Source organism: Strix aluco, chromosome 4 (genome assembly GCF_031877795.1).
Source record: "Strix aluco isolate bStrAlu1 chromosome 4, bStrAlu1.hap1, whole genome shotgun sequence".
NCBI lineage: Eukaryota > Metazoa > Chordata > Aves > Strigiformes > Strigidae > Strix > Strix aluco.
The window spans coordinates 107,027,105-107,309,886 of NC_133934.1; the positions used below are offsets into that span (position 1 = coordinate 107,027,105).

The 282,782-nt window shown below is 46.6% G+C and overlaps 11 protein-coding genes across 29 annotated transcripts; 3 read left to right on the top strand and 8 right to left on the bottom strand.

Moving 5' to 3' along the window:
• Nucleotides 1-1,408: 1,408 nt before the first annotated feature.
• On the top strand, nucleotides 1,409-38,249 carry TMEM63C (transmembrane protein 63C). Of its 3 annotated transcripts, none has more exons than XM_074824816.1 (24): nucleotides 1,409-1,430; nucleotides 24,006-24,120; nucleotides 24,388-24,608; nucleotides 25,015-25,094; nucleotides 26,221-26,308; nucleotides 28,492-28,529; nucleotides 28,949-29,091; nucleotides 29,406-29,457; nucleotides 29,924-30,032; nucleotides 30,461-30,534; nucleotides 30,639-30,719; nucleotides 30,855-30,975; nucleotides 31,094-31,227; nucleotides 31,472-31,594; nucleotides 32,084-32,237; nucleotides 32,798-32,904; nucleotides 33,736-33,822; nucleotides 34,346-34,411; nucleotides 34,530-34,692; nucleotides 34,916-35,021; nucleotides 35,231-35,398; nucleotides 35,690-35,805; nucleotides 35,972-36,043; nucleotides 36,125-38,249. In XM_074824816.1, the coding sequence occupies exons 3-24, from the start codon at nucleotides 24,411-24,413 to the stop codon at nucleotides 36,335-36,337; spliced, it is 2,493 nt and encodes an 830-aa protein (XP_074680917.1). In that variant the 5' UTR covers nucleotides 1,409-1,430; nucleotides 24,006-24,120; nucleotides 24,388-24,410; the 3' UTR covers nucleotides 36,338-38,249. The 3 variants fall into 3 exon arrangements, with proteins under 3 accessions (XP_074680917.1, XP_074680915.1, XP_074680916.1); XM_074824814.1 differs by lacking the exon at nucleotides 1,409-1,430 and adding an exon at nucleotides 4,301-4,416; XM_074824815.1 differs by lacking the exon at nucleotides 1,409-1,430 and adding an exon at nucleotides 4,656-4,792.
• Nucleotides 38,250-40,377: 2,128 nt separating this feature from the next.
• NGB (neuroglobin) lies at nucleotides 40,378-47,126 on the bottom strand. The gene is made up of 4 exons (XM_074824817.1): nucleotides 46,948-47,126; nucleotides 45,518-45,629; nucleotides 43,861-43,980; nucleotides 40,378-42,683 (listed from the first exon to the last, which is right to left on the bottom strand). The coding sequence occupies exons 1-4, from the start codon at nucleotides 47,052-47,054 to the stop codon at nucleotides 42,537-42,539; spliced, it is 486 nt and encodes a 161-aa protein (XP_074680918.1). The 5' UTR covers nucleotides 47,055-47,126; the 3' UTR covers nucleotides 40,378-42,536.
• Nucleotides 47,127-55,519: 8,393 nt separating this feature from the next.
• Nucleotides 55,520-84,854, bottom strand: POMT2 (protein O-mannosyltransferase 2). 8 transcript variants are annotated; one of them, XR_012623315.1, is made up of 22 exons: nucleotides 84,583-84,854; nucleotides 83,876-83,960; nucleotides 82,934-83,038; nucleotides 81,652-81,760; nucleotides 80,703-80,811; nucleotides 79,204-79,363; nucleotides 76,533-76,639; nucleotides 75,483-75,565; nucleotides 74,248-74,357; nucleotides 72,115-72,181; nucleotides 71,152-71,221; nucleotides 69,585-69,663; nucleotides 68,684-68,835; nucleotides 66,898-66,989; nucleotides 65,733-65,809; nucleotides 64,483-64,554; nucleotides 64,210-64,269; nucleotides 63,891-63,996; nucleotides 61,954-62,094; nucleotides 61,192-61,306; nucleotides 60,382-60,605; nucleotides 55,520-56,308 (listed from the first exon to the last, which is right to left on the bottom strand). XR_012623315.1 is itself a non-coding variant. In XM_074824818.1 (21 exons), the coding sequence occupies exons 1-21, from the start codon at nucleotides 84,837-84,839 to the stop codon at nucleotides 60,500-60,502; spliced, it is 2,262 nt and encodes a 753-aa protein (XP_074680919.1). In that variant the 5' UTR covers nucleotides 84,840-84,854; the 3' UTR covers nucleotides 55,520-60,499. The 8 variants fall into 8 exon arrangements, 2 of the variants coding, with proteins under 2 accessions (XP_074680919.1, XP_074680920.1); XR_012623313.1 differs by having other exon boundaries at nucleotides 55,520-58,638; XR_012623314.1 differs by having other exon boundaries at nucleotides 60,308-60,605.
• Nucleotides 84,855-84,894: 40 nt separating this feature from the next.
• On the top strand, nucleotides 84,895-94,441 carry GSTZ1 (glutathione S-transferase zeta 1). Of its 3 annotated transcripts, none has more exons than XM_074824820.1 (9): nucleotides 84,895-85,048; nucleotides 88,216-88,267; nucleotides 88,985-89,052; nucleotides 89,891-89,971; nucleotides 90,429-90,554; nucleotides 91,091-91,166; nucleotides 92,027-92,079; nucleotides 93,374-93,423; nucleotides 94,056-94,441. In XM_074824820.1, the coding sequence occupies exons 1-9, from the start codon at nucleotides 85,028-85,030 to the stop codon at nucleotides 94,180-94,182; spliced, it is 654 nt and encodes a 217-aa protein (XP_074680921.1). In that variant the 5' UTR covers nucleotides 84,895-85,027; the 3' UTR covers nucleotides 94,183-94,441. The 3 variants fall into 3 exon arrangements, with proteins under 3 accessions (XP_074680921.1, XP_074680923.1, XP_074680922.1); XM_074824821.1 differs by lacking the exon at nucleotides 84,895-85,048 and adding an exon at nucleotides 87,610-87,686; XM_074824822.1 differs by lacking the exon at nucleotides 88,985-89,052 and having other exon boundaries at nucleotides 84,921-85,048.
• A 992-nt stretch (nucleotides 94,442-95,433) lies between these two features.
• Nucleotides 95,434-103,500, bottom strand: LOC141922167 (uncharacterized). The gene is made up of 13 exons (XM_074821303.1): nucleotides 103,376-103,500; nucleotides 102,842-103,018; nucleotides 102,464-102,569; nucleotides 101,829-101,951; nucleotides 101,092-101,311; nucleotides 100,072-100,095; nucleotides 99,144-99,266; nucleotides 98,400-98,587; nucleotides 97,433-97,632; nucleotides 97,029-97,120; nucleotides 96,652-96,706; nucleotides 95,880-95,977; nucleotides 95,434-95,736 (listed from the first exon to the last, which is right to left on the bottom strand). Exons 1-13 carry the CDS (start codon nucleotides 103,498-103,500, stop codon nucleotides 95,522-95,524), a joined length of 1,746 nt encoding a protein of 581 aa, XP_074677404.1. The 3' UTR covers nucleotides 95,434-95,521.
• Nucleotides 103,501-105,749: 2,249 nt separating this feature from the next.
• On the bottom strand, nucleotides 105,750-118,873 carry TMED8 (transmembrane p24 trafficking protein family member 8). The gene is made up of 6 exons (XM_074824823.1): nucleotides 118,768-118,873; nucleotides 117,350-117,428; nucleotides 114,536-114,665; nucleotides 113,445-113,586; nucleotides 112,881-113,180; nucleotides 105,750-111,878 (listed from the first exon to the last, which is right to left on the bottom strand). The coding sequence occupies exons 1-6, from the start codon at nucleotides 118,856-118,858 to the stop codon at nucleotides 111,661-111,663; spliced, it is 960 nt and encodes a 319-aa protein (XP_074680924.1). The 5' UTR covers nucleotides 118,859-118,873; the 3' UTR covers nucleotides 105,750-111,660.
• Nucleotides 118,874-123,558: 4,685 nt separating this feature from the next.
• Nucleotides 123,559-131,308, bottom strand: NOXRED1 (NADP dependent oxidoreductase domain containing 1). Its single transcript, XM_074821304.1, is given in 16 exon segments — nucleotides 123,559-123,830; nucleotides 123,832-123,894; nucleotides 124,519-124,744; nucleotides 125,600-125,672; nucleotides 125,674-125,733; nucleotides 126,302-126,446; nucleotides 126,609-126,710; nucleotides 127,196-127,270; nucleotides 127,272-127,365; nucleotides 127,453-127,562; nucleotides 129,587-129,628; nucleotides 129,630-129,783; nucleotides 129,834-129,886; nucleotides 130,231-130,282; nucleotides 130,775-130,831; nucleotides 131,245-131,308. Coding segments are annotated over 16 exon segments (1,596 nt in total). The 3' UTR covers nucleotides 123,559-123,604.
• A 1,521-nt stretch (nucleotides 131,309-132,829) lies between these two features.
• VIPAS39 (VPS33B interacting protein, apical-basolateral polarity regulator, spe-39 homolog) lies at nucleotides 132,830-146,318 on the bottom strand. 5 transcript variants are annotated; one of them, XR_012623317.1, is made up of 21 exons: nucleotides 146,257-146,318; nucleotides 146,021-146,113; nucleotides 145,426-145,525; nucleotides 143,998-144,141; nucleotides 142,958-142,996; nucleotides 142,551-142,615; nucleotides 140,189-140,245; nucleotides 139,234-139,326; nucleotides 138,591-138,624; nucleotides 138,048-138,150; nucleotides 137,932-137,959; nucleotides 137,673-137,746; nucleotides 137,041-137,116; nucleotides 136,617-136,751; nucleotides 136,028-136,069; nucleotides 135,541-135,630; nucleotides 135,059-135,145; nucleotides 134,429-134,518; nucleotides 134,017-134,121; nucleotides 133,600-133,743; nucleotides 132,830-133,127 (listed from the first exon to the last, which is right to left on the bottom strand). XR_012623317.1 is itself a non-coding variant. In XM_074824824.1 (20 exons), the coding sequence occupies exons 2-20, from the start codon at nucleotides 146,111-146,113 to the stop codon at nucleotides 133,723-133,725; spliced, it is 1,476 nt and encodes a 491-aa protein (XP_074680925.1). In that variant the 5' UTR covers nucleotides 146,257-146,318; the 3' UTR covers nucleotides 132,830-133,722. The 5 variants fall into 5 exon arrangements, 3 of the variants coding, with proteins under 3 accessions (XP_074680925.1, XP_074680927.1, XP_074680926.1); XR_012623318.1 differs by having other exon boundaries at nucleotides 132,830-133,743; nucleotides 134,017-134,149; XM_074824824.1 differs by having other exon boundaries at nucleotides 132,830-133,743.
• A 370-nt stretch (nucleotides 146,319-146,688) lies between these two features.
• On the top strand, nucleotides 146,689-154,014 carry AHSA1 (activator of HSP90 ATPase activity 1). The gene is made up of 9 exons (XM_074824827.1): nucleotides 146,689-146,852; nucleotides 147,212-147,402; nucleotides 147,586-147,668; nucleotides 148,332-148,449; nucleotides 150,108-150,196; nucleotides 150,529-150,663; nucleotides 151,452-151,553; nucleotides 152,097-152,148; nucleotides 152,588-154,014. Exons 1-9 carry the CDS (start codon nucleotides 146,773-146,775, stop codon nucleotides 152,758-152,760), a joined length of 1,023 nt encoding a protein of 340 aa, XP_074680928.1. The 5' UTR covers nucleotides 146,689-146,772; the 3' UTR covers nucleotides 152,761-154,014.
• Nucleotides 154,015-164,960: 10,946 nt separating this feature from the next.
• On the bottom strand, nucleotides 164,961-184,179 carry ISM2 (isthmin 2). The gene is made up of 6 exons (XM_074824828.1): nucleotides 184,042-184,179; nucleotides 168,964-169,224; nucleotides 168,116-168,479; nucleotides 167,118-167,258; nucleotides 166,544-166,621; nucleotides 164,961-166,023 (listed from the first exon to the last, which is right to left on the bottom strand). Exons 1-6 carry the CDS (start codon nucleotides 184,177-184,179, stop codon nucleotides 165,506-165,508), a joined length of 1,500 nt encoding a protein of 499 aa, XP_074680929.1. The 3' UTR covers nucleotides 164,961-165,505.
• Nucleotides 184,180-190,309: 6,130 nt separating this feature from the next.
• SPTLC2 (serine palmitoyltransferase long chain base subunit 2) lies at nucleotides 190,310-264,106 on the bottom strand. 4 transcript variants are annotated; one of them, XM_074824829.1, is made up of 12 exons: nucleotides 263,956-264,106; nucleotides 252,790-252,984; nucleotides 244,514-244,668; nucleotides 243,331-243,479; nucleotides 242,877-243,001; nucleotides 238,021-238,114; nucleotides 235,301-235,406; nucleotides 234,237-234,456; nucleotides 232,294-232,420; nucleotides 200,478-200,613; nucleotides 197,674-197,803; nucleotides 190,310-192,560 (listed from the first exon to the last, which is right to left on the bottom strand). In XM_074824829.1, exons 1-12 carry the CDS (start codon nucleotides 264,079-264,081, stop codon nucleotides 192,441-192,443), a joined length of 1,683 nt encoding a protein of 560 aa, XP_074680930.1. In that variant the 5' UTR covers nucleotides 264,082-264,106; the 3' UTR covers nucleotides 190,310-192,440. The 4 variants fall into 4 exon arrangements, with proteins under 4 accessions (XP_074680930.1, XP_074680934.1, XP_074680933.1 ...); XM_074824833.1 differs by lacking the exon at nucleotides 263,956-264,106 and adding an exon at nucleotides 259,278-259,357; XM_074824832.1 differs by lacking the exon at nucleotides 263,956-264,106 and adding an exon at nucleotides 255,901-255,939.
• Nucleotides 264,107-282,782: the final 18,676 nt, after the last annotated feature.

Genomic DNA, 282,782 nt, shown 5'->3' on the forward strand with positions numbered 1-282,782 from the left:
GGCCAGGACTGGTATTCATTGAGATGAGTGGTTGAGTTTAAGCTGCGTTGGTGGCTTGGACAACTTGAGCTGCCTGTGCTGAGGGCCCAGCCATGGTGCCTTTTGGAGTGGGGCTGGCAGTGGCTGGGCAGCACCGCAGGAACACGTTGCTTCCCCAGGCCAGCCAAAAAACTGAGGTCTGGGGCCATGGAGAAATCCCATGCCTTTGAGCACTGAACCCCACTGTCCCGCCTGACTGGCAATTGGGAAGAGCCAATTAGCATATCTAAATGTAACTGATTAGTGCCTGGTCACACAGCCTGGGTGGTGGGTGATGTTTGAAGCAGATTTGAAATTACAAGCATGCAGACACCAAACCACGAGGGAGGCGGCATGGGGGAGAGACGATTTCCCAGCTTAGCAGCTGCGGCCCCAGTTTCTCTGCTATTCCCAATGGCAAGCTGCCTTCAAGGAGCCCTGCAAAGGTCTGGGGTGAGCACTTGAAAATTAAGAAATTAACTGTTTTAATTAACGGAATTGAGGTGGCTGGTGTGATGGCAGCTCAGCCTCTGCTGCAGCTCTTTCAGCCTCTCCTTTTGCAAAGCACGAGTCCCATGGTGTCCTGTGGGAAGGGAGAAGCATCTTGCCTGGGGCCAGGGGTTCCCGCCAGGCAGACCCCAGTGAAGGGTGCAGAGCCCTCCCCTGTGCAGGGGAATGCAGGTCTGTCACAGCCGGCTCTGCCCCGGCTTTCAGGGGCTGTGTGTGGGAGGTGTTGCCCTGCATTTGGGTTCCTGGAGTGGGCTATGGGGCAGCCCTGGCCGGGCTGTGGATGGGGTTGGCAGTGCCTAAGCCTGGAATGGTGCCCGCAGCTCCCCTGTGCTCTGGGGACCCGGCAATGGCGCACACTGAAAGAAACTGCTGCCTACAGGAGCCCTGTTTCCTTAGTTACGGCAGGCAGGAGGTATTTCGGGAAGAAGGCAGGCAGCGCTAGGAAAGGCAGGCAGGTCTCGGGAGAAGACAGCTAACATTGGCCTGGGGAGCAGCCTCTCTCCTGCCGCCATCCCCAGGGCTGTGCGAGGCAGGGTGCTTCACCAGCACTTCCATTACGTGGTGACTAAAGTGCCCGGATTTCATTTTCCAGGTGTCCACTCCGTGCCCTGCAGTCCAGCTGGAAGAAATGCTGAGTGCCCATGGCCGGGGGCTGAAGTTACCACAGAAGGGCTGCAGTGCTGTGCTGTGCCAACCACAGGGGAAACTGCCCAGCATCGCTGGGTGAGTGCAATTTCAACCTCCTGAGGTGTGAGTTTCCACCTCTACCCGGAGATAACGCCCCACTTGTCCCAGGGGTGAGAAGATATTAATTCCTGCTTTTCAAGCATGAACATAGTGTAATGATGAGGAAAAAAATCCTCCGAGGAAACAAGTAATTCTGTCCTCGAAGCAGTTTGCAGGTAAGAAAGTCTGGGGCCGCATCCAGGGCTGTGCTATGCCAGCACCAGCCCTTTTGTGCCTTTGCCCATTCCCAGCCCCACTCCCCAGGTGCCATGTCCAGGCCTGCCTGCACCGCATGGCTTAATGAAGCCCCACACCGGCTCCCACCCCCGCACTAGGGAGGTGAGGGCCCTCTTCGATGGTTGCCTACAGGCAAGCCCGGGCCTAGGGCTCATGGGACACGCTCACCGCACCCCAGCTGGCCCATCCTGGTGGGGAGCAGTCAGCATGAGGACATCCTGGCAGCACTGTGCCATGCCAGGCTGGGCTGCCAGCCAGGGGCACAGACACATTCTTGTTGGCTCCAGGAGCAGGGAGCAGGGACTAAATGGTCTTTTCATTGCCGCACCCTTCATGTCTGCCCCCCAGCCTGGGCAAACTGCAGTCTTCCAGGGACATACACCAGCTCCATGGGGGTATTCAAAGGCACTTTTCCAGCTAAAGGCCACACCTTTGCCAGTGTTTGGCTGTGAAGCTCGGAGTCACTGGAGCTGCCCAAGAAGAAACTACCAGCCTTTTTTTTAAACATGGACAAAATAGTCTTTTTCTCCAGACATCATTCTCAGAAACAGTGGCACCATCTTGCCTGAAATGTGTCTAGACAAACTCAGGCTGAGTCCCTGAGCCTGCCTGGAGAAATTCAGCTTAAATATTAAAGCCATAAATGATGGAAAAGAGGAATTACAGTTGGGAGTATCACACAGACAGCAGGACATAATGCTACAGCTCTGACTGCGAAGCAGATCCCTGTGCCTCATCCTGCTGCTGCCTCTGGCTGCGGCTCAGTGTCTCTCCCACACTGCTGCAGGGTTATCAGCAGCATGGGAAGGACGTAACGGGCTCCTCCACATGCAGAGCTGAAGACTGAGCCACACGCTGCTTGTGCTTCCCAGGCGTGTGAAATGGCTTAAAAAACATGGGATGCCTAAGCCCTTGTGAGACTGGATCTGTAAGGCTCTTGAGCCAGTCATGGCCACTGAGGCCCAATACTTAACAGAAAATGAAAAAGTTTTTCTCCTTGTTTGGACTCCTCTCTGTTTCCCTCTTGGTTATTCTATTCTATTCTATTCTATTCTATTCTATTCTATTCTATTCTATTCTATTCTATTCTATTCTATTCTATTCTATTCTATTTTAGCTAGGCATAACCTGGGCCAGAGTCAGAAGAAACAAGTATCTCCAGGGAATCGCTTATGCATGGGTTATGTTTACCCAGCTTTGTGTGGTCCCTGATGTCTTGGTGGGCCAAGGGAGGGGGAGCAGGTGTTCACTCCTTTGGGACTGGGGTAACTCACCAGCAGCAAGGATGCCAGCTCTGCTCAGAAGTCAAGATTTCCCAGCAGCATTTGCCAGTTTAAGTCATGGAGCATATAGGTTTCCAGTTCAGTAGGTCAGAAAAGTCATGGTTTATGAAAAACACAGTCTGCACTTGCTGAGGAGTATTGAATATTGGGGACTTGGTGGCAGATCACAAGTCACAAGGCATTTTAGAAAATCCCCACAGATTTGTGTCTCCCACAAGCCCCCATTGCTCAGTGTTTGTGGAGCACATGTTGTACTAAGCTGGCGCAGTCCTCTGCTCTCTCCTGAGGCAGAGAGTGTCACCTGCTGCAAGGTGGCAGCCAAGGTCTCCAAGCCTTGGTGATGCGGTAGGACTGGTGCTGGCTTGTCTGGAGTGAGGGGGCAAGCTGTGTGACTTCTCCACATCATACATATTGCTGGGGCTGAAGGAGATGGCAGTGAAAGTGATTTGGAAATCTTTTTTTGTTCAGCTGTTCCTTAGGGTTTTAGGGATGTGTTGTTTGGGCTATGGTATCTCCTAGAAGTCACCAGTCCAGAATAAAAGTCTCGTTTGTAGTAAAGTTTTATCAAAAGCCATCGTGTTGTAGCTCACCTGTGCTCTGCACCATGCTCCAGCAGAGCACAAAGGAGCTGAGTGCTACCTCAGCCTTGGGGAGCCTGAAAAAAAAGACACTTGTTTTTCACCCCTTGGTTCCTCATGCTCCATGAGCTGTGTCAGTCTATTTCCACCTGCAGTATGAAGGGAGATTCTTGGCTGGCAGCTCATTACATGTTTTGGTTCCCTGATGCTTCTCCCGGTGACTTGTAGCTGTGCTTGCCTTTAAACGGCAGGGGCTTAGCCACTGGATTGTGCTTCTTCAGCCCCAAAAAGATGAAATGAGCCCAAACAAGACTTCAGAGGATGCTGCAGAGCAGCATTGTTTACTCAGCATCTGGAGAAGCCCCAGGTGTGGGACCCCAGGCCCCCATACGAGGCGGCAGCAATGAAGCACTTGGGACGTCAGTGGGACTTCCCTGCGGTCACATCGGTTGGGAACACCGGTGTCTGGGTGTGCTGCTGGGCGTTTCTCCAGCGCGGGGTGTGCTGCCCGCACCCTCCCAGGTTGGAGAAATGGGGAGCAGCAAGGTGGGATGCTTAAGGAAAAGCAAGCTCTCCAAGCCCCTTTGCACGCTGGTGGCTCAGGTCCCGTCCCAGCCGCCGCGATGGCAGGAAGGCAGGGCTGCTCAGCACAAATAAGACCCCTGGGAAGTTTCTTAGCTACCACCCCCGCCAAGCAACTGAGCGATGCTGCACCAGCGGGAGAGGTTTTTGCAAATGCTGTTGAGGTCTAAGGCGCTCCCATCCACCCAGCCCTGCCGCTGTGTTGCGGGCTGACCCCCGGGTGCCCCCGCGGTGCTGGCTGAGCGCCCCGGCCGCCCGCTGCCCTCGCCCCGGCGGCATCTGCCCGGGCAGCCCCCCCGAGGAGCCCGACAGCCGCAGGGGCTGCTCGGGGGGGGCTGCTGCGGCGGGCACAGCCTCAGACCCAGAAATAGCCCGAGCGGCGCAGAGCCCGCACCCAGGCGCTCTGCCGGCAACTCCCCGCACCCAGAGCCGGGGCCGCCGCGGAGCCGCCTCCTCCCCGCTCGGATGCCACGGGGCGCCCGGTAGGCAGCGCGGCGGGGGTCTCCTCGCCCCCGTTTCGGGCCAGGAGGCGGCTCCCCCCGCCGGGCCCGGAGCTCCGGCCACTTCTCGGCCCGGCGGCGCAGGCCCCGCCGCCCGAGCACGGGTGAGGCGGGGGGGGGGGGGGGGGCAGCAGCCCGGGGGCCGCGGCCTCTCCGCCGCAGCGGGGCGGGCGGGGGGGCGGAGCGGCGGCGGCGGCCTCGGCCCCTTCCTTCCCCTTCCCCTGCCGGTGCCGGTGCCGGGCAGCCCGCGGCCGGGCGGCGCGGGGGGGCCGCGGGAAGGGGAGGAGGGAGGCGGCGGGCGCGGCGGCGGGCGCGGCGCCCAGAGCGGAGCGGGGCCGGGACACCCCCCCCCCAGCAGGTCAGTGCGGTGCGGGAGGCGGCGGCGGCGGGGCGGGAGCCGCGGTCCGGGCTGCGGGGCTCAGCCGGCGCCTGGCGGGGCGGGGTCCCGGCGAGCAGTCGAGCTCAAGCGAGGGGTGACTGGGGGGGCTCCTGAGGTGCAGGACGGGCGGAGAGGGCGGGGGGCGTCCTGCCGGGGTGGGATGGGGGTGGGGAGGAAGCGGCGCCGTGCGAGGGGCTACTCCCGCCTGCCCCGTGCTTAGCTGCGCCTCCCGGGTGGGCCTGGCTTTGGGACTGCGCAGGGGGATGCCCGCGGCAACTTGCGGGACCCCCTGGGCAAGTGTGCCAGCACCGCCTCGGGCAGCGCCCACGTACTGCTCCCAGGGCGACTGCGGGTGCGGGATGCAGGGGTGGCCTTGGTTTGTTGTTGTGGGAGATTGCTGGGTGCTTGGCTCTGTTTAGACACTGGTTTACTGCCCTCATTCTGCACCACGTACCAGAGTGGCTTTAACTAATGCTTGATGGGCGGCTGAGGCCCGCCGAGACGTGGGGGCTCCCCTGGGCTGCTGGAGTAAGTCAGCGGCAGAAGCAGGGAGCCAGCCCCAGCCCCTCAGTGGCCTTCCCCAGTGCACACATGCTGGCCTGTGCTGTTGTCCTCTGATGCGAGATAAAATGTCATCCCACCGCTGTGTCATGCCATAGCTTGTGCTCGGTCCCCACGTCATCCTGGCCACAGAATGCTCCCTCTGGGAGCCACACCTGACGGTGTTGGGAGTGCTTCGTGCTAGCAGGGGAGAGGAGCGGGAATGTCTCCCCATTTCTCCCTCCACCTTTGAGAGACTGATGACTCTGAAAGGGCTGTTGGGTCAGGATGATCTAACACTGGCTGAGCTGCTTTCCCCCAATTTATGACTTCATCCAGATTTGTCCACAGATCAAGGCCCTGCTTTCTCCCTCACTTGCTTCCCCATCTTCTGTAGCAGCAGCACCGCTGCACAGTGGGTTTGCAATTCAGAAACCTCCTGAACAGAAGGGGTGTTATCCAGGAGAAAGAGAGACCTTTGTCTGACTGGCGGATGTTATTTCTGCATGAACATCTTTTTCCTTTTAACTGTTTAGCCACCATCTCCAGGACTGATGTACAGGCCTGACTTCTCCCTTTTCAGAGAGTTCAGGGGGGAGTGGGAGGTGAGCGGAAAGCTGGATGGGCAAATGAGGTATGAGAAAGCACCTTACCCCATGCTGGGGTTTTACAACGCTGTGTGACAGGTCAGGCTGCCTGTGTGAGTGGCAGAGAGACTGCAAAATGTGCCATTTGGGAAAAAAGGTGCTGTTGAAGTGGTTTGTTCAGAGGGGAGAGGAGAGAAAGTGTGGAAAAAACAGAAGGCACAAAGACTGGCCCTGAGACCAGACCTGAGCCTTGGCCTCACTGCCATCCCTGCTACCCTGCAAAGCGGTGGTCAGGGCTGGGCACCAGATGGAGAGGGAAACAGAAGCAGCTTTTTCATGAAGGGTTTGTCTTAAGTAGCCTGGCAAACAGCCATTGGCAAAGAAATAAATAATAAATAAAAGCAGGGAGGCCGCCGGCACCCCTGCAGCCTCTGACTCTGTAGCACATATGGGCTTTTCTGGCTTCCCTGTAAGCTTAAACCTCAGCCTGCTTCCCATGGCAGCATCCTGGCTCCCATCTTTCTGCAACTCTGTCTGAATGCCTTTCAGCTCTTTTATTTTTTTTCATGATAACACTTGAATCGCTCTGTAGCTGCTCTCCTCTTCAGAGCTTTCCCTGAGGTTAACTAGTTCATCCCTGGTTTGGTGCCTGCTGACAGTGGTAAGCATCGGGTGGTCCTGCAAACAGGGACAGAAATAGCAGAGCTTGCTGGGGATGCTGGTCAGGGGTGTGCCTACACAGGTGAATACTGTTCTCCTTCCACGCAGACTTCTGGCCCAAGGGAAAGTAAGGCAGATTTCAGTACAGCTTCAGAGCCTACATCTGCAGAGTTGTAAAAGGAGGAGTGTCACTGCTTTAAAATATTCCTTGCAGGAAATACTCCTGTCTTAACAGACTGCGAGAGCTTTCCTAAAGAAGCAAGGAGAGGGAGAAATGTTTCTAACACCCACGAGTGAATTCAATTGATATTAAACTAATCAGTCACCTAAACTCTTAGGCAAACAGTGTGCTGTGCGAATGCTGACTCCTCCATGAGTCCTGTAAACACCAAAGCCTTCTACTGTTGTCACTTCTGCAGTTGGTGAAACAGCTCTTCTTACCTACTTTAATTGTTGTAAATATATTTTGTCTACTTAGCCCTAAGTTTGAAGAAAACATTGCATTGCTGATGCAGTGTGCTCAGAGCAAAGTGGGTTTGCTTTGAGATTATTTCAGGAGAAGCAGCTCCAGTCCCAATTTCTTTCACTATGGCTTGATTACATTCAGTCCCTAACCAGCTATCAGGTCCGTCAACAAGAGGTCCTAGAGCTTTTGAGGATCCCACTTGGCATCTACCCACACTTTAAGATGCCTGAACATCTTTTAAAAGCTGGCTTGAAGTTATTGCTTCAAATGTAGCTGGGACTGGTAATTAGGCTCTGATCACACCTTGTTATTAGGTGGGGACAATGGCAACAGTTTGCTCACACCATTACAGCAACAATGGGACATCCCCGGCCAGGTAGCCATGCATAGCCCTTCCCATTGCCCAGGTCTCTATTGTTGCTGGTTAATGGGTGAGACTGGGCACGGCAGGTCCTACAGGACCTCTCTGCAGAGACAGAGGGAGGTGGGGTGGAGTGGTCTGGCGGGGGGCATGGGCTCCCCTCTCCCAGCCCGCTGCCCCAGGCCCTGCCTCACCCTCACCTCTCTGGCAGTTCAGCCATCACTCGATCTCACTCCTCCTCACCAGGTTCACTTCTTATGACTCATCTTGGTGGTTACCTAAGCCCAGCACTGTCCTGCTTTGCCTGTCCTGGTATGGCCCTCTCTTAGTGGATGGCTGTGTTGGTGTAAGAGCTGCAGCTGTGCTAAGGGCTGCAGAGAAAACCTCTTTGGCTGAGAAATTGCCTTCCTAATTGAAATTACTGTAATGCTGCCCAGCCTCTGGGGAGCATGAACACCATGGTATGGAAGCATTTCAACACCAGTTTCAGTTGTGCAGTTCCCAGCAGAGTCCCCATGAGAAGCTGTGGGTACCATTTTGACCAAGGAGGGGCTTCTATGCTGTTGTAGTTTGATCTCAAATAAAGATGTGTTTAAAATGGAGTACTAGAGCAGAGAGACTCAGGGCTCTTGTTCAGTGGGAGCATGTGAAAGCTTTGGGTGACCCGATTCCCCTACCCCCAGCACCAATGTCTTGTGTCTTGTCATCTGCAGATTGTGGGTGAGCTGAGAGGAAGGCAGGATCTGAGTGAGCCAAGCTCCACTGCACCCCCAAGTGCTAAAAGGCGGGTTGTGAGAGGTGGAAAAATATGTTGTCATGCTATTTTGAGTTCCTCCTAAGAGAGAGAGGAAGGGGCTCTGGCCCTGCTTCACTGGGGAGTACTTCATTGTTAGCTGAGAGTTGGTGGTAGGAGGCAGCTGGGGCAGGATGTGATGGAGATTGAGACAGTGAGCCCCTTGATGTGCTGCGTTGGATGGGCTAGAGGAGACTGAAATTCAGAGAAGGTAGAGGTGGGGAACTTAGGGCAAACCTCAGGTTTGGAAGGATAGCTGGGGAGCAGAGTCTCCATCCTTGCCCATATTCAAAATCTACCTGGACATGGCCCTGAGCAACCTCCTCTAGCTGACCCTGCTTTGAGAAGGGAGACTGGACTAGACAATCTCCCTTCAGTGTCAACACTTCTGTGATTATTTGTCCTATCTTCTGACAAATTTGGTCACCATGGGATAATCCCCCAGGCAGCATCGGAGAAAGGACCAGAAGTTTGGAGGTTTGCCTAGCTTCCTAGAGCCTGCAAGCAGTGGTCTGGAGGTCTTTACACCAGTAAGAGACTCCCAGGACTTGCAGGCTTCAGGCTGGGGGCATGCACCATTCCTTGTGTTTCTGGGCTGCTTTTCTCAAGGAGAGGTCACATATGGCAGAACTATGTGGAAGGGAAGTATAATGGCAAAAATAGCAAAATGAACTGAACTTTGTAGACTTCAGAATAAATCTGATCTGCGCCTTGTTGGGCTCTTGACCTGCTGCTGAGTAGGATTAAAGTAATGATTTAAATTAATGATAAGAAACCCACAACCTAAGTACCTAGTTTTAATCTTGCTGTGTTTATACACTTCCGCTTTTTTCCTAAGGACAAGCTGATTTTTAGTGATGAGTATGTTGTGGTGCTTAGGGCTGAGCAGGAGGCTGCACCATGCTTAAGTGGGTGGGTTTACAGTGTAACATATGGTTATTTAGATTCTTAATGTCGATATTTCTTGCATTAGAAAATGGTGAATGACACGTTTCCTTATTAGATATAACTTCACTATTTATTATAAATTTGGTCCAGCTGTATTTCAGTGGAGAATGAAATCCAAATCAAAATGCAGAAAGCAAGCATTTAAAAAATGGTTTCTAGTTGGTTAAATAAAACTGCTTAAAATGTGTGGGTCCACAAAAGAAAAAAGAATAAGTTTATGAAAACATTATTTGTATATGTAATGAATTTAACAATGCTATATTACTATACTATATTGTATTGCTATAATACTATATTATAGGAACAGAATTTTATTATAGGAGATATAAAATATAACGAATGATATAACCTGATTTCTTCTGGCTTTTAAGAATTCAGAACTAGTAGAGATTATCCTCTCACATTTCATCTTCATTGGGTTTGGAAAGGGAACCAGGCTCTCCTGCATTAACCTGCAGTAATTTTTTGAACTTTGACTAAACTAGTTAGTGTACTAAATTAATTGAAACATTTTTTTTACCTCTGCTTTCAAAACGGTTGCTGCTGTCAGAGCCACTTTTGCAGTTCATCAGGCTTTAGCTCCAGGCACTCAGCCACTGAGTGGATCTGGCAGCAAGGACATACTGCATGAATTTCTACTGACTAATTTTTTGCTGGTGAGAGTGATCCGAGGTCTTAGCATGTAGATTGTTAGAACCTCCAGTTTTAAATTGGCTGTCTTTTAATTTAAAAAGTTTTTAGTTCAGACAAAATCTGATTACTTTTAAGTCAGGTATATGTTTCCAAAAGTCATAATTCTTTTATTTGTTCTGGTTCCAAGTCCTCTTTATTGGTTTTTCTTTTCATATTACACTGATGCTAATCTTCTCATCAGGCAGTTTCACTGGATTTTTCTGTTGGGAGGTTTCAATCAAGTTTAATTTTCTTTCATCCGAGTTCTTAATTTCTTGTGTTTTCTTCCATGAAATTTCATCAAATTCTTTCTTGTTGAGAAAAAAAAAAAAAAGCCCAACAAAGCAAATACTGCTAATAACAGCTGCAGTGACTGGGCCACCTCCTGAGAATGGTGCATTTTGAAGACTTTTATGTTAGTTCAGTCATTGCAGGAAAGTCAGGGGGTGAATGTTTCTGCAAACAGAGTCCTCTGGGACACACTGGACTGGATAAACCTAGCTGTGCAAAACTTTAGTAATTGAACTTACAGAAATATGACCATACCCTAAGCCTTGTCTTAGGTACGTACGTACACTATCACGACTACAGTTTTACGTGTGTTCCAGGGTAATCATTAGGTTTCAGGATTTCTTCATCCTGGCAGCTATGTCTGAGGGGCTGGCTGTTTATTTAGACAGCCCCTGCACGGAGTCAGACTTAGGGGTTTCTTTCCCTCCATAATGAGGAGGTGAATTTCTGGCTCTTTGAAGGGCATGTTGTGGTTGGTTTCAGCAAAGAAGGGATTTCTCTCTACATTTCTTTGGGCTTGGGGTTTTTTTTGTGTAAAATATCTTGGGGACAGAATAAGTTTCTGTACGTCTGTGGCCTTTAGAGTCCCAGCTGGGAGCAGTGCTGGGGGATGTCCCTCCACCACCCCGGCTGCCCATGGAAGCACTGTGTCCTCCCCATCCCCTGGGGTGGGAGAATGGGTGTGCAGATGTGTGAGGGGACCTGCTGAGCTTTGGGTCCAGTCCTGCTCTCGGTGCTCCAGGCTGGCTGCCCGTCCCCTGAACATGCTGGGGAAAGCTCTCTGTTCCCTGGAGCTCACCTTGGTGGAGAGATGGGAAGCAGGGAGGGCATTTGTGTCAGCAGGATGGTATCTTACTCCCTCATTGAACACAGCTAATCCAGGTAGCTGGGTTTTGCAGCCATGCCCATGTGCGTGGCCAGCCTGGTGCTCTGCGCAGCACCAGCGGCATTGCTGGAGCCCACTCTTGGGTTCATGCTGGTACTGCAGCTCATTTAGCACAGGGTCTCTCCATGCCATGGTTAGCATTAGGAGGAGCCTTCCCAGTGCCTGCCTGTGGCTCCTCACACCTGGATTTCGGTCCTTTTTTGATCCCCTCCCTCCAGCATGATATCCATGTGCCCCGCGATGGAACTGTGCTGCCAGAAGAAGCATGGAAAGCAACTGGGCAGGATTTGGAGACCGGTGTGTCCTTGATGGTGGTCCTATCCCCAGGGAAAAGGCAACATTGTGGGATTTGGCATCACTTAAATAATCAGTATTAAACCCTCCTGCCACTCTGGAGGAGGGTTTGTCTGCCTGTGCAGAGCTCTGCTCGCCCTCCCAGGGCTGTGGTCAGGGATGTCAGGATGAGCCGGAGCCTCTGCAGTATCTTCAGTTGCACTGCTTTTTGTCTCTAGTAAGTGCAGGTGCGGTGCTGGCACTGGTGAAGCAGAGGGGTGTTTCAGGGCGGGATGTGCCCATGCTTTCTTTACTGGAAGTGCTGGTTGCCCCAGGGACCCAGGCTGGGAGGTGTCTCCTGTGCTTTCACCTTGGGTTTTCTCAAACCGGCTGGAGGCTCTTTATGTTTCCAGGTGGGGAGATGCTTCCCAGAGAAGGGACAGCAGCTATGCAGCACAGTATGTGCCAAACTGCCTCTTACATCAACCATGTAGTGGCTGAGGAGATTCAGACCCTCGCTCATTTAGTAAATGCCTTGCTGGTACCACAGAGGCTGAGTACGGGCGCTCACTGCAGGGCCCAGACAGACAAGAGCAGCGTTCATGATGGCAGGTTTGGGGTGTGCTGGGTGGGAATGCAGACAAGGAAAACAGCATAACCAAAACCAGGCGGAAGCAGGAGCTTGAGCTGGGGATGGGCCAGCACAGCTAGCCACTGTGAAAACCCCGCTATCAGTGCTGCATCCCCCAGCATCTCTCCCAAAACAGACACAGCCTATTTGATTCCTGCTAATTGTGGCAGGGCCTTGATAGCTGCTGGGCTGTGCAGAGGCTTGCAGTGGCTGTTGCTGGGACACTGCACCTTGCCTGGGCCCCCAGATCTCTTCAGCTGACTGTATTCCTGGTGCCAGCAATGCTGTGCCCAAAGTGCCCTGGAAGGACAAGGGGGCAGAGGCTTGGGGAGGATCCTTTTGCAGCCATCTGCTTCAGTACCTCATGTTTAATTTCCTTTCCTTTTCTCTTCCACATGAGCGGTGATGCTGTGGAGGGCAGGGGGTGGCTGCCTGGGGACCCTGTGCTGCTGGCAGGGTGGGCAGAGTGGCGCAGGAGCTGCCAGCCCTTCTCCGAGTGCCAGCCTAGCTGCGTGGCCCTGTGTGCAGGGAAGACAGGCTTCTGCAGAGAAACCAGGGACAATCTCTCTGCCTCCCTGCCCCTAAAACTTGCCATCCTGATATTTTTTCCCATTTTCCCCCTGATCCCAGATAGCCTTTTTCCAAGGCTGCCTTGCCCACAGAGCATTTCTGATGCCGGCTGTTCAATGTGGTGTGTTTCAAAGGATGTGACTCCCCGCCCCAAACCTGCCAGGCTGGGCTGACAGCCCCTACGCAGTGTTATGTCGCCTGCTCTTGCAGTGGGAAGAGCTTGCAGGTCGCTCCGTGACCACCCTGCTGCCAAATCTGCCATCTGTCTCACCACATCCTCTGGGCGATGCTGCGCCTCCCAGCCCACAGCTTCTGTCCTCTTGATGCCTTGTCCCTTTCCCAGCCCGGCTGCTGTACATGTCCAGATGTGACACTTCCTTCTCCACCTGAAGGGAAAGAAACCATTTCTTGTGTTTTCCTCTGTCACGTCCATCACTCCTGCCACCCCTTGTGCTGGCCATGGGCAGCTGCTGGCCCGTGGGCATGGCCAGCACAGGGCAGGAAGGCAGCGTAGTGGGTGCAGGCAGTGCCAGCCTGCGGCACTGGCACATCAGAGGCTGCGTGCTGACTGTCTGTGCCCCACTCACCCCTGTGTGGTGGGCCACCCATCAGCAGTAGGTGTGTGTTGGGGGGTGTCCTGAACCCCAGTCCTTGCCACGCATCTTGTCCCTGCTCCTGCTGGCTTGGGATGCACCAAAGTGCCCATCCCAACAGCCCTGTAACTTCCCTCTTTTCTCTGATGCTTCAAGGCCATTTGACTCCCCAGGTCCTCTCCATGGAGGAGACAAGAGCAGGCTGGTGGGTGTGATGGGCTGTCTGCCCTGCTCTGCTTGGCTCTGCTCTGCCCTGTGGCAGGTACGTGGCTGTGGCTGTGCTCCGGTGTCTTAGGCAAGGGGCATTCTCCGGGGGCAATGGAAGTGATGGGGATAAGCTGTCTTGTCGGTGCGCACGAGCACCTGTCACACCGGGAGGAGGCTGGAACAGTCAGTTGGTGCTTTGCAGAGCCGCATGTCTGCAGCTCCACGTGTGCCTGGGAGAGCTGCCTCCCTTCCTGGCTGCAGCAGCAGCAGCTTTCCTCTGATCTCCCCTGAAGGCTGCGTGGGCTGCAGAGGCAGCTGGATGTGTGTGCCAGCGACCAGGGGAGACCGACTGTGTGCTCCTTCCGGTGCCCCAAGCAAAAAACATCGACAGGCTGGCCCTGTGGGGGCAGGATTTGGTGGGAGGGCAGGTGGCTGGCCCATGGCCCAGGCAAAGGCAGCACAACCTGGTGTTGAAACTATGAGCCAGGTTTACATCTCTTCCTCCTTTTCAAGGACCAAATTTGTGTACACACCAGGGTATAGGTGGTGATTTGTTGGGTCCCCTATGGATGCATCCCAGGATGGAGGTGACTGAGTCAGGCCTTGGGGAGCACCTTCTGTCCTTGTTCTCCCTTTGCAGGCCCCTGTGTTCACCATCAAAGGCTTCCCCTTCCCTTTGATGCACTGTTGATTCAAACCAGTATGCTGAGAGCTAATTCCTCTGACACGGCTGGATGCAGCTAGTGCAGCGGCTGCCGGGGCCATCCCCACTTGTGCAACCTGCTGGTGCTGGAGCCTTCACTGAGCTGCCAGTTCCCACACTCCCAGGGCAGCGGGATTCATGCTGGTCGTCTGGTGTTACCCAAATCTGCTCAGAAGCTGGGCAGAGGTGGAAGGAAAGCCTCATCGGGGCCAGGATTGGAGAGTGGTGTGCTCCTGGGCTCCTGCTACAGCCCAAACCTCACTCTGCTCCTGGCATCAAGCACAGGCAATATAAATGTTCTAGCTCTGCAGATGCTCTAAAATCATATTTTATGTATGTGTGTATATATAGTGCTGTAACCCACTGCTCTCAGGAAGAAGTTTTTGTGCTTGCAGAGAGGGGACCTGGGCAAGGCAGGAGTGTTTCTTTGTTCCTGCAGCAGAATCAGCTGCAGGGGACGTTGTGGCTGCTTGAAGCTGGGGAGTAGCGAAGGGAGGGAGGCTGGGAGCAGCTGGGCGCCAAGGCCTTCCCTAGACCAGTGTGGAGGGAAGTGCATAGGTGGCCTGAGAAGGGGATCAATGGGACAAGCATGACACTGCCCACCTTATACTGGCCCCTGGGAGGCTGTGGGATGAGGGTGCTTGGGGGCAGGGTGCCCCTAGATCCCTATCAGGCAGCAGCAGGCTGAAGTGGAACAGAGCTTGGCCCAGCAGCATGGGTGCAAGACCCCTGCTAGCCCGTCATGCAGCCGTTCTTGCCCCCATCACACAGCAGGCTTGCGGGCATCAGCCATGAGGAGGGCTGGCTGGAGCTCAGCAGCTGAGAGCAACTGTGCAGGGGATTTGTGCACTTTCTCCACCAGCTCAGCAGTGAGGTCCCTGCCATCCCCAAGCGCACCATGCCATCCCAGCCAGGCAGGACACCAGGGTGCAAAGCCACTGGAGTTGCGTGGTCCAAGCAATGCGGTATTGGGCTTCCTGGTCTGCGTCCCCCTCGTGCACAGCCCAAGTCCTCTCCTTGCCAGTCTTCTCCTTCCCTCTGCCCTGGGGTGAGGTTCCCTCCGCTCACTGGTGATGACTGTAGCTGTGCTGGCTGCTCCTGTGGCTGGCAGTCTCTCTGCAGCAGTTGGCTTTATAAATGGCAGCAGATAAACCTCCCACTCTCCTCTCCACCTCCCACAGCTCCCTGGTCCCCAAACAGCAGAAGGGACACAGGGAGGAAAGAGCTGCCTTTTCCCCCATCTCCAGGGACCACAGTGCTCCTGCACCTTGTGGCACTGTGAAAGGTGCCCACGACCTGCAGTGACAGCTTCAGGCTGGCTCCCGATCACAGCGCAGCTGCTCCTGGTTTCCATATATGTTTCCACAAGGGTGTGTTTATTGCAGCAGAGGTGGCATTTTCCTTCACAGAGGCCTTAAAATCTCCCTCTGGTTGAGCATGATTACCTGGATGGAGGAAGAAGCAATCTGCCTGTAAATGCCTGGCATCCCACCACTGACGCAGCCTTGCTGAGGGGTGCCTGCCTTGGTCTTCGATGCCAAATGGGAGCTGGGGCTGCCAGGCTGGCTGTGCGTGGGCACAGCATGCCATGGTATTGGAGCTGGCAGGCGATAAGCAACCCAGTGCTACCCTTTGCGGTGAAGCTCAAGCCCTTCCCTAGCGCTGGCTGCTGCAGTGGCCCTCAGTCACACAGGCAGCAGGGGCTGGAAGTTGTCCTCATCTGCGCGCATTGTTAATTAATTGCAAGTGCAGGGGTTGCTCTGGGGACTGCAGGCAGCATTCAGAATCCCAGCTTGAAGCAGGGACCTGGTGGTACCAGGAGGTGTCTTTACTGTTTTCCTGAAATACTGTTTTCCTGAATGCACATGCATGTGCATGTGTGTATGTTAACGGAGAGCCCCAGGATGACTCCCTGTCTCTTTCCCACTTCTAAGCAACGTGGGTCTCCATTCCATACAGTCAGCCCCGGCTTTTTCATAGAATCACAGAAAAGTGTGGGTTGGAAGGGACCTTTAACGTCATCTAGTCCACCCCCCCCCCTATAGTGAGCAGGGACATCTTCAACTAGATCAGGTTGCTCAGAGCCCCGTCCAGCCTGATCTTGGATGTTTCCAGGGATGGGGCATCTACCATCTTTCTGGGCAGCCTGTTCCAGTGTTTTACCACCCTCATCATAAAATATTTCTTTCTTATATCTAGTCTGAATCTACCCTCTTTTAGTTTAAAACCATTACCCGTTGTCCTGTCACTACAGGCTCTATTAAAGAGTCTGTCCCCATCTTTATTATAAGCTCCCTTTCCTGGCTCTCTGCTCTCAGCCAAAGCCCACCAGCAGCCCGGCAGCTCCCTGTGCTGCGCTTGGGCTGGGCCTGGCCTGTGTAATCCTTTGTGCTGAAGAGCGTTGATTTAAACATTATCAGAGGACGAGGGCACACAACGCAGAATGAGCGACGGGCCTCTGCCCTGGGGAGCTTGCAGCCCAATGAGCTTATGTTTGCTCGGTGCTTTGCACACACAAAGTGCAGTGTGAGGGGCTAAACGTGCTGTGTGCACAGCAGGATATTGAAATATAAACCAAACACGGGTTAGAGACAGCCTGCAGTGGTAGCTTAGTCAAATGTGGTGAAAAGGGCTGGGGGTGGAACAAATAAACTCCACTCCGGTTCTTCCTTCCCAGTCGCTGTGAGCTGGCTCCAGCAGCCACTGGCTTGCACATGTGTGTAGGAGGTGCTGGAGAAGAGCTGCTCTGTGCACGGCCTCTCCCAGGTGCCGGCCCAAACAAACCTCTCCAGCTGTAGATCTCACCGTAAGCACTGTTTGTTCTTGGTTACCTGGGGTTTAGCTTTATTCTTGCACCAAGGAGCACTGCAGCAAGTCAGTGCTGCCCTGCTTGGTCCACAGCATCTCTCCGAGAGAAGTGGCTCATGCAGGTGGCTGCCATACTGTAGAGGAAGGCCCCAAACGTGGTCCTGCAGAGAGCCCAGCTGGAGACTGGGGGCTGGGATGCCTTCTTGTTCAAAAACCTCATACATGGAGCTTAGTCTGTCCCAGTGCCAAAATGTGGCCACCCCGGGTCTGCATGGTGATGCTGGGGAAGAAGGGGAGGGCAGGGAGCTGGGGGTGACTACAGGGGGACATGGCAGGGGAGAGTTTTGCTCTCAAATGCTGTATTGGTTTCTGGTGAGTCCCTGGGGCAGCATGACCTTGCACAGGGTTTCCTGAAAGTGGTGGCAACCTGCCACTCCTGAGAGCAGAAAAACTTGCTTGGCTCCCTAAAATGGGGCCACAGTCTTGCCCTCCTGGTGCGTTACATTGTTTAGATGGTCAGTGTTGGCGGGGCAGGTTGGGAGTGGTCGGTGAAGAGTGGGGAGGACACACATTTTCTGTCCCAGGAACAGACACCTCTTCCCTCATCCTGCTGCCCATGTGGTCCCTCGCAGTGGGTTCCTGTGCCTCTGTGCCATCCCTTTCTGTGGGAAGCTCCCAGAGGGCCAGGGACACAGACAAAGCATTGGGAATGGGAGCAGTGGTGCCGAAGGCGGGCTCACCACCGAAGGGAAGGGTCTTACCATGGGGTTTGCATCCCCAGGGCCTGGGTGGGCTCATGGGCCAGCCGCTCCCTGACACCATCCTGCCCTAGTTGTCAGTGAGCCTGGGGGGCATTCATGCCCCTCGGTGGGAGAGCTTATGGGTGAGTAAGGTGAGGTTTATTTACACCATCCTTAAGCAGATTTATTTTACTCAGCCACATGCTCACACTCATTTTCTTACTGATCTCACTGGCTCCCACACTCATACCCACTATTGTCATAAGCACCCTGCCACGTGTAGTCACTTGTGGGTGATATGGGGACAAGGAACACTGGCTGCCAAGTCTTTCTGACCTCTCTGGGTAATCATATCTTCATTGGCAATGACAAAACTCATCTTTGAGCAGGTGTTTTACACCTGTTACAAGTCATCAGTTGCTGCAGAGTGGTCCTTTGCCTCCAAACCTTACTGACCCGAGCCTCCATGGCCCACCTGCCACGTTGCCACTCGTGGTGTGGTTCTCCTTGTTTGGAAGATGCGTCTGATTTCCAGCAGCCTAATGGCATGGGCTGGTGTATGTCCCATGTGAGGCAGCTGCTGGTGGGTTGTCTATGCCGTGGCCTTAGCAGGATGTAAGCATAGCATTCACAGCAGTGTCAGTGTTTGTGCTGCCAATCTCTCTGCATCCAGCGCCTTGGCTCCCTGGCGGGATCTGGCTCCACTCTCCATGGGTCTGTGTGTGAGCCTGCCCTGAAGATGCTGAAGGTGGTGCAAAGAGCCCTGCCCAGGAATGCTGCTGCCCCATTCCCACTTGCCCCACAGGCCACCAGCGACCTGATCCTCTCTTTGCTTTTTCAACCTGGAGGACATGACTGTAAGAGGAAAGGGCAAAGGGAGACCCAGGGAGGAATGCCTTGGACCCCTGTGGGGTTTTGGAGGGCTGTGTCTGTGGTCCCATCCCCTCTGTGCTCATCCCCCTCAGGAATGGATGTGGCCTGTGGTGCACCTGTTCTCCCACGCACCAAGCTACAGGGACAGAGAGGTCACCATGCCCTTTGGTGGCAAAACTGCCTCTGCCTGGGTGCGCGCTGAGCTCAGCACAGGGTGTTGATGAGCCTTTTCCCAGCCCAAGGTCATTCATTAGGTGTGCTGAGTCAGTGGCAGTGGCTTGGGTTTCCTGGCCTCTCCCTCACTGCAGTCCCGCAAGGTCAGTCACTGCAGTCCCTCATGGTGGGATGCCAGAGGTTTGCCTCCCTGCGCAGTCCTGGGCACACCAGGGCACGAACCTGATCTTCCCGTTATGGTGGTCCTCGTTTTCCACTTCTGCAGCCTGGCCATATCTCCTTGCAAAGGAAGAAGGACACAGAGGCAGTCAGGTAGCAGGGACGCTTGCTTTCTAGGAGACATGGTCTGACTCCTCAGCTTGGCTTTTCTGCTGGCTTTGCGTGGCCACAGACAGCTCCATCAGCAGCCCTGTGCCCAGGCTGCCCACCTGCCAGCCGAAGTGAGTAATGCCCTCCCTGCTGGAGTGGGATGCTGAGACTGGGTGAGCGCAGGCATGCCGAGAAGCCCAGCTTAGTCATCTGAGTGCTCCCAAGGCTTTGTTTTGGTGTTTTGCTACTCCAGCTGTCCGTGAATCCCCTAGCAAATGAGTTTGCTGGCAGGGTGCTTCAAGGGAAAGATAAATTTTGAAAAATTGCATTCGCATAAAAGACATGCCTTATTTTTAATTGGAAATCTGATTCTCTGGATTAGTGCCCACCCAACCGGAGAGAAGAAGCATATGCTGGTGAATCAACAAAACAAACAGGGCACTGAATATTCAAGACAAACCTTACACACTGGAAATGCCTCATAGAAATTATCCAGCAAATCACTTTCAGTGATAAATCTCATACATTCGCTGTCCATTCACAGCCATCGCAAAGAAGTGAAAGAAGGATTGCCTTTCTCTATTGCCTACATGTTTTCTGACCCTATTTTAGCATCTTTCCTCTAAGTAAGACCTAAATTGGGTAGACCATATATTGTGATTTCTGCCTCTGTTATTGTTTCATTTTCCCAGTTGCAACCCTGTCCACTCCTGTGTTTCTTGACTTGCCTGTTGTTGTCGCTCCTTCAGGACAGTGGCTGCTCTGAGGGACACCTGTGGTGGGCATGTGGAGGCACTGCCTCATACACAGCTAACAGGAAGCTCTCCCAACACTTTTTGGAAGTGAAGGTACTCACACAGCTCTGTTACTCACAACAATATTTCCTCCTCTGGCCCTTAAAGATCAGGAAAAGCACAATGGCAGTGGCATACCTGGGAACGGGAACTGATCTGGCAATGCTATGGGGTTTGTTTGGACCTTTAAGATACGATCACAGAGTGCTGTCGCTGGAGTATTGCAAAATGCTGAATTATCTCATATGTCTGGTGTGAAAATTTAGCTTAGGTGTTTTAACAGCAACTTTTAAGCCTGACCTACAGTGTCCATGTGATCTCTCACTCTGTATACCAAGTAAGGTATCTCCTCCAGTTGGAGGGAGGTTGAACATGTCCTACAGGTCTGAGTTCAAGCTGTTCCTGGTGCGCGTGAGCACAAATCTTCTCTCACAGTTTCTGCTGCATGTGCTGTTCCAAGAACATTTACATGATTTACTTTTAGCTGGTTGTTCCCAACGGTTATTTTAATGGTAACGCTGCAGCTATATAATTTGCATAAGCTTTTCTAAGAGTAGCACCATAAAAGGTGAGATTAGCTGGAACAAACGGTCTAGAGAAGTACTGGTTTGGGTATTTGGAGGTGGATTTCCATGGGTATCTGGGGGTGAAGGGACCAGGGAAAAGGCAGGAGAATGAGCTTGAGATCATCTTCAGAGGAGTTGTGATACACTGCAAGGGCTGTGTTACAGACCCGAGCATGTTATGATGGCTCCTTTGGGCAACGGAATTGGAGGTGCCTCAGAGAGGGGACAGAGCTGGACCAGTGGCTTCAGGTGTCTTCTGCTCCTGAAATTACTCTGTGCAGTAACACTCTGGCATTGAAACAGCAATGCTGGGTGAAGAGACAGGAACCGGTTGGGCTGGGTGGGTGAAGGCTGGCGTTTGGCAGGCTTGTGGGTAGCAGGAGATACTAGCACCATCTCCAGGAGGAATCCATTGCTTTTGGCCACCAGGAGCAAAATATCTGCTACTGGGGGAAGGGGGCAGCAACAAGGACTTGATAGGGAAAGACAACCTGTACCGATCCCTGTGAAAATCCCCCTCACCCTGCCATCCTCCAGCAGGATGTTCCTCCTACAAGTGTGAAGAATGTGCCTAGAAACAAGCTGCAGGATATTACCACCAGGTAGTGGAGTGTGGTGGTGAAGAAGGGACTCGGAGGTTGCTAAGAGTCTCCTTGTTTATTTGCTGAAGGTCCAACATCTCCCTCGGTCAGAGGCACACTCTCCTTGTTAACAAAAAGGTGATGAATTATTTAGCAGCTGAAAATGCCAGATGGCGATGGCTCTGCTGCTTACAGGAGGAGGGGAGGGAGGGAGGGAGACGTGCACATGGGGAGAACAGATTGAGAGCATCTCCGTAGGAAAGGGCTGACCCTGGCCAGAGGTCCCAGTGGCCCAGGTGGTTTCACAGGCGCCTGACGGCAAGCAGGAGGCAGGCGGCCAGGGCAAACAGCTGCTGCTTGCCAGAGTGACTCACTCATTTCCCACAGGTCTCCCCTTGTTGTAGTTCCCTTTTCAGGGGTTGTTAACCCAATGGGGCCAAGCTGGCCTCGAAGTACGGCACTCCCAACCCTGGCTGGGGATCAGGCCACGACTGAGGGCACTACAGGGAGGCTTTGCCAGCCCATCCCTCACTTCACATCTGGCTGCAGGGATAGTGATTCAGCCCCAAGTCTACTGGGATGCCCTTTGGAGCAGTATCAGCATATCTCAAGTGACATGGCAGTTCTTTTGGGAGCCACACTAATGGTCAGCTGTCCCAGCTTGGGCTATGATGTCTCCAGACACCATGGACTGGCCAGATCAATACGTATAGGGACCTCCGAGGAGAACTGAAGATGCTGTAGGCAGGATGGGCAGATTTGTAGCAGTCACTGAAGCCCATGCCCCAGGTGACACTGCACCATATGCACAGTAAGAGGGACTACCATGGGTCTGCGTGTCCTGGGGATCTTGATACCTGTAGTTCAGTGGCTTCTGATGTCCCTTCAAGGCATCTCTGCAGGTAGCCAGATGCCAGCCTAACCCTGGAGTGGGATGAGCCTCAGGCTCTGCTGGGCTTATAGCCTTGGTCCAAGCATCCCAGTGGATGATTTGGTCCAAGCTTCCAGTGGAGATTTTTTGCAGGGCTGGAGTTTATGCTTCAGAGATGAAAAAAATATCAAGCCACTGTCTCTCTGTGTTTAATTTGGAAACTGCAGGCACCAAGAGTAGTTCTTAAGTTCTTCAACCCTCTTGAGAGCTTGGGTTAAGAGTCCCTTGGGAATCCCTGGTGACCACCTGATTGCATTTGTCAGGCTGTCAGAGCCGTTTGTTTTTTTTTTTTTTAATCAACTCTGTGTTTGAAAACCTCCCTCTTCCTAAGTCTTTCCTTTCCCTGGACGAAGAAGTCAAAGAGAGTCAGTGTCTCAGGCGTGTAACCTGTGTCAGCTCCTGCCCCAGCATCCCCATCCTACCCACTGTGCTCAGCCATGGGGTTGTCTGGGCCCCTCAGGAGCTTTAGGACAGGACTAATCGTCTCAAGCAGGAAGCTGTGTGGTCTAAGAGAGAGAGAGGCTGAGGCTACAGCAGTGCACATAAAACCACGTGCTACTGTAGTCTCCCATCTGTCACACTGACACAGCAGAAGTAAATGTTTCCCAACAAAAGCAAATCTGTGTAGAGCTCAGGAAGATCCCCTTTCTAAGACAAGGCATTTTGTGCGTGCTCTGTCTGTGCTCCCCAAGGACCTCTCAATCAGATTTCCTTTGGTGTTGAAGAAGAGTTGATCCTCTTTGGTCTTGGTGAGAAAAAAACACCATAAACACTTGCATCTCCAGGTCCCTGGAGATGCTGGCTGTCTTTGTTTTCATCCTCCTCCATTGCTTAATCGGACCATGGCTCCTGCTCTTCCTCCATCCTGTCCAGGGGATGCAGCAAGAATCAGCTGTTGCTGGGTGACTGCAGGGGCTGCAGCAGGGTCTCAGTTGTGGCTGGAATATAGATAAAAAGGAAGAGTAGGACTGAATGCCCATGGCCTGAATACTAAGCTCACCGGAGCACATGTTAATAAGCACACTAAAGTTTCATGTGGCCTTTGCACTGGCCACAATATACTGGTCACAATATACTGTGCTTAGCATGTCTGCAGGGTAAGGCACTCATGTAACTCCTTATAAAATTCAGGCAGGCCAGAAGATGGGCTTGTCAGGAGCACAAGTCCCCGAGAATGGAGGTGTAAATAGCTGTGGTTGAAAGGGCTCCCTTGGAGGTCATCTGATAAAAGCCCTTGCTCAGGACCAGGCCAACTTCAAAATTATATTTTGTTGCTCAAGGCCTCCAAAGACAATGCTTCTTTGTCTAGTTGTTCGCCCCCACACTGGTAACCTCAGTCTTCCCTTAAGCAGGGTCTTCAGCCCTTTGGGTTTATCTACCTAAAAAGTACTAGACATCCTAACTCAAGGTCTTTTTGGAAGAGACATTAGGGATCCAGCTTAGCTGCCATTTTGAAAACCCCCAACAACCTATTAATGGACCGTCATGAGAGCACTCTGAAGACCCCCCACTGTCCCAGCATGCATATTACCCTGGCGATGTGGTTGGTCTCACCACAGTCATAGCGGTCCTCCAGGCACCAGGAGCAGCTGGCTAAAAGTACCGGTGGGGGCTCCAAGGCATGGAGACATGGCAGGCACATGAGAAGACACTCTGGCCCTTTTGTCCCCACCCTGGTTTTTTTAGTGTTTGCTGTGCTGGTTCCCTCTCCTCCTGTCCTTCTGGTGAGTGCAGTGGCCATTCAGCACCGTCTTGGCACACAGGTCTGTGGCATCCCCATGAGTAACAGCCATGCTAGCTGCTGTAGGATGCTTATTCCCAGGGGTCCCAGGCACTGCAGGTTTGGAGAGGATCCTCTCCTACCTAAAGATTGGCAGAAGAAAAGGTTTTGGAAACAAGCAATGGTCTTGGCCATTAATGGCCTTTAAGTGTTTCCTACCAGTGAGGACTGTAGCCTGCGGTATCAGCTCCTGGGGAGGTGGGGGGAAATATGGTATTTAGGGTTTTGAGAAGCTGATTCTTCTGAAGACATCAAGATACCTTGGAAGGAGCAATTATGATCTGATGGAAAGACAGAAGGAAGGTCCCATGACTCCTGAGTCACACAGATTGTGATGCTGGAGAAGTGAGGGCTTAAGGGATGTTCCACATGCAGTAGATATCTGGCTGTGGGGAACAAAGCAAGCACATCCCCAGCAGCCCAGTTGTTAACACCATCATTGCTCTTATTCTCAGAAACTCAAGCAAATGCTTTGGCTCCCCATTCCTGCCTGCTGACTGCACCAGGGTGGCCATGACACGACGCAGCTTCCAGGACTGAGGGGCAGAGGTGGTGAGAAACCTGTGCCAGGTATGATGGAAACATAGCATGGGGTTTAATGGGGTGGGGAACAGCTATGAGACAGCTGTGAGATTTATTCAGCAACACCCCCTGCCCTGTGTCCCACACCCCCTCCCTGGGAGAGACTAGTACTGAAGAAGCTCCAAGATCACCAGCCAGTACTCTCCCCTCCCTGCCCCTAGTGAGCTTCTCAGACCTCGCTGGAGGACCTGGAAGAGCCACGGACCCTTTTCAAGCAGAGACTTCTCCATCCACACCCCTGCCCCTGTGTTGCAGGGTGAGGCACCACGACGACACCAATGGAGAGCGTGTACTCGGTGGAGCCAGCGCCTGATGGTGCTGGCCCCACCTCGCTGGATGTGCTCAGCTTCCTGGATGCCCTGGTGAACAGCACAGAGGAGCAATGCTTCAGCGCCCGCTCCCACAGCACAGTCCTGGAAGGGCTGCCGTTCGGCGGCGTGCCCACTGTGCTCGCCATCAACTTCATCCTCTGGCTGGTGAGCAGACCAGGAGGGTGCCATGTCTATGGGCACTGCAGCCCCTGGCTGTGGTGTCAGAGTCTGGCTGTGAGCACTGTGTGTGTGTGTGTGTGTGTGTGTGTGTGTGTGTTATGGGTGTACTGACAGCCACACGTGAGTGCAGTCTGTGTGCCCATGCACCTGGCTGATTGGGGGAACAGGGGTGAGTGCAGGGGACCAAGAGCTTTGGTGGGACCAAGGGCAGCAGGTGACATGTGGGCAGCAGTGGTGAGATCACGGAGCAGGAGCAGTTTGGCTTGAGGCAAGAGTTTTGCACGAGCTTGGGCTCATGAGTGAGAAAACAGAAAGGAGGGACATGAGGAGATCCCACAGGGCGAGACTCTACAGCAAAACCCTTCACCTCTCCTCTTCCCTCTTCTTCCAGCTTCTCCTCCTGGTCTTCTCCTGCCTTCGGAAAGCGGCTTGGGATTATGGGCGCCTGGCGCTGCTGATGGACAATGATAGGTAAGGAGGATGGAAGGCCACTGCGGGTGATAGCTCCAGCCTCTCCAAGAGGGCTGAAAGGAGGGCTGGCACTGCGGGGTGGCCCACAGAGAAGCTCAGCAGGTGTTCCTGTCCCTCCTTCCCGCTGGGAATGGCGTGACTGCCCTTGCCTATGGAGGCACAGACACTGTCTGCTGCAGGTTGAGGGAAAGCCCAGGCCAGCTTTGATTCCCTCTTGCAGGTACCACCTATTGACAGTGCTGTCAGTGCCAGGGAGGGCATGTCCTGGGAAGGACAGAGGCCCAAGAGCTGCTTTTGAGTGGTGGCTGAGCTGCTGCCTCTCCCCCTGCTGCTCTCTCTGGATGAGCAGGGCTGTCTGGCAGAGGAGGCAGAGGGAGATATGCAGCAATAACACTGTACCTCATGTCACTGTACCCCATGTTGCCTGGCCCATCCTTTGGGCTAGGTGCAGAATTGCGCAAACAATACCGGTGTCCTCATGAAAGTAGAGCCCAGACCACATTTTCAGGTGGGCTGTGCTGCCTGCAGTTGCCTACCTGCCAAAGCACGTCTTGCCCCAGGCAGCAAAGCATCTTTTTTTATGCAGGTGGGTGCACACAGGAGGGGTCTCTGCAAGGCTGGGCAGCCTGCAGGAGCAAACTCTGTAAAAGGCCGCCTTCTGCCTTCTCCCCTCTCCAGCTCCTCTTGACCTCGGGCTCTGGAGCAGAGTCTGGCAATGGACAGGCAATGTTTCCCTTCACCAGGAAGAGCAAAGGTGCAATCAGTACTTAAAATCCAAGCCTGATTATGTTCCTTTTTACTGTAATATCATTTGAGAGGGCTGAAACCAGTGAAATGGAAAAAATCTGGTTCAGCTGTCCCTTGTCCTGGAGCTAAGGCGAATTGTCCATGAGCCACCCCAACATGGGCCAGGACCACAGAGAAGCTGTGGGGATTTAGCACAGAGGCAGCAAGATGCAACTCCTGCCCCGAGCTCAGAAGTAGTTGCTGGTCCAGCAGGATGCAGGGAGGTGGGAGGCATTTTCCAGGCTGCTCTCCTAGGAGAAGCTTCTCTGAGGGTGCTCATCCTCTCCCGCTTGCTGTTTCTTTCCCACCTCACCCTTCTGCTCCTCCCCTCACTGCAAAGTTTGACGTCGCTTTTCTATGGAGAGCAGAGTGAGAAGGAGAAGTCCCCGTCGGAGAGCAGCCCCCTAGATGCTGATAACAAGGACGTGGTGAGTACCAGCAGCCGTGGCAGTGGGAGCCCCAGACTGCGCTCCTCCTGGCTCAGCCTCCCCTGCTCTTCACCAGAAACCCAGGTCAGAAGTTAAATGGGAGAAATTAAACCCTCCAGCACAGGGTTTCCTGCTTAACACCCTTTAGCAGCCGGGTATTCCTGGGAAAGCTGGAGGGTTTCTTTGTCCTGGCTTGTTTTGAGGCATCTGCCTTGAACGACAGCTTGGAGAGGATGCTCCTGCCAGGACAAGCATCTCCCAGCTGCATGGCCATCCCTGCTGGCTGTGGGGACCTAGTTGGATGCATGGCCAGAGCCTCGCTGTGCACCCGCGGGGACCTTTCTGGTCCTGGCAGGACAGAGTCCCCTGGATCATACCTCCACCTCTGCCGGTGTGGTGGGCTGCGGGTGCTTCAAAGTCATCTTTTGTTTCTCTCTACCACACCAGGCAGAAACCAGGCTTTTCTGGAAACAAGCAGAGACAGACACATTTTGCTGACTGTTTCCTTCTCTTTTTTGGCAGCAAAAGCTCAAAAATCAGTCACTGGTGTGACTATGAATAAATGACATGACTTATTAAAAAAAAACTAGGCAGGAAAAGTAAAGAAGAAAAATCCTTGCAGGTGGCAGGAGGGCTGTTTAAAGGCTTGGTACCGGATGCTCTGGGCAAATGTATATTGCTCATCAAAAAATAAGTGAGAAAGACCACAGGGAAAGCCAGCATGGCTAAAGAGCAGATTAAGGGAGATTATTAGAAGTAAGAAGATATCCTTTTAAAAAAGTCAAGCTGTTGCCAAATGAGGAAAATCTAAACTTGCCAGGTTAGATGTAAAATACACTAAGGAGGGAAAAAGAGTGGTTTTGAGGAGAAATTTGTAGAGAGCGTGAAAGCAAATACTGGATTTTTCTTCACACATCAGGAACAGGAAATATGCCAGAGGGATTGTAGTGCTGATAGATGTTGAAGATAGAAAACGCTTGTTGGAGAAGGCGAGAATGTGACAGGAGAGCTAAATAAAGTTTTGGTGCCTGTATTCAGTGCTTGACCAGATTGCTGCCTGGGAGCCCTCCATGGGGAGGCACTGGAGCATCCCACCAGCAGCAGGGTTGGAGGATGAGGTTGCAATCAAAGCAGCCTGACAAATTCCTGTTACCGTCACAAATTCACAGGACCAGGCACAGGACTTCTCACTCACCCTGACACAAATAGCCAAGCTATTGACTGCCGTGTACAACCTCTCTCCTGCACGTGGAGATCCTGGAGAGCTGGGAATCAGCTGACAAATGCTGTTTTTTCAGGAGGGTTTCTGGAAAGCCCAAGAAATTACAACCCAGGGAGCTTGGGGTCTGCATGGACAACCTCCTAGACATCGTTCTCCAGAGCAGACGCCCGTAGCAGAGGAGGGGAGTCAACCCGGCTGTGCTAAGGGGGTGTCTGGCCCCTGCAGAGCTGCCAGGGGCACGGGGATGCTTGCACCTCCAAAACCTGCTGTGGTTGATCAGACTGTGATCTGTGCTGTGGGGTAGGAGGGAAGGTCCTGGCATGGCTAAAGCCAGGGGATGGAGAGGAGGAAGAAGCTGCCAGAGGGTAAGGAAATCCCACAGGGTGTTGCCTGGGGTCCTTCCCACCCAAGGTCAGCATAAACGCTCTGGAAGGGGATGAAGAGGCCAGATGGCTGAGTGTTATTCAGCACAGCCATGACTGGGAGGACTGCAGCGGGACCTTGAACTTGCATGAACTCCAGTGTCAGTAAAACATAAAATAGTGTGTAGGGGACAAAAACCCTTATATTGCATATGCGTTGACAGGGATTGAGCTATTACACAAGATCTTACGTTGTCCTATATCGCTCTATGGCAGTGCCAGCTCAGTGCTCGGTAGTGGTCAAAAAAAGCACATTGTATGTTAGGGACTGTCAGGGAAGGGGCAGAGAAGGGAGCTGCTGGAAGCCAGGAGCCTGTGTTACAGACAGGCCCCATATTTCTCACTCCTCCCAAGGCCTTTGCCACTGCTGCAGACAAGCCACTGGGCTGAGCATCGCTGGGCTGCCTTGGGCACTGCCTTCATTTGCTCAGCACTGCCAGCCCCAAGCACCTCACTACCTCTGCATGTGTCCCCAGTGCCCTGGCTCCATGCTGGGGAAGTGGTCACCCCTGGCTCATCCCAACTCTTTTCCCTTCCAGGGATTCTGCTCCTGGCTCATTTCTATCTACCAGATGAAGTAAGTGTGTGTCCTCAGCATCACAGCCATGCTCCACCACTACCCACCCCTGGGGACAGTGCCCACAGGTGGTGGCCCATCACCTGGAGCTGCTGGGACCAGTGGCGGAGGAGAACTCCCTTCAAACATCCCCCCTGGAGAGAGAGCAGAGGGCTCACCTCTGCGTTTCCTCCTGGCTCTGGGATCCTGTCCCAAAGAAAAGGGCTTCAACCTCTTCTGGTAGGAGCCGGTCCTGTAATGGGATGGCAACCTGAGGGCTGCTTGTGTCCCTCATTCCCTCTGAGCCCAAAGCCCACATGCCACAGGCAGGATGCCATGAGTTGGTGTGGGCTGTGTGAGGCTGGAGCAGCCAGTGTCCCCAGGGCGGGAGGTGGTGGGGAGGCACCACCAGTGCTCACCCCCACCTGCCTCTCCTCCAGGGATGAGGAAATTCAGAGCAAGTGTGGGATCGACGCCACCACCTACCTCTCCTTCCAGCGGCACCTCCTGGTCCTGCTGATGCTGGTCTGCGTTCTCTCTGTAGCTGTCATCTTGCCCGTCAACTTCTCAGGGGACCTCCTGGGTAAGTACTTCCCCAGCTGTGGAATGGCTCAGGAGTGTGGTGCAAGCTTCCCCAGCCTTGGGGCGAGAACTGTGCCACGGGGACAGACAGCAGAAGAATCTCTCTGTCAGGAGCACCCATGTGAGCAGGAACCCACCATCAGCTGTGGGACAGAGGGACACAAGAGGCAGAGAGCTTCAGGGCAGTGGGGGCTTGGTGGGGACCTGGGAGATGGAAAAGGAGGGAGCAAAGACCAAAGCCACTAACCCTGCAAGCATGGACGTTCACACTGCACTGGATTCCTTTAACCTCCCACTTCTCATCTTCCCCTGCAGGACACAATCCCACCCACTTTGGCCGGACAACCATCGCCAACATCCCAACGCAGTACGTGGCTCCCGCATCTGGGGGGGCTGTGGGTGCTGCCACTGTGGTGGGCACTGCTGGGAGCACCCAGGCACAGCGCTCCCCACAGCCCCATGCCGGGGACAGGGACAGGTCCATGTGAGCAGCACGCCGGTCGCGGTAGTCCCCGTGTCTCTCTGCACCATGCACAAGCACAGTCATGGCGGCCAGCACACTGGCACTGCTCGCTGCACCCTGCTGCTGGCAGAAGTGCTCTCAGGGGCACTGGGCGGCTTCATTTCTGTAGTATCTCAGCCAACACCCTGGAAGCTGCCCCTCTCTTCCCTGGGGTGGGGGTCTGGCAGCCAGCTTGGGGAGGTCCCACTGGGCAGTGGGAGCGGCCATGGTTGAGCCACGGGTGGCCACGAGTGAGACACTGAGAGCCAGGCTGGTCTGCATGCCACATGCCTGCTGCAGTGCTTGCTGATCCCCTCTTCCCTTCCTCCAGGGACCGTCTCCTGTGGCTGCACAGCATCTTTGCCCTCATCTATTTCATCCTCACCATCCTCTGCATGGCTCACCACTCTGTCCACCTTGAATACAGAGAGAATGAGAAGGTGAGCAACCACCCCTCCTCCAGCCCTGCCTTGTTCAGTGCTAATGGACAACTTTATGCTTTGTGGAAAGGATGGTCCGGTCCCAGTAGGTAGGGAGAGTTTTAGAAACAGCCTGGGACTGAGCAAGCAAGGAAAGATATGGCTGGTTTTCTCCAGCTTCTGGAGAAAGTCTGGCAGCCCAGAGGCAAATCTCTCTCTCTTGCTGCCTTGTATCTTGCCATTGAAGCTCTACTGTGTCTGTCTGTCTGGGAGGTGGCAGCATTCAGCTATGCCCCAGGGTCTGGTAGTGGGTATTGGGGTCTGTGCTGACCAGCCTTCAGGGTGGCAGTCAGTGCCCTGGCTCGTTTCTGCCTTCCTGGCAGCTGGTTGGCAGTGAGACATCCCACAGATCCCCTGCCCACCCACCCCCTCTGCCCCTTCTCCCCTAGGTTGCCCGGACACTGATGGTTACCCACATCCCCAAGGAGATCACAGACCCTTCCCTTATCATCAAGCATTTCCAGTGAGTAGCAGTGTGCCACAGCCTCGCCAGGTGGCTGGCAGGCAGGTGGCAGGGGCTGTCCCTGTCCCCCGGCTCCTGGTGCCATCATGTCCCTGTGCCCGCAGTGAGGCTTATCCCAGCTGCACCGTCACCAACGTCCAGTTCTGCTTCGATGTGCGCAAGCTGATGAAGCTGGATGTGGAGAGGTGAGTGCCTGCAGGTCTCCATTGCCTCTGCGGGTGGGTGTACTGCTCCTGCCCACCATGTCAAGGGACATAGTCTGTCAGTCTGTCTGTCTGATGCTTCCTGAACAACCCACGCCCCTGTTGGCTTCCCGGCAGGCGTAAGGCAATGAAGGGGCGGCTTTACTTCACCACCAAGGCACAGAAAGAGGGCAAGATCATGATCAAAACCCACCCCTGCGCCCGCATCTTCTGCTGCCGCTTCTGTGGCTTTGAGCAGGTAGGAGGGCATAGGCAGAGCTGCAGGCAACACACCCCCACTGTGGGAAAGGCAGAGCATGGCAGCTTGCCCATGGCCCAGCCCGGCAAGTGTGGCAGAGCCCTGTCTGCTCCCACAGGTGGATGCCGAGCAGTACTATGGGGAGCTGGAGGAGAAGCTCACAGATGAGTTCAATGCTGAGCGCAACCGCATCATGCTCAAGCGGCTTGACATGGCCTTTGTCACCTTCCAGGATGAGCGGATGACGGCTGTGTGAGTGCCCCTTGTGCAATGGGCACGGGGATGTCCCTCAGCCTGGTGGCCACCACTACTGGGGAACTGGGGCACCTCACCAGCTTCTCCAGCCAAAGCCGGGTGATGGGTTTGTGTCTTCTGCGCCTCTGCTATCTATGGAGGTGGCCGCTCTGTTGGGGCTGCGGGAAGGGTCTTACAAGAAGTGGGGGGGAGGTCCTCAGCCCTTGGTCTGGACCTGACCCCTGGCTCCCTCCTCCTGCAGGATTTTGAAGGACTACAGCCACATCCGCTGCCGCAAGCACCCCCAGCAGTCCTCTGTCACCACCGTGGTCAAGTCACACCACTGGGGTGTTCGCTATGCCCCTGCACCCAGCGATATCATCTGGTGAACCCCTGTGGCGAGAGGGATTGGGGGGCGAGCATTTGGGGGGAAACCATGCCCATACCTATAGGGAAGCCATGTAACTATAGGGAACCTGTGCCCATATCTATAGGGCACTTTCCCAGGGTGGCAGAGGCTGACAGTCCCTCCTGTGGCCATAGCAGAAGTCAGCAGAAGACTGGGGTGATCACCTTATGGGTGGCAGGGCTCAGCCAGGTGAGGTTTGGGGTTATTGCCAGGTTCCGACCTCTCCAGCCTGACTCCAAAGCCTCCTGGTGGTATGGGCCCCCTCTGTGACCACTCTCTGGTCCTGGGGCTCTGCAGGTGTCAACGCAGCAACATAGGGAGGGGAAGAGGGTGAGCTCAGAGCAATGGCTGCCAGAATGGTTGGTGCGGGTAGTGGAAGGCAGACCTTTGAGGAGCTGGGCTGGGAGGCCCAGGACACGTGGCTTTTCCTCCACACCATGTCCAATAAGTGCTTTCGTCTCACAGGGAGAATTTATCGGTCCGTGGCACATCCTGGTGGGTGCGATTCATCCTCCTTAATATCTGCCTCTTCGTCCTTCTCTTCTTCCTCACCACGCCAGCCATCATTGTCAACACTATGGACATGTTCAATGTCACACATCCTGTGGAGAGCCTCAAGGTAGGCCCTGGGCCCCTGCCAGCTTTCTTAAAGTGTCTCCATTTCCAGGCTTGTCCATGACAGGGGGAGGGCACTGGGTCTACACTGGCCCAAGAAGACAAGCCATCACTGGGATGGGTGTTGACGAGAGGCAAAGAGTGGTCCTGCCCCTGCTTGCCATCCATCCCCTTCTTGTTGTGTTTCCAGTGGCAGAGCCCTGGAGCACCAGTACAAACCTGAGCTTTGGTGGTGGTGTCCATGGGGGAGGGCAGGTTGGTGTCCAGGCAAGAGAAGAGGGGTGAGAGGAGCTCCAGATGTTAAGAGCTGCCAGCAGCACATCTCCTTCCTGCTCATTGACCTGTGAGCTGTTGTGTGGGGACTGGGGCTCAGAGCGTGCCCGTGGTGCCTTTGGCTGCCCTCAAGCTCTTATCTCCTGAAAAAAATGCTCCTGCTCAGGGAGGGGATGCCCAGCCTGCCTGTTGCACACACTATCCTGTGCCAGGAGGCCCAGGGAGCTGCCTCCAGCATGGCTGAGCTCTGGCAGGCTCCTGAGGGGGTGTCTGTCATCTCTCCTCCTGCAGAACCCCATCATCACCCAGTTCTTCCCCACGCTGCTGCTCTGGGCTTTCTCCGTCTTCCTGCCCTTCCTCGTCTACTACTCGGCATTCTTTGAGTCGCACTGGACGAGGTAACGGGGCTGGCCCCCACACTTTCCCAGGGCTGTGGTAGATGGGAGCAACCTCAGTAGGACTTGTGGGACCCAACCTGCAGGGAGGCAGGCATGGAGTGGCAGACCCCCACAGAGCCCTGTAGGTATTGCCCTCCATGGAAAGAGCCCCAAGTCCATGCCTGAAGGAGCCATTTCCTTGCCATAGCCCTGAATGTTTCCAGGCTGCTGGAAACATTTTAAGATGGGTCTGAGGAAGTTCGTGAAAGGGATGGTGTGTTGGTGGACTGGCAGCAGCAGGGCCATGGCCCTGACTCGGGCAGCACATTCTGGCTGTGTTCACAGCCCTCTGAAGTGGAGGCATGGGTTCAGGAGCCTCAAAGTCTCCTAGAGAGGAAGCTCTGCCCAGCTCCTACAATGTGCTCTCTATGTCTTGACCATTCACTGGCCCCAACCCCTGTGCCTGGTCTACTGAGTCCTTGCAGGAGCTTGTCACTTCCTCCCTTCCTTCTCTTGGGGGAAATGGGGGGTCTTGAACCTGTTGTAGACACCCATCTGACTCTTGTTGGGTGTCTACACCAGCAGGAATGGTAGGAGAAGGCAAGGATGAAGGAGGTGAGAGATTTCTGGGGGGACAAGAGCTTTCACTGCAGCAGATTCCTCATGGTGACTCCCCCCAGTCTGGAAGAGGCTTTGCAAGGCCCCAGTAGATGCACAGATCAAATGCACGTGGCTTCCTGGGGCTGGGAGTAACGCCTTGGTGAAGAGCAAGACCCAGCCCAGCCTCTCCCCTCACCAGCTAATCTGCCTTGGAAAAGTGCAGCATTCTTCTCTTGCCTTTCCTCTCTGCAGGTCGAGTGAAAATCAGCTCACCATGCACAAGTGCTTCTTCTTCCTTGTGTTCATGGTCATCATCCTGCCCTCGCTGGGGCTGAGCAGGTACAGACCACCCTGCTGCGCTGCTCTCCCTGCTCCCTGGGAGCCGGGATCGCACCCGGGCCCCTCGCCTCCCACAAGCCAGCCCCAAAGGGCTGAGGGCCCACTGCCACTGAAACACAGCTGTCTCTGGGGAGGAAAATGCTCTTTAGCCAGGCCAAACTGCTCCCGGATGGTCATGGACAGAAAGCTTCCAGGCAGAGGAGGAGGTGAGTGCAGCGGCTTGCCAGGCTGCCACAGCTGACCTGAGGGTGCTGGTGGTGCCCTGCTTGGGGCCAGCCCTTCAGCAGACCCTGAAAGGACCAAGTCAGGTATCTGTGTAGCCCCAGCTACAGCAATCCTGACCATCCGGGAGGCAACCACCCATGCTATGGTGGTCCCAAGTGGCAGAAAGGGCTGTTCTGGCAGCATAGCATCCAGAGAGTCTTGCCCACCTGGGGCAGGGGAAAGCAGACACGTGATGGGTGCCCCCCCACATTGCTCTGTGTCTCCCCCTCTTTCTGAGCTGCTCCTCTTCCTCCTACAGCCTGGACCTTTTTTTCCGCTGGCTCTTCGACACCCACTTTCTGGATGAGGCTGATATCAAGTTCCAGTGAGTAGCAGGCAGCTCCCAAACTTCCCAGGCGAGCAGGAGTGCCCAACACCAGCCTCCAGCGGCTCTCCCGACCACCTGCCCAAGCATCCTCTTACCCTCTGTGTCCCCGGGGCAGGTGCGTTTTTCTCCCAGACAACGGAGCTTTTTTTGTCAACTACGTGGTCACCTCCAGCCTGATTGGGACGGCCATGGAGCTGCTGCGCATCCCGGGCCTTCTTGTCTACACCGCCCGCCTCTGCTTTGCCAAGTCCGAGCCTGAGCGGCTCCACGTCAAGCGGGTACGTGGCTCTGGTCACCTCTGAGCTACATGACCCCCGGCACAGTGGGGATGCGCTTGCTTAAAACTCAGACTGTCCCAGTCCCATGGGGAGGCTTGTGGGGACTTCTTCAGGCTTCATGGGGGCTAATGGGGGGGAAGGCAATCATGTGGACCAGGGTGAAAAGGTAAGTGCAGCCTTTGCAGCGGCAGAGGCAGTAATGTCACTGTTGGTTGTGTCCCAGAGCCAAGCCTACCAGTTCCAGTTTGGACTGGAGTACGCCTGGACCTGCTGCATCTTCTCTGTCGTCATGACCTACAGCATCACCTGCCCCATCATCGTCCCCTTTGGTGAGTCCAGTCCCATGCCTATGGTCCCACTGCCCCTGGCCATGCCAAGAACAACCTGTCCCAGCCACCAGCAGCAATGTGGGAGCACAAGCTTCCCACATGGTACAGGAGGGCACCCTTGGGCATCATCCCCTCGGCCTGCCCTGCTGTCCCTGCAGCCTGGCTGTCCCCATTGTCCTCTCCCCAAATGGCCACTCTCCTCCTGCCAGGGTTGCTCTACATGCTGCTCAAGCACATGGTTGACCGGTACAACATTTACTACGTGTACATCCCCACCAAGCTGAACCAGCGCCTCCACGTCGCTGCCATCAGCCAGGTCGTGGTGGCCCCCATCCTCTGCATGTTCTGGCTGCTCTTCTTCTCCGTTCTGCGTCTTGGTAGGAAGAACTTGGGGCTGCCCCCCACCACTGCTGAGGGTCACAGCTGATGCTTGGGGGGATGAATCACCAGTGTCACCCCTGAGTTAGGCATGACGTGGAGGGTGGGAAGGGGAATGTGAAGGGGGAAGGTGTGATGGAGACCTGGCAGATGAGGAGGGTGTCAGCTAGTGTCTTGGGAAAGGGGTTGAGAGCTTGTAAGACGCGAAGCAGGTGCCAGCCTGGGGCTCAGCTGCGCATGCAGCAGGTCCTTGGAGGCTCATGTGCTGCCCCAGTGTCTCTGTGCTCTAGGTCCCACTCGCCCTGTCACCCTCTTCACCTTTGTGGTCCTCCTCTCCTGCATCATCTTCTCCTTCTTTGGCCTCTGCCTGAAGAAGCTGCAGCCACGGAAACCCTCCAGCTACCAGGTGAGTGCAGACAACCGCCTGTCCTGTTCTGTTGCCCCACTTCATCCCCTCCTCACCTCTCTGCATTGTGTTTGCTATGGGGAGTCTGAGGTGGTGCCTGGCTGCCCCCCTGGCTTCGGCTGGTGACCCCCAAACCGTTGTTTCCTCCCGGCCTCCCTCTGCCCAGATGTCCGACCAGTCTGAGGGCGCCTTCAATGATGTGGAGCGGAGCAGCGTGTCCTCCACCCCCAACTCCAACGTGAGTACGCCTCCCCAGCCCTGCTGCAGCCACCTCCCCTGGATCCCCTGGGCCCTGACCCCCCACTGCCCCCTGGGGCAGCTCTTTGTGGCCACTGTCCTGCAGGAGCCCGAGCTGAGCTTGACGCCAGCGGCCTCCCCGGCGCACCAGTCCTATGGCACCATGGGAAACCACCTGGAGCCAGCGGAGGACGGGGAGGACGGTGGGCTGCAGAGCTTTGAGACGGAGCTGGAGACAGTGGAGGGCGAGTATAGGAGTGGCCCGGTGATGGAGAGCCAGGCCCGCTACCAGTGAGCATCCCCACCGCCGGGGTGAGGACCAGCCGTGCCGAGAGTGGAGGACATGCTGGTGGGGCAGGAAGGAGCCTTCCAAGCACTGGTGGAGGCCACCTCGCTGACGGGGTGGGGGGACAACAGGACTGATGTGAGGGGGAGACCCCATTGTATGGGAGGTAGTGGGAGGCTCTGCTGGTCCATTCCACTGCCTGGACCGGCTCAGCCCCCCCCATGCCCCCCCATCCTCACCTGCCTCTTCCAGCCCATCATGGGGAAGAGGGGGTACAGTGGTGTGGGGAGAAGGTCTCTCTGAGAGGCCATGCTTTTGGGGGTACGAGGGAGGCCCTGGCCCCTCCATGAGGGGGAAGCAGCCCAGACAGCTCAGATGAATGTGCCCACCGCCACGCTGTCCCACGGGTCCTCAGTGGGAGGGACAGTCAGTTGTAACCCTTGCTTCCCACCCCATCCACTGTGTCCCCTGGTGTCAGCCATGCAGGCTTCTGCCTGCCCCCACCCCCCCGTCACCCCCAAGGCTTTGCCAGTTAAAGCCGGGACTGCTGAGACATGAGTGCTTTGGTGGAGGAGGTGAGTTCCCCAGGGCTGCTCCCAGCACCAGCGGCCCTGCCCTGAGGCAGGCATCAAAACACAAGCCCAGCTCTTCCCCACCCTCCCACCCCACTGCTACTTCACTATGCCTGTGCCCTTGGGCCCTAGGGAAGGAGCAGACGGTCAAGGGACGAGTGTGTTTAATGGCTGTGAGAGCAGTTCCTCATCATCCCACCCCCACCCCCGCAGCATCCCTCTCGTGCTCATGCTCTCCCCAGGGCTGGCCATGGGACCTTGCATGGCTCCATCCTGTGGCAACAGAAGTGGTGGGTGGAGGGGAGGGATGACTCACAACTGGCAGGAACCTGGCCTCTGGGTCCTGGTCCATCACATCCTGCCCTTGCCCACAAGCCACAGCCATGGGATGGTCCCCCAGCAGCCACACCACCTCTCGAGTGTGAAGCCTGCTGTGGTTAGTGTAAATGTGCCAGTTCCTGCCCAGGCAGCATCTCTAGGGTTTTCAGCTCATCCGCAGCAGCCGTGGAGGCCCCTTGGGGACAAGGGCAGATCCTTGCCCTGCTCAGCCCCTCTGTCACCAGGCTAGCCCGCCTGGGCATGCTGACTCCTTGCTTGGCCCCACTTTGGCCTTGGGACTGGTTTTCCTGCTCCTGATTTTCCTGCTGGCTTCAGAGCAATTCTAGCCACCGTCCCAGGACCATGCAGGGAGGGAAGGGACAATGATGTGGCTCTGTGGCACCAGGACTGCCAGAATGGGGAGTGATGCTGTGCAAAAGCCATGGCACTGCACCACTCAGCATTACTGGTGCCACTGGGATGGGGGGGGGGCACAATGTGCCAGTCCTGGGGGTGGAGGTGGGGTCAGAGACAGTCCAGCAGCGAGCTGTGGGGCTCAGCTGTGTTGAACTCAAGTGGGCCCTGGGACATCCCCATGGGGCTCAGCTCAGTGAGCTGGCAGCCCCGTGGTCCCTGTCCCACCCACGCTCCTGCATGCTGGGGCAATGGCTGCGGCACACTAGCCACGGAGTGATTGCCTCGGGGGAGCCTTGAGCTCAGCTGCTCCCTCCCAACCTCAAAAAGCACCCTGGGGGGCTCGTGGCTCCCTGGCCAGGTGCCCCCAGGGCTGCCCGCAGCTCAGCTGCTGCCCTCACTGCCTGCTCTGGGGGCAGCCCTGGCCAGAGGGGGGGAGGTGCTGGTGGCCTCTCTCTGGGTGGAAGCAAGTGCCTGCGAGTGGCACCGCGTCCTTGGGAGCTCGGGCTGCTGGTCCGATTGCCCTTGGCTGCCCCGCTGTAGGAATGTGCCAGAGGTCTGTACCTTCTCGTGATTTATTGCTATGACCGTGCCTTGAATAAAATGACTTCACCCAGCCTCTGCCTGGCATCATCACCTCCACGTGTCCTGCCTGGTGCCAGGAGAGGGGGGGACCCTCGCCACTGGAACCTGAAAAATTTCCCCAGCCCCTTTCCTGTGGCACCTTTGGGCTGTTTTTGACCCTTCATGGGGATGTCCTGTAGAGGCTTCAGTGGTGAGGAGACTACTCAACACCTCTTCACCTCCAGGCACCTTGCCACCCACCATGGTCCCCACAAAAGCAAACCCCAGTGAGTGGGCAGAAGCGGCAAAGGCACGGAAGCACTAACAACCCACCATGACCCCTCGGGAAGGCTGGCACAGCCCTTGGCACCATCCCTGACACTGGGGATGGGTGCAGCCCTGGGACAGGCAGCCTGTCCTCTGCCGGTGCTTGCCCCACAGGACACCACCGAAGGAGCATACACTACTGGGAGGAACCAGGAGGGTGGCCTGGAGCTCCTCCGGGACCACAGCAAGGAGCGGGGCAGTGGGGGGACCCACCCCATCTGGGGATGGAGCAGATGTTCCCAAAGCTGAACTGCCCACCAGCAAGTCCCAGGGAAGGGGGCAAACACCATTTTGGGAGTCTTTCTCTAGGTTTTGAGCAGACAGTGCTCTTTTGCTCCACTTCTCCTTCCCAAAACACACTTTACACCCAAATTCCTACTTGAATGATCTGCCTCAGCAGGTCCTTCCAGCCGGCCCCTCCATGGCTCCCATGGGGTGAGCCCTGCCTGGCCAGCCTGGCTTACAGCACGGGGCAGGGGGCATGGGAAGAGTTTCCCTTTGGATGAAAAACTGAAAGATTAAAAAAGATTAAAAAGAAAGATTAAAAAACCCCACTCCTCTCATCGCATGTCCCCACAGAGGCCCCCCACAGTTCATCATTAGTAGTAAACAGGGCTAAATACAGGGCCTTGCTGGCACCAGCGAGCTGAGGCAGGAGCCCTGGCTATGAGCGAGGGCTGTAATTGCCCCCCTGGTTTGTGGCTCTCCTGGCCCTCGCACCAGGGAAGCCCATCACAGCCTAAGGAGGTTGTGTAAGCCCCATCACACTGCGTCTCTGACACTCTGGCCCTCAGAAACCTGCTTGCCTGATTACAGCCTGCACATACAAAAGTGCCTCACAGCTGGGGCTGAGCGATTGCATGGCATGTCCCACTGCGCCGGCCGATGGTGGGCAGTGCCAGGAGCATCCCCACCAGGCAGCAGCCAAGGCAAAAGGGCGGTTTGTGGGAGCTGTGACAAACCTTCGCGCTGGTGCAGGGAGTCAAAGGTGAGGGTGCTGCTGGGGGGTGCTGCGCTGGCCCTTCCCTGCAGCACTGGGGTTGGGCTCCCACTGCCAGACCTGAAGCTGGCAGCTGTGCTCCAGGCCAGGAAGAGCTGGAAAATTTATTTTAGCAATGAACCACAGGGAGGATTTCTTTGCATTTCGATCTCTGCTGCTGTCCTTGCCCTTTGCAGACTGTTGCACATTGCCCTGCAGAACAAGCCCCATCCTAAATGTTGCCCCATGCTCTCCTGTGGCAGGGCTGGGATTTCCAGCCCTCAGTAGATGCTATTACAGACCCTGAGCTGCCTTCCCCACTCTCTGGACCATCCTTCTTCAGTGTCAAGTGCCCAACTCTCCCAGGGCTGGAAACCCACCATGTCAAAGCTAGAACATGCCCCGGGAAGGGGGAGACAGGACCTCCTGCATCCCCACCAGCTGATCCCTGGGGCAGGGCTGCTGGGGCTGCTCTGCAGCCCAGCTGGCAGGGTGGGAGCTGCATGGAGCCGGGCAGGACTTTGCTGTGAGGTTGTGCCCTGCTGCTGCAGTTGAACAACAGAAAAGGGATTTTTAGGCTGATCGCTTAAAGCTCTAATTCCATTAGAGATAGTTAAATTTGAAGGGTAATGAGCAATCAGCAGCAGGACACCTTTGCTAGCCTCTCCACTCCTCACCTATTCAATTACAGTGCACAGAAGCTCCCAACAGACATTTGGTGCTGGATGCCTTCTTATATCAGTCAAGCTGGACTACACAAGTGACTAGTATCTCCAAAGCTAGAGCCAACAAGAAGCCAGTAAACCTCTCTGTCATCCTATTTTTTTTCTTGCTTGGGCCTTTTATATTAAAATAAACATAAGGCAGCACAAAGGGCCGAGACTCACTGTTGTTCTTTATTAAACAGTACAGCTAGGTATAAGAGGCACACAGATTAGTTCAGTTTTCTGAGGAGTTACACAGAACATGGTACAGAGGAGGAGAAGTCAAGGAGCTGGGAAAGCTAGAGGGAGTGGGGATGGTTTGGGGCAGTAACACCCACCCCCCACCCATCACACAGCTGCCTACTTGTCACACAGAGCCAGAAGGTCCCCCCCTGTGATGCTGAATGCTGATGCCCCAGAACAGGGTTGCAAAGAGGACATCCCCATTCCCAGACCCTCCTGCCCCATACCATGCCGTCACAGCTAGCACCTCCGCCCAGCCCCAGCTCCTCCATCCCTCACTGCCTGGCACAAGAATCAGGAGGACCTCACCTGACCCAGATGATGGAGAGAGCCATGGGCCAGGATGCACAACACCACGCTGTAGGACTGCAGGAGCAGAGCCTGGTACTGCAGGGAGGACAGGGAACATCCTACATGGGGATGTTCCACAACACCTCTCAGCTCCCCTCCCAAACACAGCTGGAGGGCTCCTTGCTTGCTGTAAGCCCACAGCCACCACCAGACCTGGTGGCAGGGAAGCAGAGCCCCATCTCACAGGGCACCACATCATTTCCCTTCATGGCACGGGGCTGGGAGACCTCAGCTGCAGCTGCAAGGAGCAGGCAGCCCTCTCCTGCCCCAGAGTGGAGGAGGTTTGAGATTAGGAGGAACATGTCTCTAGAACAGAACCATCTCAGCCCTCAATGCTGGGTTCCTCCTGCCCTGGAGCAGCAAAAAAGCACGCTGCCCTGTAACTGACTGCTTGCTCTATGTCTTTGCCCTGGGGCTAGTGATATCTGGAAACACGGTTCTGCCTGTCCCACAGTGACTTCCCCATAAAGATGAACTCTTCAAAGTGCTCAAGTTCAGCTCCCCTCAGAGCCCTCAGGTGCTGCCTTGCAGCCATTTCTTGGGATTTCTTCTGGCAGATGCTGTCTTCTCACTCCTGTCCTGATATAGCAGTGCTGCACACACCTAACTGGGTACCTCACTGTGCTCCAAAGCGGCTGTGTCTCCAGTACGGCTGGGAGGGACTACTAAAAGTTGAGGAGCTCTGTAGATGGGCACTGTGTGCAGCTGGAAATCACTCCAGGTCCTGACAGCATCAGCAGAGAAATTCCAGCTATGCTGCTTCTGGCCAGGAGCCAGAATGATTTCTGGAAGCTGTTGCCATGACATGAGTGCAACCTTCATTTTCATTTTAAGACATCTTTTCCTTGTTTTTACTTTATTCTCCTTTACACAAAGCAGTAAGAGTCACCACTGCTGCTGCATTTCAGCTGCCTCTAAGATTAAACCAGTCAGCCACACCAACACAAAGCCTTTCAGCTGGCAGCCTAGACCTGCTAAAAGCAGCCTCACTGTGGGATTAATGTGACTCCACTGCTTGAAGCATCCTTAGGAAACACACTGAGTTGTGGCCAATCTGACATGAGGAAAAGCCATGGATCCCTCCAGGGGATAGGCAAGGCAGAAGAGAGTACTAGGATTAACGATCCAGTAGTAATATGTAGGTGAAGGGAGAGAGGGAAAAGCTACCCACATGGTTTGGGGAGGATGGCTGCATGGCACAGCCAGCTCCTACCTCTGCTGTCCCTGGCCCTAGAGGGAGCCAAATCCATCATTGCCACAGCTGAACTGGGCACAGCAGCACGGGAGGAGCAAGCAGTGCCAGACCTGGCAGGTCTTGAGTAAATAGGCAAATAGGATCTCAGGCAAATAAGCTTGAGAGGCCTACGCCAGCTGTCATCTAACTAGGGTGGGTAGCAAGAGGAGGGAGCATGAGCCAGCTTAAAACCAGAGTAGATACCTGGGTGTTGATGCTTCAGCTACCCCGAAGGGACTTGGAGCAGGGTGGTGTACCTGTGCTGCGGCACTCCTAGGCTCACAGAGATGTACCCTGCCAGCCCTTCACAAAGGCAGAGATGTAGTTGTGTCAAAGCAAGGCGGAATCACTGGGAGAGCCCCGAAGCATGCGTGACTGGCAGAGACAGTGACGGGCTGGTGCACAGAGAAAGACAGAAGTGGAGAGAGGCAGAAAGCACAGCATGAGCGCTCCCCCTGCCCAGGACCGCTGCATGGTCAGGGATAGGGATGGTTGGCAGGATCTAGTCCCCTTCTGGAAGGGTGTCCCAGCCACGTCGCATGGCTTTCACCACAGCACCATAGAGTTTGCTCCAAGCCTCCCGCACGTCCGGGCTGAAGGCAGTGCCAAGGCATTTCTCCAGCATGTACAGCAAGGACTCGCCGACAGTCTGCAAACCAGAGAGGCATCAAGCTCAGCACCAGGGGATGACACACAGCCCATTCTCTTGCTTCACCACCTTTTTGGACTTCTCCCATTACAGCACAGCTGCTCCTCCACTACCAGTGGGGCCAGGCCACCCCATCCCTGGCTGCTCAGAGGGGGCCCAGAACCATCCCACGCCATCCCCTTCCCCTGCTCTATATTGGCCCTCACCCAAACCCTGGGTGAGTGGGGAGTGCAGGCAGGGAGCAAGGGCTGACACCACGCATGTAACACCAGGGGAGAGGTACACGTCCATTCTCCGTGGCTTCCAGTTGCTGGTAGCCAGTCCCATCCCCTGGCATAGCAGCAGATCAGCAGAGCTGAGCAATGCCCCGATACCAGGAGAGTGGGTCAGACCCCAGGCTGGATGCTCGGGGCCTGCCTCGCTGCCTCTCAGGCCTCTTCACAGGGCACTGCTCCTCACAGAGCTGCAAGCAACCCCATATCCAGGAGCACCCACACACTGAGCGCAGGGCTGGTGGGGATTGCTGCCCCAAGCAAAGGGGACTTTGCTGCCTCTGAAGAGGACCAAAGCTAACAGTATCAGAAGGAAGCCATGTGTTAGTTAGAAACCTTTAGTTCAACCTTCCCTTCCCTGCTGTATTATCCAGTATTTCTGTCCGTGCTTGATGGCAGGAGAGGAGTAAGCAAGGGTTTAATATGGAGGATGTGCCTGTCTTACTGCCATGGAGGAAGCAGGGGCTGAGGTGCAGCCCCCCCATCCCAGTGCAGACAGAGAGGTGGGTGCTCCCTTTCCTAGGTGCAGTGAGGTCTACCCAGAGGATCTGACACAGAGATCCAGGGCGCAGGGCAAGGGCTGAGCCTGCAGCCCTGTGCCGCAGGAGAGACTGCAGTGCCCCAGACTGTGGCCCTCTTCAAACAGGGAAAATGCCTTGCTCCCCTCTGTCCTTTCTCCCTGGGCTTACTGGGGAAGGGCAGAAAATGAGGGGACCTCAAGGGTTTCCCTAATCGAGCCAATGTTGCTACACAAGTTATCAGCAGCTCAGGGGCTGCCCTGAGCCACCAGCTTTCTCTCCAGCCAGCTGAACGCAGCAGGTGGGTGCAGAGGGATGGGGACTGCTGAGGGCTGCAGGCAGGGCTGCACAAACCCAGCTGCCGTGGGACGAGAGAGGATGCCTCACCGAGAAAGACTCGACCTTTACACCAACTGCCTGGTGCTTCTTGCCGAGGTTGCAGAGATACTCTTCCAGGCAGGACAAGTTCTCCAGGTGGTTCACAGCAGCATCAATCACCAGCATCACCTGCAGGAGCACAGAGGCAGAATGGCATTAACAGCAAGGCTCTGCTGCCCTCCCAGAGGAACAAAGAGTCTGACCCCTCTACTTCACCCTTCTCAGCCTGACCACCTCCCAGCCCAGCAGATGCCCTGAGCTTTCCTTTACTCTGCTGCGATCTGTGTCACATCAGTGAGGCATGCTGGCAGCAGCACACACCATATCCTTCCATGGGACACTGCCAGAGGTGCCACAGTAAGCAGTACTGCTGAGCTCCCTGTCCCAGAGGAGGTAAACAGCCCTATAACAGATCAGTTATAGGGGCTGATGCAGTCATTACAGCTCTTAGGACCCCAGGACAACTGCAGGGGAGCCCTGGAAGTTGCCAGGACTAGAGTTTCCAACTAGAAGTTGCCAAGATGGTGTAATTGTGAATAAGGCAACTCCAATTCTAAGATCAGCCAAGGCATTTTGAGGAGATTGGGTGGACAGTATATGCAAGAGACCTAGTCTGGTAAAGCACGTGCCACCATGGTCTTCCAGAAGCACAAAGAGTCAAATGGAAACAGGACAGAGAAGGGTTAATGAGGGATGAAGGGAACAGACAGACCAAATTAGAAGAGATTAAAGCCAGGGCATGGTTAGCTTGGCAAAGCTGGGAGGTGATAGAATTGTGCCCTGTAATTTCAACAGGGAAATTATCTCCAACAAGAGCAAAGAGCTATTTCAGCTCAAGGCAATAATAGCAGAAGTAAAAATGGACTTAACTTTGCCAATAAACAGTGGCTGGAAAATAACAAAAAGCTTACAGCTATCAGAGGAGTGCAGTCCTGAAACAGCCTCTTACAGGGAATAAAGACAGGCAAGCGAAGCATCAAACTGGTTTAAAGATGGAGCCAGACAGTTTATGAAGGCACCAGCAAGCCAAGACTGTGCTCTGCCCCGGCCTGGCCGCTCTTCAGGGCTCAGCAAAGGGTCTCTGATGCACCGGGTATAATTCTGTCCCATGCATGAGCTCCTCCAGGTGACATCAGCATTGCTCCTCTCCCTATTTCAGCGGGAGGTGAATTGCAGCACTCCCCCAGAGGCTGTCCAAGAGATGCTGTGGGCCTTCTGGCTCTGCAGCCACACCAGCAGCTTCTCCACAGTAGTGGGTCCACAGGAGCCTGGCCCACTGCCCAGCTCTGTGCCGCCTCCTGGCCAGCATGTGGCCAAGCAGAGGGCTTCAGTCCTTGTCTGGACAGAGGTGAGGCACTTCCACGGTAGAAGAAGGGGGCTTCCAACTTTCACAAGAGGCAATCCACTCCCACATGAGGGCATGGAAATCAGCACGGTGCTTCTGACCCACCACAACCCACATCCTCATCCCCTCCCAACTGTTGTAGGACACTTTGTCCTGGTAATAGCACCTTCTTCGAACATGAGTAGTGCCCTGCAGTTACCGTCTCAGGAAGAGGCTTCCCATGTGTTCCCCAGTCAGACACCCCACAGTCCCAAGCCACTGCCTAAGGGCTTCCTCCTCCACAGTGGCTGCACTCCAGCCATGCCACAGCCCCCCTCTCACCTTCCTGATGTGATCCAGGAACTCAGGGGCAGAGAGGCACTCCTGAGGGCTGGAAAACTGCTTGCAGTTGTATTGGAAAAGGGGCAACAGGTCAGGGTCCAAGTCAAACAACCTGCAATAGCAAGAGAAGAACCCTCATCTTCTCACTTCCTCAGCTTTATTTAGAGTCCTGTTCATCCCAGGAACAACCCCATCAGCAGCACACCTGCAGCCCCCCCGCCTCCCTCCCCACCTGTAAAGGACCCAGAAGTTCTGAAAAGTCTTAGTTTGGGGCAATCCAGGTTACCTATAGACAAAAAAGTCTTTATTTCCCTAGCCCACAGCCCCAGCTCTGAGATACGTATTTACGGCACCTGAGGACCAGTCCCAGCTTGCTGGAGTTCCTCCCGTCTTGGTTGTTGTCTCAACTCTTCCCATTCCCACTTCATGATCCCCTTGAGCCCCAGAGCTCCCAAATCTGGGGAAGGTCCACAAGCTCCAGCAGCCAGCTTTCCTACCTGAGCAAGGGGGACATGTACAAACTCCGCTAATGCCTCACTCTCCCTCACCAGCTCCCATTTCTCCCTCCTCACCCCCCCTGCCAGTGCATACCAGGCACATACAGATCTCTGTAAGAGCCACCCAAGCAAATCTAACAGACTGATACTGTCCGTGGAGGCCACAGGGAATTCAGGCAAGACAGTCTCTCTTCTTCCCATCCTGCACATTGCACTTCTGGATCCCTCTCCCCTCCACTGAAACTCCCAAGCCTTGCTGGCGCTGCACACAGCCCAGCTCTGCAAGGTTTGGCTCCTGCCTGCTATGCCCCACTCCAGAAACCGGCCATCAACTCTCCGACCACCCTTTTTGAACGAGTTTTCATAGATTTTCCTTTTTCTCTTCCCATAATTGATACATTAATCTGCTTAGGAGAGGCAAGGAGTTGGGTTTCAGCCGTTCCCCCCGGCACCCCATCTCCCCTGCCCTGAGGCTGAATCCTCCCCAGCGGCCAGGTCTTTGCCCGGGCTGCAGAGTGCCGTGGCAGGGACAGCCAGGGGGTCCCTTGCATGCGCTCCCCAAGGCTGGGCGGACACGCAGCTCTTCACACAGCCGAAGTAATGGTGCCAAGGCGGGGGGTCAGTGGGCAGAAACACGCAAAACCTGCCCGCTGCTGCCTCTCTCCCGCACCCTCCGTCTCCCCGTAACAAAGTTCTCGCTGGCGGAGGGTGGGAGAGGCCCCGCGGCAGTCGCTGCCCCACGCCGGAGGGGTTTCAGCCCCGCGCGGCTCCCTGCGGGTCGCCAGCCCCGGGGCAGGGGCCGGCCGGGACCCGGCGCCGAGCGGCGGGAATCGCGGCTCTCCGAGAAGTGGAGCCCGGCCCCTCGGCCCGGGGGTGGGGGCAGGCTGGGGGTGGGTGCCGGCGGCCGCGTCCCGTCCCCGCCGCCCCGCTCACCTGGTGAAGAGGACGAGGCCGTGCTGCACGGGGCTGCCGCTCAGGCGCTGCCAGCTCTCCCGGATCAGCGCCCGCTGCCCGCCAGACAGCAGCATCCCGCTCTCCATGGCGGGGCGGGGGGACCTGCCCCTCGCCGCCCGCGGCCGGGCGCTGGCCCCGCTCGCCCGCCGAGCAGCAGCCGCCCGCCCCTCGCTCCGCCGGGGGGGCGCCGCCCCCCGCCGCTGCCCCCTCGCACCCCCGCGCTCACCTGAGGGTGCCGCCCCCCCGCCCCCCGGTGCCCCTCTCCTCCAGCCGGGGCTTCCCCGACCGCCTCACGGGTAAGAAAGAGCTCACTTTCTATTTCCCACTCAGGGGAAGGAAGCAAAAAAAAAAAAAACCCACCGAATTATATCGCCAATCACCGCCCCCCCGGGCTCGCAGCCGCAGGGCAAAGTAGAAAGTTCAGCTCATTCATGGCTGCCATTTTCCGATGGGCCTGGTGTTACAGGTGAAGCAGTGCGGAGAGCGGGGCTAGCAAGGGGACCGCCGGGACCCGCCGCCTCCGCTCGCTGCTCAGCACAGACCCCTCCGAGCGGGACTCTGCTGTGGAGGGTCTCAGCGATGCACCAGCACTATGGCATCCTCTTGCTCTTGGCCACTTCCACCGAGGCTCAGGACACCCCACAGCCACCTGCTACCTCCACAGGCAAATGCAGTCTAGACCCTGCAAGGTACATGTTTAATTTAAGGCTAATTAAGCCAGCTGAACCAGGCAAAGTTGTTAATAACAGATCAGAAGACATGTCATCTTTGTTCAATATGTTCAGGACTCCCAGCTTCTCTTTATTGTTCAGACAAAGGAAAACACTGCTTTTAATTTGGCCCCAGGCTTTAGGCAGCATAGAGGAAACAAAGCGAGAAGGGGCAAGTGAGGTCTCAAGCAGCACAACAGAAGCCAGAAAAGCCAGAGCAGTCATGCAAGTTAAGGTTTTCAGAAGGATGCGAGCAACACAAAAGCACGAATATTGCTGAAACCATCACAGCCTACTCTGAAATAACAGTTGTGCTGATGTTATTACAAGTTCTGGTTCTATACATCAGACTTATTTCTTGTAATCAGGAGACAGCAGCCTCTGACCCAACCCAGGAACACACTGACTCAGTGTAGGCAGAAGCCATTCTTATTGGAGTACTGAAAATAAGCCCTGGGAGGAGACAAGTTCAAAGGCATGATGCTACATCCTCAGCCCCAGCTTGTCTCCCAGGGGCCTTTCTCCTAAAGAGCCGGAGTGACAGCACTGACTGCAGTGAAAGCAGGAAGCAACCAGAGATGTCTTCTGCAAGTGCCAGAATAAATTACCTATTTTCTCAGGCTTTTGAGACCTTGCATTCTCAGTGCAGACGAGATGCTGTATAGGAAAAGCTCCATATCCATTAGAGGAAGCTGGAGAGCCCTATCCTAAAGCTGGGCTCTGGAAGAGTCCAACAAACTCACAAAGAAATTGAACTGTCAGATGGGACTAAGGAGTCCCACAAATACTTACAAATCTCTGGCTACTGAGCCAGAAAACAAATAATGTTCCAGGTAAACTGTGTTTTGAATGCCATTGCTAGGAAAGACTTCATTAATGTCAAAGGTCCCAGGTTCTGGACAGATGCAAATGGCTTCTGTTAAATCATGACTCCTTTTAAAAATACAGCATTTTATCTTTCAAAATAACTGAGCCTATGATCTCTACACATCTATGTTCTTAGAGAACAGGGGATAACTAGAAAGCAGTCAATAATAAGGAAGAGTCATGAGCTTCAGGGCCATCTCATGGCTGAGGTGTTGGAACATGCAACCTGCCAGCCCACAGTGCTTCCTGCTGTTGGCCACCATCTTCTGGTCTACAACAAACTCCCGCTAAAAACAGCGTCTTAGCTGTGTGGCTGCAAAGGAAGCATTCACACTTGGGACTGATGATAAATCAGTGTGATGATAACTGCTGAAGCTGCAAGGTGCCTGAAAGAGCAGCTATGAGAGCAGTGGGAAATATCAGGTTAATCTGAGCAGGGCAGCTAGCACAAGCCCAGTAGTGCCAATACAAACATTAACCTTTAGCTATCTTGCAGCTGATCTAGAACACCAGCAAAGGGCATGAACTGTCATCCCATATGCATCTGCACAAGCTACTCTGACATTTCAGCCAGCTGTCACAACCACACAGACATGGACCTTCACCAGAGTCTGGCTGGACGGTTCATCTTCACCCTGTAACAGGGCGGGCAGTGCTGTGCTGCCAGGGTGCTGGAAAGGAGAGCGGAGTCCTCCCTAGACCACAGGATACCAAGGAGCAGAGTTAAAGCACGTATGTGCAGTCAGAGCCGCAACCCAGGTTGAGTATTTGTCTAGGAACATTCTGAATATATGCAGAGCTAGCTGACAGAGGAGGAAGAGAAGCACCACAAAAGCAAGTTCTTGTAGTTTAGAGTGATCAGCTCCTAAAGCTTAGTTGGGATGTGGGACACCTTTCCTCGGGTCTGTGCAGGCACTATACCAGCTATCATATCCCAGAGCAACAACAAAATGCAGGTTCAGCCATTGTTCCTGATGGCAGAGGTATCTCAGACAATAGCAGTAAAGCTGTCAGCAAGGGAAAATGGTGGCTCTTGTCCAAGGTTCCCCTCTGCACCTTCCCTCCGTGCTGCAGATGGTGGCTGCACGCTGAGTGCTCACAGACAAGGCACAAGTGTCAGAACAGACCAGACACAGCAGCAGCAACAAGAGCGCTGAGCGTGACGTGTCTTCTCCTTCTGTGGAACATATGGGTGCCCCAGCTGATGAAAGGGGCAATGAGCTGGCCATACCCCTGCCCACCTGTTGGCACCCAAACCTCACGCTAGCATGACACTTAGCAGAGTCTAAGAACCAAAGAGAATTAATTTCTTCCCTGCGCCACCCCTCCCCCCCAACAGCTCCTTCTGGGCAGGGTACAGGCACATGCAGGAGCAGTTTCCCCACCCTCCCTGCCCCTCTGAACAGCAAATTCATCCCTTTGATGACTTCTGGCACTGGTACATGCCCTCTCCCTTAATAAAACCACCAGTTTTTTCCCTGTGACAGCACAGATCTTCCAGCACAGGAGGAGGGATCTGTAAGGAGGGACTTGAGGTGGGAGACAGGGAGAGCTCAGGGGTAAGAAACATCTGAACCACCATTCACATGACTTAAAAGAGCAAGGGCTCAGGAGACACAGTGCTCTTCCCTGCGTGCAAAGCAGCTTCTCCCTTGCAGCTACATGGCTGTCAGAGAAGTTCCTCCTGCTGCCATGGCACTGATGTGCTGACAGCACAAGTGGAGCCCAGAGAGGATTTAAAGTACAAGGAAAAACAAACAAGCAAACCTCCCTTCTTGTTCAAGTGTTTTGTGAGCCTTCAAGCATAAGAAAGCCCCAGGATGCATCAAGAGGTTGAGCACTGCAAATGTTTCCATAGTCAGGGTTTTCTGCAATGGTCCCCAGCTCCATGTACCTAGCCTGGCAGCTCAGCTCTTTTCTGAGATGTTCTTGGATTTCTACAAGACAGTCCCTGGAGCTCTCATCAGTGAAGAACCACCAGGTCAGCAGCACAGACTGCTCCAAAACCATCTGTAGGCCACTTGGAGAAAGGGGAGGCAGATTTCTGGAAAAACTCACTGACCTGCAAAGAGGACGATAAAGCTCTTTTGTGCTTTGGAAGAACAGAAATGTATAATGTTTTTAATTTGCAGAAGGGCTTATTATTTTAATCTACAGCCCCTTCAAGTTAGAGTACCAATGCTCATAACTCCCCTTGCCAAGTGTCACCTTTACTTGTTCAGTGCCTCAGTTTACCCACAGGGAAAGAAACTTGCCCAATCTCATAAAATGGTGTGACAGAACTGGGAATAAGCTCACAAACACCAGCCCCCAACCCTGTGCTCAGGGTTCAGGATGCTTGGAGAGCAACCCTCCCTCCCAAGGGACACACCCCATCAGCGTGGCCCAGGGATGACTGTGCTGTGGCACTGTCAGTTTTCCTCCCAGCTGCAGTACCAACAAACCCCAATCCCCCTTTGAACTCCTGCTCATTTCCAATTCTACGTCTGTGAGTCTTCATTAATAATGCTGCTCTGATCTAGCTGTTTCAGGCTCCCTGATCACCTCAGATACGGACTCCCGGGCTTGGCTAATCCTCTTTCTTTCCCCTTGCCCCCAATCTCAAAACCCCAGGCCATGACGGCTCCTCTTTTCCCCAGACTCCCATCCCCACCCTCAGGTGGGAGCAGAAGTCACACAACGTAACCAGCAGTCTTCTTAAGCTACCCCCTCAGGCCATGGTGCAGCACTGCTCAGTAGCAAAGCAAATCACAAAATACAGTTGCATAACAAGAAGCAAAAGAGATGCAGGAGGGAATAATCTTGCCCATAAAATGATGAAGGGAACAGCTGCAGAGCTCACAGGCTGCCACCATGCCTGCAGGGAGAGCAGGGCAGCACTACCGACCTTGAGGATTTGGGCTACGGGGAGAGGGATAGGCAGAGGGAGAAGGAACAATGTGTGGGAGAGGATTCAATGGCAGAATAAAATGAAACAAAAACAGGTCTTTTGACTTCAATTTGCTACTAGACATCTCCAGGCTCACCGTGGATCTCCCAGGGCCAGCTGGGGAAAGTTTGTACAGGCAGGTGAAAACAATCCAAGGCTGACAGGACATGAAGCAGAGAGAGAACCCAAATGGGACCACACAGAGAGCTACTAGCCTAAGTATTTTTGACTTATGAGGCTGTTGGACCAGGTCTGGCACTTACAGATGCTCAGACCTTACCTTGGTTGTTATTCACCTTATGCTTTCTAATAGAGTGATAATCCACTGGTTGCTACTTCTACCACCAGGCTGATCTTTCAACAAGCAACCTCTGCCTTTTGTAGGTCACTCTACCAAAGTGAGTTCGAAAAGTCTACCTACCATGTCAGTCTTGACACACAAGCCGAATTTGATCATAAGACACAACTATAGAGGTGTGCGTGCTCCAAGCTGGTGGGATGCAAGCAGCCGTAGTCCCAAAGCTCTCCAGCCTCATTACCTCAGCATGGTGCTCTATCTAACATGCCTGGCAATTTGGCAAGCACTGTGTTAGCAGAGCGTCCTACCTAGGGACAGTGCACATGGGCTTGGGTCTTCCTCCAATTGTCCTTATACTTTTGGACTGGATCATCCTTCAGCTGCCGACACATCATGGCAAAAGCTTGGATGATTTACTCCCCATGGAGCCTCCTCTGTAGTTTCCCCACTAGATTTGTCTTAATTCAGAAGCACTGCTCGTGCTGATCGCTGAAGTGCTCATTGATTGTCTTCTCTCTGATCTCAACTCTGTCCTTTCCCTCCTCCTTGCAATTTGAATTGACACTATTGACCAGGGCATCTCCTACAATCATTTGCCCTAGAGCAGTCATCTCTGAGAACAGCATCTTTGATGCAATTTATTAAAACAAAGATTTTGTGTTTAATTGCACCCATTCCTTCATGGCAGGGCTGTGCTAGCATCACAACCTTTCAGCTTTGCACTCAGCCATCTGCTCTCAAAACAAACTCCATGTGCTATTACTTCTGTGTGTGGGATCCTTTCCTGCTTGAGGTCTTCTCCTCCTCAGCTAAGCCATTCTAGTCCTGGGGCTCTGTCAAAAATAATTCTCCAGTTCAGTGAGAAATTTTGCACCTGCAAACTCCAGAGTCAAAAATGCCTAAGTGTTGAGTAAATATTGTGGCTTTGTCTTGAGGAGAATGATGTACTTATGCCACATCATAAAGCACTTTCCAATCCATTAGTAACTAAATAGGATGTTAAACAGCAACTGTTAGCAATAAAGACTTAAAATCAGCAGGCACAGATAGCTTGCACCCATGAGTCCTACAAGAGGTGCCTGAGGGCATCTCCAATCTACTCATTGTTAATTTTATTTTTTTTTAAATAATGCTTGAAACAAAGACATTTCAGCAGACTTAGAGAGTATAAAATGCAATACTCAAAAAGACCAAACAGGATGATTAAGTAAGGAAGAAACTAACTAGCCTGGTAAAAACCAGCATAGAGAGAATAATGAAAAACCCAGTAGGGAGTTTATTATAAAAGCATTTGAAGGCAAGTGTACAACTTTCCAGAGTGATCCATCAGTTCATGCCTTTCTGTCTCTGCCAAATAGTGGTCTAATTCTTGACAAATCTCTTACTACCTATGTCCTGGCAGTTTTTCATTAACTTTGATATTCCTCATTAGGTCTTCATTTTGTGAAGCAGCCTTCCTGCTTTCCCTCTCCGCATGACTCTTTCATAGCAGCCCTTAGTAATTTGAGTTCTCACTTTCTGGATGCTTCTCTCTTGTATTCGAAGTCAATTAATAACTTGTTACTCAGCTTCTCATCTTTGGATCTCCCTGGCCTTGCTTTGCACTGGGGTAGTTGGTGTTTGTGCTCTTGTTGACCTTTATTTAAATATTGCTTCTCAGACTTGATTCCAATGGGATTTTGCCCAGAAGTGATCAAATTGTTTAAACTCACTTTCTTTAGCTGCACTGGCTTTATTTGGCTGTTCTTACACAGTTCATAAACCTTAAAGAAAGATGTACCATCTTACACATGTTCACATTCTCATCTCAACCAATCCTCCCCACTTATCAGTTTCTTTCTCCACCTTGTAACCAAATAGTTATTGTCCCTAAAGCATTCCAGGGGATCAGCACACTGCCCAGGTGGGACTCAGCTGACCCAACACAGACACCTTCATATGGGCAAGTAACCTAAACTCCCTTTCTGGTCAATGGAGAAACCCAGGTACTTCAGAACTGCCTCATCCTAAAACACATGGTAAAAAAAAGGGTCAGATGAACGAAGCCTGAAAACTATCTTTTATCAGCTGTAAGACAGCAGGATGACTAGCTTTGGATGAAATCTGGAGATAAAACAATGACTGCAAGAATGGCAAATATGGACAAAGCCATTTACAGCAATTGTAACACTTGGTAGACTGTGCCCATTCAGATAAAGCACAGATTTGCTATTTCCAGAGCATGTATCACATGGGCCAGAGCTACAGTTAGACATAGTGTTTTAAAAAATGACTCCAAAGTGTATGACAACCACAATCCTTGGATGTAAAGCAGGAAGCAGTGGTAGGAGCAATGAAGATTTATTTCAGCATAATGAACTGGGGAGACTGATGTTGGAAGAGAGTGTAGAGTTTGGGAAACCCCATGGGTAAACCAAAGAAAATGAGAAAATAGGCACAGGAGAGTGAGGGCCAGAGAAAGCAACTTACTTCGAAAGTTTTTATTTCATTAGCAACAGGAAGATGAAGCAGCAGCTTGAAGACAGAGCACAAAATCTGTATTAAGAAAACAGGTTATAGAAAAGCCTCATTCTTGTTGAGGAACATGTAACAGGATAATGTCTGGAATTTAGAAGCCTATAAACCTGGCAGGTTCAAATCAGATGCAAATGGAATCAGTCACCAATGTCCACCCACATGAGATCACTTACCTGCAGAAAGAAGCCATTCTTCCTTTGTAAAGGGCATTGAGAAGTAGTTTTACTTCAGTTATTATTGGCATTTTCTGAACAATACTCCACGCCTTTTCCTTATGGTTGTCTCCCTACGCTCTAGTACAGCGTCTGTATCAGCAGTCCTTCCTTCCGGAACGATAGCCCTGATCAGACAATATCCAAAGACCATCTTGCACTTTCTGAAGCAGTACAAGGTGCCAATAGGCTTTTCAGTAGCCATCCATTAGCCTATCATATGGTAATACGTACCATATGCAGGCCACAGTCCAGTTTCTAGCTGTCCTGGCTCTACTTTAGCAGCCCTTGGACATGAACAGCCTGGTTGGCTCTGCTCCAGCACCAATCTGGGCATCTGTCAGTAGCCCTAAATAAGGTGGCTGTATTTTACTTTTCCCCATCTACTTCCACCCCAAGGATGGCAGCCCCTTGTTACATTGTACTCAAAAGTATATGCTGCCCTGTCACCACAGCCTGGTGTAGAGCCAGATTCTGATTTACAGCATTCCAGTTTTATTACTCACTCATTTAGTTCACAGCAAGGGCCTCATTTGTACAAAACTGTGCATCAGTCTGATGTTATGGATACTACACACTCAACATAAGAACAACACAGAAAAATGTTGGGTTCCTGAATAAAGTGTTTTATCTGTCAAATGAAGTGTTCATAGACAACCTACCAGAAGCTTGATGAATATACCTGTTAAACCTGATGTATTACACATATTTAACACATCCTTAACATGAAGGAATAAACTGGCTTCAACAGACAGTATGTTATTCTCATCCAAATGTACCAGTTTCACTTCCTGCTGTGCTTACCAGCGCATCGCTTGGACTGCAGTAAAACCTGACCTCTTAGAACTGCAGTCCAGCAACATTTGTGTGCTAAAAGCTGATGTAGACCACCATTATCCTAGATCAAACTCCCCAACAGGTCCATTTAAAATTCATGTTGCTACTTCAAGTGTGCATGTGAGGGAGAGAGGAAGGGGGAAAAAAACCACACCCCAAGATCCAGACGCAAAGACAATGCTTGAAAGAAGAAGTATTTATTACAAAATTAAATTCCAAATTCTACCTCATTTTTCCATGACCGCCTGTACAAAATACATTTATAACTCAAGGGCACATTCTCCCATCCACACTGTATGGGCAGGAATTACACCTTAGTTAGAGGACATTCAGTTCATGGGGAGATGCACACGCACACACACACGCAGCATTAGTAAGAAAGGTTCAGAATATAGGACAGAATTACAAAGAACCCGTCTCACTGCTGCTCCAAACTCTAGCTCAGTCAGGGGCAAGTTCTCCAAGGATGGCTCTAAACAGCGCCTCTTGTTAAACACAATGAACTCACTTAGCAAAGTTTCAGGACCACTTACAAATTCAACAGGAGTGGTTTCTGTGCTAGTATGTCCCCTACCTCAGATATTATTTGTGACAATCATAGCCCTTGACATTCAAGTAAAGAGCATAAGGAAGTTTAAAAAGTAAAGCCACTCACAACCAACCATGCAACCAAGGTCTTAATACTTTAAAGAAGGTGGAGACAATTTTCAGTCCTGACTGCTTGCAGCCCACAGTCCCCTGAAGAGAGCAAGTGTGCTATGGAGGTGGTGTTCTTATCCTCAGCCTTCCTCTCCCAGCAGGAAAGAGCCTTGTGATGTTCCAACAGTCCACACATTTTTGCTTTCATGACACACACTTGCCAATGTGTGTTACTTGCTATAAAGGGGGAAAAAAGAAATCTTACCTATATTCCCCAGCTGGCGGAGGCACAGGGCACCGCTAAGGAGATTTTCACATTGCCAGCAGGATCCTGAGAGAAGAAACAGTGTTATAATGGTCTTTGTGCGCAGCGTGCCACCTCAGAGGGTAAATCCCAGAGGCACGGCCTCTGGAAGGGAAGCCACTAAGTGTGGCAATGGAGAATTTCAGGTAAATGCCTGTTTCCATGTTGACAGTTGGTTCACTCTCAAGTCCCTTGAAAATGATTCTCAGGGAAACAGGAGGAACAGAAGGGAACTGTCAAATAACACATTTGTTTACCTTTCCATAACATGGTTCTAGTTTTGCTCTCAGTGCATGTGACAGGCATTCATCCACTCAGGATACTATGAGGTGTCCTGTCCTACCCCTTGTTCAGCCACCCATAAGAAATGGATGCAAAGCCTAAAAATTGGAGAAGAAGCAAAGACATGTCCTGTACTTTGGGCACACTTGAAGAAGCAAAAGGAAGGAGGGAGATATAAAAGGGTAGATCCTGTCAATGCCCTTGGTATATCAATAAGCCCTTCCAATCAAGATGGAAAAAGAAAACACTCTGCAGAAGAGTGAGTGGTGGTGGCTCTCCCAGCCACAGGGCTGTGAATGATGCTTGGTAAGCAGAGCATGACACGAAGTCCTCCACCTGGACCAAGGGCAACCTTGGCACAGGAATCTCCATTCAAATCCTCCTCACAGTCACATCTGTCTCATAGCATGAGTAGTACAGTTCCTGGAAATGGGCTAGTCCCTGCTGCTGGAGTAGGTGTGTGCACATCGGTGTCCTGAAGCAACTGTAAACAGAAACCTTTTAAGATGGATGGATTGTCTAGGATGAAGCTAGATGAGCCTAGAGGCCTTCTATCTATCCTCCAAAGACTGAAGAGGTGAAAATAGTTTAGACATAAAAAAGAGTTTGAAGCAGGGAACGCAGCAGCCTGCAGCTTTTTGTGATTTGAATCCATGGATACAGTTTGATGAAATCCTCTGCCAGTGATAAAAGGAGCCCTGCAAGCAAAGTTCAAAGAGAGCAGCTGCTCCAGAGAACAGCATCTTCTGGCCTCAGAAAGCACTGTTAGCTATTTCCCACGTGACTGGGGAAGAGGACTAATAAGCAGTCCTCAAAATGAATCTGAACTCATTCCACAAGCACAAATAGAAAAACTGAAGCAGCCCAAATTCCATTCAGAAAGCAAAGAGCACCCTGCACCCATTGCCTCATGTCTGCACCACTCAAATTTTAAGTCAGAGTCAGTAATGGAATCCCAATTACTGTATTTTATTGACCTCACTAAATACTGGTTACTATTATGTTCCAGCTATGGCCTGACAGGTTTTGTTTTGAGAAGCAAGTATTGAAGGTCAAATTCTAACTAAAATAATTTTTCAGTAATCTCCTGAAAGAAAACAGAGCAACATCAATTTACACTTACTTGAAAACCCAACCCTTGGGAGTCCAGAGGAAATGTCTGTCCTCTAGTCTTCAAATGTAGACCTTTTAATACTTTTAACTCGATTTAAGGAAAAAAAAAAAAAAAAAAAGATTGTGCTGGAGGTTGCTCCCTCTTGTGGAACAGTTAGATTTTTTTCACTGTATACCTCCATGCCCTTACCAGCACACAAGGCCTAAGAAACAGATCAGTCTCAATGCCAATCAAGTGCTCTCAGAGGGTTTCTGACATGACAGTCCTAAAGGAAAATAAACCTTTGTCTGCACTGAAACAGAAGGTGGGCTTGTACACAGGAAGGTGGGATGGGAGCATGACATTTGCCACCTTCAGGTGGTCAATCCCTAAACTCAGCCATCAAATCCCCACCCCAAAGATTATTAGTAATAAAGGATAGAGAGACCCTGGCCAAGGAATACACTGGCTCATCTTCTCAGGCAGATCCTACAAAGCTGACCCCTTCGCAGTAACTGAAGTAACCAAGGTACCAAGTTGATTTTTTTCTCTCCCACAGATTTAAATTGATGAATAAAGAGTGTTAGAAACCGCCAATCCAAAACACTCGTAAGTTTCTTAGGGTTTTTTGTTGTTAATGTCAAGGGCAAGTGTGTAATTGTATGTGCTGGAAAAAACCCTGCACTTTAAGTCATGGCTTTTATCAGCTCTTCTGGCAAATCCTCCCCATGGCAATGTGACTACCTTAGGGAAAGCTCATATTCAGGACAGCAAGGTATGAAGATAATAATCTCACCAAGAGTAGAAGATGCTGAATCACATTGCTACAAAGGCAGCACTGCACTGTTTGCCTGCCACATCACCAACAGTTAATAATTCACAGCTGCTGTCAGATCTGACGAAGTCTGCAGCCCTCTCCCTCATCCATCTTGCATACATATCATCTCTGTGAACCCCTGGCTCCTGCAGGTGGGAGCACTTCCTGCAATAGCAAGTGGAAAAGAACCATCAAACCCAGTAGCTAATTAGTGCAATGACTTCCCACCATGTATTACCAGCAGGTGATTAACTCAAAACCTTTAGAATCAAAAGCACAGGTCCTACCATCTGAGTCAGTGTCTATAGGAATCAACTTCTGGAGAGAGATGTGACATACCATGCCAGAGCCTTACAATAGCAAGCCACTGCCTTACTGAACAATGCTATGGATCTCTGTTAGAGAGGAATGAAAGCAAGTCTGTCTGGAGTCTCAGTCCCCCACACAGAACAACAACACTAATGCAGCCCTCTGTGTTGTAGGAAACACATCAGAAGTCAAGGTTTGCTAAAAGAAATGAATGCACAATTCATGTTTAAAGACAGACACACTCACCTGCTGCTCTCCCTGTACCTGTAATTTTGATGCAAGGCTGAGAAGCAGAAGCAAGAACTCTGAAATGAAAGGCCTGCATTCCTTGAAACATACACAAAAGAATTTTGCAATATTACTTCTCAAGACAGGAACACAGCTGGCATCTAAGTGGCATTCATGTTGGATGCTACAAGGTAGCAACCTTGAACTGTGATAAGAAATTGAAATTGGGTGAAGAGTAGGAGTTGGAATAAAAGGAACATTTACAAAAATAGACCTAACACAGGAGAAAGGCACCTGATAAATAGAATTCCGTTTTCTTAGAAGGGGTGGATTCAACATCCAATGGTTCTTGACACTTAACAGCCAAAAAATTTTTGCCTGGCCTCACATTTCCTTCAGTACAGTAATTTGATGTTCAGCCATCTGTGAGAGGGAACTTGCTCAATACTGGAATGCAGTGAGCAGATACCGTGACACTGACAGCCAGTTTTGCAGACGTCACATTCATTAGGATGAAGTCTTCCCCCTAAAAGCACAGGTACTGGTGCTGGGATCAAAAAACGAATGACAGCTGTCTGTAAAATTTCCAAGCTATCATTTCAGTCTCTAGCACACCCCCAAGAAGCTGGTCTTCACAGCATACTGGGGCAGAAAATAAATCACCTGCTATTTCCACTGTAATTTCCTTAGCAGTTTCAGACAGAACTGCAAAGAATCTACAAAGTGCTGAGCTGGAACAGTCTGGCTCTGAGCACAGGCCTGCTAGGTACTTGTTATAAATGATCAAAGGTGACCAGAAAGCAAGGCAGTATACAGGGATAAACAATCTCCATCTCCTCTATGTGCAGAGGGCCTGGGAGACAGGCAAGGCACAGTGGCTCAGGAGATTTCAAGCAGACTCCTTTCAGTCAAATTCAAAAAATTCAGGGTGAGAACAAAAAACACAGACAGCCAGGGCAGGGTAGAATGGAGGTCCCCAGATACTTACATGAAGCTTTCAAAAACCTCACCATAAGAAAGGTTGTTAATCATGATAAAAGTCCTAATGTCTCAGACACCATCTGGCTCTCAAACTGTAACGGCACTTAGATTACAAGAAGGAAGACACGCGCGCGCACACACACACACGCGCGCGCAAACACGTAACTACACGCAGCCTCCAACTTGTACTGATCTGACTGCTGGAATGCCACTGCTGTTTGACTCGTATATATTGCTCAAAATAATTGATTTAAGCAGCCAGTTGTTCAGGAATATAACCTAAGGATTCAGGACATGAGTCTTTTTTTAAGAGTACCTTCTCATGGTCATCCTCTGCATCTTCCAATGCAGGTAGTGCAAACAAATGCCAAAGCAACAGGTCTACTATACCCCGAGCTCTCCAGAGATGGCATTTTACAGTCACATGTCTCCAAAGCACCAGAATCAGCCTGACACACAGCAGATCTCATGCTTCTCATCCACTGTTGCCAGGCTCCCTTTGCTGGCTCTAGAACTCCCAGGAGTCCATCCACCGGAGCCCTGCCATGGGGCTGCTAGGGTCAGAGGCCATGGGTCCTATCATCCCATAGGACAGAGGGTGGAAGAGGTAGAAGCTGTGGAAAGAAACCAAATGCCCATCAGAGACTACAGAGTTTTCCATCTCAGCAACACTGCAGCAGATCAGTCCTTACAGATGTCCTATGGGACCTTTGTTTTTGGGCTGCTCTAAGCTCCACTGGGGAACTTCTGATGTCCACTGAGCACAATATATACGTAGTACACAGTTTTATCACAGCTGGTATTTTCTTTTAGAAAGCAAGAGCTTTGGAGAGAAGCCAGCTGAGAAAACCTACAGCAATGAAGAATTTGCCTGTATCTGAGGGATCTGGCATCATCTAGCATGGGATCTAGAATCAGAAACCACTGAACTGCAGGTTTGGAGGAGAATAAGAGTGTTCACACTGAGTGCTGGGATAAAACAAAGATTCCCTGCAATGAAAAGATGTTTTATAATGCATTACTGGGACACAGATGCTGAAATTAATCAAATTTGAGGGTTTAGGATTGGGCTTGATGTCTTACAAGTTCAGCAGAGAAGAGAGGCAGAGAGAAAGGCTAAGGATAACTAACAGGCAGTACAATTTTCATTGAGACAGTGAGTGTCACACATTCAGGAAAAGTTCAGCTTTCAGCACTCACCTGTACAAGATGAGCAGAATCAGCACCAGGAACCCCCCTCCATATACTTTTCTAGCTGTAGTGCTGGGTGACAAGAACCCAGCACAGAACTTCAGCAGTGTGTCCCAGGTGATTCCTAGAAGGAAGAGGTAGAAGACAGGAGCAATGCAGAGGCCAAAGAACAGAGCTGCTACAGTCAATCATAGACTGGGCTGACAAAGCTCTGTTAACACTAGAAGACTTTGTCAATTTTTAAATTAATTTGCCTTGGTAACCTTCAGAACTACAGGGATTGTTTTGTATCAGCAGAAGGTTCTTTTTTCCTACCTTTCATTTGAATAAATGCAGAAGAGATCTGGGCCCCAGATGCTAACTAACTTGGTACAAAATCACAAGAAAAACTACCAAGACTGAATTATAAACAGACATGACAGAAAAGTGGGGGCAGAAAACAAAGGGAAGTAACTTGTATAAAAGCATATATAAGAACAGTGAAACAACAGAGAATAGAAATTTAATTTAATAATAGGAATTTAATTAAATTTAAATGCCCTAAGCCCTAGACATGACTGCCTCTTCAGGGCGGTAACAAAAAAAGAGAATTTGGCACAGCAACTTGCTTTGTGAGAAACATTTTGAATTAGTCAATATTTTCAAGCACTTTGCACAAGCAAGCAAAAAACCTATTAAAAAAACCCCACAACTGTTTAGTCTGAAAACGTTCCATTTAACAGAATTTTACCTGTTTCCCTGCCTTGTCTTCTCCCAGACTCTAGTATTTACCTGTCAACATGCTGGAAAAAAGCATGGCAGGAAAGTAGTGGTGAAAGTAAAGAACTCGTCCCATCATAAAAAAAGGGAGGTAATGAAGGAGCCAGCCCAGCATGATCTGCCCTCCACCACGTAGCACGACTCTGGAGAGTTCTGGAACACAAATAAACACATTTCAGCAGAGAAAAACTCAACTACAGTTCCTATTTGCAAGCTTTATCACACATCAACTAAGCTCAACAGAATGATCTTTGAAGGAAGTCACGTACTGGTCTGAAATTGCTCTAAGCCTCTGCAACATCCTAGCTGCATTCTTTATAAGCATACACTTTTCAGGAGAACAGTTATCAAAAAAGATACACAAAGGCATAAGTCTCAAGGGACTGGCAGGAGGCTGACCATGCTCTATGTTAAGGCCAAACTTGCAGTTTCTCAGGACGTACATCAGACTAACTAGGTCATTTCAGTTTCTGATGGTTTTTTATTCTCTCTCCAATGAGACTACAAGCCATCCAGATGATCACCTTGCCAGCCTTTCCTGGAAAGAAAAGTTGCCTGGCTTTCAGAGCCTGGGGAAGGGACTGAGAGCTCTGGTGTCTGCATGCAGCTTAGTCAATAACTTATTGTGTAACTGAATAGTTTCACATCACATTTTAGAATTCGTTTCCCACAAAGAGATCTACGAAATGAAGCAACCACTGATGTAAACAGGAATGGTCAAAGTATGATTTATTAGGGTTTGTGAAAAGCTCTATAACCTTGGCATTGGACATAATAAAGGATCATTGTGCCTCTTGCATTTGTCTTTTGCTTTGCATAAATATCAGGAAACATTTCTCATTTTAAAACACCATGCATACTACAGTAGTAGATGCAGAGCTTGAGAGCAGGGCATTGATCCAACTGGTCTGTCTCCCTCACAGCCAATACAAGTAGCTCCTTGCAGTGTTTCTCTTGAAGATCTGTCCTGTTTGCTATTATCAACTATTTCAGATATGAAGGTCCCACTCTTTTCCTTGTGGACACTGCTTGGTAACCCAAGGCTTTCCCACCCCTGGCACACAAAGGCCTGCCATCCACACACTTTTAAGGTGCCTGCAAAAAGCATCTATGAAAAGGAAGCCTATTATCAGTAACATATGAGGGGTAAGTATTTCTACTAGAAAAAAATACCTTGGAAGCCTGCAAAGCAGAACAATCTGAAAACCACAGGACCAGAAGATCTCTGCATCTGGCCATTTCTGAGCTGCAGTAATCAATGTAAGTGAGAGCAATTGTGGCCAACACCTTGGCTCTTGAACAGTTCATAAGTAACTCCTGTGCTAGTCTGAGTGATCACCCGCAAAGCAGAGCTGGCATGTGAGCTACTGACTAATCCAAGCCCTTGCCTCCTGCAAGAAAACAAGGTAACAAAAACCTATTGAGACTCATATCTTTGGAACACCTTAAGATGCCAGCTTATACCCAGACCAGGTCTGAAATCTCCAACAAAGTAGTGGTAAGACTTTTGAAGAGCCACTGATCACATCTCCTGCCTATGAGTCACTTCCAGAGCTCTTCTCTTTGGCTAAGTAGGTGTCTCAGGGCCTGTGCTGACTTGAGGATTTCTGATCAAGTCTTACAGGCTTAGGAAATTTGACAACTCATCAGGAACAGTCTGCCATGCAAAAAGCAAGATTTGTTCATCAGAGTGATTATTTTTAGTATGAAACCCTTTGTTAACAGTCACATTGTTTGGTGCTACACTTTCAAAGCACTAAAAGCTTAGTGTTTTGTACATACAGCTGCCTTGAGTGTATTTTGTTCAACTCCCAGGGTTTTAATACAATATGAACAAAGATATTTTTTTTTTAATACAGGAGTCCCAAGATGAGCTTTCCTGTATCAGGAAACCAGGATGTTATAACAGGGATTCTATAGTGCAGGCAGGATAGGAAGACTGACCTCACCTTTGAGTTCAGATGTCAGTTGGACACCTCTCTTCAGGGCCACTGCAGTAGAAACTGTTATCAGAAGATACAACCCAATAGTGACCAGGTTTAGCCACCAAATCACCTACATAGGAAACAAAAGAAAGGTTTAGGACTTTAGGCTGAACATGCACATGTGAGAGAAAATGAAAAGCTACGTGCAAGCATGAGAGTACAATGAGAGAGACAGTCCAAAAGGAGGAGGAGGAGGAGGAAGAGAATCATTGTCACTGGCAGAATCAAGACTAAGCTAAAAATTGCTAAAGACATTGGCTTGGAACCTCCCACTCCAACTTACCGGGTTTCCCAGCAAATAAACCCGATAATCGGTCTCATTGACACCAGAAAAACGCAGGCCCTGTGGAAACAGACCAGAAGGGAGTAAAATGGGTTTCCACCAGTCCAGTTTGTATTTTGTACAGTGTCTCAAGGTGAGAAACTTCCATCCTTGCAGCTCAGATGCTACAAAATAAAGCTGACAACACCTTCAATGCAATTAAAAGGTGCTATACTTCAAGAAGTGCAGCAAAAGCACTTGAAAACAGAAAGAACGGTGTATTGATCAATATACCTGGTAGTTGATGGGCCAGTGCCAAGGTTTGGATGTAACTTCATTGTCCTTCGGTTTGAGGCCGCTGTTTCCCTACAGATAAGTCAAGGTAAAATTTAAATGAGCAGGCAGTTATGCTGCAAAGCCTGCCCAGAAATGTTTGGGTACACAAACATACATGACTACTTTTTCTGAGTAAAGGCTGTTTTCTGACTACATAAACACATCATCTTCTGGAGATGGCCACAATGAGGACAATGAACATTTTAATATTACTGTGCAAGTGAAAATGTTCTTTGGGTACCATTAGAGGCTATATTCTCTCATTTTTCTTCTCCAGCTTTTCAGTCATTGAGGACGTATGTTGCATAAGCAAGACCTTTGTTCATTAAGAGACTACTTTGACGGGTTTCCCTCCACTCTGAGGAAAATAAAAAAGCCTCAGAAAGATTATTTCCATGGAAACTCAGGCAGGTGCTTCCTTACCTGAGATAGCATTATCACTGGTTGCCATGGAAATGCTTAGCATTAATAATAATAATTTGCTTGACTACCTTCTTTCTCTTAAGAATCTGAGAAAAGCTTTACAAACAGTAGCAAATAAAACCTTAAGACTCCTTTCTCAAAACAGTAACTTCTCACTCTTCAGAAGAAGGATTGAGGAGCTGCAAGCAGAAGGGCTGTCACCAAGAGCACAAAGAACAATCATGGGGAAGGACCACAAGAGCAGTCCACCTTGAAAATATTAAATCCAGCTCTAGTTTTATACTTAGGGATAAATAGGGAAGAAGAAAGGAGGAAACACAGCACCTTGATGAACTTCAAAAAATTAGAAGTTTTCCATTTTCAATCCAAACATGTATTATTCTCCTAAGTGTCTCTTTAGCTAATTTTCCTGACTGACCACAGTAACATCCTCCTGCCTCACAAATATTAATTTAACTTCAAAACCTTCCAGCAGGGTAGGGAAAATTTCCAACTCTCCTTTACAGAACCAAATTTCAGCAGTGGAGGAATTATGTAACCAGGCTGTAGCTAGATCACACCAACAACAGACCCAGCCATCAAACCCAAGGCTTCCAAACTTCTGGAAGATTTAGCTGCAAGACCACCCCTTTTTCTAAGTATAAATTCAAGTAGGTTGCTGGGGCATGTAAATTCTGCCCTAACTTGCAACCATCACCCAGATAGCTCAGAAAATGCTATATTTTTTTTTTTGATGCAAGAGAAAGGAGGAAGAAAATTATAATCCAGAATTAATGATATCCTACCCGGATCATAACCATGTGGGATTCTAGCAGAATTTCTGCAAAAGAGGGCTTCAAAACATCCAGGCTGATATTGGGCACTTCAGAAAAAGAGAGAAAAATAGATTAGAAGTCTGAATGGTTTATTTTATTTGCCTCTTTCAGAACAAACTAAACTCTCTCCTCCTGTGACAAATCTGCTTCTAGCACGTCTTTTAATTCTGTACTCAATTAATTCATATTCTAAACACAGAGGCTTGCAGTCAAAAGCATCCCCCAGTGAATTTCACAACTGATGTACTCCTAGATTTTCTCCTTTACTTCCAGGAGCAAGAGAAATAAATAAAAGTCCATGAAATAAACAGATCTGTATTTCTAGCTAAAATTAGGACACATATTGTTCATAGGCTGCTGTTTATCCGTAAATAAGCCATGAGTGTGGAAATGTAAAATGCATTACAACAGAAGAGGAAAGTCAACAGACCAGGATTTCTCTCCTTTGGTTTGCATACAGTCACTCTGAAAGGATAAAGAACTATGTTTTTTATTAACTCAGAACTCAGCCCAAGTCATCTGCAATTCATGGGATGAAAATTGTACCGAATAATTCAGGCCAAACGAGGCTGTGACACATATCTAACTCCTGGATGAGGCTGCAAGGCCCATCTGTCATTATTGGCAAACTTCGTTCTCTGTCACACTTCTATTCATTTCTTGATGGTACTGCAAAGTCATTTTTTAGCATGCCCCCAGTAAGAGAAGGGAAAAAATACACTAGAACAGGGTGGATCCTAGCTTTTTAAAAAGAATCATTAAAGTATATATGACATACTCATATTGATGACAATAATTCCCAATTAAACCAGTGATGTTACAAATAACAGCCTGTACTGCAGTGCCTATAAAACTTCACTTTTATTACCCATGAAGGTCTCAAAATCCTTAAAAAAGTCTTTGTACTTCCACTAACTTGAAGTATTATCATCATCTTACAGTACAAACAGTGAAGCAAAAAAAGGCTATGCATCTCTGAACAATTGGCCCAAGTTCAGCAAGTCTGCACTTGAGTTGGGAAAGAACACACAGACTCCAAACACTGAATGCCAGTTCTTGCCATCTGATAGCTCATCCCTTCCTTTAACAGCAAGCCAAGATGCACTCTCCAAGGAAAAGGAAAGAAGTTACTTACACTTAGGGTTAACATGATCTTCAAAGTTCCAGAGGGAATTGGGAGTCTCCTTCAGGTATGGTGTGCAGGTGACTTCCACTTGTTCCCAACCCCTGAGGAGCAGCAGAACAGTCAGCCACCGCCCCACAAAAGATGACTCAATATTTCCAGTTCACATCTATTTTTTTTTCCCCATTTAGCTTTATACTTCCCGTAGCACCTACCATTACCACTCAATCCCAGCAGCTGCATGCTTACACACTCTTACATGCTCTAAGCACCATGTGGAAACCAAAACAGATTTGCAAGGCAGACAACATCAAAATTCTACTGAATATTTGAACTGCATTTTTAACTTTGGGCGTCTAAACTAAAAAACCTAGGTCCACACATAAGCAGTGGGATTTGTGAAGATAATGCACACTGACAACTAGAAACTACTTTAAGTCAACCCTTACAGTCTCTCCAGAAGAAAATCACAATCATTAAGTCAATCCATGCCTCAACAACTGAATTACAGAAACAAAAATATTACTTTAGATGATCCCACCAACTGTTCATTTAGTCTGTCACCCTATTTCTAGCAGGTCACATCAAACGTTTTGGGAGAAATTGCAAACCCTGCAGTAATGTGACAGATTAATAAGGAATTTTCTACCAATCACCACTTAGCTGACTTAACTCCACTAATTAATTAATTAAATTAATTAATCATCACTTAGTTCTCTGAAGGACAGTGATTACTCCCCTTTAAATTCTTTAAAAAAATCCGATATACTCTTAACCATTGTTATTTGCAGTTAAGTCTTTTTTCCCCTCAGCTCTTAATGTCATCAATATTTTGTGACAATAACTTACATTGACAGAGTAAGTTTGTGCTGTGGAAAAAAAAATACCCCGTTTCTTGAATATTATTGACAGAGGTAGTGATATATATTTTTTTAAAAACCAATCACATTATGTACCCATGAGCCCAGTTTTACTGGTAAAATCTAAATGGCACTTGCATTACTGACCAGGCAGTCACCAGAGGTGCCTGTACTCACTATGATTCAGCATCCACAGGATTCCTTAGAAGCCCTTTTTACCATAACACAGTGAAGAGAAACCTAAGCGAGCAGTAATGGAGGCTGCTCTGGAAACAGAGGCAACACGACTGCAGAGCCTGCTGCGTCAGGGTCCATGTTAGCATCCCACACAGTGCAGCTTTGGAGATACAGCAGCTCGCTTGCCATTAGTTCAGATGTCTCTGCATATACCTCATTTTAATGATGAGGATATATAATCCAAGGACACATTAAATCCTGACCGCTGCTAACAGCAGGTTGTTACTGTTGCCCTCACTTCAGATGCTGCATGCAAAGATGGCAGAAGGTCTTCCAACCACAAAATAAATTAATACCAAGAAAAAGAAATTTAGAGGATTACAGTATGGAACAGCATGAACTGTCCCAGTTTCTAGCAATTTTTGTGAACCCCAAGGATAAAATGGGCCTTGAAGAACATGTCTGTCATCCCTTCCTGGACTTACCAGATGACAAGATCTATGCCCATGCCACTCTTGGATCTCTTAGTAAGCGATATTATTTTTCAGAGCTGTATATCTTCACTGTAACAGACTGCATAACCTTAACCCAGATCTTCCCCTCTGGTTATATTTTTAGTATCTACTACTTACTTTTTTATTCTTTTAAAGATAAAGACATGGAGGAAACATGGTTATTGCTTAGTTTAAAAGTACCATTGAGCAGAGGAACATATCAGCTCAAGGCCTTGCAGGGGTGGATGGGGATTACAACCTATTTACCATTTCGGCAGAGTCTTTCCAGAAGAGCCCAGTATACACCCTGTGGCCACATGGGTTAGCCGAATCTGACTCCGTAGGACTTTGATGAGGTTCCCAGTCTTTCTGCCCACCACTTCAATCCGCCAGAAATCATTGGAGTCTCCTGTTCCATTCTATCATGCAAACATACCATTGGAGAAAAAAACCAAACCAAACCAAAACACCGAAAAACCATCTAGAAGACATACAGAATTGAAGCACTGCAAACAGGAACTTCTGAAACTCTAATGGTGGCTAACCTAAACAAAGGCGCCCAGGCTACCCTCACTCAGACTTCACAGAAGAGATTCCCCATCAAGAAAAGATTATTCTAGACATGAGGAACTACTCACAAATACATTTTTATCTTGCCAACCTTAAATTTTTTTTCTTCCAATTCATACTTGACTGTGGCTCAGAGTTAGATTTTAAACGGGGGTAACTTGGCTGCTTCACAAAAGGGGTTTAGGCAACAGCCCCTCGCGTTTGGAAATTCAGCCCTCAAAGCAGATTTCATTTTTGTGATTCAAAATTCTGTCATCATTCTGTCAAAAAAAGGCACTTGTCTATGTGACAAGGCCAAATACATAAAATAATACTTGTCAGAGCAACTTCAAGGTTGCTCAGTTTGGCATTTCTGGAATTGAATGCTGCCAAAGCTAGACTGGCAGTAAAAGCTTAAATTATTTTCTTGTCTGTGTTCACATTAAATAGACCTTAAATATGAGATAAGCTATTTCATACTAAATCGGTTTTTCCTCCGGTATGGTAGATGCACATCTATCACCTTGGCTAACAAACTAAAAAAGCAAGAATAAATTCCCTTGGCATAGGAAGAAGTCTCCACAAAAGGAGCTTTTGTTTTATCTTGCCATTCACTTACTATTCCATAGCCAGTGACCTGAAAATGCTTCCTTGTCAGGGGAGCCTCATGCTGGTGACTGTGAAGATTTCTAGAAGTTCTGAAATGAAAAGTCAAAACTTGGTTTGATTTTATGTCTCAGTCAATTTGTGATAAGAACTTTGGTTTGAGCCATTCAGAGAGCTGCCAGCGCTTTGACCACTGAATTCCAGCTGAGGGCAGGGCAGGACGAAGCCTTAACAGCAGTAGGGGCCACAGGGTGAAACTGCCGCTTCCCACCATGCGACTCTGAGCTTATTGCCATGCTGGGCCATGCTGGAAAAGGAGGACAGCATGAATAAATCTGACCCTCAAGCTACAGTCCACCACCTCCAAGTGGAAAAGACATTGTTGATTTGGGAGGTGTGTGCTTGTTTTTTAAATGAGGACTAAAGGTGGGACTAACAGTCCTGCTCTTGCAAGTGGCAAGGCAAGATCCTGACCTCTCTAGATTATCAGTTTTGCTTTTGAGGGGAAAGATTGTACCACTCAGGCACAGATTTACTGAAGGGGAAATCAGTGGCCGGCATTAGCGCCAGCTGCACCTGATGCACACAAACAGCCTCCTGCCCTAGCAGGGACCGCAAACTGAGGCAGCCAGAAAAAGCTGGCCACGTCCTGGTCCGTCCCCTATAAATCGGCCCGGCCCGCCCAGACACCCGCCGGCCGCGCAGGGCGACGAGCTCCCTCTGCCGGAGGTTTCCCGCAGCACCGCAGTTTCGCCCCCAGTCTGGAGATCTCACCAAGCCCTAACTGGTATTGCCTGATCAAGACTATCACCTTCGTTATTATAGATCTGATAGGAAAACCCCAAATTTAAGGCTCTTTTTTTTTCCTTTTAAATCTTAAAATAATTTTGGAAACCTAAGTAATGATTTGTGAACATGCACCGCTGAATATAATATGACATGATTTCTGGGCTCGCAAGGTCAGAGCTTGTTAAGAAATCAAAGCTGTGACAGCACAGAGCATTGTGGCACAGTGACATTAGACTAGATGAAGATTAAATATCAAGTCACTGAAGTTCTCCTGCTTCCTCTCAGGTATTCCCTACAGAGAAGGAGGGCACCAGCCAACATTTTAGTTCAAACAAAGTGTTCCACTGTTGTGGTCTCAGTGCTGTTGAGAACTTCAGTGGGTGGATACTGCCTGCAACACATAGGAACAGTACACTGACAGAAAACCCCACACTCTATTTGCCTAGAAAACTCGAGAGTGGGGACAAGCAACAGAATGAGGGTTTTGAAAGTGCTTCTTTGCAGAAGAGTTACCCTTCATACTGCACCTCACACAGCTGAACAAATCCCTCTACTGCTTAGCTAGGTATTTCTAATGAAATTGTGTGTTCTGTTAAATGTTTCTCATTTAAGAGACACCCTTCCAAACAAACTGTGGAAATAAAACCCAACAAACCCCATACTAGAAATGCAGATACCTCTGTCACACAGCCAGCTTGTGCTGGCCTAACCATGTAGTCTCCAGCAGGACAAATCTCCCACCAATTCTATTCAATCACGCAATCTCTTTGAATGCCAGAAAACATCCTTACTCTTTATGTTGCAGACGAATAATATCTCCGTGCCTCACAAACTCCACAGGGCTTGAGGGGTCTGACAGATCTGTTGAAAGAAGGGAAACTAATCATATCAGTGCACTGACAAACATACCAGGGTCTCAGAAATTTGGGAATGCTCATGCCTCAAGCAGACAATACAAAGCAAACTAATTTGTGTTGACTCTAAGCATGGTGTAAACCACTGCTCTTTAAAGACCCACCCTGAGGGCTACTCCAAAGAACACGGCCCCATGCAGCACATACTGCCCTTAAATAAAGAGGATGAGTGGTCAGGCTAACTGAACACAAAAATAAATCTATCTATCTATCTATATTTCATGAACTATAAAACTACTCTTGCAACACTGATATAATTTTGTTATATCTAGGTTATTCGCATTTTTTGTTTAGACAGTTCTTGATAATTTTTATATACACATGCTGCAGGTGAAGAAAGGAAACCCTGCCAGACCAAACATGCCTCAGCTACACTATATGATATTCTAAAACAACAGATGTAGGTACAAACCATAGATCTTCAGGTTCAGTACTCTTATCTTGTCCCAAACAAGCATCCATGCAAATCAGCTGAACACAATGTATCAGAATGTACCAGGACCCAACTTGTCCAGGACCCATAGCCACAATAACAGATTCCACAAAGAATTAACTGAGTTCAGATTAATCTCCTCTCTGTTATTTGCAGCCCTACCTAGCTGAAAAGTTGTCAATGCAACCTTCAGCTGAGAAAAGCTTATTTACTTCAGTTGCACAATCCGGGAAAAAACCAAAAACACAGTAGACACAAACAGAATTAAGATAGAGCCTGATTCCCCTTGTTCTTCTTCCTCTCCCCCTCATATCCATGAAGGGTACTTTGCCCTGGAGGGAACTCAGAATATTTACGTGAAAAACTGAAGCAGCAGTTATAAAAGGCACTTTAGTAGTATTTGTTACCTGTATCCAAATCATGTTTCTTTATAATCCACAGGTTATTCAAGTCTTTATGTAAGTAGGCAGTGACCTGAACACACAGGATAAATTACTTTACCAAACAAGAAAAAAGCTGGTGATAGCAGACACACATTTGCCAGCAAATCAAAGCCCCAAATGAATGCATCAATAACAAAGAAACCCTGGGATGACTTTTATGATGGTGGTCCCTAGAAAGTCAGTTACTGGCCACTCCTTAACCCAGATCACACCTTTTATCCAGTATACAGCCCATATACTCAGGAGCACTACACTGGCAGTTTGCATGTACCATGAGTAACAGCCTCCAACCATAGAGCTTGACCTCTCACCCTATTTCAGAGGCTCTTTCTACAACAACAGGATATCAAAACCTGAACTTTCTGAATAACCGCAGATCAGTACCAGAACCAGAAGATGGAAACAGCACTGGCTTTACAGACTGGCATCAGAGACAGGCATTACTTATGACAAAAGGCTGCCTGTGACAACATAATACTTGTGCCAGAAGATCCAGGCAAGGAAAGGATTCAGGGATCAACTGTTAAAGCCGCACATGCTACCCAGCTAATCCTTACTGGCCTACTCAGCCTCACACAGAGTAAATGCTCCTACTGCTACCATGAGCAGGGGAGACCATCTGGCCCCAGGGTGCTGCTCCCAAGGGCAACTTTCCTAAGCACCATGAGGAACTGTGCCCACTTTGTTCACTCTCCTCTTCCAGCAGCAGCAAGCCCTGTTCTGTGGGACCCTAGCCCAGTCTCAGACCTGTGCCTTCCACTCAGGTGGGAGCATATGGCCCAGCAGGTGGGTGGGAGGCAGAACATACGGGAGTGTTTGAGGGTGGGGAAAAAGGGAGAGCTGGAGGTGAAACCTTCTACCTTGAGGTTGTATCAGGAGAGGAGGGAGAGGAAGGAAAGGAGGAGGCAGAAATCACTGCCTCCATCTTTTCCTCCCTAAATTTCCTCCAAGTTCTAAATTCCCTTCCCCTCTCCACAGCTCCCTACCCTCAGAGCAGGGAGCACAGGGGGAGAATCTCCATCCTTTCCCACTTACCCTCAAGGAAACTCCCATCAAGGTCCTCTCCAAATCCCCCTTCCCTACTTTTAGTATCATAAAGCATGCTCTGCACTTGAATTTTGCCTATCCTTGAGTCAGTTTTGGTATGACATCTCCATCTACAGTAATAAACATCAATGTCACATGATAGTATTAGAATTCTTGGTTGGGAAGAACAATGGGAAAAGAAGATTGAGACAAAGTTTTCATTTCTGAAAACTTCTTCCTCACCACAGAGACTGAAGGGAGTTAAAAAACAAACACTTGTTTTTCTCTGGCAACTTTCTTTCAAGGAGCTCAGAACAATTTTTAGACACTAACATGCAAACTGCAAAATACATTTTGGGAAAGCTGCAGAAGCTGCAAAGATTTGTGGAGCCTGATAATGATGGACAAAAAAAAGAAATTAGCTTAATTTTTGTACTACTTAATTAGTGAATTACATGATTTCTGATTTTTACTTTGATTTATTATTTAATCATTTCATCAGAAGCCCTTAGAGAGTTCAGATAGTCTCATTACGGCTAGCTTACAAATGTACAGATATCTAATTTAATGAGCAAAGCCTTACAAATTCTTTGGTGACAGATGAGGAAAGCAAGGCACAAAAGCAGAATAATTCACGTAAGGTGACAGAAACCAGGAGTGAAAACAATACATAGCAGTCCTATTCTGTTGCTTTTAAAATGCAGCAATGAAACCTACAGGATAAAACAATATATTTGTTTTAAACATAAGTTTTACAGCCTTCCTTGAGGTAACAACAGCACTTTCATTATGGAAGGTTATTTTTACATCCTCTTGGCCTCCATCTATGGAGGGTGGTCTTGCTACAATGAAACCCTGTTACTGTAAGTCACCTCTCTGGTACGATGTGGTAGGTTCTCTTCAAGCATCCTTCTTACTCAGCCTTCGAAGGCAAGTGCACAGCTGTGGCACTGAGAGGGTAACAGACGTTGAATAAGTACATAGCTCTTGTCACAACTGCCCCTAACGTTAAGTGCAACGGGAGCAAGTCAATGGTTGTAGTCCGAGGCAGTACTACCGCAGCACACTAACCTGCTGCTGGCGAGCCCCAATGCCCTCCGGGTAGAGGTGCCAGTGGGAATGAAGGTATCCCCCTGCCATCCGAAGGTTCTTCATTGTGACCACAGACCCATACGCCAAGTCTACATGGGAAGGAAGGAGGAAAAAAGGCATAAGGCAGCTCTCCTATAAATATCTCCCTCAGCTAGTCTGCAGTGCTCTGATTAGGCACGCATTCTCCTGCTTTGTTTTAATGAAAGCTCATTTCCTGTTTGACACATTACTCCACACAGCTCGCTGCAAGCTTATCTTCCATCCCCAACCAGATTCAGTAAAACCATTACATAACATTTGGCTGAAATACTTAAAATTCTCCCATCTAGTTTTAACATAAACAAAGTGCTAGTTCTTTTGTATGTATTTTCAATAGTGAGAGGTTTGAGATGGCTTTCCATATAAATTAAAACACAATCAAGTTTGAAAAGCATGTGACCACTCTGAAGCACTCCATTGCCCGACCCCTACAGCAGCAATGCAAGAGGCAAGAGAAGCAAGTTCAGCTATCAGATAGCTGAGATGACACCCTGGCTTAAGACACCTTCCTTCATAGCCTCCCAATGCAAGTGAGAGAACACAGTCTTGGAGAACGGACACCTGATGCTCTGTCAGTAGCAGCTCTGGAGCAGCAGACAGCCAGAGAAAACCTGAAGTAATCAGAAAGCTAAGCCATATTAAAGGCTCAGTAGAACCTAGCCAACCTGAGGATTAGGGAACAACCACAGAGCCATCTTTCCCCTAAAATCATATGCATGCTGAATACAACACAGCTGAACCAGGGGCACACTGTGTCACAAAGGAGTTGATAGTTTTCATTTACACATATTTTGGAAACAAATCCCACATCTGAACACTTACAAGCCCAAGGTGAACAGGACAAATGTCTTTTTGTTGTCTCAAGCACCATAAAGTCCAAAAAAAACCGAGATGCATGCACACAAAACTGTCAAATCCCTCAAAATGGCATCTTTTCCTCTAGAAGGAATACGATGAAACAGCTAGTGACCATGCACTAAACACAGTGTTATTTTGTTACTTTCAGCCTTTTTCTTTTCTGTTGATGCATAAAACTGTGCAGAGGAATAGCATGGATCTGACCATGAAGGCATAATCTGCACTGTCCTGCACTGAGTCACAGGAGACACTGTTTTTATTTAAACCCCCACGTACATTGACAACACTCAGAGTGATTTATTCTTTTGGACACTCACGCTCTGGAATGGAGACATTATGAAGATTATTCCCGATCAGCTGGGACTGAAATGCTGAACTGAAGAAACCATCCCCAGGACCACTACAAAAGAGAGCAAAGAATGTGATAATTCAAAGTCTGGCAAAACAGGCATACAAAGCTCTGTCACACATTACCAAATTGTTTTTACAGAAGGAAAACGATAAAGCCAGACATGGCATCAGGAGAAGAATGACTGCAGTTCCTTTAGCTGCACACACCTCTAATGTTGTGAACCACAGCAGATAGAGGCAGTCTTGCAGGAAATTGCTCAGAGTTGCAAGGACTTGAGGTCACAAAAATGCACACACTGGAACTGCACAAAGCACCACCAACTATCTTTGGAGGTGTTCTTATGGCAAATAAACTGATCCACTGTCACGTCGGATATAACAAAGCCTCTCTCTGTGGCTCCTTAAGTCTCATTTCCGCTAAGAGGATAGTGGTAATACCAGTTGACTTAAACTGAAAAATAACAGATTTAATTTTATATTCTTTTTTTATGATGAAATGCATATTCACCTCATCTCTTAATGCTGGCATATGGAAAAACATTACTTAGCCATTTTACTAGCTGTTGTGCTCTTTCCACATAAAAAGCATCCCTTGGTTGCAGGCATTCAGAGAAGAATCCTCCCTTTGGGAACACTCAGACTTAATTTTTTAATCATAGCCAAAGCATTTTTCAGGAATGCAATGCCTTTTTTTTTTTTTTTTTAATTACAAAAAGAAAAAGAACGGAGTTGAGACATTTTCAGGTCCAGGAAAGAGAGGAGGAAAAATAGGAGACAGAGTTTGGTTAGGATACTTGCTTGGCATTTCAGAAAGTCTCAAGCTCAAATTCAGTTTCACTGCCAGCTTGGACAGAGCCTTTCTGTAAGAACAATGCAGGAGTCTAGAAAGGGAATTAAACAAAGACACAGCTCTGGCTGTGCTTCTGACACTGAAAGTGGAGAAATCCATAATCAATAGCCTTTAATTCAAAGTAAAGACAAGTGATTTTTCTTCTGGAGAAAACATTGTGAAATACCTTTTATTTAATACTGTAAAATGAACAGCAAACATAGCCGTGTAGAGGGCAAGTGGGAGCAGGATGAGGCAGAGTACACGAGCCAGTAAATGCTTCCCAAACATGACCTGTAAAAAACACAACCTGGATCAAACAGTGCAGCTGCAGGAACAACTCCACTCCTTATTTCACAGGACTCCGAGCAGCGGTCCTATAGCTGGAGCTTGCCATGCAAGCAAGCTCAGCAGGCTGCAGAATTATCTCAAGAACGCCTAGAAGAAGGTAAAAGCTTAGGCAGACCTTGCTGTTCAACTCCAAAAGCTGGAGCTGTGGTACCTTGAAATTTCAGGGTCTTGGGAAGACAAAAACAGGCACCACACCACACCAAAGTGCTGAGCATCCCTAACTTTGGCAAAGGATGTTGGGCAGCTCCCGCTGAAAACAAGGACCTTAACTTGTTTAGCAGAGTGGTACACATCTTGATACAAAATCACAGCAAGGAAATGGCTTCCAGAGCCACAGTAACTGTCAAAGCTAAGCAAAAGGGAAAATGAAAACTTGTTCTCTCAACAAGTGCAAATGTGAATGTAACCAGAACTTCTTGGGAGCCTAGATATGCTTCATTCACAGAAACCAATTCACTTAACAAGCACACTCAAACACTGCAATTTCTGCTGTTGCAGAGCCAGAAGTTACAAAAAAGTCAGCAGCAAAACCTGTGAGTGTTTCAGCTGCCCCAACATGAAAGCAAGAGTATTTTATCTAAACCACTTGGAAAGGTGGTTTGTACACAGATGCCCAAGGAACAATTACATATTCACATCCTACTGACCCTGCTGATAGTAGAATAAATAATGTAAAATACAGGGTGGGTAATAAATAGCTGTAGGAGAAGAAAACACTTAAATAGCAAAAATTGCTAAATGTCCACATCTAACTTCAAAGCGGTTGAAGGCAGAGGTACTTGCTATCCTCCGTATTTTTTTTTTTTTACATGGTACCTATCACACAATCATTAAGCTAATCATTCTCCATCCCTTAATACCAGATGCAAAGATTTCAGAAGTAACGAAAAAAGAGCTGAACACATTACAAAACTAAGAACTTACTGAAGTCAACAAAGGAAACAGTTGCTCAGCTCAAGTACTTCAGCAGAACACTTAATAACTACTAGGGACTTGGAAGAATGCTGATTGATGGTACATAACCAAATTTATGCAGTGGAGAGGCACATGAACTAATCTCCAGTTCCCTGCTCAAAATGACCACAATATGCTTCAGTCTGTGTGAAAAGGTTTTCTTTAACTACAGACTGCACTGCAAAGTCAAAAAAGAAAATGCATATGAAGGACAGCATTGAGCAAACGAGAACAGTGGACTGAGATGAGAATTCTAGAAATCAAACTAGTCCCAAAAACACTGCATGTACATAATCACGAGTAGTTTCCTAACAAATGCAGAGATAAGTTATTCAGGCTTTCAGGGGTTTAATCTTCACTTTTTTTTTTTCTTTTTTTCCTCAAGCACCAAGGTTGCCAAATAGTTATTCAGAAAGCATCTACCTTCTGGAGTAAATTTCTTTACATATTCTAACACTCAGGGGCTTGCTGTCTTTGCTGCCAGCAGCACAAATGAAATCACTGTGCAGCCGTCTGCTGGCAGAAAGCTTAGACATGATGGATTTGTTCCATTTCAAATGCAATTAACTGACTTTGCTCAAGAAGTGCTTCTCTGGAGCTGGAACACTGCATCTTCGCAGCCCGTATTGATTCACATTAATCAGAGAAAACAAATCACACAGCAGGAATAGAAAAAGTCTCCCAAACCCCTCACTGTTTGAGAGAAACAGGACAAAAACAGTAAGAGAAAGAAACAGAATTTTCAAGCTTCAGAAGAGGCTGAGACAAGAGAACTGAACGTCTTTTAAAAGATGTGCTTGAAGAATTTGTTTTCATGCTGGTTGCAAGACAGCAAATGGTACGTCAAGGTATTTCTGCAAATAGCAGATTTCAGAGTCCCCAAATATAAAATGCAATATATTAGAACAGGGCATTCAAACACACTAGCAAATTTCTTAGAGCTTAGAAGAACTAAATGTGTGTGAAATCAAGCAGGCTATGGCTGCCTTGATCCCCAGGACTGGCTATGGAGACTGCAAGTTGCAGGGCATTCCTGTGACTCATCATGGACTATAGCATGCTGCTGCTACGTGGCCTATGCCCCTGTACTCTCATGAAGCAGAGCATGAGCTTGCACTGCTTATGCAAACTAGGTGCTGCAAGACACGTCTGTTTGCCAGGTAGCATGTACTCCTCAGAAGGTCACGTAACAGTGTTGGACAACTTCTTGCTTTGAGCCATTGTACAGCCATTCCCAATGAGCATTTTTAGCCTAGACTGAAATAAAATTAATCTATCTGGAAAGGTAATAGTTTCTGTCAGGAAAAAGCAACCTTTCTGATGTGCTCTTACGACATTATATCCTGCTAACGTGTGTGTTTGGGTTTTTTCAAAGGTATGGCAATATTTCTTCCGTTATAACCTTCATCTTTAATTATCATCATTCACCTCAGATGCCCGTTTGCTGCAGAGTATTACTGTTGGCTGGTTACATGGTTGTCAAAGACCAGGAGAATTACAAAGCAAACAAACCAAAGAAACCCTTAATGTAAAGAAGAGTTTTGGACACTCACCACTGACAGGCTGAGGTTCCCCAGCAAGTCCCATAAGTCATAGATAGTGTTCAGGCCAACCAAGAGGACTACAAAAAGGCCAACAAACTTTACCCCTATTGCTCCCGCAAGGTTCACGCCAGTCAGACTCAGCCAGAACCACCAGGAGGCAGAAAATGGCCTGCAGGACAGATAGAGCAGGTCAGTAAATAAACGATGGCTACATGAATGGGCATCTACAATCAGGAAAGTGAACAGCAAATCAGTTATCCCACAAAATTACATTCCATCTTCTCAGGTGCCCATGAGGAATAGAAAGGCAAGTTTCTCATTAATTTTAGAATGATGCAAGAATACTGGCTTCTGAAGGGCCCAACAGCCTGAGCAGCCCTAGATCTCCCCTTTAAGGAAGGGAACATAGACACCAGGTATAAGCTAAAATACTAGTGTGAAGCAAGTCTGACACATGGAAGGTCTGAAAATAGAAACAGGACTTTTGTTCCATAACATGAAAACTTACTTCTCTCAGAAAGCTAAGGACATGGGGGAGAAAAAGAGCGGTCACTTTTCCTAAAGCAGAAAGGCCATAGTGGAAAACATCTACCCAAAGCACAAACAAAAGCTGCAGCAAAAATCAAACAAATTACAAACTAAACTAAAATTGAATCACAGAGAAAAAATGAGAAATGACAGCAGAATTAAAACTCCTTTTCCTACTGACTCCTAATGCCCTGACACTTATATTTTGACTAGACAAAATCCCCATGACCTGCTAAGCAACACAATAGCTGGAGCTGGCTTTTAATTTGCATAAAATCAACCAGTTTGAAAACAGGATTAGCTCTAAGACGTGAGAAATAAGTTCAGGTCAAGGCACACCGAGATGATCAAACACAGCCCTGTAACTTTGTGCCTGCACTCCCTGGGGTACGTGTTGTAAATGAGGATGGCCTTGGATGGCCCTGCATGATACTGCAGGCTGCATTTTAGCCACGTATGCTGCAGTCACACTAAGACTGATATGATTAGTCCCTGAACATTTCATGAAACAAAAATTGCTCATATATAACACAGTATTCTAAGCTTTTGTGGTTTTGAATTCTGGATGCACTGTGGGGAAACTCCTCTGTACAGCTCAGCCACAAAGAAGCCTTTTGACAAATCCAAATACCTATAAATCACCATCGTCCTCTGGCTGGATCTATAGCAAATATCCTCAGCAACTTGACTACTTTATTCAGAACATCCTGGCTCAATTCGGTACCCTCAAACTTTTGGTACCAATTTCTCTATCTAAGTCTCTCTCTTGGTTTACCCCAGCCACGACACTTTCTCCCTAGTTTCACAAACCCTCATACAAAAATTTCTCTCCCCTACCATGAGCCATTTTCACCTCCAAATTTCCTGAAACAATCTCATCTCAGCCATTCACCCAGACTACCACATGGCAGACATGTTCTAGTACTTTATCTGTGTGAAAGTTGACTACCTATAGTTTAATAAAATTATCTTTATCTTACCTATCTGCAGAGCTGTTAGATTTCACCATACTCAGAACAGCTCCCATGAGGAAGAACATCAGAATGGGATCCAGCAGAATATACTGCGACAAAGTAATACAGCCCGTATCTGCAAAGAGACACACAACAACGTCAAAAAGGCTTGTGGTTTCAAAGTGAATCTACGATTGCAGGAAGCTAGTTTCCTCAGTGTAGTCAAGACGAGGGGAACAAGGGAAATTTTAGAAACAGAAACAGATCAGAATATTTCTATTCTACTTGACTAACAAATGGAAAAAACCGTCACAAAAAACAGACAGCACAACAGTATCTGCGAAACACCATTTGAGAAGTGCTGCTAACATATTCAGATGGCGAGCATTACAGACAGCAATGATCTACCTCCTAAGGCACCAGCACGGTGCCAGAGCATGCCACAGGAGAAGTCATCTTTCACATGTTACCTATAAAAAACTAATATGACTTGGGTATAAGTCTCCATGCCCCAACATCTGTGTGACCTCACAAAACCCCAATTTGGGTAACTCTGTTTGCAATGTTAATTTCTCCACTTGGCTCAATTCAACAAGGAACTTTATTCATTTCTTACTGTGAACTCTTCCACAGTAATGTAGTAGGCTGTTAAATAACTCTATAATTCATATGGGAGATACCAATATTTCATTAGTGGGAAAAAATCATTCCTGACCATCCAACTTCTAAAAATTCATAAAATTGGGGTGAAATGTAGTCCAATGTGGTTATGCAGATAACAAAAGTACCTATGAACTAAACAAGACTAAAATTCTCCAAGGGACCACGAATTAAAAAGCTTTATATAAAGCAGAATTACTTTGCTTTTGGGAACCTCTCTCATTAACCTCAATATCCCCTGGCTAAGTAACATGCGATAATCCAAAACTCTCCGAAGAATTAACCTGCTCAATTTTGCTGTAGCAGGAACACCTACCAAAAATAAGGATGAAAGCTGTGAGTAAGGCTGCTGGCAGTGACTTTGACAGTTCCAACACTGTGAGGTAGGCAAAGGGAACCAGGCAGGAGCCAAGGAACGCACAGAACTGCAGAAAAAGAAGATCATGGGAGAAGTTATAACCCTCCCCAAGGTGAATGTGCGCCCACACCCTTTCCCTTCCTTCATCTTCTACACCTACCAACAACAGGAGGTGTTGCAGTAGCTGAACTGACTCATTAAGAACATCACACAAAAGCCAAATGACCAAAGATACTGTTCAGAGAAGGACAGCTGCTTACTCTGTTCTGCAGAAGTGTCAGTAACCAGTCATTCTCTTGCTAAACTACATCAGATATTCGTAAAAAGATGTCAAGTAGGTGCACTACATGTCCACCATACTCAACATATTTTAACAAGATATTAGAATATGAAATCTAAGAACAAAATACACCTGTACCTTACACCTTTAGCAGACCAGTATCACCTGCCCTATACAAATGAGACGAAGGGTAGTTGGATGAGGAAGAACAGAAATCAAAGCAAAAAGCAAGCAGCACCACAGTAAAATTTGTTCTCTTCAATGTCTGGTTCTAGCACTTTTCCCACCTTTGGCTTAGGGAAATCTAGAACTATGAATTGCTGGAGACCCGGAAACTAAACCAAGAAAATATGCCTTCCCAGTTTTTATTCTTCTTTCTAGGTACTAGTAATTGGCCACTGTTTCTTCTTTTGGCTCGTGCTTCTGCTGTGAGTTTTATGGCTCTTGGTCTTCCTAGATAGCAGTACAGCCAAGCTTTCTGATAGAATACCACTCTGAATAGTAATTTCCCTCACCCCCTGCTCCATCAGCTTACTCAGCTGTGTCACTGGTGGTGGCAAACTGCAGGTGGCAGTGGATGATCCTGGCTTTTTGACATCCTTGGCTCTGCAGCAGAGCAGCCAGGCACAATGGAGTGAGCAGAAGCCCAAGCTCAGCAATATTCCCTTTGCAGAACAGGCAAGATATCTGTCCCACTCAGGAGTGTAGTCCCACTAATTAGCAGCAAGAGTTGGCCTCAGTAATCACCTTACTTTCTTACCTGGTCTCTCACAGCCAGACATTAAGACTATTATTCATTATATTCATAATACAATGACTAACACTTTTCTAAGGAGCTTAAAGACAAGGCACAAGGCTAAACAGACCTCTGATCCAGGAGAGCTGCCCTTATGACATAACAATCTGTACTGAAAAGCACAGGAGAGCTAACCAGCTTGATACTAGCCTGTAGAGCCTTACCCCTCTCATTCCCATGTAGTTGTGCTGCTCATATCTGTCCCCTGGCTTTTGGAAAGGAAATGTACCATCATATCCACTAAGGTAGCCAGCAAGTCCAATCAGCATCTGAAGAGGAAAGGTGAAAAAACTGGTCAGGGAAATCATACAGGAGGAAGGAGTATCCAAGCCAGCAGCAGGTAAGATTTTTATAGAACCCAAGTCTGATCCAGAGCATAACTACTTAATTCATACATATTATCCAGTGCGCTTATGTACAGTTTCATACACATCATCCAATGTGTTTATGTACAGAATTCACGTGCATACATATTGCCCTTTGTCTAAAGGCAAAATTAGAAGGGATCAAAAAGACTGGCTGCTGACTATAAGACAACTGCAAGCTCAAGAGAAATACCAGGTGTGAGATTTAGCAGAGAGAATTCTGTCTCTGTAGCCTCTCCCATAGCTCCCTATTCCTATAGTTTAATGAGACTCAGCCTGAAAGGAAGAAACTTTTCTGAAGCAGGAGTGCACCTTCATCAACACTGCACACTGTTGCTAGAACAAGTTATTCAATTACAAAATAGCAAGTCAAGACTTTCAGGATCCTTTGCAGTCAGCATCTCATTTGCACACAAGCTATCAGGAACTGTTTGGTTTCTTTGAACCGTAGGGTTCTATTACATATCCCCGTCCAAACCACGTAAGTGCCACCTTCACTTTTTAATTTCAAGCCTTTCAAATACCCAACATGCAACACTGTTCTGTTTTCCCATATTCAAAGTACTTTCGTAAAGAAGAAAAGATGTGAGTTTAGGCTCTGGATACAGAATGCAAATTACCATGATGCCAACAACAGTTAGAAAAGGTATTGGTATTCATCACATCCTTCAGCCAGAAGGGGAAGAATTTTGTTGGACCACTCTTGTGGCTTCTAAAACATATAACAGAAGAGCAATTTACCTTCCCCAAAGGGGGGTGGACATCAAAGAAGAAGGTCCGATTAATGTAGTAACTTCCCATCTTCCCAAAATGAGTTTCATCCCAACTGGGGAAAAAAAAAAACAACCACCACCAACCTGCTATAATGATGAAGACTGTAAAAAAATCCAGAGAGGTCTTTTTACTCATGCTTTTCATTATAAAGAGGGTTAGTGCCATATGTTCGATATAAGACAATGCATTAAATTCACTGGAGAATCATGGAGAGTACTTCAGCCATTCTAGGCAGGGTCCTTGTTAAAGAGTTTGATATTAGCACTCCAAAACCTCTAGCCTGCCCTTCTGATTCCAAGTTGAGATTTTAAAAAGTCAGCCTGCAAACCACAGATCCTCAGAACCGCCTCCCCGAGACCCGGTCCCCTCTCTGCAACACGTCCCGGGATCCGCGAAGGGAGCGGTCAAGGGCCGAGGCCGGGCTGGCCAGAGATCACGGTGCTTCCTTGCGGCCCTCACCACCGGGATCCCAGCCCACCACCTGCCTGGAATAAACACAGATCCGTTCCTAGCCGGGCAACGCAGGGGCGGGGGATTCGGGCGCACTCCCGCGCGGGGCCGGGCGCTGTTTCCGGGGCGCCTCCCACCCACCACCAAGGGCTTGGGCCCTGCCCGCCGCTGCCCCCTGAGGCGATGCCCCACTGGAGGGGCACAGGCCCCGCCCCGGCCCGTACCAGACATGTGGCGGCTCCGGCAGGCGGTAGAAGCGGGAGGCGAAGCTGAGAAGGGTGACGAGAGCCAGCGCCGCCGGGCGAGCCGCCGGGCGAGCCGCCGCGGGAGGGGCGGCGGGGGGCACCGGGCCCCCCAGCAGCCGGCGAGACTCTCGCTGCCGCTGCGAGCCGCCCCGCGGGCCCGCCCCGGCCTGGCCGCCCCCCGCCGCCGGCATCCGCGGGGCTCCGCCGCGCGCAGCACCAGGCCGGGCGCGGTGCATCCTGGGAGACAGAGTCCGGGATGGGGCGTGGGGCACACTGGGAGATGTAGTCCCGCCGGGGCGGGGCGCGGGGCACGCGGGGAGATGTAGTCCCGCCGGGGCAGCGGCAGTCCTGGCTGCCGCTGAGCCCTGAGGAGAGGGGCGACCTGAGGCTGATACTGCGGCCCCGCGGAGGGTCGCGGCGCGGGATGAGCTCTGCCGCGGCCAAGGTACGCGGTGCTGGCTCCACGCCCTCCCTGTGGCGTGTCCCCGCCGGGCCGGGCCGGGCCGGGGCGGGAGGGGAGCGGGAGGGCGATAGTGGCGCCAGAGGCGGAAGGAGCGGGCTCGGGGAGGCGGCTTTCCGCCCTCAGCCGGCGCAGACCTCGCTCGGTTTTGTCTCGCCGCCCGCTTCAGCAGCTGCCGGGGATGGCGGCCTGAGCCAGCTTCTGGTGCCCTGGGAGAGGGCGGTTACCGGGAGGATCGCACCCCCGTGCACAGCGGCTCTGAAATAGATTTTGCTGCCCTGGCCTGCACCCACATCTCTGTCTCAGTGGAGAGCAAGGAATTTGCCCCCATCCTAAGTAAAACTAATGCCCTTCAAAGCAGTGGTGTTTACTTAAGATAGTTTATCCACGTGAGCTGTTAACACCAACGCCTACTGCAGAGATACTGAGAGTTTAGGAGCAAACCTGTGCCTCCTGCTTATACTTTTACATTTTAAGCCAACAGCATACAAGCAGTGCCTTTCAGACACTGAGGTTTCCCCTCTGTGAGCCTCCAAGGAGCAGTTTTCTCTTGTGTCCCACATGAGCCCGGCCTCAGTCTGTGTGCAGGCTGCTTGGAGTGATGGGTCTCAAGAAACAGGTGAAAGACTTTGCCTTTCCAAGGACATCCCGAATATAGCCTGGAAAGAGGCAATATCCACAGGAGACCATACTGAAGTGGACTGGCTGGGAAACCTGAGAGCTCCGTGCACAAAGTTTGGGGTGTCTCTTCCATCTTCCTAAACAGCATTTCCCCCATTTTTTACACTAAATTGGGATTTAAGCCCAAAATTTCCTCACTGCACCATTGATGCTGGAAATGAAATCAGAACCAAACCAGAAATCTCAGTAGGCCTTAAGCAAATGTTGTCCTGCTGTCCTCCCAGCTCCAACGGGTCTAACCTGCAGCTATGGGGATTGCACCCCGTGGGGTTGTAAATGGAGGCAGTTCTTCCTTGCTACTTCCCTGGCCTGTGCTTAGCTCTTCCTCTGAGGAAGACCAGATAGAATGTCATTCTGGGACCTGTCTACTGAGGGCAAACACTCCTGCTGTCTCTAGTCTTAACTGATTGTTTTGCCTGTGATCTGCCTTGCTACTGGGACCAAAACAGCATGAAAAGTGATCACTGCAGGCCCCAGCCTCTGGAGACACAGTTCCCAGCTGAGGGATGGGTTGTTTTCTATGTTCTTTTTGGTGAAATCCCCTGGGTCCTTGAAATTATTATAGAGTGAAGCAATTAGTTAGCACAATTTATTACAAATGATAGCTCAGGCTGCAAAAACAAAGAGTTATAAAGAGGATCAGGAGTAATGTCTCTGCCAGCTGAGAGGCCAGAGTCCAAAACAGATGTGGTGAAGGACATGAATTTCTGAGCCAAAAAATCATCAGCAAGGTCCCCAGGAAAGACTAGTACAAATAGTATGTCATGAATGCCGTGCGTTTCCCTTTTGAAGCCATAGTTTCTGTTTCTTTCCCTGCAACCCAGTGAGCTAGACACTTGAAAAAAAGCATAGCTGAGATTTCTGATGCCCTGATTCCAGAAGCAGAGAATTTAAGAAAATCAGTAAATACTTTGTCCACAAAAGTTTTGCCAATACTGCCATCGCTTCCCTGCTTGCTTATAAGCCATTACTCCAGTAAACTTTGATTAGGGTAATTTAAACAAATGAATACCTCACTTAAAGTTATTTGAACCAATCTAAACTGTAAGAGAAGCATCAAGCTTACAAAGAGGACTGGAGCACAGAAATCCTTAGAGTCTCTCTGGTTTTCTGTTGACGGATTGTGTGTCAGTGAGCAAATCCCTGCCACCTTCTGCCTTGCTGTTAGTCTCTGGTATAATTTCTATGCATTTTGGGAGGGTGGAGACACAGAGAGATCCTTGGCATGCCATGGGATCTATGGAAGGAAGGAGAGACATGATTACAGGTTTATTTGGAGACATGCATGAGTACCAATTTCCTGTGTGGAAAGAAAAGACTGTAACACAAAAAAGTGTGCTTTGTATTTTGCTCAAAGTTGGCTCAGGAGTAGAGTAGCAGCCTCTCCCAGGCCTGCAATGTAGAAAACCCTCTGTACCAGATGGTGTTGATGGGAGGAGGGCTACAGGAGCACCCTAAGGGACCTCCCTGCAAAGGCAGCCTCTGTTCAGCAAGCTGGCAGTCGTTCCCTAGTGAAACAGAAATTCTGCATGTGGCTTCGGTTTCCTTGTTTTGTTCCCTAGGGCTATATTTCTTCATTGGCAACTGCTGAGAGCCTGACAGGCTCTCTAGATATATTATTTATTTATGGACAAAAAGCTAGGGAAATAAGGATGGTTCCTAAATGTGCTTCCAACCTCAAAGCTGGTTAATGGTTCTAATATCAGGACTGGGGCTGCAGCACAACACACAGGACTGCTGACGCAGCTGCCTGCAGTCGCTCAGCATTGAATCTGACTGGCTGTTTTTTGTGTGCTGGGCACAGATTTGGGGGCATAGTCCTCTTCTCATTGGCTTTAGGAGAGAAGCCTTCCCCCATCCCACCTGAGTTAAAAGGGAAAGCAAAGAGGTTGTTTTTATTTCCTGGAGTAGATTGGACATACTGACCATGGCATCAGAAAAGGTGAGAGCTTGAGGGTGGAAGTGTCCAGGAAAGCTGCCTTAGTGCTAGGGTTCAAGTGGAGATGAATTGTCTGCTGTCTTGGCCTTCATCTCAAACAGCAGAAGCATTTTTTGTTTGGAAAGAGACCTGACCCTGCCCTGCATGGCTGGAAAAGCTATTTCATGCCACGCAAATACTCAGTGCAGGTGTTTGGCACAATCAGTGGGGAATTTGATTCAAAAATCTAAAATGGGATAGAAGTTAGCAACACGTGATAGAGACAAAGAGGGAAGCTTTGTAAGGGATAATTTTAAGGTCACTTATGCATTGCTGAAAACACCAGGTGCAACTAAATATTCAGAGGGCCAGCATGAAAGACAGTGATACTACCAGTATGTCCAGGTACTTTCAGAAAGGACCCCTCTCTCCCCCAAACTTTGCTCTTCCCTGTCTTACAGTTCCTGAAATGCCTTCTGTTCATGTATTGTTCTCCTTAAAATACTCTGGTGTTCCTGCCACATACCCACTTTATCTCTCTTTCTCTTCTCAGCCAATACTCTATAGCTATTTCCGAAGTTCCTGCTCTTGGAGAGTGAGAATCGGTAAGATCCAGTGTTGATCTCTCTTTTATTGTCTTGGTGTTATTGCAGTATCCTCCTCTTCACTAACCAATTAGTCACTTATTAAGAGAGAGATAGGCAAACAGGAACCTGCAACAGTGAGGCATTTCCCCAGTGGGAGGGAGGGGAGTACCATAGCTTATCTGGAACAGGGGGAAGGGAGAGGAACAGACAGGAGGGCTTCACTCAGCCTGCAGCTAGTTAGAGGGGATTACTCCTTTTGTAAAGCCAACATGATGCAGACAGCTGTTTCTTGGACATTATGTAGAGGGGCCCTACACTCTGTTTTTACACAGATACTGGTTCAGACTCTGGTCTGCCCAGGTCTTGAGAGGTAAGCAGGGCTGGGAATGGTCCCTACTTGTACTGAGACAGTCTTAAGCAAGGTTTTGCAGGTGAGCACAGGGCCCCCTGCCCTCTATAAGCCAAATTAGGAGAGTCTGTGCTGTAAAGAGTGGCAAAGCTGATTTTGAAAAATGCAGTGTTTTTGCCAGGACTGATCTTTAGTGCTTTGATCCTTCATTTGCCAGAGCACTGTCTTCTCAGTGGACTCAGGCCACCTTTCTTGAGGGATAGGGTCTTTTTTGGTTTTAAACCCATTCTTTTTTTAAATGGAGATGGTAACATTTCCCTGAGCCCGTTACCAATGAAACTGGTCTCAGTGTGCTTGTCTCAAGCTGTACACTCTGCTCTCCCTAGCACTGGCTCTGAAAGGGATTTCCTATGATCTGGTGCCAGTGAACCTCCTGAAGGATGGGGGGCAGCAGGTAAGGATACAGCTCCATTGCTCTCTCCAGGGGTACTGAACTTGGGGTTCATTAGGAGAACCGGGATTAGCACTAGAAAATTCACAGGCAAAGTCACTGAATTCCTCACTGCTTCTCTGTAGTTAATAGTTGCTTTCAGCCAGTATTCCCTGGCATGCAAGACAGAGGGAGAAGATGACTGCAGGAGACTAAAGGTTGTTTCCTCAAACATATGACTGGATTTCATAAGGCTGAAGATCTTTTGCTCCTGCTTAGAATGATATAACTGAACATATCTGGCACATAGACTTCAGAGAAGCTGCACTGCAATTTAAACACAGACTTGACCTCATTCAGTTAGCACCAGAAAGTGTGTGTGTCCAAAAGATGCTAAATGATATAACAAGGGGCTGCAAAGGACTTGCAAAACGAAGGGGTGGGATGCCAGAAGAGATCTTCACTGAGAATTTATTCAAGGGCACTATAGCAGGGAGTTGTGCACTCAGTAGTACCACCAGCTAGATGTGCCAATATGGGCTAAGACAGAGTTGGAGAGCTAGAACAATAACAGTGACACTCCTGCAGCACCACCCATCCTGGGCTTTGTATTGATGGTTTGTCAAGAGGTAAGGCAGTCTGGCCTCAGATGTAGCAATCCCTGAGCCCCAGCGAGAGCTTGCTGGAGACTAATAGTACATAGCTTACTGCATAGCTTGCTGGAGACTAATAGTAAGCATAGCTTACTGCAAATACTAGTACTGAGGTAGAGGGAAAAGCCAGGTTTAGTAACTGGGTTCTAGGGGAAGAAAACAAGGAAGAAGAATTCCTTGTTGCAGTACTCTCAGGTTTGTTTCCACAGTTTTCTGCTGAATTCAAGGCAGTGAATCCAATGCAGCAAGTCCCAGCCTTGAAAATTGATGGCATCACCCTTTCTCAGTCGGTGAGTTACCAGTCCCATCCCTGTTAACCATTCACTCCAGCCTGCTGCTCAGTCTGGAGGGGATGGCTTTGCCCCATCTTTTCCCCCAGAGCTCTCATCTGTGCATTGGAAAAGAGATGGCATTTGTGATAAACAATCCCACTTGGGGGCAGAAATAGCACATAGCCTTTGCTGGGAAACTGCTGTCAAAGATTTAAGCTCAACTCAGCTTTCACTGAGCAGTTTATAGTCTGACTTAGATGGCTGTGCCAGGGTTTGCCTGAAATTACAGCTGGGCTAAATGACAACAAGATCCCAAGCAGACATCGAAGGAGATATTCTGTTGCTTGGATTGGTAACAAACTTAATTCAAAAACAGCTGTATTCTCTTGGATCAGCCCCCCTTTCTCAGACACTTAGGATGTGAACTTTTCCTTGGTTCTCCAATAACCTCCCCTGACCTCTTTGTTCATTACAGCTAGCTATAATTCATTACCTAGAAGACACCCGTCCTAACCCCAGGCTCCTGCCCCAAGATCTGAAGAAGAGAGCCCAAGTCAGAATGATCGCAGATCACATTGTCTCTGGCATTCAGCCACTCCAGGTATTGCCTTGTCATATCCATGCAAATGAGAAAACCAGGATGGGTTTCCAGGAGTCTGTATCTCTGAAAAGCTCAGTCTCTTTAAATTGTTGCCAGCCAGTAGAGTGGCAGACCTTAAGATTGTGTGTTAGCAGATGAAATCTCTGCTTAGCCTCTGCTTGATTTGCCAATGGCAACAATACAGTATTTCCTACAAAGAAAATCCTATAGCACCCCAGGTTCTTTCCAGAAACAGCTGAACCCATATGGTTTCACTGCTAGGTCTAGGATGTTTTAGGAAGAAGACCATTGAGCAACCCAAAGGGCAGAGGCAAAGGGATACCCTGACAGCTCTGTTACAGAAGGACAGTCTCGAGAGAGACTGCAGGGCGCATGATTTGGTGAGGGTGAGCTCTGGGCTGACCCAGCAGGCTGACCTCAGGCTGGGGCTTCAGGCTTGGCAACTCCTCATCTCCCCTCTTCTCCACTGGATGAGGCAGTGGGCAGGATCCAGCCCGCAGCTGTTAATCTAACCTGGAGATCGCTTGCCTTTGCAGAACCTGAGCATCCTGAAACAAATGGGGGAGAAAAAAATGGAATGGGCTCAGAACTGCATTGCATCTGGCTTTCAAGGTGCGTCTCACATATAAAACGATCAGCACTTCAAGAGACCCTTCAAAATGCTGCACTGCTGGGGTCCTACTTTCCTCTTCAAACAGAAAAACAGATCTCCCTAGGCTGGTGTACTGGGGTCCTGCCCTGCTGGCAGAGACAGTGCTCTTCCTGCCCGGAGTCCCTTGTCCAGGACTGCTAGATCTCCAGGGTCTGGGAGGAAAGATGCTGTCTGCAGGGAGCTTCCATTGCTGCACATGGAGGAGGGGAAACCTGGGGCCATCCTGTACACTGCAGCAGTTGATTCACCCTGAAGCATGAGGGCTGACAGCACTTCTCCTTTCCACCCAGCTGCTCCCAAACTAGTCCCTTTTGCTTTAAAGTTCTATCCATCTATATGCTTTTGTAATCAGATGAAAGATACCTGATGGCAAACTCCCAGAGACTCTAGCAAGTAGCAGAGTATTTCTTTACCTCCCTGGGAGAAATACGGTGCTTTTTGTTTCCTCAAAACACTTTCTCCCATGTGCTGGAATGGCAGGCCCATCTTCACTTCTGGACAGAAGCAAACTGACTGAACTTTTGCATTTTTTCCCTCCCCGTTCACATATCTCTGCATTGCCCTCTTAGTATTTCAGGTGCATTGCCTGAAGCAGCTGAAATCACCCTGGGTCCCAAAAAGCTGAAGAACCCTAAAGACTCCCATAACTATGCTGTTGTAAGATTTCTCTTCCTTCTAGGTTCTGTCCCCAAATGCTCCTTTTCATACCCAGCTCAGTGTCAAAATGTTCTTGTTCATAATTCCCAGTCTAAAAGGTCCTTGGTATCCCTTTCAAATGAGTTTCCAATGCCTCACACCAGTGTACCACCTCTCTTGACAGCACTGGAACAGCTTCTGCACCACACTGCTGGGCGCTACTGTGTGGGGGATGAAGTAAGTATCTGAGAGAGTGTTGTGTACCATTAGAGAACTGAAAATGCCAGTATATTCCATAAAATAGGAAAGGAAATTAGTTGTGGAGACAGAGCACAACCCCATCCCATGCCTGGAGTTACGTGCAGTGCCTTTGCTGGAAGAAACACTGTTCCGTGGATCTTGCTTAGGCCATTACTGACTTGCAGTTAATTACAGAGATGTTTACTTGTCCCTGTCTATAATCTGCTGATGGCCAGATTCTGCAGCTGTATCTAGGATCTGGCTAGTACTAGAGGATGTGGAAACAGATTATATATATTTAATTTTTAAGAGATTTGGGAGTTCAAAGTGTCCTGTCACAGGGGCAAAGCTTGGCTCAAGAAACACAGGTTCAGTTCTTAGCTCTGCTCTCTGGAACTGTCATGGTTTAACCCCAGACAGGGTTTAAAGGTTTAACCTTTAACCAAGTTGTACTGTACTTTTCTGCTCTGTTTGTCCAGTTTTAACATGGACAGAGAGCTCACATACAAGCTGTTATGACCCTTACCAAGCTGGAGTCCACTGAGGCCTCGTCCATTTAGTAGTCCTGTTTGGCAGGCAATTGGATTGTTCCTATAAAAGCCTCAGAAAAAAGGAAGGCTCCTGCAATATCCTGTGATGCAGAGGATTGTCTAGTAGGAGCCTTATGGAGCTGGAGCCCTTGGGAAAAGGCTAGTTACGAGATCCTATACTGGAGAATAATGTGTGCTCTGAAAGGCACCCTGAGCTGGGTGATCTGGGTGTGGGGTGGGGGCAGCTGCTTCTGTGCAGATAGGCAGCTAGCTGTCCTTGAGTCGTCTTTTCAGATTGCGAGTCCCTGAGCCTGTGTGCAAAGGCCCTATCATGTATCAGGTCTTGACATTGGCAGGAGCTGCTTGATACTCTTACAATGCAAACAAGCAAAATTTACTCATCTTTTCCCAGCCACGCAAACTCCCCCCTCCCTCCATCGCCTCCCTCTGCAGCTTGCCAGCAGACTTGTTTGCTCAGAGGTAGTTGCCATAGAAGCACTGTGTCCTTGAGGTTGTCTTGATCAGCTGGTAAATATAAGGCTCCCTAAAGGCTGATGGCTTCTTCTACTAGTGACTGCTATGAAGTTCCTTTCCTTGTACCACTGTCATATTATTAATGCTGGATTAAAGATTCTCATGATAACTCCTCTGTACTGGCTGATAAATAATTTCTATCCTGCTCTCAAAGTCTGCCACCACAGCAAAGTGTGACAGGACAGTCTCTGAGTTACTCTGACTCCTTTTCTCTGCTACGTTTGCAGGTTTCCATGGCTGATCTGTGCTTGGTGCCTCAAGTTTTCAATGCTGAAAGGTAATTAAGGCTAAGCTTGAGGCACTCTTCAAGGGCACCTACTCCCAGTGCTGGGCTGTCAGAGCTTACCTTCTGCTGCTCCTTGTGCCTGTTAGGAAAGCATCCCTCCTGCCTTCCCTATCCAGTTAGGGATTCTCTGCATTAGTTTTCATGTGTCATAAATACTGTCTCTTTTGGAAGCTCTTGTAAATAAGGAGCTGTGCTCTCTTTTCAGAGGCCCCTGGAGGAAACCTGATCTATGTCCTTAGAAAAGCTAAGGTTGCCTGCACTCCATGCCCTTTCTCCCTGTTTGCCCTACTGCACACAGGGAAAAGATTAATCTGACTATATTTGTTGAAAGCCTTAAACCTATGCAAGTAGTGGCTGCATGATTCCCAGGAAAAGCATAGTGCCTTTTTACCCTGTGCTGCACACTATGTAAAAGCCTAGTGAAGATGGAAGAACTAACTAACCTTCCCTCCAGCATTTGTTTTTAAACCTACAAGGATGAAATTTTTCTGTTAATGCAAATGTACCCCAGCCTGTGAGACTCTCCCATACTGGGCAGGCACAGCACACTGCTGTGACCTTCTGCTGATTGCTGCACTGGCTGTCCAACTCGTAGTATCTCAGAAACTCTTTTCCTTTTGCAGATTCAAAGTGGACATGGGCCCATATCCCACAATAACCAGAATAAACAAAGCTCTTCTGGAATTAGAGGCATTCAAAGTAAGCCACCCATCCCGGCAGCCAGATACTCCTGCAGAGCTGCGAGCTTGAAGCCCTTCTACTCACTAAACCAAGTAAGCTGGAGCGTCAAAGAGGACAACAGCTACAGCTTCAGTAGGACTTCAGTGCCAGCCCGAAGCCCTAGTACTATGGTCTCACTTTCATCTGGGTGGGAAGAAAGAGGACCTGGAAGTAGCCTGGATGCCTTACAGGAGCTATGCCTCTGCTGGAAAGCTTGCAGCTACTTCTGACTATGTTTTTTGTATCTGATGTATCTCTATGAAGCAGATTAAAGCAGAAGCATCCATAATTATTGAAGTCCCCTTTGTATGGCTTTGGGTTGGGGAATGTGGCCACAAACAACTGTGAGGCATTGAGCCAATTCTGGGCTCCTCACAGGGGCTGCTTCTTTCTACCACCTACAGAAAGAGCATCAGGGAACCACTATACACAATGGGCTACTAACCTATCAGGCCTGCTTGTCCCTGCAGCTGCCTCAGAGCTATGGTGTAATCATCAGTGTCATGGATATAAACAGTAAGAGCTAGTCTCTGACAGAAGACAGCTTAATCCCAACCCTTGTTGGGTCCCGCAGGTCTTGCAAGAGACAACAGTCAGCAACTCTGCCACCGCTTGCAATGACAAGAGAATTACTACCTGGGACAACTGATTTGTACCTCTTCCTTATGTCTAGCAGCAGTCTTGTGGAATTTATAATAAAAGTCTGTCTAGAGCTTTAGTCTAAAGCTAGGTGGTTGTGCCAGTCAGCAAAACACAACCAGCTCATTCCCATACACTAAAAATGATGGCGTTCTCTTCCTTTTCCCATCCTCAGACACTGCTCTAGGTGTTTTCCTAGTCCTTAGCTGCAGACTATTGCCCAAGGGAATCCCACCCCAGATTCCCTCAAAACCAGAATCATGTCTGTACTTCCATCGCAAGGAGCTTCCAAGCAGCTGGGGTAAATCCCTTTCCACTCATCACAAATGAAACCCAATAACTGAGTCACCTTCAGAGCTGAAAGCACCCTAGGAATTCCAGCCCAGAAACATGTAGGGCAAGGGAAACCCAGAAGCCTGTGACTGTGTTCCTGTACAGGCTCAGCTCAGATCCCACTGACTGTTTTGGCACCCAAGCCCAGGTACCAAGCTAGAGATATAGGAGGGAATTTCTGCCAGTCTGATGCTGTATATCAGCTACCCTAAGAGGGCAATGCCCACAGCCTTCAGAAAGACTTTACAAACCCCTGATCTCTTGTGCCAAGGTAGCATTCAACTACGTATAGGTACTTGGACTGCCACATTGCTTGGAATTATTTATTGCCATCCACATCTGTAGTCAGGCTGATGAAGAGCCCTTGCTGTTCCAGGCTCATTCTGAGTATTCTTCATTATCCTAGGTCCAGCTGGATCTTGACTGTGCTGTTGTAAAAGGTCCCAGCACAGTTGGAGCCTCCGAAGACCAACACCGTGTGCAGGTTATGCTCCTCTTTGTTCTCCTTGTCCACATCTACCAGGTGGGCAGGAGTCAGGTCAAGCAATGTGTGGCCAGCTCGGGGCACAGAGCAGAGGTCATGGTGGATCACCGTGCTCCATGAAAGAGTATCTGAAGTAGAAAGGGGCTATCAATATTGACAAACCTATTCCTAGTGCAAGGGATGAAACAAATGGACCAGACTAGGTGTTCAGAAACACCACTGCAGCCCCAGTCGCCCTCGGCTATGGAAACAGGGAGGGAGAGTCACTCACCTAGGTAAAAGACAAAGGCATCCTGCAGGGCTCCCTTGGCATTGCAGCCTCCACTGATCAAAACCTTCTGGTCTGACACAGCCAGAGCTGCATGAAAACTGCGACCAAAGTAAAGCTGAAAGGTGACTACAGCAAAACCTGCTGGGGTTGCATCAGTCAGCAATGGGCAGGGGTGGGCAGACTTCAGCAGGAGGCTAGGGGCTTAAGCTGCAGAATGGAAGTTAACTTCTGCTTCTCTTCTGCCCTGATAGAGACATCTGCCTCTGCAGGTCAAGCCATAATCAGGCCTGAAAAGCACCTCATCTCAGAAGGAGCTATCAAAACTCCTAGGTTTTGCACTATGGAGTGTGATAGCAGGCTAGCTAGGCTTTGGTCTAATTTAGGTCATTGTTCTAGTGGGCAATAATGTCCCTTTAGGAACAGCATAGTACTTGTGCAAGAGTTTCTTCCTCTCTGTGTGTCTGTTGTACTCCAGGTACTGTGGAGACCAAACAGCAGGCAATGCAGTTCACTAGCACATAGTAGAAAACTTCCCCTAGCCTGAAAGGCAGATTTCCAGGAAGACTAAGGGGTCTGATACCCCCTACTCTACAGGCACCAACTGGGACAGCACAGGAATTTCTGGTCCCACAGGAGAAGGGCCATGCACTGTATTTTGACTAGTGAGACAGAGATATCCAACTCGGTCTGATCGCAAGCACAGTTTAAATCTGGCTTCAAAGACAAAGGACAGAGGAAAGAAACAGCTCCTGGGTCTGCAATAGGATCTTACCAACGTGCAGAAGGTTGTCCTGCGAGGAGGGGAACTGGTATGTACTCCATGAAACCTGAACAGCCAGGAGAGAGGCGGGTGAAATGTCCATAAAGCTCAGCCTCATAACTAGACAAAAACTTCCATGCTCTGACACATCAGCAACCTGCATTCTCTGTTACCCAGCTTCTTCCAAAAAAGCAGTCTCTTGTTTTTCCCCATTCTCCACTCCACTTACCCCAGAAAGGGTTTTTTTACCCCAAAGTTTTCCATCTCCATTGCCTAGTCAGGAGTTTTTACAACGTTAATGCTACCTTCCCATCAAGCACGCCTCATTTCCCAGTCCCTGCCTTAGAACAGACCTTCCCAAGGCATCCACCTGGCACAGACTTTCTTACCCAGATCCAGAATGTGCATGTCACTGAGGTAGAGAGAAGTCCTCCGACCCCCAAAAATCAGCAGCTTGTTCTTTAGTAGAGTAGCTGAATGCCTGGGCAGAGAAGCAGTAAGTGAACAAAGTATCCTCAGCAAGTTCCCAAAAATGATGTTTCAGCCTTGGCTTCTGCTATTGGGCTGCCATAGCTTCAGTCTACACCTGCCTCTACCCCCAGCCACTGCAGCCCAAGGACAGAATCCCATCAGAATTCATGACAGGATGTACTGGGAGTCACATTGCTCAAATCATAGCCCTATCTTATGGAGCAAATGGTGGAAAACAATTATCTAATATTTAGGGGTGAGAGGGAAGGTGAGCAGAGGTTTTCTGCTCTATTTTGGAGGGCTAGAATAAGAGCACTCTCACCCAAGCCTGGGCAGAGGCTTCTCCCCTTCTGAGATGGGCTGGTACCAAATTTCATGCTCTGGATTGAAGACATAGAGCATATTGCTGCAGGGCCCAACTGCCAGTGATGCCTTTTGGGGCCAAGTGCCCCCGAAAACAAAGAGCTCCTTGCGGTAGATAGTTGCACTGTGGTAGGTGAGCACTGGCATCCTCCCTTTAGCCTGGAAAAGGTTCAACATACATTTGTTACAAGAAGTGCATTATTTGCTGCATGACCTGTAGGAAAGGGGTCCACATCATGCAGTGAGTTCAACAAGTCTCAATTTTCACTTTATTGGCTCCCCAGCCAGATCTTTGCCACACAGGCAGACAGCACATCCTTTGTGTACTCTGCACCACCAGAATGCTCTGATGAGAGAAGGAAGTCAACCTCCTACCCCAGCTTCCTCAGAAGATGAGAGAACAGAAAGATCTCATCCAGGCTTATTCTGTAAAAGCAATCTTGTGACTTAGCCAGGAAAGAGACAGATAGTCCCTTGCTGACAGGGCCCTCTACAAGGACACGACAGGCAACTAAAGAGCAGAGAGATCTGCTGTGCTCAGAGCAGTCTGTGAGTTGAGAAGACCAGCTCTTCATCTCAGCATCCAGCACAGCTCTCAACAGCACCATATAAAATAAGAGGCCATTTCCCTCTGCCACTTGTACAGTACCTCCCACCCACAACCTTGGTCAGACACAGCACTCTGCAGCAACCATTTTTTCACCTTGCTTCATTCATTGCAAGCACAGCCCCTGGCTTCTGCCAAGCTTGTGGCCTTTCAACATAGCCTTCTTATATCTGTCAATCCCAACTAAGTAGCTCAGACAACCTGCAGCAACAGTGGACCAAGACTACTGGAGTAAGGATACAGGCACATTGATTGCCACATTCAGGCAGGACTTGCTACCCCTCCTGTGCTTTTGTCTTGAAAGAGCTGCAGTACTTACAGCCACGAGGAGCCATTTCCAGGTGACTGTGTCCAGAATGTAGATGCCGCTGTAGTCTTTGTCCTCCCTTATACCCCCAAAGATGTAGATACGCTTGGTGTCTGGGTCGTAGGTAGCTGTGTGACCATGCAAGCATGATGGCATGGTGTTTTGTAGCTGGAAACCCACGGGAAGCCAGAAATCACTGTCTGTGGGAGCAACATCAGACACATGGTGTGGCAGTTGAAAGATGCTCTTGATTTCTCCAGATTTCAAGAACAGGTCAGAAAAATCTTTACTCAAGACCTTGCTCCCTTCATCTCCTCTCCTTTGATATATGGCTAGAGGGGACTCATACAGAAATGTGTCCATGTAAGAAATGAAGGGGAACACTAGGTGGGGAACAGTAAGATGGAAGAGAGGATCAGTGAGGTGCAGAAAGCTGCAAGGCACTGGAATTGTGTCTTCCACTTCTCCACCAGTCATCACACACAGACTGCAAACCGTGCTGTTGCTTTTACCCCTGAAAACTCACTGAACTCTTCCCAGAACTTATACCTTAGCTCCTGGAGGGCTATCACAAACAATCCCACAGCCTCTCATAGCACCCTACACTGTCAGCTCAGCCTGGTGACCATGCTAGCAGATGTGACACCTCTGCTGTCCCCTCCCTATGCACAGACCCCTGAGTACCCCCTCCCATCTGCATAATTTGTCCTCAAGTCCTGCTGCCCCCATTGTCTTTGATAGCCCTAAAGGCCTCACCAATTTCCAGCTTCCAGAATGCATCCTTGCAGGACTGCTGATTGACACCTTCACCACCGATCAGAACAGCTGTCCCCAGGTCACTGAGGCACATGGCGTGGCACCACCGTGGGCTGGGACTGCCTGGCGAGGGGAGAGCACAGGGCTGTGAGCAGAGTCACATGAGACACCCCCGGCTGCCTTCCCTGCTGGGGAGAACAAGGCAGCTGAAGGCTCAGAGGGGAGAAATGGGAAGGCAAGGGCCCCAGGTCCCTTCCCTCTGGGGTGGCAAGAGACATAGCTCCCTGAGGACAATTTTCTGTTGGCTTTGGGGAATAACTGCTGTACTAGGAGAGACATCACTAGCAGAGGGAGCCAGCAGAGAGTCTGACTGAATGTAGGACACATACAGGCTGACACTTCAGACAAGTTTGGATGCCCCCCCATTGATTACTCATCGCCAGAAGGGATATCCCAGTTGTGCTATCCCCCTGTGTTACTCCTTGTGAGGGAGGGCTACCCAGGGACAGCTTGTTAGTGCCTAAGATACAGCAACCAGAAGCCTGGAGCTGCTTCCAGAGATATTCCTCATACTGCTCTGTTCCTCCACTTTTCCTCTCCCAAGCCCCTGCAGTTGGCTGAGCAAGCTAAAAAATACTTTTAAATCAAAGTTTCTTCCACATCTTACCCTTTGCTTCAAAGGCCTAGGCCTTCAGAGGTGTGCCTGAGATTCAGAGGGGCTACAGAAGTGTATTGGAGAGCCCAGCCCACCTATACTGAGGGCAGCTGCATGGAGAGGAGCAGTATATACACACAACCTACTTGTTATTCTTGATCACTGGAGAGATGAAGGATGAAGTATGAAGCATGAGAGGCCTGTGACATTAAAGGGAATGGCATCACCGAGTGACTGGAAAGACAAAGCAGGGTGTAGGAACCAGATCCTCACCTTGCAACTCCTTCACTGCCAGATCTGCAGAGGAAACACAGAGATGGCCCCATTAAAAAAGCAGACAGCAGACATACCCCAGAAAGTGCTCAGCTTCACAGTTTAAGAGCCCTTTGGCCTTCCTTTCTTCAACCCCCAGCACAAAGCTACCTCACTGCAACAAACAAGGTGCAAGACCAAGAATCCTGAAGAAAGTCTCATCAGAAGATATGCAGAAGACTGCAGGGCACACTTCCTTTGACTGCCATCGTGCTGTCACCATTGCATTTTACCCCTCAGATGGCAGCTCATTTCCCCACTTCTCACACTGCCTACAGCAGAATTGACTTTATGATGGAGCTGTATTTCCCTTTGTGAGAAGCAAGACAAGTCCCAAGAAGTCACTTCACATGGGGACCACTGAGTTATCATCAAACATTTACACACAAACTTGGTCACACCCTGGAGCTGACTTGGAATGCACACTCCAGAAGCTAAAGGTTTTGTTTCCAAACCCCATGGCAACTACCTTCTCACTACTGAAAAGTCAGTACAATTATACTAATTATACATATTTCCTTTTCATATTCTCTGTACTTTAATAACCACCAATGCCTTCATCGGACCAAGTGTATGCTGTTAGTAGGGGAACAAACAGACTACTGGAGAGGTTACAGAACGTCACAGTAGGTAACTTTCTTGTGCCTTAATTTACTCTTTTGTAAAACAAGGCTAACAATACTTGCCTTCATTTATAAAGCACTTGTACTCATATGAAGAGATAGGCGTATTATGTTATGGTACAGAGTGTTGGCACTGAAAGTATCCCGTGTTCTATTTCTAGCCTTTCCCCAACAGGCAAAAATTCATCAAGCTGTTTATCCAGGAAAGGAGCAGTTCTTGGTATTTCGCAAGCCAAGACAGACAAGCTCATCTTGCCTTGGAGGTATACAGAGAAACAGACTGGGAAGCTGTTGCCTGGCAGCATTGACAGATCCTTCAGACAAGACCTGTAAAGTAAAGCTGAAAGCTGACAGTTACCTTCTTCATCGAGATCTCTCTCGGACGCTGTGGGTTCAAATAAAACTTTCCTGGGCTTCTTGGGGTGAACAGGACTCTTCCTCCAGGCCTCACTGGCGTCCACCTTGCCAGGTGGTGACTTCAGGGCACAGGGTACCGCCAGGGTCCTCAGTGGTGGGCAGACATCCTTCCTCCCAGGCCTGGATGCTCTAGCAGTCATCTCTGAGGTCTGACTCTTAACCTGTGACAAGGGTGCCAGTTAAATCAGCCCTGAAGAAAAAGGCCTGAGGCTACTGTGAGTTGTTTATTATTGGGCCAGAGAGGAGTTTCACGCGGTGACTGTTTTCAGACTCACCTTCCCAATGAGTCTTAAGGGCCAGCACGCCAACAGTATCAGTCATCAAATATGTGCTGAGCAATGCAGCTACCTGATGCTATATACCCAGTGGTCCGCTTTCAGACTGCTGGCTGCAACAGGCACAGCTAGCACAAGGCAACTGCTCTGCTAGGAGTAACCAGGCTGATCAATCATCCCACCGAGGGCTGTTAAATTCAATCCTTCCAAAGGCATTTCAATGGAGAGTACCGCTTTCTTTAGCACAAGTGAATCTTTGGCTCCAAAACTTCCTTAGCCAGGTCTCCACTAAGAGAGCGGCAGCAGATGTTTCTGCTAGACATCAACTGAGCAGCTACAAGTGAGGGAGAAGATACTAGGGAGAGGGTGAAATAACAAGAGGAAGGCTCCAGGATACACATACCGAAGTAGGATCCTCCAGGCCCTGGCCAAGGGGCATATCATCTGGCGGGAGCACTGGTGACTGGGTGGTCTCCGGGACAAGGAAGGGGTGGGTGGGCGTGCTGCTGGAGACACCTCGGAGCAGCTATGGCAGAAACAGCGATGGTGAGAATAAAAGGACACACCAAGTGTGCTGGCCTCCATCCACAAAGGGTGAGCAAAAAGATGTCTTGCAAGGGACAGATTCCCTGCAAGGGAATAGCCCAACTTTCATCTCTAGCACCAAGAGAATAAACAAAGAACAGCAAAGCCAGGCACTGAGAGATGCTAAATCCAAGGGCTTCAGCACAAGGTAAGACAACAGTGTAAGCATCACAGACCCAGGAGAGAGTGGAACTGGAAGTGAACCACTCTCTGCTATCCATCTCCTGCAACACCCGAGGTGTTTTTGCAAAGCTGTGGTTAGGGAATAGGCTGGAGCATCACCAAGGGTTTAGGCTCAGCACAGAGGTGCACTAATAGATCCACGTGAGGCGGCTCTGCCTTGAAGTAGCGAAGAGAAGGAAAAGGAGAGGATAGAAGAGGAAGTTCTGTAGCTCAGAAGTGACAATATTTGGGACCCCGGGCAGGAAAAGAGGAGGATGTTGGTTCTTTTACCTGTCCATTGACAGTCAGCACAAGCTTCACAGAGTTGCCTTTGTCCATCTCTTCCAACGAGGCCATGAAAATATCTGTCCTCCAGTCACCTTCCCACACCAGAGACCTGCACAGGGGACCACGGGTTTTCAGCCCACAAGTGATGCTGACAGGGAAGAATTCCTGCTCCCACACTAGCTGGTAACACCCCGAAGCCAAAAAAAGATCCAGCCCTGAAAGCAGCCAAAAGGAAGCTGAAAGCATCGCTAGAGAGAAACCCCACGGTGGAGGACCGTCAGGACTGAGCAGCTTTGGGACGACACTAGCAGCACCACTGAGCAGAAAGCTTTTCCCGGCTACCCCTCCTGACACCCCGGCAGCACCAGCTCCCACCACGACCTGCGGGTGGGCTCCAGCGTGCCGACCCGCTGCGGCGCGATGCCCGGGGACACCAGCACGTCCACTGCGACGCTTGTGTCCGGAGAATAACAGCTCCAGTCTCCCAGCCCGAACACCACCAGCTGCCTTGGCAACGGCAGGGGCAGCCAAGCCTGGAAACCCATCTTGCTGGACTGGCTGCAAGGGGAGGGAAGAAAAACAACAGTAAAACAGAAATAATCATCCGGGAGTAAAATGGAAGGGGCAAAACAATATATGAAAAGGCTTGAAAACACGTTTATGCCAGGGGAGGGCGAAAGGAGAGGGTTTGTGTCATTTAAAGTGGAGACTGCGCAGGGATGCGATAAAGAAAACAAGCGGTAGCCTGGGCAGGGGGCGGAGGACGGGCAGCTCCGCAGAGGCGCGGCGAGGCGCGCAGGTCGCCCCCAGCCCGCGGGCGTGCGCACCCCTGGGCCGTGCGGCCCCACCGCTCCTCCCCACGCCCGGGACAGCCACTGCTGTGGCGGAGCCGCCCCCCGCAGGGCCGGGCCGCACCTGCCGAGCTGCCGCGGCGGCTCCCGGAGCGCCCACAGCACGTAGAAGGCCAGGCCGCCTTCCCGGGCGCTGCCCCCCGGCCTGGGCCGGGCCCGGCGGCAGGCAGGCAGCATGGCGGGCAGCATGGCGGCCGGCGGGTGCGCGCGCCGCCGAGAGCCGCCATTAAGGCGCCGCAGCGCAGCTGGGGCCGCCCGCGCCGGCCATCCGCCCGCCACGGCCTCCCCGGGCAGGCACCCGGCAGGGCCCGGGGGCACCCGACAGCAAGGGGGGGAGTGGGGTGAGGAAGGCCAGCAGCTCTGGCCGTCCGAAGCCAGGCCCACCCTCCCCTCCGTGGCGAATGACACTCAGGCCAGAGCCCAAGCCACACAGCCCGTGCCGGGGCAGGGTAGTTTGTTTGCCGATTCCTAAACGATGGTACCTGTACACGTATCTTATAGCTCTCATAAAAAGGAGCAGGTGTGAAACTTGCTTCTCTTACTCTGCTATCAGGGCTACCGCCAAGAGAAGGCAGGATGGTGGCAGGTTCTCCTCAACCAATAATAAGTCTGTGTATGTGTTACTGTTGAAGGTTAAACTTTCAGAAGAATGTAGCAATATTATGCTTGGATCAAGAAAGATGTTCTTTGTATATGTTAAAGCCAAAGGCATCCCTAATCAGAAGAAGTAGATGGCCGCCTTTGAGCAAGGACATCCCAGAGCAATTAGACCTTGAAGAGGGTAGATTGCCAACTTGGCAAGCAAACTCAAGGCCCATGTATCCTTAGCTGAACTACCCTTATTATATATCAAAAATCATGCCTACAGGTCAAGAAGACCCTTGCCCAGGTGAAGGCTCCTCCCCTGAGCACACATAGTAGAAGTATTGTGTCAGCAGTATTATAATTGTACGTAAATTACTGACCAATCATCGTAGAGAGGATGGACTTGGAAAATTGCTGACTCTGCAAGTTTTGTGTATAAATATAGCACAAAAGGACCCCTTAGTGTGCTTGATCTGTAGGAAACCACCAAGCACCTAGGCTTGCGCAACCCTAAAATAAATAAGCAACATCTCTCCTGAATGTGTGATTGCACACACCTATTGCACACCGGGTGACGAATCTGCTTTTCCGACAACATTACTACAGAGACTCACACTGTGTATCCAATACCACCTGTATAACAATGAATAGCTCTGCTAAGCTCAAAACTGCTGTGGATAATCAAACACCACTAAAATGAGCAATGACAGGGCTTCGGCAGCCAAATGACCATATTCTTTCTCCCTATGCAGCTGAAACAGGGAAGAGTCACTTCCCAGGCAGGGCCTATGAAGCCTGCTGCAAGACCTTCCCTGAGCAGCTTGTGATCAGAGCGTTTCTGCTGCAGCCCAACCACAAAAGTTACAGAAAGGGTGAGAAAGAACCAACACTGTGAAATTTCACATCACTTCCCTGCATCCCCACCAAGTTACTTGGTTTTCCTCTTGGCCCATATGCCCGAGCCAAGCACAAGGCCAGGGATTCACAGTGAGTACATGGTAATCAAATAGCTGCGCCGCTTTCTCTTCAGTGGTCTTTCTTAAAACATCTTCAACTTGGCAGAGTCGTGTATCCCTTTGATCAACTTGCTTTATGATTGCTCCTGCCCATCAATTATAAAAGTGCCTAAGGAAACACAAGACTAGAACAGAGACAACTGAACTTCTGCAGCACTTGTCCTGCTGAGCTTCATCACATGACAAGCGAGGAAGGATGGCTCAGGCTGCAGGTATCATTCCTCATTTTGACCCACAAGTACTTTCTTCAGGCCATATATTTACTATAGTTCAGTCTTCACAGTAAGATAAAGCTGATGGGCAAGCAGCTATGAGGAGCTATGAAGGGCAAACACTTTTGTCTAGGTAATTTAATCAGTACCTGGTAATTGAAGAAAGGTTTTAAATCCTTCAGATTGAAAACTGAAGTAATGGAATAGCTAGCTGTAGAGGGTCTCTGCAAATGGAGGTGAAAAGTACCTATGTGAAGCACTGGAGGATAAAGCATTCAAACTCTACCCCGTCCAGGAAATGAGCTTGGGTACTTGCTTGTTCCTCTCCAATTCTTCAGACATTCAGTATAATCAAGTGTTGCAGAAAATTTGAAAAATTAAAAAAAAAAAAGAAATCCCAGCAAGTCATTTTAACAGAAGAAAATTTCCTGGATGGAACCATCATCACCAGCTGACAGAGCATTTTTGTATCCATTTGCAACCAGAATGTCCAGTACACTGCAAAGTATATTTTGAGTATTTGCCTCTTCTTTGCTCATAAAACTAAGTTTAATTGTATTCTTGTTTTGTTGGAAAGTCTGTAGTTCAGTTTTTCCTATCAAGACACTTTAAACAGAAGACAAAGTTCTTGGTTGCATAGTGAAAAGTTTATTTAAAGGGAATAAGTTCCAATATACTATTACAAATCAGCCACAACACATCAAATATAAACAGTACAAACCAAGCATAGAAGGAGTGCAAGCACACTATAAATATAGTCTTCATTTGTGCCCTTCAGCAAGAGGTTCAGTGCCACATTTTGTTAAGATATCCTCTCCTCCATTTAAAATTCATGTCTTGGGAGGACATGAAAAGAAAACAGTTGGTGCCGAGAACTCAATTTTGAAATCACAGGACATCAGAAATATTCACATCACATAGATAAGGACTAACAGACAACCATCACAGTTCACATGAATATAGGTCTGAAAAAGGTATGACCACCTACAAGATGCTCCCCATTGAAAGACTATGCTAGCAGCTTGGAGCAGGGAGTTGAGAGCAGACTGCTTTCCTCTGAGGAGAGCAGATAGTCACCAAGGTATCCTGGAGGTTGCAGGGAGACCATCTCCAGCTATTTAAAATTCCCAAATGCAGCTCAAACTTCAAGGTCATTACTTGGCAAAACCTCCTTAGCTCTGAGCTTAATGGTTAGTGTCCAGCTTCTTGCCCAAGGGCCTTGACTCGCCAGTCCAGATGGGCTTAAACCAGATAACCCTCACTGATGGATCATAAAATTCTTCCTCTCTCCCTGTGTGATAAAGGGTACATTTCTTGTGATGAAGCTTCTGAGCAAGCCACATGTAAAATCCAGAACAGAACGCAGAAAAGCCAAGGGGAGTCAGACCCACCATCCACCCGGTCTGATGTGTCTTCAGCTGCAATGGCACCAGTGTTTCAGAATAAGTTGCCAGATAGTCTTTGGAGGCAAACGTGGAATAACCCCACACAAAATTCTCCTTCTAGCAAGATGTATTTGAACTCTGCAGTTTTACATACCTTCCAAAACTTTATTTAGTTGGTATTTATTGCAAATCAACTCATTTAGATGACTTAGCACTTTGACTCCTGCTAAACTCCTGGCTTCTTTCACAGTCTAATTAGCCAATATATTAAACACAATCAGTTCCCAGTTTTTCTTTCTACCGATTGAGATGTTCTGCTACATCTACATGACACTGTCACATCCAATATTTTCCCAGATATGAGAAAAGGAGAAACAGTTTTGATCTACAAATATGAAAGAAAAAAAACAACTTTGTTGCTTTGGTCTCTTATCCAGCCTCAATACACATAAGCACACACCACTCACAATACCAGATTCAGACACTTTTTAGCGAAAATAATGAATGGCCACAAGGAATGCTCTTCTACATCTATCTAGTGTTCCTCTGGTCCTCAGGTTTAGCATCAGCATATCAAAAGGAGTAGTCGTCTGGTGTTCCTCAATATCTGACAGCAGCATATGATTTTAAAAGGCAAAGATCTTATGGTGCCAGAAAACTCAAAACACCATTCTGCTACTCATCTTACAGCAACAAGGCAGTCTAACAAACAGCTTAAATCTCCAGGAACAGCCTATAGGGCCTCCCCTTGCCTGATCTTAGGAAGTGCCTCCCCTCTACCCAATGGGCAGAGAAACAAGGAGCACTCCCTTAGGTTAATGACATCTATGGCTCTTATTTCAGACATAGTCCTTGTTCCTAAGGCACCTTGTGATAAATCCTCTGTCGAGTGGCTCTAGTAGGGGTAATAAGACAAGAAGGAAGGATATAAGCAGTGGGGATAAAAGTGAACTCATTTAGGGATGCATTCTCTACCCTAATTCCCCACAAGAATGCGTAAGTCTTTCAGCAACTAGACATGTGACAAGGTTCACCTCTAACCCACCTCACCAGGTCCAGCATCACAATAACTGACCCACTGCAGGCCATAGATGAAGGTTACATGCACACACAGTTACAAGGAGACAAGCGCAGAGGGTAGAACCAAAACAAAAGGCGTGTGGCTGTCTTTTAGACTCGGTTGCATAGTAACTTGACTTTCTTCTTAGCACCTGAAGTCAGACAACTAAGCTCTTTCTCTTATGCATTTTCATTTTACCTGTTCATGTAAACAGCTCATTACCAATAATAATTTATGTAACTATTAAGTGGGTCCCAAGCATTAATTGGCAACTAGCCTATATCTGACACCAGTAACCTTTCACAAGAATCCATAGTACAGGCTTCCAAAGAGTGAGTAAATTAGATCAGCACAAGTGGTCCCTGATTTAAGCAATTTTAACTCTGTCCTCAGTAAAACACATACATTTTAAACTCCTGCTGCTACATGGCACCTAAAGGGGAAAAAAAGAGAAAAAATGGAGAGCTTATGACCTTCTTTAACATAAAAAAGAATGCCCAACAGATTGTTACCATTATTATAAATAAACAATTATACAAGCTAATTTCTATACAAGTCCTGCACTACAGGACTGTCTTATATCTCTGGATGAACATGTAAATCTTATTTCTAGATCTAAATCATATTCAAAACAAAATGGAAAACAATTTTGTGCTTTCACAAAAGCAAACCCAAAATGCAAAAGCAGCTTCTTCTGTGATTTAGCTTTCTCAATTCCTAGACACAATTTACAGGGAGATGAAACACATTTTAAAAACCTATCTGAAATCTTCCTTCCACAAAAACAAAGAAGGAATTTTCCTTTCTCAAGGACTGGGTTCCCTCTCTGAAGTGCAACTGCCTTTTCAATTCATGTTTCTTTCTAGACCTAAGGTCTAGTTCCAAAGGTCTCAAAATAAGGGTTTCCATCACTGCCTCAGCCAGATAGCAGGATTGGATACAAATCCAGGAAATACACCAAAGCGAAAAAAAAGGATGCATGAGAAATAAGATTACTTTTTTGAACCAACTATGGGTTCAGTTTTGAATGGGAATGGCTGCTGTTAAACACTAGCCACACAGCCAAGTCATTGGATTTATCAGAAAATGAATAAAGACTATATATCCTTCCAAAGAGAAGTTGTCACTTGGATAATGAATGCTATCTGAATACCTGAGAAACAACATGCTCATGTGATGTGGAAATTAAAAATAAACAAAAAGAATAATTATCCTGTAAAACTGTAAAGCTTCTGTTTCCTGCAGATGAAATATTCTGTGCCTAAAACTATCTTGTGTTCATAAGAGATACCAGATACTTCTGGGAAACTTAAGCAGTGAAGTGACACACACGGAACACTCTCGGTTCCACTGCTGCAGGCCTATCTATGGGCACACTGAATTTGCAGACCAGGCACATGCTGATTGGGATATTCAGTGCTGCTGTTGGGCCTAAGTCAATGAGACTAGGAGACGGGCACAGTTCCAAACAAGTGACCTGAGCCTTATTAAAGATTGGTCCATATTTCAGAAAGCTAGAACTGAGCTACAGCATTACCATCTACAGTGCAATTCATCTTAACTAAAACCACTAACTAATGGCTTGAAAACTGGCACATCCTATTTGTGTCAATGAGTGATCAAAATTGGTCACGAGGCAAGAATTATTAACTTCTTACATGACAAAATGTATTTTGAACCTTAATATGAGCAACAGACAGACAGGAGGGGGAAGTAGCTGTGAGTTAGCAACAGAGAGGCCACACTGTAAGGGTAACAGTTTTTTAGTGGAGATAATCCACTAGCCTGCAATAAGACGAACAACTGTGGATCAGTAATTCTGGAATATCTAACATATATACAGGTCAGTTCCCTTCATCATAAATAAATCCTAATTAGGAAGTGGAGTGGGTGTCAGACAGTGCATCATACATTAACCAGCAAGTGCACGCAAGGTTCTGCAGATCTCACAGCAAATGACCAAAGGCAGTCGTTGAGTGGGGAAGGGCTGACATTGTGGTCAGGCTGAAGGGTCTTTTCTATCATCTTCTGTTTAGTCTAGGAACTTGATAGACAAAGGATGACAAAAATGGAGCACCTTACCCAAGTTACTCAGGCCTGATTCAAGTGCTGTACAAAGGCCACAGGATGGTCCTTCAACTCCCCCAAGAGAGGCTAAAGGAGGGAATAGTCCTCCCCAAGCTGCTAAATGAAGGAGCATCTTACTCTGCCAGATACCAAGCCCTACTGTTCCGTCTCCCTGCAAGGTTGTCCTGTGGTTGCCCCTGCTTGAATAAGGCAGCTTTGCAGTTCCTGCCTTGCCCAGGTGCACACTCTCTATCTCTCTTTTGAGAAAAGCTGCTGTTTTCTCCCCATCTCAGGGTCCAAATCAGCAACAACTCTGCTCCCTGCCTCCTCACCCAGAAAGCCACTGTACTCCAACAAATGTTCTTTGCATTTCCACTCCTCCTGCTGCCAGCTTGGGCTGCTCTACTGTAGACTGACTGCTCTCCCTCTCTCTTACCATTTTGACCTACTAAGTGCTCTGGGGCAGTGAATAAGTAAGCAGAGATAGTTAAAAGAAGAGCTTGAATATGGAGCAAATTGCACAGCACTACAATATAGCCTTAACAGGAAATATGCGGCCTCCTATGAGAGTGAAATCTTTGGCTTTAACAACCCCAAAATCATTTTGTCCATCATTCCCCCTCAATAGAAGGAACGGACCAAGTAGATGTGCTTTACCTGGAGGATTAAAAAATAGGACTCAGAACTCTGCTAGAATCACCATGCTAACAGCCATTTTGTATCTCTGAAAAGAGGTATCAAAATGTAAATACAGCAGTATTCTTAGAAAAGAGAATGATTTCAAGTTAAAAGTATTAAAATAAACAACAGTTACAGACAAAAATGATTTAAAATTCACCTCTGAAGGATTAACTTAATCCTTGTTCAACTCTGCCAGTACTTTAGCATAAGGTGATCACTAATGCCATCACTAGCCACCAAACCATGCCAAGGAACTCCATCCTTTACCACGTGGTCAGGGTCAGCAATGGCCTTGCTGATTCTGGTTCACAGAAAGGATTGGTTAAAAACCCACACGTTTCGAGTATCTGAGCAGAGATGTTCTTTTCTAACAATACCTTTGCAACAGCAATAGCAGCTGACAAGCTAAACTTCTCAGGGGAGCCTCTTCCTTGCTACATATGGTATTACCCAGCTGGCAGCAATACCAGTGAACCAACATTTCCCATGTATTTATTTGCTGTACTCCAACCTTTTTGTATTTATTCAGCACAGGAGTAATTTCTTCTGCTTCACATCTGGATTACAGGAAAAAAAAACTTTTGGTAGTCACTGAACTTTTAATCATCTACATATCTCTACAGTCAACAGGTGTAACATCCAATTCTTAATCTGTAGGAAAACTTTCTTATGGACTTCTAGGTGTGCACCCTCCCCCCAGCCCCTGTTCAAACACATGCTGTGACTGCCCGTTGGGCCTGCCGGTTGTATCATGGCCTAGCCACTGCAGCACAGGCTGCCGCTGGCCAGCTGCACCCCCACCGAGACGAGTGAAGGAAGCACTGGCTGCTGGTGACATGTAGTGGTGGTAGGTGATGAGATTATCAGTGGCTAAGTGACAGCTGTGCTTCTGGCTCACTGCAGCTGACAGCTGCCCTCTAGTGATGCAGATGCAGCAGGAGAGTCGGAAAAGTTATTCACAAAATAGTAACAGATCAAGAATATTTTCACTTCACTTCATGCCAGCACAACCGATCGAAACCATGACCACCTGAACCCGGCCTCTGGGCATTAACCGGCTGTGACATGGAGGCCCAGCCCGATGCCTGCACAGAGCAGACCTCCGGAAGTTTTACAGAAAGAGCAGCTGCCTGTGGACAACCGGGCAGTCGCAGCTACCTTTCTCCACTGGGACAGCGGGGCAGGAGGGTGAGGGGAGAAACCAGTTAGTGTCTGAAGAGGAGCCGGCAGAACTGTGCCTTGGTTCTGTCACACAGCAGGGCCCATCAGGCAGTACAAGGGCTGGGTGGCAGCCTGCTACACTCACCGCTGCCTGCCTGCCGTTCCTGCCCCTTCCCGTTTCTTCAGCTAGTATAATAGACATGAAAGAACAGAGTCTTATTGCGGAGGAGAGAGTACGAGTTATCAAATTTCAGCAGGTAGATGCCCTCCCCTGGATACTCATGGCTGCCTGCCTGCACCTCCCGATGGCTGTTCCTCCGATATACGGGCATGATCTCACCGTAGCGGTTCCGCAGGTAGCTTTTGGAGCCCCTTTCCACATCACCAACAGGGGCGAGTCCTGAATGGGAGAGAGGAGACAAGTAGGCCAGAGCCAGTTAAGCCTCTAGGTGATCCAGAAAAAGATCAACAAGACCAGGATGAGGCAGGGGCATACAGATATATGGAAAGCTAACTATGATAGCATTACCCATAGTGTCTGCTCTGACCTTTCTGCAAATCATACCCACAAAGTCCAGCTTTCCTTATCATGACAAAGGACACGCTGAGAACCAGTTCTCTTGGGAATACTGATGGGACAGTATCCACTTGCCTGCCAGCCTGGTCTCCTCTCCCTGGACTTACCTTTTAGACACCTCGCTGCTTTTATACACACAACAGTGATCCAGTGATACAGACTTGGAGCAAAAGAAAGGTGGGAAGGCTCTTAGCTATAATCTCTCTGTGTTTAGGTCATCAATTCACTTCTCCAAGAGGATTCCTCATACAGGAATGTACCCCTCTTTGGAGAACCTGCAAAATTAATTTCAACCCCCCCAGCTACACTGATCACACAAACACCGAAGCCACAGAACAGGCAACATCCCTGTGTGTTTCACAAGTAAAAAGACATGGATAGCAATCCTCTCAAATGCACTCAGCAGTGTACTGGGGTGTACTGGGGAAAAAAACCCAACCAAACAAAAAACCCCCAGAAACAAAATGGTTTTGCTCCTGCTCACCACCAGAAATTTCTTGGGTTCAGAGGCTACGAAAAGCAGTCTAGTTAAAATTTTGGACCCTAATCTTTTTATCAGCTAGAAGCTGAACAAGTGAATTCTGATTTTATTTTTCAATGCATCCAATTTTGAGAATGCTCTTGGAGAAGGACAGCCATTGACAGCCATTGAAGCAGGAAGGGCTAAATGCTTTCTCATCACAGCCTAACCAAGAACGCAAAAGGCTGCAGAGATAACAAGTGGGCTGACTAAACAAAGTAAATGGAAATTACAGCATCTGACAGACACTCTCAGTAGCATGGAAACAAGCACCACAAATTAACCCTTATAAGGTCTGCACTAACCTTCAATTTCCTCCTCCTCCTCTTCATCCTCCTCATCGCTGGATTCGCTGACCTGAACAGTAATGGCAGTGCTAGTAACTGTGGTCCAGTCAAAATAGACTCCAAACCCAATGTCGTAGTCATCTGTAGCAAACTCCCAGCAAATGCATTTCCCATCAGGATGGGTTGGCACGCGGACTGTCACCACCTCGCCTCGCTTCACCACCATCCGGCCGTTCTTCTCCTTTCCCATCTTGGCTTTGAATTCCTTAGTCTTCTCAGTGGTCCACATGGTGGGTGGAGCCAGAGGGGGAGGCTGAGCTGAGACAAGGGAAAAGATTGTGGGCTCACCTGACTTTGCTACTGACAAAATGTTCTTATCTGAAAACAGTGAAGCTATTTCTGATGAGGCTTTTGCATTCTGGAGCCTGCTCCCAGAAGCCTTGAATGTGAAGTTTTCCCACTCGATAGCCAGGATCCCAAATTTCTAGCAGGAATTAGTCTCTAGGACAGCCTCAGCTCTTCTCTAGCCAGGGCAGGCACTTAAAAAGTGGCGCCAACAAGAGTCTTCCTTTCAGGACTCACCTTTCCTCTGCTCCCCAAGGAGGTCTGCAGTCTCCAGCTCAGCTGAAAGGATATCCACAGCACCAGTGTGATCTGACTGAATCATGACTATATCCCCTGCTCCTTGAGGTACATGGTAGTTGGCTATCCGAACAACAGCTTCCTGCACAAAGCACATAAGAAACATTGTCACAAAGACCATCGTGGTAAGAAAGTGCCCAGTTGGATTTAAACCAACTCATTAGTAATTCAGGCATCTTTCTGAAGCCAGGTCAGACCCTGCAGAAGCTTCTAGTAGTTAAAAAGAACTGGCTGGTTCCAAGACACCTCTCTGCATTATCTCCCCCATAGCACCAAAGTCATGAACTCTGAAGTCAAATGCTGCATCAGTCTCACAAATTACACACCCCTTGGCCTTCCCAGGATTCCCTAGGCAGGCACATCTTTGCATTTCCCTCAGAGTTCATTGTCACCTCTCAACAAAGCAACAGCCTTACAGACTTAGCTGGCTGCTCTTGGAAAGAGCTCCCAAGACACAATCTCTCTAGGGAGAGCCTTTCAGCTCTGCGTGCATCTAGACCACAGCCGCAATCAAACTGTCATTTGCTGTGTCCTCGTTAAAAGTCCATCTGGTTCACTAGGGTCAGCCCTCTCTCCTTATATATGCAAACTCACAGCTCCTGGGCTGCGTACCACCTGCACAGGTTTTCCCAACTGTACCTGTAATGCAAATGAATTGGCTGCTCACCAAAAGAAACAAAAGACAGCACAATTACTTTCAGGTCCCCCCCCTTCCATAAATCTACAAGAAGGGAATTCCCAGAAGTCCCAGGCAAGAGGCAGAAGGTGAGAATAACCTTGAAGCCTTAGTGAGCCAAAAACTGCAAGGAAGTGAGGACTAGCCAAAGAAACAAGTGGAATTTTGCAAATCAGACCTATAACACCTCCCACTAATGTATAGAAAAAAATATAACTGAATCTATGTTAACACTACTTTTGTCTTAACGCAACCCTTAAAGTCCCAGTCCCATAGCCATAAGCACAGCAGTAAGGTGGAAGAACTATTGCTCCACCTCTGTCCTTGCTTTCAGACATAAGAAACATCCACCTACCTCTTTGAGGGACTGAATTTGGTCAGGCAGCTTCTCTTCTAGTTCAGCCACTTCCTGGTCCTCTAAAGTCCCAGCTTCTTCCTTCGAATCCTCTGTCGCACCCACACTCACGAGCGTCCCAATCTGTGACCTGTCAGAGAAGAGCAGCACTACAATTCAGCACTTGCACCCAGGGCACGGCCAGCAGAGGAATCGCTCTGCTCTGGAACTCAAATTCAAATGGACTGAAGGGAACAATCTGTGGTCAGCACCTGCCAACTGCACAAAGAGCCCTTTGCACCCCAGTCCTACCCTCATCTCCACATGACTATCTTCCACGTGAACCAGAGGGAGCAACTTCAGTGAGATACTCCTTATTTACCATGCTGTAGACAGCAGCAATTCACTGCACTCACCCCACAGCATGCTAGCTCACCAACACTGTACTAAGTGCAGAAATCAGTAGCAACTTTTCTGCTCAAGAAAGGACAACTTCTTTTATGCCAGCTACACAACTCCTGCATATTCCATCAGAGGTCAACTGGATCAGTGAAAGGATTCAAAATAGTTTTCACAGCCATCCTGAAAAAACCCTCTATTTAAGTGGCCCATAATGCCTTTCCCATTAGCACTCCTAAGAGATACAGGGAGCACCCAGTGTCTCTGCCATATTCAGCTATGCTGCACAGACAAGCAAGCTGTAAGACATACAATGGCAGCACAATATTAGCAAAGAGGTCCGAGTACTGCACTGTGACAAGAGGAGATAGACATGTTAGAACAAAAAGAAAGGTACGTAACAGGAAAAAAAAAATGGGCAAGAAAGGAAACATCTTTAGCATTCATTCTCTGTTGAGGGTTTTCTTTTAAATTATATGAAAGAAATGCTGCCTATTGTCTATAGCTGGAAAGTGTTATCATCCCAAATGAACTCAGATGGATGCCAAAAGAGTCTTTCCTGTCATACTCTCCGATACTATGTGAAACTTCCATGAGAAGCAACCTAGTCTTTAATAGGAATAGAAACAGGTACCCTTTTGAAAAGAAAAGCCTTCTCACAGCACTATAAAACCAATGTCAACTGCCTTGGTCTAAAGGATCAGAAACATGAGAACACAGCAGTAATGGAAAATATGGCATTTCCTCAAATGCCTCCTTTCAGAAATGGGAAATATCCTCATTAGCAAAGGAGCAGACTATCAGTATAGTGTGGAAGAGTTAAAAAAAATAATTTAAAAAACCCCATACACAGCTCAACTCGGACAAATTCCTTGCTGCACCCATAGAGAAGACCAGAACAGGGCAAATGCGGCTTTTGTTTCCAAGTCTTTACTCCTACAGGTGTACAGATTTTATCCAGAAATAAAGCCATTTCTTATTTAAATTCTCTCAACAGTGTGATTTCCTTTCCTAGAAATGGCATGATAGACCAGAAGGTCTGTAAGAACAACTCAAATGAGCTGAATACCAGGATACGCAAAATAGCAGCAGATGGACAATATAAGAAAAGAAGGGACACTTGGAGGGGACTATTTTTTAAAGGAAGAACTCTCACTGTGATCTGTAATGATTTCTCTGGCAGTCCATGACAAATTTGAACTTCTATGCCATCGTTTTTCAGCCCATTTGCTTTTTAGCTTAGCAGTTGCATGATCACACCTAGAAGGGCTATTTGGTCACTTGCTACCATGGGTGCACACATCTGCTCAAAAGGCTCTCCATCAACAGAAGCTAACAGCTTGGGAATTTTTTCCTCCAGACACCACTGAAGTCCAAGAGTCTAACTGAAAGATTAGGAAGTGCTGCACAAGCTTTATAAGCAGATTTACGAAGACAGAGCTCAGCTGCTTCCTCTTCACACAAGCCTTTTGGACCACCCCCGTCCCTTTCAAAGGAGATCTAACTTACACAAATTTATCAGGTAATGTCCACAAGTATCCAGCACCTACTTTGGCCATTTTGCTCACAGTCTGTATTAATCTCTTTGAAGAAAATTAGATGACATAATAAAGAGATGGAAGAACACATGTGTGGAGTCAAGAAGGCTGATACAGATGTCATTAGCATCAAGACAAGATGGCATCAAACTGCTGTTTTATTAAGCAGTGTGGTTTGTTGGGTTTTTTTGCTGGAATTTTTTCCCCCTCTTTTTCAGTGAGGTTGTGGTTTATCTACTGTCTGATGTAATTAACTCACACATTTCTGAAACTGTATCCTGTGCAACAAATGTACAATGGCAAATGAAACTCCACTGCATACGGTATTAGTGCTTGTAACCAATGCAATGATTTGGCCACAGGCACCGCAGGCTCAACAGATAATAACAAGCCAAACATCTGATAACAGGGTCAATCAGCAGCATTAATGAAGGAGTGACACAGAAAACAAAGGGTGAAGAAAAAAACCAAAACATTGTCAGGAAAACAGTGAAAGGTGTTTTCTTGCTCAGCTTCCACCAGAATTATAGAGAGTGGGAATACTTTCATAATTAAGCATCCTTCAGACAGGATAGAGAAAATTTCCTGCTGAAAGTTTATTAGCTCTTACAATGGACTACAAAACCTTGCAGGGTTCCTTCCAAGCTGAATGATTCTGTGATTTGAATAGATGAGTCATGGACTACACTTTGTCATTTCATAAGCTTTAAAACAACCTTAAACCTATAAGAACAGTCCCTCCTATATCGATTCCCGTATATACTGTCCCAAAGCAGACAATTCAGTCTCCAGTCCCTTCTCTTCACCTGCACAGAATTAACTGCCATAAAGAGGATGTCACAGGAACAAAACAGACTGTCATGCATTGGGACCACAACACACAAAAAGATTTTCCTACCCACTCTGCGAAGTACTGGACTCCAAAGAATCAACCAGCTGATCTGCAGGCTCTATCTTTTGGGGCGCATCTTCATTTTCTAACAACAAACAGAATATACAGTAAGTGAAATAAATTTCAGTCTTTAGTATACACAGACAGGAGGAGGAAGAACTACAGCCAGCACTCAAACATTGACAAGGTCACAGGGCTGTGGAACAAAGAGCTGTGCCAACTAGTTTTTCATGTTATGAGCTGTATCTAGCACCTTACAGGACAAAGATTTTTAATCATCCCAACCCTAGGAAAGGAAGAACAAAAAACCATGCATGTTTTTGGTGCAGAACCACTCTCAGGAGCAGGGTTCATTCAGGAACCACCAATCCTAACTTTAGAAGGACAGAACAAGGCCAAATTTCATCACGTAAAACTGGGCTGACAAAACCCTGGAAAAAGCCATCATGCAGTGGTTCCCACAGGGCACCAATGAAATGGAAATTCCTAGGTCACTGCTAAAAGGACTGTCTATAAAGATGGCTCCTGGTCTCCCCCGAGTCTCCTGAACTCTGGGAAAGCTCTGTCCCCATACAGCTGCGGTATGCACTCCACAGCCCTGCCGTCGGATCGCATTAAGGCAGTGAAGCGGGCATGGACAAGGGCCAGCTTTTGCAGCTCTCCGATGACACACCTCACAGGCGCTGGCTGGGCCGGGGAGTCAGTTCGGAGCTGGGAGGCACCTCCAGCCCACGGGCACACAGCACCAGCCCCCAGCCCACGGCAGAGACCGCATGGCGGGGGTACTCCAGCTCCGGCTAGATGGGGCCTCTTTCACTGGGGAAGGCACCCTGTCTGTCATGAACCTCCATCAATCCTCGTCCTTTCCGCTACAGGGAAGGAACACCGGGAAGCGCTGCCGTAGGTTCAGGCGCTGGAGCGGCAGGTGGGCCGAGCACCCCAGGGCGCGGCGGCGCTCCGGGGCCTCCCTCGGCGAGGGTGCCGGGCGCGGAAGGGCGCGCCCGGCCACCGCCGCCTGCCCCTTCCCCCAGCAGCAACCCCCCGCTGCAGCGGCAGTCGCGGACTAACTCCCGGCGCTGCTCTTCGCAAGGGGCGCCGCGTTTTCACCGAGGCAAACCGCCCCCGTGGAAGTAACGCTTCTCCGGGAGAAACGAGGAAACCCACCGTGGAAAGGAAACCCGCGGTATTCTCCCTGACTGCAAGGCCAACGCTAAAACACGCGCCCCCGGGCAGCCGCCTTGCCGCCGGCAGCCCCCCAGGCACGGCCTGGCACCCGCCCCGCCGCCGCGGGGGCTCCTCCTCAGCGACCCCGGCCGGGCTACATGCGCTCGCCGCCGGGAGGGCAGCGCGCAGGCGGGGAGCCGCTCCCGCTATCCGCCGCGGCCAGCCCGGCTGCACCCCCCCCTCCCCCGCCGAGCCCCTACCTGAGGGGACGTGGGGCGCGGGGCCGCCCGGCGCCCCGGCGGCCGGGGGCTCGAAGCGGGAGCCGGCGGCGGCGGCCAGCACGTCCGACATGGGCAGGGCCGAGCGGGCGGCCAGCGCGCGCGGAGCCGAAGGCGGCGGCCCGCCGCGGCGGAAAGGGCCGAGCGGGGCCGAGGCGCCGCGGCCGCCGCCGGCGGAAGCAGCCGAGTGGGGGTGGCAGGAGCCGAGCGGGTGCGTGCGAGCCGGCAGGAGGCAGAGGGCGGCGCCTCGGGGCTCCCCCCTCAGCCTCCCCCCGCCGGCAACGCAGCCAACCGGAAACCGGTTCCGCGGAGCCACCAGGCGCGGGACGCAGGCGGCGTTGCGGGCCGAGAGCGTGGAGGGGGCGGCGGAAGGGAAAGCGGGGTGCACCTCCAGGAAGTGGCGGTTGCCGTGGGAACGGGGGCCCGGAAGGACGCGTTACCGGGGCGGCCTGGGGACGGCGCCGATGGAGCCGAGCCTGGGGCCCGCGGGGCCGGGGGCGACCGAGGGGCCCGAGCCCGAGCCCGAGGGCGGGGGGAGGCTGCGGCCCGCCTGCCCCTTCCTGGCGTGGAGCGCCGCGGAGGTGGCTGAGTGGGTGGCGCGGCTCGGCTTCCCCCAGTACGAGGTGCGGGGCTGCTGGCCCGGGCGGGAAGCCGCGGCCCCACCGCCGCCTGAACCGGTGGCCCTCAACTTTCTGTCTGTGTGCGAGTGGCGAGGGTGGGGGTGGTGGTGGCCGAGGGTGACCCGCGGCCCACCCGCCTTTCCCTCTGCTTCCCTGCCCAGGAGTGCTTCAGGGCCAACGGCATCACCGGCCGCCGCCTCATCCTCGCGAACTGCTCCAACCTGCCCGCCATGGGTGTCACGGACTTCGGCCACATGCAGGTGCGGCCGGCTGCGGGTCCCGGAGCTCCCTCAGCCCCTCGGAGCCCCGCTCTGACCCGTTCTGCTTGCAAGCAGGCTAGGCTATAGCCTGTCTGCCCAGGCAGATGGCTTATTCCAAGAGTGAGCCTGAAACTGAACAACCAAATTTGTTCAGCCAAACAGTTACATCTCTTAAGGCTTTTCAGGTGTAAATCCTTAGCCGGCTGGAGATCGCAGGCATCCTCTCTGGGACACCATAAGTGCATCAGAAGTGCTTAGCCTTCTTCAAGCCTACGTTGCTCCTCTTGTCCCATGAAATTGCTTAGCAAGATACATGCACCTTTCTTACATATCCCTCAGAATTTCTTTTCAGTAATTTTCCACTTACTGATTTGTAGAACTTCTAAAAATCTAGTCAGATTTAACCTGCAGCAATTGAGCCACTGATCTCAAGCAGCAGAAGGGCAACTCATTATTACTTCCTTGTTTTACACTTGGCTGAACACAAACAGCATCTGTCTCTTCCTCATTTTATAAACATGTATTTGGCCATTTTCCTTTCAAACCCACATCTTTTCTTGAACAAACACTGATAGTTAAGCTAACTAGACTGAAGTTCGGGGCTACAGTCTAGCCTTCCAAAGCTTCCTGAAGGCTCAGAAAATAAGCAAGTTGACTTAAATTTCATCACCCTCCTTCCCCTCCTTAATGGAAACCACAGAGAGACTCGGGGCTGCATTTACAGACCCAAATCATTTGTTTTGCATCATGATTTAAAGTTGCTTTCTCCAGAGGACAGAAGGTAGAAGTTCAAAGAATCAGGAAGAGAGAAAAATCTTTATGGTCCAATGACTAGAGTATGAACCTGTTTGTTTTATTCCAGGGCACCAAAAAGCAATTTCACCAGACTTCTGTTTGGCTGCACAATCTTAACTCTTTGTCTGAAACAAAATATGCCACCAAAACCATTGACTAGTGCCATGACTTTGCCTGTTGGTTGCAGGAGAAGTCATCGAATTACAATGCTTAGTTCTTCAGACAGCAGCCCTTCAGAGTATTTCTAGTTCAAGCAGATACAGCCTTTATAGTCTTTTGCACTTACCGAAGATGGCAAGAATTGTATATGCTTTGTAAGCCTCACCCTTACATTGGGTTATAGGGATTATGTATGGTGGTAGTTTAACTGCGGAGAAGCACTAAGCCATGGGTTAGACATACCAACTGTAACCCATTCTTCCTCCTGCAGATACTGAAATTCCTCAGGTCTAGGATAAGCGATAGCCAGCATACTGCAGCAAGCTTGGAAATGAGACTGTCTCTGTAACGTTTTCCAAAGCTTGCAAGTGAATTGGGAACACCTCACAGACTTCAGTGGAACTTAAATGTTCTTGAGGATCATGCCCTATCCTGCTGGTTATTTGTGGTTTAGAGAACTTTACTCCGATGGAATCCAAGCATGCAGAGCTCTGAGCAGGATGTGGCCCTTGGGGTCTTTCAGGAACCGCGTACTAGAGCAGGTGCAAAGTTATGGCCATAATCCTGGGCACATCAGCTTCCCAACAGGAAATATCAATGAAAGGCTGTGAACAGTCAAAACCGAGATAGTTGCTATAGAAATAAACATGATAGCATCAGCTCAGTGAGATAGGAACGTCTTGCAATTTAGGGGAAATGGCAGTTTGGTAGAGACCTACACAGTGAATTATGTGGAAGCTACACAGCATGGACGAGTGAAGTTACTGCTGGTTTTAGTTCCACTGTATTGATATTTTAAATATCAAACCCACTGAAGATACTAGTCCGGTGTTCTTTTGATATCACACTCTTCAGAGTCAAGCCAAAGTTGGGGGAAAGTTTTGAGCAAATGCTGTGAAAGATCAGTAAAGCCTTGTGAATTGTATTTCGAAGCTTCAGACAAATCAGAAGGTTACATGCTCAGAAGTGACTTCAAAAATAATGGCAAGGCTCTGTTCACTGACAGTTCCAGGTCCAGCTGGCTCAGATAGCCAGTCACCCATCCTTTTCTTCATGAGCCATACGGCTTGTCAGTTTAATTAGTTTTTACATGTGTGTATAGACTTTGTTGTTGACAATATAATTTAGCAAACAGCAATGTTTTTGCATTAGGCAGAAAACTCCAGCTCATTCACCCGTAACTTGCGTGTTCTGCAAGAGCAAAGAGGAAAGCAGAGCTATTTGTGCCACTAAGAGACCAGATGTAATGCCATCCCCCACAGTAAATCTGGAGAATGAGTGGTCTGCTCTGCTTCTACAATGTCACATGGGGCTCAGATCCCTCTCAAGTTGCCACTTCAAGTGTGAAACTGTTCCAAAATTCAGAAATTCAGTTCTTTTTCCTGCTGCTCTGACACTGAATGGTATTAGCTGTTGCCCTGTCAAATGAGAATTTCAGATATTTTGTCTTGTATTTCAGGAGATTTCACGACACGTGCGAGAGTTGCTGGGGATTGAGGAGCCTCTCTTCAACAGATCCATTGCCCTCCCATACAGAGACTGCATGGGTCTCTTCCTGGAGCGAAAGTCACGATCAGGAAAGAAAGCAGATGCCCTCACTTTCTCACAGATTATCCAAGAAGCAGCACTGGAGCCCTATACTACAGCTCCTCCTTTGCAACCAGCCCAGGCTGGAGTAGAAGCAGATGCTCTCCCTGTACCACAGAGCACCCAGAAGCAGGATTAGAGACTCACACTGCACTTCCACCTTTGTAAGAAGCCCAGCAGAATATATCCTTGTTACCTTGCAGTTTGTCCAAGGAGGTACAGTTTCACCTTCTATTGATTATGGAAAAGGCCATTGCAGCTCTTAGCCATTTGATTACAGCAAATACATCCCCCCCTTGGCACTTTTCTGCAATCCTTCATTTGGTTCCAGGAGCTAAGTGAAGCAGAAGCTATAAATCAGACTGTATCAGTGCCTGTCTTTCACTTCTGCTTCACAGTTGATTAAAAAGACCAAAAACCAATCACAGACATATTTTAATTACCAGTGATGATAAAAACTTTCCTGCAGCTCAGGTGAATAGATTTCTGTCAGGTTTTAGTGTCTGCAGACTGGGCTCACTGTAAAGCCCAGATGTAAGATAAATGGCATAAACAATAACTGGTATACAGGTGTGGTGCCAGCTGCTGTCGGCAATTGTAACTAAGCAAGGGGCCTAGTTACAACATGCACAACTAATCCCTGGCCTCACCACAGAAATTATTTCCTGTGAGGCAGGCAGTGGTTTATCATAGTAAACAGAACTGAAACACATTATAGATGATGGGAGGAAGTGTAACAGAATACTGTAAGCTGAACTAGAGAATTTAGGGAATAAAAAAAAAGCTTTGTCCTGGGAGGATTTGGACAGAATACCCAGTTACCTCCTTTTTACCTGAAATACGTATCATGTACTCTGTGGTGTGTGTGTGGGGGTGCATTATCATCAGCAAGAAAGTGCGAGTAAATGCCGATTAAGGCATGGTTCAACAGAAAGAATGCTCCTGACTAAATCATTGCTATTTTGTCTGGCATCAACGGCTTCCTCGAGATCCCCCATGGAAAAAATTTATCAAAAAAAAAAAAAGGCTGGGCCCAATCTTGTTTAATTATTTACACCAAACCTGTAGCCACTACAAAATACCTGTAATTTCTTTTGTAATTCAGTTTTCTATTGAAACTCCAACACAAATCCAGTGAAACTGAAGCAGTTCATAAGTCTAGATGACTATGTAATAAGCAAAAAAAAATAAAGCAAGACTCAGGCAGACAGGGAGAAGCAAGTTTGCTGAGCAGTCTAGAGAGTGAAGCTTGTAGAAGCAAATGTGTACATAGGGTTATTGCCAGGAATATTTTAAACAGTACAAGAGTGACCAGTGCTGGTTCTTGCACCCCTCAGTCCCATGAGGGGGCTGGGATGAGATCTCAGCAAAGCATTCTGCTGCAGGCTTCGTTATCGTTTACGAGGATTTAGAATCATAGTCAGCCGTTTCCTCTGGAATTTCTGAGAAAATATTGGAAGCAGCTATGGAGAATGGAGACTTGTCATCAAATGTCACACCAGGCTCCACTACAGCTGGAGTAAGAGATGTCTTGGTGCTGATCAGCCCTCACTGCTTTGTAGGCCAGTCTTCAAAGGATGCCTGGTATAGTACAGCAAGATGGTGCTGGACAAGCTCACTCTTTTAGCAGCTGGCTAAAGGGTCACTCTCTCAGTTGTGCAGCTGTCAGGTCAAACCAGGGAAAGGTTCTGGGAAGAGAAAACACGTGGAAACATTAATGGGCAATAACTGTCTGAAGCAGCTTGCTAATAATTTAACAATTATTTTCTTCAGTGTCTGACTACGAGTCTCTTTCTTGCATCTCTGAGAAACAATCAGACTCAGAGGCTTCGATCTAAAGTGTTCCAGGCATTACTCTGCCATGCAGAGCAAAACTGAGCCTAATGGCTCTAGAACAATCCTACACAAGCAGAAGTTCTTTCCCTCAAGCAGTGTTCCCGTGTCTTAACGTACTCCATAGTCTAGTTCATAAACTACCGTAAGTTCATTACCCATAAGAACTGTCCTCTCTAGATGTTTCCATAGGAAATTTTTTTTCTGCATCCAACGCCCCAGTCCTGATCAGTGGCTTCGGACAACCATCATAAGTAGCCAAACAGGAACCAGGGACAAAATAACTCAGGGATGATAGTCCAGGTCTAGATGCTAATACATCACCTAAGGCAATCTTCCCTTGGCTGCTATGTGGTCCTAAGGCCACACATCTTCCAACCCAACAAGACAGCCCATGCTTCAGCTGTGGGATGAGGCAAGTTTCAGACCAAAGAGGAAGCCTGGACAAGCAGTACCTCAGCATTCAACCCTTTACTTACTCCTCTTGAGTCATTGACAAGGAAAAACCTTTACTGACAAAACTCTTACACACAAACCATGGGTAGAAAGTTTTCTGCTCTGCACAGATGGGGCAGCATTCAGGAAAGCAGAGGTTATTGGGTAATTTCAGTGTCTTCTGGTGAAGTAAGTTCTGCAATGTGCTGCTGTTCAGGGCTATGTAGAAAATGGCCACCAGCCATTCAGCATTGACTCTTATTTTCCATGCAGGACAAACAAAGTCAAATGCCAATTACCAGTGTGCACACAGGTGTGAAGAGAGATTCTCATCTCCCACTCCTGTGAAGAATTGCACTGGCAATCAATCAGAGCTGGTTTATTTGACACCTCTGATCTAGGATCATTTTAGGTGAGGGATGCTGAAATTATTAGTAACAAGTCTAGTAACACTTGTATTTTCTGTAGCTCATTCTCATTGAGTAAACAGGAGTCCTTTACAGGCTGCATATAAGGTCATATAACCATTCATCCATCATGGCCTGATGAGCAGTGTAGCTGCTTTAAGAGCATTCAGCAACGCAAGAATTGGAAGTGCACACAGAAGCATATAATGAAATTGCAATGGGCAGAGGTAGCAGCTGGCAATAGGAACAGCACGCGCATGGAAATGGTTGTGCTTGAGGAAAGAGAAAAGGGTTTTGGGCCATGTTCTTACCCAGAAAGTATATCTTGGCTCCTGCTCACTGATTTAGCCTCAGAGCTACTATTGTTTCATGAAGGGAAATGGTAGCTGTTTAGAAACTGGTGGCAGGTACATGGAAAGCAGTGCTCCTGAAAGAAAGGGTGACCCCCGGAGAGCTAATCAGAGAGACTGGTGAAGGAGGCACATACTGCCTCATTTTGCCCCCCCACTGCTGGTGCACGACTACCCCCTTCCATGCACTCCAGCTTTAGCTGTACAGCAGCAGGATTTCTCTAGGAGGGTTTTCTTCCCCACACCGCACTAACTAACAAAATTATCTCCACGCCAGACCCAGCCTTGAATCATAAAGGCAGGGGAACCACTGAGTGCAACTCCTCAGAACTGCTGCCAGGTTTAAGCAAAAAGTGAGTTTTTACCTCAGGAGCTGCAGGTACATGTTGCCTGTGCAGCAGCAGGGTCTCGCAGAGTGGCTGGGACTGTCCCCTTTGCCCCCCCACTCATTGGTAGGCTCCTGGCCAGAGCACCAGTATTGCGGAGAAGGAGTTGCTTCAGCCTGGAAGAGGAGGCAGCCAGGATGAGGGAGAGGGAGAGGGAGAGGGAGAGGGAGAGGGAGAGGGAGAGGGAGAGGGAGAGGGAGAGGGAGAGGGAGAGGGAGAGGGAGAGGGAGAGGGAGAGGGAGAGGGAGAGGGGATGCTCTCGGAGGGCCCAGGCTTGCTATGGCAGAGCAGGTGCCCGGAGCTGGCGGTGGTTGCACAGCATGGGTGGGATTGTGACATTTTAAGGCCCTGCATGAGGAAAACTCAGAGGAAGCCACAGGGAATATCCCACTGCACCAGCCATGGCTGAGTCAACAGCTGCTGGGATTCATCCCACTAATATTTCTTATAATGACTTCTTTCCAACAGCAATCGTAACCAGTGAGGAGGGTTCTTCCTACTTGATGGACCCTCATTGCCTTGTGTTAAAATTAATCCATGGGTCTTAACACTGCCAGTGGAGAGATGGCCATAGTAAGATTGTTAATTGTGCCATGTAGTGGCCTGTTTTAAAAAAAAAAAAAAATGTAAAAATGTGTAAAAATCATCCCTTGCACTTTCTCCCCCAGTGCACATAGGTCATACCACATCTGCAGCAGCACAGAAATGTGTCAAGTTCCAGGTCCCTCCCCACTGCAGGCAGATTCCCTCAAGCAAGGTCTCTCCTATCTTTTCCTCTCCTCTCCCCTCTCCAGCTGGATCCCCACTACTTGTCTGCCCTTCCTCAGACCTGCAATCAATAGCCAGCATCACTCAGGGTTAACTGATGGGGGAGGGACTAGGTTTAGCTGGTAAGGAGGAAGCAGTTATCCTTTGCACTACTTGCAAACCTTTTACTAGTAGACAGCCTGGCCCATAGCGCTGAAGAGCAGCATCACATTTGGCCCCTCACTGGTCACCTCGGCAGAAGGCCAGGAACTGGCCTGACTGCAGGGGCTGGGCACCCCCAGACATCAGGAGCAGGGGGTACAGGTCATACCCCTGCACTTGGAGCCTTTGGGAGAGCTAGGGCAGCAACTTAAAGTGCAACACAATGCACTGGGTTTGCTTTTTCAACCGTGGAGACTGCAGACTGCTTCTTTGCACCTTGTTTCCTGAGCTGTCTCACAACAGGTTATCTTGCAGCGATAATCTGAGGCCCTGGCAGGAGAAGGGTTTCAATGCTGGCATTGTGTTTGATCTGGAGCTCCCTTGACTCCTTTTGATCGTGTTTTCACATTTATAGCCACAAAGTCTACAACTTCCTCTAGACAAACACAAAGCTGAAACTCTGAAGTGTTCCTGTGACTCCAGCAGTCGGGGACTTGGGGAAGTGACCAACTATGACAAGGTTTGCAAAGACATTTCACAATAAAATTGTGAGAGGCAATAAGAGCTGTGCTCCGGCTCGGCCAGAGCACGTGATGCACTGTGCTTGTCCCACGAGGTCCCAAATGATGGCAGCACATCCAGACTCTGAAATAACGTGGTCCGTTTTACCTGAGGAGAGGGATGGCAGTGACGAGGCTGGACACAATGCAGGGTTTCTGGATGGCAGGCTGAATGATGGAGCACGTGTGGTGGGAAACAGCAGAGGAACACAACGTCCGCCCAGGCCACCAGCGGAGCATTGTTGTAAAAGCACACAAGCCTCTGCTTCTTCAGGTCTGCTGCGATAAGCAAGAAAGGAACTCAAAGCCCATAGAAGGAACACAGGTGACCTACCAGCACCTCTGGGCACCAGCAGCATGGTTTACCTGTGCTCTGCCCCATGCAGGTGAAACACAAACCACCGCTCCCAGGCTGGGACCGCTGCCTGCCTGCCCAAAGTGGCACAGAGGGACTTGGCTGCTGCCCATCACCGTTCCTACATGGCAAAAGGCAGCAGCAGAGTGACACAGAGCAGACAGCCTCTCCGCCAGAAGTAAACATGCAGAGAGTTCAGCTGCCTCAGCTGCCTGGCCCCAGTTCACACAGGCTGATTTAAAGCCTTTAGCTGAAACAGCCGAGCCTTGGGATCTGGCTAGTTTTCAAGATCTATAAAAAGCCATTTAATAATCCCTGCTTCCTCTCTGCCCTGAGATGATTAGAAAGAGGATTTTATTGTTCCAAACATCTCCCTGGAGGACTGTTCTCCCCACTTGTCTTGTTTTATATAAGAGTTTACGGGGCAGTTGACAGTTTGTATACAAACAGTTGCTGTAATGCTGTGGGCTGATCTCTCCTGGTTGGGCCTTCAGAGCCCAGCAAGAAGCTCGTCTGCTACAACTGACCATGCAGCCATGAAACAAGGAGAGGGATGTCTCTATTTCAGCACTGCTGCTCATCTGGGGATATGTTTTCTCTGTTGGGTGAATATTTAACAACCTGGAGTCTCAGTCACCAACCAGGCTCTTGGCAAATGACAAGGAGATTTTTGAAGAGCCACAAAAATGGGGGGACTAAACTAAAATGGGCCTTAAACTAGCCAACGCTCAAAGAACAGGGTTAATGTCTCCACCACATTCAGATGGGATTGGTAAAAAAAGCAAACAACTGAATTAATGTTTGGCAGAGAGTAGGTTTCCAATCAAATAAAGATCTTTTCTACAACAGCATCCTCTGCTTCCAATAAAAAACCTGGAAATTCCGTATCTTCAATATTTTTTGCAGAAAAACATTATTCAGTGAGTTCTGCCTAACGTGCTATGAAAAAAGTGCAGTTAAAAGTCCACATAAATGCAGTCCCACTTCCAGGCCTAGGCTGGGGAGCACTCAGGGCACCTGGTGGAAACATGGATTCTGGGGTGCAGAGTCCAGGTCAGCATCAGGAGTGTGCAGGCCAGCTGCTTCCCAAGGTGGCCCCTGCTGAGAGTCCCAACCTTCAGGCCGTGGCTGTACCCCAAGGAAGGTGACAAACCCTTCTCAGTTCTGCTTTGCCTGGGGAAGCAGAGAAGCTGGCATCAGCCCAGCATGAGCCACATTTCCCCTGACCACGTGTGGTCCCACCCTTCCAAGAAGGGTCCCATGCCACATGTCTGGATAGCACATCCCAACCCCACTCCCTGCATCCAGCCCAACTCACGCCCCTGCTCTCCAGTGGGATTGCCAGAGAGGCAGAGGCTGATGGCTGCAGCCTGGCATGCACAGCATCCATGGGCCTTGGGACTAGACCCCAGGGAGCACGGTGTCCCCATCCCAAAACACACCACCCATGGTGGGGCTAACTGGCCTCTAACTGTGAAGCAGCTCAGCAATTAAGAGCTGATACCTGGCAGATACATGAACCCACAGGGTGTACAAGCTCAGGGACAGGTCAGCATGAGAAGGATAGACTAGTGACAGCAGAGGCAGCTGCTGAGAAGAGACATGGGACAACACATGCTAGTGGAGGACAATTGGCTCATTATAAATCATATAGGTTAGAGGCAGAAACAAGTCCCAGGTGTTGGGCACTACAAGGTTTGTGGGATGAAACCCTGAGTTGGTGCTAGAGACAATCTTTATTCCCTGGTTTTCTCAGCGGAAAACTAGTCCAAGTGATTTAGGACTGACTGACGGTGAGTTTATACAAATGCAGATGTTCAGTAACCAGCAAGTGTGGGTATAAACAGTAGGTGAGTTTTTAACCATGCAGAACCAGATAAAAACAATCTGCAAACTGTAGCATTGTGTAGGAATACCTATATAATGCTTAACTTCATACAGAGGGGGTGTGAACCATAGGAGAAACTCCCTACAGAGACCAGTCACCTTCCAGTCACCTGAATGACCAGTGATGTGCCTGTGCCATGTTTTAGCTCAGTAAAGATGCAGTAGTTTGGGAAGAGCACATCAAGCTTTCTCCCTGACATGACTGTGTCACCCAGCCAGCACATTTTACCGACAGTGAGAACCTCACTTCCACCTTACCTGAGGTCGTGGAGAAGTTTGCAGAAGATGGCATAGGCACATCAAAAACCCCTTGCAACTCCTTCTCAGATACATCAAGGCCTCTTCACCTTCTACTGCTTCATCAGCCTGAGAGGACTTGAAAGGCTCTGTAAGGTCCCACATCTTGGCCCAGAAGGACAAGCATCAGCAGCAAGGATTTAGAAGAGGGAGACAGCCTCAACCCATGCAGCATTACAGTCCATCCCAGCACCTGCCAGGGTTGTACCTGAAACGTGAGACCCCAGCCCTTCTTGGGGTTTCTCCTTGCTGACACAGGGCCTAGAAAAGTGGCTGATGCCACATGCAACACAGCCACCGAGAACAGGATGCATCAGTGGACATCTGAACCTGTGCTTTCTCTGATGCTACATTTCTCTGTTACACAAGTCCCAGCTGGACTCTAAAGCCAAGCCACCTGCAAGCTGCTGGCACAGTGCTTGGGACAGACTTCACTGGAGCTGCTCTTGGGCTGGAAGTAATGAGAAAATCAAACCTTCAGCAAGTGGTTCAGTTTTCCAGTTCAAAGCTATTCATTCATCCTCAGCTTTCCTAGGCCAATACTGTGCCTTCTGCCCTCCCCAGCTCTTGGCCCAAGCGAGACACTGCTGAGCTATCTCAGTTACCTGTGTCCTCTGATGGAACCCGAAGCACACTTCAGTGTATCACAGACCTGCACTGGAGATGGAGAGAGGTGAAAATTGGCCCGTTCCCTAAGGCTCTCTGCAGCTCACCCAACTCAGGCATGGCTCACATGGGATGAGAGGCACCAACTGGGCTGAAACACCCACCACCAAGCTCATCAGGGACAAAAATGATCTCACGCCCCATCACAAGCAGTTGTAGTCCTTTCTTGCGCTGTTCACCACCCACAGGTTACTGGTGCCCATGGCACCATAGTCAGCACAAGGAACAAGGCCCCTAAGTTTCCACCCACTCAGGTTCTGTCCTGGTTCACATCCCCTCGTGGTGTGGCAGGCACCAGCCCTACCTGTGCAGGCAGTGAGCCCAGACCCCTGGGCACTGCTGCTGCCACAGGAAGCACCCTGTTACTGCAGAACTGCACTTTCCCCCAGGGAAGCTGGGAATGTGGGCTTTTCCAGAGCCACTGCAGCCTTCCCTGGAGCACAGAAGAAAGCAGAAATCAATCTGCGGGAGGACCACCCTCACTGCAGCAGTTCCTGTGTTTTTCTGTTTGGTACAGATGTGCCACCCAAGAGCCAGCAGCTAGGTCAGCATGAAAAAACAAAAAGGGCAGGGGTTTAACATGTCTCTATGCCAGCTCCTGCCCACACATGTTCATGGGGAAAAGGTGCTCTCATCCAGAAGGCTGGCCTCTCCAGTGGGGGCAGATGGGTTGAATTTCCAATGGAAGTAAAAAAAAAGCAGCATTTTGCTACCATCATGCAAATTCTATCTACATTCTACTTAATCAGCTGAACTATGCCGCCTAAAAGCAGATAGACACCAAAAGCACACAGAGCCTAGGGCATGTATTAAAGCCTGTATCCCACTGAGTTTGTCCCAAAATCATCCTCATCAGCTGGGCAGTGCCTGCCACATTGCTAAAAAGAAAAAAAATCCAACCAAAACCACTAGCTCTACAGTAATTTCAGGTTTACTACATACATAAGCCCCACCTCCCCAGCCATAGGACACATTTCCCTGGAAATCCTCCTCTTCCTGCCCACACAGAGTAGTCATGGGTAGCCTGTGAGCTGTGGCCTCAGAGGAACCCAGGAACAACTGTTGGGGCTCCCAAATGCTGCCTTATAGAAAAACATTCCCTGATGCACCACGCAGTCAATCAGACACTGACACCAGCCATGGTATTCTGGTACTCACAAAGCTGGTATCTAGCTTCTAGTACTGGGGTGTGAGGAACAACTAAATCGCTAACCCCATCCCATGTGGCACATCAGCATTTTCTGTTACGAGTGGTCCTGCTTTGCTTGGGACCTTGGCAGTGCCGATACACACAGGTCAGAAGCGCTGCATCCTGCAAACTGCACCCTGAAGTCAGGGGATCCGTGGGCACAGCCAGCTCACAGCTCCCCTGCGGCTGGATTTACACCTCCGTACACACCTCTATCAGTGGTCAAGAGAGGCTTCCAGGATGAATGCTTGGAGAATACAGGCATGAAGATTTATTTTATGGCTTCATCAGATTCCTCCAAGGGTATGTTCAGCTTCTCCCACTGCTCCCTGACATAAATCCCAGCCAGTGACACCATTCCAACTCCTACAACCCAGCAATGTCCCAGCCTGCGGCATGGAGGAGAGCCTGGCAGCAAACCTAACCCTGGCCAACAGCATCCTGGGTTGCCTTAGGATGAATATTGCCAGCAGATTAAGGAAGGTGATCCTTCCCCTCTAAATCCAGAGTGCTGTGTCCAGTTCTGGGCTCTTCAGTACAAAAGAGACATGGACATACTGGAGAGAGTCCAGCAAAGGGCCACAAAGATGACTAAGGGAGTGGAGCATCTCTTGTATGAGAGGCTGAGAGCTAGGACTGTTCAGCCTGAAGAAGGGTCAGGGTGGATCTTACAAATGTAAGTATCTGATGAGAGGGAAGGAAGAAAAGGGACCCAGACTCTTTCCAGTGGTGCCTAGTGCCCCACAAGAGGCAGTGGGCACGAACTGAAATGTTGAAAGACCATCTAAAGACAAGAAAACACCTTTTTACAGTGAAGGTGGTCAAATTCAGGAACAGGTTGCCCAGAGAAGCTGAGTCATCTCCAGCTGTGGAGATACTGGAAACCCAAATAGACACAGTCCTGGTCTACCTGTTCCAGGTGACCCTGCTTGAGCAGGGTTAGACTAAATGATCAAGAGCTCCCTTCCAACCTAAACAATTCTGTGAGGAAAAAAAAACAAACACCAACAGAAAAAAATTGAGAGTGCACAGTGCAGCAGGGAGGCTGGAACCCAAACCTGCCCTCAGACTGGTACATCCCTACATATAACCTTCACCTTTGCGTGACCACCCCTGAGGCGGCAAACTCTCCTACAACATTAAAATTAATTCATCTGTGCTGATGGCACTTAAAGTATGAAATAAGGTACTGTTGCAATCAAAGCCACTCCACGGTGACATGCACTGTGCTTTTCAGGATATGAGAAAACACCCTGCATATTCACTTTGTGGGAGGTGTGATAAATTGCTCAGGATTAGCACACAGAGTTACAAAGTGCTCAGTGTGGGATGGAAATAAACAGCCCAAGGAGAAAGAGACAGCTTTATTTAAGGAATTGAAGTGAGGTCTGGAAGGATGAAGCCAGCAGTTGCCTGAGGAGTTGTTTCTGAGAAAGTGCAATTCAATCCTTCCTGGCGTAACACTCTCAAGAGAAAAGAGCTGCTGGGGCCAGCAGGTTTGTGCCAACTGAGAGGGGTCCCTCCTTGCTCTCCATCCAACCCAGCAGGGCTCTGACAGCTCCGCACACCAGGTGTCTGTTCTTCTCTGATAAAAGGATCTTCCAAGAGCAGCACGAGGATACTGGCAGAGGCTGCTGTCCTGGCTCTCTGCAAGAGTTCATACAACACCTCTTTTTCTAGGCTGATCCAGAAAAAAACAACAAAAAAACCCGAGCTTTGAGGTGCAGCTGGTCCTTTCCCCCAGTGGCTCTCTGATGCAGGGAGAATACACTCCAGTAGGCTTTACTCCAGTCACAGCCACAGCTGGTGATGCCCAAGCCAGCTTGAGTGTTACAGGGACTGGTCAGCACTGTCTGGTGGGAAGACCCACGAGTGTGACTGACCTGTTCCTCTTGTGAGAATAAGTTCAGGCACCACCCAGAGCAAATGTAACCTTGCTGTGCCCAGCAACTTCCCTCCATAAACAAAAGTGATGCCTGGCTTACAGCCAAGTCAAATAGAATCAGATTCCAAAAAGAATCAACCCTGGTGGATCAGAACCATGATTTTGCTGGCTACATTGGAGCAGCTGCCTTCAACCAGCCCGAATGCCACTGTCCCACAAGCCACGGACACCCACTGTCACTGACGAAGGTTGATCATGCAATGAGTAGTAACAGAGTTGCTCTGTTGGCACTGGACTGGGTTTTGCAGTTTCCTCTTTCACTGGCAGCAACGCCCAAGCAGGCTGCTTCACAGGTGCTCAGTTCTTCCATCGGATTTGCTAAAAGAGAGAAAGAGACGTGACTAACATCGGTGCTGAACACAGTTCCCTCAGGGGTGGAGTTAGTGAGTCCCAATCCCTGACAAGGACAACTATGGCCAGAGGGTGGTATTTCTATCAGTTTCACCCTTCACTCCTACCCTGAATGCAACCCCAAACATAAGATCAGCTTCCCAGCAGGGATAAAAAGTATGTAGGACAGCCATGCCCTTACACCTAATCTACAGCTGTTTCTGATGAAACTCCCTGGAAGAAAAAGTAGGCGTTTCTTACCATGTTGTTGAGAATGCTGTTTATCTTCTCTTCTTCTGCAGAGCCTCGCTCCACCTTGCATTTATATGCTGTCAGCTGGATGCGATCCTTTAGATCCTTGTAGGTCTAGATAAACAGCAAAACCAGCACCCAGCTGAGTGAAGAGGACACTTCCACAGTTAGATGGTGCCTCGTAGATGAGCAGGGCAACTCTTCAATCCCCCCTCAACTTCCCACCACCGCACAATTTCACAGCACAAACGCCAGGAGCCACTCTCCTGGCTCACTTGGCTTCCGCTGGGAACTACATCACTGCTCCCAGCGCACAGGGATAAACAAACACCACGAGGTACATGACAGCAGTGGCGCATGGCAGGAAAGCTAGGGAGCAAAACCAGGCTCTTCTCCCATCTCTTCACACACAGTGACCTACCTCAATGACAACATCATGGCACTTGTATTTGGTGGCAAGGTTCAACCGCATCTCCACATCCTCCACCAGGCGCACATACTCCTGCAGCACCTGCGAGGGAAGGGTGTCTCAGCTCCCTTCTGCATGTACCTCATGCCTCGTTCTCGCACCCATCACAAAGCCTTTCAAGGTCGTTGGTCACACAGACTTGACCCCTTCCTTCCTAAGGCAACAAGTGACCAGGACAAGACTGCTCGGGATCCCAGAGGCAGGAAAGCTTTGCTCACAAAACTCAGAGTCCTAGGCTACCTCGTTCCTATGGATCGGGTTAACCACTGCCAGCCAGATTAAGCATAAGAAAAAGTTAATGTAGCAAACAAAGGTGGCAATGCACTGTGGGGAGAGAGCTCCCAGACAGCTCTAGGCCTGCTGTCCCTCTTGCAGTCAGCCCTAGGACCCAGTCCTCACTACCCGCCACGCTTGCTGGTGATGCATGTGTTGCTCAGCTGAGTGCTGCACCCACCTGGCAGCGCCAGCAGCCTGGCAAGCTGATCTCCCACTCCCAGCTAGGAAGCAGCTCATTTGGGGAATCATTCACACCCCAAATCTCAACAAAGAGCAGGAGGACATAAGCAGCGGTTCCTTGCTCACCTGCACAGGAGCATTGTTCCTCTGCAAGATCTCCACCACCCGGTGGAAGCCAATAGGTGCCTTCTTCTTGGTGTAGCCCAGCCAGTTCTGAAATGAGAGCCAAACCCTATGTTAATCTTAAAGGGCAACCCCTCCAGCCACAGGAAAATGTTTTCCCCCAGTGTCAGCAACATATACCACCAGCCACCACACACACCACTGGCAGAGCCCTTCATGCAGTGGCTGGGTGCTGGCTGGCTGTGAACCCTTTGGTAACAGAGCATGAGGGCAGCCTCCTTCTCTGACCTTGCTGCTGCAGCCAAGCCAGGCCCAGCAGAGCTCTTAGACAGGGAGAAGAGGAACATACTGCAACACCCTCCAGCAGAGGTGCTGGGCCCTGCTGAAATAAAACCAGTCTGTCCGGTAACTCCACAACAAGCCAGCTATCAGTAGTAATATCAGTACTTGGAATTGAGTCCCCAGCAAGGCCTTCCACAGCCCACCTTGGTGGTGAAGAGGGCATCCACATCATCCCAGGCTCGTAGCTTGGCACGGGCAGCCAGGGCAGTCAGCACATACTGCTTATCAGGAATCTGCAAGGCAGAAAGCTGCAGTCAGAGCACTAGCACAGCTCATAAGGCCTGCGTGGGTTGAACAGGAATGGCACCTGCCCCCCGCCCTGTCAGGACCCACAACAGCCAGGCAAAGAGGTGAGATGCTGCCTGAGGCCAGGGCCAGCACTGCAGAGATCAGGAGGTGGGGATTTACAAGTGCTGCTGCAGCCAGGGTGCACCCAGTGAAAGCCTCCACATGGCTCCCACTTGCCTTTCTGAGCCTCCAGAATGGCCCTGCCCAAGGAGGATGCCATGACACCCTCCCTATCTCAGTGTTGAGCTCTTCAAACTCCTTCTACCCAGCCCCCTCACTAAATATAATTTGGCTGCCCATATTTTCAGCCAGTGCTGCCAGAATAGCAGGAGACTCACATACCTTAAATGTCTTCTTCAGGTTGGTTGGGCTGCTGAACGTTCCCTGGAGAGAGCAGACAATTCAGTGCAAACTCAGCAGGGTAGGCCACTGAAGAGACTCAGACACCTGCTGTAAGGCATTTGCCTCGCACAGGGTGAGTCTCCCCCAGTTTTTACTGCTTTTTGCTCGTGTCAGTGCCTCAGGAGGAAACAGCTGGCAGAAGACAACTGTCCCACCCCATTAGCTTTGGTTTCCCCTACATCCTCAACTGGTACACCTCCAGCACTTCAAGACCAGTATCACACACCTCAGCCTCATGGGATTAAGGGCCAATTCTGGCTACTTGGAGCCAGAAGTAAAAGACAGTGGTTCCTAGGAGGCAACTCCCTGACAGGCTGTCCAAGGTTGAATGTCCCATTTTAGAGCACAAAAGAAAACTCCAAACTGGTCCCAGATGGACAAGGGGAGCTGGGTTTCTCTAGGTATCTCTGAGGGATGAAATATGACCTGCCTCCCCTTCTTTCCTTAACATGCCCCAGCTTAACCACCCCACACATTGACGGCTACAGGGATGAGATGTAACCCTTCTCTTCTCCCACATCATCCTCACCTCAGCCTCTGTGTAGTGGTAGAAACAGGAATAGAAGAGGGTGGTCACCAGTGGCATGTTGAGAATTGAAGCCTTGCGAGGGTATTTCCGAAATACCTCTGACTGCCCAGCCGTCTCCAAGTGCCGGTCATTGGCCTGTGGAAACAGGAAGACAGAGGGTGAACATGAGCCAGGGCAACTGCCTGACCTAACTGCGTGATAGAGACCTGGGGAGAGTGTTGTGATAGCACTGCACAAGCACAGCCTCAACATGCCATGAAGTTTCAGGTATTTCACACATATGCCTGGCACAGCAGCTTGGAAAGCAGTTAAACTACACTAGCCAGGGCAGGCTGATTAGATCCAAAGTGGTATAAGTTAGGGACAGATAGAGATCTTGCAGCTAGTCCCAGTCATCTCCTGACCAGTAGGGAAGATTTCATACCTCAATGATGATCTGTCGCTCCAAGAGGGTATAATGGTCTTGGATGTGGGAGGTATCCTCAGCTGAAAACGGCAGCCTGGCCAGACAGGGAGGAAGGAGACACTGACATGAGCTCTTAACACAGTACATTTAGAAGGATGCTCTTCTCTACCAAACATGTTCCCCACAGAGATGTGGGGAACACCTCCCATTCTCCTCAGCCTGTGTGGCTAGTAGGTACTCAAGCTCCTGCCCCGCTGCCCTCTCCAACTGTCTCTCTCCTAGAGAGGCTCCAGAGAAAGAAAAATTATGTGGCATCTCTCACAGAACAACCTAAAGCTGATGCTACCAATTTTCCCAAGTGCTCAGGCACCCAAGCTTTCATCCTTTACAACCTGAAGGGTTAATGATTAGAAGCTCTCTGAAGCATCTTTGCCCCAACTAAGCAGCAAAAGCTGCTGGACTAGTGATCACCACAAATTCTTCCTCTCTGGTCTACATTGTGTCCACAACACCCTACTCCCACCGAGGCAAAACCAACATCAGCTCTCAAACTACGTAAGCTACGGCACTGGGACAGAGGTCTAATTTTCTTTACTACCACCTTCTATGAAACACCAACATCCCTCCCACCCTCTTGCATTTTTTCTTACCCAATGCAGCCTTTCAGAAATTCCCTCCTTTTTTCTACATCCTGGATGTTCAAATGCTCCCGGTACTGGGACAGCTGGAGGGAGAGGGAAAAGCAGCACAGTCTGTTCTCATGGATTTGGGAGATACAGGACTCCAGAGGGCAAAATGGGGATGCAAAGCTCTTTCCTGACTACCACACACCCTGCAGCCAGCCTCCCCCTGCCTACTATGCTCCCTCTTCATTGAGGAAAGGGAGCTTCTGCTCCTGAGAATACTCACAGCAACTTCCTCAGTCCTGTCTAGGAACCTGCAAAAGGGAATGAGCGAGCATTAACTTGGAGGCAGGTCCCCAGCAGCATGCTCAACCCTGCCACAAGGCTGGGAAAGAGCCTCACCTGAGCAGATCCAGAAGCAACTTCTGCTCACCCGCCTCTTTGAGGAAATGGATCAGGTGACACAAGGCCACCTGCCGCACCTCCAGCTCCCGAAACAAAATCTCTGCAGGAGAGAGGGAGATGTACAGGTGGGTAAAGCAAGTAAGCACTACCAAACCAGAGGGGGTTAAGCATGGCACTTGGAGTTGCAAGCCACTGGCAGGATTCAACAACCTTATCCCATCTCAAAGCACAGCCTTGGAGGCTAGAGCACAGGAGAAGAGCCCGTTCACTAGGCTGCCGGCTACATTCATAGCAGTGTGCTCCCCTGTAGATTAATTTTCATTCACCCTACCACCTACCACTGCTTAAGGCTCCTCTCTGGGGCCTTTGTGGGCATCATCACCCCCCCTCCCACATTACAATCACTGCAAAAATATTTCATGCTCAGTAAAGTACCAATACCCCAGATGCTCTCTTTGTGACTTGCAACTAGTGAAACAACTATCCCCTCTGCCCCTAACTGAAACACACTATAGAAACCCTGGCCCCAGTCACACTTACCTCTCCTTAGTGTCCGTTTCAGGAATATCAGGACCTGTGAGCACAAAGAGGCAGCTCTCAGCTGACCAGATCAGTCTTCACCAGAATTAAGACAGACAGACAGCAAACTGGTCAAGGCCTGGCAAAGCTTTTCCAAAGGGCCTCTGAAGACTCATCTCTTACAGCACTTAACTGAATTCTGCTACCCACCAGACACAGGACAAGCAGTGAGCCAGGGTCACAGCTGCCTGAGTGCCTGCCTAAGCTTCTACTCTGGTGCTTAGATAAGCGAGACCAAGATTTACAAAGAAAAACCTTTCCATGACAGATCCAAGGGCATAAAAGACCTGGATGAGGGAAGCTCTGATACAGTCCCATTTGCTGCCTGGTGCTTTGGAAGCCAGATAAACTGAAGAGACCCCTCAAATTTTCTGTGCTGCAATGAGCATATTAAACCTTGGCCTTCAAGAAGTTGCTGCAAATTTCAGTAAGGCTGAAAGACCAGGTTCCTTGTTATTAACCTGATATGAGTTCTTCAGAATGGCAGGAAAGCCAGCAGGAATATGGAACTCTCCAGTCTTAAGCTCTGACACTTTTTTTTTTTTTGACACTTCTTGGGGTCACCCAGGAAGTCCCAGCCCCATGTGGCCCCAGCAAAACTCACAGCTGTAATGACATTCCCGTCATGCCCTGCCACAGCTTCATCCAAGAGCACCAGCTTGTCCTGCAGGGAGCGAAATCTCTCTAGAGAGCAGACCTGGAGATAGAAGAGGTATAACTAGGCATATGGGACATCAGACAATCCCCAGGCTGAACCAACCCCCAAGGTACTACCTATTTCTCCCCCATGAGCCCTTCAGCAACATGCTGGATGACCCCTGGGAATTTGTCCACAGGGGTTGCAGAGTTGGCCTTCATTACTGCCCAGGCTAGGACAGCAGACATTGTACACTCAGCACAAACACCCCTGTAACAAAGCAAAACTTCCCTGCACACCACAGATCACCTGTCCTGACAGGAGGAGGGAACCCTGCAGGGCCCTTTCCACAGAGGAGACCAGAAAAGTAGAGTTGTAAGACTCTTCCTCCCTTCTTCTTACCCAATAATTGTGGCCTCTCTCAGCCTTTAGTTCACCTCAGCCTTTGAGGAAACACATGCAGAGTAAAACCACAAACTTCCCGTTTGCTCACTGCAAACAGAAGCAGCTGAGACTAAGATTCCAGCTCCAGTGTAACCAACATTGCTTCTGTCTTCCTCCCTCCATTTGCCACTAACTAAGAAGGGAACTAAAGCCCCATACTCTCAGATTTTTTCCAAAAACCAAACAAGGAAGTAGAAAGGGTAGAGAGGGACACAGCAGTACAGACAACTCCTGTCAGAGCCTAGCTGAGGGGACGACTCAAGTAAACAATGCAACAAAACCCTGAAACAACGCAACAAAACCCAGTCTCGTGCTGCTCCTGAGCTAGTGTGATCCCAGCACTGCCACCTGGCAAAGCAGCAGACAGGCAGAGCACTGTCCCTGCTAGATGCTGCAAGCAACACAGATCCCCTCCCTGCTCCTTTAGGACCACCCACCCTCCATCTCTTGCAAGCAGGTGGGAGTGGAAAGTCCTTACCTTGCCCCTCTGCATTCGCCTGACTGTATCTTTGGGGCTCCAATCACTGCTGTAATCCTGCCACAAGAAAAATAAAGAGCTCTTGAGCCTCAAGAGGCCAGATCATGCTAGCAGTCCCCAAGCTGCTTTCCACTTGTGCTGGATTAGAGTGATGGCCCACGTGTAGCTTCTCAGACTTGTCATTCAGCTGCTCCAGCGGGGTTGTTAGTAGGATGGGTCCCTACAGCATTCAGGTGCAGATGCCAGGCCCTCAGACTCTGCATGCTGGTGGGGAGGGAAGCTAGAGGCTCAGATGTTAACACAGAGTCTTTCTATTGCTTGAGTAAGGTCTGTCATCATATCCTTTATAAGTGCATTTCAACAGGTTGTCCTGAAGGACAAACAAAACACGTGCAAAATTGACAAACCCAAAACTGAGGGGGAAGGAGTCAGCTGTTTGTTACAATTCAGACACACTTCTGCTGGTGAACCTTCCACAGCAGTGGGGAGAATGCAGGGACAACAGCCTCAGGCAAGTGCCTGGAGAGTCACACAGGACTAGTACAATGTGACAAGAGCACTGAAGCCTGCAGCGAGACCATCTTAAGGTAATATGCTACCGCTGCTGCAATGACCAAAGTTCTTCCCCTGCAGACACAATGATCTGGAAGCACTGGATAAAAAGCAGCAGTGGCCTGAGCCACCTCTGAGCTCAGACTCCAAGAAGGCGTCTAAGTCTTTGTGGGGCACTCAAGCCAGCGGTTGTAATTCAGCCTTCTGCCTCAAAAGAGCCAGAGAAAGGGAGTAACCAGAACCAGCAATGAGGACATTGAATTTTAAATTCATTGAAGATTTATTGAAAGCCCAAATCTAAAGAAAAAAAGGGCTGACCCAGTCTCATTAGGGGACCAGTGCACACGAGTCTCAAGTCAGCGTCAAATGTCCTGAGCACCAGGGTTCCCTCCAGCACTTTCGGCCAGAGGCAGCTCCTCATCCTGTCACTGCCAGAACCCTGGTTCAAAGCTGCCACTAACTCTCCCTTCTTTGTTCCATCCCACTTAAAATACTCCTGCCTGCTTTTAAGGGGCTGTACAACCCTTCTCCTTCCTGCTTCACTGTCTCTGCAGGCACACACCAGAACACACCAGGACACACTTATTTCTCCTGATGTGCTTTCAGGAAGTGCTGCCTGTTAGGTTATGTGATTAATGGTTCATCAACACAAACACACCAACCTGGTGAGGATCAGATGGCTAAGGACAGGTGGAGAAAACCCAGTAACCTAGTCAGTGCAATGCAAGCACACTGACTTGGCCACTCCTCACCACTATGAAATGAGACTAACTAGGCCACTATCTGTTGTATAAAACCCTCCAAGATGAGTAAACCAAAGAAACTTTCCCCAAACACCATGCAACCCTAAAGAGGCACAGAACTTAGTATGGACGCAGGGGAAAGAGAATCCTGGGATGTTTTAAGAGGGTTATGTAAATGTGTGAGGCTTGTTATGGAAGTTTATGGGAAAGACAAAAAGCAGGGAAAAGGAGGAATAAAAATTAATTGGGCAGGAACAAGCATGGGAAAATAGAGGTAAATGGGGGCACAGAGTGCCAGCCAAGTTTAAACAAGTGGCTAGTTAGTGTGCCAGTCTGACTGAGCCCTGCAATGGATCACTGCAGTCTGATATTCTCATTAAAGTCTATATTTAACCACCTTCTGTGTGGGTGGGCTTTCTATTCCAAGTCTATGTGTTCATATGAACGCTAGTGAGCTCAACCAGCTCAAGCTCAACCAGCCACTAAGTAGAATAAGCAGTCTGAGTACCAGGAACCAGAATGGGATCATGAACCTTAGGGGCTCAAGGGTCCCAGTGCCAGCAACTGGAGGAGACTGGGGTCTGGGCTTCAGCTACAAAACAAACTGGATGTCTAAGACCAACTACTGGAGACACCCATAGAGTGTGTGCATGTTCCGCTAGTGGAATTTAGTCCTGGTCAGACAGAAAGGGGAGGGTCAGGATCAGGCTTGACTGTTCTGTGTTTATGTGTCTGTTGGTAAAGGCATTGGTTTCTGTGTCAATCCGTGTGGACAGCTGTGTTAGCATTATGCATATCTGTATGTGTAGGGAATATGTGCTCAGTCCTGTTACTGCCTAGACCTGGGGACATGGAACCTCAACCCCCAGGAAAGCTCCATGCTTCTGAGCAAAAGCAGAGAACACCTAAGTTACTGTGAGGCTGCATTTTGCAGCTCCCTGTCCTATTCCCTGCATTGCCCTCTGCTGTCTGAAATAGTGATTAATCATTTCCCATGAAACTAATAGAGTAGGACGTTCTCCTGGCAGTACTCTGATCTCAGCACACTACAAACACAGGCTGCTCACCTTGTACTCAGCTTTCGGTCTGCGCAGCTCTGGGGCGTAGTTTTTAACTCCCGTGTCAGAGAGGGCTGAGAGGGAAAGGCAAAGCTGAGTAGGATATCAAAATCCGGATTCACACCCACTTCCAAAACCACCCTTTTCTTGGTTTTTGTGGTAGAAGACCCAACCTCAAGCACCAAATGGCAATGCAAAGTTGCTCTAAACCCAACAGTTATCAGTCGTACATAAGCAGATTACCCCACACCATCATGCCAACTCTTTCACTTCTTTGCTGAATGGCTTTCAGACAACCCATGATTCAGTTTCCCTTTCTGCAACATAAGGAAGATGACATGTTCCTTTTTTTTGAAATGCCTTTGTTTACGTAAATCTGCACCCCTCCCAAAATGAGGCAGGGATTCAAAACTTACCATCTGAAAGGGACTGGAAACTTGGAAGCTTGTTTCGTCCTGAAATCAAAATAAACACTCATGAGAGACTGTCTCTTCAGCAGCAACACCTCTTGCAGAGGGAACAAAACCCTAGACTGCAAGCAGTGCACTGCAGTTATGCCACTGTATAACAAGCCACTCTGTACAGTGATTCACACTACACCAGCATAGCCGGGGCTCACCTGCCTGCAGTCTAAGGCTTTGAAGCTGCCTGTGGCATCACAAACTGTATCACACCCTGGCCCTATCTGCCCTCTTGCTGCTGAGGCCAGGAAAGGTTAGAGAGCCTGAATTCACTCATCTACCTGCAGAGCAGAGGCTCAAACACACAGCACTTCTTAGGCTGTGGCAGTGTGGATGCCTTCATTCACCAGGGCTGTGATTTGGATGCCTTTCATTATCTCTGTATTATCAAAGTTGAGAGTAAAAAATCATCCCAAAGAAAGAGAGACAAAGTAAAAGCTGGTTTGTTGTCTGGCTGTGAGACAACAGAGCTGAACTCTTGCAATCTGTAAGTCTCCCCATGGCCTGCTGTGTGGTTCCCCCCATAACCAGCAATGCTATCGCTGCTGCTACCACGTGTTTGCTGAACCAACTGTAACATCAACAGCAGGCAGCTGAGCTCCAAATAAAGGATAATCAACCTGTCTTCTCTACAGTACTGGAGATCAAATGAGGGCTACACAGGTCAATCCAGTCCCTTTGTAGCTTGCTCCTTTCCACCATGCAAACGGATTGCTGTACTTTACTGTGCTATGCCTTGCTGTTCTTGTGGAACGTGGCTTTTAAGCCATTATCTCCAAAGTCCCCTCCCATACCACAAGAGCATGCGATCTTCTGCACAAGACAGTCTCCAGTTTCTGACCAGTGAGAGATACACTCCCACACTGAGGGGAGATCAGCACTTCCCTGTTTTGCAATACACTTAAGAGAAAACAATTTACATAACATAACACAATTGTCCCTTGACACGGTTGAGGGAAAAAGCATTTGTCCATGTTGTATATGAGGAACCCCACCTTTGAATAGGCTGCTTAAGGAGTAGGAGGAAACTTGTTTGGGAAAAGCAGCATAGGAGGAAGAGCCCTTCTGTAGGCCAGAGTCGCGGCCCTCCAGCGAGCTAGTGCTGCTGGAGGCTGTCTCTTTGATTGACCAGGAGATACCTATGTGCAGACAGAGATCATTTATTACAGAGAAGAGAAAAACAGTCTATAAACAGAGATCTTATGGCACAGCAGGAACGTTACCAAGTGTGTCCCGGTCAGTTCTGCACTAGCACATCCTGATAACTTTGACCCTCAGCACTAAGCAGATGCAGCACACAGAATCCCAATCTCATGTAATACTGCTTGTTAAACAGTTGCACATTGTCCTCCAGACATGGCTGATTTCAGCAATGTTGTACAGCTGGTTATGGTTTATATAAAAAAAATGCATAGACCACCCAACATTTATACGTTGTTGCATGGGGTAAAGCATAATCCTTGCTCTAAAGGTACAGAGCAAGACAGAGAATCCCTGGTTTACCTCAAATTACTGAAGAATAAGATCATACCTTCGTGAACACTGCAAAACTAAGATAGTTTTTCTCCCCACACAGACAAAACAGCTATCAACGTGCATATGCTGCTGCCATCAATGCATGTCTCTCTCTTGCTTGTTCAAGACAGTTTTCCCTTCTTTTCACGCAGCTGCACAACACACACATTTTAGGACAGGGTGATAGAGCAAAAAAAGCTGATACGTAGAGACCTCAGGTGGGAAAAGAAACAGCCTGAACCAAAGGGAGGAGCTACAGCATAGGAAAAGAATGGACTCTTGGAAGTTCTCTGGGTGACCCAAATGTAAATGTTCACTGTTTGGCACTGGCTAGCAACTGTCACATATTCTGTGGGTCATGAACTCCAAAGAGTAGCTGACAGCACTGCATGTGGGTCATGAGCTTGCTCCCACCATCACTAGAAAAGCATGTGCTTAGTGCTTACAATTCCCTTTCAAACTTCAAGCATAAGAGTCAGTCTAGAAACATGCACTAAACCTTGGAATATCTCCTTAAAATGCTGTTGGGACAAAGCACAGAGAACTTTAAATAGTGCCATTTCAGGCAGCAGTGTGAAGGAAATGATCACCTAGAATCCTGCAGGCCAGCTGAGCATGATGAATATCAAGTCATAACCTCCAAAATATCTGCTCTAAGATGGGCTACATATTGAGAAAAACACAGTGAATTCCCTCCGCTTGTCTGCACTCCTTTATGTAATCTGGGCTTCTGCTCACTCTCTTTTCAGTGGATCCACACAGGTAAATCAAGTGGCTCACAATGTGACATGAGGAGACTAGAACTGGATTAGATAACAAGTAGTACTCCTGACCTTGACTAAACACCAAATTTAAGCGGTAATTTTAAACTCCATCTGAAGGATAATGTGCAGTACTTCTGCACTTACTTCCCACAGGTTCTCCGCTCCAGCTGACCCTCTCAAGGTCATCATCATCATCATCGACGATATCCCGAAGGCTATTCACTGCCCGTTTGGATTCCTTTAGCTATGGACAAAAGAAAGAGCTTGTATAAAGACCACCAGTGTTGCAGAGTGCTCTTTGTTTCCTATTGCCTTCAAATAATCTCCCTCTGAAATCAGCTTCTTCAGCTTCCACTGCCTCTTCTGGAGGAGGTATTTTATGCCTGTAGGTGTTCAACAGACACAGCAGCCCTTCCTCACCACTGGGAACCCAAAGGCCACCGACACCTACAGACACCAACACCAGCAGCTCTACCAGAGGAGATGCAGTGTGGTGCACGGGCTGGGAACCACGGTCCTAATCAAATTTGAGATTGACCCCCTACTACGTGGGGGACGAGACGGGAGCCCGCGGTGGCCTCCACACAGGGCAGGAGGCGAGCATCCACCCCACCCACGAAGCACAGACCCTCAGCAAAGCGCGGGGCCAAGGCCTGGGCTGAGTCAGCCACGGTGGGGCCTGCCCGGGGGGTCTCACGCCGGGCCGCGGTGCCCCGGCAGTCCCGGGGTCGGACCCTACCTGTGACAGCTCGTCATCCTCGTCGTCGAAGGTGAAGGCCCGGAACTTGGAGCTGTGCCAGTACTCCTCCTCGTCCGCCCTCGCCCTGCTCATCTGCAACGGCACCGTGCGGCTGCCTCAGGGGAGCGGCTGCCTCAGGGGAGCGGCTGCCTCAGGGGAATCACCGCCCCCACCCCTGCCCCCTGCCCCCTGGTCCCGGTCCCGGTCCCGCCACTCGATCCCCCAGTCCCGCTCACCTCCCCAGCCACGCCAGGGACGGCCACCGGCAGGGCACGGCAGGGCACAGACGGGAGGGCGGGGCGGGGCGGGCGGCCGCCGCGCAGGGCACGCCGGGACAGGGAGTCTCGCCGCCGCCGCCCGACCCGGCGTCCCTGCGCTGGCGCACCACGAGTACCGGCGTGCCCCGCGCCGCCGCGGGGGCCGGACTACAAGTCCCGGCGGGCGGCGGGGCGGCGTCCGGGCCGGGGGCTGAGGGCTGGGTGGCCGGTGGGCAGGCAGCCGCATTCGGGGGCGGCGGCGAGGCGACGCGAGGCGCGGCTGGCTCCGGGAGCGGCCGGCCGGCGGGGGCGGGGCTGAGCGCCAGCGCCAGCTGCAGGCGGCGCGGCGGAACCGAGAAGCCGGGCCGCGCGCGAGGCGGGGGAAGGGCGCCGGAAGGGACCGTGCCGGTGACGGAAGCCGGGAGGTGGCGCGGCGGCCGGCGGTTCTAGCAGTTTCCACGGGCGGTCGGTGCGGAGGAGGCGGCGGCGGTCCCGATGGCTAAGTGGGGGGAGGGAGACCCGCGCTGGATCGTCGAGCAGCGGGCGGACGCCACCAACGTCAACAACTGGCACTGGTGAGCGGGGCGGCCCGGCCGAGCGGCCCCGCGGGAGGCTCCCGCACCCCTGGGCGGAGGGAGGCGGCCCGGCCGGTGTCCCGGGAGGGGCTCTTCCCTCCCTCCCCTGCGGGCGTGTAGGTGCTGAGGTGGGGGTGTCCGGGCTGGTGCCCCGGGAAGGCCCCGGCGTGTGTGTGTGGGGGGGTGCCTGAGCCTGAGGGGGTGCCCGGGGGAAGGGCTCTGTGTGCGTGTGCTGGAGCGGGGCAGGAAGGGAAGGACCGGCGGAAGGCCGGACCGTCCCGGTGCAAGGCCGGACCGTCCCGGTGCGTGCTAGCGGTGTGACCCGGCCCAGAGCCTCACACCGCCCGGTTTTCTCGCAGGACGGAGCGGGATGCCTCCAACTGGTCCACAGAGCGGCTGAAAACGCTCCTCCTGCCTGTCAGGGTGGAGGGTGAGGATGGGGCTTGTGAGGTGACAGAAGTGAGCAAACTGGACGGAGAGGCCTCCATTAATAACCGCAAAGGGAAACTTATCTTCTTCTATGAGTGGGCTATCAAGCTGGCATGGACTGGTAAGTGATGTTCTCCTGTCCTGTTTCAAGGCTAGATTCAAGTAAATGATTAAGGATAAGGATACTTCTCTTGCCTGGGAAATTACAGTACAGGGAAGTATTGTATTGTGATACAATATAACTTTGCTTTTACAACAACCAGAGTAAGAAATGTTGATCTGAACAACATAATTGTAATTGCAGGCACCTCAAAGACAGGAGTGAAATACAAAGGTTATGTGGAAATTCCTAATCTCTCAGATGAAAATGACATTGATGAAGTTGAGGTAAGCACAGTTAAAGGCTGGTGGTATGGCCGTTCTAACAGGAATCTTCACAGCATTAATATTTTCTTCCACGTTACCTTTTTTGGAACATTTGTGTAGAAGTTTTTTAGTTTTAGAGACTGCTTAAGTTGATAGAATCATAGAACAGTTTCGATTGGAAGGGATCTTCAAGACCATTTAGTTCCAACCCCCCTGCCATGGGCAGGGACACCGTCCATTAGACCAGGTTGCTCAAAGCCCTGTCCAACCTGGCCTTGAACACTGCCAGGGAGGGGCGCATCCACAGCCTCTCTGGGCAACCGGTTCCAGTGCCTGACCACACTCACAGTAAAGAATTTCTTTCTTATATCTAATCTAAATCTACCCTCTTTCAGTTTAAAACGGTTACTCCTCATCCTGTCACTACATTCCCTGATAAAAAGTCCCTCCCCATCATGTATCTTTATCAGATTAGTTTCTGTCTTCCAGATATAAAGGCTTTAGCACATGAAAGCATTTAGGTACATGCATACATTATTATAGGCTGACAGAGATGAAGTGAAATATTAATAAAACTGCACTGCTGCTTGTAAAAGTCTAGCTGAAGTCTTAACTGTGATGATGAGTAATAAAAGAACAGTGCAAGTATGGCTTTGTTAATCAGCACTTGTCCTTCTTGTTTAGATCCATGTCAGCCTTGCTAAAGATGAGCCTGACACTAACTTGAAGACCCTGATGAAGCAAGAGGGTGCAAAAAAAATTAGAGATGCAATGAAAACTTACATCAGCACTCTCAAAACAGGTATGTAACTGAGAGAGAGAAATGTTACGGAAACCCATATGGGCTAATGCTAAAGAAAGGATCGGGGTAACGAGAGGATTAGTTCCTCATTGCACCTTAACAGGAAGGTCTCAGAGCAACAGCAGTAGATTTTCTGTCTCTCTTGAAAATGGTTAGCATTTGGCAAGAAGCACTTCTGTCTCTAGACACTGTAGCACAGCCCAGAAAGATTGTTTTTGGTGGTAACCCAAAACCCATTTTTTGATTTATGTTTTAAAACTGAGAATGTCCTTCACATGCTAAAGCTCAGCTATAAAGAAAATAAAGCCAGTAAAATGTGTTTGCTACTCCAGTGACACAGAGTATCAGTCACTGCTTTTGGCAAAATCTGGCCTTTAGTTTGCTTTATTCCCTTAGAAGGTGATATCTTCTCTCTAGTTTGTTGGCTTTTTCTGTTTTGCCACACTAGTAAAGGCATCTAGCGTTTTTTGGATTTGAGAATAACTGACAACTGGAAATTGCTCAGCAGGTTTTGTCATTGAATGAGCTGTCTCAGCATCTGGATCAAAATCTATTTTTTTTTTTTTTAGAAGATAAATCTGATTTCAGCAGTTGGAGTTAAATCAATGTGCTTTGGTTGAGTTCGGCTTTGCTCTCTAGTACTGTCTGGGAACGCTACAGTTACTTTTTATATCCATTCACCTGTATTGCACTACACGTGTTAGATACTCAAGTTTTGCTGAGTACAAACCACCACTGGTTGCTGTTTTTCCAGGATCAAATTTCTGTACCCTTGGTTTTTTTCAGGTGTTACAGTGTTCGGGGTGGGAGATGCAGTCACCCAGTGGAAGACCAGAATGTTAGTCAGGAAGAACTTTATCATCTTGTGGGCTGGAATAAATAAGAATAGGTGGGAATCAAGTATTATGGGATACAAGATCATACACATAAAATTCTGCTATATAATGAGACTTTGCCAGTTTGAACAGATGAAGAGGAAGGAGAAAGAGCAAACTTTTATAATTGGTAAAGGCAGAAGTGATAGAGCTGGAGAAAAAGCAAACATGATGCTGAAAGACACCGAAGCTTCTGATGGAGTATAAAAGTGCTAGTGCTGCTGAACAGGGCACTGGTGAGACCTCCCCTTGGTGTGTAGTCCTGGCATCTGGTGTCAAAAAAGATAAATTGAAGATGGAGTTAGAAGTAACTTTATTCTGTACTACAATTATAAGAGAAATGGAGAACCAGTCTGAAAAGAAATGGAAAAGTTTGGTTTGGTTTGTCTAGACCAGCAAGGTAAAAGTATTTGAGATGTGATTGCTGTTTATACTGGAGAGTGAGAGAGGAAAAAAAGCTGTGTAAGGCTAATATTCATATGAGAGCAACATGTGGAAGATAGTGATTGGTATGTCTAGGCTAGGAAGAGGAGGTAAGTTCCTAACTGTTGGTGTAGGCAGGTTCTGATATGGCTTCAGTGGAGAGCAGTAAGGACAAGAAGAATTAATTGCTTGTAAAAAGAGGTCTGTTTACTTTTTTTTTTTTAAACTGTTTCAAGTTGTGGGTGCTAGCAAGAGCAGAGGAGAAACTGGAAAGCCATTTTTGATTGTGTATTTCAAAGAACAGTTAAAAGGTTTACTTGATCTTTTATTAGTTTCATGGGTGCATTCCTGTCTTTCCAGAATTCACCCAGGGCATGATTTTGCCCACAGTGAATGGTGAACACATGGAAACAACACCTCAGGTGGCTCCTAAAGCAGAAGACCGCAAGGTAAACAAATCTGTGCAAACATGCTTTTGGATCTGTGAAGAAAAGTACACAGTAGTAGATTCCGGGGCTTACAGGAGCAACCTATGCTGTTTATAGGATATATATTTTTTCAGGAATTGGCAGTCTGTGGTGTAGGGCTGACTGTTTCGATGTGCAGCACATGATATTTCTTAAATCAAGCAGAGTGACAAATCTGCTCTTTACACTCAAATGTGGCTGTACCTAATCACGTCTTTACCAAAGGCCTTTGTTTTTTCTCTTGGAATGTGAATCACTTGTTCAGTTTTTTGTGAAAAAAAGTATGTGTGTGTTTGTTCTGCTTGTTTTGTTAGACGGCCGCTAGCAGCAGTACTGCCACATCACAGTCTAAATCCATAGGAGTCAAGATCCCTACATGTAAGATCAGCTTGAAGGACACCTTCTTAACATCTCCAGAGGAGCTCTACCGGGTATTCGTTACTCAGGAGGTAATGCCAGGCTTGTTCTAAGAATTGTTCTTTGCATGGAGGAGGTTGTTCCTAATATGCTTTTTAAGGCATTGTGTAGGACAGTCGCAACCCATGAGAACAGAATAAGAAGGGTGATCTGCAGAACAGCTGTTTAAAGCTCGTGTGTGCATCTTTTCACACAGTTGACAGGAGACGATTAATGCCAGCCAGAAGCCAGTTCCAGACTGCTGTCAGCACCTGTCTGTAGGTGTATCCCTTACTGCATGTGGTCAGATCTCTTGGGATTTACAGTTGTGTGCTTCATGGGTTTGTTTTATTTTTTTGCTTTTAAAGTTATGCGGTATCAAAGTATTCTTTGGGAATAGCTTGCCCTCTCCTGCACGCTATCACATAGTTTAAGAAGAGAGAGTAGCATTGTATCATTATTTAAACATGGTCTTGGTCTTTTGTTCCTCCTTTTATTTAAAAAAAAAAAAAAAAAAAAAAAAAGGCAAAAAATATGATCTTTTCTAAGAACTAGGTTTTGTTAAGGAATCAACAGAGTAAATCAATGTGTGGCTTACAGAACACTGCATAGAATATGAAAGCTAGGGGTTCTTTTCTCTTGGCAGGCAGAATGCTTCTGTAGTGCCTATAGCCTTGTTTTTCTCACCAGGGCAGGGTTTTTGTCTTTTCTTGATGAAGACCTTACACTATTGACTTACCTCCTCTTCCAGAACTTTTGTAGCTGAGTGGGAGGCGTTAGGCAACAAGTTTGCAAGCAGATAATGTCAAGTAATATAGGTTTCCTTCTGAATTCTTTTCAGATGGTCCAAGCTTTCACCCATGCACAAGCCACCTTGGAGGCTGATAAAGGGGGCAAGTTTCAGTTGCTGGATGGCAGTGTCACGGGAGAGTTTGTTGACCTAGTAAGTACTAACTAGTGCAGGTGTATCTTGTTCAGGGGCAGCCTTTTTATTTTTGAGGTATCAATTCTGTAACAATGCTTCATTTAGCTAATTGTGCAGTTCTACCTGGTGCTAAATAGTTATCTATAGTTGCTTGACTATTGAAGCATTCCTTATAGTATTGACTAATGTATGGGATTTCAGTCTGGGGAGAAAATCTGGCTTCCAGTCATGCATCTACCCTGTCTTTATGTGATTTTACTTATTTATTAGGGGTTGGAGGGGTGTTAAAAGATAGTAACTGATCCTTTTCCTCTTTAGCCCTCCTGCCACTAAAGGCTTCTGGACAGGTACATTGTCTCAGTGTTTGGGGCTGTACTATGGCCTACCTTCCTAGAAGAGGAGTGGAAAGGACACTTAAATCTCTTTCCCTCTGTGTGTGTGTGTGTGTTTCTCAAGGGGTCTCTAAGGCTTCAGATCAACACAATTCTAGTTGTTTTCTATTAGACTGCAGGATTTGCAAAAAATTACAGATTACTCAGTCTTTCTTTCTTTCTTTTCAAGGTCCCTGAAAAGCAACTTGTTATGAAATGGAGATTTAAATCTTGGCCAGCTGGTAAGTAGTCCAAAAATGGACTATTGGCATTATAGCCCTTGCCTGTGTTTGAAGAATTCCAGCCCCATTTTCCACACTGCACTCTGGCTCATAATTGGGGATCACACAGTGCTCTGGGAGCTGCACCAGCCTTATCCCAGCTTCATATCCCACACGATCAGGTCAGATCAGCCACTGCTTAGAGCAGCGGCCGGGGATTAGGAACAATGAAGTAGCAACTTGCTCAGCTGTAGCTGCAACTGCTTTGAACCCCATCAAGAGGGAGCCCTCTCCTCCCTCAGTTTCTGAGGAAGGCCTGCAGCTGTCATAAACAGATTCTCTGGGAGGGATCCTGAGGAGTCTTTTAAGTGGTACTTTGTGAGAGGAGGAGCAGAGCAGCTCCTCGGGGCAGCATATACTATACTATGCACTGCTGACAGATTTGCTTTGGTTCCTCTAGGGCACTTTGCAACTATTACCTTGAACTTCACTGACAAAGGTGGTGAGACAGAGGTGTGCTTGGAAGGCAAGGGCGTTCCTGCCAGTGAGGAGGAAAGAACAAAGCAAGGCTGGCAGCGCTACTACTTTGAGGGCATTAAACAGACATTTGGCTATGGTGCCCGCTTGTTTTAATACCTGTTGTTGGGAAGGCTCTGCCTGAAGACTCTGCCATGTGGACTGATAAATTTCTCACCTGTCCCTTTCTAATCTTGGCCCTGCTGCTGAGTAAAGTGGGATGACAGGTGATGAGGAAGGCCGTTGAGCAGCACCACTTTCAGTCCCTCACTGCTTTGTGCATGTCTCATGCTGCAGGGGATTCTCTTACATGTACATACTTCTATTGCTAAATAAACCTAACTTAAAAAAAACACCATGAAGCTTGTGTCCTCAGATGGGCTTGAGTTCAAAGGGTTGGTCGATAGGCTGAGGGAGGGATTTGTCTGGAAAAACACCCTTCAGTGAGGAGTGCTGATCCCAATGTGATTTACTCTTCACTTCTGGGGGAGTAGAGAGCATGAGCTTGATGCAGTTTTTAGTTTGAGCAGCTGCTCATTTTCTGTCTGCTTTTGATCTGCCGCTAGTAGATGTTTCAATCCCTTCCCCTTTTGAAGGGGATCTAAGATCCTCTACAAGCTATTCCTTTCCTCCCTTGCACATCACCACCTTCAACGCAGTCCTTTCTTACACTTGTACTAGCCTGCTCTACAAGAACACCATTCAGTCACCCAGTGTCCAAGACAATCAGCAAGCTACCACTAAAGAAACTCCCACCTACAAAACGATTCTAGCAGGTTGTGGGGCCCAGGGTCAGCTGCCTCCAGGAGCTTGAAGCCAAAGCAAACTGTAGATTTTCAGTGGGGGTGGGATTTATTCCTGTAAAGTAAACAAGGTGCAGTACTTCTTGGCTGACCCCACTTCAGCTGTTGCTTCAACTGGGGAGGAAGGGAAAACCACTTGATGGTTCTCTCCTGCCACTACAGTTAGTTCCCCAAGATGTCTTCTAAAGCAATAAGCTTATTTATAGGTGTCCTGGTTTTGGCTGGGATAGAGCTAAATGGAGGGTTTTTTTTCTTCCTTAATAGCTAGAATAGTGCTGTGTTTTGGATTCACTATGGGATTTGATATGACAAGAATGTTGATAATACACTGATGTTTTCAGTTGTTGCTAAGAAATCAAGGACTTCAAATTCTAATATTAGTCCTGCTAGTGTGAAGGTACACAAGAAGCTGGGAGGGAGCATAGCCAAAGCAACGGACCCAACGTCATGCTCAGTATATAGATAAGGGTTGATCAGGAAGCCCCACTAGAGTTTTTGGGATGGTGGTTTCGGGATTCTCTCTTTGGGATCACGAGCCAGAAATGGGCTGGGCAGCGATCAGTGGGTGGTGAGCAAATACATTTGCATTACCTGTTTGTATTTTCTATTATGATTATTATTATTATTTTATTTTAATTATTAAATTGTTTTTATCTCAACCTCCAAGTCTCCTTACCCTTCCACCTCTTTCTCCCATTTCCTGGGTGTGGGGGAGGGTGTGTGAGCGGCTGTGTGGTGTTTGGCTGCCAGCTGGGTTTAAACCACAACAATAGGATAGGGGGGTAATCTAGTTCTGGTCAGAAGTGTCAATCTGCTTAGCCTAAAGAGTCACTAAAGTGCCCAGATTTCTATTTGAGGCATGAACTTCTCTTGCATACTTTGTTTTCTGCAGAGCACATCTAGTGAGCTACAAGTAAGTAATGTTACTGGGTAGAATTACGGCTTTGGAGATTTTATTTTTTCTAAATTTGAATGGCATGCTGTAGCCATTCTCCTCTGCAGAAAAGACAGGAAAAAACCCCTTCAGTGCCTGTTTGAAAAAACCCAAATGTAATTGTCTGAGTTGCCTTTTAAACTATGGAGAGCATTTCTAGTCTTTTCTGCTCACTATTCCAAAGTGATTATGCATGGTAAAGTGTGTAAAGACATCAAGAGTGCAGTATGAAACAAAGTTCTGTATTGCATACTTATCCCTGTGCTGACCTGTGACAGCAAAGGACATTGTATGAAGATTGGGCACCTGTAGATATGGTGGGGCTTCCCTGAGGCCTGCAGGGTTGTCTCCCTTAAAGCACGGTCTGACTGAGAAAGGGGCCGCAGGTATTTTGACAGATGAACTACTGTAGGCATCTGGTAGGCTGCAGGAGTGTACTGTGATGTAAGCACACTGATGTCACTGTGCAGCATGTTTGTTTGGTTTTCTGTTTGGGAAATCCTGGACAGAAACGTGGGAAGTCTTAAACAGCAGGGCTAGCAAGTGTGTTCACAGCCAAGGCAAGAACTTTGGTAACAACAGCAAAATGATTTGAAAACTGAAAAAGTGAGCTCATTCTAAGTTAACATGAGACAAACTCGACAGCTGAATCACGGTGTTCTCGCTGTGGTTCAGTAGCTGCGCTGGCAGCTGGCCAGGCTGCGGCAGCAGTGCTTGCCTGCAGCAGGGCTCTGCTGGCCCAGCTGAGTGAGGGCAGCAGAAGGGAGGCCCCGCTAATCACCTGCTGCTGGAAGGTTAGGAAATGGGACAGGAAGGCAGCTGAAGTGGAATTTTAATTGCCTTCCTTTCATCACAAACAGGGTTTACTTCGGGCATCCTGCTGCTACTCTAATAGGACATGCTTTGGCCTCAGCCAGCAACCCACATTCATGGGGCTCACGGACTCAGGGCTTTACTCAGAGGCTGTTTGTGGGCTTTTCTTCCAGCAAAACTGACGGCCCTGAGTTATGCTGGTGCTGCCCCAGCTGGCTCCCTGTCCCTTGGGCTGGAAATCACCACCCCCACAGCAGCAGAACAGGCTGTGTTGCCATGTGGCCGTGCCTTGACTGCTGTTCACAACTGAACCTATTGGACCAACCCACTGGTTGAAGAAAGCTTGTGCTAAAAAGCCAGGCTGGGAGGCACAGAGCATATCAGGATGTGCTAACTCTTAACGGGACACAGTGGTGGTGATAATGCCTTATACCACTTCTGCTGTTTACTTGGCAAAGGCAATGTGAGCCTTAAGTCGTTCCATGCTAGTGAAGGTCCCTGCACTACATCTGCCTGCCCTTAGCAGAGATACACTTCTTCAACTACAGCTGACATCTGGTGCAGCTATACAGATGTTAATGAGAAACCCCAGACCTTTGCTTTACTTGGAAGTGTCAGAAGAGCTGGACAGTTTGCAGTCCTTCAGCTATTTGGGGGAGGGAGGGCTATATAAGATGAGGAAGAAAAGCAAGGTCCAGTATACTCCTGCCCAAAGGCTCTTCAAGAATCTGAACTGACAGGATAAGAGGAAAAGTCTTGTGAATTAAAGAAAAAGGTTAAAAAACCAGAAAACAGATAGAAGTAAACAGTGAATTTTTCACAGTGATGAGAGGTCAGAGGTGGACGCTAACTGGCTATGCGCTTATGAGACACGTGAAGAAGATGAATAAGGAGGAACCATCAAACAAAATAATATGGGGTCCCAACCAAAGGGGTCTCTGAACGTATTTAGTGGATTCTGGAATTTCTTGCAACTGGTGATAAGGTACCACTAAAAGTTTACATGGATTCAGAACAGGAATACAAAAATTCATGGAAGAATAAATCAAGGGCTATTAAACAGAACAACCATCACATCTGGCTCAAGAAGCTTCTTGGCCACCAACTGCTGGCAACAATGAAAGTACTTCAGGGACATAGCAATGTGTGCTTGTCCTTCTCTTTACTCCTCCTTTCTAGTCACCAGCTGTTGACTGCTGTCAAAGACTGGATGCTGGTTTAAGTGGGCCTATGTTATGACTCACCTGGCCCTTTCTCATATGTTTTGATCATTTATGTATGTGAAACTTCTATGGGAAAATCAGGCCACAAATCAAACAGATTGAAAGCCCCTATCCTAAGTAACTACTAAAACTGCTTTGAAATATCATCACAACCCTATTTCAGTGGCAAAATGGGAAGAACTTAAATAAAATATCTTTTTAAAAAGCTAAAGTGAAAATAATTGGATGTTTCCAGCATGACAGGGTCTGACAGTTTACCCTAGAAGACTTACTTGGGAAAGTGGAGCAGGCTTTCAGAATTTGATGAGGAATGGGGCTGGGGAGAGGGAGGCAGGAAGAAAAAGAGGTGAGAGCCAAAGGAATTAGATCAGTCTGTAACATCAAGTCATGAAAAAATACTGAAAAATAGAGTCAGTAACCTGTAAATACCCAGCTAATCAGGTAAAAAGTAGTGATCAGCACACCTATATCATGGCTACATCAAGCATAACTCTTATCCAGTCAACCTAATGCCTTTCTTTGGCAGAATATCTGGGTTTTATTAAGACTTTAGGCAATGCTTTATATGATATTTTTATTAGTAAATAAGGGAAGGCCTAATAGAGCTGTAATGAATCCAGTATGTTTCAGTATAGAAGATAATATACTTGATAATTTAAAAGTCCAAAATAATTTACATCACCACTGGTGCTGTAAAACCCTTAGAAGACAAGTTTAGGATTCAACATTATCTTGACCAAGTGGAAAAGTGGTCCAGGAGAGGAAAAAAAAAAGTGTATTCCACCTCACTGAATTGCAAAGTTTTACACTGAGGTTTTAACCACCAGTAATGTGTAAAAGAGAGGAAGCAACAGGCTTGGCAGCACATCTGTAAAAGATGTTTAAACTGGGCAGGTTGTGAATTTTCATATTAACATAAATTTAAAACACCATGGAAGAGAACAAAAGCTGCCTGGGCAGGCTGGGGTTTATAGGTCTTGTGAAGAAATCTGTCCATACAGCATTAAGAAAGCCCTGGATAAGAGCTCATGGCTTCAGTTTTGGCTCCACCCTTCAAGAAAGATGTGAGTTACTTGGAGTGAGCCCAGTGGCAGGCAATGAGACCGACCAGAGGTCTACAAGTACAGCTTCTAAGGAAAGCCTGAAAGAATTGGATTTGTTTAGGCTAGAGAAGAGAAGATGGCAGGAAATAGGGCGTGCAATGATAAAATTCTGAAATACATGAGAGGTAGGAGCAAATAAGGCAATAACATGCTCTCTGTGACCACTGCAGATAAGATGCAGTGGGCTTAAAATAAAGCAGGAAGGATTTAGACTGGCTGCTAGGAAAATATTTCTCCCTGCAAGAACAGTAAAGCTGAGGGTTACTGTGGCATCTCCATCACTGGAGAGCTTGAAGCCCAGGAGAGACCGAGACCCGTCAGTGAGGAATGATTTGCCCACGTTCCTGTGGTGGGACTGTGTAGTTTCTTGAGACCCCATCTAAATCAGTTTTCTGTGGTCTTCTGTGACGACTTTCTCCTGGCTCTTCAGAAACTTCAGGGCTACCCTGCCAGCTGCTGCTCAGCTCCCACAGCACAGACAAGCCTGGCTGGGGCCGGGGCTGGCATGGCAGGGGATGCTGGCTGGCGGATGGGCTCTGCTGCGGCCCCTGGCCCATGTGTGATGGTCAAGCTGTGCAGGGCTGTGATCCCTACTGCTGGGCTCCCATGCAGTGAGAGAAGAATAGCTGACATGCTTGCAAGGACCTGGAACAAAGCAGGGGCCAGGCCCCACCAGCTGGGCTCCTCTCAGGCATTTCCGAGGGCCAGCTGGCTGCTGCGTGGCAGGGAAGGAGGGTGAGACATTCCTTTCCCAACTGCAAATGTGTGGGTCCATCCTCTGTGGAGACAGAGGGAGTAAATCCTGTCATGTGGACACATTGGGCAGGGCTACCCCAGCGCAATTTCAGCATCCCTCTGCATGGCATCAGTGAAAGCAGAGCAGAGGACGGGCTCTGCTGGGTGCTGGGGACATGCCAGGGGTGATTCTCCGCACTCAGGGTGAAGGCAAAGCCCAGGAGACCAGGTCTTGCTACAAGCTCCTGTTCACCCAGTGTTCATGCTGTGGTCAGCAGGGCTACAGCCAAAAAAAATGCAGCTAGTGTGAGATTTTTTTTTTTTACTCTTCTACAGAGAAGTTGGTGGTTGTGTGTCACTCTGTGCCACCAGGACACCCACCCCAGAGGGCTGATGTCGCCAGTGTGGTAGATCCCTTTACAGTCTGGGAGTGATGGTGCCTGAAAGGTTGGGGTTTTTTTTCCCTTTTGAGAGCTTCAGTTTTAACTCAACCATCACAACCACACTTTGCTCTTTCCTAGGCTAAGGCCAGGCCTTGCAGTTCAGGTCTGCTCCACAGGCTTTGGCCAAACTCTCCTGACATTATCATCCTCTGTCTTCTCCTCCCAAAGCAGCTCCTTCTGGGCCCAGCTGGGCTTTTTGCGTGCTTTCCAAGCAGCAGATTCTTGGAGCAGGAACCCTGAAAAAAAGCAGACAGCTAATGGCATCTCTGCTGCTGTAAATATGTTTCTATGAAATTTCTTGTTCATCCCTGAGCAATGGGCTGCACTCACCCTGCCTGTTCCGCAGGCAGCTGACCATGCACCCATGCCTTCAAGGTGTCATTCACAGTCAAAAGTTCTTTGTACAGCTTGCTCCTTACTTGTCTGGGGCCAAGAGGGGAGGTCAGCAGGGACAAGGACATGCTGACCATTGTGCACAGTTTGTGTATAAACTAACTCAGCTGCAAGTCAGATGCCAGGGAACTGGTACAGCTGAGACACATGAAGCTACAGTCCAGGCTGGAAAACTAAGACAACTAAAACTAAGACAAGAAGTCTTGTGTTCAAAGCAGCAAGCAAAGGTACAGCTTGAGACTGACACAGACTCGCTCCGTGACTTCAGGTGACATCTACAGGTCTTGAGCACCTGCAGAATTAGGGCGGCAATTCCTCCTGTTTCCATCCTCTGGCTGTGGGATTTCTATAGCCTTGGAGTTTCAGAGCAGGGCTCAGCATCCAGCACAGCAAGGTCTTTTTTGTATGTTGGGCATGTTATATACACAGTCGTAACTGCTGACTGTCCATCCTGGAAGAGTGGTTTTCTCTGTGCTGCTTTTCCTGCAGAGTGGAGCTCAGCCTGCTCCTGCTGCCTTGGGCTCCATGCAACAATGTTTTTGATGTGGCAGAAGACCAGCGGGAAGCTCAAGCATCCTTCATGGAGAGGAGCTGTCTGCTCCCCCCAGGCAGGGACCAGCCAGCCATGGCGCCAAGCAGCTGCGGAGCAGAGCCCTGTGCTGGAGTAGCAGATAACCCTTGACAGATGTGCAACCAGCACAAAACAAAATGAGCAAGAAAGAAGGAGGGAAAACAGCTGGAAATAACAAGAACTTGCAAGTGGTCACAATTTATGTGGCAAATTAACGGCAACAAAAAGTTGTGATCCCTGGGAAGCTTTGCAAATCCCCCTGCTATCATTAGTTGTTGGCTCCAGAGGTGGTTTGTCAAACCAGTTTTCCAGCTGGGATGATGCCGTTTTTGTTTTTTCACCTGCTCCCATGCTCAACACCTGCTTAAAGCAGGGTGCTGGTGTAACGTCAGCTGGCAGTCTGCTCTGGCCAGGCTGAGCATGGAATAAAACCTGGGATCAGGGCTGAGACACAGGCAATGCACTGGCTTCTCAACACTGACCCTGATGGTCTTCTTGTATGCTTCCTTCCCTGTGAGCAGAACTTCACATATCCCATGGCTGTGGCGGTAGGCTCCAGACAGTCTCTGTTAGCTGCGCTTCTTGCAGCCAGACACCATCAAATACAAATGCTAAGGGAAGGAAGCAAAGCCACCAAGGTCTTAGCAGTACAGTTGGAGCTGGGGACGCAAGACATGTAACATTCACCATAGTGTCATCCCTCTCAATCAAAACAAATAGCAATGTATGCTTCTATCCCAACTGAATTTGGGAGAAATCTTGCAGTCACTTGCTGTTGTTCTTGTGGGGGACTTTAACCTCCCAGATATCTGCTGGGATCACAGCACAGCAGAGAGGGAACAATCCAGGAGTTTCCTGGAATGTGTGGAGGATAACTTCCTCACAAGGATGGTGAGTGAGCCAACCAGGGAAGGTGCCCTCCTGGACCTGCTTCTGGTGAACAGGGAAGAGCTTGTGGGGGAAGTAAAGGTTGGAGACTGTCTAGGGTGCAGTGATCATGAGATGATTGAGTTTTCGATCCTTGGAGAAACAAAGAGAGGGGTTAGTAAAACTGCCACCTTAGACTTCTGGGGGGCAAACTTTGACCTGTTCCAAAGACTGATTAACAAAATCCCTTGTGAGGCTGCCTTGAAGGATATGGGAGTCCAGGAAGGCTGGACATACTTCAAGAGAGAAGTCGTAAAGGCACAGGAGCAGGCTGTTCCCGCATGTCAAAAAACAAGCAGGCGGGGAAGGAGACCGGCCTGGCTAAACAGGGACCTTTGGCTGGATCTCAAGAACAAAAGGAGAATCTATTGCCTTTGGAAGAGGGGCCAGGTCTCTCATGAAGACTATAAAGATGTAGTGAAGTTATGCAGGGAGAGCATTAGGAGAGCCAAAGCGCAGCTAGAGCTCAACTTGGCTACAGCTGTTAAGGATAACAAAAAATCTTTCAATAAATTTGTTAACAGCAAAAGGAGGATTAGGGAAAATCTCCCTCCTTTACTGGATGCAGAGGGAAACATGGTAACTAAGGATGAGGAAAAGGCTGAGGTGCTCAACGCCTACTTTGCCTCAGTCTTTAGCAGTGGAACTGGCTGTTCCCTGGACACCCAGTCTCTTGAGCTGGGAGATGGGGAGGGGAAGCAGACTGAGGTCAGCACAGTTGAAGAGGAGGTGGTCAGAGACCTGCTACACCACTTGGATGCACACAAGTCTGTGGGACCGGATGGGTTACACCCAAGGGTGCTGAAAGAGTTGGCAGATGTGCTCGCCAAGCCGCTTTCCATGATTTACCTGAAGTCATGGCTAACTGGGGAGGTCCCATTGGACTGGAGGGTGGCAAATGTGACACCCATCTACAAGAAAGGCAGAAAGGAGCATCCAGAAAACTATAGACCTGTCAGTCTGACCTTGGTACCAGGGAAGGTCATGGAGCAGATCATCTCGGGTGCCATTACAAGTCATATAATGGACAACCAGGGGATCAGGCCTAGTCAGCATGGGTTTATGAAAGGCAGGTCCTGCCTGACAAACCTGATCTCCTTCTATGACAAAATGACCCAACTATTGGATGAGAGAAAGGCTGTGGATATTGTCTACCTGGATTTTCGAAAAGCATTTGACACAGTTCCCCATAGGATTCTCATAGAAAAACTGGCTGCTCATGGCCTGGATGAGCGTACGGTCTGCTGGGTCAAGCACTGGCTGGATGGGCGGTCCCAGAGAGTGGTGGTCAATGGAGCTAAATCCAGTTGGCGGCCGGTCACAAGTGGTGTTCCTCAGGGCTTGGTGTTGGGACCATTTCTGTTTAACATCTTTACTGATGATCTTGATAAGGACATAGAGTGCATTATGCGTAAATTCACAGATGACACCAAGTTAAGCGGGAGTGTCGATCTGCAGGAGGATAGGGAGACTCTACAGAGACCTGGATAGATTGGATCGGTGGACCAACGTTAGTGGGATGAGCTTCAACAAGGCCAAGTGCCAGGTCCTGCACTTGGGCCACAACAACCCCATGCATCACTACAGGCTTGGGGAGGTGTAGCTGGAGAGCTGTCTGGAAGAAAAGGATCTGGGGGTTCTAATTGACAAGCAACTGAACATGAACCAGCAGTGTGCCCAGGTGGTCAAGAAAGCCAACGGCATCCTGGCTTGTATTAGAAATAGTGTGACCAGCAGAAGTAGGGAGGTGATAGTCCCCCTGTACTCTGCACTGGTGAGGCCACACCCTGAGTATTGTGTCCAGTTTTGGGCACCTCAATACGAGAGAGGTATCGAGGTGCTGGAGTGAGTGCAGAGGAGGGCAACGAAGCTGGGGAAGGGCCTGGAGAACAAATCCTATGAGGAGCGATTGAAGGAGCTGGGACTGTTTAGTTTGAGGAGGAGAAGGCTAAGAGGAGACCTCATCACTCTACAACTACCTGAAAGGACATTGTAGAGAGGTTGGTGCTGGTCTCTTCTCACAGGTGATTAGTGATAGAACAAGGGGGAATGGCTTTAAACTGAAACAGGGGAGGTTTAGACTGGACATTAGGAAAAACTTTTTCACAGAAAGAGTGGTCAGACAGTGGAATAGGCTGCCCAGGGAGGTGGTGGAGTCACCATCCCTGGATGTGTTTAAGGGTTGTTTGGATGTGATGTTGGGGGATATGGTGTAGGGGAGAACTTTGTAGAGTAGGGCTGATGGTTGGACTCAATGATCCCAAGGATCTCTTCCAACCTCAGTGATTCTATGATTCTATGAATTGCATCAGCCACACACACATATATAAAGTGCTTTATTGCAGCATGAGAATAAAGAATTATTCTCTATGAAATTTTGTCAGAATAAAAGACATTTTATATATATTATATATAAAAAACACAATAAACGTGAGTGGAAGCTTAGAGATTCATCACTTAAATAGCAGTGGGCTGGACAGAATCTTTGATGGGCTGTAAAAATAAACACTTGCTTAGTATCTCCTTCTCCCAGTGTGTAAGGTGCTTGTGTGAGGAACAACACTGCTTCTTGTTTCTCATGCTCCAGTTCATGCCTGTATCATCCAAACCATAGAGGCAGCGAGACAGAACAGCCACTCAGCTGTCAAACAGCTTTTAGCGGGGGGGCTCAATGCAAGGAATTTTTCTACATGCCCTTGGATAGGAACTTCATTTATTACAGCAATTAATAGTTTCTTTTTTGGGGTTAGACTGGTTGACATACCCCATATAAAGAAGAGGAGAGTGCGAATCCTGGGTAACAGTCCTTATTATAAGAGCACTTCCTCAGAGAGCAGTCAGCCTAACAAACAAATTGGCTGAGCTATTGGAAGTCTCCTTCAAGAAAGGGTGTTTGCAAAGCTCCTGTTTCCATGCACGAGTCCAATACTGGACACTAGGCACATTTAACAGGAGGTTGTTTTAAAGAAGTCTGTGCACTGATGGTAAATAAGCTCCTTTGAGAGTCTGCTGATGTTAATGATGACATATGATATGGGAGAGAAAATATGAAGATGCTTTACCAAATCACAGACGGTAACAAGCTCATCCTTCCATGCCCTCAGCCACTCGATTTGTCTGCTTCCCATACAAACGCCTCCATGTCTGTTGCTGAGCCTCCCCACACACATCCCAGGCTCCCAGAACCAAGCCACCAGATCACTGCCACCCCCTATTGACCACCTATTAATGACCTACCTCTTTACCAGAAACTAGTGAGCAAATGACCATTTGGGTTAGGGAAATAGTTAAATAAGAATAATTCAGTGATAACTTCATTAATAATTTTGTTTTACCAGCAATGAAGTCTTAGGTGCTGATGACCAAGAAAGCAATATTCTATCAGTAACCAAGGCAAAAGGATCAACGTACACTCAACATATATAAGACACTGCCAGAAAGACTCTCCAAAGACCTATCAGACTGTAGACATTCACTGGCCCTGGAGAAAGCTCCGGCAAGAAGGACAGACCTAGCACAGGACAGTCAACCAAGGACCTCTGCACTCAGACAGATGTTTTTTTGTCCAACAGCATCCTGCAGAAAAACATTGGAGTAGCCAGCTGAATAAAACCCAGGCAAGACCAAAGCTCCAACGGAGAGCATCATGATCTGCAGACACCAGGTATTGATATTATTAGCACGTGTGTCTTCCTCCTTTGGAGCCACACTTGCTCGCCTGGCCAGGCAGCAAGCCTGAGGGCACAGGGTACACCCATAACTTGCTTCATCTGGGCTGCCTCTTGCTGGGGACCTGGGCAGACACAGCACGGAGCAGGGCCCGAGGCCAGCAGTAGACCAGAGAGGGGCAACGCTGGGGGCTCCCAGCAGCACCTGACTTGTTCCTATCCCCATGAAAACTTGGCTTGGTGCCTTTTGCTCCTCTCCAGCAATCGCATGAGTGGTAGCTGAGCTGCCTCCTGCCCCTGGCAGGGCTGTGGGTGGAAAATGCAGGACTTTCTGCCGGGCCGTGTCACAGGTGCTCCCAAGCACTGAAACCCACTGTGGGGCTGCTGGGGAGTTGAGGTGTGGAGGCAGGCTGGTGGTGGGAACTTGCATGGGTGCTGCCACCCTGCTCCTCCAAGCACTGAGGCAGAGAGGCTGAAATGCACACAAGTGGTGTCCCCCTGTGCTGACCTCCTCTGAGGTCCACCCATGTCTGGATTTAGCACCCAGTATTGCCTTTCACAGCAAAAACCGTGGTGGCAACACACTCTTGCCAAGGGAACCCAGGCAGCCAGTCTCCTCCTGTCCCCCCACCCCCCAGACCCATGAAACCCTGCTTAGCCTCTCCCTGCTCCTTCCCAACCGTGCATGCAAAAACCCGAGGAGAGAAGAGGCCCTGCTCTGTACCCATGGCTGGGACAGCCCTGTCCCTCCCTAGGAGGTTCCACCCCCCATTTCAGAAGTAGACCAGTGTGTGCCAGGGCAGGTGTACAGGCAAGAGCAGGCACCTCTGCCTGCAGCAGGCCAGCTCCTCAGATGTGGTGTGAAGACAGCAGGAGCTGAGGCCATTTCACCCTGCACACGCTCAGCTTTCAGGCTGCATTGAAAGATCATAGAGAATAAAAGCACACGGGAGCAGGCCCCCATTCCCTTTACACCTCCCATGCCCTGCGGCTCCCCGCGCACCAGCCCAGGCACCCTGGGGTGCGGGACCACCCCGGGTGGCACAGTAGGGATCGCACTGCGATAACCTCTAGCGCCCTCAGAAATCTGAGGGGGGCCGAGGTACCCCTCTGAGGGGACGAGATGGATGGTGCATCTCTCCACTCTGCCTGGCACCAGCGAGGAGCCCATGAGCAGGGCTGGGGCTTTGCCAGGCTGGGCCAGGGTGGAAGCTGGCAGTGGCCATGTCTCCTCTGAGCGTGGCTGAGGCTAGTACTCCTTGGCCTCCTGCAGCTGAGAGAGGTACTCCTCTTCAGCGGGGTTGTCAGCACACCGTCGCCCATTGTTGGGAGGCCGGACAGCGTGGTAGCGGCTCCAGTCGCCCTTGCAGAGGATCCAGGGCAGCATGTCCACCTTGTAGTGCAGCTCCGGGGAGAACTCTGTGCTGATGAGGTTGGGGACACCAGCCCCCTTGCCGCGGGTAATGAGGCGAGTGTGCTCATCATAGCAGCAGTGCTGGGCAGCCAGGGTGGTGCTGTCGAGGGAGAGCATGGAGCGCAGGCAGAAGCGCGCTGTTGGCTTGTAGATGTCCAGGCGCTCTTTGGGGCCACTGGCATCCCGCCATCGGAAGCTCTTGCCCTGCTGGTCATCCCGCAGGTTGACGGCACTGTAGACGGCCTCCAGTGGGTAGGAGCAGGGACAGCTGGGCAGGTCCGTCAGCACCTTGCTCAGGTACTTGGTGAGGAAGTCGCTCTTGCAGTTCAGCCACTTCTCACAGCTGTCCACCTCTGCGGGGGAGGGCACCGAAAGGGTGAGGGCACGCACAGTCCAGACCCCACTTTACCCAGCTGCCATGTGCCCATGGCCTTGCCAGCACCAGCAGTGGAGCCTACAACTGCCAGGCAGGAGCAGCCAGGCTCCTGGGATGAGCTGGAGCCAAGGCTCTATCCCGAGGCAGTGACAGAGGGAAGGGGTTTCATGCTGGGGCAGAGCTGCTGCTTGCAGGGGCTCTGCCCGGGGCACCCATTGCTACATCAGCCGGGATGGCAGCATCCCCGCATGGGAGAGGCCATGTGGCGGGCTGGCCTCAGCCACTGCACCGTAAAGCAGGACCATGTTGTACCAGGGCTGGGAGGAACTGGGTTTCCCAGCATGAGTGCTGAAGCCTGCACATGGCAGTGGTTTGGGTGACTTAGGTCTGGACATCAGATGTGGGAGCCCTTGGCAGAGCTCTCCCCACCAGCCAGCTACACCCCCCGTGGGGGCTGGCTCTGAAGACCCCAGTGCAAGGCAGAGGCAGAGGCTGACCTGAGTTGAACAGCTCTGTGGTGTTGTCATTTTTGAAAGGTGTCTCGTCTGTGGGGAAGACCATTTCCCCCTCTGCTCCTTGAAAGGGAAAAAAAAAAAAAAAAGAGCCAGGTTGAACACCAGGAGGAGTGGTGGGTTTTTTCCCTCCATAAGGACACCAGACACCATCCATCTTCCACCCCTTCTCCCACCAAAGCTTTGGCGACACAGGCCTGTGCCTGGAAGGGCAGGCCAGCAGCAAGACATGCAGGGTTATGCAAATCCCAGTGGATGGAGCCAGCTCTCAGTATGCCTCAGGAGAGGATCTCAAGCTCCCAGTGTGAGAGAGGTGCAAGGAGTTGCACACCGAGCTGGACACCAGCTCTACCACCCTTGGGCCCCATGTAACTGCCTGGGGAGCTATGAAGCACCATCAGAGCTTTTTTGTGGAAACAAACCCCCCCAGTCATTAGTGCAGATCACGTTAAACATAACTAGTTCTTGCAGCATGAGCAATGCCCAGCCCGCAGTGGTGGGGGACCAGCCCACATCAGGGTCAGACAGTGCCCAAGCACTGATATGGCCGAGGGCTCACCAGGGCAGCGTGGCAGGTCACAGGTCCTTGACTCTGTTGCTGTGCAGGCGTAGCCACAGGACCGGGTCCTCTTCTGGTTGCCACTGCCACAGGTGATGCTGCAAGGGGACCATGGGCTCCACTCCTCCTCATCTTCATAGTCTGTGCACAGCAGGGAGAGGCAGAGAGCGGTGGACTTCAGCAAAGCCTCAGCAGGAGTGGAGCCAGCAGCCACCCAAAACCTCCCTCAACTCTGCCCTGTCCCTGGGATGCCCTTCACAGGGACACAGGGCCAGAGCTTCACAGGGCACACTGAGGTGCCCAGTCACATGATGCCAAGGGCCAACCCTGTCCTCGCTGGCAACCCTAGGGAAGCAGCCCCCGAGCAAAGGCTCTCATTCCCACAGCTTTGCTCATGGTTGTACTGACCCAGACAGGCATCGCTGCCCATCCCCATCCTCACTGAACCTGCCCAATGCAGTGGCCATGATGCTGAAGCATCATGTGTTAGCAAAGGTTGACTTGTTTTGGGCTCGTGGTCGGGAAGCTGCAGGAGGGAACTGTTGTGGTGCGTGGTGCCCTGGCCTGTCTGCCCATCGGCACTTGCCATCTAGCCCTCTGCAGCTCCTCTCCTGGGAGGTGCCCAGGTCTGTGGCAAAGGCTTCTGGCACTGGTGTCACTGCAGGGACCCGAGTAGATGGCAGCAGCACTTGCCATTAAACATTTACACTGTATTTCTCATCTGAGCATGCCTTTGCTAGAGTCCATGCTCCAGTCTGATTACATGCAAGGGCAATTCCCGCTGAGACGCTGGCGTGTCTGACTGCTGGCAGCCCCAGCTGGGTGCCAGCCTTCCTCCTTGGCATGCTTGCTTATTTTTTAAGTAGGAGCTGAGCACCAGCATGCTGTGATCCCTGGTGCAGAGCTGCTTCCCCTGCAGCAAGACAGGGCTGCAGGTCAGACAGGGCAGGGGAGGGCAGTGCTGGTCTGCAGGGCAGCTGTGTTTGTCCAAGACTCACCGTAATTATATTTTTCCTTAAAGATCCAGTTCTTCTGCCCAGGCCACTGCTGGTCCCAGTCACCTCCCACTCCACTGAGCATGGACTCCTCCTCCTCATACTCTGCTGTGTAATCTTCCTCCTCCTCTTCCTCCTCCCTGTCCCCTACATCCAGGTTGTCATCCTCTTCTTCTTCCTCCTCCTCCTCCTCCTCCTCCTCCTCCTCCTCGTCCTCAGCAGGGTCAGTGTATTCCCAGAAGAGGGGCCAGAAGAGGTCCTTGTGGGACAACCACTCAGAGGATGCCAGGGACCAGTCATTGCTTGTCTCCTTCAACAAGTCCATCTCCATCTCAGCCTGAGGATCATCCACCACTTCGATGGTCACCTGGAGGCCAGATATGAGGCAGGGCAGTGAGCTGGGACACAGTCCTGGGACCATGCACTGGCGCCCAGCCCAAGAGGCCAGATATGCTTTGGGCTACAGGACCACGTGATGAGGGCAAGAGGTCTCGCCTCATCTGGAGGGATGGAGCAGGGGCAGAGTGGGAGGTGCAGGGGGGCTGGTGGTCACCCACAGGAACCAACACCGCCCTCAGAAATTGAGAGGTCACCCCCATAACTCCTATCTTTGCTCCTGTTCTACAGGGAGGGGCTGGGGGGGGGCAGGAAAAAGGCCATGAGCAAATTCCTCTGGCAAGGAGCTTGTCCGTGCCAGCTATTTGCATCTGGTCATTACCAAGAAGACAGATGGCAGCGGCCACATGGACCCCGCTCATGAGATCTTTCCTCTTAGGGGACCAAATAAGGCTGGGGAGCACATGTGGTGCTCACCTGCATTCCCCTGTGGCCCACCCAGACCTGCTCCCTACCTGGATGTTGGGGTTTTGGGCACTCAGGTCTACGTTGGCCAGCCCTGGCAAGCTCTGCAGGTCCAGCATGAAGGGCAGGCTCTCTTCCTCGCCAGTGCCACTAGGCTGGGGCACTGCTGGGCTTCTGACAGCCTGCTGAGCCATCCCACGGCGCCTGTGCCGCCGCAGGCCAGCCTGCCCGCTCCGCCTCAGCCCCCGTGCCTTGCCCGATGGCAGCAGCTCCTCGTCCCCTGCTGAACGGGGGTCAGACGAGGCAGAGACCTGGAGAGGGAAGAAGCAGTGAGAACATCTCCTGAGGGTGGCTGCTCAGGGAACAAACTGCTGCCCAGCAAAGGTGGGTCTGGTCTCCTGCACCAAACGGTTCCTCCATCCCACCTTACTGCAGCATCAGGGCAGCAATTAACATGTTAATTAATCAAGTTAATATCCAGTGGCCTGTGCTGTGCCAGGGCTCGGCTCCACGGCACCTGACAACCTACAGGTCTACTCAGGTTGGTGCTTCCCATCCCTGCGACCATCCTCTCTGCACCCCTCTGCCATCCCGTCACTCATCTCACCTGGCTTTCCGCTTCTCACTCTCCCTTTTTCACCATCATTTGGTCCCTGGAGATGGGTAATGGCAAAGGCTGCTTCTGGTCACGGAGTTACCAGAGCTCACGTTTAATAATTTTATATATTTAGAAAAAAATTTATAAAAAGGTTTCATGACAAGGGGTAAAACCTCACCTAAATAAATTGTTCTGTGGTGTCAATATTAGGGCAGATGACTTCAAGCAACAGGTTTAATTGAGATTTCAGATGCTGTCCAAAGACTACCACAAGGAGGGAAAGAAACTGCTGGTAGATGTAACCCAGCTACCTTTATCTCCCTAGGTAAGGGGAGATGCCCAGCCGAACAGGACAACAAAACTTACTTGCCAGTGCTGCCAATGGCTCTAACCGTTGCTGCCCCTGTGGTGGCATATGGCGCTTCACAGCCAGCCCTGCCCAGGAGGTGCAGGGGGAGCAGGCAGGGAGCCTCGTCAGGGCAGCAGCACCGGCTGGCTGGGGGCATGGGGAGGTGGCCAGCAAACCCTGCCAAATGGCCGGGCTCGCGCTGAGTTCCCACGTTCCTTGTTCCCGCGTTTGGCGCGCGCTGGCATAAAAAAGCGTGAGTCAAAGGGCCAGGAGGCTCCAGTGCGCCCGAGAAACCGGAGATGGGAACAACTGGCAAAGCCCTCCCCGCAGCACGGGTTGTCCCCAGGAAGGTCTGTGGGGCCCCGCAGCTCGAGGCTGGGAGCGGAGGTGCCCGAACCCCCAGCATCTCCACCAGCGGCTGCCTATTTCTGGCTGCCCAGCTGAAACCCCCTTTTGTTCCCAAGCTCTAGCACTTTGCGCCAGCCCAGAGAGCTGCGGGATTAATGAAGAGAGCAGCGTGACCCCTCCCCACAGGGGGACGCAGAGAGGCATTTCTACCTGCAATTAGAGCCAGATGGTTTGGGGTAGGACTCCCCTCCCTTTCATCCTGATCACTGGAGCACTTCAAAGGCAGCTGGAGCCTGGCCAGGCTCTCATGAGCGCACACAGCCTGTCCCCAGCCCTGTGCCCGCACATCAAAGCCCGTGACCCCCCCATCCCCGGGGGAGGGAAAAGAGCAGCAGGGACGCTGCTGGTCCCTTGGCTGCTGCCCAGAGCAGGCTGGACACGGGGTAGGGCCAGTGACAGACTTCACCAGATGGGCTTAGAGGAGAGAGGGCTGTGGGGAGGAGGGAGTTTGTGCTGCCCGGCAAGAGTGTCTGGGGCTCACCCTGGCCAGGAGGGCTCCTGTGGCACTGCTGGCAGCAAACGTGGGCACAGAGTCTTCTGCCTGCAACTTCCCCTCCCAGCTCCCTCTGCCGCTGTCCAAAACCACAACGGTTCTGAGAAGCATCCATGGGAAGGCTCTGCCTCTGCCTGTCTCTCAGTGCTTCAGCCCCTTGCCAGGTCTCCTCCTGTGCCCCGGGACTCTCTGGCAGGGAGCATGGAGGAGCCCAGGCAGAGCAGAAACAGCAAGGGGGACTAAGCAGGCAACCTGGCCAAGTCCTGGTGCTGGCTGCACGACACCACCTGCCGATGTTGGGTTTGCTGCCAGCTGCGTGTGCCCAACGCAACCCCTGCACAAGGGGCTGCCAACAGCCCTGCGAGGCTGGCGCTCCTGCCTAATTTGCAATGAGCTTATCAGGGCTGAGTAAGCTTATTTCACAGACAAGACAAATTTAATACACTTGGAAAGCAAGGTCTTTTCTAGCAACAAGCTCACCCAAGGACATAAGAGCAAGCGAGCCAGGAACAAACTCGAAGTCTCCAAACTTATACTCAGTGCCTAATTCAGATTTTACGCCCAAACAAGCTCAAGAAATTCAGAGTACTATTCCCACAGGGAAAATATAAAACTGCCCCAGGGGAATTGGCTGCAAGAGTACTGCAGGGCGAACAGAACTCCCTTGGCTCCCAAATCCTCTGGAGGTGCAAAGACCCTGGGGTGTCCACCCTGTATGGCCCAGAATCCTTCAGTGACAGTCACTGCACCGTACCACCCAGCCCTTCTCTCCTGCTAATGTCTGCATCACTCTGAAGCTTTGTTGGGTTAAAATTTGTCCCTGCATCAGAAGATGTCCCTCCTGAGCAAGGCCCTGCTCAGTGCCCTGCCCTAGATGATCAAGCCATGGATTTTAGCAAGGTCCTATGAGGCCCAGTGCTCCCTCTGGATCAGACCATCCATGGCATTGTGATCCTGACGGGCAGATGTGTCTTTTCCATGTCACCAAGGGGCTCCTGCCAGCCACGCAGGCAACTGCCCTTGAGGGTCGCAGTCCTGCCGTGTGACACCCACTCTTTCCTCTGCCCTGCCCAGCGAACAGCTGGATAAAGCCATCAAGCCCGGAGATAAGCCACTGCAGTACATCAGCTAAGGGAAGAGAAGAGCTGGCCTGTCCATAGTGAAAACTCTACTCCCCCACTCTCCATGGAGTGCAGCAAAAAGGCTGCAAACCATTGCAGAGCTGGTTGTCAGCAGCTCCCTTCTCCTTCTGCCACCAGGGAAGGACACGTCCACCAAACCACAGAGGCAGAGAGCGCAGTGCCAGGAAGCCATCAGTATCTCGCAGCCAAGCTCCACCCTTCTCCTGTGACCAGCCAGCACCAAGAAAAGGAAAAAGCTGAAGAGAGAATTGCTGCAGCTTCTCCTGCATACACCTGGGACATCCTGCCTGGCTGGGAATAAGGCTTTCCAGGGCAGGAACCTGAGAGAAACTCTGGGACAGCACTTCAGGAAAGAGCATGCACTTTCTGTTCATGAAGACCCTGTTTAGAGTGAAGGCTGTAAGCAGGATCACACCTGCCTCCCTACCAGCCCAGGAGCCCTTCCCACATAGTCCAGGCATGTAGGACTGACCCCACACCTTGGGGCACAAGCTCAGCAGAGATTTTAGGAAGGGGAAGGAACCTGTCAGCGATTCACCCCAGTGTCGTGCCTACTTTGTACATAACATGGGCAACAGAATGTATGGAAAAGGTATGGGGAAAGGTCACACATCATTTCTCTAGAGACTAAAGGCTGATATTTTCCCATTTCTAGTCCATATGATTCTATTAAAATTGCTCAGAAATCTGAAGATGGCGAAGATAGCAGCTGCATAACCATTTCAAGGGATGGAGACTTTTCCAATGGAAGACCTGTACAATTCAATTTGTTTGTCACATTAAAAAGAGAAAGCAATGACTTGATTTCCCAGTTCTTTAAATCAGTAATCCATCAGGCAGCAGAAACTCTCTAAGCCAGAACAGAAACACATAATAGGAACCAATGTGTCTGAATCAAAGCCAGACAAATTCAACTGAGGAATAAGGATCATGCTTTTAACACCGTAGGTGATTAACTACAGGAACAAACTAACAAGGAAAGTGACAATATCTCTTGTGGAGACAGTCAAACCCATGTCGCTGGGCTCAACACATATGTACCACATCTGTACTAGGGAAGAAATTCAAGGATCTAATGATTTCTTCTGGTCTTAAAATCTGCAATTTTGCTATAAACTTCTCTAAGACTCCAAATTAACCTGGGTTAAGAAAGCAAATGACTGACATTCACATGCTGCAGCTCTCCCATAAAAATGATTAGAGACATGACATCTCAGATCCTATAGCAGTTTAAAACATGAAAACATCAACAGACTAGTCCCTGTGCTGTGCTGCCCTTTGGCAACCAGGGACACCACTATGCTGCCACCACAACCACAGGTACTTGTCCCTCCAGTGCATTCCTCAGCATTGCTGTAGGCGCTGCAAGTTACCAGTGAACCCACTGGCAGCACTCTTTCTAACTAAGGACATCGCTGAGCAGAGCTGCTCTTCGTCACAGGGCTAAACCAAGCCAGGTACACTTGAGAGAACTCCCCAGGGAGCAAAGCACTGCTGGAGTCTGTGCATCAGCCCATGCATCAACAGAGCAAAGCAAGGGAGTCCCTGGCATAGGATGAGCTCAGAAGATGCAGCTTCCACCCACACCTATCCCAAGCCAGTTAGTGAGTGTATAAACGTTCAGCTTGAACCAAAGAAACCTGTGCACATGGGAGTCAGATCAGAGGCAACATCCAGGCTGTGCTTTGGGCTTGTTAACACTGCAGTGATGAAAATGATCTATTTGCTAAAGACTAGTATTGCACTGGGCTGTCTTTATAACAAACGGTGTTTTTTGTTGCTTAATCATTATTGCTTGTGTTAGGTTTCCTTTGAGCAGTTTTACCATGCTGTACTGAAACGAGAACCCACCAGAAAAACTACTGATCTTTTCCTGAATAGAGGTGAGTCTACACAAGCATCTTCCTACTCTTTCCCCCAAGCTCTCTCCAACGTTATTTTAAAATCTGCTCTGCAGTTTGTTGCACACTTGCCCACTCATGAATTAGCCAAGTACAAAATAGAAATCAGAACTTTCTCTTACTTTTCTTTTTTTTTTTTTTACCATAAAACTGTTCCCTCCATATTCACCTAAACGAGCTGCAAAGATCTGGAGAAAGCTTTCCAAAACAATTTATCTTTGGACTGAAACCGGGCAGGAGCAACTCCAGAGCAGGGATTTATTATAAAGCTATAGAAGCAGAGGGACGCTGGTTGATTGCTTCAGAAGGAAGCCCAGCCTGTCTTGGGGCAGCCCTGGGGCTGTAGTTTGCAGAAAGGTTCAGGGCAGTTTTTGCTGGTGCGAGTGGGAGAAAGGGGAGGTTCCTCCAGTGCTAACAAGTAACACTGTTAAGTCTCTTTAACATAAAGGAGGGTTGAACAGCAGGATAATCAACAGGAACAAATGCAGCGGGTCACTCTGCCTCCCTCCCATAGTGCCAGGCATGCTCTCTCCTTGATGACCCCACCACAGACATGATCAAAGAAAGGGCTTTTTTAGCCCAGTTGGCTGAGACCGCCTTAGCCCCCCAAGGGCTGTAGTTTGATCCTCCTGGCTAATAACCCATCCACTGGCACATAATCCATCTACTGGCACAGTCTTTCAGATGGAAAATCCACTGGACGCACATCAGGCAAGTGACCTCTGCTACCCACCAGCTCATCACCCGCTTAACGGATTTCCCAGAACTGTGCCAAAGCACACCACGCTTCCAGAGGTGTCAAGAGCTGGGTGGGTACCTACAGGAAAATGGGGAAGGCAAAGATGCCACCCAGTCCCTGTTACTGTCTTTAAGACCTTCCAAGCCACAATCCCAACGATCAGACATAACACCTTTAGACTTATAGGCAGGTGGTTTAGCAGGAGCCACCACTCAGGGTTTTGACAGGTGAGCTCTGGAAGATCTGCTGGAGGTAAGTTAAGGCAGTGGATGCCTCCAGCTGCCTCCCTCATCTTCTGCCCTGGGTTACACTCCTGCCCACAAAGGGGCTGTGGCACAAGTCAAGAGCAGGACCATGATCTCCCAACTGCTCTACTCACTGGTCCACCTCAGGATCAACTCATACGTGAGTGCTGGTTTTGATTTTTTAAAAATAAAGACACAGGCATCTCCCTTTAGTTTTTGGGAAAGCTCTGTAAATGACTGTGGAACAGAGAACACGCTCAGTTATCGCGCTTACGTGGGCAGATCCTGTTTAAGACAGACCAGCAGGAGCCAGCAACAAACTGTGGGCTGTGCAGATAATTATTATGCCCTCATGAGTGTAATTTTCACACAGTTATCAAAATACTTTAGATCATATGGAACCACTCTCTTTTTTAATTAGCTTCATCCCAACTGTCTTGAGTAGGGAGCTGCAGGAGGCAGCATCAAAGGCTCTTCATGTCTCGTTTATTTTCATGTCTCACAATTGCGATAACTGTAATCTCAAAACTCTTTCCAAGGTCAGTGACTCGGATGCCCTTGAGGCAGAGCCAGCCTTGGAGCAGAAGACACCACAGCATGGAGAAGCAGCAGCATGCAGCACCGCGAGAAGCAAGGACATGGCACAGTTGACTTTGTGCAACACCAAAAACAGGGCAGCTGTCCAGGCTGCCATCAGTGCTCCACACCGCATGTCCCCATCCACACAGTCCGGCCCCTCTCACCACAGCTGGCTCTCCTGTGGGCACACCGATGAGTAACTTGCCCGTGGCATCCTCAGCCAATTCCCCAGGTCACTTGTGACACAAGAAGGACAAGTAGGAGCCTGGTGGCTTTTCACCTCTCACCATGCCTGGCTGTTGCCCTTCTCAGTGTCACACACAGGTGCTTCTCTACCATAAATAAATATCTTCTCCCTTTAATGCTGAAACAAGTACTGTAAAATCCCCATTTTGCAGACAAAGAAAATGACCTTCTCCAGGTCTCTCAAGTAGCCTGTGACAAGGCCAGGAATAGATGCAGGTCTCCAATGTCATACTTGGAGAAGGCTCTCAGGGAGGTCCACCACAGCTCAGTTTCTCCTCCCTACCTGCCCCCCAGGAGGGATTGCCCTGCCTCCCACACGGATGCACCACACAGGCCTTCCAGTGGAGAAGCTGGGGCATCTGGTTAGCACCACCGACATGTCCCAGCACAGCAGCCGGGGCTGTCTTCACACTGGAGACTCTGCCCAAGTGCGCAGGTCCAAAGGCTGACCCTTGACAGGTGGTGCCTGCTGCGAGGAGCCCAGCCAGTGGCAAGGCACCCTTACCTGAGGAGGAGGGTACCCCTGAGACCTCTGCTGCAGCCAGGTCAGCTGGGAGCTGCTCATATAGAGCACAGCAGTGGGTACGGGAGCAGGGCCCCCGCAGGAACGGTATGGAGAGGTCCCCTGGAGAGATGAACAGACACACATCCATACCCTCTGGTGCTCCCTGGCAAATGCTGCTGCTAGGGCACATGTTTTCTGTTAACATAGTTGAACTGTAATACGCATAAGCTCTTAATGCATCAGACTCAGTTGCTGTTAACTTGTTCCAGCTCTAAACCCCATGTGCTTCAGTAACCATTAACTTGTTCCAGCTAATGATCCACATTTGTTAGCCTGCACACCGTAACTCTCTGATTGCTCCAGCTGCTGCTTCCTTCCCCGCCACAGCCCAGGCAAAACTGCAAAAGGAAAAAAAAACCCCAAAATATAGCAAAGCAAGTGCAGAAACTGGAGGGATGAGATCAATGTCAGCCTTCCCTACCCCCCCCAGCCTGCTAGAAGAGGTTGCAGTGTGCGGAAATACGGGTCAGGCAGGAGCGCAGGAGGCACCCACTCCCCTTGTCCCATGCAGGGTGCACAGGCTGCCCCCCACCATGCAGGCAGCCAACCAACCAGATGCAAATCCATCAGGGATCCCTTCAACGACAGCCAAAATGGGCACCTGAGCTGAACTCGGAGCATCTCCATGCCCTGCACAGGAAGGGATCCAGGCAGGGATGCTGCACCTTGGCTTCCCAAAGGGGCAAAGCAGGGGTGACTCAGCCAGCAGCCCCTGCCCCAGGTGCTTGGCTGCAGCTCCCCAGCTCGGGGGCGAGCTTGGCTCCCCTGCCCAACCCAGTGGCAGGGTTTAATGACTCCCACATGTCAGCGTGGGGTGGAGAAAGGGTCTCAGGGTAGGGAAACCTTCCTCTGCAGCTCCAGTCTGTGTTGTTCATAACTCACTTGTTCATAAGTTTTTCCAGGACAGTCCCTACTACTTCTAAGTGCCTCACCAAGAAAGAATTACTTTTTTTTCCCCCACCAGATGGGAGCCTGGGGCTTGCAGGGCTGCAGAGGCAAGTCGAAAGACAGAGGAAAGCTAGGGCACATCAAAACAGGGAGCCCCAGTTCCCCAGCATCTTAGCTGCCATTGACCTTCCACTTCTTTTTGGCTGGTCACTTCCCAGCAGGACCTCAGCTGTAACCCCAGAACCAGTCCCCAGGGTGGGCACAGACGTGCAATAGCCAAGCTGTAATCCTGGATGGGGGGGAAGCCAAGCTGACCCTGAGATGCCCACAGCACCTCTGGGCAGCCCCACACCTCCTCCACTGGAAGCACCAGGGGAGATGCTCTCCAGGAGAGAAGAACCAGATGCTCCCCCAAGGGGGATCTTTGATTTTTAAGGAGCAGACAGCTTAACCATGTAATACAACCACAGTGTCGCTGGAGGGGAAGGGGTGGGGAGGAACAGTGGACGTGAAGACATCTGTACAACACCTTGTCTTGCTGGGGGTGCTGCACGGCACAGCACAGCTGGCCTCCCCTGGCATCCTGGCTGCTGCGGGTGAAGAGGAGGGTGGGGAGGGCAGCAGGACAGAACGCCAAAGTGGGGGGGAAGAGAGGACATCCCGGGGAGGTGAAGAGATGCTGATCCTACACTGGGGGGGCACCTCCAGCAGCACCTCTCAGCCATCCTGCAAACACTGTCCCCTCCACCAGCGAGTGCCTCAGGGCTTAGCTGCCAGGAAAGAGCCAAGCCTGGCTTGCTCACCCCCAGGCTCAGGCTGCTGGGCTGGGATGGAGGACAGCTCACCTGAAGGGCACTGTACCCATGCCATGCGCCAGGCTCCTGCTGTGCCCTTCATGACGGAGGCTCCCTTGGCTGGGGACACGTTCTCAGCCCTGCCTCACACCCCAAGTCCTGCACACTAGCTAATGCCCTGGCAGACTGGGCCAACCAACAGCTCCTAATCCAAGATAAACCCACGTCTCACCACCTCTTCCCTGCACGCATGGGCACTTCCTGGATGTCTGCAGCCAGGACTTCACCTCGTGCCTGTCCGGTGGTGCTGGGGGCCAGCAGAAGGCAGCGGTTTACTGCATTCTGTTCCCTTTGAAGCTGTATCCTTCCCCTGGAGACTAAACCAAACTGCAGCCCAGAAGGCATTACTGTCCTTCAGGCCAAAAGGCACCTGGGACTCAGAGGCAGGTAGATCACCATCTTTTTGGTGTATTCATCTCATAAGTACTGAGATGAAGTATATCTCATAACAGTTTCTCAGACAAGACCCAGGAGTCCCTACACACAGGGAACATGCAGAAACTGAACTGCCTGGAAGCAAAACCGTGCAGGCTGACTTTTACAGTAAAAAAAAAAAAAGTCTTTGCACTTTTGCAAGCTTCTGTCTGAAACAGGAATGTTTTCACACCGAAACATGGCTGCAATCTCTTTCCTGCTTCTTCACTACAAGCTCCGGTATTTTATACAAAAACTGAGCCTCTGGCTGACAACATTTGCTTTGGAGGAGCTGGATGGCATGGGTCACCTTGCTGTTGTGACTGTAGCTCACACTGTCCTCAGGCTTTCCTATGGGAAGTGTCCAGGCATCTTGTTTTGGGGATTATTCTGACTGGAAGGATATTTATTGATACTGTGGAAAACAGAAGATCCTTGGTTTGCATTCCCTACTTCTAAAACACTGACAGAAGCAAAGCAGAAATTAATCTCCAGCACACTCCCTCCGTCACCTTGCTGGGCTTGGAGAGACCGTGGTTGGAGGCAAGGTGAGTCCTCCAGCCTGCCTGTCTTTAAGGAGGTCTGCAAGAGCCGGACACTTTTGGGAACCTAGAGGGAGGCTGGGCAATGCCCTGTGGAACGATTTATGCCTAATCTCTTCCCCTTACATGTGCCTTTTACAGGAACCCCTTTGATGGTAACAATGGAAATGCAGCAGACCTATTTGTGCAGTGAAAAGGGAAGAAGCCCCCTTGTTGGGCAGCTTCCCTACACCCGGCTCCCCTTTGTTTCTGCTCCTGCCTCAGCCCCAGGGCGGGAGGGTTTTCAACTGTGTTTACTAAGATAATTTGGCACTTCTCAAAAGGAAATTTGCTACAAAGGGTGAAGTACCTCCCTACGCACAAAGAGCCCCTTTCAGAGCGGAAGGATGCTTCAGTGCACATTTTGTACCCACAAATCCGACCTCCGCCAAGGACAAAGCCAGGGACAAGAACGCTTAATTGCTGAAGAAATGAAAAGGTAAAAAGCACATCCGCAGGCAAAATGACTCTGCTACTGACCACAGCCTGCAGTGGCCCCGGGGACCTGGCTGTGCAGGCCCTGGCTGTGTAAGCAGCCAGCACCCACCCCGCCACGCACTCGTGCCCCAGCCGAGCCCTCCCGATGGGGTGGCAGTGTGGCGAGGTGCCCCCACAGGGGGCAGACATGGTTGATAACACAAGCTGGAGATCCACAGCAGGGCAAGATGGCTCCGGGGAAAGTGAGATCCTCTTCTTGGCCAGACAGCCCTGGGGGAGTCAAGAGGGACCAAGAGCTGGGGGGAGGCACACGGGAGGAGGGAGGCTCCTGTGACCTCGGTGCCTGCGCAGGTAGGAGCCACCTGCAGGCCCCTGCCAGCCCATCACCCCAGGGGTCTCCAAAGGCAGTGTGTCTAGGCTATGTTAGGGCTCCCAAATGACAGGGCTACCCCGACTTACAGTCTCCTGACAAACTCCACTCAAGCCCAGCTGATACTTCCCTTTAATGCTTTTTATCTAGTATAGCCACACCACATCGTCTTGGAGCTCCTTTACCCTCCACTTGCTGGTATCTCCAGCTAGGCACCATGTCACTGCTATACACTTAATTCTCAAGCACTCCTCCGCACTCAGACTCCCTGTGCACAGGACAAGCTGATTTAAATCAAGACTGCTACCAATGATTTTTAATCAGCAAGCTTGGTGTAGTCCTTCAGTTTTAAACATAGTTTCCCATCACTACTCTTGCTGCCTGGTGTAACCAGTAGATAATACATACTGTTGTTAATAGTTTCCCTATTTCTCAGGGGCCAGGAGCCAGTCATACCAGGTGCTGTACAAACCCACTGATTTGCAGCCAACTACAGCCCTTATGCTACGCTCGGTATTTCTTTTGTTGCCCTCCATTATCTCTTACCACAGACACCAGATTTGCTTTGCTCGCAGCCTCAGACCAGGGGAACTCCAACAGCAAGCTCCAGTCTGGATTCTCACCCTGCCCCTGCCCTAGCCCCGCAGTAACACTCCTGGGTCCCTTGAGAAGCTTGCTGCCATTGCTCTTGGCCCCTTCTCTCAGTGGTTCCCTCCTGCGAAGGAGCATCCACCAAGTCCACCGGAGCTGGGCTGAGTGGCTTGGACCCTCCATAAAACACTGCTGCCTTGCTCTGCTGCATCCCACCACCACTGGGACACTCACTACCAATACCCCCATCACCGTTACCACTGGTACTATTATTTCTATGCACAGTTATTGAAGCGGTTGTCTCGGTTCACACAGATCTAATCACTTCTAACGTTTACATTTCTATCATGTTAGAACATTTGCTATTTTCTATTTACTAGAAGAGCACTGGAACCGATCGGTATCAGTCTGAAAGAATCCAAACAACTATTAACAATGCTTAAAGCCAATATTTTGAAACCCAGTGAGTTTATTAAAACATATTTTGCATTTAAACCCCCTGACTTCATAAATAAACAAAGCATTAGGCAATGTGATGAGCTGTCCCTTGTCTCCACAAGGGACACAAGCTTTTCCAAGTATTCAGTTACCCAAATCTGAAGAGCCGCTGGTATGGGTCAGCACTTGAACATGCCACATTTCTGCCCACGTCAGAGTGTCATGCATCCAACCTACAAAAGTGCTTCTAAAAAACCCTGTTGTACACTTGTCTGCTGCTTTGGAGCCCACCTGCCTTCCCAAACATTGGCAAAAAGCCTCCGAATGAGCAGGTATCTTCTCTTGTTAGATTTAAGTCACAGTTTGGAAAGAAAGTATTCTGCCTTTCAACTTCCAGACAAATAGACTGAAGAAACAGAAAATATTCTCACTACATCTGTTGCTTATGCTGGTCTCAGCGTAACTCAGGCAAAGTTTCTGCACAGTGTCACATCTGAGAAAATCTTAAACACAAGTGCTTGCTCCTTTGGTAATGGCTATAAGTAATGGATCCTGACTGAGGTACAGGACTTTGGGACATACTGATAAGGCTATCGCCCAAAGATGAAGCATGTGTTCCCTCCATCCTTCCTGCAATTAGAAAACTTTCTAACTCAAGAATTTACTGAACATCTTAATGGCTTTAATTTTTCTAAATTATTTTAGTATAGAAATGCGACTGTGAGGCTCACTACAGATTATTAAAATTCCCATTCAATTCTAACCCAAGGAAAAATGCTTGCTTTGAATAAGGATGTTAAATTAAAATATGTCCAAGTTATGTAATTGCTTAATGGTTTTGATTGTCTATCTATTCTGCTCTGTCATTTCTATTTTTCTTCTCCCGGCCCCCTTCATTCTACCCACATCTGTAGGGCATTACCCATAGTGTAACCAATACTCCAGCTGTGGCTGCCCTGCTGCCATAGAGACAGGACCTATCAGCACTGCAACAGGAACCATCTGTGTGTATGACCCAAAATCACTCTGGATTTTTTTTTAACCACCATACTGCTGCGCTTGTGCTCTCCGCTTTAGTTCAAACAGCCGGGCATGACTACTCCAAATTCTCCCCTGCATGCACCAGAAACAGAGGATTTCCTCCCAAAATGCAGCTAGAAGACACAAACCAATACCTACCGCTTTCTCCCTGCCATGCGAACTGTGCAGCCAGTACCCCGAAGGATGCAGGGTGTGCATGGGAGCACCAACAGACCCCCAGAGGAATCCATTCTTCATCTTCCTCCTTGCTCCTAACCTCCACCCTCAAACCTTTGCCTGTGAACTTCTTGTATGTTTGCATTTCTGTGAGAAGCAAAGGGGACAGAGGCTGCGCTGTGTAAGTGCCGTATGTGAGCTTTGGCTGGCCGCACAACGCTCCCCATTCACAACCATTCACAAACTGCGACTGCCAGCAGCTTGCCTTGCTTCCCGATGGATTTTAGACATCAGATAAAAAGGAGCCTGAGATTGTGCTGCAGGGTCCCGTGGTGGGGACCTGCACAGCTTGCTAACATGCACTTTGTCCCTATCCTATGCCCCCTGTCACAGGGCTGCAGTACTCTCCTGGATTTCAAGCGTAAATTCCTACTCCCTCTGCAGCCGGAGCCCAAGCACACTCTGCCTGGCATTTGTCTGGCGAGTGAACCGCCATCTACATTTGTGCTTGAAGTTTCACAAGCAAAGTACAGCACCAAAACGGTATTACCAGCGCTACAACATGTAACATCCCCAGCAGTCCTGTTTGCATCTGCTCGCTCCATGCTCCAGTCAAAACCATTACCAGGCTTGACTGGTGGTACTTGGCTGGACGCAGCCTGTGCTCTCTCTTGCCCGTTGGTCAGGCTTTCCATGCAGCAGATTCCTTCTTCACACTTGTTCCCTGGATTTCATGCTGGAATGGAGTTTAGCGCATCTGATGGGAGCTGCTGGCATGACTCCTCCACAGATCAGCACCGAGTTTTGGCAACAACTAGCAGTAAGGTATATTCCCATCACACCGCACCTCCTGTGTCAGTCTACTGCCACTGCAGATCAAACCTGCTGCTTCCCATACTGTTGTGTATCGCCAACAAGGGCTGAGCTGCTCCTACCCTGTCCTGCTCAACCTTCTCCTATCACCACTTTTCCCACTTATTCCTTTCAGCCACTTTTAGCAGTAGTGTTCTTCAAAACGGTGTTTTTTTTAAACACAGCTCTGCTGCCTGAACCACTTTTTCTTCAGAGAGCAGTTTCAGGATGGAAACTGCTTGCTTTAACCATTCAGTTGTCTATCTTCCTTAATCAAACCCTTCTCCCTGCCCTCCTGGTAGTTTGTTTCTTCCCCGTTGCCTTCCTGTCATCCCCATCAGGTCCCACCACTTGGTTCCCAGTCTGACCAGTGCCTCACTGCCTGCTGGTTTCCCTTTCCATGATGTGTGCTCTTAAGCCAGCGCTAGCCAGGATCCAGGTCTCAGAGGAGCGAGAAGCGCAGCCCCGGGACTGCCCCCCACAGCCTGTAGGGGCTCCCAAGGCCACCTGCCCAGGGGACACACTAATGGGCGCAGGCAGCCTGCCCGGGAGGCACTGATGGAGCACAGGCTGCCTGCCCGGGGGATGCTGGACGGGGCGCAGGCTGTCGGGATGCGAATGGAGCATGACAACTCTGGAATCTGCCCCAGGGTCGTCCCAGCGGGAAGGAGAGATGGTGGCTTAAATCTGTGACGTCTTATTTTTGCAGTAGCGGAGTTTTGGAGTTCCTGGCAAGCCACCAACCTTGCTAATTTTACTGCAGGTCGGGTTGTGGCCGGACTCCTCTCTCCTACGAGGGATTTTGCCCCCTGGAGGCAACGGATCTTCCCGGGCACTGGGTCAGGGCACTCGGCCCCGATCTCAAAGCACCTAAACCGGCCCCTTTCCTGCAGCCTCAGTCCGATGCAAAGCCCTGAGGCTACCTGAAAATCCCGGAGGCCGGGAAAGGGCTCTGCCCCTCCGCGAGTGAAGAAACAGCCCAGAGGAGGGGGCACGAAACGCTGCTTCTCCCCGCTGCTGCTTTTCCACGCGGCGCTCCGGGCGGCCTGGCCGCGGGGACATGTGTTGGATGCTGCTCCCTTCGGGGATGCACAACCGCCTCCGAGGGAGCCCCGACGACTGCCCAGCTGGCCGGCTGCCCTCCTCAGCCTTCCCGGACACGGGAGAGGGTGCGGAGGCTGAGGGCTCACCCCAGCACCCTCCTCCCAGCTCTCCATCCTCCTCCCAAAGGCTGCCTTACCTCCGTCAGCTTGGAGCTCCTCTCCTTCGGGCTGTCGCTGGGCTGTTTCCTCACGGGCAGCCCTCTCACCGCAGCCAGGAAAGTTGCCAGAAAGACGAAGCCGAGGATGAGCACGACTCTCCCTCTAATCAGAGGCATCTCTCCCTCCCTCTCGCCCCACCTCGCCCGCCCAGGGCAGGCGGCCCGGCAGCACGCCCGCCCGCAACGCTACAAACCCCGTCCTTCCTCGAGAAAGCAAGAGGAACAGGGAAAATTTTAAAAAAGAATAATACATAAAATATCGCAGACGGGAAGTGCAGTCCCCGCGGGTGCGGGCAGGGGCCGGGGCAGGGGCCGGCGGCCCGGGCCGCTCCCGGCCGCTCCGCTCCCTCTGATCTCTCTTGCAGTTGCCGAGCACGTTTTGGTGTCGCTGCTCCCCCGGGCTCGCCCGCCGGTGCCACTGATGCTGAAGGGTAACTCTGAAAAGCTTCACAAGTGTGTGCGGGGGGGGGACTGGGGTGGGGGGAGAGGGCTTCGCCTCCCCACCCCCCTTCCTAATCCTTTCGGCAATCTCTTTCCCCCTCTTCTCCTCCCCCCCGCCGAGGCACTCCCCGGTGCTGCCGCGGCTCTTCAGGCAACGCCGGGCACCGGAGGGCGGGCGGGCGAGCGCTCCCCGCCGAAAGGCTCCTTCTCGCATGAGGCGCGGTCCAGCCCCTCCCGGGCGAGCGGCGCGGCAGCCGGCCCCGGGCACGGCCCCGCCGCGCCCCTGCCCCGCTCGGGGGCCGCCGCCGCCGGACCTCCCCCCCCACTCCGCTCCCTCCGAGCGCGGCCCCCTCCGGGGCGCCGCCGGCCGCCCCTCCCCTCCCCTCCCCTCCCCTCCCCTCCCGGCCGCGGCATGGCCCGGGCGGCCGCGACCCCTTAGACGCGGCGGTGCCCCGCCGGCGGGCACGGCCCGGCCCGGCCCGGCCCGGCCCGAGGCTCTTTGTTCCGCTCCCGAGCGGCGGCGCCGGCCTTACACAAGCCCTGCGGCACCGGGCGCTGCCCCCCGGGGGAGCCGCGCCGGGGCAGCGCCCGCCCGGCGAGGCGAGGCGGGGCGGCGGCGGCGGCGGCGGCGGCGGCGGCGGCGGCGCGGGGCTCCGGCCCGGCCCGGCCGCATGAGGCGGGGAGGGTGGAGGCGCCCCGGGTGGAGGGGCGGGAGCCGGGCCGGGGCTGGGGAGCGGGGGCTCAGCCGCCCCGGGGGCTCAAAGCCTGCCGCCCCGCCGCCAAGCTTCCGTGCGCGGAGGCGGCCCCCTCCCCTTCTCCGAGCGGGGGCCGCGGGCTGCAGCGCCGGGGCCACCCCCCACCGGAGCCAGCCCCTGGGAGGCAGAAACGGGGCTCCGGGCTCCGTGTGGTGAAAGCTCCGGCTGTTCCCGAGCTGCGGGAGGAAGTTTCCATCACTCAAGCCTTTACTCTTTGATCTGCTCTCCCCTGTGCCGGCAGCATCTTTTGTAGCCCCCAAAGCCCGTTAGGAAGACGGTGTGGCTGTTTGCTTCAGACCTAGAAAGCATCTTTTCCAGGATCTCCAGAGATATCCATGAGCCTGTGAAGGAAACTATTAGGGAAGTGATGATGAAGGAATTACTAGGGAAAGACACTGAAAAGAGGTTTTGCAGCACACTCAGGAAAAGCGCCAGTGCAGGCAGACACCCCAGAAAGTGACACCGAGCAGGGAAAAACGTTTCTACAGCAGCCTTAGCACAACCCTGCACCTCACCTGGGCCCCTTTGTGCACCCACAGCTGAAAACAGGACCTGCACCTTCTTTTCAAATAGCGACATCTGCTTTGTGCAAACTTGGGGCTGAGATGAATGGAAGGAAATGTTTAAAACAAGGCACAGACTGCAAGACAGATGTGAGGTCAAGAATCCCACGTGAGATGGATCAAGAAGCCCTTTCAAACATCTCATTAGCAGCAGGACAGCCAACAGCAGCCTGACACTCTACCAGCACCCAAGAGTAGCAGACTAACATGGGAGCAGAGCTAGCTTTAGCTAGCACAGAGCTATGGTGGGCACCTGCAGGAGTGCTGCAGTAACCTCTGCCGACCTGTCCCTCCACAACAGGAGCAGCTGCTCTAGCCTGGGCATCACGGCTGTTGCTGTACAATGGACCCGAGACCAGTAAGAGCTAAGCATCCATCTGACAGACCAAGGCTTCCTGGCTCTGGAGTCCAAGGCTAGAGGGGGACACTGATCTATCAGAGCACTCAAACAGGTTGTGGCTTTATCCTGCCATTCCGGTATGAAACTTGTGTTGGGTGGGGTTTTTTTTGGGGTGGGGTGGTACAGGGGAAGGGGGTTTGGTCTCCCTAACAGGGGAAAAGCCTCATTAGCATTAAGAAAAAAAAAATAAATCACAATATAGCATTTTTTTTAAAGTCTTTATTATGCAGAACATAGAATATATTTGAATGGATTTTTTTCCCAAGCAGTTTTTTCTCCAGTGTGGTGTTTTGTTTTTTGTTTTGTGTTTTTTTTTTTTTTTTTAACATGCATTGTTACCTTTTTAAAGCCAATGTACCATCCATTTATCTTTTCCCTGCCCACAAAGCATACAACTTCATGTTAATTCCAAGTGTAAAAAAAATTAGACATCTGGCATAAAATATTTGGGGGGGAGCCCATTTAAAAATTTTATCTAAAATTGTCTTATCTACAAAAAAATTCGATATATATGTACATTATAGCAACACAGAGGCATAAGAATACAGTGCAATTTAAGACAAAGTGCTGTGACTTGGTAATTCTGCCCAGGGCTTGTGGAAATGTGGGCCACCATTGGCTTTGGGGCTGCTAGCCTAAAGCCTCAGGCTCCAAAGTTCCTCTGATCTCTCTCAAACTGGTCTGAAATTAGTAATATTGGAAGGCTGGAGATGCATTTAGCTTAATATACCATTAGGGGGTAGCAGAAATACTGTCTGAACAAGATGAGATTTGGAAAAAAATAAAAGCTTTACAGCCGTCAAACGGTTTGGTGCATGTTTCACTTTGTCATGGGTATTTCTGGAACTGCACCAACCCCTGGCATATTCAGGTGAGACCTGTTCACCTACTGTTGAGGAAATTAATTTGCTAGCAGCCACTGCTTCTGAAGTCCCTGACCCTCTCAGTAATTCTCCTGCTTTCAGCAGCCCAGGGACAAGTTACCCATGCTTGCTACATAGGAACATCAGGGCAGACAGCTGCACTATTTTTGGCCTTCATATAGACACCTCTTCTGCTTCTTAAACAGCTGCTAGCCAGGGTCAAACACAAATTGAGCTGAACCTCTCCCTCCCTCCCAAGAAAACAGCAGTACATACTGCTTAAGAGCACAGAGTATTCTTTCACGGGTTAAAATCCACTGCATTCTTCAAAGTCAGTTTTAATTTCAATTCTTCATACCAATAGTCACAGTTTAAGGCCTTCAACACACACCACAGTCATCTCCTTCACCCAGCCCCTTCTGGGGATGTAAACACAACAGCTCCAATGTCTGCACCAAATACTTCTCTCTTTAATGGAAGATAAAGCACAACACTTCACACAAACACTTCATGGTTGTGCTCTAACTTCACATCCAAATCCTTGAATAGGTGAACAACTGCAAGGCTGGGGATTTTTACAGGACTACAAGACATCACAATGGCATCTGAGTTGGGTTGATGTTTTTTCTTCTCCTTTCTTTTAAAACCATGTTCAAGTTACACAGGTTGAATGACGGGTGCTCTTCCCAAACAGAGGTCCAATGCCACCTGGATACCAGGTCCAGCACCGAAGCCAGCGATGCACCTGCTGAGGGGTCATCCCAGGCACTCCCAGATAGCTCCATGTTTCACTAGTGTCAGAACAGACCAGACCGCAGATACCTCAGATCTCTGTGCAGAAGGTGCCACCCACACAGATCCCAGCATGCTTGAGACTTTCACGGGCTGATTAAAAATAATATATACTGTATACATTTTGATTGAACATTGTATATTGGCATAAATCTCTACAAGTTTCCTTCTCTGTGATGTAGCAACAGAGTTCATGCATAGTGTTCCAGATCCAGTGCTGCAAGGTGTTCTCTTCAATGAAATGGAAAGCTCATGCTCACAGCTTTCCTCCAACCTTTCCTATGAGCTGCCTGAATGGATAACATGGCTCCTGGATGAGCAAACAGCTATAAGCCAAATACTTTTCAGAGGAAAAGAAATTAGAATTTGCACATAAGGAGAGGAAGTATTTACTTGGTGTGGAAAAGTTTTAGAGGGGCGTCCCTTTGGACACTGAAAGCTGCATTCCTGTCTTAGGGATGCTTGTTCAAGTACACATGTACAGCTGAGAATAAAGTGATGACTGACTGCCCCTTTTCTCCATCTCTGTTGTACACTCCTTCATCCACGCAGCACAGGGCTGGGTCACTGATTTCACGGGCACACTTCCCATTCCTGCTCTGTGTGAAGGTGCAGCTCTGTCAGTGGGTACCAGTTCTGCACTCTTAGAGGGAAGAGCAAGAGAAGGATGGGTAATGCAATTCCTTCACTGAATGACTTCATCACGGTATGATGTTCAGTCAATTCACTCCTGAGTCTGCCTAAAGCAGAGGCATGCTACACCAGTAACCCAAGAAGCAGAACAGCTCTTTAAGGATGCTACTTAGAAGGGAAAAAATACAGAAACTAAACAAAGAGTTAAATATACCATATACACAAATACTATACAAAAGTTTGTGTCTTGCATTAAAAAAAAGCAAGCCCTGAATATTTTGACACAAAAAACCTTGGGCGGCTTCTCTGCCAAAGAACTAAAGAAAGATTATGAATCAGGCTCCTTAAGACAAAGGTCTACTTGGGAAGGCCAGTTTCTAACAAGAAGCAGATCTCTCACTCTTTACTGATGCTCAGTAATAGGAGCTTCTCAATTTTCTTAAAAGAATATGGCCATCAGCCTTGAAAACTATAATGGTTCTTCACACAACAGAGGCAAAAATCTTGCTTGCTAAGCTCTTCAGAGAGCTACTAGGAAGGTAAGTGTTGTCTATTTATGAGTAAGTTTAGCCAAGGTACAGCACAGGGCAAAATCCTTTGTTCTAAAGCAGCCTTCATTTTCTTTTGAATTTTACATCTCTTAAGAAATACCAGGAGTCATTTTCAATTAGACTGTCTCAGAAAAGTCGGCAGGGACTGTAGTCTATTTCTTAAGCAGCTTTTCTCCCTTTGTGATCTCTAAAGATTGGTTCTTTCATTCACTTCTACTGCCTGGACAAAAAGGAGACATATATCTGGTCAGTACATAGGTATCAAAGCAGCAATCCACCCTACACACTGTGACAGCACACATGCAGTAGGTTTGACTAGTACAAACCAGTAGTGGTCTGCTCCTTAGGCTGTGGGAGCAGAGTCTTTCAGTAGATGTGACAAGATTTTCCTGCCTTTCATGCTCAGTGAATTACTGACTTAAAAGTATGAAATCTTGGACTTCTAACTTCTTTTTCAGAAGCAGTTTCAACAGGTACCAGACTTTGGCAAAACAGGTTCCCTTGAATAAAAGGCCTCGGGGCGGAGGGGGGGAGGAGGAAGTTGCTTCCCAAAAAGGATACAGCAGGACTGAAATGTAACCAAGCATCTTGCAAATGCTACTAAATGCCTGAATGGTTTCTGAAATGTCTTTGCAACCCAGAATTCAAAGTCATATGCAGACAGCGTGACATAGCAGAAAGATACTAAATGGCAGAAGTTTAGCATGAATGCTATTTCCTCAGCAAGTGCAACTGGAATCCCAATGGGGACCAGTAATTTTCAAACACTGACAATTTCAGAAGTGTTATGAAGGAGTTATCTGAATTACTGAGATTTATCCAGATGTTTTTATCCCTTCTAAAGACAAGCTGCCCTAAAAGTGAATCCCAGACACAAGATTAAGACTCGAGACTTGTAGAATCTACGATAACCCACTTCTAACTTAATACATCAGTTTTCAAACTGACTTGACCACACAGCAGACACAAGCACGCTGTACATCCAGGAATGCTCAAAACAGCTCCCTACTGACCCGTGCCTATGCTTTCAAGTTGGTTGGTTTTGTCTGATCTTAAACCATTCAATGATCAAATCAACAGGACCAAGGCTGGAGTCAAGGCTTCCTGCACTAACTTCCCCTTGTTCCCTACTACAATTCAGAAAGAAAAAAAAAGCAGTAATTCTTTGAGGTAAAGCTTCTTGAAGTCAGAAATCAGGTCATCTGCTGGAATGTTAGAGCTAGTCCTGGGCAGAATGGAGGCAAGAAAGTAAGATCATGTAATTACAGTTTACTCTGTGGCTGTACAAATTAGACTACTCCGTAGCTATCAAAGTTCTACATACAGGTGGACTTAGTGGTCTGTGCACACACTTTGCTCCAGAAGGCAAGCAAATCAACATTAGTGGACTAAGAAACAGTTATCTGGACCTATTTTGAAACAGTCAATTTTAGTTCTTCTCATCTAATTTAATTTCTGAAAGGCAATGGTAAAAAACTGAATCAGTGTTTTGAAGTTCTGCTACATTAAAATGGAACATGATCTATAAACACACAGAGATAGATGTTCTATAAAACAGAAGCTAATTTTGCTTTAAATCACCAGATGTATTTGCAGAACTTCTGGTTCTAGTGACCAAAGTGCTCCTTCCCTGTTAGTTGCAGAGTAAACATAAAAGAACTCAAAAAAATTATTTTTTTTGCAGCACCAGGCAAATAGATTTGAGCTAAAGCACTTTGCTTTAGCATTACTATGAAGGATCTGTTTAAAAAGTTGTCACCTGCAAAAAGCATCATGCTAACCCAGCTGACACTATGTTAAAGTTTCACTGTCTTTGCAGAAAACCTGTATGTTGAAGGTATAAAATACAGAAACGAACTTATACCGCAACTGACTCCTGTTATAAAATTTTTGGTACCTCTTCAATGATCAATTTTGTTAGCTGAAAGAATTCAAGATGCAATGACTAAGTAGCAGATCATCTCTAAGGTGTGCTAGAGCAAAGGTGTCTATTTTAAACTTTGATCAGAGTAAGACAGTGTGGAACTTGCAAATAAAGATTTCAAACAGCAACTTGCTCAGTGAACATTAATTTGATCTCACTGTAACAGAAATGAAAAGAATAAACTAAATACAATTGTGAGGACATTCTCTCTTCAGGGAAAGCCTACACAGCTGCCAGCTGAGACTTTGTTGGCTAGCTGAAATGTAATGTATGATACAAGATCCAAGCTGTCTATGCTCTTTGCATAAAAGCCTTGCACAACAAGGCCAATGAAGAACACCTCATATATGACAAGAAACAGTGAATTAGCATGAAAAAAGGCAGCAATCAGTCTTTCACAGGTCTGCAGAAAATAAGTTCTCCTAACAGTCATCCATGGTATAGGCCTGCTTATTGAGGGGTTCTGGTCACAACAAGAAGCACAGGGCTTGCTATGGTTTACTTAATCCCCAAAGCCCCCTTCTAGAACTTAGCAGTGACTTGTTCATGGTTTTATGAGAGCTCTAAAGCAAGAGAAGTTAACCTGAAGGTGAGAAAGCAACACACACTAAAGCCACCTTTTTTTTTTTTTTAAACAGAAGTATGTCAGAAGGAAGACAACACAGTCCATTTAAAAAAAAAAAAACCAAAACCCAAACCAAAAACCCTCTCCATCACTTACCCTGTATCAAGAGGACAATTAGTGTCAAAACCAGGAGACAATCTGGTATCCATACTGGGAAGGAAAAGAGGCTAGAGTCCCAGAAGTCCTTCTGCCTGTGGCTTACAAAACTAAATAACGTTTGGGAACAATGGCCCTGTCAGTGACATGTCAACAACACATTTATTTTAAAAATGCTAAATTCAAGTTTTAAACACAAGTAACTGCAAAAGAAAAAAAAAAAAAAAAACTTTGGTTGATTATCTATCTTGTTAAATATGTCAAAGTTGGCAATCAACAGTTTCTCTAGGAAGTCTCCAAGAACAGACAGGTCAGCTCACTCCTTACTGGGAAGGTCAGACACCTAGCAGTGACACTGGAAATGCTGCCATGCCAGCGTCACACATGCTCACATCATCTCAGCCAGCATTTGGGAAGCTAATAGTGCACACAAAGTCTGAGCTGATCAGCCACAGCCAACTCGGGTTGCTGTGAACTCATTGAGACAAATAAATTAAAAAAGCAACAAGGAAAAATAAAGCCAAGCACCTCTAGGGCCAGACCCCAAAGACACAGGAATCAAAGCTTTTTCTCCTCTCCCTATTTACAAAATGCCATTTAGAGCCACTTCAGTATTGTGAGGAAATGTCTTTTATGCTAAGCAGTCATAAGTGTGCTGTTCATGGACGCTGTGGCCTGTGTGCCAGCGAGTGTCCCACGGGGTGTGTCCCTCCCACCAATGCACATGGAGGGAGTTCAGTCTTCTGTTTCTTCGTATGTTGTCTCATCAAATGGCCGGTCCAAGAGAGGTACCAATCGGTGACGGGAGTATTTCAGTTGCAAAAGATCCCCAACTTCATTGATTTCTTTTAAAGCCTGAGAAAGAGACACATGCAAGCAAGTTATCAGCACATCTTCCTTTTTGCATGCCTGCAGACTACTCTGACAGCCATTTTACTTAAGTGAGATTTTACTGTGCTAGAAGTCTGTAGCTTCAGAGGTCCATAGGATCTGGTTTTGATTTTAGCATTTGGAAGTCTCAAGACCAAGTCAGCAGCACTGGTCACTTAACCAAGAGTGACTCTGCACCCATCTGACTACTTTCCTTCCAAGGCAGGATCATAAAATCCAGCAATACTAACTCAAATTTCACACTCATCCCAAAAAAAGCCATGACTATTCATAGACAGAAAAACTGAGAACAGTGTTCTTGAAGGTAATAAAGCTAAAGCAGAAAAAAATATGCACATGGAGGTTTGACTCCTCTTTATGTATCATTCAGTATGAAAACAACATGTGTGTTAGTATACCATCTCTGACCTACTGTATTTTTTAAATTGCAAGATAACGAAAGGCAAACTGCAATACTGTACTGACAAATTCTATTAATGCATCTGTTATATTTACATTTATTAGTTTGCATTGTCCACATATTACTAGAGATGCAAGCTCTGTATTGTAAACAATATTGCACGGGAGATTTTTACCAGCCAATCCAAGGAATTAAAAAAAGTTATTCTGGGTAGGATCCCAAGCATTTTCTCCCTAGAAAGCAAGTCCCAGTGACTGAGGTTGCCACAAAGGCAACACTCAGGCAACTGATGGCCCAGAACACTGCTAGCCAGCTAACAAAAGTTTTCACTGTTTTGACCTGAGTGCAAATGTTATGAAGTTTACCAGAGATCAAACATCTGCTAGCATAAGAAATGAGTAAAGTCCCGGCTCAGTTAATCATACTTACTTTATGTTGCAATCTCTTTGATAAGACACTGGTTCACAACAGGCTTTGTTAAATGCCAAACCCTAAACTTTAATTAATTTCTCTACAGAACACTCCTGGAGCAAGGTACAAAATTAACAGTTGCTGCAGAGAAATCTGTAACCGTATGTGATGCTCTTTATCTTATATAGGCAAGTGACAAATCAGTTCAGAAGATGATTTCCAAATCCAATGTGATTTTTGAACTCAAAGGCTGGCATTCTGCACTCCCTTGAACTGTAAACTTATTCAAATAGGTACACTCAGCATTCCTTCAGAATGCCACTAATTCAACATTAATGCTCCAATTTTAACATGTTCTGGGTCAAATGCCTGTCTCTTGAGACTAGCTGGCAGACAGAGGTTAATATCCCTACATGTTTTTCCTTCCTGAATAGATAGTTCCAAGTTTTTGTTTCTTTAAACAATGGCCCCTCATGCGTGTTATATCTGGCAGCAAAAACCTCTCCACTCTTAAAATCTGGGTGAATGACAAAGCCAGAAGTTGGACCTCGGTAAAAACAAAACAAAACAAAACTGTGGGCACAGTTTGCCAGAGCTTTAAGTAAAGATCCCATATGGAAACAATTTAAGGTTGAATTTCTGTTGAAAGAGTCTGTTAACTGTTATTCTTGAATGCAGATTTAGGATTTTATTAATTTAAAACAAAAAGGACCATGTGACCAGTAAAGACTACAAAGGAAATGGCATTGGTGAACTCTGACTTCAGGAGAGTGTAATATATTTTCATCACTAAAAAGAAAGCACCAGCCCACAGGGATGCAGGTTATGAGGGACTTCACTCTGATCCTGAGCCAAATATTTTCAGGCAAGGAAGTTCTATTTATGTAAAACAGTTAAAATTGTAACTGAGAACTGTTCCCCATCATGTGGGTTTATTTAGTAAGAACAAGAGAGCATTACAAATATCAGCATTTACAAGACAAGCTTCTCCTACCCATGCTCCAAACCTGAATAAATTCTGTTTAGAAAAGATGCTGTAACAGCCCTAGTTAGCATCCATGCAGCACACACAGATGGGCTACCAAGTTCTCCTCTCTGTCACTGACTTGAAGAAGCTCTCTGCCAGCTCTCTCAAAGTCTATTAATTTCAGGTTTTTTTTCTTCCTGGATATTGTTGCCACAGTTCAGCAAGGGAATCAGATCTGAGGGTTGCCTTAATGATTAGCTGCCTGAAATCAATCCCCTTTCACTGCATCACTAGAAAACACAACACAAAGTCACTGACACAAAGGCTTGCTCCTTATTAACTCCTCTTGCCAGTGTTCTGGGTTCAGAGCATGCAGCTGTTTTAAACCTTGAAGTGGATTACACTAACTTGGAACAAAGCCTCCACATACTGAGCTAAATCAGGATTTCTTCATTCACTTCAAAATTCACACCTCATTTTGTCCCAGATTAATTTTCTTAGGCAGACAAGCCCTAATATATTAAACAAGCATTTCCTTGATTTAGAGCATTTAGCACCTACAGAGGTACTCTAGAAATGAGTCTTTAGAGTTAAATTCACAAAACTTGAAACATTTTCTGGAAAACAGAAAGACTTGTAAGTGAATTGACAGGAAAAAAGCTTTTTTTTTAGCAGAGTAATAAAAGTTACAGATTGATTTTGGAAGAGAGCAAATATAATACTTATATAGACCCTGCAAAAGCAGCTTGTTACGGTAAAGACTCCAGCCAGTCACTAAGAGAGAAGACCAAGAATCCAATCAACAGCAAGGCTTCATGATTACTCAGGTAGTGCCAGCACATCAAGTCTGCATGGTTTCAGTTGTAGCTCAGTTTGCAACAATATGATTTCAGAGACTTCAGTTTTCTTTCTTTTCCCTCCTCCCACCTCCTTCGCATGCACTCCTCCATGTCCACCTGGCCAGAAGTTACTGCTTCTCCATTTGTGTCAATGCTCTCAGTTCTATTACCATGCTCTGAGCCAAGTCCCTGATACTATTCATTTTATATGGGGGGGAAAGAAAGGGAAGGAGAGGGCCTTGTCCAAACATACCGTTTCAGAATTTTTGTTTGTAACAGAAACAACGGAATTGGGATAATTATGGGAAGAGTAGCAGGACAAGTAGCTGGGAAGTAACTTCTTAAGCAATCTGCTGTTAAGAGTGTCAGTGCAGAATCTCTCAGGTCTTACAAGGCAGAAACAACTCAGAAGCAGCAACTACAGCACCACAGATACATGGCAGGTTGTTTAACTGATAAAGAACGACACTAAATAAACATTACTAACCTGCACACACCACCCACCACCTTACTATTTTTCCTAACAAAACCAAAATAATAATAAAAAAAAGAGCTATTTTCAGCTGTTGATTTGAAAGTTCTGTGGCAGTGAAGTGTGAAAAGTTTGATTTTTTTTTTCCCAAGCAATTAGTAAATATCTGTTTGTATGTCACATTTGCTGTTCATGTACTGAAGTGTTACCACCTCATCATATCTGGACACTGTGCGTGATTTCCCTTTCATAACTCCATGATAACTACTCCCAATCACCTTCTTGCCCATAAAATGTTTGAAAATAGTTTCAAGGATTTTTTTTTTCTCCATCATCTTCCCAAGGATGAAGGTGAGGCTTCTCAACCTGCAGTTCCACACTTCTTGCCCTTCTTGAAGTCAGTGGTTACATGTGCTTTCTTCCAATCCTCAGGAACCTCTCCCAGTCACCATGATCTTCTAAAGATGATAATCAAGAGTGGCCTTGCAGTGACAGCCAGCTCCCTCAATACTTGTGGGTGCATCCTATCAGGTCCCAGACTTGTGTATGTTCACTTTGTTTAAAAGTTCCCTTATTTGATTCTCCTTCACACCAAGGGTAAGTTGTCTTTGCTCCATAGTTTTCCACTGACCTCATGGGCCCAGGATTACTGAAGGCAAGACTCATCAGTAAAGACTGAGGTAACAAAGGCACTGAGTACCCTGGCCTCTTGCATGTCACCTGATCCCTATGTCATTCAGCAGCAGCCCCACATTTTCTCTGCTCTTCCTTTTGCTACTAATGTCCCCACGAAAGCCCTGCCTGCTGCATTTCATGTCCTTTGATAGACTCAGTTCCACATGGACTTTGGCTTTCCTGACTGTATGCTCAGCACTGTCTCTCTATTCCTCCTGGGTTGCACCTCTTACATGCTTCCATTTTATGTTTTTGTTGGGTTTGTTCATCTGTGCAGGCTTCCCACTACATTTTCTCTCCTGTAAGTCAGGATGGGGGGGCGGAATAAAAAAAAAAAAAAAAAAAAAAAAAAAATCAACCAGCTATCCTGGACACCTCCTCTCTTCGGGACCTCATCCTTTGGGATTCTTTCAAGCAGGTCTCTGAACAGGACAGCGTCTACTCTCCTGAAGTCCAAGGTCATGACTCAACCTAGCTTAGGTTCTAAGTCACAGAACAGCAAAGTGGGGAAAAGAATACAATGGAAAACTTTGACAGAGCCTAAGACAGCCCATGTACATGTCCATCAGATTATTCAGAAGACTCAAAAATGAATGTAGTTACCACCCACACCAAAACATAATGAGGATAGTCAGGTTTATTCATATAATCCCCCTTCACCTATATTAGTCAGAGATTAACTTCCATCCTTAATTTTTAAGGCAGCATCTCCTAATTGTAATGCAGGCCTCCTTAGAGGGGACCTCTATTCCCGCTGGAACACGCTTAGTGCAGGCAGGAGTCATTGCACATGACACAGACTCATTTAGGACAGGATCATTTAAGATACAGTGCTCTGAAGCTGTAAACAAAAACTGGAACAATAATCTTTGGAATAAAAGTTCTCACTGGTAATCACGTGCTGAGGTTTGCACTTGCTTTTGAGAAGAATATAAATGTTTTGGAGGTTCTCAGGCTTTTTTCTTCCCTTACCTTCTGCATCTAGAAGAAGCAGAATTTTTTCCTTCTAAAAGATTCAGTGGAAGGTAGAGACTCTTAAGAGGGGAAAAAGTATTGTCCCAATGGAATGAGACACTCTCTCACATCATTTAAAATAGGAAAAGAAAGTCCCTGAGATTTACTGTAGGCAGCCATTCTGCATTGTTGAAGCAAGAAAAGAGATGGCATCATCGCCAGCTCTACTACACAAGGCTTTGAACGTTAGGTTCAACTAGTTTGTATACCAAACACTGAACCAGTCTACAAAAAATAGACAATTGTTTTATCTGTTTATAGAAGGCACGAGAAGAAGGAACACAAGATGAAACACTTACCGTATCAAGCATCTCTTTGGTATGAGCTGCAGACAAACAGAATCTGGCTCTGGACTCAATGATGGGGGTGGCAGGGAAGCCCACAACCACAACACCGATGTTCCGCTTCAGCATCTCACGCCCAAATGCACTGACAGAAAGAACAAGAAAGATCGTCAGAATGATATCAGTGGAGGCAAAGCAGCAGCAGCATGAAGGTCTCAGTATGTTAACGCATGCAGACCTTTGTTGAAGCAAGCCTGTAAGACCACAAATTGGAGCTGCCAGTGTTTTCTTTTAGAGGCAGAATGCCTGTTCACAAAAGCCTTTTTTTAATTCAATCGCAAGGTGGTCCTCCTCAAAAGATTTCACTGTATTAAGTTCTAACAAAGCTGAAAGATTATATGTGGCAGAGGCTGGTCTTTTAGCAGGCTGTTTCTAAGTGGATTTGTAACCTAAGCTTGGAAATCTTTCTGAGAGGAAACAGGGATTTTGGCTCAGAAGTTTGACTATACAAGGAATGCCCCATGCTGCAATCCCCCAAAGCAGATTCTTCTGCATTTTCAAGATGGTTTGTTTTCACCAATTTAATTCAATTAAAGTACATGGTGGTGTCACAGAATGTAACACTTTCTAAGTGCCTATCATGGGAACCACGGAATTGCCACAGTAAATCGAGATCATCTAATCCAATACCAACTATTTTTAAGGAAGGTGCAAAAACCTCATACAACTGTCACACAGTATCTTCAACAAAACAATGGGGATTAAAGAAATTAGTGGCTGTGATTTATGTGATGAGAGGCACGAAGATCTAGATCCTTTCTGGAATGGCAGTGCAATTGTGGGTGTTTATATAAGCCACAGGAAATGGTTAATCTTTTTTTGAAACTACTTTGCCTTGAGAAGTAGCAATGAACTTAAGAGGCTTATAAGAACGTATAAAAATAACATCCATTTATTAGGTTTTTAAATTTTCTGCATTTTACTTCTGCTATGTGCTGGTTTTGGCTGGGATAGAGTTAATTTTCTTCATAGTAGCTACTATGGGGCTATGTTTTGGATTTGTACTGAAAAGTGTTGATAATGCAGAGATGTTTTTGTTACCACTAAGCAGTGCTTACACAGAGCCAAGGCCTTTTCTGCTTCTCACACCACCCCACCAGCGAGGAGGCTGGGGGTGCACAAGAAATTGGGAGGGGACACAGCCAGGACAGCTGACCCCAACTGCCCAAAGGGATATCCCAGACCATGTGATGTCATGCTCAGCATATAACACTCAGGGAAGGAGGCGGCACTGGGGTACGTTCGGAGTGATGGCGTTTGTCTTCCCAAGTAACCGTTACGCACGATGGAGCCCTGCTTTCCTGGAGATGGCTGAACGCCTGCCTGCTGATGGGAAATGGTGAATGAATTCCTTATTTTGCTTTGCTTGTGGACACAGCTTTTGCTTTCCCCATTAAACTGTCTTTATTTCAATCCATGAGTTTTCTCACTTTTACTCTTCTGATTCTCTCTCCCATCCCACCAGGGTGGACTGAGAGAGTAGCGGTGTGGTGCTAAGTTACTGGCTGGGGTTAAATCACAACATGCTAAACTATTTTCCTTATAAATAGGTGCATGCTGATACACTTAATTTTGTACCCATTTAGTACTCAGACTATTTTAAAAACAGACTACAAAAGACAAAGAAAGGATGAAATAGACCTGATGTAGATCCTAAGGGCTAACAGAGATCTGTGTTCTTGCTCATTTTTTAATTTACTGGCCTAACTGCTCAGCTAATAAATATTTCCATGAACATTTCCAGTGAAAAGATTTTACTGACTGGTAGAGCAGCTGGGTGATAGAAACAGCACGCCTCTGTGTGCTGGATGGCACACACTGCAGACTCTACACCGCCCATAAAGGTTACAGGCCTTTTAAATTTGGTTATACTGAGAAGGGTGAAGGAAGAATCTATCTAGCTGCATACAAAGTGCTGGAAAGTGTTCCCTCACAGAACCACAGTACTTAGAGTGAACCTAACTGAGCTAGAAGAGCACTAGAGATGTTCCGTATGGCTTAAAATGAAGCTGTGCTTTCCAAATTTGAAAGTGCTGGTTGAGCACTGCATTATGCATGGACACTGAGAAGCAGCTATCAAAACCAAGTTGCCTTTGAAATCAGGCTTTTATGTTGCACAAATTTTTAATATATACATTATATCCTGTTTGCAGAATTTTAGCCTTAATTATCCACACAGCAGCCCACAAGTTCATAAGCATTTATAAATCTATGTGTTACAGTTCTACTAGTATTTACAGTAACAATACCTGAGCTATTAAAACCACACATCTTAAAAAACTTGGGATTCATCAAATACAGGTTGCTGTGTCCCACCACGTCCCACCTGCCTGCTTTTTTTTTTTTTTTTTTTTTTTTTAATTTTCAGAGTTTATCTATGGAAATGTTGGCTACTTCTGATACAGGAGCTGGTTGAAAGATTCCTCCAGTGGCTTTTAATGTTAATCTCCATTCAATGTGCTTCTCTTCAGCATACATATACACTTTACATATAAATAAAATGAAAAAAAACCCCAACTTTTATAACATGGCATGTAGTGGTAAAATTGCTTCCCTGAAGTGATTTCTTGCTGCCACAAGCTACAAGCCTCTATTTTCTCAAGATCACTTATAGGAAGTTTCTATGTTTTATAAGACTCAGTAATGATCATAAAAGCAAAAATCAAACCAGTCTTTTCTTATATTTAGAAAAGTCTTAATATTCTTGTACTACCCTAGCTTCAAAGAAGAGGGATGAGAAGTTACCCTGCTAAACCTACCCAATTTTTGCTGGCATGTACAGCATCAGAGGCACAACAGGGGAATCTTCATTTCCATAGATGATAAAGCCCATCTCTTTCAGCCGTCTCCTGAAATATCTTGTGTTCTCTGCTAGCTGCTGCACACGTGCTTTCCCTAGAAAAGAAATTAAGATAAGACCGTGAACACAATAGTCATAAGTAACATGCGTAACTGCAACACAAGACCTCTAGCTCAAGTACAAACTATGAATGTACCACTTGTGCTTATGGAAGTGTTAAAATTAAATACAAACTAGAACTTGCAGTCTTTCTCCCTCATGTAATCAAGATTAATCACTCATTTCCTGATAAGGGTATAGCCAAATGGACTAAGACAAGCACAACCATCAAGTCCAAACACTCCCTGTTCTTTCCATATCAGGTTTTTAATCAAGTACCACCAGGCAAAACAAGGCAGTTACCTGCTTTTAAACAAGATTCAGAATTTGCTCAGAATTCACTGGTATCTGCATCTTGAAGAGTTTGCTTATACTTCAAATAATTAATGGAAACCTATTGAATCAACTGGGGCTGTTCACCATGTTTTATCCTGCTAATCTGTATTAATGGAAATTACTACTTTCCTCCTTAGACCTGCTTGTTGAACTGATCATGTGGCTACTCCCTAACCTTTTTCAGTTAAAATGAGCTGTGTTTAAATTAAACTGATTAATTCTGACAACTCAGCTCACTTTGCATAAGCAGCAGCAGCCAATTTATAACGTATTCAGCCAATTCTGTAGGGATTTTTTTTTTTGACATTTGTCACAATTACCATACAAGACATTAGACAGCTAGTATAATTTAAGTATTTCAGCTACTCAGATATGCATAGGACAACCTATTTATCAGTTAATTAAATTGTAGCCTAGCACAGTGTACTAGGTTTCTGTATTGCCCAGAAAAAGTTCCACACCATCTCACCTAAGCAGATGATAATGCATTTCTGGTGAATGAATAATCTAATGTGTTTAAGAGATTGAGCACGATGCCATTGATGAGACTATAATAAGTAACATTTATAATTACTTGTCTCTGGTCCACAGAGTACATTTCTGGATAATTGATTATCCAAACACTGATTTCACCAGATGGGTGATTCATATACTGAAGCATTAAATCTATAGCAGTGCAGATCTATGCCACATAGTGAAGTTGGCTGCTAGATATTAATCATCTTCCTTTAAAGTTGTAGATAACAAAGTGATTAACCAAAAGGAACACCAGGTCTCAAAGAAACATCACCCACATAGCTCTGCTCCAGGTCAGAACAAATGTAATTAAGAACCTATATAGTTTTTGTCCCAAAAGTATCAGACATTCCACCCACAACCATGCAATCGAAGGCAAAATTCCAAAGGTAAAGCATGAGAAAAAAGGATGAAACCTGTTAAGTTTGCAAAACCTGGCCTATCATTAGTGGGTAGGAGCTGGTATTTTTAACAGCATTCACTGCCATTTAAGACATTTCTTCTTCACTAACTTAATCTTTTCTCCACTTCTCAATCTTTTCTCCCCCAGAGTTTCTGCAGAAGCTTAATTATTCTTCCCTAAAAAGCAGTAAGATTTCAGTAAAATACAATGGCATCTTGTGCTTATGAAACTCACTTTTTTCATTGGCTCACATCGATCAGACCCTCTAGTAGGGACCCAGCTTTCTCTTGTGGTTCTCTAAACCAATTATTTGGTGATTTAAAATACCCAAGACTGCTAAGTGAGGTTCAAAAAAAACCCCAACAACCCAACAAAATAAAAAGAAACAGGCCTGCTACAAGATACTACAGGTACTGGGCCAAAAGCCACTACTTGCATTTCTAACATTGAGACAAACAATAAAAACACAAATGTCCAGAGCAATCAACATGCAGAAAAAAAGCTACTATGGTACCTTCCAAGAAAGCTGCATCTGCCTTTCTCCTATACAGACATGCACAACTTCTGACAACATCTCAAATCAACGATGTACAATCCCATCAAAATACACATGAGATTTCACCACTATGAGAGTAGTAAGTTAACGTACACAGCTGGATACAACTCCTGTGATCAGCCCCTCTTCCAAACCAGGAATACAGCTTCTCCCATATAATCATTCTCTCCATGCTCCCATCAAGCAATGAGTTTACAGTGCTTCAAGCAGAAGGAATGTAAGCACCTTTATAGTTTTCCCCTCCACATTCACCCCCTTTTCCAAGTTGTTGGGAGCCTTCCAGGCTAAAGATTAAAGAGCAACCTTAATTTGTAGTTGGCAACTGCTTCACAGTCCTCCTTAAACTCTTTCCCATAAAAGTAGTTTATGATTCTAGATTTGTCCTTACAAATTGAAGAGTGCTTTGAGATGTAAACAAGTTTCATGCACAAGTCTTTCAGATTTCACTTCTCTACAGAGATGTAATCACCTACTACAGCAACTGACAGATTTGGAAAACACTTGCCTTCTTCAGATTTGTGGGTCTCAAAAGCCTGTCAGCTTTTACTTTGCTCCAGAACCATCAGTCTAATAATGAAATTAGTACCTCACTAAAAACTTGTCACCCATGGCTACAACAATATTACCAAGAACTTGAAAACATATTCAGTGGTGTCTTATCACTACCCACCACATGTCATTACCATCTTCTGAAGTTGTGGTAGTTGTGGTGAAGCAAAGCACCAGGAATCGAACAAGAACTGGGCACAGGTTCTTTGCCCTCCACTTCCCTTTCTTCCTGCATCCTGTGCAACTACTCTCGTCTGCACTCCAACACATTTAGTCTCCTACTCCGCTACAAATTCCTGCACTTGAAGAGTGATGCCACATGCTAATTGAATAGGGTTTGCAATGTTATGCAACAAGCATACACCCAGAGTTCAGCTCTTAGTATTTGCTGGTTCAGCCGCACCGGTACACAGTAGCGTAGCAGGCTGTTAACTGCTACTACAGTTTTACCATGTTTTCTGAGACCACAGAGACAAACCAAGCAGTGCCTGGAGACAGCAGTGACTAGGTACCACTGTTAGTCCCACCTGTACCCAAACAGTGCTTGAGCATTCAGACAGGACCTCCAAATCCCCTCCCAGCCCAAACACCTTCTGAAGCTCAGAGTTCTGTCCATATCTGCTCAACTGTAGGCCTCAAAAGACTGCCAGGACTGCAGCTGGCTTTCTTGGCAGTATGCAGCTTCATTTTTAAGACCACCCAAAAAAGGCCAGCTGAGACACCACCCTGTCAATTGTTCTCACATAGGAATTGTGCAACAATTCTGGTAACATCCTTTCATCTAGGAAACTGGAATGTGATGACCTTCAGGGAGGGAAGGAAAGGGGGAAGAAAAGGAGGATTACTGGAACAGAGTTCTTCAAAAGGTTAGAAGACTAGAACCCCTTATCAGAGCAACTGATCTGAAGTCTCTTATGGGTCCTGTAAATGGCTTAAACTAGCTACTGACAGACCTACAGTGGAATTAGAGGATTAACTAATAACTTCTCCTTTGCTTTTATTTCTTTTTGCAAGTTCACTGCAGTCATAACAAGATTGCTCTTGCAATCTAGTAAAACACTTTCTTGCTTGTAATAGCCTGGGCATCATTTAGTCTAAAGCCAACATGTATCCCCTAAAGAACATGCTGCCACTGCATCAAAAGTAAAAGGTCACATGCCACTTAAAGGGGAGAAACACTCTCCCTTTACCACCCTCAACTCAGAGCTGTAGCTGTGTGGACTCAGCAGATAAAGAAAAAGAACAGAGAAAAGAAATACAACAATTGCCTCTGCTTGGATAGCTAAGATGGGCTGAATATTTATAGCTGACTGAAGAGGAACGTGCTTTTACTTGAGATAACCTTATACCAGTCCAAGATAACAGGCAGTCACTTTAAATTGGCATTGCTCATTTTCATACCAACATTTGTTTTACTGTACACTTTAAGTGCAGAATACATGGTACAGAGTTGCAGTTATCCTAGCCCAGGTGCTAATAACCAAGTGTGAACTCCCAGATCAGCAGAAGCTTTGCTGAGGAAGTCACTCAGAGCTCCTCTCAAACCTTTTGCTCTAAGGTATTGCCCATAACATCGTGGTTGTTATCTACTCTACATGGCCAAGAATGCCACATGTATGCTTTTGCATTTATAAACCCTAAGCAACTTAACACAACAGACAAGTCAGGCTTTAGAGTTTCTGCAGCAGAAGGGTTCAGGACTATCAGCTGAACCAATACAGTAAGTAACGGCTGACTGGCTGTAGTATTTTTACCATTCTTCCACTATGTAGCACATACTGTCCAATATGAACAGCAAACTTTTGCCCACTTCTAAACAAGCTTCAAAAGATGGTGTTTCTGGATTTGGGCTAAGGGAGAATATTTCTCTTTTCTGACATTTTACGATACAATTTATCAAGTCTTACAAATATGTAAGGCAAGCAATATTCTTTAAAAAATGCAGATGGCATCTCCCTGAAAAAAAAAAAAATTCCAACACCCTAGAGAGAGCACTTTAGATTCCATTATGTATCTAAAGGCACATGAGATGCATATTCCCCACAACCCTAGTGGAAAGTAAATTAGTATCTCTGCCAGGACAGATTCCCACAGGCTAAAAGAATGATATTTCATCACTTGTGAAGGCCCCTGCTTTATAAGTTATATTGCTCAGAAAGTCAGAAGTTATTGTGCAAACATTATCTTGGAGATATTTAAGCAAATTTCTTCTTGAAGCAGAAATTAAGTTGATACTTACCATAGTTACCTGCAAAACAAAAAGGGGACTGCACGTTCCACCACACCAAATCTAAATTCCTCTTGCAATGGGTTTATTAAAGAGGCATATCAGAGAAACTCATCTGTATTTAGCCTCACTGCTTTTTACATCATAGAGGTTCATGCTTAAACTAATAGTCCAAATACTGCAAAGATTCTCAGACAACCCTTAATTTGCAAAAAGCAGTTTAACAAATACACAGCAATTGCTCAGCAATCAAAAATTTTTGCAAGGCCAGGATGAATTTAGTCTTTGGGAAAAAAAAAAAAAAGACACTTCTTAGAGCTCAGATCTGTGTAACTTCTCTATTCCATGTTAAAAAAAAAAATCATCTCTACAAAGAACAAAGAAGTCCTAGAATTTGTGGAAGTTACTCTGCCACAAAGATCTAGTATTTGTAACATTCCTGTCATCTATTAAGGCTGATGAACAAGTTATCATAGATGGTATTGGACTCAAAAGAAAATTGAGTTCAACCAGGATGTATTTGTTTTCCCCCCATCTTGTGATCTCTAGGCAGTAATTGGAGAGCAACCACAAATCTGTCCTTCTAAACAATGCAACACTTCATCAGCAAGGCTTCTTGAGAAATAAAAGGCATGCTGCATTGTACACAAACAGACTACTGACTGACACTGAACTCCAGAGGGGCAAACCAACTTCAGATGGGCAAAAAAAAAACCACAGCAGGATTTTAGCTGCTTGTCACACTAAGGATCACTGTCACCTGCAATACAAAGGAAGCTTTATAAGAATTACTTAAACTGTAAACAAATAGACTGCAAAGCAACAGAGTAGGACTCATCTTTAAAAATGGTTCCTGAGCAGTGAAACTGTTAACTGTATGCACAAGCTGCAATACAGCTCTTGTTGGTCAACAAATACCAGTTCAAATTAGATAGATATGATGAAGTTACTATATATTCTTTCATTAACTTATCTTGTAGCTGTTTGACACAGAGTTTTAATCTTGCAATCTTAATTTAACCTATTTTTTTTTGTTGTGAACAAGGACAATGAGGCTAAACTGAGCAATTTCATGCCTTTATCTTACATACCAGTTGAAGGCTAACAGCTTTGGTTGTAATGATTCTATGAAAAATTTAGAAAAAAGCTCATGATACGAATAGATTGCTATTTAGTACATGTAGAATCATTCCACTTGCGATATGTATTTACTGCCCCAATTAGTCTCTCAATAACAGCTCACTCTAACATAACGGAATACCCTCAGTTCTAGTTTTCATTATGCAATCAACAAAATGAAAACATTTACTAGCAGAGATTTGTAAGAATTCTGAGAAAACTTGTGAAGATGTACTCTGATAGTAGCACACTGCCTCTGATAAGACTCTGTGTGTATCTAACAAGAAGTAGGTTTTGTTAAGAAGATTGGCTGGAGCGTATTAAAGACATCTTTTAAATCACTGCAAGAAGTAAAGAAGATTAGGACAAGTTAAATCTTAATATCAGAGCTATAAGGCATCTTTGAGATTAAAACACTCCATTAATTCTTTGCACAAGAGTTAGTCTCTAATGTAATTTGTTTTGCACTGTTTTTCAAGCTTGCCCCATCTTACAAACTCTTGCCAGTGCAGAGGTGTTGGAGGTGAGAAGCACTGTATCACCTACTGACAGATGTGCCATCCTTAATTTGTGGCAGAATAATTTCTCTTGGTATAGCTTATTTCAGTCAAAGAAGGGATTTATCCAGCAATAAGTTTACCCTGACAAATAACACAGCTTTACTGATGTTAGCATCGTCAGGAATACTTTGCTGGGAAGACTATCAGTTTTGTAGGACTGCTCACCTGTGTAGGTTTCTATTTCTACTTCAAAAAGCCTGTATTTTCAGACATTTGGAAGTGTTTAAATCAAAGTAAACTGGTGATGAAAACTTGGTTACATATATAATTCTCCAGAAGTTTGTTTCTTCAAGTCAGAGTCATGCTATAATATATTCAAGCTTGTAAATTTTTCCACATTAAAACCCCCTTGTTTTTGCAAAGACTTACACTTCCACTCTGTTTATTATTCCTACATTTCTGTCTTTTGGTTGGCTGTTTCAGTGGAAGACATAATTCAGCATACTCTGCTTTGGAAACAAGCATTTTTCAAATTTCAACAAGGAATTCAATATTCTTTTGCTGATTTAACAGATTCTCCACTAAGCTTTCAGAAGCTAAGTTGCATCCTGAAGGCTTATGAAGATCTTTTGCAATCTAATAAGTTGTTTTCTGGACACTATACTTGTAAATACCTCATCTTTAAAAAAATACAACCACCGATTCCTTTTTTGAGAAGGCATAAAAGCACTACTACTCTTTTACTGTTATGAACATGTTTTTCATGTAATAGATAGAAAATACTCTCTAAGTCTTCTCCTGAAAAGCCCAAGTCCAGTATGACTTCTAAGAACATTTGCACAATGAGAAAAAAACCCAGCAAAATGTTTTTAGATTTGCCAGGTAACAGAAAGGACAAGCATGACTTAAGAATATCTGACTGGAAGCAAAGGACAGATTCGAAAAAGTACCACCTATTTAAGGGCTATAATAGTAAGTAAACTGAAAACTAGAGAAAGTAGAGTGAGATTTCAAACTAAAAAACACTGGAACACTAAACAAAATTCCAGTTCAACATTGATCAAATACCAACACTTTTACCTTTTAAGGAAAAGCTGCACTAAGGGAGACAGGGAGAGCATAATGCTGTTAAAAATGCTGTAATAGATGTTTAAGGACCTGGAATGGTAGTATCTGCCAGAGCAGAGGCTTGTAACATCTGTCAGAAAGATGACTCATAACATGAACTCACATCCCAAGGCAGAAAGGGGATCAAGATCGATTCACATGTATGACCCTGCCAAAGGCAGCACTCACCTACACAATAATGGAAAGGTCACCTCCTACAGCAACCTACTCTTTCAGCCTCAAAAAAAAAAGGGGGGATTTACAACAGCTCAAAAACAAGATGGAGGTTTAAAGCAAAGTTTTCACTGGTTTCTTCTGAGAGATCATACTATAAAAGCTAATAAGGAAACTTTTTTATTATACATTACATAAGATTTCTTATTTTTCACAATACTTCTCCTATCTCATTGTTTAAGTTCCAGGGACAAGATGGCTCCACATGCACCAATCTGCTTCCTCTAAGTTTGTATGTGTGAGCACTGCACTGCTGCCAATATTTGCAGCAAGAATTTTACATCCTTCACTTCAGATGCCACCTACAGATTTTCATTACAGGTCTTCAGAAAAGCATTATATACAATTATACAATGTAACCTGAGATTGCACAGAGACATATTAAAACGTATAGGTCAGAATACTATATTCCCCCAGTCTTACATTATAAAGCACCAACACACACACACAAATGCAAGAGAACCTGCCAAAACAATGAGAAACTTTAAAAAGTAATTAGAATAATTCCTTAACTCAATGTTATTATGTTACTGCTGAATAGCTCAAATTCTAATATTTAGCAAACCAGTCAGAGGGGAGAGGCGACTCAGGTTTTTATGCAGCGCTGATGGGGGGATCCAGGTTTAAAACAAGCTTGGAAATAGGAAGAGTCACTATGGGAAGAGTCTTTAGGCTTTGTGTCTAGTGGCTGGGGTCACCAGAAGGACCGAGCATCTTCCACTAGGGGCCACTGCTGCACAGAGGGAGTCCAGGGCCACCCTCTGCGGTACCCGAGGGCAGCTGCAGACGCGCTGTCAGGATGTGCTCCCCCCCGAAAAAGCCTATACCGCATCAAGGTACAGCCATCCTTAATTCATCCAGGAGACGCTAAGGAACTGCTAACTGGACAGCTGAGTCAAGTTATTTATTCTTCTGACACACTTGTGTGCTTCCTGAGTTCACCGCTTAGGAGATAAACTACAAATAATATAGGAGGAGAAGCCCAGTTTAAGAGCCAGTGCACTTGAAAGCATGAATGAGGAAATCAAAAGACTGCTGAGAGCTCATGTTCATGGCCATATGGCAGCAGCATTAGCAATGATTTATTTTAAGAGAAGTAGTGAAGGGCTTGGCTCATGACCATTCTGAGTTAACCCCATGACTATGGCTTTTTAACAAGACTGTATACACGGGATTTGCCTGGATTACATGGGTACTGAGTATGGAGCCACTGCAGAGGTAATTGTAAAAATGCTCTGTGCTTTAAGAGAGAGGAAAACAGTTAAAATTGATTTAAAAAAATTGGCAATGGTAGAATCAAGGAGATTCAGAAATGGAAAAAGGAGAAAAGAAAAATTATGGCTGATGTTCTTGGCATTGTCTCCAAGAAACAAAATTTACGCTAAGTATCTGTCATTGCATTTGCTATCAAGCTAAACAGTTCCAGTGGAGTCTAAAGGCATGCCAAAAAACAGCTGGGTACATGTATTGTGTACTCATTGAGTTTATATATACTGGTGAGATTGAAGCCTCTGGCATATTCCAGAGCCCAGAGTATTTTTATATTTGCACTTTCTGATTTTGTTTGCAACCACCAGCTGCATTTAGAGAACTCCAAGGCAGCCTGCTTGCACCATGAACTCCATCATAAAGAGAAACAGCTCTCACCGTGAAAGAGTTCATGTCTCTTGATGTGACTGGAAAGATCTTGATGGTCTGTTAAAGAACTGCCATTTAAAATATAGTCTTACAGAGGTTTTAAAAGAACTTTGGTTGAATGTGTCATCGTAATATCATAGAATAGTTTGGGTTGGAAGGGACTTTTAAAGGTCATCTAGTTCAACCCCTCTGCAATGAGCAGGGACATCTTCAACTAGATCAGGTTGCTCAGAGCCCCGTCCAACCTCACTGTGAATGTTTCCAGGGATGGTTCATCTATCACCTCTCTGGGCAACCTGTTCCAGAGTCCACCCTCATCATAAAAAATTTCTTCCTTATATCTAGTCTAAATCTACCCTCTTTTAGTTTAAAACCATTACCCCTTGTCCTGTTGCAACAGGTCCTACCAAAAAGTTTGTTCCCATCTTTCTTATAAGTCCCCTTTAAGTACTGAAAGGCTGCAATGGAGGCAACTTTCCCAGAAGATCTTACTAATTGTTCAAAATAACACATGTTCCGCAGTTTATTATTCTATTAATAGAAACTCTCTGTTGGTGACCACAAAAGAACTTGACTGATCAGGATGCACATGAACTCCAAACATCACAGTGGTAGTATTGCCCAACCTTCTTGCAGCCAATAAAATAGTATTTGTATTAACACAAGTCTGATTTCTTCATACTGCCCTGGTCTGTGTATCATTTGAACTGTAAATTCTCTATAGCAGTCACAATCTCTGTACAGTAGTGAGCACAACAGTCTTAGCTCATGTCAAAGGTTTTCTGTGATATCGTGACACAAAGATGTTACAAAATGACATGGTAATAAAATCAGCTAAAATGGCCACTCACCCATGCACAGCCATGACAGTATTATAATTATTTGATTAGTCCTCTTTTGCCTCAAACAGCAGGCTTCATTATGTGAGCAGAGAGACTTTGAAATAAGATACATGTGCAAAGGAGACCAGCATGAATAAACATTTTAAGCAGTTAGTAAAAGCAGTATTAAAACCAATTGATTTAAACTGAGCCAACGTTTATCAGACTACAGGAGACAGCTTTTTTACAGCAAAAATTCTTTTAAAAGATCCTGAAAACTCAAGCTTTAAAGAGATAGAGACTAAACCAGTACAATGCTACTGACGCCACAGGAAAAAAAAAAAGGTTAATGGACCATCCTGCCTCAAATCTGGCCAATGTTGGCTCCTAAAAATCAGCATAAAGCAAACATTTAGTAAAAGTTGCAAATACTTAAAATGAGTAAATTCCATTAAGGAGGTTTATAAATGCTGAAATTTAGAAATTATTAATTAATCCATAGTCATTAAAGTAAGATTACAAATGTTCTAGTTTTGCCTAGACTCAGTACCATTTTTGTACAAACAGCTAACACAAAACAGTAATGGGTAACAGCAGAATTCTGGGAGTAGAAAGGTAATATACAGGCATTACCTCCAGCTATAAATTTTTACCAAGGTATCACATGGCAGATCAGGATTCACATACATACCAGCCAGGCAATTCAGAACTTAAGGACTGTCTACCCCTACCACTTCCTCATTTCTGCATATAGTTGAACTAGGTATCTCAGTGGTTGAAAGCATATCCAAACTACCCTACAGCTCCTATCCATGGAGGCAGCAGTGGAAAGTATTTAAGATGCCAGAGTTCAGTCCAGAGCAAGAGTGGCTGAAAATGTTTTGCAAGGTAAAACTTGTTCAGTTTACAAGAAGGAAAGTAACTTTTTAATAACTCAATTCTTTAATTATTTTTTGTCCACATGTACCTTTAATCATCTGGGTGCACATACATCATCAGTAATCAACTTTTATACTTTCTGCCTTTGTAGTTGGCATAATTGTATATCAACTTGCATTTTCCCCAGTGTGACTGAAACAAGGCTAATGTTCAGCCTTACATGTGTCCTTTACAGTCCCTCAACTAAGGAATTGGATAACATATGAAGGACTCAGAGGGAGGTTACTAATGCATGAGAATACATAAAGTATTTACATTCCATAAGAAGGGTACATCTACAAATCCACAGGATGGAAGACTCCAAGCACTCCCTGTCATTACAGTTAGCCAACAGTGGGTCCATGTCTTTAAAACATAAATGAATGAAGGGCTGCTTAATCAAATGTAGCATCACCACCAGATGCTGTACCAGTGGCAGAGATTTTGATGAAGCTGTGACTGAAACATAACTGACCTGCAGATATCCAAAAGATATTTTTAAGTTAGCTCAGGCTATGTTAGAATATTTTAGCAGAGTATGCTTCCACTACTACAGAAGCATCTTCTGTAACCAATCCCAACAGGCCGTGGAGGGACTGCAGCCACTGATAAATTGAAGTCTTGGGCAAGAATTGATTGGTCTCCATACTGCGAAGTAAAGTTTCAGTCCTGAAGTACAAACCTTAAACCAAAAGTGCAAGAAGGTAATATCCTGAATTGGGTGGAAGTCAAACATCATCAGGAAGAAACTACTACTAAAAGCTGTCAGTCATTCCTCTGTAGGAAGATCACCAGAAAAGTAATCTTCATAGAAGAGAGAAGCAGCTAACTCTTGCCCTGATGAGGCATACAAGTACAGCAGGAATGAAAATTGGAACTTACCTTAGAGAAGCAGCTTTTTTACTAGGGGACACACTTTTATTTGACTGCTTTGGTATTTCAGGGCTACAGGGTGACAATGTTGAGAATGGCACCTTGAAGACATAAGTGATACAAGAAACCTATCTAGCCAATGGGTAGATTTGAAAGACAGTAACCAAACAGCTGCTCCAGAACTGCTGAGCTAGAAGCATGTAACAGCTTATACATGGCACAAAACAGCCTACTTTGTAAGATAAGAATGTCCCCTTGAATCTTGCCTGCTTACCAATTAGCACATCCTTTGTAAGTGTAATGGAAGTGTTCTAGACATGACCATCATTCAACTCCAGACAGAGGTTCCCAATGCTTTAATGAACAAATGCTTTTATGTGCAGAACTACTGAGTTCTGCACAATCAGATCTGGGAGTACCCAATATGTCTACGGTCTGTCTAAGAAATGAGGCATCAGAATTATCCTCGCCAGCCAAGGTCTAGTAGAATACTGCCACGTTGTATTGGGCTTGTTAAAGACTGTCAGAAGGAATCTTGTCCGAGGACAAGTTGGCCAAAGTTGACCACAGGTTGGAAATGCACACAAGCAGACATGAATCAGCTATGAAGCAGCAGGAATTGACAGCCTTAAGTGTTGTCAATGCAATGAGGTCATTCTAGGATGCATCTTGCACAGACAATGACTCTGGAAACATCCACTCTGCACCTTTCCCTATGGTCCAACAGCACTGGAAAAGGCATTTGTGAAATGTAAAGTAAGCTCTACAGGCTTATTATTCTCTGTGTAAAAATATAAAATGTCCCAAGATGCTGAAAATAGGGCGCTACTGTTGTGGGAGGTACCACTTTAACTTCTCTTAAAATCCTTTAGGTTGGAAGAGATGTTTTCAAATCAGTCCATCCAATCCGCCTGCTCATGCAGGGTCAGCTAGAGCAGGTTGCCCAGAACTGCCCTAAATGGCTTGAAGTTGCTGAGGTATTTTGCCCACAAAAGATGAAGGCCCAAGCTGCCAAACCCCAGAATAATACGCATCCGCTTCTTATGTACCCTGGCAGTCAAACTGTGAGTCAAACTTGCCAGGGCACTTTGCTCATTATACATAAAATGCTTGACTGAATTTTAGTAACAACTCAACATGGCTTCAGAGTTATTTTAACCTATGGCCAATCCCCACATGAATGTCCAAACTGCCTAGCCACAGAAACAACAAGCATAGCAAAGCCAGGTTCAAAGTATTTTCTCTTTACAACTAAATCTAAGATAAATGTTATTCATGCCACACTATGCAAACATAACTGCAAGGACTCCAGCTTGAAAAACAGAAGTGGTAGGAAAGTAAGAACTAGTAATGACTGGTATTACTGCTACCTTTGCAGGAGTAAGAAAGACAAAAATGCTTTACAGAATTAACTGAGGACACTTCCCTCTGCAGCAATTAGCCTCACAAAAGGTGTCAGAAGAACTTGGCAAGAATAAGCTTCATCATGGTGTTGCTGTGATTTTTTTTTTTTAAAGCAAAAAAACCCAACAAATTGAGGAAATTTCTAAAGCAAAAGCAGACAATTTAGAATCGTGTTCCAAAATAAAAGAAAATCTGGAAGTGTAGACCAACATTCTCAACAAATCAGACACTACAGCAGGTCATATCCAGTATGTTCTACTCACAAGCATTTAAAGCTGTTATTAGAGTGGAGTTATAATTTAGATATGAGAACCAAAGCTGCCTCTTCCCCTCCAAGACTTTTGCAGACATTTCTGTTTAACAATCATTATTGGCTCAGATTTTTTTTTTGGTCAGAGCACAGAACTGAGCCTTAATGTATCATGTAATTAGGCAGGTTAGAAGAAGTAATAATACTTTGGCTGGGACAGCAAGAAAAAGAAGTAGTTGCCAGGAAGACCAATTAAGCAGCAAATTACCTAACACCACTCTGAACTTTTACTTATAGATGCAAACTGACTACCTGGCAAGTTTTCAGAAAAGGAACCTACCTCCCTGAAGCTACAGCAACCAACAAGTTTAAGTATAACCTTGACAAAAACCCTTTAGTAAACTGCACTATTCTTATGCTAGGTGAGAACTTCAGTACAGTCCTTAGGTGGTAAAGTACAATAAATGGTACCAATTACACCCGAAATACTCAATTTCTAACATCACTTTTTCAAGCTCTCCCTCAACAGATAGGTGGAATTGAACTTGCAGCAAGAATTAGCTCCTGAAAAATCCCATGCACTATCTTGCTTTCTAAGATTTTCCTTTAGAGGTACATCTAACAGACAAAAATAAGCAAAAACTTTGTGACCAATGACAGGGAAGTATGTAATTTCCATAAACAATATATATTTCTTATTTTCTACTACTCTGGACATGAAGCCTCTAAGTTACCCATTACTGCCAAAAAGCTGCAGCCTTGCCAGGGCCATGTAATTTATCACAACCAGATGGTGTTCTGTCAATAAAGGAGGGGCTGCTATCATTTCAGGGCAGAATAATTACCTTCCCTTTGAACCAAGGACAATGTTTTCAATAAAAACGCAAAGCTGTTTAATGCAACTTCCAGTCTGTCAGACTCCCACTGTGCAGCTCCAGGATTCATTAGACTCACAGAAGCGAAGGAGACCATTTGTTAAAAACATAGCACAAGTCTCTCAGAGAGGACATTGATGATATAAAATTTTAAAAAAATAGAGACATTTTGAATCTTCTTTAAAAGCTTTTTGCATAGACTTTTTCCATCACAAGTTTTACAGGAAAAGTAGCTGTACTGCATTAAAATGCCACCTATGTCCTTGGCATTTTAAGTAAACTATGGTAGATCTTCACTGCTCTGGTATGCACTTCTGACTCCGCATTTTTTCATCTCAAAAGTAGGAGTAGCAACATTTGTTCTGAGGGGATGACTAATAGGTAAGAGTTTGCGAAGCACAGAGAATTAAAGGTTAGCTAGTAAAGAAATAAAATAGAACTGAAAGCTGTCTCTTCCAGACCAAAACACCACTAGGTTGACATTCCTCTGACTTCTGGAAACACATCCCAGTTATACTGGAGTAATTCAGAAAACTGGCCCCCACAGTGTAATTAAACAATTTACAGTAGAACCGAATGGTACCTTCGCTTTGAGCAATGCAAGAGACTGGATGAATTTCACTAAATAGTAGATTTCCCTTAGAGCTTCAAACACTGCCAAATAAAAAGCTGTAATTATTTGAACACTGAAAGTATTTTCTGATTCTGTTTCCATGCCAAATTTTGACTTTCAGCTTCCCCTTCTTTCAAGAGTACATATTTAATGAAGTTAAGAAACACATCCTCTTTCCACAACAGCAGAACATTTTGTTTGTCTTGAAAAGTTAGAATAACTGTCAAGCCTGGGAAGTTAAAGGTGAGCTGCAAGACAAGTGTGTCTATTTCCAGGAATTACCTGTAACAGAATACAATGGAAATGTTCATGTTCAACAACTTCCACAGAGACAGACAGATATCTTTTTACTAAAACTTAAAACTCTCCTCAGAGTTTGAGCATTTCTTGAACTTACACAGTAGCCTTCAATGGACATTTTGCAGGCTTCTCCAAAGTCCAGACACAGATGTTCTGCACCTCATGATGAGTGTGCAAAGGTGCACACAAGAGAAAGTTCATTGTCCCTTACAAGATAAAGGCCTTTGTTTTCCAACATGTGCCAATTAGCCTCATCTTGAAAACGAACCATTTCTACTGTTCTTGTTTTGTACAATATTGTTCTCTCCAACTCTGCTGTATTACACACAGAGCATACTACAAAATCATCTTTCCCAAGATTGCTGCCAGACCGCTGTTAAAGCTACTTTAATGACAAAGTAGTGAAAATTGAGTACATGTTGCGTTTTTAGAAACCAGTCAAACCAATCAATCAAGCTAAAGGCAACTGAAGTCATTTGTCCTTACATGAAGAAAATAGAATCACAGAATCTTTTAGGTTAGAAAAGACCTTTAAGATCATCAAGTCCAACCATTAACCTAACACTGTCAAGTCCACCACTAAACACCTAAGCACCATCTACATGTCTTAAGTACCTCCAGGGATGGTGACTCAACCACTTCCCTGGGCAGCCTGTTCCAATGGAACTACTAAGATTAACTGATGCACTGTACTTGGAAAAATGAAGCCATAAACACATAGACTACACCACAGCACAGATGATCAGCTGCTAATTATGCCAGCATTTACAGCAGGGCAGAACCACTGCAGCATGTTCAGAACCTTCCTCTTGATCAACCTCCTTCTGCAGTGAGTGACTGAAGAAGTGATATCAGTTTCTAAGTAACACCTTATCAAATCATTTAATACAACTCTAAGGACAAACATGTCTGAACAGTTTTGCTGTAGGTTTTACTGTGACTTCTAGTTTGCATTTTAGATTTCCTAATTAATCTGAATGTTCCAAAGCCAGCAACTGAATTAACCTATTGTATTAATTGAAACACCTTAGTCCCTCTTGCCACACAGATGGATTGGTATCTGCATTGAGATCTAATTAAATGAAACAAGGAGGAGGGGTGGGGAGAACCCTACAAAAAAACATACAAGGCATCAACAGTCAAAAGTGAACTTCAGAACAGTTCTGGGGAATACAGATTTTTAAAGGCTCCACTGGTATGCAACATCATGGGTATACTAACTAGCATTTTTTAAAATACCGGTATTTTCAGCATTGTGATAAAAATACAGCCAATAGCTCATCCTTGGAAGTAGTCAATGTATTCTTTCAAATCTCTCTCATTCAAAAAAATTGCTCCACAGTAGGAACAATGTGCAACTCTCTGGTACATCCAAAAGACAGGATTATTTGTAATTTAATATGGAAACATTTCAGCTGTCTTAATACCAGGATAATTCCTATGCATGCCACATATTTGTCACTGAAGTGTGTGCATTTTTGTGCCCTTATGTGCAGTCCATCAGTTGACGCGTTGCTCATAAGAGTACCCCCTCCCACACATTCGCTCTCAGGCTGCTGAAGAGATTATTGGCCCTCTGAACCTAGAGGTTTTTCATCAGACCATTTATTTGTTCTAGGCACCATACAAGTCCTCAGGAGTCCACAGTTAAAGGGATACCAACAACCTAATCTGGCAAAATGCATGTGTTTACATTTGTCAGCCTTTGAAAGAGATCTTAAGAACCACTGGGTTTGCAGCAGTAACCTTCACAAGGTTTAACACTTGAGCTGCAGTGTTTCTTCCCCCTCTGATTTTAAAAGCTGCCCCTTCCCTCTGTATAGATAAGAAAGTGACACAAAACAGGATACAGAGCCATTAGCATCTCAGACTCCCTGTGTGATAATTAGAGGAAATGATTTGCTGACCTCAAGCAGTCTTTGAAGCATGCACAAGCAATACCTAGAGAAGAGGGAAGGATTATTCAGCGGGAGATACACTCCCTTATGTCTGCCTTTGCAAAAAGTTCTGCTGGACCAATTCTTCTCTCAAAACCTGGAAGCACCTGGGCTGCTAAAAAACTTGTGGTTATAGATGATGTTCAAGGACTGCTGTGGAACAGACTTTGTATATCAGTGTTTCATGTAAGCCTAATGTACAAAAACTGTCATGAGGCCAGCTTTGTTCTGCAGAAGTCTGATTAACTAATCAGTTAGCATTGGGGGAAAACAAAAAAACCAAACCAAAACAAAAAACCCAACCCCAAGACCTATATAGCTCTTCTATTTTAAAAAGCTAACCACAATTCCCATTCACATTTACACAGACTTTTATCTATGTAAGACAGCATACAAACTAAAATGAATTGCTCACATTATTTATCAGCAACCCCGATACAAAAATTACCAAATAGTAGATCCATATTGCATAAATCATCTATTTGAGTTAACCATGTGAAAGAGAACCACATCCTCAGACATAATGCCAACAACTTGTAATTTATTCCAATAACTCAATTTCAAGAGATGGGAAAGCATAATAGAGACTCTTGCCATTTCTCTGCATACTGAAAATGCACTGTGTATTACAGAAGCCTGCTACAGAAACTCATGAAATGGTTGCAGGTACCATCAGATTCCTTAGTGACTACCAGAATTACATTTAGCTTGTAATAGGCTTTAATTTTTTTTTTTTTTCAGTATTAACTGTAATGGTATACCAGATCCAAGTCAGATACTGCAGAAAATAGCAACTGTCTCTAAAGTTCACACAACAGAGAACAAAAGACCCGATGCTCTCCATTTGTGTTCAGTGTGACTCTTTGCAGGAAATCAACCCAGACAGAAGTAGGAGGATTTGATGTCTTTGGTGAAGAATGGATTTTGTCCAAGGCAAAAAAAAAAAAAAAAACCCACAAAATGACAACAAACAAAAACTAAAACGTTGCCTCCTATGAATGGCTGTCAAACACACAAGCCCTTTCTGCTCAAAGTAGAATTCAAGAAATGCCTGGTCTGTTAGAGCTGATTAAAAAAAAAAAATCATCCATGAACTCTATTTTACCATTAAAAAAGAGCGAGAAAGTGAGAGCATGTATCTGTATATCTAAAAATCAGTAAGACTGACTGAACACAAAATTATTGCATATGCAAAGGATTGCACAGGAACAACTCCATTTCATGGTCACATTACACTTATCTCCTCTGATATGTTCCAGGCTCTGTATAAGAATGCTACAGTGAAAGACTAGGCTAATGAAGAGATTCAGAAGGGCACCCTAACTCCAACCCCACAAGTCAACATACTATTTTTCCAGAGGCTGAATTTCTACTGAAAGCAATGTAAGTTCTCTCTAGAGGATCATAGCTAAGTAGAATAGTGTCCTGTGAGAGAACAAAAGCACACTACCAGCTGAACTTTACTCTGATGCTAGCTGAAGGATCTGCTGAGGAACAGCAGCATTGCCTGCAACAATTCCTGCTGCCCACCCCACCCAGCTCCAGCGAACCCAGAAAGCAATTTCTGAAATATAATTCACAAGAGCAATACTTTTAACGATTGTTTGGTTTTTTTTACACATAGCTGTTCATGTTTGTTTATATACCTTGTTCACTGTATCTGGCTACACTACTGTCACATGGCTGAAATTCACTGAATCCTAACAATTGAGATTTACAGTCATCTTTATTTTGAAGTTGAATGTAAAAAAACATTGGTTCAGATGAATCAATAATTTTAAAGAACAAGATTGGGGCTATCCCTCCAGAACAAAGACATTAAGTTTGTGTTGCCTGGGTATATGTATTATCCAACTCTGCATATTAATTTCTGGGAGGATTTGTGGGATTGGTATTAACACTACTTACACATTAGCTCATACAAATCGTGTGTTATCACAAATGTGCAGTCATGATAATAATATTCATAATCATTGCTAAGAAGCTGTACATATCCTGTTTGACAGCTATGCTTATGCCTTTGTCCTTGTTGAAAAGAAAGGGAAAAGAAGTGTGTGCTGGTCAGACTACTCTTCTGAACTAGCTATGGTGCCGTCACCATGAAGTCGAAAACATGAAAAAAAACTTCATAGCGTTTCAACAAAACTTAACTTGCCAAATTAATGGAATTTTAGAGAAAACCAAGCATTTTAAAACTTCTATTTTCTTTTCAGTATGATACCTTGGACATTGGAACTTAAAAAGCACATCTTTGCTCTTAAAATCTCAAGAACAAGACAAAGCATCAGTGAAGAAGAGGCAGAAGGAAACAGACTCAAACCTTTGTACAACACAAATAGGCTGGCAGGCCTTTATGGCAGATTAAAGCCACAGAGAAAAAACATCAGGAACACATACAAACACCACATTTCTTTACAAGCTAAGGAATGTGCAAGCTTTGACAAAGCATATTATATAAAGGATGTTTATAATCTACTTCCATGGAGACAGTTCAGTAGCTTTGCAACGTAGCAACAAAGAGTGTGAACTATATTTTCCATCTGGCTTGTGCAAAGTGTTTTTCTACAATGGAAGCCAGTAGCAAAGCTAACCGTTCTTTGGGATTTTAAAACAGCAACACAAGAGGGTAGAGAAATGCTCTTTGCCTTTGTAGTACAAGAGAAGATGAAGGATATGGCCTCTTCATATGTTTTAAGCAGGAAGTATTACAAATAACTTAGTAGTCACCTAGTTTCAGCTAGCATTACTAACTGCCTTTACTAATTGTAAAATATCACACAGATATAAAATACCTTACAGAACCAGACAGATTATCACCTGCAGCTGAACATCTGCCATAAGAACAGCAAAACGTGGAAGTGGGCTGATTTAAGACAGCTATAGCCAAAAAGGAAGGATATGGTCAGTATAAAACACGAATACAGCTTTAGCTTAGGCATGAGAACAAAAAATACCAGCATTGTAAGAACTCTTTCCATGTTCAAAGTTCATTTAGAGTGATAGCATAAAATCTCTTCTGAAGCTGTCCATCTCAAGAGATAGAAGAAACAATAAATAGCATCTATTGTACTGATATATACCATTAGCACAAGTTCTGCTAGGCTGGAGTTCACCCTAAATTGTATATAGAGAACATCTATGCCATACACAGACCACCAGAAATAGCATTGTAAGCCACATTGCTCTTCCCAGAATACAAAAAAGCTGTAGCGTACACCAGCTTTTCCAAGAAAAAGCACAATGCTCAAGTTTAGTAGGTCTGTTCTACACAGACAACACTTTAAAGAAAAAGACTCCACAAATCATTACTACTACACAAAAACAAACGTGTATGGATTGTACAGCCCTCATATTAGACTACTCTCAAATCTGAAGGGAAGTTATTTAACATTTACAACTTGTACTAGGAAAAACCTTGCTATTAAAAGTGTTCCCAGTCTCCCCTACGAGCCTTCAAACCACCCTTCATTCTCACTGAATGCATCAAAACCAGAACTTAAGCAATCTTATGTATACCACCACATGGATCCAAGACTGTGCCTGAGCAGCAGTAGTTTCTCCCACCACTCCAGTAAATACCATTACAACAGAACTATCAAAACCGCTACATCCTACACACACAGAGCTTCCCAGAACACAGTGTAATTCCCCTAGCTTACCAGGTATCTACAGAGCTTTCATGAAGACACTGCTACACAAATCCTTCACTTCATGATGAATTGTCAAAAGAATTCATTCTGAAGACCAAATACTTTTAGGGGAATATTTTTCTATCCCTTAGTACTAAAATTTCTAAGTTAACTATACTGAAATCCATGGACTCAACCAAGATATTAGGGCACAACCTTCACAATCAGACTACAAGCTACTACCTTCTCCCAGAGAGAGAAAATCCCGTAACAAAAAAATGGCCATGCAACCTTCCTCTACTCCAAACTGGGCTACTTTCTCTCAAGAACATGGTGAAGGAAGCAGGTACAAGTATGAGGTATTATAAAATTTAAAAAGATTAAAAATCTGATAAAAACAAGTGCATACAAAGCAGTCTATGGCAAAAGCTCAGAGTTAGGAAGGATGAAGAGTCTGACAGCCATACCTGAATGCCCTGTGTTAACAGATGAGCAGTAAAATAACGACTTTCCAAGTTGGTTGTGGTTTGTTGTTTTGGGTTTGTTTTTTTGTTTGTTTGGTTGTTTTTTTTTTTAACCAGCAGCTGCAATTTTCACTTATATTTAAATTAATGTATTTTTCATACTAGATCCAGTACTCTGGAAAAATCCCACTCGTGTATGGTTTGAATTAAAAATCACTAAATGTTAACTCCAGATGTTCCAATAACCTCAGGACTGTGAAAATGAATACTACTTCAGTCCAAGTTAGCAAAGGTACGAAAAAGTAAACTTTTCCGTAGGGAATGTACATACCTAAACTTACAATAGTACCACCACAGGTGTATTATTTATCATCTTTAACCAGTTTTCCGTGCCTGAATTACACAAAGCCTGTTATATAAAGTCGTAACTAAGGCAAGGATAACTAATAACTAATCCTTAAGGATGATTTTTAATTACACTGAAGTATACTCATTGCAAAGGCATTCAAAACCAATTTCTAAACTTTAAGAATGCTAGTCTTTATTTGCAGCTTGTTTTTTTGTTTATATGTTTCTGGTTAGGGGTTTTGTGCATTTTTTCTTTTAAATAAATACTTCAATTACCCACTGTAATAGTCTGAAATTTGTCTGGAAATGCACTGGAAATTTCTATTTGAGCAGAAGAAAGACTGGTTATGATTTACAAGGTCTGCAGGTTCCTATGTATGTTGATTTACATATGGAAAAACATTTTTTATCTATACATCTCTCTCCTCTAATCTCCTACCTCTCAGCAGCTGCTGATCTATCTGCTTCCCCTCTTAGACCCATACCTCATAGCGCCTCTGTTGATGCCGGGACAGAAATCAGTTGTTCATCAACTTCTGACCAAATGAACAAATGAATTACTCAAAGAGTTTTTGTCTTGTCTAACAGTGTAGAAGCAAAGCTGCATAGTAAACATTCCCTATACCAAGCAGCCACCAAAGACCAGAGATTTAACAGCAATAGACATAGAATCCCAAACCAGTTTTGACTTAAAAAAGTCCTTCACAACAATCCTATCTGTGGAAACATCTCTAGCTACATGTGCATCAGAGCAGAAATCTTTATAAATCAGAGAGGATCCAAGACATTTTTAGCTGTGCAAGAGCTACCATTGACAACTATAGGAAACACCTCACAAAATCAAGCTTCGAAAAGAAGAATTAAGCTTTGCTGTATCCAGAAAATAAGTGAAGTAATTTTTCCTACTTAAATTCTCTAATACAAGAATAGTCTTCAGGGAAGTACTCATAGTGGATTATAGTTTGTGTAGTTTTACAGAAGGTCATTATTTATCAACAGTATTAACATTTGGTCTGTCAGCGTATTTATCCTGCCATTAGGTACATCTCTTAGGATTATGTGCTGCAATTCATAGACTGAACAATATATCCCAGTATTCAACTCTGGAGCAGTTATTCAGTAACTCTGCTAACTGGTCTTTGAGATACTAGCTTCCCTGTGGATCCCACATTAGCTGGTCATAAAAAGTACTTTTTTTTTTTTTTGGACTGCATTGTTTTTAGAATTTCACATCAAACCAGTACGGAAGCACAAGGTTATACAACATCCACAGGCCTTAAGTCTATTCTTCTGAAACTCAAAGTCAGTTCACAGGCAATGAGAAACAGCACAGATTAACTGCAGATAACTAACAACAATCTTATCCCTCATTCCCTACAGCTGCCTCAGCCACTGAGGTGCTGCTCTTAACTATAAAATCAAATGGGAAATGTATAATTGCAAGAAACAATATTCAGCAAGAGTCAGTTGATTGGTCCCACTCTATGTCAATATCCTAAAAGTTTCTAACAGCATTGTTCCTGAAGCAGTTAGACTAATGCTCAAGTTCTAGCACAGAAAGGCTTGATACTCAGTGGAAGAGATACACCAGCCAGCTATAAAGTGTCCGCCTTTGGTTAGAAATAGACAGTAATCAGCTCAAAAGAGACAGAGCCTGGGCATCCATTCTCCTATCTCGATAGTGAGAAATGCTGAGGGGTGGGGTGTATTTAGCTATCTACTCTTGGGCAAACTTCTTTGGGAGATGGCAGCCATAAACACTGGAGTACCATCTTCTGGCCAAACTGAACAGAAAACAGCTCCAGAAAGAAATTATACCAGGAGCACTATATAACAGGCTCTACGAGCTTGAGATAATAATGAGATCCTACACAGAAGTAACCTTTGACCAGTAACTGATACTGTAGGTACTATGAGAAGTATTTGATCTTTGTGTTGGCACTTACTCTTAGTAAGTTCGCACTTAGTATGTAAACTTAGTAAGTTAGCACTTCCTAAACCTGGCAGACAGACTATCTTCTCTTGGGTAGGTGGATCCCTTAAAGGAGAAGGGGAGTGAACAGAATAGTCTTAAATACCTACTTTTCCTCAGTGGTACTAAATGGCACCTTATGGAATGGAGCACAGTAGCTTCCAAAGGCCTTTTTGTCCCTCAACATGACTTTGATATACCTCCTAACATTGCTAAAGATTTCACCTACCTAACACAAGAAGCAATAGGAGAGACAGGATGCTGCAAGTGTGTATGTGCTCTTTACTGATGTGTCCTAAAATCAAGGATTTCCACTCTGGAGGAGTTGGTTTAGTTTGGTTTGTTTGCTTTTTTTAAATAGGAAATTTATGTATGAAGTCACTGAGAAGGTAGCACCCGAATCTTTCACAGAATGTAGTCTTCATACATCTTTTTGTGAAGACCTTGATCCATTCCCATAAGTCCTGTACAACATCTCAAGTTTCTCCTTTGTCATCAAAGATGCTTATAGCTAAGAAGTTCATCTCATGATAAAAGCTATAGCCTGCAAATTTGCCACCATGCCAGAGCTGCCCATATCTGCCTGTACATGTTACAGCAGCCATACTTGTCCTTCTCCAGTGTGCTCTCAGACTTACCCTAAAACTCTGCAATAATTTCAACAGGAAGGGTGTTGAGTTTTCCCATGTTACTAAGTTGTATTTGGCACGTAGCTCCTGGTAGCCTGCCACCTGGAACTGCAGTGAGCTGGAAGAGTAAGCTTTGTGCCTGAAAAGGCCCAAACCTTGGACACCTTGTCTCTGCTGTGACTTTGACTTGTTTTTCCTGTACGGCTCTACTTTCCAAGGATCCTGGAAAGATCAAAGCTGTGCATATAAAACCCACAACTGTCTCTACAATGCCAGGTTCTGAACAAAAAGTTACTTGTCAGAAATATAGCAATAACCCTAGAAAAGACAAGCTGTTTTCAGTAAAGGCTAGAGGGTACTAAACATTCTGCTTCCAGATCTTGATACTGACAGTTATTCTGTAAGAGCACCACATCTGTTTGTGCAGAGTACTTAGTCCTGGAGATGCTAGTTGCAGGGTAAATGAGTTCTCCACTGCCCATTTAGGGCCTGAGTTTGGTGACCACAGCACAATATCAAGTCAACTAGTGGGAAGGGTGAGCTTGAAAGCCTTAAGAAGCTTCAGAAGTAAAATACTGGGTCTTTTTTTTCTTTTTTTTTTTTTTTTTTAAAAATCCCAGTGTCCATAGACAAACAGTTAAGATATCTTAGGTCCTGCTAGCCAACTTGAGAAGCATGCATGCTCCGCAATACATTTTCCCTGACACAGACAGCCTAGTAACCACAACTTTTCCACTATACAACAATTAGGTAATAACCTGAGCATTAACAGACACTTACCCATGGCAGCAAGAAGCTCTACAGGTTGATTTATCCTGTTTTTGACAAGCCAATTTTTCTTGAGCTAAACCCCACTGTTGAAGTTAGACTGCAACAGAACCTGTATGATCTCATTTAAAGTCATCTCAAATCTCTCCACTGGCTATATGCTCTCAAAACACGTTAATTAGCACGCAGGTTTTTCAGAGAGCTTCTTCCTGCAAAGATTAAATCTGTACTAAGGAAGTTTATTAATTCTGGGACATAACAAACATGACACACTAGTAGGACTAAAGTACACATTGCAGATTGTCCAGATCGTCCACGTTTGGGAATTTGTGGTAGATCTCTGCACTGACGTGAAGCGGCATGAGTTGACCTGGTGTCAACCACATTTTACATCAGAACCTGCTGAAGTAGGCAAGGACAGTAGCTAAACTGGTCTGTGAGACCCACATGGACTAATACACCTGCACATAGTTCACAGAAAGGGCTTCAGTTACAGTCTGTTGCTTATTTCCAAAGAAGCTAGAAACATTTACATACACTGCAAACACTATTGTAATATTAGTATTAATTTTCTGTGTAGAAAATTGCTGAAGTTGCCAGGGATGATGATGGAAAGTGGTGCTTATATGGGTCATTCAGGTATTTTCAAAAAAACTCTGCTCCATAAATCATGTATCACACCAGGAACCATGAGCTGTGTTTCACACTAACGCAAAGACAGAGTGTGCATCACCTCATTTGTGATTAGTGCTGTTCAGATGCTTTACCTTAACATTCATACTGACTTACAAGCATTTTAGTCACACTACTGCTAACAGTATATGCTAGTGAGCTGCTATGCAATATTTTCGCCTTTCCATGTATGAGTAACACATCAGCATTCTGTAGAAATGTGGCGCCTCAAGTGCTATTGAGAGTAAAAAGCAAGCCACACATTTTAAAGCAAATGTAGTGTAAGAAATGAGGAAAGATGAAATTACTCCAAAGCCACATTCCTAGTTGTAATTCTGCTGTAAGAGATCAGTGTTTAGGCTATGAAGATACAGGATGACAGCTCACACCTGAACAGAAATAGGAAGAACCAGAATGTTACAAGAACAAAGCAGGTGTACAGTTATAAAGGTTTATGAGCTCTTGCACAAACACCACAATACTGATTAAAGTCCAAAAGAAGCACTGAAGAAATCTCACATTCCAATGCAGAACACAAAGGGTACAGCTCTGCTAATGTCTGTAAACACTCTTCAAAGCACCAAAGGCTGAAAGATTTCTCCTGCCCAGCCCAGGTTAAAGCAATTTTTCTGGAGGCTTGCCATGCTCTGTGGGAAGGAGGTAGGGGTGCAGCAACAAGCTGGATTTAAAAGATCCCCAGCTGGAAGCACAAATATAGAGAGTGATGCTTAAAACTGTTAGTCCCCTGGAGAAAAGCAGGAAACTCTCTTTACGACCCCCAGAGTATTTGTTTTTCCAACAGTTTCCCAGCTCAGCTTGAGATTCTCAAGGGCAGCAACAAAAAAAGTTTTCACTTTTCTCAAATTAGTTTTGACTGGTCCCAGGGTTCCCAAGGTGATAATTTAACACCTCATTAACAAGTGCATTATTGGAGGAAATTCAAATGAACCGATTTTAATGCTAATTGAATGTTTTCAACCTCAGCCTGCACAAGCAGTATTTATTTCCCCTTTTGAGTACAACAGCAGCCACTGCTTCCATTTGTGGATCTACTGTTAACAATGGCAAGGTACAAGCTTCGTTTATAAATACTATAAGATACTTAAAATTCAATTCCAAGTGATGTAATGTGGGTTATTCTTTCATTACTGCTTACACTTTATACTTACATATATTTTTGGCTTGTCTTTGAAAGGAAAAGGGGAATTTTACAAAATATCCAACGTGAAGAAACCTACTGATTAGGCAGCTGATTGAACTACTGAGGTCATATCTTCACTTGAGGGCCTGATTAACCACATGGAGGTTAAAATACCAATTGCAGTCTTTTCTCCCCTAGAATTTAAGCAGACCAGGCTTAGTTTTGTTTCCACCATGCTTCTCCCCATGTGTATTAACAGTATAGCAACAGTCCTGTCTTCAACAGCTCAGCTAAGCTCAGTTCTCTGCCAACACATCTGTACATTCTTACTCCCTTTGGCTCTAATTGGTTTAACTACCTTTTCTGATTTAACTCAGTCAAGTTTGCTGCACACAGCAATGGCAAGACTAGAAATAAATTTTTTTTTAAAGGTTTCCTCTGACTAGATGTAATTAACTACTAGCTCTTCACAACTGAGGTGCTCATATGAGACAAATACCAATCAAACTATGTGCAGCTGACTAGCCTTCAAAGGTTAGTTATGCATTTCCAATAGTTTAGCAGCTGGGATGGCCTATACAACTGCTACCTCCATTGCTTGCAACATTAGAGCTATGTAGGATAATTATCCTTGGTTTTTATACAGTGTTCAAGACAACATTCATTCAAAATTTATAAGCCATCTTGGACAAGGTCTATCCACAACTTATTCTATACATGCTGTGTATGGCACGGTGATTGTATGTGGGATATCTGCCTCACAAAATGGAGATGGAAGACAGTAAACTTGTTATAAACATCAACATATATAATAACTATTATTGAGTTAATGTCCATGGAGGGAAGTAGTTCATCTCTTTTACAAGCCATTAACACTGCCAGCTTTAGTTCAGCCTTAAAACACTGCTGGATTTAAGCCTTCAGGTTTTAATACACAGGAGAGCAAACTAAGTTTCATGTCTGAAGGAGGTTAACCAGTTCCTAGACTGGTTTCACCTTGCATGTTTTGATTTGTCCACATCTCAGTTGGGTTACTTTATGATTTTCTTCCACTTGTCTCCAACAATGTTATCAGGGCAATAAACAGTCTGGGTCCTGAACACCAACAGTGCTAACAGAACTCCAGTTGCACAGGATGTATCACTGGCTCTTATGTAAATGGCAGAAAGGAGCCAACTGGATTCCCAGTCCTAGTGAGATTGTAATGGTGAAAAATCCAGCTTTGGTAGATCCATCATTGATGCTGAAAAATTCACTGAGACAAGTCAAGTACTTACTATCATAAATTCCAATGTCTCATTTACCAAGCTGTCTCATTTTCCCTACAGTCTATTTAAATAACTCAAACACCACATAAACAGCAAGAATCAAGTGGCTCTACACTACAGCTTTCCAGAACCCCATTCCAGGAATCAGTCATCTTTGTGTATACTAGGACCCCCAAAAAATCTTGTGTCTTTTTATTACACTTGCTTAAAAAAGCCCCTTTATCTACAAAACTATCTGAAGTTCTTCATCTCTGTGGCTGAACAGAGAGAAAGAACAGCATCCACTGAACTGCTGACAAGCATCTGCAACACTTGCTCATTAACGATTTCAACCATTGTGACTCTGAATTGGAAAACCAGCGCCAAAAATTTGCTTTTGCAGAAAGAAGCCTTCTCCATCTCTCCTACTCACCTTGCTCTACTATATATCAAAGCCAAATGTGATTATATGCAATATACCCATGTACATTGTCACTGGTGTTCTCTGAAGACATTCTATGTGCTCAAGATATTCACCAATCTTGAGGACGACTGTTCCTTTGAAAAAACTCTTAAAGCAATCACAAATCAAGTATGTTTTGCTTAAGACCACATGATGGTCTTCTAGCCAATTATGTGCAAGACAAGCATTGCAAAGTAAAATAGGACAGACATATAGCATTGAGCTAATAATGTAGAGGAGTTTCAGAAGCAGTACTGAAGCACCACTACCAAGAACCCATAACATGGCTCTGCCATCACTTTGGCTGTTGGAGTGTTTTTTGCAGTCTGGATGAAGGAGCAAGTAATATATTTGTATTCATATATAATTATATTCCCATAACTGTCTTCAGAGAGATTGAGGCTTGCTAGTCACTTACATGCATAAACAGTACAGAGAATTAACAGATTAGTTTGAACACAAATCAAGACACAAGAAACTACTGTCCCAATTCAGGCAGCCCATTTGCATGCCATCCATCTTATGCTCTCTGTAAGTAGCCATTCAGCTTTTCATACCATCTGTATTTTGTCTGTACTGCCTCCTACTAATATCCTATTCAGGCATTGGCAGCTTGCTGGAAAGATCTGAAAGGAGATGTTTACTTTTTTTAGTTATGTGAAGGTTTAGGAACTACAACGCCTTACATTGTAAGTTTAGAGTCTCCAGATGTTTCATTAGATTTAGAAATAACCTGAAGAGGAGAGAATTAACTTATTCTTGCAAAATAATACACAAAACCCCCTTTCATCCTCAAAAACTTATTGCTTCCTATTACTTATTCCTCAGCCACAGGCCATCTCAATCTGACATAATTTCCACAAAGGTTTGATGCCATGGAGGACAGCGGCTTTTACAAATAGTGTGTGGTGAACAGAAGCAGGCAGGCAAAGCCACCGCAAAGGCTCTTTTCCAGAACGCATTCTTGAAGCCATTGAAAGATTTAGCTGTGGCCCAAAAAACTGGGTTGGGAGCTAGCCGTCTACTGTTCTGATTCCAGCTCCAACTCCTGTGCCCTTGTAAAACCATTGACCTGTCTCGGTTTCACTTCACCCATTAGTTCAGCTTGACTAATTTAAAAGCAGTGAAATTTTTGCAATACATAGTCAATTCAGAGGTGCTTACCAGTGACGCAATTTAACACTATTTCTCTACTTGTCTCCCACAGTTAAACAACTCTTACCAGCACCACTCTACTCCACATTTACTCATAGTCAAACCAACTGCAGGCAGTGGTCCTCCAGAGCCCCACCCACAATTCCACAGAATCCAAACAGAAGTTTTTCAGCCAAAGCCCTTAAACAAGGAAAAAAAACTTTGTCATGCTATCACTAAGCAGCTGCTCAATTCACCCAATTGAACTTTTGCCAACTTCATCCACAGAAAATGCCTACAAAGTAATGTTATCTCTAAAGCCTTAAGGCAGTTAAAAAAATGCATGACTGGGAAACAGCACTGCGCAGAAAATGGACAGAGAAGCACTTTCGTGCAGGGATCATCCTATGAAGTGCTTATCCTAACTGAAGGCTGACTTAGATGCTTAGAAAGCCAGCAACTCGGTCACAAGACCTGTAGCTGAGAAATCCTTTCCTACAAGCAGACAGGACTTTTATCCAGCTGTTACATCCAGCACTTCCGAAGAGCACTACACTTCATCTAGAAATTGGACATGTGGAGGCTTCTTTGAATTAACACAGCTTTCAAACACCAAACCCACTACTTTTCTCAACAGAAAGAGTGGCTAGGAATTCTGGTATTCCTTAGCACCAATCAGCAGGACGTAGCTTAACACGCATTTTAAGCGACACAACAACAAAACAAGGCCTTTTTGAGTCTGTTTTTTTGCCAAATTGCTTGCTGGTCTGCTTCACCTTTCAAGCCTTGATGGACCTTGCTGGCATAGTGGCAGGAGAACAGCCTAGAGTAGAAATTGCTTCTATTCTCCTGCCATGAACAAATATCATATTGTGGCCTCAGAAATGGGCAAAAATGCCTTAGTCTGAATACTGCAAACACAAAACAGTTACACATTCCTTGCTTCCCACTTCATTAAGCAAAACAGATACTGGAAGAAACCCCAAACAAGCAACACCTGAGCAGACCACCCACTGCTGGCAAATCATCAGCTAGAAAGAGCTCCAACAGTCACTTTTAAGACGACAGCAAGACCCAGCACTTTTGCAGAACTTTTCACATAATATGAAGCTTAGTTGATATCTGTTCTCGAGAACAGCACTGGCGACAACTTTTGGCTGGAACAGGTATCTCACATGGACCACTCTGAAGCCCTCAGTGACAGCACAGATACAGGCTGCTGCCTGGCTGTACTTGCCCCAGTGAATGACTTCTCTGTTGAGCAACCACCAACATCAATTGCTGGCACTTAACTCTGTTCTCAGATAAAGCAAGCAAACTGAATGAAACCTGTTATAAGAGAAAAATTCTTAAGTCATTTCTCCAGCGAGCTTTTTCACTGTAGGAGTTATCTGCCAGGATAGTTGGTCAGGTGACCCATGTTCAAAAGCAAACACAGTTCTTCAGTATACACCACCACCTTGTGGCCAGATGCCTGAAACTCCCATAACTGAATATATTCTGCAGTTTGAATTTTAAGAGCCTCTGAACTGAATGTCACTGACAGATCCTTAGCAAACTACAGTGTCATCCTGAGTGAGCTGCTCACAACTTTAAAAAAAACTTTTTAAAAAATTATACTAGAGATGAAAGTCAAAAGCATTGCCCCTACAGTAGCCAGAACACAAGGCTGTAAAAGACACAGCAGAATACTCTGAGTAATCTAAAAAGTGGAGCAAATAACAAAGGACATACAATGGGAAAGAGAAAGAAGGAGGCTAGAAAAGCAAGACGTAGGACAAAAATCAATACAAGACAATACTGTGTCTTAGATAAGACTAAGATGACTTACATCTAGCTGGAAATTCCTTATGCTATTATTAGGCTGATCTGCCAAGTAGGATAGTAAATTGGTTTACTGCTCCAGAAATTCCAAGTCTACATGTACTAACAGATAATGATGAATGTGTCCACTGAATAAGTTATCTGCCAAAGTGATAAAGAGACTCTCTCTGGCTTCCCCCTTCCATGTGCTTACTGTTAGAAAGACTCACCAACATTGGTACCATCTTCACCCATAATGCACTTCATGGAGGTGATGATTTGCTCCACAACAGGAGGTGACAGTGATGTTGCATACACAGCACTGTGAGAGTATGTCCTGAGGTAATCAATCAGTTCCTAGCAAAACACAAGAGGCATCAGACATTGCCTTCTCAGCACTCATAAAAATGCTTTATTGTTGTTTCTTAATCACACAGTAAAATGGGCCACCATAAGAAACCTCTTTCAGAATATCCTGGAAGAGAACAGGTGTATCAAGGATTCATTTTACGGTACAGTAATAAACAGCTGAAAAGCAAATAGCAAGGACATGACAACCCATAATTATGTCACAGGGCAGGAATGTGTGTTGATCAAAGACAAATGCCTATGACAGGCTTGTTTAGCTAACACCACCAGCACTGGATTGCAACAAGGTGTTTGCATTACTGAAGCTGTGCACAGGCTGTGTTTCAAAACTGTTTATCGTAACAGTGGGAGTATAAAACAAATGAAGTAGTGGGGAGCAGGAGCCACAGGTGCTTATGCATCATGCTCAATATAATTGCTTCCCCACAAGTCACCAAACAGGGGAATAGGTCACAAAATATTTTCTCCCATTTATCAGCACAATACAAATAAAGCAGCAGCAGGTGTAATTTAAGAGTGCAAGAACCTCAGCCTACCCCTCCTGCATTTCCCAGTTAAACACACCTGCTACATTTGTGAAGAGGACAAAAACAGGTCATATAGGAACAAATGACCAACAGACTGTAGATCTAGGCTGCCTGTTGTTAACTGTAACAAAACTACTCTAAAACATGCAGACCACTCCAGCAAAATATCATAAAGACCAGTAGGAATGCCAGGACAGATTCTGTCTTCTGCTATCAGAAAATTAATAATGATGGTCCTGTATATAGCACAAGCTGAGAATATGTTATAGAAATATGTGGAAGTGCTCAATTTTACGTCGCTGTCTGACTGGAGTCAGAGTTAAATTAAAGGAAGTTGTAAAGGGACTTTGAAATAAACTAGGTAAGACCTCTTACCTCTGAAGCAAGTCCACAAACAGTAGCTAAAGAGTCTTTTGCAACTGTGCTTAGCTGCTTCACTTTATGCCAATGGAGTTAATCCCTCTAGCTCACTATCTTTAGAAAAAGATTAATATGGTGCTTTCTTCTGGGGAAGATGTCAGAGTAATTTTAATCCAACTGTAGTATACTCCCAAAAGGAAACATTTGCAAGTCCCATCTCCATTTGGATGGGCTGAAGTAATTGTCACTATTAGTATCTAAAAAATTATTGTCCTGGTAGGAAATTGTAGAATTTTACTCTCAAATAAAGCTTAGAAGCCTGATCTGTGAGATGCATTTGAGGATATGAGAAAGGGGACACATCCAATTGTCTACACCATCCCTCCCAAAAGGAAGGGTTTGGCAAGGGCAACACTTTCTAGCGGTACTTTCCAATAGAAGTGAGTCAGTAGCCACAAAAAAAAAAACCAAAACCACAAACCAAAAAGGGAAGAAGTGTCTTTTGGAAAACAAACTGTTTTGAGTCCAGAGGGAATGAGTTCTAACAGACTAACCTAACAAGGGGATTCTTCTCCAAACAGGCTGCAAAACTTCAGCTTTTGGCATTTTTCCTGCAAGTCTTATTAAAAGTAACATTAAGAAATCACTCCTTCCTGGCTCCCAGCAGTTCCTAAAAAGATATTACACCATTACTGTACATTCTGCAAACTGAGGTCATCACTGACCACGTGAGAACAGGAGGTATTTTATTAGACTGGACTCTTCTGCATTGCACAAGCTTTGACTGTACTAGACAGTATGTAAAATTATGAAACAAATGGACAATCAGGGTACTTGAGAAATAGATCAACTTTGAAATGCTTAGTGAAGTACTCCACCACCAGCCTGAAACAGCTATGAGATTCCCAGCTTTTTACCTTCTTGCCCCCAATGTATCCTCCAGCAGCTCCAAAGCTTTTGGTGAATGTTCCCATCATAACATCCACATCTTCAGGACTGAGTCCAAAATACTCCACTACACCCCGGCCACTGGGACCCAGGGCACCTATACTATGAGCCTCATCAAGGTACAGATAGGATTTGTACTTCTTCTTAAGGGCAATCACTTCAGGCAAACGGACTATGGATCCCTCCATACTGTTGAGAAACAGAAATTCAGTGTAAGTTGATTTAATGGTTAGGGCTTTGTTATAGAGCCTAAAGTCACTAAGCTTTCTTTTCTTCACTCTTTCAGTAATTATGAAGACATAAAATTTGCTAGAAACATCATGTCCTGCAGAGAGATGAAAAATAATTCCTTCTTGCACCTGAGGCCCAAATCTCTACTTTCTACCTGTTTAACATCTCTGGGATGCTGACATACGCACTAAACAGTAGCAGCAACAGTAAGTTAAGGCGAAGGAATGTGTGCAGTGAAAATTTTAGAAATGAATGATTTCATTTTTACTTCCACCCTAATGTCAGTATTCTGATCTGACATCTACTTACCTGTTCTTTTTAAGTTTAAGAACTGACTAGGCTTTCATTGGTAGCACTCCAAAATGCCCCATTTTGTGCTGAAAGTAACTATGATTTAAATGCTTAACACAGCTAAGCCTACTACATGCTCCTACTCACTCTCAGCAAGAACATTCAATTTGCACAATTCCATTCACACTAGCATCATCTAGTGAGCACAGAAAGAATGGAATGGACAAGCAATTTAAGACCTCAGCTCTGATGTAAATACTCACTTGAGATTAATTAATTTTTACAATCTAATCAGGATGTGGGAAGCATTGTGATAACACCAGGTGCAGCTACAGCACTAGCAACAGAAAGTCCAGGATGTGAAACATACATAGCTCAGTTTAATTTGCAGATGAGATCAATGAAATAACTATGAAGTGACAATATTCAGTTTGATTTGGCAAAGGAACCCAAATACTAAGCAGCTTGATCTCATGTGGAGGGTCTTAGGAATATAAAGAATAGTTTGTACCTGTATATTCCTTCCACCAAGATAAGAATTTTTTTCCAGGGCCTCCGTGTACGAGGTTGCCCATGCACAATAGCATCTTTGAGCAGCTTCTCCAGGCTTTGCATATCTGCACCAGAAATTACTGTTAAATGGTACCAAAACAGCCACTAGCTTGAGCTTTGACATAACTATACAGCAATACTCCAGAAATGCACAAATTGCTCCAGTGTGGAGGACCATACATAAGTCAATAAGCATGGGCTTCATCTAGTTGCAGGCCCACAGATGAGATTAAAGGGAATGGGTGACTGTATGAACTTCGAGGAAGAATTTCATCATCCTAAGCTAAAAGCACACGTTAGGGCATTAGGCATAAACAGCAAACAAGGAAGAAAGGAAAAAAAATAAAAAAGGAATGTATCTCATTGTGAGGAAAAGCAGCAGCAATTTAGGTAGCATGTCCTTGTGGACAGAAATAACTCAAAAAAGAACAAGCGAGCTCAAGGATAATCAACTAAAGACAAGTAGAAGATAGACCAAAGTGCAGGACAAGAAGGGGAGCAAGTGTACTTTTTTTATTACTTTGTTTAAAATTAAAGGGACTGGAGGTGTGGAACAGGAAACTACTAAATCAAAAACAGAAAAGGAAGAAAAAACCATCAGTGTAGGAAAGAAGACAGTGCCCAGCATATCAGAAACTAGGCAGGTGATGTTATTAGTAGCAATGTATTCTGAAACCTTACTAGCTTTAGCTATGAATGCTCGACATGATCCGAGGAGACTTGACTAATAGTGAACAAATATATACACATGAAATCAGTCCTGAAAAAAAAACTGAGGAAAGGATGGAGATGGGAGTAATCAAACCATAAAAGCTCAAGTGTTGAGCAAGAGACAGATTGGGCAAACACTAGGGCATGAAAAAGAGCACAATCAATCACAAAGGAGCAGCAGGGCAGTTGCAGCAGCGAGAGAAGCTTGTGGACTAGAACTAGACTAGAAATTATACAGCAAAATAGGTCAGTTAATAGACTGTTAAAAATAGCTAATGTTCAGAAAAAGACAAAGATGAAGTCAGCAGTGGAGTCCCTGCCTTCAACAAATCTCTCAAGGAAGAAAGGATGAGTTTAGTGCAGTTAGGGAGAACAATGGAATACAAACTTCTGCTCTTGATCTCTCAAGAAAGAGGGAAAGACTGGGAACTAGGTCTGATCTTAATAAAAAGGACAAACTGCAGAATGAGGTACAAAAAAAGAGAAAACATTGAACAAGGATTTTTAGGGGGATTTTCTTTTTTTTTTCCTCCCCCCCCCAAATTTCTAAAAAGCAGAATATGAAGCCATTAACATCCCAGGAATATGAAGTTAACTAAGGCACCACAGAGTATTACAAAAGAGTAGGATTGAGAACACATACATAATTATGAATTGAACATCATCTTGACAGGCTAAGATCATTGCTTGCATTTTGCCTTCTGATTCTAATCTGCCACTCCATTCTCTTTCATAGATCCCCACCATCTACAAGGTTTCTAGAATATCCCCCAATCTCACCATTGCTAGTTTGTACCCCATTCCCACAGATCATCTGTTCTTTCTCATCACACCAGAGTTTAAGTCCTTCTCCTTATACCCAGAACTGTTTGTCACCAGTGTTCTCCAAATTCTGAAACTGGATGCAGTGTTCAGAAGTATGTCTACACAAATGCAGAATTTGAATGCAAAGCTTCTGTGATCTTGCCTAGCAATCGAGATTTATGAAGACTTAAGAAAAACAAACAAAAAATCATGTTAGAGCAAGCTTTAGAGCAAGCTCTACACTTCTGTAAAGAAAATCATTCAAGCGACAGAAAACAAGAGAGAACACAAAAGAAACAATAAGCACAGCAGAGTATCCACTATCAAGTAGGATAACGAAAGGAAAATAACTGCAGCCACCCAAGCTTTGCTGTCACTACCACACACTTCAAAGAGAGCAAGAGTCATCATGATCTCAGAGATCAATACTATAAAGAGTATTAGGAGCAGCTGAAGAATGAAGGTAGTGGTTTTACTAATCAAGGACAACCAGGTACTTCTTTCAGTAAGAGAAGGAAACCCTAAGTATTTTTAATTTGAAAGTTATTTTAAATACCTCCTTTGGAGGAAGCGGAAACTAGCAAAGTGAAAATTCCGTGCATTTTGGAAACAAATACTTAAAGCAAGTAACTCAGTGAAATTAATCTATGCTTCGCATCCCAAAAATGTGTTTTGTACTACATTGTACCAACACATGGGTCTCTAGTTTAGCTAGGACACCTGCATTTGTAAGCTTCTGTTACTGTGAGATCACATCAGCATCTGGTCCTAAAATTAAACTTTCCTATCCCCCAAATTGTAATGCAGACCACTACAAGATTGCATTACTATGTGACAAGGACTGTTAAAATAGTCCAATAACGCTGAGCTATCCAAGTAACACTAGTGCACCTATATCTGCCAAGGGGCAGCATGTTCCTCTTCATATGCAGATGTAAGCTGGAACAGCTTCAGGATAAAAATGTTATTAGTTGAGACTGAACATACCAAAAATAGCCAACTCAGGATGATTAAATTCTCAGTAGCAGCAGTCTTCTGACCTTTCATGTAACCAGCAATTGATTTCTTTACATGAAATTGGATTTCTAACTATGAGAAGATATAAGAGATTGTATCTGATCTATAGCATCTGCAGAAAGGCAGAGTCCACCATCTGATACTTACTGTTGTGCTTAAAGATTCGAATAGTTGCTCCTGACAGTCTTGCTCCGAGCACTAGTGATGCATGATTCAGTTCATCACTCAAAATCAGACAGCCCTGAATTAGAAGGGGAAAGAGGAAGATATTGAAAAGGTTATGTTTCACAGCCAAGCATATAACACCTTCCAGCTCTGAACTGCTTAAAGATCATTTAAGAAAAAAAAAAAAAATTCCAAGATAAAAGCAGCAAGTCCACACAAGACTTGCTAGGAAACAATTTGCAGCCTTAGTATGGCAAATAAAAATACACAACTGCTGTTAACTGAAAGAACCACTTAAGTTTCACTTTTTCCAGAAGCCCTGCAGCTGAATCTGCCTGAATATCTCATGCTGATGATTAGTACTCATCCTCCTATGCAGCCAGCTAAAACAGAGAGCTGAGCAGCTGGCCGCAGTTCACTCAGCAAGTCTACAGTGGTGCTAGGAAACAGGCAATCGAAGTTCTAGATTAAAGACCCTATCAAAGTTGCACTATTTCTTACATTAGGAGGTAACTACTGACTAAACCGATGTGTGCTCAGTGTTACCAAAGGGACTAATTTTCTTTAATGAACAGAGCTATTAAGTACTTCATAGATAGAGGTAACATACAAGAGACAGGAAGTGGAAAACAAAATTGTAGAGTGAAATTGAGAAGTTTTCTGAAGCCATTAAACATTAGATTGACTTTGTTTGCTTTTTCAAAAGAGGCAAGATATGTCCTTGGACAACTACCAAAACAGGATAAGTCTGTTTTGAGAGCAGCAATGATTACAGGTCAATCGCTGATATGCTGAACATTCAGTCACGGTGTTATTGCTGTGAACTACTGGAATGCATACTGGAGGATTAGTTTGTAAGACAGCAATAATATTTCTAAATAACCTTGGCCCACTCCAATTACTATGCAAGTCTTCCGCAATTCTAGAAGTGACTTTAAGTTAAAAATCCAGAAAGTGTGTCCAGATGCTGAGGATTTGACATGAAACACATGCTCATTCTATGTTTCTCTATTAACAATTGGTAGAATGAAGAATCAAGAACATTTCTGCTCTGCAATGAGAGTTACTAGAAAGGACTGTGAAGAGCATTGCCTACACAAGGAAGTGTCACAAACAATAGCAGTATTTTCTCCGCAATAAAGGAAATTTTGCACTAGAATTGCAGTGTACCTAGAAATATTCTACATCCTGGGAAAGCTCAAGACTGGTTTTCCCCAGAAACTGCACTAAATCTCAAGTGTTCAGACTGCTGTTACAAGGATTCACACTGCATATTTCAGAGACTTTGGCATAAGAAGCATGGAAATCTCCAACTAGCGTTTGCTCTTTGGAACTACTACACCAGACAAGGAGTATGTACGCTATGTCAGAGGTCATGTTAAACACTACTGTATGAAAAACTGAACATAATAATCCAGTATTAGTATCCTTCTTAAATGGTAGGAAGTAGGAAAAGTGATAAGATTAAAAAAAGAGGAAGAAGAAATTAATAGTCTAGAAGGAGTTTCTTCATAAAAAACAAGTATGAGTTTTCGGTAGAGAAAGAAGATTTAACAAATTGATGAACAGCCTCTTTTCATCTCCCTGTAACAGAAGAGGACATTCAATTAGACAAAATAAATTAATTTAAAACTGAAGAGGAAGTAGAGTCTTGTATTGTCTGCCACTAGAGAGAGGGCAAAGGATCAAAGAAGTCACAGCAATCACTGATGATCGTATGTAAAACTGAGTGCTGCTATTACAATGGTAAGACTACAGGTGCATTTATCAGCAAACTTACATTTGAGAGAGTATCCAGGAGAAGACTAACACTAATTGGAGATCACACTACTGATATCAGGAAAAACATGCCAGTGAAGATCATACTTACCACTACATCCTAAAAGGCAGACACAGAAACTGAAGTGCATGCCACATTTTATCAAAATGCTGCATACATGAATTGCGTAATTCAGTCCTGAGCACTTAATTTCACAAACTAACTATACATGGAAATTAATTTATTTTCTTACAATCAAAAAAAGATTCTTCAAGCACCATTGCTCTAACTCCATTATCTAACCTCTGTCAGTCCAGAGCTATGATGAAAAGCTCTGTGCTAAAGGCAGTACAGACTGCTGTTATTAGCTATTTACAGTAACTACATTAATGACACTTACTCCAAAACAGGCAAGTTTCAGAGGCTAGCTTAGCCTCAAATGGTATAACAACTTCTGACTATGTAATCCTCAAATCTCATGTTATCTGTGGTCTAGACTCAGCATATTTGGCAGTGACTGTACTAGGCAGCCAACAGCTTGTCTGTCAACAGCGGGTCTCTCCTGCTGAGAGCTGCCAGGTGCAGAAAGACCTGTTTTTAGTGATGCTTTAACTGCTCAAATACAACTTTCAGCATACACCACCTATACCTGTTTTCAGCATCTGCTTAGCAGAAACTGCTGAAAACAAGGCATAGTGAATACAGATCAACTTGGTAATGCTGATGAAGCTTTTGAATTCCTTTTGCTGACCAACATTTATCAGATTATGGGGTAGAGTTGGATCCTAGGATAGTCAAGTCATATTTGTTGCTATTAAAAGAGGATTCAGTAGCAACATAAACCAAGTGCTTAGGGATTCCACAGAGCAAAAACAGAACAGGTGGTCCAGTATTACATATACATGAGTAACTTTATTGCAGTGGCTAGTGTTTTGAGCTAATTAAGTTGCAATAGAGGTGCCCATATATGATATAAATAACGATTAGCTTCAAATCATATCAGTGACTGTCAAAGAAACTCTTGGCCAAATTCCGATGCCATTACTGATTATATTTGCCAAACCTCCAAAAATGCATGTTCCAAGCAGCTTTGCACCTGAAAATGTATGTAGGACATGCATAGAGACACAAACAGTAGTAAGAAAAATCAGAGCCCAAGAGTTTAACCAAACATGGGAGTCTCTGGGCTTTACTGAAGACCCTATGAAAGCACTGCCAAACAGGCTGTGCACACACAGCCAATTGTGTACTGGGTGGTGCCAGAATTCAGGATTTATGTGAGTCCCTATTTGCAGACAATGAAGAAATCAGAAGTGCAATGAGAAGCAACTTCAGGCAGCCAAAAAAAAAATCATTTAGTGAACATTCTGAACTGTGAAATGGTTCATTCAACAAGAACTCTTTCCTTCAGAGAGCATTTTCTGTTTGGAGTAGTCACCTGAGTATAGAGGCACTTCTAGTGTTATGAGGCAGAAGCTTCTTCCTACTTTATTTGAAGTGCAAAAAACCGAAGTATGCTCATTACTAACACAGTACAGACTTCTGTATCCATTTATGAAAAGAGTTGGTTTAGTAAATGCGCAAGTTATATGCATGAAAACGGGTATGTTAAATGCCTCGGAATTTACTGTTCAGATTTTCTCAATGGTTGTAAAAACTGTCCAAGTTCAAATGTGAAAATTAAGGAGCTGAGTAAGGTGTCTCAAGGGTATTTTCATAGGGTATTAAAGATATACAGTGGGATCCACATACACAGAAAGATTGAGTATATTTATAGTAATTGGCAATTTGTACTAACTTACAAAAGACAGAAATCTACTTAAATGTATCTGACCATGTGTGTTCCAAATCCAAAAGGTCTCACAGAAATCATGAATCATTTTTCTGTTGAAGAGAAAAATCAGGGATATGTGGAAAGACAAAGAGCAGAAAAATGGAAGTAAAAAATATGTCAGGAGTAACATATGTTGTTCAAAATCATAGCACTACAGAGCTATTTGACTCTAGAAAGACTAGATTTGAAGCACTGAATTTCTCTCCACACTGGACTCAAAAATGTCTTTTATTATGGAAAACATCTGATATTTACAACTTAACAGACCAAAAGAAAGAGACATTATGTAGACAGTGCTGCCTCATTGTTACAAATAAAACAGCACAGGGGAAGACACTACAGCTAGTCAAGAAGAGATTCACCAGAAGTTGCTGGGAAGAACAAGGCAGTAATTTTATAATCTGTAGATACACAAGTAGAAAAATTCACAAAGCGAGCTCAAGAAGTGCAAAAATAAATAAATGGAATAACGGGGAAATAATTCACTACACAGGGACAAAGAATTCCAATAGGCTAGTAGTATTAGGCTAACAGTGAATCGTTTTCAAAAAGAAAAAACAGTTCCAGTACTTGCACTATTTTACTCTAAGTAGGAGCTAAGAGAACATATATTTTACATCAGAAGATGCAAACAAAGAGCTCTCTTCCATTTCATTTTCCAGTAACTAAAGAAAACACAGTTTGAGATGCAGGACACTCAGGCTGCATCGTGTACTGTTTTATGGGGCACACAGTAGACATAATCAGTCTTTACATTTGATCTTGTTTCTCTCAAATAGCTTTTCTACTAGGATTTTGCTCCTTCCTTCCTTCAGAGGAAGAACTTTTCAGCTGTCGCTCAAAGATAATAAATTCTGTATGTACCAACATGCAATTCAGCTTATCTGTGTGGTCCACTGAGACAGTCACCTCTTAGTGTCTCAAGAACATCAAAATACCTTCAGCCAATCAGCTTGTTAATCAGCCACCATTTCATACACTAATCAGTAGCCTGAGGAAGCAAGCCTTAACACACTAGACTCTCTCCCAGAAAGAGGGCAAGATCTGGACTCTTACTGGTCCCATGGATGCTGTTTCCCAGAAAGATTTTTGCAAAGTTAGAGATGCATGCTGTGACCTATAGGGAGTATCTGCAGGGGTTGCCACTGAAGAAAAACAAAACCAGACAAGTAACTTTTAGAAAACCCAACCAGCAGTACCAGCAGTATCTGTTAGATAAGCTTTTGCCAGTGACTTAAGGCATACCTTGCCAACTAAAGCAGGAATGTTCATAGAGTTGGTTGCAAAGCCCATTCCATATGCCATTGCAGATTCTACACCTAGGAACCTGGCAACTAGCTTTTCCAGCTCCTCATGTTTGTCCAAGTTTCCTGCACACAAAACAAATGAGAAATTCAGAGTGAGAAGAAGCTTTCACTATTGCTATATTCTATGAGAATTTCCACCAACCAAGCCGCTTTTTATTTAAAGGCCCATAAGGGAATACTGAAAAAAAAAAAATGTGAAAACAGAAGCGAGTCAACTGTTGTTCCATGTAAACTAAACGCAGCAGATCAATTTGTCTTCACTAAAGTAAAGTCTTCTTTATTGATTCATCTAAAGTTCAAAAGCTGGAACAAGTAATGTTTCAAAGATCTGCAATCAGATTACAGACTTCGAAACATACATTCAGGAAACATCCTATCTTGCTCCAACTTACCCATCTCCTGTCTAGTGCTGCACACCCCAGCTCCGTACTGGGACAGAACTTTAGCTGCTGCTTCTTGGCAAGTCCCAGCCTTCTGTGCAAATCCAAGGTAGTTGTAGGAACCCATATTAATAATGTCCTTTATCACTCTTCCTGTGTACCTGTGTTTTTTAAAACACCAAAAGTTAGGACACCCACTATCAAAACAATTAACTACACCAGAAGATTCTTATTTCAGTTTCCTAGAATACACAATGAAATGTTAAAAATCAATAGAACCAACCATTCAATTATTTCAGTACTGCCACTCATCATCCAACTGAAATGATCAGTGAAAAAGATGCTTCCACTATCTTATGGTCTCAAACTAGTTCCCAGAAGGGTTTACATGAAAGGTGAATTTGCTATCATATCTAAAATTGCTTGAGCCTTCTCAAGCCATTTGTTGTTTCTCTGACATATACTCTCTCCATCCCAGACACATACAACTTCCTTTTCAATTACAAAATAAGATCTCTAGATCAATTAACTTGGCAGCCCCTCAAGCAGGATATCCTCTAACCATAGAAAGGAAACACATCTGGCACTGCTGTGCTAACAATACGTGATAAGGAGATTAAGGAAGAAGTTTAGCAGGAAAAAAGTTTTAATTATTTTGCCCTTGAAAGTCAAGGAGAGACATGACTAGTTTCACCAAACACTGTGCTGCAAACCTCTTCATCAAACTTGTGATATGTTGTTTCCAATTTGTAAAAATCCTTGTCCTTACATTTCTGATTTTGCTTCTACAGAGTACCTGAGTTCTGACTCAAAACAATCATGTTAAATTCAGTTTCAGGCAGCAAAGTTTACTTCAAGTGTCAGGACTGATTCTAAATCAACACAAAGTCACATGTAGTGCAATCCAAAGTATCTACTCCAGGTTCTGATCATCACACACAAAAGGATTCATTTTATTATAGGCCCATGAAATCTTAACACAGTCAGGAGCCTTAGTAAGTAGCCAAAAGATTATACATAATCACCTTGGTGGCCAGATGTGTTTCAAAATAGCAAAGTTCATCGATTCAAGCCACTGGAAAGCTCAAAACAAACACGATTCACTGCTCCTTTAACCTCACAGCCTGCAGCTTGCTCTTATAGGCCCTCTACTTAAAGATAGTTGTTGGAAGCCTTTTCTTCAATTTTGACTCACGTGAACGTCCAGTTATAGTCATGGGAAACTCTCTCCATCATGTCCACTTTGGCCCCTGGCACACTGCAGATTGGACGGTTCCAACTGTCCCGAATGCGCATATAGAGGTTTCTGTTGTAGAAATTTTCAAAGTCCTGGTACAATGGGACAAAGTCCTGAAACATATCAAAAGCACTCAACGTAAAACGAAAATACTTATTACAGGAAATTAGGAATAAGAAGAATAAATTGTTTCTGTCATTTGACTGTAATTTATAAACGAAAAAAAAAAAGTATCAAGAAGACTCAAGAAAAAGTTAAAGAGTTCTTCATCACAAGTCCTGAAACCAGTTCCTCCCAAAGTGTTTTTAATCCTGGAAATCTGTGCTAGTGCAAAATTATTTGAAGGTGAGACAGCAGCAAAACTGAAGAAATTAATCTGTTAGATGGGATTTCCAAATTTTTTGACCTGCAAATCTACCACACCCCCAAGATTTCCTCAACAGCAGGTGCTTATTTGTATATAACTTAAGTACCTCATAGAATCTAAAAGCCATCAACCACAACTAGAAAAAACAATCGCGGCATTAGGACACGCTTCAAGTTAGAAACCCTCAATGAATTCTAACGTATAGGAGAGGGAGTGCTCAAAGGAACACAGAAACTGAATTGGGAGATCCTAATGACACAATGAGGTCTTGTTCTCTGAACTCAAATGGGACTTGAAATACCTTGGCTCTCTTTCCAGTTGTTGCTGGGTAGTTGAAGAAAGCACGTCTCTTGAAACATAAAATAACCCCCTTCATGAAATGCATGGGCATATAGTCTTTGCAAGAGATTTGTATTCAGCCTTCAGAGTTAAGCAGAGCAAGGGAACATGCAGTTGCTTTTTGGCACCGAACAGTATGCATTGCTCTACTGAACACATGAAGAATTTGTAAACTGAGGTACTCTGACATATTTTATTCTGTACATAAGAAATGCATTTAATATAGCAGCACTAGCCTCATTACAGAAGTTGCCACTAGAACTTTCCACTATGTTTTGTTCTGAATCCAAGCTATTAAGTTACATTATAGCACCTCTCTTCTGCACAGCTTATCAGCATTTAAGTCCCACAGGATTTCTTTGCATGAGCATTTCCTGAATTCTAGCTTCCCTTCCAACATTCTTCAGGAAAAGTAAGTGACTGTCTTGAATGGATAGCACACAAGAATGTCAAACTAACTGTGACAGCAAGGACATCTGAACGCTCAAGAATGTTTTTTTCTGGCCTACTTAAAATGCTCCAAACTAATGAGGTTTCTTTATTACTATTCAATTAAAAGGAAGTTTAACATTTAGTAGTGATAAGAATGCATAATTTATTTGCTACTGATGAAAGGAAAAAAAAAAAAACTTTTTAAAAATCTACAAAAGGAAAAAGTAGAATTTATGACAAATGTAAGAGCCAGCACAGCATTGCTTCCTGTTTTTCACAAGAGAAATGCAAACATGGTGAGGAGCATTTTATTTTTGGTGACAGGGTAAGACAGAATATCTGTCTGACCCAGTATTATGGTGCCTGATGTTTGTACCACTGAAGCAAAACTGGGAGCGTTTATGCCAGCTTTTTAATAACAACGCAAACAAATGGACACTGACAAGCTTTTACTTACAATGCTCAATGGCAAGAAGAGTACTTTTTTCTTTACCTTCCTATTTTAATGATTTAACAACCCTGTCCTTTCAGTTTGGAGTAAAAGAAACATCTAGATCCACCCCTTTGCATCCTCCTACCAACAGCTGCACAGGAAAGATGGAGCCCAAAAGGGCCAACTTCTAAGCAGACACAGTTGCCTGTAAACCCTTTTTGATTTGCCTGTGCATAATGACATGCCAAAAAGGCAGAAAGATACTAGTTTTCATCATTTTGACTATGGAAAAACAAAGCAAAATGAGCCAGTGATCACTTCTCCAGGGAAACACAAGTATGTCCTTTCTCAGCAAAGACAGATAGTGGGAACAAGATTTCCAAGAGCTAAGATGCACAGAGGGCAATTAGTTCTTCTGTGTTCCTCTACTTAAGTATAGTTTTGCATTATTTCACATGCACCAGGCCTTCTCTGAAGGCTCTTTGTCAAGGGAGGTTAATAGGGGTAGTAGGTCAGCTAACACAAAGCTGTAATCCCCTAGAAAAGCATTCGTTTCCTGAAGTAGCTACACAGCTCTATCCTTCCTTGACTTCAGTGTCTCACATTGTTCCAGGCTGAATCACTAAAACTGGTCACTTTTACAATGGAGAAAAACATCTTGGTGTTGACAAATGCATTCAAGAGCTTCCTTCATATGTGAAAAGTTACACAGCTACTGTACTCTTACAAAGTGGTGATATGCATGAGAGTACTTGTAGGAATATACTAACAAGATCCCGATTCATGACACAAAATTGAAATAATTATCTACAAGTGTCTGAAACTCTCTGTAACATCATTTGTAGAAGGGTGGAGGTACTGAGAAGATAAGAAAAACCTCTGGCACATCAGAAGATCGATACTTGAGGGCCTTGTTACATCTAACTATAATCTACCGAGATCCTTTTAAGCATTTTTAACTCCTCTTAACTATCTTTACATGAGACTTCAGCTTTGCAGTAGTTATTGAAGCGCACTATGCGACCCAGGAAACAACAGAGATTTTAGCCAAGATTCTTGGCTAGGATCAGAGGCTGGAAATGAGTCATTATACCAACTCAAGCAGATATGCCTGGGTTGATACAGTCCAATCTTACCTCAGATTACTGACCAGATAGAGCATATTTTATTTTGAAACCCAAGATGACAAAGCAGGAAGAGTAACAAGCTCAACTGGTGAGATAAAGACAATCATCCACAACAGGTTGACACCACCAAGATACACAACACAAGTATGATCTTGCAAGTCAACCGCATAACTAAGTTTAAATTGATTTAAATGGGAAGTAGAGAAGTTCTATGAACCTAATGGATTATAAGGAAAAAAGGTGTCTTAAAAGTCAACAAGATTTCAAGGAACAAATGAGTAAGGGAATTAAGGTCTAAACCGGGACACTAGCCTTAGTTTTTGGGGGTACCAAGCTGCAAGATTATAACAAAAGGCTCTAAATGAGGCATCAATTTAATACCAGCCCCTTTGTTGTCCATCCCACACCCCCTCAATAAGACACCCTCAGCTAGCTCTTATGAGAAGGTTCCTTGGAGTAGGACAGGCAGGAAGTGTTATTTTTGCATAAATGAAAACTGGATTGTCTATTTCCTCAGTAATCCTAACCCTGCCAAGAGGTTCTCATGACCCATGCATCTGAGAACACAAGAAAGAGAAATGGTAGGGATATCGTGCCTTTATAAATTCACTTTTGGAGTCCGAGAACCCTCTTTTGGAGCTGGTATACAGGACCAGATGGCTTGTCTGGTTGGTTTGGGCTTTGGCTTTTTTGTTTGTGTCATCTGTGTCCCACCACCACTCCTCCCCTGCCATCTTTCTACAGTGTGGCATTTCAGATGGAGAGTTAAGAAAGGACAGTACACCAAAAAGACCACTTGAATTCCTCATGGAAATTAAACGTTTTCAATCTTTGAACCAAGAAAAAACATTTGGGGAGGGAGGGGGTATGAAATCTGTCAATCCATACTATTTCAAATTGTCAGCACGTGCAGCCACAGTGCTGTGCTGCAACAGTGTCTTACTGCTGGAAGCAATCACTGTCACCTTTAAATGGCCTTCAGAGCTTATTGTTATTTTTCTATTAAGTTCTCATCCTATTTCAGATCCAACAATTCTAGCCATAACAGCCCTAAGAATATCAGCTTGAGATGGAACAGCTTCATTTGGAGGAAAAAGATAACTAGAAGTGAGTTGATTCTTTGAGCAATCTTCAGAGTAACCACAGTCAAACAACTGCAAAGGTTATACTGTGGCCAAAGGAGGAAGCAAACGCAGCATGTTCTTTCATTTGAATTCATATAAACATGGAACCAAGGAATCACAAACAGCTCCATTCCTGTCGATTTAAGCCTAGAACACATCCCCAATTAGTAAGGCGATACTTGATGAAGAAACTTAAGTACTAGTGGTCTCCCAGAAGCCTGAAAGGCATAGCAATTTCAAGAAAGAGTGAAACATCCCTCCGGGTGCAGCACTTCAGCATAAGTGATTTGGGAATCCAAGATTTCATCATACTGTAAATTAACACTACAACAAGTGAAGGTCATAATGAGAGCTTTGTAATCATTAGCTTGGGGCACAGTGACATGCAAATACAGTAATTATGCTGCTTTTAGAGCCAATTTTTCACAGTGTTGCACCTAAGCTAATAAATGGTGCCACGAGCACCAGTTGGGCTTATCTGCAATTCACATCATGGATTCCCTGATAATACAAAACTGACTCTGAACAGAAATCTAGTACACAACTGCAATAAATTTCAGGCTTCTAAAAGGAAGCAGAAAGACTAGTTCCATCTCACTGCTATATGAGTCAAGAAAAAGTGGAGCAATAACTGTGGATAGCCTTTATACCATCAGGAGGCCTCTGATGAGCTATACAGATTCTAAGACAATGTTGAGCAAAAGACTCCAGTTTACTGCCCCTGAGATACTCCTACAGCTCAGTTCCTGTGAACAAGTGTTTGAAAACCCCAGATGCTAGAAACATGTTCTAACTGGGCAAGCTACTGAGCATGAAGAAGTATGTTAGAGTGTTACTGGCCCCATTTGCACAGTTGCTCCCATATACAAAGTACAAGGCAATCAACAGGCAAATCAGACCGGAATAACGGTAAAAGTGATATTCATCCTGCCTAAAAAAGTCCTACAAGCATTTTGCAGATTTAACTACGTTGTATGACCAGACATTACATTAAATTGGGTATGCATAAATTGATTCCAGGGTAATTGAGAATTGTTAAAGTTTCTGCTTACCCATGCCTAAAATAGACTGATAATGCTTCAGAGAGGATGTGCTACATAACACTGGTTTCCAGGAAAAGCCTGGCTGGTTATATTTTAAACAAAGCCAAACCCATCAGAGTATTTCCTGGAAATCAGAACCAGCAAAGCCTGTCCCCTTTCCCCTTCTGTATTCCAGCAGTGAGTGAATATTAAGTTTTCCTGGAATCAATAGTTTCAATGCAAGGCTCTAAAATTCCAAAGAACTTACCCACTGTCAGAGACCGTCCCAATATAGACCTGGTGGAAAGCCTGCTCTTTACATTAGTTTGATCACTTTTGGTTCCTATTCTGATGCACAGACTAAGATTACAATATGAAGTGACAATTTAAGGAGGGTTTTGCTCTACTTAAATAAATTGCTCTTCCAAAACACACTAAAACTGAAAGTGGCTTTTTTTTTGTGTTTGTTTTTATTACTACATTTTGGACCTAAGTTTATGTTACACTTTTAACTGTAATCACCTTCAGAAACACAGCACAGAAAATCCACATACCTCAATTCCATGGCTTTCAGGACAAGTTCATTCATCCCTTTAGGAAACACTTCCTTGCACTAGGTAATTTTGTTTTGCTCACACACTGTTCAGCTCCACAGCTACTCCCACTGCCATTGCTTTGAACTTTTCACTTAAGCAATTATGAGCTATTTCAAAAAGCTAAAGCCGTTTTGCTTGATACTTAAGAAGATCATAACCCTCTAGCTGGCTTTTTAGAATTTAAATAAAAACATTACTTTCCACTCAGAGGTCACCAATCTGCCAGAAATTACCCCAGGTTAACCGCAGGGCTCCTCCAATTTGCATATCTTAATTAAAAAAAAGCAGGTGTTTCAAGCCTTTTCTGTGCACTGGTATCTGCATCCCCTTACCAAAATATGATCGGGCTGTCAGCCAGTAGCTTGATAGATTCAAATATTTGAAAATCATGAGAAACTGTTTCAAAACAAGTCATTGAGCATCCCCCAGTATCAAAATAAAAGCTGGCTCCCACACTAGATACACTGCAACATGCTCTCATCAATTCATTTAAAGGCAAGCAAAGCTTAAAGCAGCAAAGTGTGAGGATAAGTACTGTATGTTCTAGACCTCACATGATCACTTTTCTATTTGTCCAATATCGGAAACAGCTATTCCAACCTAAACATTACAAATGTGATTTGGAGAAGTACACTAGGCTGAGATTTCTTCAACACCAAAAAAACAGGATTTCCTATTTTTCATTCTTACGTAATACTCACTGGCACTTCTTACTAGCTCCATCCACAGACATCCTACATACAAAACAAAACCAGAATACGTGCATCTCTTCCCTGCAAGCCATTACCAACACACAAACTCAAAAGATTTCAATTCATCTGTCCAGGAAGTATACTTGCTAAGCAAATGTGTTTCAGGGTAAGATGCAATGCTAATTTACAAAAAATTTCAAGGCTAAATTTTTTTTAGAACTAGGATAATCAGTTTCTAACAAACTCTGTGCTTCAACATCCTCTGTGACAGTCTTTACTGAGAGCCTAATCAGATCTACTGCCCAAGGTCCTCCTTTTGTACATTCTCATGTAAAAATCATGACTGCTCCCCACAGAAAAGGACTACTGTAAGCAGTCTTGCACCTTACATACTGGTATCGGAACAAGCATTTCACAAAAACTGTGTAACAGAAATATAACAACTACATTATAGAGTAACTGCACCAACACTTCAGTTACCCTTTTATAATCCTCAAGTACCATGAGTACAGACCAATATTTAAACCTTTATTCTAATGTCTTGGTAGTTTTCCGCAACTGTTTGACTGTTCTCTTCTGCATCAACTTCTAGTTTATACACAGAAAAAACAAGGGTGTCATGTTCTCAGGTGACACAAACCAGAGTAGCTCAAATGCCATTAATGAACACATCATGTTTCAAGGTGAGATTTAGCCAGCAATCCTCATTCAGATATTGTAACTGTTAAAAGAGATCCAAGATTCTCACTTCCAGATTCCAGAAGTCAGTTGTGGAAATAGTGTAAATTTAAACTCCTGTACTTTTAACCAAATAAATACGTATTTAACCAAAATACCTATTACTCATTAAACTCCTATGAGAATGTTTCTATTTTGGAATTAAGTGCCTTACTATGAATCAGCTTAATTCTACCTCACAGTGCTCACACAAAGAAGCTACTGTGAAGTAATTTTAGGCATTGATTATTATACTGCATCTTAGCTAATCGACCATAAAATGACATGCACTTTACTCCAGTGCTGCCTCCAAAAAAAGCCTCCAATGAAGCCTTCCTTCTTCTTCCCCCTCCCACCCTTGATTATTTGTTTGTATTAGTAAGATGTCCTTCCCACCCTCCCTATTTTCTGCTAGTCAACTGTTTGTGTGGCTGCACAGAGAACCAGAAACCAGCAACTGGAAAACAAACTCCCTTAACATTTTATAAGCCAGACTGGCTCCCCAAAGCAGTTGAGAAAACCAGAACCCCAATCAGCAAGAGTAAGCCAATTCATTCCACCTTTAGAGCAAATCTCACTGGTATTCACTGTGCTAAGAGGGCTCACACTAAGAGTTAGCAGGAAATAGCTTGCGAACTGCAAGTTTAAACAGTAGCTTTCTTAATAGTAATTTATTCCTATGGGGCATAAAGGCCTCTAAAAATATTTTACAACTACTGAAAATTAGGATTATCTATTCCAGACTAACTGCTGAAGCAGACAAGATTTTTCATCTGGTAATAGCAGCTTTTGTGAATAGGTCTTATTATGAATCAATTTTTTTTACTTGCTGTGAGCCAGGGGTCAGTACCTCAGATTACTCACCAGCTAACCTGCTAGCGTTCTGGACTCCAGATGAATTTGAAGTCATCCAGCTTGTGCTCTGGTTCTCATTCACAAGCTTTTCTTTGCAACTGCTTAGGCTAAAGAGAATTAACTGCATGCTTCCAAATCAAAACACAGTCACCAGAGCAGCATCAGAAAGCCTCCCACTGCTGTCAAACTCAAACCAGATCCTTGGATAAGCATTTCTTTAACTGCTGATGCTGGCATATGCAGTCTTGCTCCCTGAAACCCTTGTTTCTGCAGCTGGGGCATCTCTCAGAATGTTGATGTAACTGTTTTGCAGCTTTGCAGTGAACCAGATGAGGGAACTGCTCCACCAAAAAATAACCCAACTAAAAGAAACATTTTGTTTAATGACACAGCAGTACTAGCATAATATTTGGGGCATTCAGAAGACAAGAAAAACAGCAGAAAACATGAAACACTGCTCCCTAAAGAAATGCTCAAGCTATAACCTCAACCACATTATTTCCCACTGACCATTATTTCCCAGTGGTTACCTTTTGTTCTTCTCTTTCTGTTGCATTTTGACACTTCTCAATCTTCCACTGCCGCATGAAATCTCGCAGATATCCAAAGAGAGTGAGAACGCCATAGCCTACGTAGGTCAGCACAGCAACCAGCATTGGTGTTTCTTCAAAAGCTTCATTGAAAGGCCTTTTGTATAATCCTCCATTGTGCACAATATGATTTAGCTATAGTAAAAATTTAAAGAGAGGCAGTTGTGAGCTATTCATTCAAGAAAAGGCAGATAGGCATTTCAGAGTAGTCCCTGGCCCTCCAATCAGCTATAAGCTCTGCATCGCCTAGCTCAAAGTACTTCCAGCTAGGTTCAGCCATTACTGATAAATACTGTCAGTCTTCATATACGAGGTTGGTAAGTTGTTGATATAACCAGTCACAGTTACCAATTTAGTGCAGTTTAACATCCCATTAATGTTCTTCAGCTTGTGAAGCTACATAGAGAGCATTGCTTACATCCAGGCCAACCAAAATGAAGAAACTGCCTTCCCCCTTCACCAAAAACTACGTAGGCACAAAGAAAAGAACAGTGAAGCTTCCCAGGCTCACTACAGGGAAAAACAAAATAGAAATGAATAGCTTTATTAATCTAAACAGTGTATTCTCAGGATTATGCGAACTGAAAAAGTAACTAGAAAATATCAAAATAGACTCAACTTTGGAAGCCTATATTACCGTAACAAAACAAGCATAATCTCTGTGTCTCCATAGCTGTTAGCCTAAAGATGCTGACGTAAACACTGTACTCATCCATGAGGTGGACATGACACCACAGACAAAAAAGTCATTGTATACACAGTTTCAACATTGCATATATGTCAGCACACAGAACAAAGCAAGGCTTTCTGCATAAAATCCACACTAAAAGTCATCTTGCTACTTACATACCATCTCTTGAAGATAAGAGCATGACTAGCTGTATAATACATGTGCATCTCCATCTCAAATACGATTACTGTAATACTTAATATTTGTGACTGTTACAGAAAAACTCCACAGCTACAAGGCAAGGGCTCACTCAACATAACACTGAGGGGAAAAAGGTCATGGTTTTAACTAGACTACTTGTTCAAAGAACTAAGTTAAAGATCAGATCTCAGAAGTCAATGTATCAAAACACAGAAACCCCGCAATTAGATGCAAATTGTTATCTGTATTCCTAAAAGTTATAGAACAGCTACCCTATAACAGAACAGATACATGTGAAAGAACACTCTCCAAGACATAAATCCCCTACCTGTAGCATCAAAGGTGACAAGTCTTACTCCTTGCAGAATAGATTTATTTTTCCCAGTACTCCTAGGTTTAGGGAAATTACAGCCTATTAGGTAATCTAAACAGATTAAGATTGGCATACAATTCTGTAACTCTGGTATGCAAATCTATTATGAAGGATGTTGCCAGATGTGCATGGGAGCAGCTAGAAGGAGGAAACCAAGATAATACATTTCAATAAATGCCTAAATTATTAACAACAACACACTGAAAAGAAGGCTAGGATGAGGATGTATCTAGTACGCTGCTCAAATTTCTCTGGACTGTACTCAAATTGTAGCATATAGCCAGATATAATAAGAAATGTATTTTTTAAAACATTCTAGTCAAAGAAACATCAGCACCTAGGAAAGAGGTTGATCCTAAATACACCAAAAAAGGACAACAGCAAATAATTAATGAGGGATGGGAGCCAGCAGACATAATAAAACCAGTTATTCACCTATGGCACCTGTACTATTATATGGGAAAGGAAGCCAGAGTTGTACTAACCTCTGTAACAGCTGATGAATCAACAAAGGCATACATTCTTGCTGGTGTCACCAGACACTGCATTATTTGGAAAGTGACACCTGTTCATCTCAGGTGCTGGAGCAAGTCTGTATTTCAAGCCTGGCATTAATATCTTGAAAGTAATTTTTCAGATGCAAGGGTCTGCTCTTAGGATACAATTATGCTATAGCTATGCAGTCATTGGGTATAAATTGCACCAGCACCTTCTTCCTGATACTCATTTCTACCTCCTCCCTTTTACAGACACAGAAATCCAGAACAAAGTTTAAAGCAGAGCAAATCCTTGATTTGGTCACCGTAGTTGCAGGGACTTTAGAACTGGTGCAAGTGTGGAAACAAACCAGCAAAGACAGAGTAGGAAATTCTCTTTTAGCAGGAACATTTACCCCAGATGCAGATAGCTAGCTTGCAGCACTTTGAGGCCAGTTTAATACAGAAGTAGTTTTAAACGCATACTGCAGACAGTGGTGGCTTAAGTTGAATTTCAATTCACAAAGCCATAGAATTTTACTGCATTCAGATCTGAGAAGGATCATGCACCAAAAAAACCCCAAACCAACAACCCCAAACCTATACACAATTTTAATCAGAATAAAAGCATGCTAATATTTTCCCAGGTCTTTAGAGGTGCCTCTGCTTGTGACAAATGCTAAAATTAAAGAAGTTATTCCACATGGTCAAAACCAACATTTCACAGAGAAAGGCCCTTTTGGGAATACCTGTATTGGTTCAAAACATACTTCAATCAATTTCACCTTCCAGTGTTCTACCAATGTGCTTATATGTCCTCGTACTCTCATGTCAGCTACCACATAAGCTGAGAAGCTTCTATGCTATCCTATCTGAATTAAACATTAAAGAAATACTCTGAATGAAATTCACAGACTTCTCATGAAGCATACAATGACCATAAATACACTCTAGAATTGCCTATAGAAGAGAATTTGTAGTCACATTTTAGATACAAGCCTATTTGTTTTTCCAAGAATGCCTTATGAATCCACACATTAGCCTTCAAATGAAGGCTTACATGCTGAAAGCTCCAAGCCTGCTGCCAAAGAGCAGCAACTTCTGTTCCAGAGACCAAGAAAGAAGGTGGCTACAGCTTAGTGATTCACTTCATTTTCTCGGGGGGGAAAAAAAGCATGCAAGATTAACACTTTTATGATTTCACAAGTCTTATGATAACAAAGTGAGCCATGACCTTTGAACTAGAATATACTGCATATCTAAGTGGAGACTACAATGAAAAGTCACCGTTCACCTAAGCGTGTAGTTCAAAAAAGCAGGTGTATGCTCACCAACATCTCCTGTACTGCCCAGACCGCATGCACACAGAAGAGCACCATCGCATTAAGATTCTCAACTGCAGAAGAAAAACCAAAGAGCACCACCCAGTTGGTTACAGAAGGCAGCAAAGAGATGGCATTCTGAATCAGCCACAGGTAATGACTGTGTTTGGGCCAAGCTCTTGGGGAAACAAATCACAAAGCAGTATTGTAACAGTTACTGAGCAGCAGCATCATAGAGCTACAGCTAGAAAGGACTGCACTGGTCTACATATCAGTGAGTCTGACTATAATCATCTCGCCAGCCTGGTTACAAACAGTTCCAATTCTCAAGACATTACATTACAAAACTGACAAGATTTAGTTCATCCTGCAAATTAGAAGCATTATGAGTAGCATGATAGCATGTCCAGTACAGGCAGAGGATGGTATTGTGGATGGATGCACATGCAGCAAAAGCACACTCAACCTGATGTTCTCACCCAACTACTACACAAAATTATGCTTTTAAAGACCATGTTGGCCTCCAAGTAACATCAGCTCTTGCAGTGCCTTAAGGTCAGGTACCATCAGAACAAGACTCCAGCTCCACAGACAGAGAAGTATTGCTGCCTATCCCGAGTTATTCAAATCGTTTAATGACATATATGGAAAACATCTCACATAATACCCCTTTTGCAGTTACCTTAGCATGTTTACAGGTCATCTAGCATTAGGGACAGAATAGTGTAATCTACACAAAAGTAGTTCTCATTTAAGCCACCCCACTGAGCATAAATTCACAGTAGAATGTATCCAATTGCATGCTTTATTGATTACAACCTCCACTATCCTACTGGATGTGAAGATAGCTCCTTTATCAGAGCATTAAAAAATCTGCAGTTCATAAACAGCAGTTAGAAGTAAACTTGCTTTTACTAGTAACCTTCACCATTTTCCATTTTCTAAATTTCAACAATAGGGTCTTCAGAGATGGACAACCATACCTCACCTTGTCATGGATTTACAAAGAAAGTAAAATGAAACCAGCAAACAGATACAGATTTCAGTGTTAATTATGCTTTCACTGTCAGCTCACAAAACAGGTCACATATGAGACTGACATTATTCTGAACCTGACTTTTTTTTCATTAAAAACTTATTTCTCAAAAGCAATAAAAAGAAGGGTTTTCAGTATATTTGCTATACCTGTGTCAGCAGACAACTTGGATAAGAACTCATCCTAAACAAAGTCAGCTTGGTACAAATTGATAGATGCAAAGGAAGCCAAACCAGAAGCCAAACACTCTCAGACTGAAGGGTGCCACCCTTAACTTTCAAAAGCATTAGAGGAAAAATTTTGTGAGAAGACAAAAGCCACGCCTAAGTACAGGAACATTTGCAGGCGCTACTGTAGACAACACAGGATTTTACCACAGGGATCTGGGTACATACTTTGCATGGCAGACATATACTTTAGAGAGAGAAGATGCTGCAAGTGCCACACACAGAGCACACAGTAAGAGAGATGTACACTAGAACTGGATATGCTGCTACCCCAGGAAAACCCTAACACTGTATTAAAGAGGCTGTTTCATTTCCTGCTGCCAGGAAGAACAAAGTCAGATGAACCTTGCAGACTTTATGCAGACACCTTAAAAGGATTATTTTATGCTGGAACACAACTTTGCTAAATTCTTATTAAAAGTTAGCAGCTTCTCACTGCCATACTGCAGAAATTTTACTAGCAGCTTTGCAGATTCTTTTTTTTTTTCTTTTTAATAACATTATGTGGAAGACCGCTTCCATGAGTTGCTTGCTTTTTTGTCAAAGATTCCTGCCAACTATAGGGAATAAAAGGGACATAGGATGCACCTCCACTCTAGGATGTACCTCCACTCTCAAAAGCAGTCATGTTCATAATAAAGGATCAAGGGAATCAGCACTACAGAAACTGCAGCAGTAAGTGAGAACTCCACACAGGCAGCTGCTCTAAGCTGTTAAGGTATTCTGAGGTAATTTTACTGTCATCTCCGACCGTTTTCCATGAACTGCTTTGTTCTTAACTTCAGAGCCTGGACTGCTGTATGGGTAAAAAGACCAAGTATTTACTACCAAAATTAGAATGAACTGATTTGAATCACATTTTAATCTTAAAAAAAAAAAAAAAAAAAAATCACAGGAGGGAAACTTGCTTTACAAAACATACTTTAACACTCAAGTGCATTCCTAATTAAGTATTTGTTCTTGTTGGCAGGTATTATCAAATATTTTGATTTGCAACTAGTTACTCCCAACAAATTTGGCATTCCTTTGTTAGGATGCACTTTCCACATCTACACAAAAAGTATAAATCTCCATAATGTTATTGTAACTCAAGTAGTTACAATAACAAAAAATGAACTTGCATACATTTATTACAGCATTTAAGGATTATCACCAGCCACATCTGAAATGGCAGTCCCAATATAATTGAAAGATTTTAACACTTTATCCAAACTGACTTCTCAGTAACACATATTGAAATCTAGAAGACAGTCACATCAACAGCTACCATGGGCGTTTGTTTTTGTACCAGTACAGATACACAAATTCTCAACAAGTACAACACTGGCACTATATCTACTCATTTAATATGATGGCCTCAAATATTCATTTAGCCAGATAAAATGTCGTGTAGCTATTCCTTCCACAAAGGCTTATAGACTTTTATAATTGAATTTGTTATTAGAAAAGTATCCTCATGCACAGGTATGCTTTTTCAGAAATAGAGTTCTGTCAATTAAAACATCTAAAGGAGATCATAGTCTTTTCTAGGTCAGTCAATTCCCTATTCACTTCAGTTTTACGTTACTGACACAATAAATGCAGTTAATCAAAAAGCCAAGAGACCGAAAGTAATAATTTCTTCCCTCAGGTCTGATGCAAGCCTCTGAATACATGCTACAAGCCCTAAAGCACACATTTTTACAAGGGTTCAAGGATTAAATGCTAATGTCTAAACCTGGGCATACTCTCCAGCAATCTGAGTGTATCTCTGTAACCATGGAATAACCAAGATTGGAAGGGACCTCCAGTGGTCATCATGTCCATCCTGCAGCTCAAAGCAGGTCTAATTACAGGAGGTTGCCAAGGGCCATGTCCAATCTAGTCTTGAAGACCTCCAGGGATGGAAGTTTCACAACCTCTCTAGGCAGCTTCTTCCAGTATTTTACCACCCTCATGGAAAAATTATTTTCCTTTCATGTAATCAAAATTTCCCATTCTTCCAAATTACATCCTTTCTTCTCATCCTACTGCCACACACTTCCAAGAGTCTGGCTCCACCTTCTCTATAACCTCCAGTCAACTAGTTGAGTATTCTCCTCCTAAGGTTCAGCGAACCCAGCTCTCTGAGCCTCCCTTCATACCTCATGTGCTCCAGCCTCTTCTGCTTCTCGGGGGCCTTCCACTGGATTCACAGATTCATGTGGCTATGTCAGCATATTTCTGGGGAGCTCAAAACTGGACACAGTACTCAAGATGCAGTCTCACAAATGCTGAGTAAGGAAGAATGATCACTTATTCATGAGTAAATTCATGAGATTTAGTTCTTTAGGATCAATTTTTTTGCTTTTTATCAGAAATATTTGCATTTTAAATTTGCACACAGATGTGAAAAAACACAATTCTCTACTTAAATTCCTTTTTATACCAGTGGATAGGGCAGTTATTTAACATCTTTATCTTACCCTGACATTCATCTGAAACAAGGGCTTATTCACATCATTGCTACCACTAACTCATTGTAACAAGAAAAAACTTCCAGTATTTGTTGCACTTGTCTTCATATGCGTGCTCTCCCAAAGAAGTTACACTAACCTGAATTCCAGCAAAAGCATCTATAAAATCAGTATGAAGCCATCATTCCCCTGCATCCTGAAGCACCTCACAAGATAAATCTACAAGCAGTATGATTGCTCTAAAACAAACACAGATCACAGGTCCACACAAGCTGTTTTTAGCATGTACACACTAAAGCTTTCAGGAAAAAAAAAAAAAATCTACACTGCCCATTTTAATAGCTGTAAGAATTCAGGACTTGTGACAGTTTGAAAGGAATGCAAATCCCACAGTCCTCCCACTCTTCAACCAAACTATTCCTTGTCTTCCTGAGGAAGTAGTATCAGACCTTATTTACAAAAGCATGTATGCAATAAGCTATCTGGAAATTGCTATAGAGATTGCATTTGAAGACCTAGAAACATCAGGGAAATTATAATTTGTTTATATCATTCCAGCTCCTATCTAACTGACTTGGAAATACCACACATAACAGAAATTAAGAACTTGATGTCTAAAACCTATATTCCAATTATTTTTTTAGTATGAGATTATTTCTTCTTCAACTTCTAGAAGCATAACAAAACCATTCTACAGTGAGGAACTCAATTAAGGAGTCCAAAACACACATTACTAAAGATCTGTTCACAATAATAGGTAGATTCCAATAAGCTATCAGGGAAAAGAAGGGCACCTTGTCCCATTAAATACGTCCCAAACTCCCTATTTTAACCAAGAAATTTTTTTTCAGATGCAGTATTAGAAAACCATTAGCTATTTGCTTCAGAGCAAAACACTCCAATGGAGAAACACATTCCAGTTTAAAATTGCATTGCAGAAAGAAAAAGCAATTTTTCCTGCACTCTTTATTATTCCCACAAGTGTCTTGATAGATCCTAAATACCATTTTTCTACTGAACTAACTTAACACTCTCTCCAACAGACCAGAAGGACATAAAAAGCAGAATCATGCACAACTTGAAGAGGTAACTTTTATTTAGATTTCCTTTCTTTCTCCTGGTTGCGTTAATTTCCTCACATCATGACAATACCCTTTGAGATGTTAGGCTTTCATCTTACATAGTGCAGTATTACACTGGAGCATTAAACTGGTTTTCAACCCATCCACAGATTACTGTTCTTCCTAACCATGCACTCCTTTAACTGTACACAGTCAGAAATAAGTTAGTTACTTTTCTCCAATATCCTACAATTTTGAATTGCTAGATGGTTCTTCAACCTCTTTTAATTAATGCTTATAGTGAGATTGTTGCATTCACTGAATGTGAATCTCTAAACAGAGTAACTGTTAGAATCAAAGTAATTTGAACATGGGACTTCCCAGGAAAACAAAAAGAGTGAGCTTGTTACTTATCTTAGTATTTCAACAGAATGTTTTTTTAATATGCTGAAACGCTAACTTCAGATGATTACTTTCCTAGCCACTGATGATATTTCATTAATCTCCAAGGTAGCCAAAGTCAGTTACTGCACAGTCTTAGTAGGCAGTAAGTTCCCCTCTCCTCTTACCAAGGGGAAGGATTAGCAGTTCACATCCCAGCAGGAGACAAAGTAATACAACCTATTTAAAAATTAAGGTGAGCAATTTCACCCTCTTCTGCTCATGCTAAAGAGCCTGCTCTACATTAAATACCAGTCTCTCTCTCTCTGTGGAGGGAGTTCTAAGGAAAGCTTGAAATCTGTGTCATCAAGATAATACCCTTGAATCTAAACCTTTTTTTTTAGGGTAAAAAAACCCAACAAAACAAAAAAACCCCCCAAACTTACTCAGGTAACCACAGCAGAAATGTCCTAGGTAGGGGAAGACTCCTTTTTTTTTACATTGTTAAACATGGGTAAAGCTTTCCTGCACTATCGAGCCCTAAAGAAGGGCATGCTGATGTACTACCCTGCCTCTAAGCTCCCCTCTCACAAGCTCCAGGCTTTTCCAGATAAATCACCAGTGATAGCAACACTTCTTTATACAAATGGCTTTCCTTCCCTCTCCTCTTCCCATCAATATATTCATTTTATCTAGATCTCTTGTTGCCTCTTTCTTCTTTCAAGGACCCCATCACAAGCTTTCTTACAAAAGCACCTTTTTTTCTTTTTCCTCATCCTTACTTTTCTGGTTTTTTCTACTAAGTAGAAATTGCATTCTCAAGTGTAAGCTGCCTCCTTTTTGGTACTTGATTACTTTGCATTCCACAGATCTCTTCAATTGCAGATTCTCAAGTGTTGTATGTAGTAAAGAATCTACATACAAATATATTCAACACACAGTAAGCATTAACATGTTTCCCTTCTCCTGTTTAAAGGCCCAACAACCAAAATTCAAGAGCCAGAAGGCCAATCAAGTAGCCAAATCTGTGATATATCAGCGGCGATATCTTTGGCAGCTCTAAGCTCCCATCACTGATGTTATTTGAGAAAGCTGTACATGGCTAGTACCCCTGAACAGTCACTTCTTCCAGCCAGGTTCTAACCCTAACTTTTCATTTTGAAAGTTAGCAAACTGGCCCACATAAAATTACAGAGAAAAGAATGCAAGACACCTTATTATAAATCTCTGTGTGATCAACAAGCAGCTGCCAGAAAGATATAAAACTTTCTTACATCCTCTGACAATGCCACTACACTTGGGCTTTTTGCTAAGATGTCTCATGACCGCTTCTCCAATGAGCCTTCTCCACCCTTTAGAAATAGGGATCTCAAACGCTTCAGGCCTCCAAGACATATTGTAGCCTAGTACCGCAAGAGAGCTATTAACTGAACAGAGTACCTCATAAAACAGAAAAGTTTTTAAACTTCCTCCATTTGACACTGACAGGTTTTCCATTCACATGCTACATTTCCCATGTTTTCCAGATACACAGCTGAAGAAAATCCTTGAGGAAAAAGCTGCCTTACCCCATCTTTCCATTCTTCTGAAGCAGAAGAACATAACTGTATTCAGACCACCTTCTTTAAAAAGCACAGGGAGGGGGGGGAAATGCTCACAGAACACTCACCACCGCGTGTGGTCTTAGTGCAAAGATTTACACCTATGGTTTATAGTCCACAGAGCTTGGTGTTTGGAAGGCAAAAAGACTTACCAGCACCACAGCTCCCTAAACCAGTACAAGGCATTGTACCTTCCTCCTCCATTTGTTCCCTCCCAATACTGTGTTAACACCTCTCAAGTGCCAAGGCAAGACTGTGAGTGTCCATCCAGTGAAACAAATACAGTAAGTGTCCTGGATTCAAGTTAATTCAGGAAGAAAAAAAAAAAAGCTAGTTTTATCCTGCACCAGTTCTCAACCCGGTTCACACAGTGACTGCACATGTCTACACTGGAGAAACAGAAGGGGCTGCACAGGAGTGAAAACGAGGAGCAACAGGAGGGATGACAGTGGAGGAAGGCTTTTCTCAAGCAACTTTAGGTGTCCAAAGAAACACTACCTATTCCATACTGCAGGGATTGCCTTCATGAGAACCATTAAGTACCTTACAACATAACACAAAAGTTTAGTGTTTTGCAGAGAAACAACTGGAAGTCTGAAAGCACAAATACGCACATCACAGGGTGTTAATACAGCTAGATGGGAAGTGCTGCATCAACCTTTAACTCTTCTGTAGAGGGAAGTCCCTACTCAAGGCTACTTGTACCCGTAGCCCTGTGCATCACACCTGCAACAATAAAACAGCGGTGAAGAACAGTGCTAAAACATTTTCTTCTAAAGCACAGACCTATTATGTTATAGTGAGGTTTAAGTTTAAAGCTCTGCTGCTAACAAAAGCCTTGCAGTAAAGGTATAGCGATGACTTGAGGGCCAGCCGATTCCAAGTTACCGGCCTGGCGAGCAAACACCCCCCGGGCGCAGCCCTCCGAGGCAGGCCCGTGACCGAGGCGTTGCCCGTCCTCCCCAGGCGAGGGCCGGGGGACACAAACCCGATCCCCGTCGGCTAGCGAAGTTTTGCCTAACTTCCCATCACCCGCACCTCGGTAGCTTCCCGGCGCCCGCCTGCCGCCGCGGCGCGGGGGACGGCTAAGGCTCCCGCGGCTCCCCAGCCCACCCGCGGAGGGCACTGGCGGCTCGCACAGAGAGACACCGAGGAGGCGCTCAGCTAGAAGAAAGCACCGGGAACGGCCCCCGGCCACGCCGCGGGCAGCCCCACAAGCCCTACCCGCCACCGGAGTCCCCGATGACGGGCGACCACCCCCCCGCCTCGCCCCGCCCCGCTGCCGGCCCCGCCCGGGCGGCGGCGGGCGCCCACCGCGCACACCTGGGTGTCGGGCGCGGCCAGGCCGCGCACGTAGCCGTTGCGGAGCGCGCCGTGGGCCGCGCCGCTGCAGCCGTTGGCGCGGGGCTGGGCACCCAGCGCCGCCCCAGCCCGCTCGGGCCGCTCCATCCCGCCCGCTCCGCTCCGCCGCGCCGCGCCCGCTCCACCGCCCCCGCCCGGCCGGGCCGCGCCGCACCGGAAGCGCGACCCGCCGCTTCCCCCAATCGCCGGCGGAGACGTCACCCTCGGGGGCGGGCTCTGTAACGACACATCAACGCGCGTGCGAGGCCGGCGGCAGAGGCCAGGGAGAGGGGGCGGGGCCCCGAGGAAGGGGCCCAATGAGAGCTCTGCATGCCAATCAGATGGGAGGGGAGAGCGGAGAAAGAAGGGGCTTGCCCAACCGCAAAGCAGAGAGTCTGGAGGGAGGCGGAGCCAGAAGGTGAAAGTTGTCCAATCACTTGGCAGAGATGGAACCGGGAACGAAGAGAAGGAGATGAGCTAGCCAATCACAGCGCCAAGTGGAGGGAGGGGCACGCGCGAACAGCGGGGTCCGTCCAATGACAGGAGGGAGGAACAGGGCGGTGGCTGAGGCGGCAGCCAACGGGCGGGCGGCGGGGCGGGCTCGCGGGGCAGGGTGTGAGGCGGTGGCACGTGAGGTGACCCAACGGCCGCGCTGCGGGGCGGGTCTGGTCCCGGTCCTGGTGGCTGCGGCCAGTTGCGCTGCGCGGGCGTGGGCGCACCCGCCTGGGCAGGGGGAGGCCGGGCCGGGCAGGGCGGGTGCGGGGGCGCTGGCCGTGTGAGGCTGCTCTGCCCTCCGGGGGGGCCCCGCTGCGGCCGTAAACGCTTCCCCTGACGCGAAGGGGAAGCGCCGCGGAATGCGCGGGCTGGTGTTGCTTCCGTTACCGGCGCTGGTGGCGGCCCTCCCCTCGGGGCATCCCAGTCGCCGGGGCGGGGAGAGGGCCAGCGTGGGATGGGGCAGCTGGGGAGCCTCTCGCCAGCTCTCACGTCTCCGAACTGAGGGAGCTGATGAGTGAAGCGGTTCCTTCAAGACGTGGGGGGGTTGCCCCAGGACACGCAGGCCTTGGGCTGTGTTGCGATGGGCTGTGTGAAAGATAAACTAATCCACTGCAAGTCTGACGGGAGAACCCCTGGGTGAAACTCTCTGAATGGCTTTTTAGGAGGTCAGACTTAATTACTGTAATGCCCTTTCCTGCTTAGGATCGACTTGGGAGAGGTGTATCTTGGCTCAGGTCCACCACGCTAATGAAGGACCTGATAGGAAACCCTGCAGACAAGCTCCAGGCAGAGCTTAAGTCAATAGGATTTAAATTTGGGCTTAAAGATAGGCATATGCTTGGCTGCCTTGCTGAGCTAGTATCCCTGATAGCTGAAGTTGCCAGTCTCTTAACTCCGCCTGCAACTGTGTTTAAAAGTCATCATATATTTAGCTATGACTTTGAGTATTTTTTGACAGGGTTTGGAAATAACATACTTCATTCTAAGACCGAGTAAACTAACCACTCTTCAGTTCGGGGGTAGGCATTACCCATCTTAGTAAAGTTTGGGTTATTAAACATCTCACAGACAACAGCAGAGGGAAGGTGCTCTGCAAACCACAAAGCATCTGTATTTGTGCACTGTCTGTTCTACAGCTTGTGTACGTCTTTGGTGAGGGAGTGGGAAGGGGAAGGCATCCAGAGGTTTCCGAGTTGCAGGAGTGTTAATGGCAGAAAGGAAACAGCCTAACATATTCATCACGTGCTGAAGAGATGGAAGACTATGACCTTTGATTTCTACAGCATAATTGAGAGGGAAGGGCTGTGGTGTTTCTTAGAATGTAACTTCAAACAATCAGAACAAATCTCAGTTAACACAACGGGAAGTTAGCAGGTTTAAGCAGAAGAATTTGAGAGAATGGTCTCATCCTTTTCTTTCTGATTTGCTACTATTGATAGTTATTTTTTCTGTGTTACAGTCACATCCTGGAGCCTCTGTCATGGATCTTATTGCACATTCGATATGAACATGGAGTTCTGAACAAAAGTTAATTAGCTTCTGTGAAAGACAGTAACATTCCCTCAGAAAGACTTGGGAGAGCTTCACAGCCTGGTTTCAGCTTATTTGTAGGCAGCAGTATGTGTCCAGTATGCTTCATATCTCTGAGTCACCTTTGGACAAATGGGCTTTTTGCAATGAGGGTTACAAACACAGGATCAGGGGTAACAAGTGCAGACCTTGTTCCTTTTCCTGCTGTCTGCAGCCGCTCCCATACCTTGACTGCCACTAAAGCAGGTATGGGCTTGCCTGAGAAGCATGCATTCTTCACCTGGTTTCGGTATGCAGTGAGACAGAGCATCAGCTAAGATGGGATGGGCCATGTCCCCTCTCTGGTGTTGCAGGACGGGAGCATGGGGGAGTCGTGCTGGTAGGAAGAACCTAGTGATCAAAGTAGCAAACACACCTGTTCAGCATTTGGGTGCATTTGTGAATGGACTTGCTTCAGTGTAGGTAGTTAGGTGTGCTGGTGGGGAAGAGGCACAGGGACCCCTCTTGTTGCTCAGCTTTTTCTGGATAAGGAGCAGAGGTATTTTGCAGAGTTGAAGTGATCTATGAGGAAACTAACAAATATAATGAAAAAAAGAAAATGAAAGAGCAAGTGAGAGAAAAGTGTAGTAGGGGACCACATACTGTAGAATTTTTTTTGTAGGATTTTTCCCCCAGTGCCATAGTTGGCTGTTGGCATTTTTCTCCTGTCTCCTCTCCATTTGAACAGAACGAATTGAATTATACTGGCCAGTTTGTGCCATAGGGTGCAGGTGGCCCATCAGCCTACACTCACAGAGCATATGTGGGGTAGCACTCTCTACTCCCTGTCCACCTGTGTACAGAGGAGTTTTATCTGTTAATGCCTTACTTCTAGAGAGGATGAGCTACTTCACCTGCCAGGCACTGGATCTCACTGCCTTGTTATCTGTTCAATTAGAGCCCAAACCCTGTCCACATGTAGGTACCTGCAGACTGATTACTTCACCTGTCCTTAAACCCAACTAGCACAAACCCTTACAATGCAATGGTTTCAGTTTTGGTTAGGAAACATGGGAAGAAAAAACATTAAGGGACCCACCGGTTAGGTTGTGCAGGACTGGGCAGTCTCACACAGCGGGTGCAGTGCTCCCCTGTACGTGGGACCTCATCATGTTGACAGAACTCACCCTGCCCTTAGCGTGGGGCTAGCATAACCTGGTGTTTGGGTGCCATCTGGCCCCTTCTGGCACAGCACAGGGGGCAGGGAAGGCCACACTCACCCTGGAGCTGCAGTAATGGAGGAGTCCAGGATATCCATGGAGACAGTCCCAGTATGGGAGTGTCATCCCAGGGCACAGCTGCTGCCACAGGCAGCACCAAGCATATCCCACAGAGCTCCTGGAGTCACACCTGTGGGCAGCTCTGATACAGCTCTGTGTGACACACAAGACACCTGCGTGCACAGGTGTCTGCAGCTTGTGCCTTTGGACTATGCAGTTGCACAACAGAGGAGTCAAATAGACTCAGAACAGCAAATTCCAGTTCTAAGTTTCCGTTTAGGTCTCAAGGATACTATTTCTGTGAGCTGGCAGAACAAACAGCCTTACTCAGCCAACTGAATGAAGCAAAAGACGGTATCAAAAAATTTAATGAGTCAAAAGGAAGAGTGGACCATAAGTAACAAGTCAGACAGGCAGGGATTGCTGTGCAGCAGACTCATCAAAGGGCTTACATCACTGTCATGAGTCAGGGGGTACTGTTTCTAACCATCTGTAGGTTTGGGGATCACAGAGTAAAGTTGTGAAGTTTGGAGACAGCAGAAGGACAGATTCAGGAAGGAACAGTTAGGTAACTACTGGAACAGAGATGTGTAGGAGAAAAATTTTCCGCTCCAATGTCCCATACGGGGAGAACAAGGGCCTTCTGCACTGCTAAGAGATAATCAGAACTCATCACTGAGGTGTGACTGAGGGGAAGAATTTCCTTCAAGAAAGGAGAGACTTGATAACAAAATTGGGTATATGAATGATGCCAGCTACATAGAGAGTTTTGACGGATGGTTTCAAGGCAGCTGTAGTCAGAAATAAACCTAAGCCTTTGACTTTAATATTTGCAATGCAGAGACAGAATAAGCAGTGGCTCAGCTGTTGCATTCAAGGCAGTTAATAGCAGGCAGGCTGCTCTGAGAGGGAACAGTCTACATTCTTCAGGTGCCTTTTGTCTTCTTCAGTCTCCAGGTGCAGTGTGAAGTAAGAGCAAAATGAGAGCTGAAGGTGTAATTGAAAAGGCTGCAGTTTGGGCAGACCAACGCAGTGCTGTGAGGTGAGTATTGTTGCTGTTTCCCAGTTTTCATCCACAGTTACAGTAACCTGGCACTGCAACTGCAGGGACTGTGCTGGGGAATGACTCCAGAGGAGCAGGGAACCTTGGTTTTTAGTTTGGGTCAGAATGCCTGCTTGAAGCATAGAAGAAGAGTTGGCAAAGTGTGGAAAGCTTTTGGGGGACCTCATAGTCCTTGAAGACAGCAGATAGCTATGAGAGTGCCCCAGGGGAACTTGTCAAGCTTCTAGCTAACGTAGGTATCTGGAGAGGCCTTGGTGTAGTTTATAAGAGGAAGCAATGCTTGGATGGGTGGCTAGCCTGGTGTAGGAGTGACCATCATTTGTCTGCAGTATATCTTGATAAGTAGGTAAACTGTGAATGCCCAGAGCAGATTGCTTCCTTCTGGTGAAGGCAAGGGGAGGCAGGTACATCTTTCTAAAGAATGGAGTTGGTTGGTTTAAATTTAGCTAAACTGAGAATTGTGTTTCTCCTGATGGAGAGACCTTCCCTGTCCTTAACATTTTCTGCTGTGAATGCTACAGTTCTGGGTTCATCACAGCTTCTGTTTCACTGTCTCAAGAGAATAATATTATTCTGGAAATAACCTCTAAAGCTATACAATACTAAACCCACTCTGTTCAGAAATTTTCCCTTCTCTTTTGCAATGGAGCCTTGGCTGAACCTACCTCTGGGCTCTGATTTGGACTAGAATTTGTAAACATAATTAACTGATTGATGTTCAGTGTGTTTGCATGGAGGAACGTTTTTGTGGTGAAATGAGAAAGGTGTCACGATGGGAGGTTTGTGATCGGAGATGCAAGAGGCTTGAGAGGATATACCAGGGACTGAAAGATGGGTATTAATATGGGTCTGGTGAGCCACAAGAAAAGAGAGATGCAAGAGGGGGTGGGATGATACGTGTAGGCCAGCAGAAGAGGGCACAGGAGGGAATCCACTATTTCCTTGCTCATGTCTCCAGCCTTCTTTCAGCCAGTACAGAAGCGATGTTTTTCTCTAGGTTTCAGTCAGGGCTGACTACCAACATGGTCCTGGCTTTGTTTGGAGCCTTCTTCACTATGCTTTATCTGCTTTTCCTTATGTCCCCTGTCCCCAAGACTCCTGTGCAAAACAGTACTCAGAAAGTCATGTCCCTGTCTGTCCCTGTTGTGTGTAATTCTGACACCCCCCCCCCCCCCCCCCCCCCCCCAGTTCAAACTTCTGGGTGTTTGCCTCTCCTTTGGGCAGTGACCTGTGCAATGTTTTGAAATGGACATTGCTGTTTCTCTGCAATGGAGCTAGACTGTATCTTATAGCTAACTTAAGGCCAGCAGTAACATCCACCCACTTTCACTATGTTTTACCCAACCCATGAGAACACCTGCTTTTTCTGGAGTCTGAGTTTTGGATCTTCATTTATGTCATCACAGTGGAACTGTGTGGTAATGTGTCTTCTCAGGTCACTTACTGGCACTGTGAGACCAGCAAAGGCTATAGCTCCAGGAACCCTGGTACTTGCTACTGAGGGAAGCTGATATGGATTAAAACTTTCCTAGCAAAAATGATGAGTTTGGTCCTACCATGCAATTCACCTTGTATTTGTGTCAGATATGTGGTTTAGTACTGCAGGAGAGGCAGGTTTGGGAATGAATGGCTGAGATAGGATCAGTTATTTTATCATTCTTGACTTATGTTGGCTTTTGTAAATGGAAATATGGCCTGTCAGAGTCTGTGGTCAAGATACAGGAGTATTGGCAGAATGGAGGTGCATAATGCGCAGCAGTGGTTGGAATCAAGGTAATCTCAGCAGCTTCTGATCTTGTATTTGGTTCCTGTGATGTGTTGTTAATCATCCATACTGCTTCAGCTTTCATGTCCATCCTCCACAGACATTCATTGTCACTCATGCCTATTGCTGCTCTGGTTGGTGAGTGGCGAAGCAGCATAGTAGAAACTTTCTTTAGGTCTCAGGTTCAGTTACGTTCTGACGGTGCTTTCTGTGTCTAAACAGGCCTCAGTCCCATAGGTTCAGGGCTCCCTAGTGCATTCATTACGAGCCCCTCTGTCTCCCAACACATCAGGGATTTGACATGGCGTAGTTGACATGATGGGAGTCCTATTTAATGACTCGCTTATTTGTCTCCCTGTCTCTAGCAGTGAAGAAAGTCCTGTGGCTGTAACCTATGACCAGGGCCTCTGGCTTTTCTGACCCACTTGTTGGGTGATATTGAGTCAATGAGTTCATTTTGTTTGTGCCTTGCTTTCTTAGTCCATAGAGTGAGAGTAGTGAGACCATTACCCTCCCTCTCCCCTCCCCATCCAGAATGAAGTGAAAGGCTGCATCTGTGCGGTATAAACAAAGCCCTAATTTACATGTAAATGCATGTGATATCGCTGTAGCAGCAGAGTTGTACCAGTGAAGCCCTCCTTGTGTGCAGGCAGCTTATGTCAGCAGAATAGGGCTCTTTTTTGAGCAGAACTTTTCCAAGCGCTATCAGCTATATCAGCAAAAACATTGAATACCAATATAACTGCATCCTCATTAGGACCCAGAGCCCCACGGTATTTTAATTCCTAACTTCTTTTTAGGTGCTTAAATACTTCTGAGGATCTGGGCCTATGACTTTTGTCACTATGGAAGTGACCCTAAAACCTCCTCCCATCAGTACCCTGGCGAACGGGGTCAGAGCAGATGTAGTCTCACTTTACCAACAGCTGCAGAGCGCTCTGAGAAGCTCTGGTAAAGGGCACTGAGCCCAGAAGAGCACAATCAGGCTGCTACAGCTAACTTCAAGGAGGACAACAACGGTTTCTGCTGCTTCTGATAGCATTGTTGGTACTGCAGGAGACTGGACAGGTTCCTCCTCATTCACCTGGTCCTGTATGAAGAACAGAACTACAGACAGTGTTTTCTTGAAAATGTGTCTTTATTAATAGTTTTTGTTTCATCTCTTACTGATGCTATTACAAAGGTGACACATGAGAAGACAGCGTACTGCAGAGAAGAAGAGAGACGGTGAGGACAGTACTCTAGCACCTGAGCAGTGACCAAACCTTAGCTTGGAGAAGGAAAGAAGGAGCAGTTTGTCCCCTTTCAGGTATCAAGCACAGTTTTACAGGTTCTCATTCTCCTGCCTCTCTTCTTTGGAAAAGCTGGATGAGGAGAGATAGACAAGTTGACAAAAGACATGGCTAAAGAAGCTTTTTTTTTTTTAATGCATAGCTTTCTACCTGCAAAGTGAGTCAGTTCAACTCACTGATCCAACAGAAAATTATCCCATGGAAAATTGGCTAGTTTTTCTTCAGGTCAGTGAGCTGAACTGACTTGGTAGCTGGAGAAAGGTGGCCATAGGTTAGATGTAAGGGGAAACGACTCCTTCTATACTGCGAATTGCTCTTGAATTACAAATCTGGTATATGAAGCTCAGTCCAGAGAAAAAGATCAGTACAAGAAAACAGAAGGCTGCTGCCTCTTTTTTTGGCAAGAATATTATTATTTGGATAGAAGAGAGAGAGGCATTGTGGTACAGTGCAATGGGGTGAGGGAGAAATTGAGCAGAATCCTTAACTACCCATAACTAGGTAGTTAAAAACTTTCCCATCAAAGTAAGTAAAAGCCTAACTTGAGGAAAGGAAAGATATTAGAGGATGTGCCCTACCATAGGGGAAATCTGCCGCAGGACCCGGTATGGATACTTGGGCTTCCATCAGAGAGACAGTGTGATACTGCAGGCAGGACACGTACTGAGCACTTGAGTTGTCTTTCCTGCTCACACTGCTCACGCTGTGTGTGTTGATCACCATCAGCCAAACAGGGCGGCAAGGCTGGCTCTGTGCTTGCCCCCCAAGTGCAGGGGAGAGACATCTGTGCCCAACAAGTGTAAGAGGCAACTATGGGAAATGTCAATATTCACAGGAAAATCACATCTCCAGTGCAGATGCTGTAGGCCTGAATGGCTGCTGTATCGGGCATGGCCATAAGAGGGAAGTGTGTACTCAGGCATTAGGTATTTTTCTCCAGGCTGGAACAACCCAAGCTGGGTTGGTTGTGGGCTCCGCAAAGCAGCATGGACTCTGCCTGGGTCCCACGTCCTGTGCAGGGCTAAAAGTAGGGCCTGTGCCTCCGGAGGCAGCTGAGCTCAGCCACAGCCAGGTGCGCAGGTAGCGATGATGGGGATGGGGAGAGAAGGAAGCAGGGATAGGAAGGGGAGTCACCATGTGCAGGTGCCTGTCACTTCCTGGAGATGCAGAGAATGAGATGTGCAACCCTCATCCTGGGGCTGCCTTGTCGAAGAACTGGGCAGCTAGGTGGGGAAATCTCATTCCAGTCGTATCCTCACATGTGTACATCAGATAACTGGTTGTATTAGCTGGGTCATACTCAGATTAGGGCATTAAGGTTGAGGATGGTGATGCTGAGGTGCTTTTAGGAGGGGCAGGGGACCTCAAGAGAAAGAGAGCTGAAGTCAGCAAGGTGAGCTTGAAAGGTTTATAAAAAGGAAGATGGGCCCAAAATGATATGGGCAGGCATCTCTGCCGGCTCTCTAAAGGAGACATTTTGACTGAAGCACTTCTCAGAGCATTTTGTAGGCCATACATATAGAGCATGCAAGCTATATGGCAGTAACAAGCAGGACTTGGTTGTTAGCAACCCCATCAGACTCAGGTGACTGTCACCCTCACAATATGGGCCATCCCTGACTGTCTGCCTTTGCTACATGCTTGTTAAAACTCACAACAGCACAAGGCAGAAAAGGACGCTTGCACCACGCAATATGGGAACTTGAGGCTCCACCTCTGCCTGCTGGCTCCTGTGGGTCCTGTTAGCTGGAGCTGTTATGTATGGCTGAGGAGTTTCTACTTGCCACCCTAGCAACACTGCCCGAGCTCTAATCACACCAGCACCTTCTGGAAGAGCTGAGGGAACCTGATGTGACACTGGTAGCTTGGGAGAGGTCCCCCAGCTGTGTCTGGTGGTGTAAGTGGGAGCCAAGTTTCATCTTTAGGTATGGGGTGATACCTGGCTGCTGTGTAGCAGAGAAGTGAGGGACTTGGCTCATGGCTTCTATCTACCATGCTCCTGCTGTGCTATAAAATCAGTCACTGCTGTTCTGGACTATCAGCAGGGAACTGAGCCCCTTTGCAGGGACCCACAGGGTGCTTTGAGGAGAAATGGAATTGAGATTTATTTCCCATAGTTACCTGCAAGAAATGTGAGCAGCAAGGCCCAGTCAGGAGCACGAAATGACCTGACCACCAGCCTCCCATGAGTTGGCACTGCAGAGAGGCACACAGTTTTCTCCTTAGAGATCTGCTTCTCAGGGACATTTTTTCCTCAGAGGCAGAAACAGAGAGAAATGAATGAGACAGAGCTGAATTTATTCCTTGTTCATGCCACAGCATTAGAACAAAATGCATCCAAGAATAAACTGTACAAGAGCCGTAGGCAGGTGGTGTGGCAAGGCTGGGGGAGACAGGGTGGGTGCGTTTTTTGGTGGCTGGCTGAGCATGTGTTGATCTTGTGCTTCTGAAGCATCTTATGCCTGTGCAGCAGAGGGACCTATAGTTGTAGGAGCAGGGGCTGTAAGCCTGGCTGATTATCTAGAGGCATAGGTGATATGAGTGGGAGAGAGCTGAGAGAATGTGTATTGCTCATCACATATATGTTGTGTGTCATATACATGGGAGAGGGTGTTGCACAGCAGGGGATGTGGGGGGTGGGGGGGCTGTGGGCAGGGGTTTGCTGTGCACTGGACACACGGGCAGCATGCTGCCAGTGCTGTGCATGGGGCAGATGTGACGAGAATGGCTGCATGTAGCAACACAAGAGGTTACTTTGCAGTTAAATGAGGCAAAGAATTACCATGGCGACCGCACTCTCCTCTCCCTGCCAGATGCCAGGCTCCCAGGCAATAATGTTTATGTGTTGTTCTAAAAGCCCCAAACTCACTCTCCCTCTTTTGCGAATGGGTGAGGACCATGCTGCCCTCTCTCCAGACTGGGAGAGCAGTAGGCACTGGGATATGGGGGTGGTTTCCACACACTCTGTCTTTCAGCAGGAGGGGGTCGCTGTCTGGGTACCTCCTATACTGGTGGCTCCTGCAGTGCAAAGGGCTGTGGTTTGAATTACTGTGATACATTATGCTTCTTGCACTGTATGTCCACACAGCGTCCTCAGGAGCCGTGAAGTCTGAGCCAGCTGCCAGTTCTTAGGCACCTACTGTGCATGTGCAAAGCTTTCTGTTGGAGGATTTTGCACCCATGCTGCAAGAGAGGTGCTCTAGGGAGCATCGCAGGGTACAGCTTCAGCCCTGGCACCACCAGGAGCTTGGAGCTCACCAGTGATAGTTACTGCAAGTCTCCAAGGACAGACAGAAGGCAAATGTTCACCAGAAAGAACATAAAGCCTTCCTGCACCTAATGCTTGCTGTTAGTGCCCACAGGGAGTATGTTTTCTGTTCTTACTCAGTTGGATCAGATCATGTCCTGTGCTGTAGCCCCTGGCAAAGAAAGTACAGCTGCATCTCTCAGGTACCACAGGAGCTAAGGCGTGTTTCTCAGAGACCTTATTACTTTCATCTTCAGAGACCTGATTTCTTTCATCAACTCCTAGGTTTAGTGCTCAGTGATCTGTGAGGCTGTATAAATCCTGTCTCTCCTGTGCTCTCAGTTAACAGTTTGAGGAGATTGTTGCTTTGTGGTCTGTGAAGAAAACTTGGAAGAGGAAAGGCTTTGGGGCCAGAAATGCTTGGTGTAGGGAGGAACACTAATGCATCCTGCATGGACCCATATGCAAAAGCTAGAAAGAACAAACCAAATAGATGGTCACACTGGTCCTGTAGGCTGAAGTGCCACAGGAGACCAGAGAGGTGCTGTAGACCAGCAGGTAGTTCATCATGTTCTGCTGCACTGGAGCATTGCAGATATGCTGAACACAGCTTGAGGCAAAGGTCCGATGCTCCTCCTCATGGATACGTGCCCATTGCAGCATCTTCCCTTGAGAACTCATCTCTTCCCTTTAAGGGTTTTTGTTTAAAGCACAGAAAAGCATGCTAGACACTGACAAACAGGTATTGTCATCTTGCAGAAGGCTGGCAAAAGAACAAATAGCTGCACTTCAGTGGAGGTGAAGCAATCTCTCCACACAGCAGAGATTTGCTAATTTGCATGGTCATGAGGTCTCATTGGAAAGATATTTTTAAATGAAAAGCAAGAAAATGATGCAAAATAGATTTGAGCATATTCCAGGAGATAGTTAAATTTTTCATAGTGAAAACCGATAATAGATCGGTCTGTGTGCTATGAACATCTCATCACAAAAATACATCACGGGAGGCTTCTGCTATTTATTCTTGGCTGAGCACTGACCTTGGCTATTAGATCTCAATTAAGCAAGTATGTGACTAATGTTTCTCTCTCTCCCAATTTTCTGCTGCCGAAAATAATAGTCAGTGAATCAAACATTGAGTACTTGCACACATACTCTCCATATGGTACCCATGGTTTCTCCGTAGGTTCCATGTCACCTGAGAAATCAGCATTTCTAGTGTGAATTCCAGGGAAAGGAATTATTAAAGATCTGTGGAGCCAGGGGTTGCAGCCTTCAGCATTGAGCAACCTCTGCTGTTCCAGAACAGTGTGTGTGCAGTGTTGCTTGCAGCTACGGGGGAGGGATGGGTAGGCCACAGGGATCAGAAAGAGCATGCCATATCTTCATCTTTATGCTTGCTCACCTGGGATCCTTCTTTCCTTTAATTTCTCCCTTATCATTTTGTCCTAGAAGAAGGAAAGAAGTGCTAGTGGATTAGACGAGGGTAGTAATAAGACTATTTAAGACTTGGTTTGCTGCGTAACCCCCTGTGCAAGCCAGATGTCTGCAGACTGGTTCCACTTTTGGCCCAAGTAAATGCTGAAGTATCAAAACAGTGTGCCAAACTCAGAACTCTCTTGGAGTACAATCACAGCACTGGGTCAGGAAGGGCTTGGAGGAGGTCATTCATATCCCTACACTCATGTTTGACATCCAGCAGCAGCTGTCAATGGCAGGAGCAGCTGCAGAAACAGTTGGAGAGGTATGCTCCTGCTGTTGACAAGTGAGAACAGGGTGTTAGGAGGGGATGAAGAGTTCATTCTGCCAGCTAGTTACGGGTGTTGCCTACAGTTGGGATTCGGGCAGAGAACAGGTGACATGGCACCATCTGAGCTACAAAGATGGAGGAGGTGACAGGGAAAGGACAGATTTTTGTTCCACTTGTTCTAGCACTGCTTGGAGGCAAAAGGAAGGAGGGGAAAAAATGGGTAGTGGACAAGGACGTGCTACCACCTACAAACTGCCACTCCTATGGGGAGCAAAAGAGATGCCACTTTGTCACCAGTGTTGTGATGAGGATTTGATGGAGCAATGTCTGTGTAAAGAATAGAAGACAGGTCTCCTACATGCTGGAACAAAACCCTTGCTTTAAAAGGACCTGTAGCATGTTTTCAGCTGTCTGGGCTGAGAAAGGGCTTATTTGCATGCAGCATTCAGCTGGGTTTAGAATGGCTGCAGATTATTTGCAGTAGTGTGGCTAAAATCTTCCTGATGCCCTGTCATAGACACCTGACAGTCACCACTTCTATGATCAGGTTTCATCACAGCAATGAGAACAAGCCAACAAAGTCAAACCAGTTATTACAAGATTAGTGATGTTCTCTGACAGTCTTTCCAGTGCTGGCTATATTTGACAAAAGGTCAGACTAACATCTGACTTTAATCTTAGAGGAACGCTGTCTGAAAAGCCAAGGGAGAAAAGGCCAGTGTATATGAAAGTGTGCTGATGAGTAGCAGAAAGCTGTACCTAAGCTTAATATCAGCCACTGGGACAAGGTAAAACCATGCCAGATCAATTCTCTCTGGTCTAGAAAAGGTGGGACATGCTATGCAACAACTGGAAGTGAGAAGGTTGTTAGATCTTGGTGTTTGTCCCACATTCAAGGTATGTTTGTTCCCTTTCCTCTGCCTGCCTTGGCTGTGAGCAGTGACACCTTTTCTTCATTCTTGGAAGAAACTATTTCCAAACTTTTTTTTGTTACTGCTACTGCTAAGAATTTCTTGATGCTCCACTCAGGTTTACTTTTGTTCAGCTCCATCTGATGATTTCTAGCTCCACAATCTCAAGATTTGTGTAAGAAGCCATCCCCTTATGAACCAGCAAGTCTTTCCAAATTCTGTCTGAAAACAAAGCTAACTCTGAAGCTTCAGCAACAGCCAACACCTCTGCCTGGACTGATTATTTTTAAGCAAGAACAGTGCTTTGAAAGATGAGTGTCCTTTCCAAGCTCTGTGCTCTCTTTTGGCTCCTCCATCATTTCAAAATCAATAGCTGTCTCTGATTGTCCCCCTCCCCGCCAGACCCTGCTCTTTGCTACCTCATTTTGGTTTTAATTTGCCACAGCAAAATAGCAGTCATTTTTCCCCCATCCTAATTAAGAAACCTATCCATTAAGGAGAAAGAAAACAAACCCAAAACCTTCTTATCTAAGCCCTTAGCGCAGAACAGAGACAGAAATGATTGGTGAGATGATCACCTCTAGAAAGCCAAGGCCTTTATTGATTCTTCTGGCTTTCCTCAGTAAATACAGAATGAGTTTTAAATTCACCTAGAAGGAAGCTAAAAGCTAATGTAAAGTGCTGACTTCCCAACATCAGAGAAGAAAGAGGCAGTATGTCTTCTAGGCTGACTCACTTTTTACTCTCTATACATAGTTTCAACAAGAATATTTGGAGAATGTTTCATTGTACCTCATAGAATCATTTAGGTTGAAAAAGACCTTTGAGATCATTGAGTCAACCATAAATGTAGCACTGCCAGGTCCACCACTAAACCATGGCCCTAAGAGCCACATCTACATGTAAGTGTGTGTGCCACCTCACCTTACTTCTGTTTCAGTTTCCTCACATTTTGGTATACATTGGCCATGCTCCTGACCTTCCAGGAGGTAATGGTCCTGGCCTACCTTTTGGAAGAGCTTTGAGATCATGAAACAGATTAGAAAAGTCATGTTGTGGGCAAGTGGCCTCCTTCAGCCCAGCCAGCAGCACTGGGCACGTGAGTTAAGGAACTAAGCGTTGAGTGATGATGAAGGAGGGCACAACCTCAGTGCTAAAATGGGAGATTACAGACACAAAAAGGGAAAGGCTAGACAGAGAAGCTCAGGGAAGAGTCCAGTATGCATGGGGATTTTGTGGAAGAGGACATTCAACAGCATGATAGGAAAAGGTCAGAGACAGAATAGTCCCTACTGACTTGGGAAAAACAAGATGGAAGATGTCTTCAAAAGGTTAAAACTTTCACTGTCCAGAGCAATAAACATCTTCTCTGTTTTGCAGAGAGGGAAAGCTACTGCAAGCTTTTCCAGACCTTATCCCCTCCCTCCTTTTACCCCAGTGCAGTAGAAGCGGTAGATACCTTCCGTGATGCCTATCTGAATCCAAGCCCCAGCTGCAAATCAAAATCAGATCTGGCCCACTGCTGTACTCCAGCCACTTATTTACCATCTTGGAGAGATAAGCATTTAGCTGATTAACCTGTTCAGAGTCTCTGTGCATAGTCAGCTCCCTCTAAGAGTGGTCATACACTTAAAATAGCAGGAACTGGATGGGGATGATGCTCACTGGGCTAAAATTACTCCGATATTCCAGATTGTTCCTCTCTTGACTGGGACCCCAAGAGCAAAACCCCTCAGAGCAGGACCTACTATAAAAATCCAGACAAGTCTGCATTGAGAGCCTAAAAGTAGGCTTTTGAGCTTGGCTTCCTGACGGAATAAGGCTTATGTTCTCCTGGTTTGTACATGTGTTAAACTCTGTGTGTTTTCACACTCCTGTCCAGTAACTTTGAAACCTGTTGGTCTATTTCAATTAGATTTGATAGATGTCATAAAATTCACAGCTAATTAAGTTCCTGCAGGTTTAGTATGTAGCCAGTTAGAGGAGAGGGACTCTGATTCAGGAAAAGGGTGTGCCATACATGTCTTAAACACTGGAGGGATCACATGGGAAAAATCACTTATGAATGCTCAGCTGGAAAAAAAGCTTCAGTGAGAGCTCACAATTTTTCAGGAACATAAATCTATACGGAACCATGGTACATTAATTCTGCACTTCACAAAACTACTGTTTTTGTTTTATTGTGATGTAGATGCAAGGAAAAAATTATTTATTTACAAAACACTGTAAACCCCCCCCCCCCAGCTAAGATCCAGTGCATTTAAGTGGATCTGGTGGATCTAGCAGGTTTAGGAACTAGGATTCAGTAGTCCATTTGTTGTTGGCATCCTGTTTGTAACAGAAACCAGCACTCGCAGAGAGAACAGTGTACCACCTGAAATAGGAAAAGATGCTGAAGAAGCCTAGCAAGGAAAGTCAGGGGCCCAAGGCACACCATCTATGGGGAAGTGCTTGTGGGTCCTGGGGTCCTTTCATGTGACACAGAGGAGACTAAGAGGGGTTGGGGGCAGGTCTAACTGTAGACTTCAGCTATTTGAAGAAGAGTTAGAAAGACAGTGGAGCCAAACTCTTGGTAGTAACAGATGATAAGAAAAGGTATAGAGAATGGTTACAAGTGGTATTTTGGGAAACTCACGCAGGACATAGGCAGAATTTCTTCTGAGTAGGGCAGCACTGGCAGAGGTTACTGAAAAAAATAGCAGTCTCCATCATGGAAGGTTTCTAAGTCTCATGCAGGTAGCCCATTGGCAACAGCACTATTCCTAGGGGGAGTTTGGACTAGACACCTCCAGAGGTCCCTTCGACCACCACTTCTGTGGTCCTTTGACTACAGATATCATAAGATGATGCAAGGAAACAGCTTGTATGAGCTAAGCTGTAATCTGCACAGCAGCAACTTTTATCTCATCTCAGCTTTACCAGAGCACATGTAAACATATTCTTAGTCAGTGTTCAAGTCTTCATATAGAAAAATGGTTTTATTAAGGTATTTGTAATTATCATTTGCTAAATATAAATAGCGGAACTTATGTTGTACTGTCCTAAACTTGTCAGCCACATCTTGTGCCTCTTGTACCAGATCTATAGCTTTATGCTACAGATTGTTTTCAACCAGCTTTGGTTATTATGATTTACAGAAGCATCTGCAGACTGTGGATGACTGTCACTGGTTTTCTCTCAAAGTCTCTTCTTGCATAGACATTATCCAAAAAAAGGCCCTTTATATATAGGTCTTTTGAGGCCTCCAGCAACTTATTTTTCTGGATCATTAATTTCTGCAGTCCATGTACTTCTGTTAACTTTCTGAGGTAATGCTTTCAGACCCAGGCAAGTTTTATGATTTCATCAGAACTAAAGTATGCTTAGAGCACACTGGATTATAGCTCAGTTAATTTTGCATCCCAATTAAGTGGAAGACAGTCTTGTCACTGACAAGTCTCTTTTACGTGTTACATCTATCCTGCTTCAGGTGTGATGCAGAGAATGAGAATGACTTATGTGAATAGATGAAGACAGATCCAAGTTCTTGTCTGCACTCTGCAAGATGGCTTCAACCTGGACCTGTAGCCATGGCAGTGAGATACCCAGATAGCAGCACAGTAATCCCTACCTACTTAGCTTCTTCCATAGCTACTAGCTTCTCACTATGTACTAGCTCAGCAGAGCACATAGCATAAGTAGAGGAGCTTAGGTGTACCTTACTACTATCTGTAGAAATATCTGATGTAGAACAGTGAGGAAAAAGTGTCAACAGGCTCTCAAAAAGTAAAAATACCTACAATGAGAATCATTCCAGGGGCAGGCACAGCTCTAGGGACTGCTTTGCCTGTAAGTTAGTGCCTGGTTGGCATGCAGAGGGCATGCGGTAAATCTCTCTTGGGTGCTAGTCAGCAGTCCAGTTTGTAACACTGAACTTCTTCAGCACAGTACTCTCAGGACCAAAAATAAGTTTGTACAGACAGTTTCCTCTTCTGCTTTCAGTATTCATCCCATTGTGCTTTGATTCTGATTTAACTGGAGATTTTATTTTCCCTTTCCTCTTGATTACAAAAAAAGCAGTAATCGTTTAAACTCTGTTGGACAGTTAGCTTTATCTATAGATCACATAATGAACAGAGTACATGTGGTAAACAACATGCTTCATTACCAGGTGGCCTTGAATTAAACACAATTATCTTCTTGTAATCAACTCATTATATTAATTTTCTTGCAGAATTCGTCCAGATTACCTCTTTTTTCCCTCCCCTCAGCTGTGCACAGCAGGGCATCCTACAAGACTGCGGCCTATACCACCGATGCAGTTTTACACTTGTGGCCCTTGGGCACTACTCATTTAGAGGAATTAAAAGCTACAGAGATTATCTCAGCGTGCACCTATATGAACACAAGCAAGTATTTGTGATACCTATAGATACAAAAAATTTGATCAGTGCTCTGAAAAATCCTGTTGGATCATCAGAAACCTAAACAAATGAGGTGCAGTGTCACAGCTTGAGAGCTGTGTAGAGAGGCCAATGGTTCCCAATCATTTGGTCCTAGAAGGAAAACTAGCACATCGCCGGATGCAGCCCTATTCCCCGCTTTCTTCCCACGGCTGTTGCTGCCTTGTTGAATTCATGTTCTGGAAGCACAGCTTGCAGAGCCCACAGAAGTCCTGTGATTTGCTCATTTGTTTTCCACTCTTCTGTGGTCACAGAACCAATGCTTCTTCTAGGCTGACAGTTTGGGAAATTCTTCCTTCTTATAGTTGTTTCTCTTTGTACATGGATGACTTTTTTCCCTGGGTCATTTCCCATACACCCATTTGTGGGTCATGGACTTTTAATTTTCTGGGTGTCTGATACAGAATTAGATCAGGGCTGTCCGTCACTCACAATGGCATTAGGTAACAAGCTTGACTGCAAGTCAGTAACTCAGCAACTTCACAACTTCGTCACATCTAAACATAAGGCTTCAGTGGACTGGATCCTTCCCATGACCAATTGCTATCAGTAGTTTGCAGCATTTACTACAATTTCAAATTGCAAAGGATAAACAGTAGGGTTTATTGTCCTTGAATCACAGGAACAATTGAATCCTGGAATAAATGATTGCTTGTCAATTGTTATATAGTTGTAGGAAACTGAAGACATAAGAAATGAGAACCATGAACTTAAACCTCAGCTTGTGACATGAAGAAACCAGCTCCAGTTCATGACCATCTAGTTCCATGACTCTGACTTCTCTCGTCTTTGGTGCCAAGGGAGTTGGCAGATTTTGCCTCCCTCTCAAGAGTGAAGAACAGAGAGTCTGCCTTCTCACTGTCAAGAAAACAAATATTCCTCTCCCCTTCCCCACCTTCAGGTGGCACTAAGGGAGCTTTGCTGTCTTCTGAGACTTAATCAGTCAACTTTCCATTCTGGTCATGTTGTAACCTCCCTGCATAACAGTATTCACTCTCCTAGGGCTCAGCTGTAAATACCCCAAGCCTAGGATACAGAAAGGACACATTGCTGGC

Coding starts and splice junctions, on each gene's coding strand:
- POMT2 (XM_074824818.1), bottom strand. CDS start 84,839: ATGCACCGCGCCCGGCCTGGTGCTGCGCGCGGCGGAGCCCCGCGGATG. Junction 76,640..79,203: donor GGAACCTCAGCCTGTCAGTG/GTGAGTGTCCAA, acceptor TGTTTTTTACAG/GTCATGTTTGGGAAGCATTT. Junction 68,836..69,584: donor AGGTCACTGGCTATGGAATA/GTAAGTGAATGG, acceptor TTTGCATGATAG/AATGGAACAGGAGACTCCAA.
- TMED8 (XM_074824823.1), bottom strand. CDS start 118,858: ATGTCGGACGTGCTGGCCGCCGCCGCCGGCTCCCGCTTCGAGCCCCCG. Junction 117,429..118,767: donor CGCGCCCCACGTCCCCTCAG/GTAGGGGCTCGG, acceptor GTTTGTTGTTAG/AAAATGAAGATGCGCCCCAA. Junction 114,666..117,349: donor TCCAGTACTTCGCAGAGTGG/GTAGGAAAATCT, acceptor CTTCTCTGACAG/GTCACAGATTGGGACGCTCG.
- ISM2 (XM_074824828.1), bottom strand. CDS start 184,179: ATGCCTCTGATTAGAGGGAGAGTCGTGCTCATCCTCGGCTTCGTCTTT. Junction 166,622..167,117: donor TGACCTGCCACGCTGCCCTG/GTGAGCCCTCGG, acceptor TTCCCTTTCAAG/GAGCAGAGGGGGAAATGGTC. Junction 166,024..166,543: donor CACAGAGCTGTTCAACTCAG/GTCAGCCTCTGC, acceptor CCTCCCCCGCAG/AGGTGGACAGCTGTGAGAAG.
- TMEM63C (XM_074824816.1), top strand. CDS start 24,411: ATGGAGAGCGTGTACTCGGTGGAGCCAGCGCCTGATGGTGCTGGCCCC. Junction 30,720..30,854: donor ATGAAGCTGGATGTGGAGAG/GTGAGTGCCTGC, acceptor GCTTCCCGGCAG/GCGTAAGGCAATGAAGGGGC. Junction 31,595..32,083: donor GCACCCAGCGATATCATCTG/GTGAACCCCTGT, acceptor TTCGTCTCACAG/GGAGAATTTATCGGTCCGTG.
- NGB (XM_074824817.1), bottom strand. CDS start 47,054: ATGGAGAGCGGGATGCTGCTGTCTGGCGGGCAGCGGGCGCTGATCCGG. Junction 45,630..46,947: donor GGCCTCGTCCTCTTCACCAG/GTGAGCGGGGCG, acceptor TTGCTATTGCAG/GTTGTTTGACTTGGACCCTG. Junction 42,684..43,860: donor TAAAGGTCGAGTCTTTCTCG/GTGAGGCATCCT, acceptor TCTGGTTTGCAG/ACTGTCGGCGAGTCCTTGCT.
- AHSA1 (XM_074824827.1), top strand. CDS start 146,773: ATGGCTAAGTGGGGGGAGGGAGACCCGCGCTGGATCGTCGAGCAGCGG. Junction 150,664..151,451: donor GGGTATTCGTTACTCAGGAG/GTAATGCCAGGC, acceptor AATTCTTTTCAG/ATGGTCCAAGCTTTCACCCA. Junction 151,554..152,096: donor CGGGAGAGTTTGTTGACCTA/GTAAGTACTAAC, acceptor TTTCTTTTCAAG/GTCCCTGAAAAGCAACTTGT.
- GSTZ1 (XM_074824820.1), top strand. CDS start 85,028: ATGAGCTCTGCCGCGGCCAAG. Junction 85,049..88,215: donor TGAGCTCTGCCGCGGCCAAG/GTACGCGGTGCT, acceptor TTCTCTTCTCAG/CCAATACTCTATAGCTATTT. Junction 89,053..89,890: donor TGAAGGATGGGGGGCAGCAG/GTAAGGATACAG, acceptor TTGTTTCCACAG/TTTTCTGCTGAATTCAAGGC.
- SPTLC2 (XM_074824829.1), bottom strand. CDS start 264,081: ATGGAGCGGCCCGAGCGGGCTGGGGCGGCGCTGGGTGCCCAGCCCCGC. Junction 252,985..263,955: donor TGGCCGCGCCCGACACCCAG/GTGTGCGCGGTG, acceptor TTTTTACTATAG/CTAAATCATATTGTGCACAA. Junction 243,002..243,330: donor CAGCACTAGACAGGAGATGG/GTAAGTTGGAGC, acceptor TTTTGTGTGCAG/GAAACTTGGACAAACATGAG.
- LOC141922167 (XM_074821303.1), bottom strand. CDS start 103,500: ATGCTGCCCGCCATGCTGCCTGCCTGCCGCCGGGCCCGGCCCAGGCCG. Junction 103,019..103,375: donor CCGCCGCGGCAGCTCGGCAG/GTGCGGCCCGGC, acceptor CTCCCCTTGCAG/CCAGTCCAGCAAGATGGGTT. Junction 101,952..102,463: donor TGCTGACTGTCAATGGACAG/GTAAAAGAACCA, acceptor TTTCTGCCATAG/CTGCTCCGAGGTGTCTCCAG.
- VIPAS39 (XM_074824824.1), bottom strand. CDS start 146,113: ATGAGCAGGGCGAGGGCGGACGAGGAGGAGTACTGGCACAGCTCCAAG. Junction 137,117..137,672: donor TTTCTGAAAGGCTGCATTGG/GTAAGAAAAAAT, acceptor CTGTCTGGCCAG/GCTGCCGTTTTCAGCTGAGG. Junction 134,519..135,058: donor GGAACAATGCTCCTGTGCAG/GTGAGCAAGGAA, acceptor CTTCCCTCGCAG/GTGCTGCAGGAGTATGTGCG.